Source organism: Cyprinus carpio, chromosome B23, assembly GCF_018340385.1.
Source record: "Cyprinus carpio isolate SPL01 chromosome B23, ASM1834038v1, whole genome shotgun sequence".
Lineage (NCBI taxonomy): Eukaryota > Metazoa > Chordata > Actinopteri > Cypriniformes > Cyprinidae > Cyprinus > Cyprinus carpio.
The window spans coordinates 17,303,994-17,507,896 of NC_056619.1; the positions used below are offsets into that span (position 1 = coordinate 17,303,994).

The 203,903-nt window shown below is 37.4% G+C and overlaps 9 protein-coding genes and 2 long non-coding RNA genes across 36 annotated transcripts; 7 read left to right on the plus strand and 4 right to left on the minus strand.

Annotated features, from left to right (window-relative positions):
• Positions 1 to 1,561: 1,561 nt before the first annotated feature.
• Positions 1,562 to 18,894, minus strand: neurod4 (neuronal differentiation 4). Of its 3 annotated transcripts, XM_042751300.1 has the most exons (3): positions 18,364 to 18,894; positions 8,563 to 8,634; positions 1,562 to 3,418 (listed from the first exon to the last, which is right to left on the minus strand). In XM_042751300.1, the coding sequence occupies exons 2-3, from the start codon at positions 8,563 to 8,565 to the stop codon at positions 2,363 to 2,365; spliced, it is 1,059 nt and encodes a 352-aa protein (XP_042607234.1). In that variant the 5' UTR covers positions 8,566 to 8,634; positions 18,364 to 18,894; the 3' UTR covers positions 1,562 to 2,362. The 3 variants fall into 3 exon arrangements, with proteins under 3 accessions (XP_042607234.1, XP_042607235.1, XP_018921741.1); XM_042751301.1 differs by lacking the exon at positions 8,563 to 8,634; XM_019066196.2 differs by lacking the exons at positions 8,563 to 8,634; positions 18,364 to 18,894 and adding an exon at positions 4,680 to 4,907.
• zgc:153867 (uncharacterized protein LOC337226 homolog) lies at positions 15,484 to 22,955 on the plus strand. Of its 6 annotated transcripts, none has more exons than XM_042751305.1 (7): positions 15,484 to 15,863; positions 18,407 to 18,434; positions 19,778 to 19,921; positions 20,715 to 20,888; positions 21,053 to 21,130; positions 21,365 to 21,405; positions 22,422 to 22,955. In XM_042751305.1, exons 1-6 carry the CDS (start codon positions 15,687 to 15,689, stop codon positions 21,391 to 21,393), a joined length of 630 nt encoding a protein of 209 aa, XP_042607239.1. In that variant the 5' UTR covers positions 15,484 to 15,686; the 3' UTR covers positions 21,394 to 21,405; positions 22,422 to 22,955. The 6 variants fall into 6 exon arrangements, with proteins under 6 accessions (XP_042607239.1, XP_042607238.1, XP_042607237.1 ...); XM_042751304.1 differs by lacking the exon at positions 18,407 to 18,434 and adding an exon at positions 18,173 to 18,200 and having other exon boundaries at positions 15,485 to 15,863; XM_042751306.1 differs by lacking the exons at positions 15,484 to 15,863; positions 21,365 to 21,405 and adding exons at positions 17,521 to 17,665; positions 18,173 to 18,200.
• Positions 22,956 to 25,840: 2,885 nt separating this feature from the next.
• On the minus strand, positions 25,841 to 38,752 carry c1ql4a (complement component 1, q subcomponent-like 4). The gene is made up of 3 exons (XM_042751037.1): positions 38,387 to 38,752; positions 36,445 to 37,967; positions 25,841 to 26,730 (listed from the first exon to the last, which is right to left on the minus strand). The coding sequence occupies exons 2-3, from the start codon at positions 36,997 to 36,999 to the stop codon at positions 26,551 to 26,553; spliced, it is 735 nt and encodes a 244-aa protein (XP_042606971.1). The 5' UTR covers positions 37,000 to 37,967; positions 38,387 to 38,752; the 3' UTR covers positions 25,841 to 26,550.
• A 29,109-nt stretch (positions 38,753 to 67,861) lies between these two features.
• On the minus strand, positions 67,862 to 69,730 carry tmem107l (transmembrane protein 107 like). Of its 4 annotated transcripts, none has more exons than XM_042750571.1 (6): positions 69,473 to 69,730; positions 69,303 to 69,393; positions 69,157 to 69,236; positions 68,596 to 68,696; positions 68,274 to 68,370; positions 67,862 to 68,150 (listed from the first exon to the last, which is right to left on the minus strand). In XM_042750571.1, exons 2-6 carry the CDS (start codon positions 69,387 to 69,389, stop codon positions 68,081 to 68,083), a joined length of 435 nt encoding a protein of 144 aa, XP_042606505.1. In that variant the 5' UTR covers positions 69,390 to 69,393; positions 69,473 to 69,730; the 3' UTR covers positions 67,862 to 68,080. The 4 variants fall into 4 exon arrangements, with proteins under 4 accessions (XP_042606505.1, XP_042606504.1, XP_018921744.1 ...); XM_042750570.1 differs by having other exon boundaries at positions 69,488 to 69,728; XM_019066199.2 differs by having other exon boundaries at positions 69,157 to 69,224; positions 69,473 to 69,727.
• Positions 69,731 to 70,493: 763 nt separating this feature from the next.
• Positions 70,494 to 111,963, plus strand: LOC109048435 (E3 ubiquitin-protein ligase HUWE1-like). Of its 13 annotated transcripts, none has more exons than XM_042751117.1 (82): positions 70,494 to 70,604; positions 73,455 to 73,504; positions 74,853 to 74,922; positions 75,017 to 75,115; positions 75,195 to 75,401; positions 75,508 to 75,660; positions 76,046 to 76,108; positions 77,526 to 77,603; positions 77,729 to 77,776; positions 77,900 to 78,068; positions 78,211 to 78,311; positions 78,489 to 78,639; positions 78,731 to 78,858; positions 78,950 to 79,090; positions 79,196 to 79,301; positions 79,790 to 79,897; positions 79,998 to 80,099; positions 80,197 to 80,277; positions 80,501 to 80,607; positions 80,826 to 81,030; positions 81,112 to 81,203; positions 81,335 to 81,537; positions 81,651 to 81,708; positions 81,905 to 82,081; positions 82,200 to 82,445; positions 83,091 to 83,224; positions 83,623 to 83,723; positions 84,155 to 84,343; positions 84,443 to 84,659; positions 85,141 to 85,263; positions 85,407 to 85,644; positions 85,738 to 86,079; positions 86,477 to 86,599; positions 86,738 to 86,833; positions 86,989 to 87,258; positions 88,391 to 88,543; positions 88,688 to 88,815; positions 89,048 to 89,129; positions 89,244 to 89,420; positions 89,569 to 89,722; positions 89,958 to 90,355; positions 90,446 to 90,641; positions 90,744 to 90,911; positions 91,032 to 91,180; positions 92,829 to 92,895; positions 93,046 to 93,269; positions 93,493 to 93,704; positions 93,821 to 94,003; positions 94,213 to 94,385; positions 94,481 to 94,620; positions 94,715 to 94,790; positions 94,874 to 94,972; positions 95,223 to 95,350; positions 95,449 to 95,608; positions 95,775 to 96,003; positions 96,222 to 96,400; positions 96,475 to 96,564; positions 96,674 to 96,834; positions 97,657 to 97,690; positions 98,415 to 98,762; positions 99,046 to 99,256; positions 99,826 to 99,950; positions 100,037 to 100,260; positions 100,351 to 100,745; positions 100,948 to 101,617; positions 102,784 to 103,462; positions 103,757 to 103,851; positions 103,966 to 104,122; positions 104,304 to 104,436; positions 105,360 to 105,565; positions 105,719 to 105,801; positions 106,931 to 107,033; positions 107,300 to 107,449; positions 107,528 to 107,773; positions 107,897 to 108,014; positions 108,460 to 108,600; positions 108,728 to 109,015; positions 109,101 to 109,206; positions 109,300 to 109,417; positions 109,508 to 109,689; positions 110,535 to 110,725; positions 110,912 to 111,963. In XM_042751117.1, exons 3-82 carry the CDS (start codon positions 74,878 to 74,880, stop codon positions 111,012 to 111,014), a joined length of 13,533 nt encoding a protein of 4,510 aa, XP_042607051.1. In that variant the 5' UTR covers positions 70,494 to 70,604; positions 73,455 to 73,504; positions 74,853 to 74,877; the 3' UTR covers positions 111,015 to 111,963. The 13 variants fall into 13 exon arrangements, with proteins under 13 accessions (XP_042607051.1, XP_042607049.1, XP_042607047.1 ...); XM_042751115.1 differs by having other exon boundaries at positions 98,415 to 98,720; positions 105,719 to 105,981; XM_042751113.1 differs by having other exon boundaries at positions 95,796 to 96,003; positions 105,719 to 105,981.
• A 152-nt stretch (positions 111,964 to 112,115) lies between these two features.
• LOC109048159 (neural cell adhesion molecule L1-like) lies at positions 112,116 to 167,554 on the plus strand. 3 transcript variants are annotated; one of them, XM_042751118.1, is made up of 30 exons: positions 112,116 to 112,266; positions 117,345 to 117,702; positions 147,792 to 148,046; positions 149,578 to 149,592; positions 150,767 to 150,869; positions 152,125 to 152,318; positions 154,002 to 154,124; positions 154,221 to 154,391; positions 155,866 to 155,980; positions 156,062 to 156,246; positions 156,534 to 156,665; positions 157,407 to 157,550; positions 157,786 to 157,897; positions 158,186 to 158,346; positions 158,670 to 158,829; positions 158,931 to 159,055; positions 159,273 to 159,374; positions 160,021 to 160,218; positions 160,440 to 160,510; positions 161,369 to 161,594; positions 161,766 to 161,881; positions 161,958 to 162,174; positions 162,260 to 162,382; positions 163,009 to 163,179; positions 163,428 to 163,541; positions 163,718 to 163,867; positions 164,256 to 164,387; positions 164,478 to 164,550; positions 164,651 to 164,662; positions 164,798 to 167,554. In XM_042751118.1, exons 3-30 carry the CDS (start codon positions 147,923 to 147,925, stop codon positions 165,051 to 165,053), a joined length of 3,825 nt encoding a protein of 1,274 aa, XP_042607052.1. In that variant the 5' UTR covers positions 112,116 to 112,266; positions 117,345 to 117,702; positions 147,792 to 147,922; the 3' UTR covers positions 165,054 to 167,554. The 3 variants fall into 3 exon arrangements, with proteins under 3 accessions (XP_042607052.1, XP_042607053.1, XP_042607054.1); XM_042751119.1 differs by lacking the exon at positions 164,651 to 164,662; XM_042751120.1 differs by lacking the exon at positions 149,578 to 149,592.
• Positions 167,555 to 167,836: 282 nt separating this feature from the next.
• On the minus strand, positions 167,837 to 171,893 carry LOC109048156 (RIB43A-like with coiled-coils protein 1). The gene is made up of 8 exons (XM_019065844.2): positions 171,707 to 171,893; positions 171,310 to 171,511; positions 170,890 to 171,113; positions 170,583 to 170,703; positions 170,364 to 170,482; positions 169,768 to 170,007; positions 169,512 to 169,678; positions 167,837 to 167,990 (listed from the first exon to the last, which is right to left on the minus strand). The coding sequence occupies exons 2-8, from the start codon at positions 171,506 to 171,508 to the stop codon at positions 167,909 to 167,911; spliced, it is 1,152 nt and encodes a 383-aa protein (XP_018921389.2). The 5' UTR covers positions 171,509 to 171,511; positions 171,707 to 171,893; the 3' UTR covers positions 167,837 to 167,908.
• Positions 171,352 to 174,073, plus strand: LOC122141989. The gene is made up of 3 exons (XR_006158263.1): positions 171,352 to 171,489; positions 173,482 to 173,721; positions 173,816 to 174,073. It is a non-coding gene; the product is annotated as an uncharacterized LOC122141989 (long non-coding RNA).
• Positions 174,074 to 174,425: 352 nt separating this feature from the next.
• Positions 174,426 to 176,917, plus strand: LOC122141959. The gene is made up of 3 exons (XR_006158238.1): positions 174,426 to 174,653; positions 175,080 to 175,256; positions 175,661 to 176,917. It is a non-coding gene; the product is annotated as an uncharacterized LOC122141959 (long non-coding RNA).
• Positions 176,918 to 178,372: 1,455 nt separating this feature from the next.
• On the plus strand, positions 178,373 to 183,139 carry LOC109048436 (spermidine synthase-like). Its single transcript, XM_042750788.1, has 8 exons — positions 178,373 to 178,615; positions 179,370 to 179,490; positions 179,586 to 179,678; positions 180,766 to 180,919; positions 181,043 to 181,126; positions 181,219 to 181,364; positions 181,984 to 182,106; positions 182,192 to 183,139. The coding sequence occupies exons 1-8, from the start codon at positions 178,485 to 178,487 to the stop codon at positions 182,207 to 182,209; spliced, it is 870 nt and encodes a 289-aa protein (XP_042606722.1). The 5' UTR covers positions 178,373 to 178,484; the 3' UTR covers positions 182,210 to 183,139.
• Positions 183,140 to 184,531: 1,392 nt separating this feature from the next.
• On the plus strand, positions 184,532 to 187,659 carry LOC109048158 (somatostatin-1B). Of its 2 annotated transcripts, XM_042751050.1 has the most exons (3): positions 184,532 to 184,935; positions 185,824 to 186,669; positions 186,879 to 187,659. In XM_042751050.1, the coding sequence occupies exons 2-3, from the start codon at positions 186,331 to 186,333 to the stop codon at positions 187,110 to 187,112; spliced, it is 573 nt and encodes a 190-aa protein (XP_042606984.1). In that variant the 5' UTR covers positions 184,532 to 184,935; positions 185,824 to 186,330; the 3' UTR covers positions 187,113 to 187,659. The 2 variants fall into 2 exon arrangements, with proteins under 2 accessions (XP_042606984.1, XP_018921390.2); XM_019065845.2 differs by lacking the exon at positions 184,532 to 184,935 and having other exon boundaries at positions 185,612 to 186,669.
• Positions 187,660 to 203,903: the final 16,244 nt, after the last annotated feature.

The window sequence follows — 203,903 nt, forward strand, 5'->3', positions numbered from 1 at the left end:
AAATCTCAACACTAAAATGAGCTACAGGTTAAGAGTCACATTTAATTTTATTTCTCATAATTTGTTCTCAACCAAAGTGCCCTTGAAGGCACAGCTTGAAAACCCTCTATGCACTTGACTCCCTCTATTCTGTCCTTTCCTCATCTTCAGCTGCTCTCACCATCTTAACGTGTGGAACTATGTGTCATTCCATTGCCCAGCTGACCCACAAGAGGACAGGGAAAGGGGTCACTTAAGAATAAGGCCTTGTTCACCTCCTCTGTTTTGGTTTGCTCCCTCTACCACTTTCTCTTCCCCCCCCCCCCCCCCCCCCCCCCCCCCCCCCCCCCCCCCCCCCTCTCTCTCTCTCTCTCTCTCTCTCTCTCTCTTTCTCTCTCTCTCACTAGTTTGGCCCCAGCTGTCCATCAGCCCCCCGCAGTTCTCCCAGCTGTCTCGGCTCTCCGAACGAACAGCCTCACAACAATGCAGGTCAGAGGTCGAGAGAAAGAACACACTGCACTTACAATAGACCAGTGGCGCCCACTAAAACAATCGCTCCCTTTTTCTCCTTCACTTCTCTCGCCTCGCCAGGGCTGGAAAAGACAAACCTTTGGAGCGGTGGACGAGGCGGGGTCCACTTCAGGCAAAACACCCTCTGAGGCACCCATTCTCATCTTAGTGCCACTTCCAACAATAAACACACGTTCACACACTGGTTCTCTGGCTTGTCACCCCATCATCCCTCTGTTTGTCCATTTGGAGAGGCATCACATTGTCCGGTATGAGCACAGAGCTAAAGTCAACGATCGTCCTGTACTCCAGTGATATAAAGGTTTGTGGATATATGCAGACAATGTCTGCAAACATTTCAGTACAGCTATGCGACATGCTGCCGGAACCATTAAAAATACTTTTTTCACGCTTTTTTTCTCCCGCATCATTAACCCCCTTTTTGTGTGCTTGTTTTGTTTTGTTGATTTCCCCAACCATTTTGGCAATGAAAAGGCTGGGAAAATGCAAGTGAGACTGAAAGGGGATCCCATGACACAGTCACCTGTTCCACAGCTATGTGTTCCCATGGCTCCACATGCTCCACTGACTCCCATGCCCATCATAACACTAATATTAATCACTGAAATGGCTATTATACATACGATTCAACATCATCTTACAAATTCAGTGATTGCCATTTTTATAACATTTGTATATGTGTATGTATATGTGTGTACATGGAAGGTTGGATGGATGGATGGATGGATAGATAGACTTTTTTCTCTTTTTTTCTAAGTCTATGAATACATTTGGTCACACATTAGAGAAAATTCTGCATGACTATGAAATGAAGATTAAGCACAACAGTGCAACATTATAATTAAATAATTGATTGTAATAACAAAAATCAAATAAATGTTGCATTATTATTTTGAAATGCAATGTATTTTTTAAATATCTGGTTTTATTGTTAGAATTATTAATCTATCTGGTTAAGTGTTCATTATGTTTTTAGTATACATTATAGAATCTCTAAATGAAGAAGATCATGATAACAATGATAAAGAGCACAAGGAAGAAACAAATTGCGTCATATTATATAAGAATATTTATTTTATTAAGTGCGGAACAGGTAAATATTTACAAACGCTTGAGCAAAATTACAAATATTGTGGAGAATGACAAAAATACATTAAACTGAATGAATTCCAATAAATAAATTAGATACTTTATGAGTATTGGTAGCAGTGACTGGCAGTGTACCAATGAACCAATAAAAACAGTGCTGACAAATTGTTTCAAAACATACAATTGTCATCAAAATAAATATTAAATACAGTCATAAATAAATGCATTAGTTATGGTAAATGCAATGTACTAAATTGGTCCTTTTCCTTCATTCTTTCTTTTTATTTATTTATGTTTTGTGTGTTTTGTTTAGTGGAAAATAAGCATCTGGTTGAACAATGCTGAAAAAAAAACTGAGGCTTTTACTCTCTGTATGCATCTAAAAATCTTGTTTATGCGTCAATTTTGATGCACTTTTATGGCATATGTGCACCAAAGTCGTCATCTTATTTGAGGTGAAGAACATCAAGTGTATACAGAATACAAATCCCAGAACAATTAAAAATAACATTTAAAGAAGTAACAAACTCATTACAGAAACAAGAATAAATTAACAAAAAAAAAAAAATATGCATCTCTTTCTCAGTACTTCAGTTGCCACAGGTAGGTTACGTTTCAGATACTCTCTCTCAGTGACCACTATGGTCTCTTAAGGGATCAGACAGGGTACATGCAAAGTGTCTCCTTAAATGTGCTGCCCCACTGGAGGCAAACTGAGGAGCAGGAGGCAGAATTGCTGAGTGTCTCTGGTGGTCATTTCTGTTCATTCACTGTAAATGCTGCTCATCTGTGATGTCACAATATGTGAAGGGGTAAATTGCTCAAAAGCCATGTCTAAAGGAAGCTCAAAACGGGAGCCTGGGAACAGCGGGTGACCCTGAGGAGCTGGAAGACCCGCCAAGGAGGAAGGTGGGTAAGGGTGTGAGGAGATGTAATGAGCGGCGTGGGTCGGGTGAGGTGTAAAGTTCCTCTCAGCCTCATGCGGCGACGGCTCCTGCTTGAGGGCGAAGTTGCTGCTGATGCTGAGTGGTGGAGTAAGAGGGCCGTCATAAGGTGGCGTGCTGCTGCTACATTCGTTTGGTGAGGAGTTCTCGTAGTTAGCCCCCTTGAAGCCCTTTAGATGAAGCAAGTGTGAGGCCTCCAATGAGCCATAGGGTGGACTGGGAAGTCCCGGTGAAGGATAGCTAATGGGGTGACCCTGTGGACCACCTACTCCTGGAATCCCACACTTTTCATCCAGCTTGTTGATCAGCATGGACGAGGGTCCAAGTTGGAGGCAGCCTGCCACAAGGTTGCTGGTAGGTTGCGAAAGCCCCTTGCATAGCATCTCCACAAAACCAAGGCTCTCGGTTGACTGGCCACTCTCCAGAACCTCCGACAGAGCCCAAATGTAGTTGCGGGCCAGCCGCAGGGTCTCGATTTTGGAGAGCTTCTGGGTCTTGGAGTAACAAGGCATGACGCTCCGCAAGTTGTCCAATGCGTCGTTCAGCCCATGCATGCGTGAGCGTTCCCTGGCGTTGGCCTTGACGCGTCGGGCACGGAAACGTTCTTGTCTGGCTTTGGTCATTTTCTTCTTTTTAGGACCTCTTCGCTTGGGTGCCTTTTCTCCATCGAGACCCACTTCTTCCTCTTCCTCCTCCTCCTCCTCCTCCATATCCTCACTGCCAAGCTCTACAGGTCTCCTGTGTGACACATAGTGACCTATCTCAGGTGTCCGGTCACCATCCTGTGAGCTGAGGTCTTCCTCCATCCATCCGAGAGAACTGACAAGCTCAGTCACATCCCCTGGTTTTCCATAAGGTTTGGTCATCATTGTGATCTAAGGGCACAGGAGACAGATTTGTGAGTACATTCAAATCAAAATAAAACCGTATTTACACCTCTATGTGTTTAGATGTTCAGAGTAGGACTCCTCACATGAGTTAAAACCCTCATAATGGAGAGTCTTGACAGAAAGCACGATTATTGTGATGATTATTATATAGCTTAAAGCTCTATAATTCCATTTCTTCTCTCAGTTTTAATGCTCCATCTAATGGCAAAGACTTTTTGTATAAACCCTTTGATTTCCGCAGTCATTTTGGAGACGCTGTCCAATCTGGGACACGACTGGATTTAGTCCACAGATAAAGCGCTCGGATTTAATTTGTGGGGAGTCTGTAAACCGGAATCAACAAACACAGGACCAAGCCACGCTAATACTACTAGAACAGTTTTGAATTTGATTTGATTGATAGACATCAGCTTTGTCTCCAAATACAAGTTTTTGTCACAGAGATTTAATGGCCTCGTGATATTCTTCCGTCGATGAATAGCCATGTTTTCCTTCAAAACTCTAGAAACGCGAGATGTTTAGATTGTATTTAAAATTACATTCTGTTTTGCCATTTATAAACATTCCTGGTATTTATGCACTGGAGCGTCATTCCTTTATAGAACGCAAACGTTTGTAATAATGAATGGACCGGGCAGCACACATTTCGACTGGATTAGATAATCTGCATTCTAAAAATAAATAAATAGGCCTAAATACATTTTCATTTTAATTGTTTCATGAAAATGAAATAAAAAATTGTTCCAAATTGAAAGAGGTTCGTTAATTGCACTTTGTCTACAGGGTTGCATTTAATTACTTATGAATTTGCGATCTGATCAAATATGACATGCATAATTGTGACAAAATGCATGGAAACAAACTGGACATACAGTATAGTGGTGAAAACATTTTACAGGCTATTATGGATTACCCTGCGTTTTAGAGCCAATGCTATTCTATTTTAACTATCTTTTATATAGGCCCTACATTTCATCTTAATTCGAATATGCGTTAATATTTATTATTTTTAACAATGAGAATACAATTAGGCTAATAAAGGCTAATAAACAACTTTGTATTATTACGCAGAATTGTTAAAATAAGAATCTTGGAATAAAGCTTGAAATAAACATCTGAGGATACATGGGCTTCCTACAGCTTTAAGAAAAGTAACTTTGATTTTTCGCACACCACAAGAGCTGAAAAGTAATATACACATATTTATACAAATAGCCTAATAAAAAAGTATTAAAAATAACCGTACCTGTTAATGCGGCACTTGGCCACACTTCGATAAAACTTGAAAAAGGTGGTCAGAAAGCCTGAACACACTGTCAAAATGTTTAAAAGAAATGCTGTAAAAAATAGAAAAACAAAGTTCCAGACTCCCCGCTGATGGTTTGTGTATGTCAAGTGCGTCTGAGCCAGTGCAGGTCCGTTAGCTCTCCATTGGTGCGTCAGAGCACGTCGTATGCCTCACTGAAGCGCACTGACTCCCGGCTTTGACTTTCTAGCGATGCTCACAAGCTCCGCCCACAAGCCCCCAACCCCTCCAGCTGATCCGAACGCGCGTGGCGCGCTCGTGGCCAAAAGTTTGACTACTTAAGTGTGTGCATTTATCCCCCGGGCTTTGTGTCCGAGGGTGTTCGCATTTGTGCGGAGGGAAGGATGCAACTTCCCTTGTACATTAACCTTAAAATCTTGCAACGTGAGAGGCATTGCAATCTATTTGTCATTGATCAGAGAGAGGAAGATTGCAAATACCTATTTGGGTCAATGACGTGTCGCTTATACATAGGCTATGTATTTTAATCCATTACGTTATTCAAAATGGATTTAAAATGTAATTCATTGTACAATGTAGAACATGTTTTTTATTTATTTATTTGTATGCTATTATTTTTTATATTAAATGGCTTTAAATGCTTTAAATTATAAAGGCTTTAAATATGTTGAGACAAAATTTTGAACTTATTGGCATAATATTTTAGTAGACTATTATTAGTAGAGTATTAAAAAGTTTTTTTTTTGTTTTTTTTTGTGGTGTTGTGTTATAAATACATGAAGTAAGTAGGTCTTTTAAACAATTTTAGATCCTCATGACTGTCACCTTCATTAATAATAAAAAACACATGAACTACTTTTTTTTATTGTTGAACTGATGGTCAGTAGCACATTAATTTCGTTTACTGGATTATGTAATGCACCAGTTGATTTGTAGTGTATTCCAAATTGAAAATAGCCTATCATTGAGACGCTATACAAATAACTCTCTGCTTTTCTTTCGTGACCTAACGTAATTTTCTGCCCCAATAAAGCCCGCTCAGTGCTGGATTAATACCCCTGAGCCCTATTTGGTTTATGGCGAGGTCAAACGTTGGTCTTAACTCTAATTACAGTAGTCTAGTGTACAAAGACGCGCGCGCGTCCCAGTAAATGATTGTGACAGCTTGGTGCAGTGTGAGCAGGTGTGTGTGTTGTTCACCCGTTTCATTCATTCGCTCCGTCCGCTCATTAGCGCCCTTCGGCCCACCAAAACATAACGCTCAATAACTGCTGGATTAATCAAGCCAAAACGGTTTTGTTTCGCTAAGATAACTCACTCAGCCATGCATGCTGCGCCCGAGGGTGGTTTGCCCTACGAAATACTATTTTCTGAAAAGATTTATTATACTAGCCTACTTCATATGCAACAGATAGCCTACTTACCTTACGCTCTGCATCCTTTAATTCACGAACTAATTATGTAAAGAACACATGATAATATCACAAAAAAAATTATTTCAGAACTTTCTCAAGGTGGGTGCCGTTTCAGTGTTTCGCGAATGAAAACGATGCTGTGAAGAATGACAGTTTGCAAGTTTCATTGATTGCTACATTTTAAACTTTTCGTGGATCCAGGAACAAAATTTAAAATAGGCTACTTTTTGTAAAAATTTAAATGGTGAAAATTTTAATATTGCATCCACCATGAATAATGTCCATTTATTCACATCAATTCAAATGGCTGCCTCACGCATATGTTTTTGTCTATAAACATATTTATACTAATATAATATTAAAATAATAAGGAATTGCAAAAGTAGTTATTGTTTTCAAACAGGTTTCCCTTTATTTGTAGCCAATTTTGAATGTGTATGTATATATATATATATATATATATATATGAAGAGTTCAGATGCATAGCCTATAAGCGCCATCTGAAATTTTCTTCTAAAAAGAGCAATAACCTATTCATTGCCGTTAAAGTGAAATTATTGATAGGAGTCTGATAAAAATGCTAATTTCAGAAGAAAATTTCAGATGTCACTTTGAGACTTTTGCATCTGAATTTATATATACAAACAAGAAAATAACATTCTGTGCATTATTTAGCATTTATGAAGGTTTCCCTGGTAAAGTTTGACTTTATTGGGGCAAAATGGGGCTACTTATTATGTGTTCATACCGCAGTAGGGGCTCTATTGTAGTAGTGTGCTATTGACTGTGTGGCTTCAGGTCACACGTGTCCTCACACTGAACCCATTGTATGCACCAAGTGTGCACATCTGTGGCCTAGAGAGTATGCTCACACTCTCTCTGCAAAAACTTTTGGTAACACAAAGTTAACTTCTAAAGTTCATTCTAAATCTAATGCTAATGGATCAAATAATTACTACTTTTAAATACTTTGAAATGATAAAATGATAAAACACATATTACTAAGATTTTTTTGACAAGTCAATCAAACCTGATGCTTAATTTATCTATTATTTTGTGTTTTTAATTGCTAGCCACTATTTACATTATAATTGGTATAGAAGTTCACTTAGATAGTTGAAGGTTTAAGTCAAGCCGGACACTGATTGATAAATGAACAGATGGGCTTAAGTGATGCGTCTGCTGCACCAGCGCTCACGCGCCAGTCGCCTGCCTACCATAATCTCTCGTGCGACAACACAATCAACACAATAGGACAATATCCATACCGCTAGTTCACTCGGGTGATGCTTCTTTCCTTTCACACAAAGGGAGGAAGGCTTCCACTTGCCGGCATAGATGTGATGTTAAGATTGAAAATCTATGCACTGATGAAGATAGAAAGCCCTTGCTATGGTAACACTCAACAATCAATGTCCAGTTAATCATGATTAACTTGAAAGAAAACAGTCATAAACGTCATTAAGTATTCTCTTTTTAACACTCATTTTCAAGTCGCTGAGAATCTTTTACTGAGAAATTGGCCTTCAGATTTTCGGTTTGTGTGGAGGTCATGATAAGGGTAACTTCTACATGCATTTACATGCGTAAAGGGTTACTCCACCCCAAAATGAAAATTTGTCATTAATTACTCACCCTTATGTCGTTCCAAACCCGTAAGACCTCCATTCATCTTTGGAACACAATTAGGATATTTCTGATGCATTTTGACAGCTCTCTGACCGCACCACACAGATATGTTTTCTAAGTTTATTTACGCTTTGATTTGAACGAAAACAGCGTATCTGTGTGGTGCGGCTGATACAACAGTATAGGAGGAGGTGAATTGTTGAATAAAGTCATTATTTTTGTTTTCTTTGTACACAAAAAGTATTCTCGTAGCTTTGTAAAATTACGGTTGAACCCCTGATGTCACATGGTTTATTTTACCGATCTCCTTGCTACGTTTCTGAACGTTGATCGTGTTACTTACATTGCTGTCTATGGGAGAGTGAGAGAGCTCTCAGAATGCATCAAAAATAACTTAATTTTTGATCTGAAGATGAACAGAGGTCTTACGGGTTTGGAACTACACGAGGGTGAGTAATTACTGACAAAATTTTCATTTTGGGGTGGAGTAACCCTTTAAGTGTGTTCAGAGTGGTGCTGTCCCATATGAACCAGGGATCACATGTGTGTCAACAGTATGCACACCTAGTAACTGTGTCATGCTTCCCCAAAGATCCCAGGGTAACCCTGCTTCACCACAACTTTACCTCCCAGGAGTGTTTCACAATGCTGTGTCACACCTGCAACCTGTATTGGGAATTACCGTGTTGATCCCAAACTCTCCTCCCTTGTGCCCTACTGAAGGACGGACAGCTAACTTAGGGACCAAGGCCTGCTGCATTTTCTAGTCCAGCTCAACCAGAAGTGAACACTACAATCACAAGAGACCATTTACTCACCATCTGACCTTAATGCTTATAGTTTCATGAGGGCTTTCTCAAGTGTTCATGCAGTGGGTCTTCATGGAAAATCTGTGAATGTAGAGCCACGAGATCAGTGGTACTCAACAGACAACCTCCTGTTGAGACAGTTTAGAGTTCAAATTATATCTAGAGGAACAGCACACAGAACTCCCATGACCCGTTTCATTGTTTGGAGTGACAGCTCCACTCCCCCAATCCCATCTGCAGTCCCGAGGAATTGTGTTTCTGCAATTATACAGAAAGTACTGATTGGACTTGAATATATTTTTTAGTGAATGAGAAATTAAAATAATACATTTAGGAGCCAAGTGATAATATTTGTTCACAAATTACAGAATTTCTCAGTAAAGATTGTTGTTCATAAGAAGTTCAGTTCATTGTATAGTTTCAGACTCTTGGTGTTTAACAACAATTGCAGCTTTTTTTTAGAATACACCACCATACAAAATATTTTTTTTTAAGAAATTAATATTTTTATTAAGTCACGGTAAACACAGTAAACACATTTAGAATGATACAAACATTTCTATTTCAAAGAAATGCTGTTCTTTTGAACTTTCTATTCAGAGAAAAAATCCTAAAAATGAATCCACAACAGTAATTCAACATTGATAGTAAGAAGAAACCTTTTGATCAGCATAATCAGCATAATTAGAATGATTTCTGAAGGATAATTTGAAAGTGAAGACTGAAGTAATAGCTATTGAAAATCCAGCTTTTGCCATCACAGGAATAAATAACCTTTTAAAATATATTAAAATAGAAAAATGTTATCTTACCAGTTATTTTTATTTCATTCTATTACTGTTTATTTATTTTTATCAAAGAAACTCTAAATTGGTGAGCATGAATTGGTGAGCATTGGTGACTTCTATAATAGGGTATTTATCTAGTTTTTGCTAATTAGTTCCAATTTGATGCCATCATTGTAGTGATCATAATTTGTGCCATAGAAATATCACACTGTTTTGAAATAATATTTTTGCTTGTTTAAAAAAAAAAAAATCAATAAAAAAATTATAATCTCATCAAAACAAACAAACAAAAAAACTTTTCTTATATATAGCAACTCCCTGTCAGTCACCTTAGGGTAAATGGATATATGCAAAACAATAACCAATAATAATAAAAAAAAGGTATATTTATAATATTAGATCTTTTTAGAATATGTTTTTATTAAATAATTAAGGCAAAAATCTTGTGGATGTGTATTTTTATTTATACATTAAGTAAATACACTGATGTAAAGCTTGCAGATTACAATATTACAGTAACAACTGCTGATTTGTTTTACATAAGTCATAATAGAACATAGTTAGAGTAATTAGTAATTAGTAATTAATCTCTTTAACTGACTTAATAATAAAAATAAAAAAAAAACCTGTTACAACTTGCGTACGCTGCAGTGTTTGTTGTTGAGTGCAGTACCCACTGCACACAAAATTATACTATATAAGGTTTTTTGAAAGGATTTCTGTTGAACATTTTTTGTAACATTAGCAATTGTATTAATCTGGAGCTGTGCTATGAAGTTTTTGCTGAATGCATTACTTAAAAAAAAAAACATCAAATCTTTAACAGAAACCTAACAAGCCAAAACAGACTAATCAAGCGCATCCACCCCCTGTCAACACATCAGTGACAGTTAGTAGGATGCATCTCCTTAAGAACACCAGCGATGACTTAGCACTTGTTTACTCTAGCTGGCTTGTTGTGATGCTGTTGTAGTTCCCTTGGTTGAGAGTCCTTCTCTGTGCCAAAAAAACCCACACACCCCACAACTATTGCCACAAGTGAGTTATCCTTTTCTGCAGTCCCAAGGGACCTGTTTGGAGTGGGAAGGGGGATTCGTCCGCCTCTCTGACAGATGGGTCCTTGTTTCTGTCTTTCTCTCCCTCACTCCCTCTCTCCTGAGCTCAGACACAGACACACTCGCTTAGACTGAGATTGAACGAATACAATAGGAATTAAAGCCATGCACACATGCTCCCTCCATGTCTCCTGAAAGCTGAGCCCCTTGTAATAATTATAAAAGCAGGGGTGTGTTTGGGTGATGGGGGCTGGGCTGTTTGGGAAAACTTTGATAAAAACTTGGACTTAATGACTTTTTCTAGCTAAGATTGTTAAAGTTGTAAATAAATTATTCAACCAAACAAACATTTGAAATATGAAAATAAATGTTCAATGTCACTGAAGAACCAGTTTGTGCCATAGAAGCACTTTTTTAGAGAACAGTTATTAAAAGAACATTCTTTGTCTTTTGATACTACACCATCATCTTCACCCAAAAATGAAAATTAGCCTGTGTTTTACTCACCCTCCAGGCATAGGTGTACATGACTTTCTTCTTTCAGACCACTCCAATCGGAGTTATGTTACAAAATGTCCTGTCTCTCCTAAGCTCTATCATTGCAGTGGGTGGGTGTTTCTGTTTAACAGTCCAAAACACGTTAAATAAAGCGCATGCATCCATAATAAAACATGCCAACACGGCTCAGGAGCATGAATAAAGGCCTCCTGTAGCGAAGCCATGCGTTTTTGCAAGAATATCCATATTTCAAACGTAATAAACACTTTTCTCCCACTTCTGCTGACTGTCATATGCGGAACCGTTCCGTTGGATGACGTCTAATTTTCATTTTTGGGTGAACTATCCCTTTAAAGCTGCTTTTTAGCTGAACTCATGAATTTTACAACACTGACACTGTGATTTAACTGAATTAAATCAACATTGAACTGACTTGAGCTAAATAATGACACTATTCTTCTGTGGAGCTGTGTTTTTAGCATAATTGGTGAATTTTGCCAAATCGACCCTGTTATTGAACTGAACTGAATCAACTTTGAACTGACTGGAGTTGAACAACAACACTATTGTCTTCTGTAGAGCTGCTTTTCACTGAACTGAACTCATTTCATAATTGAAAGGTTTAATGGATGTTCTTCATCTTGTTTCCAACATGAAACATTCTGAAAACAGAATTCTATTCCCTTAAGAGAATAATAGAGAGTAAGAGTGCGTCTGTGTTTTAAAAGATATGTGTTGTAAAGGTAATCCCAGAGCTCCGGCCTTATCTGCTGCTTACTGGAGCTGAATACAGGAGTTCTCTGAGATGGATCCTGAGGGACAGGAGAACAGCCTAACTCGTGCTCTCGGACACTGGGGAGAAGTGGCGCCGAGTTTTAAAGCTATGGACTTTTAACCTCAGTAATACTCCCTTCATCAGCGCATTATTACTAAAACCATTTCTTTTCTCCATTAAACACGTTGAAATCATGGCCAATGAGGAGCGAGAGGGGGGAATCGGGGAATAAAAGCCAGTCTGCCAGATTGTGTAAATCAATCCCATATTATATCAAGTGCCCACTGCATAATTGGAAGCGTAAAATTGCCCATTGGCACAATATGCCACCTGCAACCCCTCTCTAGGCTGCTCTGCTATTGATATGATGGCTGGAGAGTGTCCACGCAACACCTATTGCAATTTTTCTAGCGATTGCTTGGAAGTCGCACAAATTCCATTCTGTTGGGGAATTTTGAGGGTCATACTGGCTATTAGAGCCAACGGAGGATAATTGAACCATTCGAATGAGCCGAATACAATCACTTATAGTTCCAATTAAGGTGGTCAGAGAATTCCTCTTAAACCACATTTTATAAAATGAAGTGCTCATCCAATCGCAGTCCATCCTTTTCCTGAACCCCAACCCTGTTGGGGTGAGCTGTGAGAGACGAGGGAAAGGGGAGGGGGGTTCCATCTGCTTTGCTGGCTGTCCTTTGGGACGTGGGCATACCCCAAGGGGCTGTAGCTGGGAAGGATAGAGCGAGGGGAGGATGGGAGGGAGTGAGAGAAGTTGAATAGATTGCACCCATGCACTAATCAAAGGCCATATTCAGTATGCCCAAACACAATAGCCAGATTTTGCCCATTCCTTCTTCTAGCTTCTCCAACAAACACAATCATTAGATTCATAAGTGTCATAAAACCAACTGCAACTGGCGTTTCGGAACTAATGACATGAGTGCGCAGATTTGCAGGGTTTCATTTCAACAAATTAAAAGATTTCTGAGTGTTTGACAGGGGGCCACAGATTGTGTGTGATCAGGTGCATGTAGCCCACAAGTGGAATAGTCTGATTCCCAAAGTGGTTTACCGCAATTTGACAAACACAAGGATTTATAAGTGGTCTGATTTAATTTTTATAAAATGAAATACCTTTCTCTAAAATATTAACACAAATAAAATAAAAATAATTCTGAATATCCCCAAATGCAGCGATTTTCCCACAGCTTCAAGAGAAAATGCAATATGCATTGGTGCAATGCCAATGAGCCGATATTTAAATCAGCTCAATGTATTGCTTTTTTAAGTATTTTTCCACTTATACAGACATTTTGATGCAGAAAAACTGATGCCAGCTGGAAAACACTATGGCTTCTGATTAAATGAGACGAGAAGTGATTGTTTGTTTGCTGCACGAAAGACAGAGAGACAAAATAAAAGGAATCAAGTTGCATCAGGTTTCATGGTTTCTCGTCAGCTCGGACTTGTTGAAAGATGCCTGGATCTGAAAGCTGCGGGTCCATGTGGGTACCCCTGCGTTAAGCATCCCATTGATTGAACTGCTCCTCCAGGGCAAAAGCAACTTCAGTGCTTTAGTTAACACCCCTCCAGCCAACTGCAGGGCTTTCCGATTGGCTGTCTGCCTCTAAGCTGCCTATATTCCAGGCTTATTGTTTCGCAAGCCCTACACAGTCAATATTAAGCTTGGCTAATGTGATATAGAGGCAGCTGGAGGAGCCACAGATATTACCATGACACTACAGAGTAAGGGGTGTAATGCCATTAAAAATAAATCAGGTGGTTTGATGATTTGGCATGGTCCGGGGATTCTGTGAGACATTAGGTGGGGCAGTTGCTATAATTCTATTACACATTCTGGGGGAACCTCTGAGGAACAATTGATTCCCTTTGCCTAGTTCAGCATAATTCAATTTCTTTTCATCAAAGGCCTGAAAAGAAGAAGGCAAAACAGAAAGTTTACTTTTCCAATTGGAAAAATCAGCCACCAGAATGATCAATTCTGCACTTGTGTAAAAAAAAAAAAAAAAAAAAAAAAAAGCAGATGTTCTGGAGACCTTTCACCTAAAGTTGGTAAAATGACTTTGATGTCATACTACAGAAACTTTTGTGTAAGTCAAACATAGAATAAACACTACAAAAATAACTAAGCAAAAGATTTAGGACATTTTGGCATACTGGATTGGTTGTTGCTCAGATTACAGTACAAACAGAGATTAAGAGAAACGTGAGGCCCAAAAATGAATCTCTTTAGTCGGTTGTAAGACTTGATGTTCACTCGGCAGAGTCGCTTTTGTTGAGGCCTTCTTCGCTGAGAAAACACGTGAGGTCACCACTTCTTACAAAAATACTTTACAGACATTTTGCTGCGAATTAAACAGGTCTGGCGAGCATTTGTAATATCCAAAATGTGCATTAATTAATTAATTCAGTGTGCCGTTGGTCGCGCGGTGGGGGTCCTGTGTCACCATTGTTGTGATGCTAGAGACACATAAACGGTGATTTCAAGGCCCATTGAGCGCGCGATGGATTGTACGTAAAATCTATTAAAGGGCGGGTAACATTGATTATTCGTAAAAACGTAAAATCTATTAAAGGGCGTGTACTAAATCTATCTGAACGTATTTGACGTCTTAGAAGAGATGTGCTGTCAATAAAACAGATATTTTAAGTTTAATTTAAAAAGTTTGTTTACATGTTATAGGCTATGCTGTATTATTAGTGGGTTTTAAATATGACATTATGACAAATATGATTTAATGATACTGGAACAGGTTATTTAGTGCAAGTTTACTCACTTAATTAGAACATAAATTAGTAATCATAATATTCCATTTGAATAATTCAATACTGATAGAGGTTGAACCAAAATAATCTTATTTAGCCTATGAATTATTATTCATAATTGAGTTATTTTTATTTACTCACTTGTGGAATATGTAGGGGGAAGGGAAGTTTTATAATAGTAGTCTCATTTATTTCGTTTTGGTGATCTGGTTAAGGTTTTATTTTAGGCAACACTGACCTCTAGTGGTTATGGGCAAGCAATACTTTCTAATTGTGCTATCACGCCCTAAACATGTGCTGATTGGTTAATAGTAATACTATGCATAGACAACTAATTCCTGTTTAGTGATTTAATTGTGAACTCATGACCCAGACACCCAAAAATAGTAATTCATCCCAAAAGGTTTCAACACAATTCTCTGGAAAGTTTCTGTATTATGAATAGCTCTAAGAATTGGCTTCAAATGAATTTCTGGTAGACAAACTTGTTCATTAGAAGTGGACGTCATTATACTTTTGCCCAGCTACATTTAACCTTATAATGTACTTCATAAATACTCATTATAAAATACATACACAATACCTCTAAATATTAAGCATGGACTTTATTGATGAGTTTAGACTCATAGGCTAAATCATCCAGTTAATACCTGTAAAACCAAGACACCTAAATATTGTGGGGGGGGGGGATGATACAATTTATAATAATAATAATAACAATAACAGAATCATCACAAGGAAACATTGAGGAAGTTTGCAATTACCAAGAGACTGAGTGTGAGAGAAATATTTCACAGAGATAAAAGGAATAGAATAAAAATGTAAATACCTATAAATAACCATATACTGTAGCAGATCTAGCTCTTCCACAAACACACACACACACAGGTCTTGACGTGGTTCTTTTATACTGATACTGCTGTCTGTCAGTGACACAAACACCCTAACACCCACATATGAACACGATTCTGACCTACATATAAATACAAGCAGAGAGAGACAGCACTCCTACGCACACTCTCTTCCACTCTCACTGCACGCACATCCACTGCATGAATTCATCCTAGATTATTCCTGCAACCTGCTTGCTTCTCCTATTCATTCCTCTTCCTCTTTCTATTATCAGAGGACACACATGCAATTCATCTGACAGAGCTTTTTTTTTTTTTTTTTTTTTTTTTTTTGGCAAAGCAGTGGACAGGGAGGAAGGACACATTCCAAGGTCTAAAGATGGCACCAAAACGAGAACCGTCAATTAAAAAGTCTCCATCAGGGGGAACGTTACCAAGGCACGGACCACCATTTCCTTGCCCTTCCACAACACCTTCACCCCCAAAATCAGCTCCTGAGTTGAAACCGCGGATGCTGCGCCCCTCTGATTCCCCCTTTGACCCAAGCACATTAGAGGTAAGTGACTGTCCTGCGACAAAGCGTTTAGAATTGCTTAGTCTTCATTACTATGGCAACAACTCTTCTATGCATCAGTAAAATAGCAACGGGAAATGCAGCAGAAATAGAATGTTGATCAAAATAGACCAAAAACCTTCATATGAATAACTTGATGTGGACTTATCAAGAATAGAAATTCATATTTTCTGTATGGCAACATACTGACACACAGCAACACAAGTATCAGATCCGAATTTAAGCTAGTTATGAATAAAACATTAGCATAATCTGTTTTTGTGCAGCTTCTGATTACCTCAGCATTGCGCACGGAAAACTGTGTCAACCCAGACCTCAAATCTTAAGAGAATACTAGAGCTATATCAGGATTGAGAAATGGGGCACTGATGTAGCTGGTCCACACAAGCTGCATTACTGTCACCTTCAGTTTTACTTAAATGTACTAAATAATTTATATTCTTCTTTGTTATACACCTTATTCTTAAATCTAGGTTGAAACCAACAGAGCAACCCATTCATAATTGATCATATATTGACGATAAGCATAAAACAATGGGAATTTAACATGTATAGCCTACTATATATCCTGTTTAATTAATTGTCATTATACATTTTATTTGTTATTTCTACAATTTACAGAGCCTATATGAACATACAGCCTACACCTCCATGTGCTTAGGAATGCAGCATTGAAGAGCAGTTGAATTTTGACAAACAAATGCTTAATCGCATGGCTTTACAAATTTAAAAATCATCAGCACTGAATTCACGCGCTTTGCCAATTATGTGCAGTCAATCATTATATATATATATATATATCATTATGTGATAATCATATAGTGATCTGCGCTGGGAGTGTCTCTGTGCACTTATGTCACTCTTTGTGTGTAATGAGAATACTCCACTCGTCGTGAAGGGAAGTCCGAGTCATTCTTGCGAATCGGTTCTTTCGAACAGTTCGTTTTAAGGAATCGATTTTTAAAAAGTGATTCTTTACGTCATGACGTATCCCGCGGTTCCACATTCCATTTAATATTATAAATAGGCCTACTTAAATGTGCTGTATGTAAGATTTTGACTCTACTAAAGCATAAAAATATCATAATATGTTTGCAGATATTTAAGAAACATGTTAAGTTAACATACTTCTTTATCTGAAAAACAGTGCTACAGTCAGTTATTCTCCTTTGAAAATGTGCGTTCTGGGCCGGAATGTCCATCTTTGTTTTGGTTTGTGAAAGCCGCCCACTGCCAATTTACCCATTTGTATTTCGGAACACCGGGTTGCCAGGTGGCGGAAAAAAACAGCGTATTTAATTTAATTCATCGTCGTGTGCGCTCGTTCCTGTTTGTGTCGTCAATCTGGCAACCTACGTGTCCGTCAAGTCTGAGGAGGAGGGGCCAGGTGAAAAAAAACCCTCTCCAATATTTTGAATTTGCACTGCAATACCTAGTACAACCACTCGGTGTCAATTCTACATACACTTTAATTATTCATATAATTGTTTTCTAAATGCTGTAATTTCATGTATCCCAGTTCAGTTTGTTGCAGCCATTAATCAAACTAATGTCACTTAGGCTATACTACTGATTTGAAAATAGGCCTATCTTAAAATTCTGTAAGTTCGTTCACTCCTATTAGTAAACCGGTTCAGCTAATTCTCTGAAAAGATTCGACTCAGAGAAATGATTCGTTCGCGAATCAGATATATCGCTACCCTTCATAACTCAGCAGCGCCAGAGCGAGTCATCTCACACTCCCGCCGCAACACACAACCGGAAAACAAGCTACTGCAGATATGGTAGGCATATTGCTGAAATATTTCAGTAGATAAACTCAGTTATACTTTTTTTTAAGTACCGTTAAACGTTACTAAGTGTGTGGTGTGGTAACTATATACACGCTTAGTGCTAAGAATCTGTCGTTAGCCTGTTTCATGCTAGCTAACCGAGTTTTACGCCTTTTAGCACGCAAGAAAGTGACTAAACCTTTGTAAATTGTTCATGAAATTCTTTTACAGAAACCCAAGAGTAAGATAGCTAACTTACATTCATTCCAAGATTGTGTTTTGGCCTACCTGTCACCCGGTAGCACGGCTGTGAGTTAGCAGACAGTATTAACGTTAGCTGGTCAGTTTTAGCCAAGGATAGAAAACTTATCTAACTTTTTCGTGCGGCCTAAAATACTTACCCAGACGGATTTTATTTTATGTACCATAGATGTGTTGTTATTAGAATCCCCATCTGATTCCCAGCTTTGCTATTGTGCATCATTTCATATTCATTAAATGTCGCTCTGTCTCAAACAGTCTGACTTCAGCGAGGACCAGATTCTTGGTGAGTTTGTGTCTAGTCCATATGCATGTTACTCTTTCTATTACTATGTATATGTTACATTTCCCTGCATTTCTTGCTAGAAAGCCTGATTTCATCATCCCGTGCGTGTTATTCTGCTCATCTGTTCCTCTGCCCCTGCATTCCTCCTGCTTACTTTCCTTACCTTTGTATTGTTTTCCTTTGCCACTGTTGTATGTCACCTCCAGATTGAGTTTAACTTGGAGCAAATACACGGTGAGTGCATTGAAAACTTTTCTGTTCTGATGTGATTTAGTTTGCATGGGGTTAAGGACAACAAACTGCTGTTTGTGGGTCCGATAGCACCTCACCTGCCTCCCTCATTTGAAGTGCATTCAGTAATTAACGTAAATGAACTGCAAGAATCACAACTGGGTTTGTTTGAAAAGTAGAAATGCATTTTTGTAGCGTAGGCCTGTTAGCTAATCAGTTTCTTCTGTAGCATGGACAGTCATATCTGTAGAGGGTGTGTCTTGAGTCAGGAAGTGTTGTAACTGCTAACAAAAGAGTGCGAAGTCTTGCCGTGTTAAACAGCTAAATATCAGCTCTGAAACTAGAATATTGGAGTTATAATCTGTTACTACCAGTCACATTCTTTGGTAAATGGCCATTTAGGTTCATCTTTGCTCTTGTTTGTTTAAGCAAAGGAGGTTGATATAATGCCTCTCTCTCTCTCTCTCTCACTCTCTCACTCTCTCACTCTCTCATTTTCCTCTCATACCATATATGGTTAAAGGCTCAATTTAAGTCATGCAAGGGAACAGCCACATTCCATCGAGCAGGAAAAGCATTACAGAGATGGGAGTTTTTTTGGAAGGGCCTGTCCTAACGGATAACATTCAGTTCTTTCTGTGAACTCCAGCTTGGAGTCAAAAGGATCATTTATTTATAACCACATGTGGTTTAACAGTTTAAACACTCAATAATGGAAAATTAGGTTTAGGCTTTAGGGTTATGTTTTAAGATGATCTAAAAAAAAAAAAAAAAAAACTTTTGTGTGTATATAGATAGAGAGAGCGAGAGCTATATATGTGTGTACACACACACTACAATAGTGTAGTTTGGTGCCAGTAAGTTTGCCTGAAGTTCTGCTTAAATAGCTATTTGGTGTTTTTGAATATTTCACTAGCATTTTAACTTGATCAAAAGGTCTCTGAGTACTGAGGTGTATAATGACTTAAGGTGGATGGATAAGATTTCTGTGGTCATTTAGCTTGCCTCATCTAACCTGAATAGAGACCGCAGAAAATAGCCTAGAGTGGCATTAATATTGATGGCTGGTGCAGTATTTCTCTTTGTGCTGATCCACTGGGCTCTTTAAATTAAGCCAGACTCTTTAAAGGAATGGCCTGTCATTACATCTTTACAATGAAAGGCATAATCTATCTTGTCCTATTTTTCTTGTTGACTAAAATCAACCATCCTTATTTGTCATGATTGTTCATTTCAGTTTCTCTCTTTTTTTTTTTCATCATGTATGTATTTTGTCCTCCTCTTTTTTCCTGTGTTCTGTTTGTTTCCCAGGATTGTTTCAATACTTGTTGTAATGATCTGTGCAGAATTTAAAGAAGCCTTCCTCCTGTTTGACCGGACGGGAGATGGGAAGATCACCTACAGTCAGTGTGGGGATGTGATGCGCGCGCTGGGCCAAAATCCCGTCAATGCAGAGGTGCTCAAAGTCCTGGGCAACCCAAAGGCAGAAGGTAGGACAAGACACTATTGATAATGGCTGACCTGTATAATAATTGCCTTAATATCATATCTTGTCTCTATCTGTATTTACAGAATAAGATATTTCAGGGCTCAACAGTACACATTTTTAGCTGCTCAGCTGGTCAGATTTGTACTTGCCCAGCCAATATTTGTACTGACTTCACAACAAAAATATAAAGTTTATATTTAGCAGGATAAATTAATGTATTAAAGTGCTTAGACTTTAAAAAAAATATAAAGTTTATATTACCAAAGAAGCTTTATACCGTTTAAATTAAATTTCTTTGTTGGTTTGTTTTTAACACTGTTAAAACTATATTCTTACTATTTTATCAGCTGCACCAACAGGATTTGTAACAAAACTGTTCAAATGCATCATAACATAATAGGAATAGTTCACCCAAAAATGAAAATTTGCTATATTTACGGTACTCTTAGCCCATTGAAGATTCATTGGAAGAGATTAGGAAAATTTAGCAACACATCACTTGCTCACCAATGAATCCTCTGCAGTGAATGGGTGCCGTCAGAATTAGAGTCCAAAAAGCTGATTAAAACATCACAATTATCTGCATGACTCCAGTCCATCAGTTAAGGTTTTGTAAACCGAAATGCTGAACTATCAAAAAAGGTACTTTATTTAAATGCATAAAAACATATAGTGACAACAGCACTGTGCTGTTATCTCAACTGACTTAACTACGATAATTAGAGTAGTTCTCTCTTCCTGTATAATATGGACATATACTATCTTGTCTAATTAAAGACTTCTTTGTTCCTCAGAAATGAACCATAAATTGCTGGACTTCGAACAGTTCCTGCCCATGCTCCAGGCCATTGCTAAGAACAAAGACCAGGGCACGTTTGAGGACTTTGTGGAGGGGCTTAGAGTATTTGACAAGGAAGGCAACGGCACAGTCATGGGTGCTGAGCTCCGCCATGTTCTCACCACACTGGGTAAGCCGGCCCGGTCTCCTGAGGAGATATTTATAGCCCACTCCTCCACATCTAGGCCAACGATTGTAGAAACGGTTGAAGTGAACATTTCAAATATGGTGTACATGTATGTAGTGCTCTGTTTGCAAAACATTTTTGCATGGGTATATTTATTAATTTTATAGGAGAGAAGATGACCGAAGAAGAGGTAGAAACGCTTCTAGCTGGACACGAAGATGCTAACGGTTGCATCAATTATGAAGGTAAACAATTATTATGCAGATAGGTTTATCATGAAGGCACTTGCTGATTTATGAGCCTAGTTTTTGTCTAGAACATTGTTAATAACAGTACATTTTAATACAAAATTCAACTTTGTGCTGGGGATTGAATGGATGTATTATGTTTATGCACAACAATGTTGTAAGCATTTTTAAGTTCTTTTAGCGAGAATCGGATCTTGAAAGCATGCCGTAACTGTAACTGATCTTCCACAGCCTTCGTTCGTCACATCATGTCTGGCTGAGAGATGTCTCGGGTATAAGTCTACATCCTGCCCTCAACATTTATAACACGTGATGCAACAATCCATCCAGGCCTTTTCTTTAATGCTCTGAGACGCACATGATTGCATAGTCTACACCTATCAACGAAATATAGTCATTCAGAGGGCAGCTGTGCCTCATGTAGTGTCTAGAGCTAGAGAGCCTGGTTGGATGTAGTTTGAAGGTTTTGAAACATTGGTTGGACTCTTCCCTTTCTCTGCAGCAGCCTTTCCTCTGGCCCCTGGCTGCAGCATGCTCTCTGCATGTGGCCGTCCCTGTGACGGCTCTCAGAGGCAAAGGGCGACTGCACTGCTTCAGACTTGAGCGCATGTCAAGGGATGTAGCATAACAGGGTGTATCGCTTTTAAAAAGCAGTCTAAGATTTGTCTTCCGATATCGGCACACTCCCTCCCTGTGCTCACCAAGCAGTGCGGTTGCTTTCATTATTAACTAACCAATCAAATTGCAGTGGTTTGGCTGTTTTTGCTGATCTTTCTCTCCCTTTTCCTGATGGAGGCTGATCCATAGCTCAACTCTACGATCTCTCATTACTGTAGCTGTGCTATAAAACCGTTTCCACTCATGCCCTGTAGAGGAAAACCAGAAGGAGCTTCTTTAACATTTTCTTGAATCCTAGACCTGGTTAAGTCTTTGAGCTGTGGTTTAGTAGGAGCTAGCCATGATCTTGCTCTCACCCTGTTTCTCAACACTTATGAACGAGTACAAATGGGGAACGGCTTCCAACTACAGCAAATGTCGCAGGCTAAATGCAGTTTTTGAAGGGTAGTGTGAAGAGCATTTGTCTGTTATTGTAAAATAATTTCTTGTATATACATATTTTTAAATATGTTTCATTTATATTTGTATTATTTATAATCATCCTCATTTTAAAACAATTTTTTTATTTAGTTATAATGTATTTTTTGATGCTGTGTGCTGTAGTTGGGGTCGATCCCCTTTTTGACACAAACTGTAAATTAACATTGTTTTATTTTTTATTTTTCTACAGAACTCGTCCGCATGGTCATGAGCGGTTGAAGATAAAGACCACAACTCATTTGTTTGTCTTTTCTATGTAATATTTTCTTTATGTATTTTTTTCTTCCTATTCATTCCGTCACCTTCATTTGCTTAATGGCTCCAGTCCTTGGCTTGTGTTTGCACTCATTTGGGTATTATTATTATTAGAAGTGCCTTTATCTTCTTTAAGTTCCCATTTGACTCCCCAAGTGGTCCACCTCCTGTCCTGTGGTATTCAAATCATTTAGCGATATGAAAAAGATCTCTTGTGTGCTGCCTGGTCTGCAATAAAACCTCTCAATACAGCACATTAGCAGTGTGTATGCAATATCCAGTGTATCCTCAGGCATCTCTGCTGGACTGTGCTGTAGTAGAAATGTCGTGTCTGGCCAGACTTTTATTTTTGGCCTTTTCAGAATAAGTTACCTTTTTCAAATTGAGAAATTATGGATCGGAAATGCAATAACATTTTAATTAATTTGGAATGTCCTCTCTGTCCAATAAAGTACATTTTAAACAGAAACTATTTGTTTGTCTTTATTTCAGATTATTTAGTCTTGTTTAGAAAGTATAAAAAAAAAATGGTTGTAGTTGTAAATTTAAAGAACATGAGCTTTGAGTCCAGTTGAACTTGCCTCTCTCCTGTTTGCAGATAGATGGCAGTGTTTTTACACTTGTTGAAAGCTGAACTCCCCACTCCAGTTGCTTTAATTGATTGTGGTTAATTATAAAAACCAAGCTGTCTGAAGTGAAATTAGAGCAAATTGCTCAACTTCTTTTGCAGTTAGACTAATGCAATTCAAATGGTCCCTATTAGGTTTCAGGTCAGTGATTTAAATTAAAGGTAAATGTTGTTGGCACTAAGATGTTTAGTGTCTTTGGGACTAATGGTCTCAAGTGCTTAAAAGGGCAAAAATTGTAGCAGGTTTTACAAACCTGTTTTTCATGCTGCTTTGAGAATGTATAGCTTTTTTAATTTCAATGGAAATTTGAAATATAACAAAGAAATAATGAAATAATTTTACATTAATACAATAAACATCTATATGTGCATACCTATACATGCACATCTAATACCATTAATACATTATTATATAGAATGTATCTGTTTCCATAAAAATATTAAGCAGGACAACTGTTTTCAATATTGATAACAATAAAAATGTTTCTTGATCACCAAATTATCATATTAGAATGAATTGAGATATATTAATGCTGTCTTCTATTGACCCTATATTTATTTGTAAAATGATGTTTGTACAGGCTTTGCAACAGCCTGTCTGTGTTACTGCCATATATATCTCTGTATCTGATCACATATCTCTACTGAAAAAAAGTAATTTTTTTTTATAGGTAAGAGAACATCACATAAGATGTAATCTGAGGGTTTGTTTGGGTGTGCTGAAATACCCCATGATGCATTGTGTGCCGAGAGGAGCCCATCAACAGCTCACTGACCTTTTCTCTCTCTTCGCTCGGCAGCAGTCAGAACTATTCCCCCCTCATTAGGCGGCACCGAGCGAGAGCCAGAGAGCCAAGTATCATACACCGGCGGTGAATAGGTCCTCCACTAATTACTGAATTCATTTTGTGCGGATGTGTGTGGACGTGCATGCAGGTCTGTTTCTGCGCGCACTTGTGCGAATGTGTTGGAGGCAAGTGAAGTGTATTGATTATTTTAATCTGCCTATTTGTGAGTCTGTGATCCTCGTGGCTCTGCATTCGACAGGGGGATCACTAATGGGCCTCAGTGCAGGCCGCCTCAGACCTCTCCCCGTCCAATTAACTTTCAACTGGAATCTGGCAGGAGAGCTCGAGGAGGCTGGCCACGGACACGCTGAGATCCCCCACATATTCCCACAGGCTGCAGATTCACCAAAGCCTTAAGCCCAGAATGTCATTACCTCTCGCTTTTAATTAAACGATTCTCTCTTCGTTTTAGCCCTGACATGCACAGGTAGAATCCTAGTATTGGTCATGTTGTTGTTCTTGTTTTGCTTGTTTTTCATTTCTTTTCTCTCTCTCTCTCCAAGACACTGAATTTACATTAGAAATACTGTCTGTTTATTATTAAACCATTTATGAATAGGGAATGTTTTTGATGTTATCACTTTATTGGCACATGGCTTGACTTGTATCAATAACTACTTCATGCTGTTTTTCTCACAAAGATTTTTCAATACAGCTCATGAATCTGTACTACAATCTCCAATTTAGTTAAATTAAAATTTAAAGTTTACATTTAGTTTGCATTTAAAATGTTGAAGGACAGATTATTGTCAGATTTATCATTCAGTCATTTCAAACATTTAGCCTTTTTATTATTTAAGATTTGTCCTAAAATAGCAACCTTACTGGGCTTGATGTCACAGGAAAATATATAGAGCTTGATTTTTAATGTATAACTTCTATGAAAACATAATATTGATCACTGCTTTCCTTCTCTTAAATGCAATTTTGCTCTTTTGATAGCAAAAATTATTAATAAATAAATAAATAATAATAATAATAATAATTTCTTAGACGTTTAAATTTACTCACCTACTTTCTCTTAAAGTGAAAATAAATAAATCTACAATCTCTGTATAAATAATTATATAATATAATGCTTATAGGACATTAAATATGTACTTTCTTGTCAAAGTGGAAAATGTTTGCTCTGATTTCAAACCACCTTACATGCAAAGTTTTGTATAGTCAGCTGTACAAATGTTACATAAAAATGAGGCAGAGATATTTGAATATTATTTATTACTGAATTATGAATAGGCAATGTTTTTGAAGTTTTGACATGTTATTTGTATATTTGTGTCAGTGTATTTCCACATGGCATGACTTAGATCAACTACTCTTTCGTGCTGTATTTCTTAGAAAAAAAAAGTACCAATACAGGTTATGAATCTGTACTAAAAGAAAAAAAAAGTTAGGGGAAAACAAAATTTCAGATTTATCATTCAAACTTTAAGCCTTTTTTATATTATGAGTTTTAAAATTTTTACATTTTATGACATTTATACATTTGTAACTTTCATATTCTAAAATATAATACATACAGACTTATTGATCACTATGAAAGTGTATTGTCCATCATGTTGATTTTCCTAGATGTGATGTTGAAATGTTACATTTTAAATATAATCTCTTTTAATGGCAAAAAAAAAAAAAAAAATTACGTTTTTTTTTTTTTTTTGTTTTTTTTTTTTGTTTTGCTTTTTTGTTTGTCTTTTAAACTGAAAATAAATTTTTGTATAAATAATTCTGTAACATAATGCTGGTGTGACATAAAATGTACTTCCTTGTCAAGAGTGTAATGTTTTCCCATTGATTTCAAAGGTTTACACTGTAATATCTTTTTTAATAATTTTGTTTTTTATTTCTATTTATTTATTGTGTTTGTTTTGTTGTGTATTTTTAAGAGTCTCATCAGCCTAAATCAATATATTAATGTTCCGGTCCAGCCCAGATTATTTAGACGGATTGGAAATCGATCTGTTTGGTTGTAGTGAGCCATTGTGTGTGCAATTACACTCCTTCCAATTCCACAAAGACAACAAAAGCAGTCACTTTAAGTCAAATGCATTGAACAAGAGGACTTTGATTAATCACTAGCCCTGCGACATGTGCGCATGCATATATACGTTCCCGTATCGCGCTACAGCTGCGTCTAATGAGTGAAAAGTATATTTACACACTGATTTTCTTTCAAGTCCAGCCATGTTTAAATGCAGCTCAGTTCACTATAAAGCATGTTGACTAGCAAGTCTGGATCTCTGGTTTTGATTGACACACAAAATGGAGACAAATACACTAACAAGTACACATGAAAATATGAGTGTGCCACCATCCAGGATAGATATAGACATATATTTATATGCATTTTAATTTAAGTTTGGGAGTAGTGTACAATGTGTAAGATAGTTATAATTTACACAAATACGAAAAGAAATCCTCTTGTTTTATGAAAGGAATTGGTTGCCATTCTGTTTGTGAAGCCCTTCTGCTCCGTATAAACCACGTCCATTTCTTTCAAGCCTGTTCAGTGTGTGTACGTTACTGTATGAGTGTGTGTTCGAGTGTGTGTGTGTTCATACACAGTATATCTGAGTGTGTAGAGCAGGTCAGTCAGCATAGATGAGGAAGCCAGAGAATGTGCTGTATTTGTTGGTGTTTCCTCCGTGGACTTTCCCTCCGTCCAGCTGCACACAGACCTCATCTCCCACGTCTAAATGCAGGATCACACTGTTGGAGGCGTAGTCATAATTCTGATCAGCGTCCTGAGCGATAGCGCTGGCCCTCACCTGTCACACACGGGAGAAATGAAGCCACGGTTAGAGGAAGGACACACAGCAGATCGCCACAATTCACAGACAATTCATTCATACTTGAATGATACTGAAATGTACATGATGCATTCATAAGTATTATTCATAATCATTTAGTAATAATCATTAGACCAAACAGCAAAACTTAACTAAAGCACAATAACATGAAGTGTGACATTGCAATAACAACTCTAATAATTGTTTTCACTTAAACATATGAATACATGTTCAAGAAGCAAGATCCCAACATTGCAATGAAAACTGATTATAGATATCATGGTAAAACTGGCCATTTTGTTCATTTGATATGATATGCAACAACTTTAGGCAGTGGAATTTATTATAAATAAGCATTGACTACATTCAGTGACTTTTTCATTATGATATATGAAAGAAGAAATTAATAGGTATAATTTTTTAAATGTGTTAAAAAATAATAGAAATGAAAAAATGAATAGATACATTTAATATTATAACAAATAAATATTTTTGATATTTTTTCATATTAATAATAATAAAACGAATAATTAATAATTAAATTAAAAAATAATTAATAGACAAAAATAATGAATTATAATGTATTTCATTATGATTTTATGATTCTTTTCATTTGAAGGCAAGGAAAAACCTTTTTTTATCCAGCTTCCAAAAACCACTTACACCATTTCATCTGGTTAAACTAGAACAATAGAACTATAGAAAAAGAATCATGTTATGAACTAATGAATAATAAGTATTTTTTTGTATTATTAAAATAGTAATAAATATTATAACAATTACAATTTTAAAGTAAATTAATAGACACAAATAATAATTTGTAACTGATTTCACAATCTTTTCGTAATCCTTTTAATAAAAAAAGAGTTTGATATTTTTTTCCCAGATGCTTCCTTTTTAAAATAAGTGCATAAACCACTATAACACCATTTCCAACTTATATAACATACATACAAAATAATAAATGTATTAATTACCATTTTTAAAATGAAATGAATATGCAAAAATAATGAATTGTAATTGATTTCATAGTTTTTTCAGTTCTTTGAAGTAAACAATTTTATTGTAACTTTTATTGTAATACGTTTTATAAACATTAATTATTCGATTAAATAATTAATATGAAGTATGTATTAATGTTACATATTATTTATACGAATGAATATTAATAATAATGCTACATTAAACAACGTATAATGATTTAAAAGGAACACACTTCTGGTAAACGCTGTTGAAGTACTCAATCCTAAAAAAGTTTGAAAATACTGCACTAGCCATATCTCAACATACAGGTGCTCTCTTGACATGAAAGAGGCCTTGTTTTATCATCTCTACAGCAATGGAATGGAGTCATTATTAAATGATACTCTGACAAGGGTTGACCGGGTTAAATGGATGAGTCTGCAGATAACCTGCAGACCTCCACCTCAATTGAGAAAGCAGACACATTCTCTCCTATTTATCTACTGTATCGTGTAGCTAGACCTATATGTGTGATGCTTAAACTGTACTATACCCCTTCCTTTATTGACCTGCTGAATTTAATCGCAAGCGCACATCTCACAAAAACCGCAATGAGACTGTTTACTGGAGAGACGGACTCATTTAAATTCTGCTTGAGGGATCAGCTGTATTGACTCCCAGCAGTGGATCTGAAACTTGTTTGTTAACATTTTAAATTAGAGATTAGTCATGTGGTCAGACAGACGTACATTCCTGCATAGAGATGCAATTAAAAATGTCCAAGACATGTGATAAAACAGACACAGATATACCGCATTATAGTTCTATATCCTTGCAATGTGATTTAGACATCATATCTTATTATTTGATCTATGCTCAAGAATTCTACATGGAAAAAAAAAACAGGTAATGTTTTAGCAGACAGGTGTCAGATGACAGACAGTGATTGTCAGGCAGTTTCCTCGGCCGTGTTATAGCCACTCAATCTCTGTCAGGTTTCCTAAACATATGGAGCGAGTCTATTGTAGGAAAAAAATGCAATGGTATGCATGGTGTCAGTAAACATCCTCATACAACATGCCATCACTCACTCAAATGCCTTTTGTTTTAATGGGTGTGTTATTCTCTTGAGAAACACCCACAACCACAGCCCACATAAAACACACTGACCCCAGACAGAGATAAACTCCTTCCCATATCCATAATCTAATAACCCCACTCCATTACCATCACAATACTGTCAACATCCGCACAATGTCCTGAGCGGAGACTACCGCCATTTAGATGCTTTATTGAATACCAATCGGTATAATGATGTTAGTGAGGTTTACAACGCAGCACTGCAGGACAGATATATCAGTTTGAAATTGATTTTGCATAGCAGTGATAGATATTTGTCATCTGCAATTTGAAAAAATATGCTTGCACATTTTCACAAGCTGTGTAGAGACATGCAGCTTAAAAATTAATGAGCAGTGATCAACCAATATTGCATTTACATCAGTTATTTTGTGTTTAATAATTGATATATAGAACTGATTTTTAAGCTATTTATTTTGTCTTACAACAATAAAATGCATAACATTCACTGTGAATATCATTAATAATAATAGTAAAAATACTCATTATGAAGGTTTTAATAATAATAATAATTATAATAATTATCAATTAAATATATTAATGAACTCATATAATAATAATAATAATAATAATACAATTTTGTTTATATTTCAATGTAAATATGTAAATATATTTTCATTTTTAATAATAATTTATATTATTATTTTAAATATAAAAAATTAAATCTATTTTAAAAAATCATCATAAATACTATACTATTACTAATAATAATAATGCAGTTTTTGCTATTTAAATGGTTACATATATTACTCTTTTAAATAAAAATTTAAATAAATTAAATAAATAAATACAAAATAAGTTACCCAACCTCTGAGTACTGTTGTTGGGCCCTACTTTTAAACAACTCAACAAATGGTGCCATTCATCTGTGCATAATATATATCTGTAATTTTATTAAACAGTTATTAAATGAAGATATTGTGTGAATATCATTGTAAAAATTGATCATGGAAAACTCTAATAGAGCTAAACTTTTAAATGTGTTAAAAATCATATTATTTCACCTGAAGATATTCGTTGTGTTGATGTGTGATGTGAACAGTGTTTTTGCCTTATCTCTGTGCAGCCTGCATCAAACAGTTGTGTTGGGTTGCCAGTCCCTTGAGAAACCCCTTTTCCAACTATTATCTCACATAAAAAAGACTACAGAAACAACTGCACAATCTCTCACATCCAGATCTAACAGCCACACTCTGTGATACAGGAATCCACACAGAGGGCCGGTCAATAATCTAAATATTGAGTGGGTGAACACCAATCATTGGTATGTGTGACTGAATACCAATCAGTGCAACAATGATGTTTTCTTTATAGTACAAATCAAAGTATGTCATACCTGAATTATTTTTAAGGCAGTACCACAATGGCTTAAGAAAACTGAAATATCATCAAGATCAAAAAAGACTGTAAATTTGAGCGGGTCAATATGCCATGCACATCATTTCACGTCTGACAGTGACGGCCTGGCCTCCTCTCCCTATCGACGCACAGTGTATGTCATTCTCCTCATTATTTTGGCTAAGTGGGCAAAGGGGCAGTCTCTCCCTCCGGCATACCCCCGTGTTCGATACGACAACGCGAGCGGTCACTTTAATTAGCAGACATCTGGCGAAGACCATTTAAGACCTTTCTTCGCTTCCATTGATTCTCGTCTTGTATTTTTGGGATCAGTTGCACCGAATCTGAGCGCCCGAGGTTTAGACATCTCCCGCAATGCACGCTTGTTAGATGCTTCCCGGCATTTATCAAATATAAGTGATATGAAAGCTTGTCTTGGAGGGAGAGGGAGAGAGGCATTTTAGGATTACCGTTGACTGCACTGGAGATGGATATTGACATGGGAGCCGACTACTTGTGAAACGCCACGCTGACTTGAGCAGGGACCCTCGGGTCTGCTGGGGGCTTGTTCTGCCAGGCCTTTTCATTACGGGGAGGGGAAGGATGGAGGGGGGCTGTGTTTTAGACATAACCAGAGCCAAGGAGAAAGACAAGGGTTGAAGGAGAAAGTGGGAGGGGGAGGTTCGGGTAACAGACTGATCAAGCAAGGCTATTTTGTGAGATGCAAGGGTATATGAAGTCTTGTTTTTATCAGTGGTGCCGTGCTCCAGTGGTAATAAAACTGACAGGATTCATTCTCAGTGATATACAGACCTCTTAGAGTGGAGACAATGGAAAACTAGCTCTTAAACTTACCTAAGGGACCGAGCACACGCGAGGGGAGGGAAAAGACTAAAGCAAAAAAAAAAAAAAAAAAGGAACATTTATTGAATAGCTCCGTTTTGCCTCAAAGGGAGAATAACATTTGTTTCGCTTCTTAAGAGAGTTATGCTTAATTGGCATACTGTATGAGCGTGGCATTGCATACTAATTGTCCAAGTGTGCACTATAACACCGGTTACAGGCTCTGTGAATATCGCTGTTTGGATATAATCAACTGGTTAAAGGGTTAGTTCACCTTAAATGTAAATTCTGATATCATTAACTCACCCCCATGTTATTTAAAACCAGTATAACATGAAAGAAGATGCAATTGGTAAATTGGTCCCCACTGACTGTCATAAAAACACCCATCATACATGTGTGAATATACACAATGTCAGAATAGTCATTTTTAGGTGAACCATCCCTTTAACAACTGACCCCATGTAAAAATTAATAAGGGTGTCACCTATGCATTCAATTTTTTAATCAGTTTATACCATTTCCCTGCTATTTGGCGATTAGAGGCCGTGCAATTAGGGATCACCACAATTAGAGACGACCAAAGACACTCATTATATTTCTACTGGACTATGGACATGTCACTGCACCGGGAGACATTTATTAGAGCAGGTACTGGTCATTAACAGACAGGCGATGGCATTTTTAACACTAGCGTGTGAAAGAGCTCGACCTTTTGGAGGTCTATTAAAAGAGCGTGTGACAGGTGAAAAAGGAGAAAAAGAAATGGAGGAACGATTAAGCAACAGAGCGGACGGAGTGTAGATTAGTCTACTTTGAACAGAGGTTTAGACTTGGGGTTTGTGAACCTACATGAGGGACCATAAATTAAAAGATTAACAGCACATGGTACATTAATGATGAGGAAGAAGCATTTAGATGCTAAATCAGAGATGACATACGACCCTGGTGTCATATTTTAACTCACATTAGCATTAAGGCAAACAAACCATTATTCAACAAGCACAATAAAACGCCACCAGTAACGTTAGAAGCATGAAAACCTTTTAACAAATCTCTCCATGTTTATATATCTTTATCCAGCTATTCCATCAGACGGTGGAGGTTATATGACTAATACAGCAAAAAAATTAGAAGGTATTATTAAAAGGTGTGATTTTTGACCCTTACGACACTGGGACTTTTGAGGATGGGATATGACGAGTTAAAATCTTTTCTTGTATGAGATTTCCCAGATGCTTTAATACAGTAGCTAAATGTACAATGATGAAATTTCATTATGAATCTCCTTCAGTGGGCAATACACCAAATTAATTTCAAGAAAAATGAAGATGACCTCATTAAGTGTTGAATATGGAACTTTTTCTATTGTAATTTCATGATCCTTTCCATCTGTTACTTAACAAATGAATTATTGTAACCAAAAATTGCATATTCATCTACTATGATATATTTACAAATAAACAAAAATGTACTAGTCCTAAACTAAAAGTCAGTGAAATATGGGTCACTCTTTAATTAGTGGCATGTTTTAAAAACCTTGAAAAATGTACCTTCAAACTACATTTTATAATCTATGTTAAAAACCACATATCCTGGAATAAACAATCAATAAACTATTTAAGTGGGTTTAACATGGTGGTGTGGAAAAACAAAACATAGCCTATAAGTAAGCAGAAAATTAATTTTATATTTATACAAAAAAAAAAAAAAAAAAAAACAGAAATGGATTGTTTCTGAATTAAAATTTCCATCATTCGAAAGCCTCAATTTTTCTCTAGAATAATATTACAAATAATATTTGTTAATATTTGATATATATATTAAAATGTATGTTTATATATATTTCTTTGTTATATGTACAGTACACTATAAACATTGTAAATTAAAATTTTAATTTCACTGTATAGTTAGAAATTCTATTTGACTTTTTATGTAAAACTTCCACCTTTTAACACGTTTAAAAAAATTAAACATAACGGGGAAGTTAAAAAGTCTGTGTGACAAACTCAAAATAGTGAAGTCAAATTTTGACCTTTAAAAAATCATATGGCAAAAAAGTAATTGAAGAGGCATAGTGAAAACTGAATATACATTATTCTTTTATTTTTTTTCCTCTAAAAAAACAAAAAAAACAAAAAAACCTACCTGTAATTAAATCTTCGTCCTATAAGAAAATATTTAAATTATATCAACATTTCTTTAGTGTTCAGTCCTGCTGACCTGTGACTTTTCCATGTTTATCCTCCTACATCATTTCCATTTCAGGAGGTACCAAAGGGCGCTTACTCACAGTGACACTCCTGGGACACTTTAGCCTCACACGTCTGAGGTCTAACAATGAGCAGACTATCGCAACCGCACCAGTCGGTATCAAGAGACCAGCTTTCACTAGCTGTCAAAACCACCGCACAGACAATGATCAGCCAGATGGTCACACGGGCCCGCAACCAGGTACAGCAACACGCATGCCACACTCTAGAGGATACCTGAGATCCTTTTTTCTCTTAATTAGCACCCTAACATTCACAGACAGTCATAATTAGCAAACAAATACTAAAGTCAGGATCTGGTCTTTTTATCTTTAAGACACCTTGTTAACCTGTCAAACCATGACATGTTTGGTGCTTCTCGATCTGTCTGTGACTCTGTATTCACTTTTGTCCATGTGTATGAGCCTCCCAGAAGTCTCGTCTCTCTGCCCACTGTCTGCAGCTTTCTATTAAGCCATCTATCTTCCTTTTCTCCCCTGATCTTTCTGTCAACCAGCCTGGGTGATTCTGCCATACTCTTAACTGTCATGGCTACCCTTGCGTCCTTCTCTCATTCTGAGACCACAATTCACTTGTGCACTTGAGCTTGTGGGCCGCCCACTGGGGTGCCATATTGAACATGGCCTCCACAATGAAGATGCGAGATGACTGTGTCAAAACGTGTTTTCAAGATGAAGGATAAAAACTATGATATATTTCACTGCTTGTTTTTTCTATTTTGGTGTTGTTCCTTTACAGTTTCTCCTGTAAAATTACATATTTGTAAGTGTTTCTTCAATGATAGTCACTTTTGTTAATGTGGGTGTAAATTGAATTCCCTTTAAAACACTCTAAACATTCAAAAATATAAACATTAAAATGATTTAAAATGACTATTTCAAGCTTAGTTTAGGTCATAGGTCTAAAAACTTAATATTTTAAGAATGGATTTTCATATTTTAATGTTGAAAACATCTGGATCTGGGCCAAGGGTAAAGCAATAAAATCTATACATTAAGGCATTTTAGTCTTAGTTTTTTCTAATAATAAAGATTATGATTTTTTTTTTGTTCTGAAAAAAAAAAAAGTTTATTTCAATGACTTACAAAAGTGCTTTCTTATTACTTACTCCTAAGATTCATTTCTGAATGAATTAATGTTTTTGAATCAATAAATCACTTATAATCACTTGTAACCATATATTTTTCATGCCATTTTTTTTCATGTAGGAGGTTTGAAATTACAATCTTTTAATGAGTTATCATGAAGCTCTGCTTCATAAGCTATAACAAAAACTAAATGAGAAAATATGTTTTAATAATAATAATAAAAAAAAATACTTAAAAGACTTACCTAAAACACCCTTATCTATTTTTGTAGAATAGTCTACATCCAGTCTTGAGTAAAACTGCACAGTTCTCCACTCCAAAACCTCTGAATTTCTGTGTACTCTGTGTTTTGCAAACTGGCCTATAATATTCAATAGACATGACTGTTCGAAAATAATTTTTGTCAGCATTCAAAAATAACCTTTTACAAATTAACATAAACCTCCTAATCCCAACGGACCATTGTCTGCTTTCAGATGACACTTCTGAGAATTCCAGTCTCTCAGCATCTGTCAAAAAAATCTAGCATCCTTTTCACTTTTTCATGCTCTGTACTTTCCACAGGTAGCTGCACAAATCTACATCTAATGAACTCATTAGGCTACAAAAAATGTGGCTTGTGTCACAAATGGACTGCTGATTATATTTTAGGTGCATGGGGAAGTATCAATCCATTTGCAGTTTATTTGGTGTAGTTAGCAGGTAACCCGCACATTCCTCTATTACATTTCAGGCCCTACAGAGTAGTAAAGCAGTGCCACCTGATGTGCTCGAAATGGACGTAATTGAGTGGACCGAAAAGATAATTAATGAGCAATCAATGAACATGCCATAGAAGGGGGCACGTACAGCATGCAGGGGATTCAATCTAAGAGTTATGAATGATTTAACAGGGGAAGCAGACATGCATGACAATACAAAACTGTACCAGTTGGACCAATTTAATCTACTATGACTCTAATCACTTTTACAGGTGGTCCACTGTATTAAGCCAGCAGGTTTTTTTTTACAACATAACACCAGGTTTTCATTGCACGGTGAAATACAAATAAACATTTTATAGTGTGCTTGCGTAAAACTGGTCATAAAAGAATATGTTGCAATTGCCTGTCAAATAAAAAGGTCCAAGTATGTTTTGATCTACAAAGGTCATACAGTCACTTAAAAACACTACAGATAAACCTTTTCTCATCTCGCTCATTTCCTGCCTTCAGTATTTAATAAATGGCGAGGGAATGAATGGCTGAATGTGGAAACTGTTAATTTTTTTGTACATTCGTTATTTAACTGGCAGTAGACCACACCATGACAGTTCTGTCTGCTGAGTCGTATAACACATTTTTAGGTGATGTGTGAGATGTAAATATGATGTTATTAAATTGTCAAAACATATGGCATTGCAGCTGAGATAGTTTGGACACACAGATAAGATATTAATGTCACAATTTTCCTTTTAGTCTTCTCCTGGTCAGCCTTGCAAAACATCTGTGTCCAATTTGCTTCCATCATATGTAGTGCGATGATAATCAATTATATAATTTAATAGAAATTTTAATAAGAAAAAAAGCTCATAATGCAACTATTCTGACTCCTCTAAATGAAGTTGACCTTAGTGGTGAACTGAGGCAGGGAAAAACTACTTCCTACATTTGACTGCACACAAAGTCTATAATAAACAAAAAATGCAATAAAAAATGCAATTCTTTCATCATTTACTCACCCTTATGTTATTATAAACCTGTATGCATGTTTTTCTTCTGTAGAACACAAAGATGATATTTAAAAAAAAAAAAAAAAAACTTTCTTATTTTATTATAAATTTTTTTGTTTTAAACCTGTATGTTTTGGACCCCATTGACTTCAATTGTATGGACAGATCAGGTGAAATGTTCTTAAAAAATATATTTTGTAAAAAAAAAAAAAAAAAGTTTGCTGCTCTTTGGTATAACATGAGGGTGAGTAAATTATTACAGCATTTTTTAATTTTTGTGTGAACTATACTTGAGCCAAAGATTTAATTTCAACCACAAACAATGATAAATTCTTACCTGTCCGTTTTTCTTGAGGTCTGCCCACATACTGGTCCCATCTCCTCCTCTCATCAGGACATGGTATGTGAAGAAGTAGATACCAGGTAAAGGGCATGTGAATTTTCCAGTGCTGGGTTCATAGTAGTTGCCAACATTTGTCACCACATCATCAAACTTGAGCACATCAGTGCCTTCATGTTGCTTGCGCAGGCCTGCGTAAAACGCAATCTTAGGACTGTAAAATGATGGCACGTAACCGCCAGGCCCAGGACCCGGGGGCCCTTGTGGACCTGGCTTTCCAGGCTCTCCAGGTGGTCCTCGTGGTCCAGGTGGTCCTGGGATTCCCGGAGGTCCCCGATACCCAGACTTCCCTTTCCGGTTTGGAAAATCAGGAGGTGCGGGTGAAACAGCCGTTAGCTCCTGGCCGTGCGATGTGGTGTAAGGGTCACAAACCATCCGACAACTTCCTAGCATTTCATAATGACTTCCCGCATTGCCAGCTCCTCCTCCTTTAGTGCTGTGGACCAGTAAAGGGATGGTGACCAGGAGAATCAGAACTATGGCCACACCCATGGCCGCTCCTATGACACGCTTGCGGCGGCTGAGCCGGGAGGCAGCAAGTGTTAGAAAGTCCTCTTCTCCTTTAGGTGCAATGGTGCCCGCCAGCGTGAAAGTTAGAGGAAAAACTTGCTCAAGTGTGAAGCCAAATGTGTGTTTGGGTACAAAAGAACAGCCAAAGAGCCACAGAAATCTACTGAGGAATGAGGCCAATGGAGAGAAGGATAGAAGATGAATTTAGGGATGAGACAAGGAGACTAAGAAGAGCGTGAAGCATACAGAAAGGAGAGGGTGCGATGGGACTAGTGGTAGGACAGAGTGGAGAGAGACAGGAAGATCTGGAATAATGAATAGGGACAGTGGTGGCTGCAACACAAAGGTGTGGCACAGAAAAGAATAAAAGATGATTACAGAAACACAAGGTGGCTCTTGGTCACCTAATATATGGAAATACTTGCAATACAATGCAATACAGTATTTTTAAAGTGTTGGAATTTCTTTGCTAATAACAATACAAATATTTTCATTCATCCCCTTGTTTGTTAACATTAAATATACAGTGAATTTTCTAAAACAGAAGATGCTTTGAGGTTTTCTTTTGCATAAGTGAACAACAATTAACTGTTTTTGTTTTTTCCACTTCAAAGGTATTGTCCACCTAACAAAAGATGTGCAACTGAGCAATCGCAAAATTCAGTTCATGAAAGGCTAGATGAAATCACAAAGCTATCTGCCTGCAAAACAAAATTCAAATGAAGTCCAACCAAACACCTGACAGATGTGGCAAAAAAATCTGTCATCCAGTCTTCCACGTTTCAAAATATACTGATCCTGCACAATGAAATTTGTCCAACGCCCTGGATCGAAACCTGATGAGCCACAATCTATTGATCCTACAGAATATTATTATTAATTTTTCAGGGACATATGGAAGACCCCTGTAGTCGCTCTGGCAGGACTGGGAAAATTCCACAGAAATAGAACTGGAGGAGAAAAAACATGAAAAGACAATAAGGAAAATTTGTGACGGCTATATTTTGTTTTATATATATATATATATAAACACACTCAAATTTGTTTCCATATTACCAGTTTTATCATAAATTAAACATGCTGAAAGTTTTCTTTCGTTATTTCTTGCAAAATCCAAAATGTATCCAAAACATCTGTAATTTTATATTATTTGTATTTATTTATTATTTATTTTATCATAATGACCACTGAATTCCATAGAAGCCAACTGGAGTTTTTTAATATACACAAATAAAAAAATAATTAAATGAATACCATAAAAAATATTTTTTTTATATATAGCCTACATTCAGTGAAGATCTGTGAAAGTATGACACAAGTGCGCAACTTCAAGTAGGCTACACTAAAAAGGCATTAAACCGACACTTACCTTCACTTCGGTGTTTATGGAAGATCTTTAGGATTAAAAATAATCCTCTGTTGTCTGTCCTTACATTCGCTAAGTTCCGGAACAAATTAAAGGTGAATGTAATTCATATGCATCTTCAGCAGACGAAGACTCCTCTCTTTACTCCAGCAACAGACTGAATCGCAGAATAACGATTTAAATGCTTTTCAAATAAGGTGAGTTAAATGAACTGAGTTGCGACTATCACTTCTGACCTTATTTATTCCTCGGACCGCTACTGACTGCACGCGTGAGTGAAACTTACGCTTTTGTCGGTCGTTTTGTAGAGAGAAATAATAAAACCGCAACAGCGCTGGACTTCTGACTCCGACACCTGTGAGATTTTTCACACTCAAAAAAAAAAAACACACACTCACACTGTCCCCTCATTCCTCCATCCGGTCGACTCCTCCCTCTCTCCATCCATCCCATCTCATCCTCGCTCCTCTCACTGGCTCCGTCTCAAACACCACTGAGCCGCCTACCTAGAACGCGCGTGCGATGCCCAAAGACGCTGTCTGACTCGGCAGCACACTTTGTTTTGAGACACATCCTCTGTGTTTTTCCAACTTAATCATCATTTAATGGGGGAAAGTGGTGTAAATGTTAATCGTTTATCATGTCAACAGCTTGTTGACTAATGCTTTTAAAAACAAGCCATTCCGTTATTAAAAAAACTCTTGTGGACGACAGAAAAAACAGGTTGAAGCATCTCTATCTGTTTGGGTTAAAGATGGAGCACTGTGATTTTTCAAGGCCATTGTGTGTTTTGCTCAGTTTTTCTAGCTTTCGGAGCTCATTAGTGAAGGAGACTATAATTGTACTCTCCCTCACTATCTATCTATCTATCTATCTATCTATCTATCTATCTATCTATCTATCTATCTTTGTATCTATCTTTGTATTTCCCCAATGTCAATACAACATTAAAACTGACTCATCACCGATAAAAAATAGGCTAAATTAACACTTTTTTATACAGAGTTTGCATAGCATCACCTTGCAGTCAGTTTGAAGGCTAATGCCACCAGTGTTTAAATATTGGGTCTGCTAGCAGATCCATTGGGAATTCAGTGTAACTCATCCAGTCTGCCTTCCTGTCAGGCTTAATCACACATCTGCATTTTAAAAGTTTAATGGTGGAGGTAGTAGTGGGGGGGAATACATATTGACAGCTTTTTTTTTCTCCGTCGGCCACCCCTCTCTGCACCTGTTTCTCTGATATGAGCAGTGCCAGAAGAGAGAAGAATGAAAGAAGTGGACAGAGAAAAGAACAGTCTGGAGAGAAAGCTGCGGAAGATGCTCCTCAACTAAGAAGTATATGTGTGTTACAGTGTTGAGTTAAACACTATGTCACACTATGTGTGTCAGTCAGTCTCTTCCATTAGAAATACACACACACACAGTGCGAGTTTAACCGCAATGGGTGTATAATCATTGCCAGGAGATATAGGCAATATAGTGAGAATTGGATTTTTAGTGGCTGTTAAAATATTACTGAGATGATTAATATTAAAAAATGCACATGTCTCTGAGCTGTCTTTTATTCGCTCTTCTTTTCAGGTCTTGTTTCACCATTCTATCTCCCTTTTCTCTTTCTCCTGTCATGTAGGGGAGAGCGGGGTAAGTTGTGTCAATACTGTTTTTGGAGGAGAAGCTTTTAAGCTGCTTAGTTGAGCCAGTGGCACAGCCTATCCCAAAAGCATTTAGCACAGTTTACCCCACAGCTTCCATTTTGGTCAAAATTCTTCATTAAAATCCACTGCCATCTTTAGGCAATGGTTTTTTTTTTTTTGTTTTTTTTTTTTGTCATGCACTAAGCTAGTCTTGAGAATTGTTGCATCTGACTCATTTTTAGCCTTTAGGTGATGTACCTTTTTCTGCCACTGATGATGACTCAAGAAACTGTTGATGGTTGTTTCATATCATGCGTCTGTAGATCTCTGTTTGGCTTTCATCGACTTGATGTACAACTGTCGGGAAGCAGCATCTGGACAGTTTTCTTGGAACAAAACGTAGTTCTATTCTTACCACACAGTGCTGTGGAAATATTGTGTGTGTCAGATCTACCAGGCTGGTACAGCACTATAGATTGGGTATGAAAATGAGACGAGGACAGCGTGATCCAGTGGATGTTCACCTCCAAGGTCTCTCTTTATATTCAGTCTGCAAGAGAATCATGCCACAAGTTAACCATATAGTGCATTATGCAATATAAGTCATTGTGAAATATAAGTTGTGACATTATATACATTTAAAATATGTTGTGACATCACATAACATTTGATAGGCGTAAAGTCAGAATTGCTTTAAAAAATATATCTGGTGGAAATGGAAGGTGGAGCACATTGCATTGTGGGATACATATGCTGTGATGTACAATGTACAGTTTGGAAAATTTAGTAGATATTCCATGCACATAAAATTTGCTTTGTGTGCACAGTATGCATATTATATACTACAGACCTAGTAAGTGCATTCTGTTAATATGCTTTTTAAAAGAAATCACTTCATTTTCTGTTTTTAAACACTGAATTGATGGAAAATAACAAGAAAACCACAAGTGTTCTACACATGAACACATACACACTCACTAATCATTAGCAGACACAAGATCCCACAAGAGTCACTGTGAAACGTATTGAAACATGGATTCTGCACATAGATCCACACGTTTCACTGACACTGAGTAGGTGTGGAGAATGATTTATACGCCTTTATTTAAGTTAAATTTTGGATAACGAGATTACCACTGGGCAGTAAAAAAGAAATTAGGACATGAATTAACACTCAGTTAAACAGAAAATATTGACAAAGTCTTCCAAATGGTCAAAGGAGAGGTGACCTGACCTTTGCCCCAGAGGAAAAGAATGGATCTTGATCTAAAATCTAACAGCTTATAGATCAGTGCCTTTGAGGGTTAGGTGTTGGAAAAAGATTCATAAAACATCACAAGGTACTGAAACAGATGCCTTTTGGACTTTCACATTGTTTCAGGTACAACTAAATTGATTCACTTTGGCAAATAAATGTCAGGTAAATATCTGTAAGTGAGAGAGAGAGAGAAAATGGGTTAAAGGTCAGTGACGGTGTCAGTATATATGTCCATATATGTACTGCAAAAAAGAAAGAAAGAAAAGTATTATTGTCTTATTTTGCAGTAAAAGCACAAAATAATTATCAAAATTATTAACATAAAATTTCTAAAGAATTATATGATCAAATATTCAAGATATATTAACTAAAAAAGGAATTCTGAATATCTTTTGAAGCTGGGCTTTTAATAAAAACTTAAAATCTCAATATCAATCTTAATGTCTCAATATTAATAAAAAAAATTCAAACAAGATTCAAGATATATTCTCTAAATAATTCTGAATATCTAATGCAATTTTGTTTTTTTTTAATTCAAATGATCTAAATAAAAACAATCATGACTAAAGATGATATGATAATTAGATAAAATGCAATTTTGCTTCTAATGTAAATTTTTTGGTGTGTATTTTTATTCCATAGAGAAGGGGAAACGTTGTGTGTGTGTGTGTGTGTGTGTGTGTTTCTGTTGTGTTGTTCCATTAGACTCTGATCATGGTGCCTGATGCAGAGTGACAGTGTGTAGATTGAGTTGCACAGCCACTCTAATTCTCTCCATTAATAAGCATCGTTCCACACTGCCGTCCCGGACCACATTTATTAATCACAATTTGTCATCTGCCTTGCGCTCCACCCCTTCTGTGTCTTTCTTACCCCCTTATCTCTCTCTCTCTCTCGCTCTCTCCTTCCATTTTGTACCTTCCTCTCTCCGTCCACTTATCCCTTGCTTTCCCTCTCTCAAACAGAGAGACATGGTCAAGCATGCTGAAAGTCTGCAGTGGCACGACTTGCTCTCTCATTAAGTCCACATTCATCTTAGAGGACTCAGAGACTAATCCAAAGCGTTTCGCTCAAATGTTACCGCTGCTTGTTATTTATTTGCAAAAGTCATCATTCGAATCTCCAGTCTAAAGTGATGAGATTTATCTAAAGGCCATGATTCATATAAAAAAAAAAAACTTTCTTGTAGCTTTAAAAGGCTATTTCTTTATCTTAAACAGATATATAAAGCATAAGTGCCATCCCTCAACTACAGTATACAGCAGCTGAAAAACAATTAACAGCATCTTACTTACATTTCACCCTGTACAAACTGCCTATCGGTTTTATTGGCTCAGAGGATTAACTAATTGGACTTGGTCTCATTACCCTGACACTCTAAATTCGAAGACTTGTCTCAAAGGTAATCAATCCATATATACATGGGCAAATATCTGTCAGGCTGCATAAACCCAAGCCTGAAGAAGGAGTAAAATATCAGCTCTATCTACAAAACAAAAGCCTGACAGAAAACCGTTACAAATTATTGGAGGATTTAGGGGGTCCGACCTCTCAAATCAAAGCTTTAACCCCCGCAAAAGATGCCAAAATAAACTGTTGAGCGGATGTTATGAAGTATTAGACCAGTCTGATGCTTTTTTACATAAGGAACATTTCAATATGATTTCAAATGATAATAAAAGATTACATTTTCACCTCCTGCCAAATTGACCTTTGCAAATAGCAATTGTGATTAAGGAGGTAACCATAGCAACAATAGAGCACTTGAACACTTTCTGTTGTCAGTATTACATTGGTAAAATATTTATAATTCATTACTTACCTTATTAAAGACAGATCAGCCTATAACCAAAATCAATCAGAGATGTGCATTTCCATAACTGAGGCCGATGTGATACACATCTCTATGCATACCCAACGATACAACGATCATATATACATTAAAGATATATATGAAGCAGCCAGCAATGCGGTGCAATACGATTCATCCTATGCTGTGCAATTTTGATTCCATTCAGCACAATGCAATATGATGCAATTGGGAAAAATATGATGCTATGCAATTCAATATGGTACAGATAGTTCGCTTTTATTTCTTTGACTTAGACAGACAGCAAACCATAAATTAACTTTAGTGCTTTCTGATTTCTAAGGCCTCAGTCTCCGAAGTGTGATGAGAGAACGCGCTTGAGAAACAGTTTAGAGAGAAGAAATCAATCGACATATAAAATATTGGTCAAATTATTGGTCATTTTCTAAATAATAAAAAAATAGCACATCTACTTATAATTATATGTAAATAAACCATTTTTTACAGATGCAAAAATATTAGAACAATACATCACAAAAAAATAGCACATCTACTTATAATTATAACTTTTTATAAATCGATGCATTGCATCATTAACTTTTATGCCGATGCACCGACACGAATCTGTAAATCTTACCATGCCTACAAGCAATATGTTTTTCTAAGACCATAAATACAGTAAAAAAAAACTAAAAAAATATATGTAATATTGTGAAATATTATTAAAAGATATTATTTTTATATAGTTTAAAATGTAATTTATTCCTGTGATGGCAAAGCCAAATTTTCAACAGTCGTTACTTTAGACTTCAGTGTCACATGATCCTAGAAACCATTCTAACATGCTAATTTCTTATTAATAATAATGTTGAAAACAGTCGTGCTGCCATTTTTGTGCACAACTGATATTTTTTTAGGATTCTTTGATGACTAGAAAGTTTAACAGAACATAATTTAAGTTGTAACATTATAAATGTCTCTACTGTAACTTTTAATCAATTTAATGTATCTTTGCTGAATAAAAGTATTAATTTCTTTTAAAAAATCATACAGACTCCAAATCTTTGTAGTGTATTCTGTAATGTTGTATTGTTTTAATATTGTTTTGTTGGGCCAAAATTTGAATGTTGTTGTATCTCGGTTACAGTTCTCATATAACATGCAGGTAGTTTTGTTGTATCTCGGTTACAGTTCTCATATAACATCGTAGAGGCCTTGCGCTGTTTTTCTTAAGCAGCACCAGTGTTCGGAGGGGAAACCAAGCCGATTTTCATGTGCAAATGTCAGTCAGTCAGCTCCCAGCAATCACAGCCTCGACTCCTCCCGAGGCCCCGCGCAAGACGATGACTGAATAATTTAGCAGCTCGGTGTCACTGCGCTCAGGGGTCACAACCTTCTAAAGTGATGACAGAGAGCGCTCCCCAATCCCTCCCATTCACTTCCATTACCACTTATTTACCGCCCTGGAATCCAGCCAGACAAAGCCCAAAGCCTCATGGGGGATGGAAATCAGTCGCACAGTCCAAACAGTGTCATAACACATAAAAAAATAAATACACAACAACATTTTCACAAAGAATCCCTCCGGAGGTCTGCACACGTCTGTCCGTGTTTCACACACACACACAGAGATTCGCAATAGACCCAGGCTCACCTCTTCACAGAACAAAGGAGAGTTTTTGACAATGAGATGAACTTTGCCTTAATTGCAGTTAAAAATGATAAATAGAGCAGATAAAACAGATTTGATATAATCATGGTGGGGAGGTTCGAGAGAGAAGAGAGGGAGAGGAGGGACCAAGGGAAGGATTGATTTCTTCAGTGCTGCAGACGCATTCTACCTTTCTATCAGTCACATTGAGACATTGTGTCATTCTGCGTGAGGACTCATCTTTCTTCTCAGCTCCAGATGTGACAGGAACATGACAAGGGTGCGTAGTCTGTTGGTGAGACAACCACACACACACACACACACACACACACACACACACACACACAAGTTCTTCTGAGGAAATGCTGAGACCTGAGAAACCTTCTACAATAATATTGTATTTCTTACTAGAAGGAGAAAATATGTTGTGCAGATTTATAAAAACAATTACATCAGATGCAGATTAATAATAGAAATTATACATACATCAGTATTTGCTACCAAATAATGATAATTCAAATCACATTAAATCACAGCAGTGCTATTTTAGTATCATTTATGTTATTGTAGTATTTATTAATATTTTTGAAATAGCTTTTTTATATTTTCAATTTTTATTTTAATTAGAACTTTTGTAAAATCTTAGTAAATTTATGTTCGTTTTTTATTTATATTAGTTTTTAATATTTGTATTTAGCATTCATTTATTTTGATTTCAGTTTTAGTAATTTTGTCCTTTTGTTTTATTTCAATTATTATTATTATTATTATTTTTAAGTTTAAGTTTCTCATCTAATAATCAGCCTATATTTTATTTCATTTTGGCTTAATTTCAGTTAACAAAAAGTAGTTTTGTTAACAATAACAACACTGCATCATTGTGGCAGAAGAAAGCACTGAATAAACATTACAAAAGTGGCTTTAGAGCGTTTTCTTTATTTAAATATCAATTGACTTTATCAATATGTGGTAAATATAAGGGCTGTTTACACAGCTATTTTGCATAGTGTGTTGCACCTTTTCAACACACAATTTTCAATACTAAAAATTAAAATGAGAAATTATACATTCAAATTACAAATGTAATCCATAAATGTCAGTTCCATCCATCTAAATATTTAGATTACTACTAATTATTTCCTAACAACCAGAGACACAAATGGAGTTATCTATTTACCTCTTCGTTTTCAAGCATTATTCACATTACATTCATATTTTCCTCCGTAGTTAATTTGTATATTCAAACAAATGTTACAAAACACAGGAGTGTGGTTTGTTAGCAGTGCCCTGGGATGTTCCCATGGAGATATCAATATCATGCACCCTCATTAGAACACTTCCCTCCAAATGCATAGCATCATGTTTCACGCTGTAAAATCCTTTCCTCGTTTTCACACAAATAGCCTCAATTCTTCAGCTTCTCTGTCACCCTGCACTCTTTATACCTGGTTGTAAAGTGTGAATTTCTCTTGAAAATATTGCAATGCAAAACACTAAAATAAGCACACAAATTGCATAAAAGGCCTTGTGAATATATAACATCACAGTAAACACATTGTGAAGTGCAGAGATTTTTACTGTCACAATCACTTCCCTTCATGATTTGTTGCCCATCTGCAGGAGTCTATTTAATGAAGATATAATTGAAGATTTGTTTGCTCATCTACAATGTTTCTCTAAAACATACGTTAGAATGACATTTAGGAGCTGACTTTATACAAAGCTTTACTGTATAGATTTATTAACATTACTTTTATGTTTAAACAAGCATGGTCTGCCAAAAGATAAAAAGACATAAAAAGAAAGGAACAAAATGGACTAAGCCCTGAGTTTATGAATGAACCGCGTTTTGACTTCTCTACACTGATATCTGAGCTAGATAAAGAGAACAAGGCATAGGAAGGTGAAGGAGACATGAGTGATCTTTTTAAATTACAGAGAGCGATTATTTGGTGACTTATGGTTGCTTGCTGTCAGGGATTTCAGGATAAATTGAGGCAAACAAGAATTACACTTTCTCCCTTACCCTTCATCCATCTACCCCCCTTCTCTCTCTCTCTGCTCTTGCAAAGTTATGTGATTCACTAGCTTGTGATTCACTTTTTATTCATGACCACTTTCAAATCACAGTGCCATAAATATCTGTGTGTATTTGTCTGTTGATTTGTTTGAATTTGCTTGTCTGTAGTGACCTCTTATTTTTTAGAAATATTTGTGAGGAAATTCAACTCAAAAATGTTCAATAATATAATAATTTTCATTGCAAAATGATAAGCACAGAAGCATTTGTTGAATGATTTAATGGATTAGTTCATCTTTCTTTTTAACTCATTGTAGACAGGCTGGATTGCTCCAGTCTAATTAACATTCTTTGTTGCATAATATTTCTAATTCAGTAATCTAGCATCAGGATGGTGCTTGGTTTTGTGTAAATGGTGTCTGAATTATTCATCCTGTGCCGTCAGTATGAGAATGGTTGAGAGATGGGATGGCTAGGCCTCAGGCCATGAATAATTGATCATATCTGATTAAAGTTTGCCATTGATTAGTCCTTACCTCCGAGTTGATAAAAAGACACACCTGTGTTTGCTTTGCTCTGTTATGCCTTTCCATCGCCTCTGGATATAAAATTAAGCATCTTTTTATTTTAAGCAAAAATGAGTTGATAAAAAGACACACCTGTGTTTGCTTTGCTCTGTTATGCCTTTCACAGCTAATGTTAAAGGAAGAATTCACACCCATAATTGAAAATTATTTACTCAGTTTTTGTCTTCTGTGAAATTAGATTTTCCATCTCCAAGTGGGTCTTTTCCATACAACAAAAATGACAAAACATGTGTGCTGTATTCCATTCCGATTCATGAACGAGTCTTTCAGTCCAATTTCTGAACTAGATCAATTAGTTCATTAAAAAGAACCATCACAAAAGAACGATTCAGTCGCTGATGCAAATCACTAGCTGTTTACAGGCAAGCAAATAATCTGTTTGTAAGTGGATTGATGGTTTAATCGGAGTGAAAAGCCTTCGCGTAAACACCTCAATCGATCAAACTGAACTTGATCTGAAAGAAATTGGTTATCTAAACCTATTTTCTCAATTGCATTCAAAAATACCATGCACACATGCCCAGTTTCTCATTCCGATTGATGACAATTAGTGTAAATCAGTCCAACTTGTGAACTGGATCATTAAAAAGAACCAGTTTGATTCACTCCCTGATTCAGTGATCTGGTTTCAATCATTCTTTTGTTAAAAACTCACTGAGTGGGAAGAGTCTTCTCTTTTTGTGTTCCATGTATAAAAACGGAAGTAAATTATGACATTTTTTGGTAAACTATCTCTTAAAGGGCTCTGTACAGCATCTTACAGGCCCCATCTTTTTAAAGGGCTTTGTAGAGAATTTTATTGGATTATATCACAATTAGGTTTCCAACTAAGGGCCACATGATTTCTATCATTGTTACCCCACCGGTTAACTCCAGCTGGTTCTCCTACTGTCACTAACCTGTCAGCACACCCTAAAATAGTGTCCTGGATGCAAATAGGAGCCTAATGCTAAGTGACACACTGATGGATATCCACGTTAATTCAGAAGAACGGAATGACTGTCACTTACACCAGAACATTTAGCCACCTCCTGTTCCATCCAGTGTTTCCCTGTCTCTCATCGGACTCTGCTGTGAGATCGCCTCTATCCGCTTGTAACCTTCAAAGCCCAACTAAGGATGGCACTTTGATCTGTCTTCCAGAGCTTAGGAATGAAATGCATGACAGAGAGGCGGTCGAGGAGCGAGAGAACGAGGGAGGGAGTGAGAGTGACAGGTAATGACAGTGGCTACATGCGCTGACCTTTAGAGCGATCACAGAAGCATGACGGCGAGGCTCAAGGTGACAGAGAGAAGAGGGAATTTGGGGGTGGCCGGGTGTTTGGGGATAAGGTGTGGGACCGTATGCCTGGAATCAGTGCGTTGTTGGTTGTTAAAGTGAATAAAAAGTGTGTTTTGCACCAGTGTTGAACAGAAAAAACATTTGCTCTGTTGCAACATCCTGTGAGACAGCATTTTTACACTGTTCCAAATGTACGCTGACTAAGACAGCCTTTCCCCGACTCTTTTGTATTAGGCTATATAGCACCACAGTACAATCAGTTATTAACCGATTTGTCACGTTTGAATCTGTCTAACAAATTCTTCACTGAAAGAAAATTTGCCAGAGTGTTTACTGAATTAATAGATACTGCAATATAAAGATCCTTCAAACTGATTTAAACTAAAAAAGAAATGACTTAAAAGAGGTAGTGCTTCTGATAGACTAAAAAGAACTGATTTATTAGAGTAATTTATTGCTGAATCGGACTACAGTAATTGCTGAATGTTTGTTTGCTGAATTTCCGACATACAATGCATTTTTTGGATTGCAAAATTACATTTGCAACTGATGTATTTTGCAGTTGCACTCCTTAATTGAACTAAGTAGCAGAAATCTCTGTCCGTGGTCCATGGTTTCACTACAAATAAAACCAAAAAACCATGTTACTATTAGTTAGAGTATGGTAACCACAAATTAACTTTGGCTTTGCTACACTAACCATAGTTTAAACATGGTTTTTGTAGTAAAACTGTGGTTATACAAATGGTAATCAATATGCCAAAAAAATCATGATTCCTACACTTTTACTATAATAAAACCATGTTTCATTTATTCTTACCACTGGTTGAAATCACAGAATATTTTATTTTGGACAAAATCTGATGTAGAATTGCACAGCTGGGTCCCTACGAAATGTGTTCACTGCCCTGCTCACTAGGAAAGAAATATCCTTCAAGCAGTTGATTCAGAACATGCTGCAATGTCATCAAACAAAGACAAAAATCACTTTAGTCGTGCATAGATATGTTTAGAGGTATGAGGTATGATTATATAATATACTTCTTCTGTATATATAATACAAATTACCATACTTTATATGCATGTGTAATACATTTGTTATAGCTTTTCATATTTGAAAGCCCTAAACTGTGTGATAAATGTCTGTTGTGATGTTTAATATGAAAATGAATGTACTTTTGATACATGATTGTTCTTATGTATCGTGTAATCACAATGCATTGTTGCATTGTAACTGTCACATGCCACACATTTCATTCCCATTAACAACAGCATACAAACCACAGCTGGACCTAACTGAACTAAAAAAAAAAGGCAAATACTGGAGTGATGTCCAATGACTGGTGGGTACATTTCTGTCTCCACTTCCTGTGAAGTGATGTATCGATGTACCCTTATTCTCTATACCATTTGCAGTGCCCTTCAAACTGATCATGCACCCTCCCTTCGGATTGCATTCTCACTTAAGTTGGCTGAAGTCCACTTCATAGGGCACTTACAGTTGATTGGATCTCACCTCATGTGTCCTTCATGAGGAAAACAATCCCATAATGCAATGCAACAAACCAACAGGGAAAAACATCCAGGGGTCCGTTTCCTAAAAGCAACTATGGTTGCAAGTTCCGTTGTTACCAACAGAATTCTATGGAACTAACGACTATAGTTAGCTAACGATGGTTTTGGGAAACGCGCCCCATGTTAGCAGAGAAACATGTTGCATGTCTAATCAACAAATACCAAGTATGTAGAAATAGGTCATTAGTATTGTGTGTAGTCCAATATTAATTGTTTTGCATTTTTAGAGCTTATATAGTGTGCCAACTTTTGTGTTTTTTTTTTTTTTTATAGTATTTTTATGCATATGTAAAGAAGGCAAGTTAGTAAGAGCTATGGTTTCATGGTTTTCTTATGTATGCTAACATAAACCTTTACCTATCAGAATTAGTCAACTCTCCCATGCTCTTCACATGAGGAACATTATTTGTGTGCCGTATGGGATGGCTGCCTGTGTAAACATCTATTTAAATCACTTCATCTTCAGGTTAGGATGCTGCCTTAAAAGGCGACTGCCCATAGAGGCAATGAACAGTAATGCAGCTTATTGAAGTTTGGAAGACTTGGCTAAAGACTAAAATACACTGCGCAACCTTTAAAATCTGAAAGCACTTGTCGACTGAAAATGGTAACGCTTTCAGAAGAAAGATACAAAGCTGTCACTGGGGCTTTACCATTTGGTACAAAAGCTCAACAGTACATCTAATTACCCCTAAATGATACATATTAGTATTTTAGAATAACATAATAATGATTTAGAAGTATACTTGAGAATCTGACTGAGGATCACACACTAACAGAATTTCAAGTCATTCCAAACACAACAAAATCAAATATGTTTCAAATGCAGAAACATATGCCTCATTGCTAGAAGACGTGACATATAAAAACACTATTTGTTCTAAAATCAGCTCAAATATATATGCTTTCTTTTATCTTTAAACTGGTTGAATTCATATATAGTCCGAGAGGCAGTGCTCATCATACACTACACAACAGTGCAGCCTAGAGTCTGCAGACTGGCTGGGTCCAATCAGTGGAAAAAATCTGCAAAAGTACTGTATTGTATTCCAACCTTCCTCAAAAGACCTCAAAATGAATATTGGTTTTGAAGAAAATAAACAAACAGCAAAGCACATGATCAGTGGTTGCAAGAGGACGATCACAGAGCGTAATAGTCAGTCCGGGACAAGACTCACAGGTAAAATTGAGAGAATATGATGATACAGAAGAAAAAAGGAGCGAGAAGGAGGAGAGAAGATAGGGCTTGTCCAGCTGAAGTCCCCAGTGAGGTTTTAAGTCGCTTGGCCTCCTGTCACTTCTGACAGCCTCGAGCAAACACTCCCCTCCCTTCCCCTCTCCCCTCCAAAAATCCCACCACCCCGCTGCTCTCCCGCTTGGCCCAGGCCTCAACAGCAGCCCAGTTGTCTGACTGAGCCTATAGAGGTTTCAGAGGAGGACGGCTGGAATACTAAGGGAGCGAGCATAGATTTTCTGCTGAAATGAGGGGGGTTGGGGATGAGGGGGAGATTGAGCTCGGCTACCCACATCAAACTCTCCTCTTCTTTTTACTCTCCTTCTTCCTCTGCCTGCACTCTAGAGGGACCCTCTGTTTGTCAGCCAACCAGTCGAGCGTCTCCCCCTAACCCCCCTTCTCTCTCTCTTTCTATCTCTCCCTCCGCTTAAATCTGCCTTCACTCTTGTTACGGTTAACGGTGGAAACAGCCTGTTGATAAAAGCGGTAACGGAAAGGGAGTGAGAGGCTGCTTTGTGAGACGTGATGGAAGCTAAATGCTCCTTAACGGAGTGAGCGGTGCAAAATAGAAAGAGAAACGGGCACAACTAATTGCACCAAAGAGATGTTCCTAATAAGACAGACAAAGGGTGTGTAGAATGCCAATGAGAAGGCCGACAGAGAGCGTGTGAGTAAAGGGAGGAGGAGATAACCTGTGATTTGATGAAAGATCAATCCACAGTATTAGAATTCTGCTGGAAAGAAAAAAAAAACTTGTTATAAGAGGTACAATATTTGATTTTGGGGGTTAAAACAAGAGAGAACTTTCTCTGAAAATATGAAGTCAACATAAAACAGGATTCACAGCTCATTTTCTTCAATAATGGGATGTATTTCTGAGTGAGTTTTATATTTTGGTGAAAATGAGTGACTGTTATTAAGACCATTAGTATTATGAATAAAAGCAAATGTATAATGAAAGTAAACAGGGTCCATTTTGATTTGATTTTGACTTTAAGATATTAATTTCCTTTTCAAACATAAATCTTTATATATCTCATGATGCTACATGTTGGAATTGTCCGCTGTCAGATGTTCATTCTGTTGTCTTTATTCCTGACTCTTCTTAATTCAGGATCTTCCTGTGGTTTCCTGCACCTATAGCATCTCTCTAGCATCATCCCCTCCTTTTCATGCTCTAAAGTGGGCATAAATGTGAATACCAATGCATGAGTACACACACATGCGTAGTGAATTATGGATCCGCACGGCTCTAAGACTCTGAGGTAATGCTTCAATGCCACTCCTCGTTTATCTCTAATCAATGTAATACATGCTCAGAATCAACTGAAATCAAACCCTCAGTTTGGTTTTGAGCATTCGGAAGTTTAAAGATTTACCACCTGCTGTTTTAAAGGTAAATATTTATTCAACTTTGTATTCTGAAATGTTTATTCTGATTCTTTTGAAATCCTGAGTGGTCATCAAGTTGAAAACAAAGCTGAAATCAGACAGATAAATGAATTGTGTTCAAAATAAAGTGTTAGGGCTGTCAAAGTTAACATGTTCTAAATTATTATTTCAGTATGTTTTTAAAAAGTTTTTGATTCAAAAATATTTTTTTATTAATGTTTTTAATGGAAATAAAATATTTTGGTAAAATTTTTAACACTTTTTTAACTTTTTTTACATAGCATACTTTCCATTATATTCTGTCTTGTCTATCATATGTGAAAAACATTCAGGTAAGATTTTTTTTATTATTGTACTTCATACAAGGTACTTTTACATATGATAATTAAAAATGACACTGACTTGAGAGGGTTCGTTGTAAGGAAATTGTCATGTTTAGGGGTCTTTGAAAAGTTTGAAAACTCCTGGCTTAAGCTGTTGCTATTCCTAAAGGCTCCACATGTAAATCTCTTCACAAACAGACTTTATCGAGTTAGGAAATTTGACAGTTTGTGAAGATGTTTGCTACATCATTATGGAGGCAACAAGGGATCAGTCATTCTTAAGGAAAAACCTCAGCAGCACGATCAAGGGCCGATATCAGACATGAATTTCAAAATGGGCCATTGGAATTCTGTCATGGTTTGATAATCCACAGAACTGGCTTACTTGACCCTGGTCCTCGAGGGCAGGAGTGCCTTAAGATTTTTCCTCCGGCAAATCTGCGCACCACCGAGATCAATCAATAATAATTTGGATACAACTCATCTAGCTGAATCTCTTTTACACGGAGTATCGACCTTCTGGAGCTGTGACACGGCAACATGGGGGTTTGACGCAAGAGACGGCAACGAACAGACACGGAAGTTCCAGAGCTGCGCTCCTCCACATACACTTTGATTTTCCTCTCACACACTTTGCATTTGAAAGATTTATATATTCAAATCCGCTCCTGTGGTCCCTCTCTCCCCATCAGCCTCAGTGTTTCTCTGACAGGTTCTGCTGAAATCCCAGGCACACGCTGCCAACCTCCACCTTGCTTCCACTTGCGTTCCCCAGCCCAGAACCCCTTACGTCGATCTCTCTGTCTCTCTCTCCTTCTCCTCTGTGTCTTTAGAAGCTTCGGGCTGTGTCCAGCCGCCCACCGCTTGCTCCACGTGTGTGTGTGGGGGGGATCAGAGGGGAGAGTGGGCCTCGATCGATTTCTGAAACTGTTATATGACAAGTCAGGTCTCAGCTCTGCCTGTTTACAGCGCATTCACAGCAAGCCTTCCCACTTTGAGCAATATCAGACAAATTGTTTGTTGTGAGCACACGTACATGCTAGTATGTTTGCTTTTGCTCCAAGGCATCTGAGTGTGTTTTCTCATTTAAAATCCGTTCTCTAAGGTTTAGGAATATTACAATAAGCTTTGGATCAGTTATTTTACCTCTAATTGTGGCCGGTAAATGCCTTCTGTGTGGTACCCGTGAGAATACCCTTGAGTTTGAATCATGGTTATTTGCCCATTCGTAATGTGGGGGGAGTTCATGTGCGCAAGCGTGCCGACAGATTGGATTGGGTGTCTGAGTGCTTTCTGAGGGCTATTTTAGCAAACGCAGTGCATCTGGAGGAAGGCGTCCACCAACTGTAGCAGGTGGATCGGTGACTGTGGGGTGGTGGGGGTCCGACACAATTCACCCTCGAGCCCGCCACGCTTGCAACCTGCTTCCATACAAATCCCCTTAACCCCCCAACACAAACACACACCCCATTGTTTGAAGTGCCACGGCACTGAGACGTCACCCGGGCCGTTTGGTGAAGATTAGAACTGACAATGTAGCTTCCCTCTCTGCCTTGATCAATCAGCTAGTCACCAGATCAGATCTAATTCGAACTGAACGGTGTTGGCTGGAGTGAGTTGTTTGCACCCTTTGTCATAGCAAAGGGACTTTGTTGTAAAAAAGAATGTATTTTGCTTATACTAATTGAGGACATTTAATGTTTTAAAGGGATCCCAGCAATTTTGCATTTAAAAGATGTCTATTGTCCGTTCAAACACAGCCCTGATGTCTAGGCTAAAACAACAGGCGAACAAAGTTTGACATTTCTAAATGACCGGTAAAGGAATTCTTTTTTTTAAATTTCTGATTTGCGTTGTAACTTATTGAGTATTGACACCACAGTGTTTGATTAATGTGGCACATTTTGAAGGCTGTACCTGTCCAGCATCCTTCTGGCACTGTCTTTGAGGTTTCTTCCTTCAATTCTGCACACCTTTGACACCTGAATAACATATGGCAATGTCAGGTGGGTACTATTATATGTGCCAGTGTACAAGTGTTTACCAACCTTAAAAACTGACCAACTGACCACTGACCTGCAAGTTTTCCCATCACTAACCCTTTAAACTCGTTATTCCAGCAGCTTAAGTTTTTCCCTATTAGTGCCCCCCGGAATCTGTCTCTGCCTCCCAAATTGTCTGGCTCAACTTACTTCATAACAACACAGTGATAGCTGCTGTAACTAAAAAGTAGCCCAGTACACACATTAACCTCAAATGTACATGGAATAATAAATTCACCCCTACCGTTTTTATTACAGTATGTTTTCTGTTTTTACTGTTTAGGTTTTAATGCTGCATTGCACATCTGAGCTATTTGCACTATTTTAATACTGCTGCAAACTTTTATAATTGATCATTTCATATTGACATTTTAAATAATTTGTATTTTTAAGCTTTAGTATTAATTTGGAAGTTTCAAACTAAATCTCACTGTACTTGTACAATGACAAAGATATTATGTTCAATTGGCTCATGCTCTTTCTGTATGCAACAAGCCATTGTTCAGAAATACATTTCATATAATAGTTCAAATAAATGATTGCCTTAAGATAAGAGCTTTAGTGAGGAAATGTTGCTTCTTTTTTTACCATTGCTGCCTGGATCTCCTCATTTTCCAACCGCTTTTTCAGATGTTGAAACTCCTCCTCAGTTTGTCCTATTCTTCTAAGTGTGTTTAAGTTGTAGACAAACTTTAAGTTGGCTTGAAAAAGCTGGTCTGAAAGTTTTCAGTTTGAAGTAGTTTGAAAGTTAAAATAGTTTTAAAGATTAAAGTTTGAATGTTTTCAAGGCAATACACTCCATCAAAAAAAATGCTGTTTCTAGCATTACTAGCTTGTTGCTAACATGTTTCTAGCATGAATAGCATGTTGCTAGCATGTTGCTAGCACAATTAACATGTTGCTAGGATGATTAGCATGTTACTAACATGTTTCTAACAAGATTAGCATGATTCTATCATGATTAACATGTTACTAGCATGGCGTTAACATTTTGTTAGCATGATTAACAAGTTACTAGCATGTTTCTAACATGATTAACATGTTACTAGCATGTTGTTAGCATGATTAGTATGTTACTAGCATGGTGATAACATTTTGTTAGCATGATTGGCAAGTTACTAGCATGTTTCTAGAATGATTAGCATGTTACTAGCACTGGTGTCAAAAGTATTCACATTCATTACTCAAGTAGAAGTATAGATACTAGGGTTTAAAAAGACTTTTGTAGAAGTTGAAGTATCAACTCAAGCTTTTTACTCAAGTAAAAGTGTAAAAGTACTGGTTTCAAAACTACTTAAAGTATAAAAGTAAAAGTAATGTAAGGAAAAAAAATGCCATTAAGAACAAAAGCTTAGGTCGTGCCACAGGGGCCTATTGTGCACTACCCCACCTCCTCAAAAAACATTTTCCTAAAGGCCATAGGCCATAATGACTATAATGTTATATTAAAATGTTCATGTTGAAAAATTTGGGATGCACTAGGCTACCTGTTTCAGCCGCATATATGCCCATTGAAAATGAATGCACTTTAGTACAATGCAAATACATTAAAGAACTAGAGATATGATGACTAGTTGCCTATAAGTAATAGCCTACTTATCACAACATTGTCAATCACGTTGTCAATCGCAAATGCTAATTTATTCAAACGTCTCGCTACCGAACTACCTACAGTAGCTTAATTTGCGGAGGGAGAAGAGAAAGCACCCATTTGGTAAATGAGCCAGTAATAATAACTTTTAAGTAGGGTCCGGTGCCAATCTGATACTTTTTAAATGGTACCAGTGCCTAAACGGTGCCTGAACCGATACTTAAAAAAAAAAGAGCCACAAAAAAACTATGCATAACATTAAAGAACATTACAAATATTTAAAATAAATCCATAGCTTTCACACTCTTATTGGATGCTCTCATTTTCCAAGTTGTGCTTCCCTTACTCTAAGGCTAATAAATGTATTTCATGATCTGGGTCATTATTTAATACAAAACCCCACATAATGTTTCTACTGTATCTCTGTCAATCACTCTGATATTTAGTTAAAACGAGTGCTGTCTGTCACAGTCTTTAATCAGTTCTGTGAATGACTGTATGGTCATTCTTTATACAGTAGCAACAATGTCATTTGTAAAGTACAGTACTGTGCAAAAGTCTTAGGCACATTAGTATTTTCACCCCAAAAAAGGGTTTTAAGCCAGTAATTTATATCTTTTGCTGTAGTGTGTCAGAAGGAAATATCAGTTTGCCATTAATTTTAATAATAATCTAGTGCGATTTTGAATGTACAAGCAGTCTGACAACGGCAAAATGAATGTTTGGAAATGTAAACTGATATTTTCTACTGACACACTACAACAAAATATATAAATAACTGTCCGAACACCATTCTTTTGGGTGAAAATAGACTTTTGCACAGTAGTGTATGTATTAAGTACGTATGATTAAATTAAGTATATTTAAATAAGTACAACTGAAGTATGCGTTCGTTCATATGTGTTAAGGGCTAGATTGTCTCTGGAGGAAACAGCTGTGGTGTGATGAGCGGTGACGAGCGAAAACTTTACAGAAACCGACTGCTCCCTCGTGACCTTTTGTAAACTGTATTTATGACAAAGAACTGCACCGATACAGATATTCTAACAATCTATCGATAAACACACACCTTGTGTCCTCTGTTTCTGTTTAAATGCGCTCGCGCTGTTCCGCTCGCGGTCTGCGGATTGAAGAGCGCGCTGAAAGACGGAGAGTAGACAGGTCTGCCGCCTTTTTCATATGAAATTTAAGGGGACTGATTCTGAGGCGATCGCCTTGCAGGAGTGTGATGTGATTTGTGTCATGTGCAGGTGCGATGGATCGCGTACAAACCAATAGGGTGTCGGAATGGTATATGTTCATACTTCTCATCCAACCACAATCAAATTCACTCCATCCGGATGGCGCGATCGATTTATCTGGATAGTTTTCCTTTTTTTTTTTTTTTTTTAATGATGACAAGCCGAAATGAAATAGCAGTAACGAATCTATTTTTAAAATGTAAGGAGTAGAAAGTACAGATAATTGCGTGAAAATGTAAGGAGTAGAAGTAAAAAGTCGGCTAAAAAATAATTACTCAAGTAAAGTATAGATACCCAAAATTTCTACTTAAGTAAGGTAACCTTGACACCTCTGGTTACTAGCATGTTGTTAGAATGGTGTTAACATTTTGTTAGTATGATTAACAAGTCACTAGCATGTTACTAGCATGTTGTTAACATGATTAGCATGTTACTAGCATGGTGTTGTCATTTTGTTAGCATGATTAACAAGTTACTAGCATGTTGTCTAGCATGTTGTTAGCATTAATTATCAAGTTACTAACATGTTGCTAGCATGATTCTAGCATGATTATCAATTTACTAGCATGTTTCTAACATGACTAGCATGTTGTTAACATGATTAGCATGTTACTAGCATGGTGTTAACATTTTGTAACAATGTTTAACAAGTTGCTAGCATGTTTTTAGCATGATTAGCAAGTTATAGCATGATTCTGGCATGATTAACAAGTTACTAGCATTTTAATATGATTAACAAGTTAATAGCATGTTTGCTAGCATGATTCTAGCATGATTAGCATGTTACTAGCATAATGCTAGTATGTTTCTAACATGTTAAACAAGTTTGCTACCATTTTGTTAACATGTTTAGCATGGGGTTAACGTTTTGTTAGCATTATTAGCACGTTTACTAGCATGTTGCTAGCATGATTAGCAAGTTACTAGCATTTTGTTAGCATGTTTCTAGTTTGTTTTGATTGTAAATTTAATAGTGTTTACATGATTAGCAAGTTACTAGCATGTTGTAAGCATGATTAGCAAGTTACTAGCATATTTCTAACACGATTAGCATGTTACTAGCATGGTGTTAACCTTTTTAGCATGATTAGCAAGTTACTAGCACGTTTCTAGCATGATTGGCATGTTACTAGCATGTTGTTAGCATTGTTTGTATGATGATTTGAATGTTGTTGGTTTGTTGTTAGATTTTTGTTAGAATGATTATAAGATTAGTATGGTGTTGTTAGAATGTTTTGAATGTTTCTTTAAAACCAGCTTGGGAGACCAGCCAAAGCAGTCAATCAGCTTAGGCTGTTTTTAGCTGGGGAGTTTTTTCAGTAGGGAGTTGTTAAGCTTTGCTATAGCAATAGACAGCTTAAATACACCATAAGTCTTATTGTATAAAAGTTTTTACCCCCTCAATGAAAGTCTATAGGATTTTAGGGGGTTTTGATAGTCTGGTTTATGAAAACCGTAAGCAGGATCAGTTAGAAAAGATATAACAACCAGAGTCAGACCAGTCTGAAGGTCTGACCCAGGTTTGGTAGTTGTAGCGTTGAAAGTCTAGAAGGAGATACATTAAAATTTTGTCTCAGAAGAAGAAGAAGTTATTTTTCTGTAGGTATGTGTATGTTTTTGTTGTTGTGTGGTTGACAGTATAGGGTGATATTGTATGATGTTGGGGTTCAATTTTAATTTATTTTAGGTTTTACACATAAGAAGGAAAGACATGCAGGTTGAGTAAATAATCACAAAATGTTCAGTTTTGGACATGCTATCTCTTTAAATTTGCATGCTTTGTTTCATAGTCCCTCTTTTCCATTATTCACAGTGCCTCGGTAAACATGTAATTAAAAAAGCAGTGACAGATTAAAGGGAAGCTTCGCAAGAAGACCTTTTGGCATATATTCCTCAACTCATAGTTAATTTTTGTCTGAAAATTAGCTGGACCAAAGGACATGAAGATCAGCTTTTTATTTCTACTCTGAAATGTTCTCAGCCCCTCAGGCGGTGTATTCAGCTCACCACACACATCGCTGTTCTTGCGGCTCCTCCCTGGGGCACACATGTGAAGTGCATTTGATTGTCAGGTGATTATATTTATCAAAGATGCAAGATTCCATCGTTGTAAACTTGCTTCTGATAGTCGTAGAGCACTAATGTGACCAGCCAGCTTTGCTTGGGAAGTATTTATTTCATTTTCTGGGCTCTCATTTTCTCCATAAGGATTTAAAAATACTTCAATAAATAGTTCTAAGCTTTAAACCAAATCTTGAATGAATTTGACATTAGTCACAGAATTAGTTTTATTTGAAACAAAACTGTGAATAAAAAAAGACTATGCAGTGAAATTGCTTTATGAGGAATGAGCTATAGGCTACCTTTCCAATGAGGCATTGTGAGGCATTTTTCAGTAGGCCTACTCTTTTTGCTATTACATAATGTCTTTATGAGTGAATCGCTGAATTATTTACTGAAACAATTCGTTCGAAAATTTCATGCAGAAATGGAAGAAGTGACTCTCTTATGAGCGAGTCATTGAATAATTCACTTAAATTATTTGTTCAAATACTCTGATTCATTCAAGAACTAAAGTGTTGCTTGGAGATGTGGATCTTTTTTCATTAGTGGAAAATAAAGTTACTAACAATATGGTCATTTTAATTGCAATTTTAAATGTATAGTTACCTTTTAATGTTTTTATATTAGTGCTGTCAAAAGATTAATCATGATTAATCACATCCAAAATAAGTTTTCGTTCACATAATATATGTCTGTACTGTGTATATATAGTGTTGTTTAATCATTTGACAGCACTATTTTATATGTACAATTTTTTACGTTTAACATGACTTATGAACATTTATCTTTAGAGCTCATTGTAGTTCAAACCTTAAAGGTTTATATTGTTGTAAAAAAAAAAAAAAAAAAAAAACATTTCTCTATTGACAAAAATGGATTTATTACTTGAGGAGCTGTTGTTCTGCTCTGTTCTCAGACTGGAGAAGCCTGGCTTTATTCAGACACAGTTCTGCAGCTAAAACATCACTGGAGCTTATGGAATGGCTTCTGTCCTTTGCTTTAAGATCCTCCAGCACAAGATCAGAATAGTTAATGTGTTTGGGTGGGGTGAAAAAAACAAGCTCTCTCTGCCTCTTAGTGTCCATCATGTGTCATGGCTGCTCCTGGGTTTTGTGTTCTGTCTGGCTGAATCTCCTGCTCCAGCGGTTGCTGTTGCCTCTCTGTCCCTCAGAGGCAGAATGCTCCATAGCCTTGTCTCTCAGTCCGGTTGAGTTCAGCGCTACTTTTCTCCCGACACCTAACACACCTCTGCTTTGTTGTCTCTCCTCACTCTCACGGAGGGCTCAGGTGTGCTTGAATGGCATCTGTCCAGATCAGAGTCCTAAGGCATTGGGACAAGAGACAGACACCTGACCTGAGAAGTCCTTATCCTTTGTTTACTGTTATGAATATAGTTTGGGGTTTGTTTTGGCTAAAATAGCCTTCTGTTTGTAAAGACATTAATCCTAGTATTTAAAACTCTAAATTTATTGAAGTTTAAAGGCCTGTTCTGAAAATTAACCATGGTTTTATTATAGTACAAGTTATAACTTGTACCATAGTTTTTTTTTTTTTTTTTTCCTTGTTTACCACTGATATAGCCACAGTTTTACTACAAATATCATGGTTAAACTATGGGAAGTGTAGCAAAACCATGGTTAATTTGTGGTTCCCATGGTTTAACTGTAGTAAATGTTTATTTTTATTTATTTATTTGTAGTCAAACCATGGTTAATTTTCGTAAGGGCAAGTAAGTTTTTAAAAAGATTTTAGTAAGTTTTCAAACTGAAATGTTGATTGTTTAATTAGGGCTAGTAGTCAGAATTTTATATTTTTGTATTTTGTATTATGTTTGGTGTTATAATTTATCTTTTCCATGTTTTCTTTTTCATTAAATTAGAAAATAGTTTTTTTTATTATTATTTTAGACTTTTTTTAAGGGTTAGTGTAAAATAAATACACTTAACAAACAATTTTTAATCAGAAATTGCTATCAAATTTCACAAATAATAACAAAGAAATGTCAAGTAACACATTCAGGTAAATGTGAATTTTAGTTTACTTTACTTTACTTTTACTTTATTTACTTTACAGTGTTGCAGATTGTCATATATAATGTGAAAAAATACCCTGTCAAAGATTGTGAAAATGTTTAGTGGAATGTTTTACAACATTACACAAATCCTTTTTCAAACACAAGGTATCCTTGCTTATTGATTTAGTTGTGCACTTGCTCTCATGAAACATTTCTCATTCACCCTTACAGCCTTAAATTCACAGTTTAATCCAGTACACTCTGGGCTCTATAATAAAACATGCAGTTAGCTTCCAGGCTCGCCCCCAAATGTTATGCCACTGCTGACATTAAAATGGACACATTTGATATCTCTGGCTTGTTTGATTACCATGGGAACCAGCAAATTCAGACTGACCCCTAAACAACCAGAGGCTGATGAAGACAAATGTGCAAACCCAGGTTGGCAGAATTGCTTTCTCGGTGAATGTGATCGGCCACGCTCGAGAAGGCGGAACCAGTAGTTGTGATTTATCGTTTCATGTTGTCCCTAGACCACCACTGTCTGCTGCCTCTCCATGCCTTAATTACCCCAACCGTGTTTATTAGAATAGTCACACTACCTATAATACATCATCGGCGCTGAGGGGAGCGGGACAGGAGATAGCACTGCTCTATGTGGTCTTTATTTGCAAGCAGGGCAGCTATTTTGAGTTTTGGAAGCATAACTAAAATAGCTTCATGAAATAACAGATATTAAAGTTAACGTGGATGTTATGTAACTTAGAGGGTAGCACTAGTAAGGCCATGGTTCAATTCAGGGAACAGATAAATTTTTACAGATATAAATGCACAAACGTCAATTAAATGCATAGGAGTCATTCTACAATTTAGGGTACATTTCATCTCCAACGATAATAATTTTGGTATTTTGGTACCATTTTTTTTTTTTTTTCATAAATAACATTTTATATCCATAAGGTAAAACATATTATTCCATGGTCTGTCTGAATACTGGATTCTGATTGGCTGGCAGGTATGCAGTAAAACCGTTTAATGCACAGGTAGTTCCAAGTCAGTTTAATCACCGTTCCATATTAATGCGCTGCTTTAATTGATGCACAAAAACCCCCACACATCACTTGCACACGCACACAGATAGAGAGAGAGAGAGAGAAAGAGAGAGAGAGAGAGAGAGAGAACAAATGAGAGAGTCGGAGATTGAAGATTGACCATGGAATAAGTGGGATAATCAGCCGTTGATTATCCCTTACTTATATTTTCACACGATCTATCTATCTATCTATATGTGTGTGTGTGTATATACTTGTTTATCCTACATTGTGGGGACCAAATGTCCCCACAAGGATAGTAAAACCTGAAATTTTTGACATTGTTGGGACCGGCCTGTTGTTTAGTGTTAGAGTTGTGTTAAGGGATAGAAACTATTGTTTGGTCAGTATAAAAGAAATAGAAGTCTATGGAAAGTCCCCACAATTCACAGAAACAAACATGTGTGTGTGTGTGTGTGTGTGTGTGTGTGTGTGTGTGTGTGTGTGTGTGTGTGTGTGTGTGTGTGTGTGTGTGTGTGTGTGTGTGTATAATCGATATAAACCAAACAGCTTAAAATAATAAACCACAAAGTTAACAAAATGATGCACTCCACTGTGCTGAGCGAGAGTGCTTCTCTTCTGACTTCACGTGCTATCAGAAACTTCCTATTTCCCACTTATGAAGTCGTGATTACGAGCTCGTAGCATTCTTTTCTGTTAAAAATATCAGTGAACAGTAGTTTGTGAACGTTGATGCTTAGCCTAAATTACTTTATCAGGAGCATCCAAAACCTTCGGAGGCAGCATTCCAAGGCAGGAAGACATCAAGGCACGTTCAAATCCAAATTCTGCTTTACTTCCTGTCTCCGGAGGTACCTTCTTCTGATCGAATTTTGAAGGTAGCATAGATGTATCCTTCGCTGCCTTTGATATCCCACAATACTGTGTGTTCCATTCCGTGATGGTTGAGCTAAAAAAAGATGGCATCTGAAAGTTGCGTTTGGAGGTCAGTTTGTATGTAAATGTATATTTCTGACTAACATTTTTCACTTTTGATGTTAGTTCTAGCAAGAAATCAGTATTATAGTAATTAAATATTCATTTAGTTATCACAAAAACTTGTTATATTTTGTTGTAGATCATTAAACCGTTACACTATCTTAGAAGTCTGTCCGAAATCAGTTTCATGAGGTGCCTTCGTGTAAAAACGCTGCAAAGTCATTGCCTCATACGGCAGCGAGGCAGCAAGTCAGCTCCCTACGTTTTCGGGTGCAGCACATGTGAGTGCTCCTGCAGTCTTAGACCCACCCCAAATGCTCTCATTGGTTGAGATGCGTGATGACACTCATCCCAAGCCAGTACTGATCAACATCCCACCCCTCCTGTGACCCATGGTTTGTCTGTATGTGAATTCAGAGCCAGTGAGCAACGGACTTTCAAAATAATAATAATGATTGGAAAAATGAAAAAAAAAAACAGCGTCAATGCTCAATAAAATAAGTGTAATTAATGCCTTAAGGAGAGAGAGAGAGAGAGAGAGAGAGAGAGAGAAGGAGGGAGGGAGGGAGAGATTGAGAGAGATCTTCACATGTAAATTATATGGGTGTCATTGTATTTTGCAAAATAAGAATATATTCCTTCATCAGCATGCCTAAGGCAATAATTAACAATGTGTCTAGTCAATGTTTCTAGTGAACTTTTTTGTTGATTTTTAATAACTAGAATGCATCTTCTGATATCCTTTGTGAAATGCACCTTCAATTATAGAATGAGCTATAAGAGGGTTTTTTTTTTTTTTTAAGAAAAAAGGAGGTGAGAGAGTGTCTAGTAAAACTAGCAAAGGTTAATTATCATTATGGTAGACTATTTAGAGAAAGCACATTCAGAGTTTTTAACGTGTTGTAACATTAGCCATAACATGTCACTGACTGGACAATCCACAGGTCAGTGCTTATGACTAACCACAGATCAACTCAAACTGAAACAAACGATCCACTTAATGTCACTAATGATGGAGGAGAACATTATTTATGCATATATGCAAATATCACAATCTGAACAACAGTTTTTTTTAAATACTGTCTGTCAACAGATGTCTCACCTAAAGCTAGTTAACATTTAGAAAGAGGTTCAAATAGACAGATCTATCGTTACCTAATACATGCTAATTGGTATCGCTATGAAGCCTACATTAACATACGTACTGGCGCCTTCTACTGTTCATGCATTAGTAGTGACGTAAAAACAGAACTTTGGTCTGGTAACTTGAATAAGCATCTTCAATTTACAGCTCACAGGGCATTTGTGATTGGTAAAACCGTTTACATCCTGCTATTTTTAATAGCTACAGAATAACATAACGGCAATTACATAAATTTTATACCCTGTTGATAGCATTTAGTATAATTTAGCATTACAAGTTGCTGCATAATAGCATTAACTGTAAAATCCACCACATAACTGCACAATTATCAATCATCACTGTGTTTCTTTGAAGCTGTCATAGGCATCTACTCTAGTTTATTTTCTTTAGATCACTAGTACTTGTGCAAAACTGGACAGTGACATCAATGCACTATAAAGTATCATGGTGTGCACAGTATAAATAGCCACTGAAGGAGATGGCAAAAGGTCCCGGCACAGTCACCGGAAGTGGCGTTTTTTTGTCAAGATGCACCATCCATTTAGTTTTAATTATCTAGCCAGAGGTCACTGATGTTGTTGGTGTCTAGTTGACACTAATTGGCCTAAGTTGAAGAGAGCTTTCACTATGCGACAGACAGCAGAGGGGTCAGGCAATGAGGTGGGTCGTGGTAAACAGAGACAAGGATGAAAATAAGGATGGGGAGCAAAGCGTGCTGATAATATGTGTGCAGACAGTTGCATGTGCTGCAGAGGAAATTGGGCTGTGTACACACAGAGAGTGGAGCTCATTAAAGACAGGCCGATGCAGTGTCTTGGCTGAAGTTGCCTTATTGATTGCTATGGTTTATTTAAGTTAGGACGAGTGGTTGGATTATTTAGAGGATATGAGGGAAGTTTCTTGGAAATGGAGGTATTGATTTTGTCCAAGCAAATCAGGGTACATGAATAGGTGCCACCACAACAGAAAGGGAGAGATGGGGTTTCTCTTAAAGGCATAGAGAGATGGCTTTCAGCACGTTTAATTGAAAGTCCTTTCATTTAAAATAAATGCCAACGAAACCAGTTTCAAATGTCTTTATTATTACCTTAATTTGAATAATTACTTTATTCAGTCTTAATTTAATGGGGTGCCTTCATTTAATTTTTTTATTTTTTAAGTGTCATTTAATACTACTATTGTAAAAAATTAAAAAGTATTATCTTAATTATTAATTTGTATTATTTATTTTTTTAAATACATTTATAAGATTTTATATATATATATATATATATATATATATATTTATTTTTTTTATATATATATATATATATATTATATATATATATATACGTTTGATTGATAGATGTATTTTTTTTGTTAGTATTAAACTCGTGAATGTGTTATTCTAAGCACTTAAAAATAAAGGTTCTTTGTTGACATCTATGGTTCCATGAGGAACCTTTAATATCCATGGGAACTGTCCATTGCACCAAAGCTTTGTAATAGTAAAAAGCTCTTCAGATACTAAAAAAATGGTTCTACTTCTTTGGGGAGACAAAAATGGTTCTTTTATGGCATTGCTGCAAAACCCCCATTTTGGAACATTTTAGGAGTGTAGTGACTGTCACTGTTCATTTGTGTGTTTTCATCCATCTTAATGAAAGAGTGTGTGCAGTCCAGCTGAAGTCAGCTATGTTCAGCTCAGCATGTGCCTCGCGGGCTCACAGACTCATCACTCCTCTGAAGGACTAACTTCTCTTGGCAGTTCTACAGCATATCAACAAACACCTTGATGTTTGCTGAGAACATAAATATAAATGTACTCCTGTAAGCCGATGGAATAGGCTACATCAGGGAGGTATTTGGATTCACATGAAATACTCCGTGGTGAACTTCTCTCTTCTTACTGCTCCTTTTTTCTATTGTGGGTTTAACTTTTAAAAAGGGTTATTTTAAGCTAAAATAAGGAGTGCAGCAAATATAGGCTACAGACTAGCAATTATGCTTGAAATAAAAATGATAACTTGTTAAAGTTACAGCGCATCTTGTGACTTAAGCAGATGGTTGGCTAATTCTCACTCTCATTCTCCTGGAATTACCCACCTTCCACTTCCAGCTGAAATGTCAACAGATCATGATTACAGCGTCACATTCGGTGTTCACTCCAAATGTTTCTCTCACCCTGGAAAAATGAAATATCCTACTGTCCATAATTCACTCCAAAATTGTCATAATTTACATCATGTTGTTCTAAACCTATGTGATTTTTCTTTCTTTTGTGGAGCACAAAACAAAATATTTCAAAAATATCTGTTGTTGTTATGGTCCTTAAAAGGAAAGTCAACGGGGTCCAATGTTATTTTGTCCTCTGGACAAAAACGGTTGAAACATTCTTTAAAATATATATTTTTTCCCTTACAGCAGAAAGTAGGTTTAGGATGACAAAATCCTGTTTTCAGTATGAATTTGGGGAATGCAGATAGTATAAATTGAGTAAAAAAGTACAAGTAAAATTCATATTGCCTGTGCTTTTAATTAACAGTTTTCATGTGTAAAATGTTGTGTAATCTAGTGGAAAATGTGAAGAATGAACAGGCCCAGTTTGTTGGTCAGTTGTATCAAAATACAACATGCTTTTATTCATCACAATGTCTACAAAATGAGATATTTTCAAGAAAGAAATTTAAAGCAGTTATTTGTAAACCTAATTTTAAGAAAATGCTAATTTATTGTGCCAGTGAAAATTATTCTGGTTTCAGGATATTCTGGTACGTCATCATGGAAGGACAATATCCGCCTGAACCAAGAGGGTAGAGATCCTCATAGAGGCTTCCTCTTAAATCCAAACACTACAACAAAAAGGATCATCTCATATAGTGCTGGAATCACACTGAAATGTAGAGAGAAAACATGATTGCAAAAAGTTTTTAAAAGACAAATTTAAAGAGAATTCATTAATAAGACCATTTATATTCAGAGTTATGCATTGACTGTTACGTATTTACTGACTGACCTACAGAAGCCAAAGATCCACCAGTAGATGCTGCAGGTCCATTGCTCAAACAAGAAGAAGAGTAAAGCCACAGAGCCACTGGCGTGACATCCAGTAGCTACAAAGTGATGGTTAAATGAAAATCTGTTCCATTAATTTGATTATGACATATCAGTAACAACCAGAAATGACTAACTGCTATCATTGTAAATACCAATGTAATGGTCAAACACTGCATTTAGAACTGCATTCATTTTTGGACTGCTCTAGGATAGTAAAGGTAAAGATATCCCTCTTCTGAAGTGGACAACCAAGTAAGTTGAGCCTGTGGTGGTAAGGATACATAGAAGAGCTTGATTGTTGTTGAACATAGAGATTCCACAGAGGAACCCAACCAGCTCGACAGCAAATAGGCCCAGGGTCACGGATAATGCCACTACAAGGCTGCCCTCCAAAAAATGGTTAGAAAAAGATTCATGAGTATATACATATATATAAGACATCCCATTTTGGTGTCGGCATCAAATTAAATTTACGAAAGTGATTTTATATACATAGAAAGCATATTAAATGCAAGTAAAGTGTCTACTTTAATGTTCAAATAATTTTGTTAAATAAATAAATGGATGAAATAATGTTCCATCATCATTAACAGATATATTAAGGGGGAAAAAAAACATATTTTGACCTGTACTTAATATAACGTATATAAAAGAAAAAAAATATTATATTTTAAATTATTAAAAACTTTTTGCTGACAAATAGGTAAAACCTAGTGGTTTGAAGGATAGTGGCAATATTTTTTTTTTTATTTTTTTTTTATTTTTAGTATCATGAGGGAATAATTGATTGTAGTTGTTGTGCTTCTGAGGCAATTGATAATACACAAGTTATGTTAATTTACCGTGTGTCCTCTAAGCTGTATTCTTGATTAGTGTAATCCAGTGGAAGGCAGGCTCTGACACTGTTCTCCTGTGGGAGACGCTTCAACACTTAATCACAATGATATCCTGCGATACAACAGTGATTAGACACAGGAGAAGTTCTTACCCGGGACCAGAATATGATGATGACTATTACAAGGTGCGCGATGAGAGTCAAGAAACGGGCAGGCACCAGACTGCTTACCACCGACATTGAACTAAACAGAAAATAACATCATGTGAGACTTAAACAAACTACATTCGCGGTTTACACAAAACGTATAACGTAACACTAACCGCGGATGCACGTACCAGCTCTCTAAAAGGTGTTAAACCCTGCTAATATAGTTCAGTTGGCGTGCAGAAAGTAAGTTTGTTTCTAACAGGTGACAAAGCAGAACCTAAATTTAACGCTTTTAGACAACAGTAACACTTATCTACAAAACCAGTGGACCGTCTTTCGCTATAACGTCGAGCTTCAGGTTGCTACGACAACACTCTTCTTCTATTTGTGGAATCGGTTATGTACTAAAAACTGACCATTAAACAGCTTAATGCTGCCACCTACTGGCAGGAGTCGCTATGTGACATTCTTATGCAGAGGGGACGCACAATATCTTCGTTTTTTTTAAATAAACAATTATATTTAGATAATTCGTTCGTTTTTACTTTAGAGAAAACTATGAAATATTACATGCACTTTTTCACTGCAGCATGGAATTCTGGCAAATTAAACACAATTTAAATTCGTCCCATAAACAACAGTAAACTGGTCGTATTGGCAAATTCTTGAAATTAATCATCATTAATTATTTCAATATACAGACAGCCCTTGTGTGTGGTGGTAGGCCAAGTAAAAATCTGAAAACAAGCTCATGTTTTTGCTATAGCCTAATTTTAGCAGAAATACAATAGGGGCATTCATTATTTTGAAGGGAATGAATCAAATATTAACTTTTACAATGGCGTTAGAGTTAATGCTAACTTTTAAGAATTATATCTCTAAAGCATATACGAGACAGTTTAAGAATTATAATGATAAACGCGTTTGCTGATTGGGATTTAGGGTGTGAATTTGTGACATAAACGTACATTTTAAAATGTAATCACTTGTATTATTTTATCCTGTTTGCAGCTGTTTTTATTAAATTTGACAGCGCTTTTTGAGTGTCTGACGAAACACAAAGAAGCGAGCCACGTATGACCGAAAATGGATTATCATACAGAAATATTTCTTATTATACTGATGAATACTGATCATATTTTATATGGTTCAGCTCGTCTGTCTGGGAGCAGATCACTGAAGGGGCTGGTCTGCGTGACCACAGCAGGTTACTATTGGAGCAGAGGAAGCCAACTGAAATATCGCGAGATTTACATCCCCACTCGCTGCTGTAAAATGGAGAAGTTATGTTGAGGCGCAACCGAGGTATGAGCTTAAATTAGTCTTTGTCTGTTTGGTGGAGGTGTCTGTGGCTGACTTTACACGACCGTTAACACTATCGGACGGGTTTGCTCGCAAATTGTACGCGTATACTGTGGTTAAAATAAGTGTTTTGGATGGAAAGATCAGACACTTTGCTAATATAAACCGCCATTTTTAACTTGCAGTCAGACTGTCGAGCATTGTGGTGTGTTGTATGCACGCGCGATGTGCGAGCGCATAGACTGAAATCTACTTATGAAATCTATTTTTTTTAGGCAGAATCTCTAAAATGAAATGTAATAAATCTGCATGAGTGGAGATGATGGGGAATTGGCGGTTACACTCGTATGGTTCTGTAAAGGGATCACGACGAAAAGAGCATGCGAATGTGGTTGCATGTGGCTATGTGATAAATGAGTTTTTGTGTTGGATTTATGCATTTTCAGTCCTCACGGCCTTAAAATTAGGCTTTAGACATTGTGTACTCTGGATATGGATGCTCATACCCATAAATATGCTGAGTCGTCAAGTCCAGCAATACCTAAATTCCTCTTATTCCTTTGAGGGTTTACAAATTTACATCCTTAGTAAACTGTTATGTTGTCCAGTTATAATATACAATTTTCTATCAGAGAAGTATCCATTGTTTATATTCCCCAATGCACCCCCAGAAATCTGTCTCATATGATCTATTATAGAGATTACTGCTGATGGATAATGTGGGTCAGTGTAACCAAATTGACCCAAACTGATGTTGTAAAGTGCCCCCCTTCCAAAAAACAACACATACATACATTACATTGATGTATGTACAGTATGTATTTGTGAACTTTCCACCCTCTTTGTCTTGTTTTATGGTGTAAACTTTTGCTGATGACAGGAATGAAGAAATGAAACCTGTTAATTCCAAACTACAGTATAAAGTATAACATAGTATCGTTTTCAATGAATGAGAAAAATTATTAAAATCTAATTTCAGTCATTCCATAAGTGTTATCAATTCATTTTCAAGCTAGTTATTAAGTGAAATAATATTAGAATGAATAGAATAAATAAAACTTATATTTGGAAAATATATATTTCATACCACATCTTCATATGGTTCATTATTACTTCTTAATTTTGTACATTAAGGAAAAATATCCAGACTGATTGAATGCAAAATGCATTGACTTTAAATTAAAGTTAAGCTCACAAATTCCATCATATCTCAAACTTAAACCTTCAATATTTAATACTTTTAAGCATTATTTCAGATAAATGTGAAAAAAAAAATAGAATTTAGCGTCATGTGTGACACGCTACGTTCGCCCCAAATGCAGCTACGCACAAGTGCAGCAGTAAAAAGCGAGAAACTGAGCCGTCCACTGGAAGTCAGTGTTATGGTAGGCCCGAGTGGGGAATGATTCAGGGGTGGTTTGGTTAGGTGTTATGTTTTTCTTTTCTAAGCTAGCAGAGCAGAACATGAAATGGAATCTCATCAGTCGCCACCGCGCGCCTCACCGGCCACAGTTCATCGAGACGAAGCGTTAGCTGAAAATGTGCGATAATACGCTACGGTACGGTTATGTCGGCGTGTAAGCCTTGTGACAGACGCCGTTTTTGTGAGCTACAGTTCTGAGGGGAGTGAGCGGGTTTGCCGGAGCAGGCCGGCCTGTAAGCCGGGCTCTAGATTAGTCCAGAGCATGTGAGCAGCTTGGAGGAGAAATATGGACCTGTGTAGCTTCGCTCCTGACGAGTTCCGCCGCACTCGAGCCGCATATTGAGGATTTGGCGAGTGTTTGTTGGTTTTGCGGGTTTGTGTTGACACATTGAGGGAAATTATTTGCTTGGTAGCTCGCGAGCTCACAATCAACGATGTTGCGCGAGCGGCTAACGGTCATATTTTCCCACAGTCCGCTCACGGTTACAGCTTATTAAAAAAAAAAAAAAAAGCTGGCGAACATTGTTTTATTTGCGCCATTTAATAGGAATGACGTGACTATGATTATCCGCAAAACTTAGCTTGCTGACTGCGATAGCTTGTTAGCAAGGAAAAACTAGCTAGCATGTTAGCTGTCTTCTCCCTCGAATTGTACTCCTTTTTCTGTTTTCTTTTTGTTAGAATTAGTTAATGGAACGACATTCCGAGTTATTGGTTTATTTCCAGAGTGGTTGTGTTACTTTCACTTAAATTTGTTTGTTTACGGCGTTATAGTTTCGTTTATGGTGGACGCTCCGGTTAGCTAATGTCATTGTAATTTTCGGTATTCGGTAACTAGCTGCTGTGTTGTTCTCTCGACTACAGCACACTTTGGTTCTCTGTCAATAACTAAATCAGTGTCTTTCTTTAGTAATAAAGTTTGTTTAAATGGCATAGATAGATAAAGTTTGTCAAATGTGTGGGCTCATTTTTCCATGTCAGGTTCCTTGATCACAGGCCACTGGTTCTCTTTGACCGGGTTCAAGGTCCTAAATGAGTTTTGTTTCTCAGAAGGAGCGATTCGGTTAACGCTACATTAACAGCCTCTTGTTTCAAAAAGAGCAGATTTACTGGTAAAATTCAGTAAGGACGTGTTGGTGAGATGGTAGGGATTGTCTGTGCCTCTATGCCCCATATCTGAACCAGTGTGGGTTGCTTTTCCCTTGGCTTGCTCTCAGACTTCTGTTTTCTTTCCACTGACCTTGATTTTTATTCTACAGCTAATTAGTATGGGATTGCTTGTGACCATTTAGAAGAAATAGGCTAGTTTATATATACATAGTTTTGCATTAATGCCTTCTGAGAGTTTTTGCCTTTGGCAGCAAGATCACAAACATTCTTATGTTTATTGTCGGCTATTGTTTCACTTTCATCTGTCTTTTTTCCTTTAGATTTTGCACATGAAAAATGCTGTTAAGTTGGAATTGCCAAATCATATACCGTAAGTATCTGCTTAAACATGGAGCTGATGAATGTTTACATTGGCATGAACATGTTGGCATTTCGGCCTACATTTGGATCTTTGATTATTCATATGTAATTGTACACCTCATAAGTGCTTTTCACACTACGCTTAACCCTTGGTTATCTGCATTCTAAACCTCACTTAACACCAGGTGAAGGAATGTTTCACACTTATTATTTAGAAGCAGAGTTAGGGGCACTTTTGTGGTGTTAACCACACTTTGCGGTACCACACTTGTGCCGTGTTAACCATTGTGGTGTTAGAATGTTACGTTTACATGCTTAGCAACAAACATCTTGTGCCTCACATGCTTTAGACCATCACAGAAACATGTGTTGTCTAAACAGTAGTATGTTGGTGGGGGAAATGTGTCAGTGTGTCAAATGGTGCTTTTCCACTGCATGGTACGGCTCGGTATGGTTCACTTTTGGGGGGGGGGTTTCCACTGGGTACAGTACCTGGTACCTGGTTACAAAAAAGGTAAACGTGTAAACTCTGCTGATCACGGATTGGCCGGAGAGAATCGAAACGCTAGATTTAAATCAGCACAGCCAGCGAAGGATTGAACACAACTGTTTTGAATGAGCGCTCCTTTTTTTAACAACCAAAAAGTTTTGTTGTCTGTTGCGGAAGTATAGATGTTCTTTTCGTTGATAGCAGAGGAGCAGATCCAGCGAGAGCTTGATGGGGCGATGCGGAATGAAAAAGGTTTTTTTTTTACGAGTCATGGCAGTAGAGGCAGCACAACCATAATGACGTGTATAATCCCGCCCACTGTAAAGCGATACTAAACTACAGTGGAAATGCAAACCATGTTGAGCCGTGCCGTACTGTACGCAGTCGTACCACGCAGTGGAAAAGCGGCAAAAGAGACCATTTCAATCTTACCTTTATAGTCTGAAAAGTCCATTCAGGAAAATCTTGATAGTACAGTCTGTAATACATAATTTGAGGATTTACAATGCTAGAGGCTTTATGTAAACCGGTTGTGTGCTGCTTTCATTGAATCAGTGACACTAACAATAAGTACATAAATGCAGGGTTTAGAAATGTAATGTGTGAAACATCATGTTATGAAAACCCAGGATGAAATTCAGGTGAAGTATGAGAACGAGAAGTGTGAAACCTAAAATTTTGTTTACCAAGGTTTAGAATGAGCCAGAATTAACTTTTTAAGTGTGAAAAGTCATTTAGACTTTTTTTTTTCCAAATGTGATACTCTGGCAATGCTAAGCTTAAATTTCACATGGTGGCATGTAGATGAGTATTATTCACTGTTCATTTGACTGAGCTTCTCTCTCATCATTTGTTGTGTTCTCTGTAGGAATCGAGTATAGAAATTAGTGACCATGAAGGTTGACCGAAGCAAATTGAAGAAAACCCCCACTGAAGCGGTCAGTAAGCAGGATTTCTGTGCATTTGGAGTATTTGTGGTTGTGTGCACTTGCGTTTCCTCATAGTTGACATGTTCTTGCACTCCTCCTCCAGCCTGCCGACTGCAGGACTCTCATAGAAAAGCTGAAAGGATGCAGCGATGAACAGCTGTTGGTGGAACTGCAGCAAATCAAGACCTGGAACATTGGCAAGGTATATGCCAGCGCCTCTAGCATCATGGTGTTTAATATGCATGTTCAGATCTCTAATGACGACCTGTTTCTCTTCTCAGTGTGAGTTGTATCATTGGGTAGACCTGCTGGACCGTTTCGATGGCATCCTCTGTGATGCAGGGCAGACAGTGGAAAACATGTCATGGTTGTTGGTGTGCGACCGGCCAGAGAATGGGCAGCTAAAAGCCTTATTGCTGGCGGTGCTCAACTTCACTGCACTGTTAATCGAATACAGTTTTTCAAGACACCTGTACAGCTCTATAGAGGTACCACAACTCCAGACTGATACAACAAAACCTACTTCTGTTAATCTTAAATGGTTTATTGCGAGTTGATTTTGAGCATTCGCTTTTTTCTCTTTTGTGTCTGTAGCACTTGACCACCCTTTTAGCATCATGTGACATGCAGGTGGTTCTGTCTGTGCTGAATCTCCTGTATGTGTTCAGCAAACGTTCCAATTACATCACCAGACTGGGCTCAGATAAGAGGAGCCCATTGCTCGCCCGTCTTCAACATCTCGCTGAGGTATGAAAGCTTTACTTTTAGTCACGTGAGCGTATTTCTTTTCTCAGTTTTGATTTCTGAAGTCTAGAAGATTGAAATGCCAAGTCTGAAAGCAGCTACATATCAAAGCTCTTTGAAATGCATGTGGCTAATACTGCAGCAGCAGTATGCAGTGTTTTACCTTTTTTACCTTTGTCAATTTTTAAAAGTTTAATCTGTGATTTGAATTTTTTATTTTTTGTTTTGTTGTTTTGTTTAATTTAGTTGTTTTGTTTAGTTTCTGTTCAAAGCAGCATGATGACCTGGTTTTGTACAGACAGGTGCTTTCATGGTGACATTTCAAGGCTGATGCTTTTTATCTTTCATCCTACACCTTTTCCTGACTCTTTTATTCCCGCTGTCCTAGAGCTGGGGTGGGAAAGAGAATGGCTTTGGTCTTGCGGAGTGTTGCCGAGATCTGCCGATGTCGGTATGCTATTTTGTCCTATTAAATATACTATGCCATTGTGAACATAGGGGAAAAAACATGCTATATTTTAGAGTTGAGTGTGAGCACCATTGTCAAGATGTTCATGGTTAAGTAGTAGGGATGACCCAGTGACTCAGGGCTAAGCCCTATTGGACCAGTGTAGCGTTGTTATTAAATCCCACATCCACAATCATTTTAATGTGATTTTAATAGGGATGCACGATATTATCGGACTTATATTGGAAATGGCCAATAATGGCTTTAAATGTAAATATCAGAATCGGCCCGATATGAAAAATTATTCCGATAAGAGGAATACGTTAACTCACATGGGCTCAGGGCATGCTAGTGCTTAGATCACGTCAGCAGTGTGGCTCATTCTTGACGCAAAGTTTTGTCTGAATGATGATTGTATTCACTGTTTTGGATTGCTGCATTTAATCTGTGAAAGCACGTAGAGAGCGTTAGGTGTTTGATATAGAGTATACAGTAATAGCACCTGAGGCGGCAGCAGTGACAGCCTCCCCCAGGTCCTAATGTCCATTCGGTAAGGAGTTTTAATCTGTAGGGGGGCGCTGTTGGCCTACTTCTAATTAGATTAAAAGTAAAATGGTCTACATAACATTTAGACTGTTTCTGATTAAATAAAGCAGTAATTCATGTCATAAAATGAGTATGTTTTGATTTAAAGATCAGAAGCCATAGCTTACATTTAAAAAAAAAAAAAAATACAAACATGACACTTGTAAATTAAGTTATTTTAACAAATAAGTTCTTGTTAAAACTAACCAAAATTAAAAATATTTTCTTATAATTTCTGCACAGGAGAGACTTGGTGGTGTTTCCAAACAAAAGGAAATATATTGGTATCTGTAAAAATGATTTGAAAAATATTGGCATATCGGATATCGGCAAAAATCGAATATCGTGCATCCCTAGATTTTAATGAAAACTTATGTGACTTTCTGATTCATAATAGCTAAATTTTAGGAATTATGATTTTCTTTGATTTAAATGATTCTACGGTAAAGTAACCAAAAGGAGTGTTGGTTGGCTATTATAGAAAGTTGGATATTATACAAAATTCAGTTCTGAAATAGTAAATAGTAAGTAAAAGGCATATAGTAAGTAATATCACTATCTATAGTATCATTTTAAAGTACATGTAATCACTTATTGCTGCTTTTTGTAAAAAAAAAAAAATAATCACTTATTATATATATATATATATATATATATATATATATATATATGTAATTTTATGGCTTTAAAATGTAACTAAAATGGCTATTTATCATATTTTTGGTGGAGCAAGTGAAAAAGTTGACAGGAACAGTACTGACCAGGCCGTCCTTGTTTAGTCCTGCAATTTACAAGTTTTAGTTTTTTTCCTAATGTCTGTATTTGTGTTATGCAGAAATATCCACCAAGTGCCACCACATTGCACTTTGAGTTCTATGCAGAACCCAGCTCTGAGGTCAAAGTGGAGAAAAAGGTATGCATGGAGTCATGCTTCCCTTTATTTTGCCATTCTCGTTCAACATTGTTATTTTTTTGTTAAGCCAACAATTCATTTCTTTGTGTTTAACCTTTGTTGTACCTTTTTTGCCCTCTCAACAGTCGAGCAGTAATACGCTACACTACATTCATATCGAACAACTTGATAAGGTGAGTTCCCCTAGTTGTTTTCATTTGCCGTCCTTGTGGAACAGTTAATGGAAGCACATAGACCTTTAATAGCTATTGATTACACTTGTATGTGATTTTTGCTTTTCCCCGGTGTGCCCTCAGATTTCCGAGAGCCCCTCAGAGATCATGGAGTCTCTGACAGCTATGTACAACATCCCTAAAGACAAACAAATATTGCTTTTCACACACATTCGCCTGGCTCACGGCTTCTCTAACCACAAAAGGAGACTGCAGGCTGTGCAAGCCAGACTGCATGCAATCTCCATACTTGGTGAGTTGACCCCTCTGGTACTGACCAAAATAAGTACAGGTATTTATTTTCATAAAAACAGCACTAGGTTCTCGCTTTTTGTCTAGTGAGGTTGATGTTATGTATGGTGTATTTTTTATTTATTTATTTATTTTTTTTGCAGTGTACTCAAACGCCCTCCAGGAGTCAGCCAATAGCATACTCTACAATGGGCTTATAGAGGAGCTAGTGGATGTACTTCAGATCACAGACAAACAGTTGGTGGTGGGTAGCAATTATTAATCTTTATTTTTAATGCTATATGGCATATATGTACATGTTGCGTTATTTAGAGTGATTGCCAAGTATTGGCAGTATTGACTACTTACAGATGTTTTCAAAAAACAGAAAAGATGCTTTTAGATTTATTTCATTTATGAATCCTCAATTTTATCGTTACAGGACATTAAGGCCGCCTCTTTGCGCACGTTGACATCCATAGTTCACTTGGAGCGCACTCCCAAACTCTCCAACATTATCGACTGCACAGGAACGGCCTCCTATCATGGATTTCTGCCTGTGCTTGTCCGCAACTGTATCCAGGCTATGATTGGTGAGAAGATTTAGCTCTAATTTCTTTACTTGAACCGTTTTCTTAGGTGTCAGGTTTGGTGACATTCTGTCATTTCTTATTTTTGCTTCAGATCCACTGATGGAGCCGTACCCCCACCAATTTGCCACAGCCCTCTTCTCCTTCCTCTACCACCTGGCTAGTTATGATGCTGGTGGAGAGGCCCTAGTATCTTGTGGTATGATGGAGGCATTGCTAAAGGTTGGTACTTTGGTGCTTCCTCATTTTTGGAGCATTTAATGAGAAGGTGATATGTGAGGATGTATTGTGAACTGTGCAACTTCCACATCAGGTGATCAAGTTCCTTGGGGATGAGCAGGACCAGATTACCTTTGTGACGCGGGCAGTAAGAGTTGTGGATCTCATCACCAATCTGGACATGGCTGCTTTTCAGTCCCATGGCGGCCTCTCAATCTTTATCTGCAGACTTGAGGTACTGAATGCCCTCCCCAGCACAACTCGTTCAGCCCCTTGTTTTTCTGCATAGACTATTCAGCCTTTTGTTGACGGAATGTGACCCCATTGTTTCTCTGTGCAGCATGAGGTTGACCTCTCCAGGAAAGAGTGCCCTTTTGTAATCAAACCAAAGATCCAGAGGCCCAGCACAGCTACTGAGACAGAGGACATGGACACCGATATGGACAGTTAGTACCATCTCTGTTCTGTTTACTGCATGTGGAACTATATTTAGTTTATCCTTATTCAAAACTGTATATAGTATCCACACACTGTCTCATCTTCACACTAGGCCAGGCTTTTGTAATGATAATTTGTGGATTTGTTTTTGTGGTTCACGTCCCTGTTAGCTCAGGGTCCCCATAATGATCCTAACCTTATGTTGCTGGTTGTAAGAAAGCATATTTTATATCCCCCATTTTAAGCTCATTCATAATTAAGAAATCCGGCACTATTCATAAAATCGAGTTATCATTGTTATTCTGGTAACACAATAAACTGTATCTGGCATTTCATTCAACAGATTCCTATGTCAAATGTACGACACATTCCTAAGTAAATACTAAGAGCACATATCCCAAGTCTTCTGAAGCTATATGATAGAAAGTAATGGTTTGCAATCGCATGAGTACTAACTACATTTTTAAGTTGGTAAAAAATGCTTTTGTCAATGTAGTGTCAGAGGTTGCCATGGAGAGCAGTCCTGGCCCATCCACTTCTTCTGGTTCCAGAGCAGAGACGGATTTGCGAGCACAGAGTAGTGCAGCCAGTACTCCCAGAGCAGGTACAATAAGTATACTTGCATGTGCAGTGGGTCTCCTTTATATTAGTACAGAAGAAACTGTGGACAGATTGGTAATACATATTTTCTTCTTTCCTAACAGGAGTTCAGTGCATTCCTCAGAGGGCCGCTCTGTTGAAATCTATGTTGAACTTTTTGAAAAAAGCCATTCAGGACCCTGCATTCTCTGACGGCATTCGTCATGGTATAAAACTGCATTTAATGATGCTTTAATTTTAAGAGGTTAATCATGTTTTCATTTGCTGAAAGTGATATATATTGCCTTTGCACTCTCTTTATAGTAATGGATGGGTCCCTCCCTACCTCTCTGAAACACATCATCAGTAATGCAGAGTATTATGGACCCTCACTGTTTCTCCTGGGTAAGCACATGGAGAGCAATACTTCTGGTGCTGCTGATATATTAGCCGAACTCTTTATGCACAACATTTTGTAGATCTGTCTTCAAGGTCACAAAGTAGAAAATTGCAGCATAGTATGGTTAAAAGGCCCTTTTGTGGATTTTATTGGTTTGAATCTTGACTAGTTTATTTGTCTGCCCTCTTTATTTCTTTCTAATTCTATTTCTCTTGTTCTCTGTTTCAGCGACGGAGGTGGTGACAGTTTTTGTGTTCCAGGAGCCCTCTCTACTGTCATCTCTGCAGGACAATGGTCTCACCGATGTTATGCTACATGCACTGCTCATCAAAGATGTGAGTCTGCCTTAACAACTATTTTGTCTCTGTACCATCTCTCTTTCCCTTTCACTTTTATTTTTGTGCACACACATTCTATCCATTTTAATAATCCTTTTGTCTATCCTTTCACCACCCCCTTTATATCCCTTTTCCCCACTAAATCCTTCTGTAATGTTTTTCCATCGCTGGATTCTTCCCTCTTGGATAGTCCAGCAACTTATGATGCATTTTAGTCCCATTTTAAGCCTTTGTTTCTACAGGTCCCTGCTACCAGAGAGGTACTGGGTTCCCTGCCTAACGTATTCAGCGCCCTGTGCCTGAATGCCCGTGGACTGCACTCATTTGTTCAATGCCAACCCTTTGAGCGGTTGTTCAAGGTGCTGCTCTCACCAGACTACCTGCCAGCCATGCGCCGTCGTCGCAGCTCTGACCCACTAGGTGAATGGCCCCTATAGGTGTACCTGTGTTTGGAGATAATAGGATTGTGTTTCTAACAGACGGTTTAATTTTATGAAACAGGTGACACCGCTTCTAACTTGGGCAGTGCAGTTGATGAGCTAATGCGGCACCAGCCCACACTTAAAACAGACGCTACAACAGCCATCATCAAGGTGAAGCGGATAGTGCTGAAAAATTTACACATTGTCTTTAAGAAATGCCCTTTATTGCAGTGTTTTATGCATATTTAAACTCCCTTTCATTCTGAATCCTATAATTTGACTATTAACTTGACCTTTAACAGTTGCTAGAGGAGATCTGCAACTTAGGCCGATCACCAGAATACATCTGCCAGAAACCTTCCATACAGAAAGCAGATGGGACTGTCACGGTGCCTCCAGCTCGCTCGAACCATGCTGCAGAGGATGCATCCAGTGAGGATGAAGAGGAGGAAGAGGCTCTACATACCTTTAGCCAACAGCAGGGGGAGCCAGAAAGCAACAGGCAGTTAGTGCATCAAAATAGCTTTTAATGTTGCTTGCTTTCTCCATGTGCCAGAAATCTATATTGTTTTAGATATAATTAATAGACCATTTTTAACAAATTAATGGTTTTTACAGAGTGGTGGGAACAGAGGAGCGAATCCCCATTCCCCTTATGGATTACATTCTGAATGTGGTACGTGCAGAGCTAGACACTTTGCATCTTGTCTTATACTTTTCCCCTCTCATTATTATTCTTTAGACTGTCTATTCTGACTCAGTATTATTGCATTTGCACAGTTCATTGGCTGTTTGTCAAAATGCATTGTCTAAAGTTAGATGAGAGTTTGCTCTCCATGGACTGGAACTAAAATATGTGCCTTTCCTTTTAGATGAAATTTGTGGAGTCCATTCTTAGTAACAACACAACAGATGACCACTGTCAGGAATTTGTCAATCAGAAAGGACTCCTGCCACTGGTGTCAATCCTTGGGCTGCCCAACCTGCCCATTGACTTCCCCACCTCTGCTGCCTGCCAAGCTGTGGCAGGAGTCTGTAAATCTATACTGGTAAGATTGACACCTACCTGTAGGAAATGTAGTTTTTCCCTAATAATGCTTTAGATGCTGTGATATTTAGTGTTTTAATTTTATTCTTTTATCCCCTGACTTTCTTACTGTGCTTTAGACTTTGTCCCATGAGCCGAAAGTTCTCCAGGAGGGTCTGTGTCAGTTGGACAGCATACTGTCTGCTCTGGAGCCTCTTCATCGACCCATCGAGGTTCCTGGTGGCTCTGTGCTGCTCAGAGAGCTGGCCAATGCGGGCCATGTTACGGACGCCACACTGTCGGCACGCGCCACCCCACTGCTGCATGCCCTGACGGCAGCACATGCATACATCCTCATGTTTGTTCATACCTGCAGAGTTGGACAGGTATGCATATAGGCAGTTATACAGTTTCCAGTATTAGGACTGCAACTAATGATATTTTGCTAATTGATTAATCTGCTGATTATTCCTTTGATTAATCAGATGAAAAAAATTATTTAAATCTTATTTACAAAATTATTCCTCATCCTGCCCAATGTTGTCCTCCAATGTGCAATTTGAAGGAAATGAAAGCATCTATGCTTTATATGTGCAATTAAAAATTATGCAGAAAAAGGGGGTTTCAGTTTAAACTGATGGCATACCATTTGAAAGAAGTTAAAATCAAGTAAATGTTAAGTTGACTAAATGTTAACTGGTTGAAGTTAGGAGGAACACGCATTCACTTTTCAATCATTTAGATAAACATTACACTTATACTATGTTACTATAACTGATAAAATAAATATATTTTTAAAGTTATTTTTTCAATTATTGTGCTACATCTGATGCATGTGTGTGCTGGTGATCATAATAATCAGATGTTGATTATTTTCACTATCGATTATTATCAGTTTTTGCATCTAGTTGCTGCTGATCTAATATTTAACAATTAGATACTAAGCAAAAAGAGTCTGGAAGTGTGAGAAGCCGTTTAGAGTGTGAGAACTGATGTGGTGTTAACAGTACCTCTTGTTCCTATTCTTTCAGAGTGAGATCCGTGCTATCTCAGTAAATCAGTGGGGATCTCAACTGGGTCTGAGCGTTCTGAACAAACTGAGTCAGCTCTACTGCTCTCTAGTGTGGGAGAGCACTGTGCTGCTGTCCCTCTGTACACCAAACAGGTTAGTACTGCTCTCACCACACATGGACCTTTACTAATCCACTCCATAGGCACTTTTAAATCCACCATCTGTTTTCTAAATGTATGTTATAGATCTTATTGTGAATGTAAATGTTTCTTTTTTTGACTTTCTGATCTTCCAGTGAAACAAAACACTTTTCTCTGATGCATACTAGATTTCTCCAGTTATTTAATCCACTTAAACCTTGCTCCTCTGCAAATGACTGCAGTGCAATGCTTGCATTTGTTTTTGAGTGACTTTTGTCACAATATGGGGGGGGGGTGGATTCTGTTGCTGCTTGCTACTGTATAGCATAGAATTAGGCTAGGTGATTGTCTGCCAACTAAAACAGATTGTTTTTATTTATTTATTTGTAATTTGACATTTGTCTTTTGCAGTTTGCCTCCTGGCTGTGAGTTTGGTCAGGCCGACATGCAGAAACTTGTGCCTAAAGAGGATAAACCCTCCAGCAGCACAGCAGCTGCAGGAAGGAGAACTGGTAAAAATACTGCAATAACTGCATAGTGGCAATTTCACAGTAAAATTCTTTATAAAGCTCACTACCTGTGTTCCTGTGGCTCAGTGGTAGAGCATTGCGTTAGCAGCGCAAAAGGTTGTGGGTTCGATTCCTAGGGAACACATGTTAAGTAAAAAATAAATAAAATAAATGTTATCCTGAATGCACTGTAAGTCGCTTTGGATAAAAGCATCTGCTAAATGCATAAATGTAAATGTACCTTTCTCTGCCTCCTTATTTGATATGATTTTATCTGTACAATGTTTGGGGGGTTATTTTAGCCATCAGTTTCTCTATTTTATTTCCTCTTTCCTGTCTTTTTGCACCTCGGTTCCTTTTATTTGCATTTCATGTCCTTTTTTTGCTGGTTTGCATTTGCTTTTTCTTTTCTAAAGCCCTTGTCTCTCCACCAGCTGAGACTGAGACCCTGTCTGTGGGGGTGGATCCCTCTGCTCAGGGTTTGCTGGAAGGAATGGGCCTGGATGGAGACACTCTCGCTCCCATGGAGACAGATGAGCCCACAGCCACTGACCCAAAGACCAAGTCCAAACTCACCCCTGCTATGGCAACACGCATTAAACAAATTAAGCCTCTGCTCTCAGGTCAGAGCCAATCGAGCTGTGTCTACCATTTTAATCTGTTATTTAATAAGTAAAATGAGAAACTCTGAATAACATTGCATCTATCTCTTTATCCCCCAGCCTCCTCTCGTTTGGGCAGGGCTCTGGCAGAGCTCTTTGGATTGCTGGTGAAGCTGTGTGTTGGCTCACCTGTCCGTCAGCGGCGCTCTCATCATACCACCAGCACAGGCACCGCCCCAACACCGGCGGCTCGGGCCACTGCGTCTTCTCTTACTAAACTCCTCACCAAGGGCTTGAGCTGGCAGCCGCCTCCCTATACACCCACACCACGTTTCAGGTAGATATAAGAAGCTACTATCACTACCTCAATCACACATGAGCACACAGGTCTTTAGCATTTATACACTCTCACCCTTCTCAGCTGTACGCTGGTCTGACACAGGATTTTTAATACTTACTCCGAGTATTACAGCCTCGAATGGCTCTATAGTCTTCCAAACTATCACCGTCTTTGCGGTGGTCTTTCAAGTCTTCTTCACTATAATTGGTTATACTGATCTGGTCATTGCTTTGTCATGTGACTGTTAGTTTTACTATTTTAAGCACTTTTTGGGTAAGTATAGATTATTTAATCATAGAGATGCGGTTTTATGATCTGGGCATCCTAAGTCTTGATATTTTTTTGATTGTTTATTTTTCTGTTTTGAGCATATCCTTTTTAATATTTTTGAGTGTATTCAGACTTCCCTGAAGCCTGAGACTTGTATTTCCTGGAAGTGTATGAGGCTAATATTTATGTGCTTCTCTTTCATAATCAGACTGACTTTCTTTATCTGCTCTGTGGGCTTCACTTCACCCATGCTGTTTGATGAGAGGAAGTATCCATACCATCTGATGCTGCAGAAGTTCTTCTGTTCTGGTGGCCATGATGCTCTGTTTGAGTGAGTAGAAAAGAGTTGAAAAAAAAAAAAAAACTTATAACTTAACTGAAAAAAAAAGCCTATTTTTTTCAGTATTTATGCTGTTTTGACATTCTGTAGTATTTTACTTAATACAAGAAGTAAAAATGCTTTGTGTTCATCAGGACATTTAACTGGGCCCTGTCCATGGGAGGTAAAGTGCCCGTGTCGGAGGGCTTGGAACACTCTGAGCTGCCTGATGGGACTGGAGAATTCCTAGACGCTTGGTTGATGCTAGTAGAGAAGATGGTGAACCCCAGCACAGTTCTGGACTCCCCACACTCTCTGCCCGTTAAAGTGCCTGGAGCAACACTCAACACGCCACAGTTCAGCGCATTGCGCTTTCTCATTGTCACCCAGAAGGTATGACATTTAATATTAGTATAAATTATATAAAAACCCTTGCATTATTATAGCGAAGTAGCACAGTTCTAAATTTTCCATCTCTTTTTGTAGGCTGCATTCAGCTGTATCCGTAACCTGTGGAACCGTAAGCCCTTGAAGGTCTATGGTGGACGCATGGCTGAGTCTATGTTGGCCATTCTGTGCCACATCCTACGAGGAGAACCTATCATCCAGGAGCGGCTCTCCAAAGAGAGGGAGGGCACTGTTCGGCCTGATGAGGAGAGCAGTTCCACAACTGGTGGGGGAGCTAGCGGGCCTTCAGGAACAGGAGGTGTAGTTGGAGAAGGAGTGTCTGGAGGTGCCAATGGCAGCACTGCTGGAGGTTCTACAGAGGAGGCAAGCAACTCTGCAGCACGCAGAGAGCCACAGGTCAACCAGGCTCAGCTGACTCAGGTACTGCCACTTCCTGTTGTTGGAAATCCTATGAATTCAAAACTTTTAATAATCAGAAAGGATGTCTAATGAATTACATAAGTAAAATATTAACAGTTTAACAGTAAATTGAATATAACAATAGTAATGCTCTATTAATTTTTTTTTTCCAGAAATTCTTTGCTGTCTGTTTTCATTTTTGTAGATTCTGTGTTATGATTTAATTAAAATGTATTATCAGAAATGGTAATCAAATGAATGCTTAGAACTTTAACAATTTAATGAATCTTTATAAATGTGATCAAATGAATCACCGATCATTCGCACATAAATGAGGTTGTGTAGTAATCAAGATCTATAATACCTGAAGAAAGCTATTAGCCATTTCTAACCAGCCAAACCTTGACCTCCTTCACAGCTAATGGACATGGGCTTCTCCAGAGAGCATGCGATGGAGGCTCTGCTAAACACCAGCACTATGGAACAGGCCACTGAGTACCTGCTCACGCACCCTCCACCACTGCTCAGCGCAGCTGTCAGAGTAAGACTAACACCCAGACAAAACTCTCTCTTTCTCTCATACACACGCACGCACATACACACACACACAAGCATACACAGACAGGATGCACACACAGGCTATAAGTTAGTGTAGTCACTGTGAGCTTTGTTTCTGTAGGAGTTCACCATGTCTGAAGAAGACCAGATGATGCGGGCCATTGCCATGTCTCTAGGTCAAGAAGTTAGCATGGAGCAGCGCTCAGACTCACCTGAGGTGGGCACCCACATGTTCATTATTACATCAGTTAAATAGGAATTACGGAGTAGCACAGCATAGGCCACTTCACCTGTCTACTTCACATCTTCACCAAGCTTTCCCTGCCTTTGAACAGATTCACAAGTCACATCCATGTTACTTTTTGTTTGTAGGAAGCAGCTCGTCGGCGTGAGGAGGAGGAGAGGAGAGCAAGGGAGCGGGTAGAAGAGGAAGAGGCACGCTGTCTGGAGCGTTTCCTGGAAGCTGAGCCTCTAGACACCACAGAGCTACATGCCTTCACAGACTCGATGCTGCCTGGCTGCTTCCACCTGCTCGACGAGCTGCCGGACACGGTCTACCGCCTCTGTGATCTGCTCATGACTGCTATTAAAAGGAACGGCCCTGAGTACAGGGACCTCATCCTCAGACAGGTGGTCAATCAGGTCAGTATACCCGTATGTGCACACGGCATACTAATTGGAATAGGTATTTTTGGCAATTACTGAAATTTACTCATACACATCTTGTCAAATAGCTGGTCACACATGGCTGAATGTATTTCTTATGGTCTTGGAATAAAAATTTTGTTCCTAAAGGCTTATCTTTTAAATGCTTAATTTTGTAGACAAGTATAAATTTGTTCCTTTGTGGAGATTTTTTTTTACAAAACAATTTTTTTTGTTGCTGTTAGTCGAGTAAACTATACTATTAAAAATATGCCTGTGAGTTATGAGCCATGTTTCTGAATATACATTAATGGCCATTATTGACTGCTTGCCCAGTGAGACCAGCAGTTAGAGTTCTGCCTGCCCTGCTAGCATTTCCCCGGCCATAACAAAAATGATTAAAAGTTTAAAATGTTAATAATTAAATTTACACATTAATTTAATTGATGCATTTTATGGTTTTATTATTAGTATTATTGAATTTTTACATTTCTTTTGTACGTTGCCATCTGAAAGTTTGGGGGTTTTATGTTTTGAAGAAAATTTGTTCACCAAGGCTGCATTTATTATTAGAATTTTATTATTATTTTAATATGATTAGAATTTTAAGTAATGGTTTTCCATTTAATTATATTATTATAATTTATTTCTTTGACGGTAAAACAGAATTTTCACATGATCTTTCAGAAATCATTTTAATATGCTAATTTGGTGCTCTGGATACTATCAATTTTGAAACATTAAATGTCTTTACCATCACATGTTACTGCATCTTTGCTGAATACAAGTATTTTATTTGGGGGAAAAAGTACTGACCTCAAATGTTTGAATGGTAAAATATATTTTTTAACACAAATTAGCTTTTTTGTTATTAAATGTTTAATTTTCTACAAAGAAAATTTTAAATAATTGGTTTGCAACACAAAAATGCATGATTAACAGGTATAAGCTGTAGTGCTAGTTACATTACTGTCAGCAGGCCCAAAACTCTCTCACACTGGGCCCGGGACAGTGGGCCATCCTTATTGTTGAGCCCTGCACCTATGGTGCTTAACTATAATTTCTGGGTAGGTTTTGAGTTAAAACCATGACCCTATTCTCATCTGTATGTTTGTGTTTATTTCCAAAGGTGTGGGAGGCTGCCAACGTGTTGATAAAGGCTGCAGTGCCGCTAACAACCAGCGACACCAAGACAGTGTCTGAGTGGACAAGACAGATGGCAACCCTCCCCCAGGCCTCCAACCTGGCCACCCGCATCCTGCTGCTCACGCTGCTCTTTGAGGTACATGGTCTTGCACAGTCGGCTGCACACATCATTATGGTTTATTTATACACTATCCTCTAAAAGAACTTATGGATCTGCATGCACAAGTAAATACACCCACTGTGCCGCTCTGATGGAAGTGTGTCGTGCTATGTGCCACAGGAGCTGAAACTCTCATGTGCTCGGGTGGTGGAGAGCAGTGGTGTCTTGACTGTGCTGATCAAGCTGTTGGAGGTGGTGCAGCCCTGTCTGCAAGCTGCCAAAGAGCAGAAGGACATCCAAACACCCAAGTGAGTCCCTGTCCTTCCCCTGTCTGCATGAGTGATCAGTTTGCACTCAGACATCAGCATTCCTAGAAAGCTCTGCTGACTCAAGCATGTTAAAAACAGAGATGCAGAATTTGTTTTATAGAGGAATAATGTTATGTTTGGGCACTTTTGCAGCAATTATAGCGTTCTTTATGTAATAAGATGTATAAACAATGTTTCCCATATATATTTAAAAAAAAATGTTTATTTGTAGATGGATCACCCCTGTTCTCCTGCTTATTGACTTCTATGAGAAAATGGCTGTTTCATCCAAACGAAGAGCACAGATGAATAAGGTTGGTGCCAGATGAAGTATGGCAGTCCGTTATAATCCTAAACTGTCAATATGACTTCAGTAAACAAGTTCTGTATCTAACGGAAGTGTTATGTTAACTTTATTCTAACATTAGTACCTGCAGCCCAGTGGGAATAACTGGCGTTGGTTTGATGACCGTTCAGGCCGCTGGTGTAGCTACAGTGCGAGTAACAACAGCACCATCGACTCAGCCTGGAGGGCAGGAGAGAGCAGCGTCCGCTTCACTGCGGGCCGTAGAAGATACACTGTCCAGTTTAACACCATGGTGCAGGTAACCGCTACGACCTGGGCAAAACACTTGTTTTGTGGATCAGATAGAAATAGAAATTTGATTAATTTATGCCAGTGGGCATATAGTACGAGTAGTAGATCTTGGTTAGATTCTTTGTATTTTTTTTTTTTTTTTTTTTTTTTTCCAGGTGAATGAGGAGACAGGGAACAGACGGCCGGTTATGTTGACTGTACAGCGGGTGCCACGGATGCCCAAGACCTCAAAATCCGGGAGTGCTACTGATACAGAGAGAGAAGAGAGTGAACAGCGAGCAAAGACTGAAGAGACACAGACTGACACAGGTGGATAAACAGCAAGCCTATGAAGTTTAAACATTTTTTTTTTTTCATTGAGTGACGGGAAAAAAAGTTACTGAGTGGACCTTGTTTCTGTTTTTCAGTTTTGGCTTTGGCCAAGAATGAAATTGAATGCTATTTATAATTAAACAAATAATTATTTAAATTCATTAGCATTTTGGATGTTTTTTTTTTTAATTGTTTATTAAGTTTATTACATTTTTCTTTATGACTTTTTCAGATTCCAGCTCTGTGGCTGTGGAGATGGCGCCCCCTAAAGAAGAGTCAGAGCAGAAGGAATCAAGCACAGCAGCTCCCTCCACCCTTCTGGACCCCTCTGGTTCCAGCGGTATTGTTGTACAGGGGATGACGGAGGACATGATCACCGTTTTGATCCGTGCCTGTGTCAGCATGATCAGTGTCCCCGTGGATCCAGACACTTTACATGCCACTTTGCGTCTCTGTCTGCGTCTCACGCGTACACACCATTACGCCATGATGTTTGCAGAGCTCAAGAGCACTCGTATGATCCTAAACCTCACGCAGAGCTCAGGGTTCAATGGCTTTACCCCACTGGTCACTCTGCTCTTCCGTCACATCATAGAAGACCCAGCCACCCTGCGACACACTATGGAGAAGGTTCATATTCACCCGAAAGCTACATTTCTATTATCTTGGGTGTATTATCTAGAACAGTTTGTCCTTACTTGATCACTCTTCTTTTCTCAGGTGGTACGATCTGCCGTAACCAGTGGTGCAGGAAGCACTACTTCAGGTGTGGTGTCAGGTAGTCTGGGCTCCAGGGAGATCAACTACATTCTACGTGTCCTCGGCCCAGCGGCCTGTCGCAACCCAGAGTGCTTTATGGAAACTGCCAAGAGCTGTATCCGAATTGCTCTCCCAGCTCCAAGAGGTGCTGGCACTGGTATGGTGGAAAACCTCCGAGAAATCCACCCCAAAAAATAAATCAGCATAAAGTGTTGTTCTAAAGCCTAATAACCAATCACAATCTCTCTCTGTTAATCAGCCTCAGATGATGAGTTTGAGAACTTCAGAATTAAGGGTCCGAATGCTGTTCAGCTAGTGAAGACGACACCCCTGAAGCTGTCCCCACTGCCCTCCATCCCAGAGACTATTAAAGAGGTCATCTATGACATGCTAAATGCCCTAGCAGCATATCACGCTCCAGAAGAGGGTAAGACAGAAAAATGAGAGCATGCGTTTTTATTTAGTTTATGGTCCAGATCTATCAAGCTGTCATCTCTCATCAACATCTCTCATTGCTTGGAGGCCATTTGGGTTTGTTTATGTGTAGCAGAGAGAGGAGAGGAGCGGGCAGCTGCAGTACCGGGAAGTCAAGACCTGTGTCAGATCCTGCAGGATGTCGGTGATGATGTCTACCAGCAGTACAGACTTACCAGACAAGGCAGTGATTTTGATTCGCAGTCTGCCTTCCACATCAATGTAAGAGTTTTATATATGTTGTGTAATATCTGTCAGATTTTTGTGCATTGTGTCAATTATCAAAAAATGCTATATTTAGCATCACTGTTGATGATAAGATCAATAAACAATATCCAGACCTAGAAAATTCAGTTAATTGTTTTTCTCTACGTCTGGATAAGTATAGCAAAATATTTGTTTCCAGGCTACCCCCCCTCCCCATTTTTGTTTTCTAAAATATAAAATTGTGAATTTCTAAAAATAAATGTATCATACAAGTGTTTTCCATGGCATTCGGAGCAGGCAGCCGAAAGTTTAGTGATTATTTAATGTGACTTCATGATTTCAGGCACATTTTAGTTACACAAAACTGTTTGTCTCTACAATAAGAAAGTCTCATATGTACTATACTAAATGAATGAGCATGTGCCTCTGCATACCTATCAGCAGTATTCTGGCATTTTTGACAACATATTCAGAATGTAACATTACCAGTTGGATTTTTTTAAAGGTCCCCTGAAGTACTAATACAGGAAGAGAGGGAGGGACATATCTAGTAGACCCGCCCCTTTTAAATTTTTAAATTGGGTTTTGTTTTTTTGTTTTTATGTGATAGGGCATTGTGCTTTGTGATGGGTAATTTGGCATTTGAAGTCTAATGTTTTATTGCCTAGATTCAATATGAAACTCTTAGTAAAACAAAATAGTGGTCATAATCATGCAGTGGCTGTGTAGTTGTAAAAGGTTTTAATATATGCTGACTTGTGCATATGATTCACTCCGTGCAATCGTGTCTTTGGACCGGAGCCAAAGTCCGGATCCAGACTGCATCCGCTGCCACGGTTCGCATGAAATAACGTGAAACCAGACCACATCTGCACCAATCGAAAACTTATTTACACTGTCTGAATCGTTCCTTTCACTTACATTGTGCACTACGAGCCATTCACTGTACAGGAAATACTACACTGTGAACAAGTGACCGATTTCAGCCTGTGCTTAAGCGTCTATTTATAGTGCAGGGTGCGGGCGCTTCGGATTCTAGAGAGCATTTGATTGGTCAGAAGATTTGATGAGAAGATGAAGTATGATGTGATGTTTAAAAAAATCATGGAGCCGAGTGACGGACTGCAAGCTTTGCTTATATCTTCTAAATGCGAATTTTGTCACTGTTTTTGAGCACACTGCCTTATAGATAACCTTAAGACTAAAATATTGATACTAACACCCAAAAAACATTAATTTTGATTTCATGGGGACTTTAAAGCCATTTGTCAGATGAAAATTGAATGTTGGAAATTTGCTATATTAATGACATCAAAATGTGTGGTTTGTTGCTTAGAAATATATTTTTACTTTTCGGAATAATCAGACATGTTCTTTCTGGTGGACTAGTGGAAGAAATTGTACACTGAAACATGATGGACTTGCTTGACTAAGGGTGGCAAAAAAGCTTCCTCAACACTTTAGTCACTAAATAGCACCAGGCCTGCTCCAATGCCATGGCATGAGGGTTTTTTTGTATGGAAAAACGCTACTCAGTCATGTACAAATCAAGTTCAACTAGCTACTTTGTGAAAACACAAGTAGCCCCAAGTGTATGTGTACAATAATGAGCTCAGAAATGTGGGATTTGCATTAATAGTGGGTGTTAATTATACTCTGTCAGACCCAGGTGTTTGCTGCAGATGGTGCTGTTGCAGAATCCTCCCAATCTGGAACTCCACAGGGAGAAGGTGTGCACTGCTATACATGCATACATGCACACAAACACACCCAGAGCTTAAAATCTTTTCTTTATACAATTACCATGTTTTTTCACTTTCGCTGGTTTCTTGACATGCCCTTGTAATTTTTTTCTGTCATTGGTCTTTCTCTTTCTCTAGCCTCTACGCCTGAGGAAATGCGTGAAGAGAAAAAAGAACAGGAGGGAGAGAAGGGAGCTTCCTCAGAGGAGAGCCGAGCTGCCAAAGCTAAGGCCAGCAAACCCCTGATGCCTACTTCTACCATCCTGAGGCTGCTTGCAGAGCTGGTGCGCTCCTATGTTGGCATCGCCACTCTCATCACCTCTTACAACTACATAGCTGGCCAGTCAGAGCTCATTAAGGAGGTGAGTCACATCAGTAGATGTACAACCAGTGTTTCATGTCAAAGGTTTAATTTTTCATGTAATTGTTTTTAGAGAACTGAGCCTGTTTATGCAATATTGAGTTACATTCAAGACATTGCCTGGACATTATTTCAATGTATTTGAAAAGTTTTTTTTTTTTTTTTTTTTTTCATCCTAGCAAACATAATTTATGTGTAATAATTGTGACCATATATATGTACAGGATTGCAGTGTGCTGGCATTTGTTTTGGACCACTTGCTCCCACACACCCAGAACTCAGAGGACAAGGACACCCCTGCCCTTGCACGACTTTTCCTGGCCAGCCTTGCTGCAGCTGGCACAGGCACTGATGCCCAGGCGGCCCTGGTCAACGAGGTCAAGGCTGCTTTGAGTCGAGCATTGGCCATGGCAGAAGGCACAGAGAAACACGCCCGGTGAGTCGAGCTGCCTAGTCACTATACTAAAATTGACTTTTAAACAATTAAGTCACTGAATGTACTTAATTGGATATGTACAACTTGACTAAACTTAGACTTTTCTCTCTTTGCAGCTTGCAAGCAGTGATGTGTATCATCAGCACCATTATGGAGTCGTGTCCCTCCACCTCAAGCTTCTACAGCACAGCCACAGCCAAGACCCAGCACAACGGCATGAACAATATCATCCGACTCTTCCTAAAGAAAGGCCTTGTTAATGACCTTGCCCGTGTGCCTCATAGCCTTGATCTATCCAGGTATCGCAATAATAACGAATAACGAACGTTTGATATATAAGTAGTTTGTAAATTTTAAGGCAAGTTTTTTTGTTTAATGATGTTTAGATTTTTTTTTTTCTTTGTCCTAACCTTGGTGATTTTGCTTAATTGATTTCTAGGCAAAAGTATTTTTTTTTTTTTTTTTTTTTTTTTTTTTTAATCTCATTGCTGTTCTTGGTTTCTTGCAGTCCTAATATGGCAAACACAGTAAATGCTGCTCTGAAGCCTTTGGAGACGTTGTCGCGAATTGTGAATCAGCCTAGCAGTCTGTTTGGGGGTAAAGGGGCATCCAGCAAGAACAAGACCGAGCATGACACTGTTGGCACAGTTAGGGACAGCAACAGCAACACCCAAGATCAAGGTAATGCCCATATCATTGATCACTTTAACTCTCAGAAGAGTATGGATACAGTGCCCTTGCTGAGTGTTGTGTGTTTTGTCTACTATTGTGTACAGGGGAGGTAGGCGAGGCAGAACCAGCAGAGAATCGTGACCGTGGTCAAGCCACAGATGCCGACCTGATGGATGGAGAAACCGAGGGTGACACTGTGGTCATTGCTGGACAGCCTGAGGTGCTAAGCACTCAGGCCATGCAGGTTAGAAGCACAGCATTTTGTGAAACTGTCCTGTTGATGAATATGGAAAACCTCCTCGAGCTGAACAAAGTTTGTTATTCATGTATTCTTGTAGGTGGAGAATGAGTTGGTGGATTTGATTGATGAACTTTTAGAAAGAGATGCAGGAACTGTTAATAGCACCATCATTGGTAAGTGATTTATTTGGTTTCTGGCCAAATATGGAAGTGATACAGAGTTGGATTTGTGTTTTTGATTCGGTTTTGTTAATTAGTGGGTCGCTCTGGAGAGGACGAGTCTCAAGAGGACGTGCTGATGGATGAAGCTCCTTCCAATATGAGTCAGGCCTCCACTCTCCAAGCCAACAGAGAGGGTAGGATGTGGATTTCTTACATATCCACTCATGGAACTTATGATGACAGTGACCTATAAATGCTATAGCCTGCTCATTGAGCCTTATAGAAAAGGGGCCCACCCTCTAAATTTTATTGACTCCGTCTCAAACATAAGTTATGTTTCACATTTATATTATGTTATGTTTCACACTGGGAATTTTTCTTTATACTCCTCAAATCTGTCTTGGGGAAGATCTTGTAGTCATTTTGTTCTCTTTACTGATTTAGACTCTATGAACATCCTTGAACCAGAAGATGAGGAGCACACACAGGAGGAAGACTCCAGCGGCAGCAACGAGGATGAGGATAGTCAAGATGAGGAGGAAGAGGAGGAGGAAGAAGAGGAGGAGGATCAGGTAAGAGTTATTTAAAAAGCAAAGTAAGAAACCACTCTAGAGAAGAGTGATTTATTTTTTTTTTTTTACATTTTTCTCATTTTGTTATGTGTTCTCAGGATGATGAAGAGGGAGATGAGGATGATGATGATGAAGGTTCAGAAATGGAACTGGATGAAGATTTTCCTGATATCAATGCTGCTCCACACATTCGGTTTGAGAGATTTGACCGAGACGATGACCTCATCATTGAGTTTGATAACATGTTCTCCACATCTGGTAAGAAATTAGTAGTTTAATAAACATCTTTCAGCTACTATACATTTATTCCCTTTTTAGTCAGAGTAGTTTGAGTTAAACAGCCATAAGAATATTTTTTTCTTTCTTTTTTTTTTTTTTTACCAAATGTGTCACGTCTATTCTATCTGTCTTTTGTGCACTTTAGCTGACATACCTCCCTCACCAGGAAATATCCCCAGCTCCCACCCTCTGATGGTGCGTCACGCTGACCATGGCTCACTGACTCTGGGGGGATCAGGCACCAGCAGCAGATTGGCTCAGGGCATGGGACGCAGCCAACGCTCTCTCCGCCAGCTCACGGCCAACACAGGTCACACGGTCCATGTACATTACCCTGGTAACCGGCAGCCCAACCCTCCTCTCATCTTGCAGAGGTGAGTCCTTTAATAAACTTTTTTTGCCTTTGTTTTATTAAGATATGAATTTATATGCTTTACAGTGGTGCAGAAATGTGCACATTTTAAAAATTACAACTTTTATTGGTTTCCTGTAGTCCCAACACGGAAAACATTATAAATGAGACTCGTTTGCAATTCTGTTTGTTGTCACTGCAGCTTCAAATTCCTTTTTTGTTTGTGTGTGTGTGTCTCAGATTATTGGGCCCCAGTGCTGCAGCTGATATCTTGCAGCTGTCAAGCTCTCTGCCTCTGCAGTCTCGTGGTCGTGCACGTTTACTGGTGGGCAACGAGGACGTGCACATTATTGCCCGTTCGGACGATGAGCTACTGGATGACTTCTTCCATGAGCAGAGTAGTACTGGAGGACAAGCTGGTGAGACTCCCACAGATAAGCTGCTTTAATATTAACGGTTACAGATGCACCTGCTAAACCCTTGTGTTCTACAGGAACCCTTTCAAGCATCCCGACCGCCTTAACCAGATGGACGGATGAGTGTAAAGTCCTGGATGCCGAGAGCATGCATGACTGTGTGGCAGGTGAGACTCATCTCAGAATGAATATATTACCATCTGTTGTTTATGCACTGCAGGAAGAACTGCTAAACGACTTTATCTCTAATGTCAAGTCTTGTGCTTGGTCTCTCAGTGGTGAAGGTCCCCATACTGCAGCACCTGGAGAGCTTGCGTGATGAGGAGCTGGAGGAGCGCAGGGAGAAGAGAAGGAGACAGTTGGCAGAGGAAGAGGAGACAGCCAAACAGAATGAGAGTTCTGCAGCTGGAGAGGAGAACCGGGAACAGAGCCTACAGGTAAAAGAGAATGGAAGTTAGAAAATACGTTTGAAGATTTAAATTGTAGTGTAGTCTACAGGCTGTATTGCACACAGGTGCTTCTATTATAGACACTTAGTTGATTTATAATGGTAGCAATTGAGTTTTGATGTTTTAGTCATGTTTACAATTGCCAAGCAGTGTTGCTTGCCACATTATATAGACTTCAGCTGATGTGCAGTCACACTTTTGAAAGTCGCTCATCCATTCATACACTACCGTACACAAATGTTTTTGAAGAAAAATCCCTTACGCTCACCAAGGCTGCCTTTATTTGATCAAAAATACAGTTAAACGGTCATTTTAAAATATTTTTATAATAATTTTTTCTATTTGAATATACTTTAAAAATGTGTTCCTTTGACTCCCACAGGACTTTTCAGAATTTTCAGCAGCCGTTACTCCAGTCTTTAATGTTACATGATCCTGCAGAAATCATTTTAGAATGCTCAAAGATTTTGTTATTTTCAGTGTTGAATAAAGTTGAGATGCATTTTTTTAAGGATTCCTTCAAAAACATTTATTTAAAATAAATATTTAGTAACAATATGCTTAGTTCTCTTTTTTTAATGTAAAGCAGCTGTTACTATGCTAATGCTATTCTTTCTTTCATTAATGAATTCTTTTGATTTGCTGTATAATTTGAAAAAATACTTACATTACCATGATTTATAAGATTGAATTCAATCAGTACTGATTTATGGCAGTACCATGGGTATCAGCCAGGACACAGTTCACATCCCTAATTCAATGTAAATTTCACAGTACGGGTGGATAAATTGTTGCTGTGATTTCCCACAGGGCTCTGTCAATGGAGCTGGAGAGAATGCTGCAGGTAAGAACATTGCATGTTTGTACAGTGTTTTAGTGCAAGTTTGTTAATTGCCATTTCATTGAGCACAAAAAATGCAAATCAAACAGTGTTTTGTTTCTAAAATGTAATCTCATATTTCATTGTGAAGAACCAGGGTACTTGATAAACTCTTTTGCGGGCTGTGGGATGAGGTAGTAGTTTGTATAGTTTTAGGATCACACCAGATCTGGGAGATAACTATACAGTCTACTGTCTTTCCCACGGTAACCGTTTCAACAGCTGGACGATCTTCCTGCCCATCTTCAACACTGTGGTAACGCTGCTGGGCAACAATCAATTGCTCAGTCAATCGTTTCTAGGCAACTGCTCAATTATTTATAGGTAGATGTATTTACATCTACATGAATTGTTTTCACCACATTTCTGTCAGTATGAACACATCTACATTTATTTTTTTTGCTTTTGGCTGTCAATTGTTTGAATGTTGTTATTGTCTTTAGTTGGATAAGTTTACAGTGGCTGTGTTGTGGTGAGGTAGTAAGTTGTGTTGTTGTTGGGGATCAGTATAGTGTGGCCCTCGAAGGAGATAACTATACAATTTACTGCCTTCCTCAATGCAGACCCTCAGTCACATGTCCTGCCTTTTCATTACCTTCCACAACTGAGCTACAGTGTCATTTATCATGTTTATCTTAAATTATCATGTCCACAGTACTCATTTCTTCTCATTCTGTTATCTGGTCAGAAGGAGAACAGGCCCAGAGTGGAGTGTCGTCCTGCCTTGACCCTCCTCGCACCTCTGAGGGTTTCCTAACAGCGCCCCCATCAGGAGATGTCACCCCAACCACCCCTGCCCAAGCCCTCGTGTCTCTGGAAACAGCCATCAGTCAGCAGGTGCATCAGCCAATCACAGAGCTGCTGCTGGCTGACTCCAATCCTGACTCTCACGGCACCTTGGCAGGGGCGGGGCTTCCCCAGCTCTCAGCACCTGATAGGCCGAATTGTGAGGCAGAAGCATCTCAGATGGAGATGTCACCTGCACCCACTATTGGTGAGAGAGGAGGAGGAGGAGCATTGGATGCAGTCAGGGAAGGTAGATTAACTTTGAATCCTGTAAAATTAGATTTTACACACTGTGGTTCAGTGGAGTGACATTAACTTTCACATCACAGTGAATTCTTCTCCTTATTCTACTTAAAAATGCCACAGCTAAAAGATCTGTGAAGAGGCTTAGCCTTTATCAGAATTGTTGTATAATCCCACTGCATTCTACATGCAACTACTGCATGTACTTTCCCCCGCCTTTTGCATTGCATATGTTGAATCGTCTACTGATTGCGAACATGAGTTTTTTTGTTTTTTTTTTTCTGTCTCAGCTTCTTTCAGTCCAGATATCGCTGAAAGTTCAGAGCCTGTGCCAGTGGGTGTGTCTCAGCTTGAGGGTTCACCCATGGATACAAGCAGTCCCGCCTCAGGAACACAGGAAGAGCCAGCTGTCAGCTCCGCTCCACCCAATCACATGTCTCAGGAACTGTCAGGAAGTGGTGACAGTGGCCTCACAGACAGGCAAACAGATGCAGAAACAGGGTGAGTATTTGGACCACAGTACTTCATAGATAAATAGATCAGTAGGGATTGGCTATTATAGCATTTGTGTTTTTTTGTAACAAGTGTCTTTATTATCTTCATTACTACTATAATGTATTAGAAATGAATAAAATAATAATAATAATAGTATTGACATTTTTTTACAATTAATATTAATTATTGTAGTAAAATATTACTGTTAATCTATAAAATAGTGGCTGGTATACTGCTGATATATTATTTATAAATAAGTTTGCACAAAATTGGTCAATTTACAAAAAATATTGTAGAACAATACACATCTGTTTGCAAGGTAGTAGGATTTAGAGTTAACAAAATGCCTGAAGGTCTGTTTAGTCATTTATTGGCAAATGATGATGGTCTCAAATGGTTAAATATTGCTTAAATTATCTACCAGTCACTTGTTAGAAGGTTTCTTCCATTTGCATTTAAAAGTAAATTTGCTCTTTAATTTTAGTAAGCAAGGGACCACACATCTATCAATAAGAATTATATACTTGGTTTTGTATGACTATTGAATTCTTACAATATTATGATCTTTATTTCAGCTCAACTTCTGTTTCATCTCCTGGTGAAACCATGCCTCGGAGTGACAGTGCAGATAGCCAATCACAGGCAATCCAGGAGGAGCCCCTCCCATCCACCAGCAATGAAGTGGATGATCCTCTGGCAGGTTGGTGTTTCAGCTTATATTGATGATGTATATAGCCATGGGCCATTCCTCAACTTTGTATCAAATTTTTTGTCACTTCCTTGCAGGCATCAGTCTGCCAGAAGGTGTGGACCCATCTTTCTTGGCAGCGCTGCCTGAAGACATCCGTCGGGAGGTGCTGCAGAACCAGCTGGGAATCAGACCTCCTTCTCGGCCTCCTGTTGCCTCCACGTTGGCAACGACAGCTAGCACTGTGCTGGCAGGAGGGCCTGGGGTTACTGAGGTCAGCCCAGAATTTCTAGCTGCTCTCCCACCTGCAATTCAGGAAGAGGTATGAGTAACAATTGCGGAGTGATTTAAATAACTTGTCTGTACAGGAAAAAGTCTTCCAAACTTGATGAATATTTTCTTATGCTATCAGGTCTTGGCCCAGCAACGGGCAGAGCAGCAACGTCGAGAGCTATCCCAGCAACCTCCACAGGGCGATCAACCTCTGGACCCGGTCACGTTCATCCAGACCCTGCCCTCTGAGTTGCGGCGATCCGTTCTGGAGGACATGGAGGATAGTGTGCTGGCGGTCATGCCCCCAGATATTGCAGCAGAAGCTGCAGCACTGCGGAGGGAACAGGAGGCCAGGCAGAGACAACTGATGCATGAGAGGTTGTTCGGTCACAGTTCTTCCTCAGCCCTGTCTGCCATCCTACGCTCACCTGCCTTCACAAGCCGCCTCGGTGGCAACCGTGGGGTACAATACACTCGACTGGCTGTGCAAAGAGGAGGGACATTTCAAATGGGAGGGAGTGCCAATCACAGCCGGTGAGTGTGATGATAAAAAGGCATTTTACACTTTAATGCCCTACAGGGACTTTTTTTTATTCACACACATGCTTCTAAATGCAATTTACAGTTTGCACACCTATTTTAGTTCCAAATGTTAGTGAAACAGTTGCACTGTATTTGTTAATGAAAAAGTACATTTAATATCTCTAATTCATCTTTTGTTTGTTATTGAATGTAGGCCCTCTAGCTCTAACGTTGATTCTCTTCTGCGTCTGCGGGGGCGTCTCTTGTTGGACCATGAGGCCTTGTCCTGCCTTCTAGTGCTGCTTTTTGTGGACGAGCCCAAGCTCAATACCAGCCGCCTCCATCGAGTGCTGCGTAACTTGTGCTACCACTCTCAGACACGTGGCTGGGTCATCCGCAGCCTCTTGTCTATCCTTCAGCGTAGCAGCGAGAGTGAGCTCTGCCTGGAGACTGCACGCCTGGAGGAGTCCCGTGGCAAGCGCTCACTAGGCCAGGGCTCATCCAGTGGAGGAAAGGCTTCCTCTTCATCCACGCAGGCTGCTGTATCCTCTTCGTTATCATCCTCCTCATCATCTTCCTCTCTGGAGCTGTTGAACAGAGTGGAGTCGCGTAGTTCCAGTCAGCTCTCTTGGCTGTCTGTTTCAATGGATGCAGCTTTAGGATGCAGGACCAACATCTTTCAGATCCAGCGGGTGTCGGGCAGAAAACACACAGAGAAGCATTCAACAGGAGGGGGCATGAGCTCGGGAGGGCTCGGAGGTGGAGTTTCAGGAACGGGAGTAGCATGTGCAGGGGGTGGAGGTGGATCAACTGTTCACATACACCCACAGGCTGCTCCAGTTGTATGTCGACATGTACTGGATACCCTCATCCAACTGGCCAAGGTACTAGACCATCTATAGCCAAAGGGCACTCATCACTTGTTAGTGCATTAGGCATGTGTAATATGAAATTTCTACAAATTCAATTTATGTAAAGGGATAGTTCACCCAAAAATAAAAATTGTCATTAATTACTCACCCTCATGTCGTTTCAACCCGTAATCTTCTGAACACAAATAAAGATATTTTTAAATCCGAGAGCTCTCTAACCCAGCAAGGTACCTACCACGATCAAGGTCCAGAAACGTAGCACAGACATCGGTAAAATAGTTTTCTTTGGGCACAAAAATTATTCGAGTAGCTTTGTAAAATTACGGTTGAACCCCAGATTACGGGATGTGGAACGTCATGAGGGCAGTGGTGTATAAAGTAACTGAAAGCCATACTTAAGTAAAAGTACAGATAGCTTACCAGAAAATTACTTGAAGTATTAAGTCTTGAAGTATGTGATATTTAATGTACTTAAGTACGAATATTTTTTTTTTAATATTAAACATATTAAAGTATTGAAAGTGAAAGTAAAAGTACAAGTAAAGCAAAATGTAAAAGCAGCAAATAAATATATATGTAAAATGTTCATGCACTACTTATAGCCTACTTAATAATATCAGATAGCACATCATTACAACAATACTTACCATTTTATCGCAGACGATGCTGTATCGCACACCCCAGACTCGGCTTGTGTAAAATGTATCATCCGCGGTTGTTTGCACATGAGCAAAGGTGTTTTTAGGAGTCTTAACTGGCAAACGCCATACCACTGATTTGTCAAACCTGCTTTCCTGCAGTCCGTGTTCTGACTTCTGACTATTTTGTAGTAAGTGGCAGCTCAAGTAAAACTCAAGTAAAGTACAGATACTCCCAAAAAATACTTAACTACTGTAACGAAGTATTATTACTTCGTTACATTACACCACTGCATAAGGGTGAGTAATTAATGACAGAATTTCCATTTTTGGGTGCACTATACCTTTAAGTAACAAATAAGTTGTCCTCTCAAAAACAAGTTTGATCTTTTTTTTTTTTTTTTTCATGACAGAACGAAGTTCAAACTTTAAATGCAATAAAGTAATATGCAAAATGTGCTAATTATACTGATGAAAGTGCAAAGCAATAAAGTACATTTGTTTTTAAGTTTTTGTTTCTCTCGCTCTTATTTCTATTAGGTATTTCCCAGTCACTTCACTCAGCAGCGCTGTAAAGATCCCCTGTTGTCATCCTCATCAGAGTTGGACACTCGTCTTTGTGCCAGCTCAACACCGACTCCCAGTGGAAGCTACCGGTCTGGTGGCACCAGCCAGAGCAACTCCTCAGCTACCCTGAGTAATCCCACTTCTATCCACAATTCCCTGAGCACCTGCACACTTACACCACAGTCCCTGGGCATTTCCACTGATTTCTGGGATCTCCTGGTCAAGCTGGACAATATGAATGTGAGCCGTAAAGGCAAGGCCTCCATGAAGACTGTGCCTCTAGGGGCTGCTGGTGAGACAGAGGGGTCTCTGTTGAGCCTTGAGGCGTCTCCATTGGGCCAGCTGATGAACATGCTCTCCCACCCAGTGATCCGCCGTAGTTCCCTTCTTACTGAGAAACTGCTCCGTCTGCTCTCTTTGATCTCCATCGCTCTACCTGACAACAAGGCCACAGAGGTCCCAGCCAGCCACCCAGTGCCTCAGGCCCCAACTGCCACACCCTCTGCACCTGCCACTCAAACCACAGCGGGGTCAGGGACCATCTCAGCAGTGCCAGGTACAGGCACCACGCAGGGATCAGTGGGCCCGACGCCCTCTCAACCAGCCACCACGGTATCTGTTGCTACAAGCAGCACCACCACCTCCAGCATTGGTGAGTCTCTCTTAGAGCAATTAAAAACCGTTTAAAACATGGATTAATTCAAGCTGATTGGTGTTGCTATAACAGTCTCCACTGAGATAAAATTCTAATTATAAAATGGATAGTTCTGGTTCTTGTATAAGGTTGGTTGAGCCAGATTTGAAGCCGTTTTAAAATCTATGAATTAGGGCTGCTTGATTTAAAAACATCAACTGTGGGTGATCTGTATAATGCTGGTGATTTACCAGACAATTGTGTTTGTGATTTTTGGCAGTAAAATATTAAAATGTTATCTCATTATTTTAGCAGGAAAACAGAAGCCTGTAGTGAGCAGCACAGACATGGAGACCAAACTGGCCTCTGCTGGACTAACAGAGAAACAGCTGCAGCTCTCTGTGGAGGTATGTAATGATGGTGCACGCACATATGTCGCCTCATGTATGGTTCTCCTAACCCTGGGCTCTTTTGACCCAGCTCAGCAGGCGGGTTAGTTACCTCCTGTGGTTTGTGTCCAGGTGCTGACATCCCACTCGTGTTCGGAGGAAGGTCTGGAGGACGCGGCCAACATCCTGCTGCAGCTGTCTAGAGGGGACGCACCAACCCGAGACAGTGTATTGAGACTTCTACTCAGCGGGGCACGTCAGCTCGGATACACTCTCTGCAAACAAATCGGTCAGTACTGCATTACTAGCCTGTTTTTGGTATTATGTTCACTCATTATGGCAGGATTAAGTGCTGCATAGTGAATATGTATTATATGTATATGGGAAGACATATGCTAATGTGTTATAACATAACCTATTTTGACATTGTGAAATGTAATCTCTCTCTTTTGCTTCTGGTCTGTATTTAGGCACTTTACTGGCAGAGTTGAGGGAGTATAACCTGGAGCAGCAGCGAAGAGCACGTGCTGATGCTCAATCTCCAGAAGCTTCTCATGAGGACCCATCCATCACCACACGCCTAAAGGGCAAGATGACCAGCAGGTGAGGTCAAACTTTCAACCTATGCTACCGTTTGGGGTAGATTTTATTTTATTTATTTATTTTTTGGAAAGTATATTAAGACTATTATTATCAATTATTTTAAACTTATAAAATATAATACTTTATTTGATTAAAAACCAGTAATACTGGGAATTAATTTTCTTTTTTATAATTTTGTAAAAAAACACTTCAGAATATCATTAAACATTATAAAGAGTATACTTTCCCACCCCTACATTTATCAAGCAGAAAATAACATTAAAAAAAGTTATAAAGTAATATATGCAAATACAAAAATGAAATAGACATAAAGATAATGAAATGACATTCACTGATGTATTTAAAAAAAAAAGTTTTATAGTACATTGGATTTCAAATTACATTCATCATTACATAACATTCCACTTTATCTGTCTATTTACAAATTGCCTAAAAGGGACCACACCTTTTTAAAAACCTCTGCTTTACCTTTTATTGCATATGTTAATTTTTCAAGAGCAAGGTTGTCAGACATTTCTTTAATCCACTGTGAAAGAACAGGACTTTGGATGTTTTTGCATACTAAAGCAATAGCACGTTTAGCTTGTATTAAACTGAAATCTATGAGTGTATTTTATACATTTTCCTTGATGAATAGAAAGTTTGAAACAGAAATCCTTTGTAACATTATAAATGTCTTTACTGTCACTTTTTTTTTTGCTAAACAAGTTTTAATTTCTTTCACAAAAGAAAAAAAATAACGTAACCTTAAACTGTTGAACAATAGCCTCTAGATATTCCTATTTTATGTGGTTAATGTTGATAAAAGCTTTTGCTAAATTAGTGAAAATTGACATTTGCTGCAGAATTCTTCAGAACTTTATCTCCCATCTCGATAAAAGGGTTCTTTACAGTAACAGTACTTGTTTTTAAATGAGTTGCAGATTTGATGGGTCAGAGAGTGTGGTGATTGTGGCTGCTCAGAAGCGCACGTTAGGTGGTCGTGAGCTGCAGCTGCCCTGCATGAGCTCGCTCACGTCCAAGACCTCCACGCAGAAGTTTTTCCTGCGCGTGCTGCAGGTCATCATCCAGCTTAGAGAAGACACACGGCGGGCTAACAAGAAAGCTAAGCAGACAGGAGGAAGACTGAGTAAGTCACTCTCTTTTAACACAGAGGCATCCTCTAATCCTCTAAGAACATTTCCACACTTCATTTTGAACCTTTCAATTGAGCCTCTTCTCCCATTGAGTGATATAGACAGCTTCACAGGTCTCTCTAGATTTATTCTCCATTTGTCTCCAGGTTCGACCAGTCTAGGTTCGGCCAGCAGTATCCAGGCTGCAGTCCGTCAGCTAGAGGCTGAAGCGGACGCCATCATTCAGATGGTGAGAGAGGGGCAGAGGGCACGCCGTCTACAGCAGGCCCCCCCACCCTCTTCATCTGCATCCTCTTCCGCTGCTGCTGCTGCTGCATCCGCTGCTGTGGCTGTGGCTGTGGCTGGATCGTCTACCCCCAGTACCTCTGCAACCAACAACCCCCCCGCTGGCACAGCCAGCGCAGCCACGGTTAGCATGGGCCGCACTGACAGCAGGCAGACTGCTACTGACTGTACTCACCCTCACACACACTCATGTTCATAATATCCTGAGTATTTCTTAATGATGCTATCTGGCTTATCTCTTATTATTGACTTATTTATCCTAGTAAAGTTACAATCCATTTTTTTTTTAGGGACATATTGCACCATATTCCACATAGGGCAGGAAGAAAGTGTATTTAATTGTTTAAGGCCATTTCACGATTTTAATCTTCAAACAGTAACCAGCAACAACCACCCCTTCCTCTTCTCATCGAAGACATGAGTTGCAGTACTAAACGGTCTCTCTCTGTTGGTGCTTGTAATAATTTTTTTGTTATCGTGGATGGTTTGATATGGCACACCCCTAGTTCAAATTAAAACTATGCATCCTCTGAAAGATCACCTCAGCTCTATTTATCAAACACCTTGACACTATTTTAAAACGTACTAAGTTTACACTGAACTCACAATAGCTTTCCGGTGACAAACCAAGTAATTCTGTCATAAGACCTACCAGTGACTCCTTTCTAAAACCCAAATCTCTGTTCCACTTCTCTACTGCTCTGCCTTCCACTGCATTGTGCTGCATTTAATGCACAAAGTCTGTATGGTGCAGTGTTTGAGATATTTGAATGTTGCTTGCATCCAGCTTTGTGATTCTCTCTCATCTCTGGCTTTGTCTCTTTGTGTGTGTGGTTTGATTTTTGGCTGGCTGTCAATGCTTTTTCGCTTAAGCTCCATCCCAACCCCCTTTTTCTCGACAATGTCTGAATGTTTTGATGCATGATACTGAGTCTCAAGCACTGCTTCTGGTTTCAGTCTGTGATTACCCCCATTTCATCTTTTTTCCTACATTATACACTCTGTTTGTCTCTTCTTCTCTGTCGGGGGAATTGTATTGAATCTCACCCTGTTCCTTGGTTCCCCTGGTTCAGTCGGAGGTGCACTCGGTTGCCGAGCCCCCAGCAGCTCAAAGAGATGATTCGCCCATGGATGTGGACCAGCCCTCACCCCTAGAGCAGGACCAGGCAGCATTAGGTGAGGACCTATGAAACAATAGATGTGGCGTGATGGCTTAGGAACATCAGTGGCTGGAATTATAGCATAGAAATCAGTGAACTTCTTTATCATATGTGACTGCTTTAATTTATAGTAGCACTGCAAGGTTTCTACCAGTTGTATGATCTTAAAGTAATATGTGAAAATGTGCTTACCTGATGTTGCATCAGTGTAACTCGAGAAAAATCATGGTCTGAAATGACTGGTTTATATAGAATGCATGTTAAAATATGGTTTGTGTGTAGGTGAAGAGAGCAGCAGTCAGCAGGAACAAGAGGAGCGTTTGCCTGACCTGCCACTGTTGAGTGAGCAGCTGTTGCTGGATGAGCTATGGGATATGCTAGGGGAGTGTCTGAAAGAGCTCGAGGAGTCTCATGACCAACATGCAGTTTTAGGTATATTTATTTATTTTTGATTGATTTCAGAAATAAAGGAATAATTTTGTGCTAACAATTCTCTTTGTACTGCTGTAGTGCTGCAACCTGCAGTGGAGGCCTTTTTCCTGGTGCACGCCACTGAGCGGGAAAGCAAACCTCCGGTTCGAGACACTCGAGAGAGCCAGCTGTCACACATCAAGGACGAGCCACCCCCCCTGTCCCCCGCACCACTTACCCCCGCCACCCCCTCCTCTCTGGACCCCTTTTTTTCCAGGGAGCCCTCCTCTATGCACATCTCCTCCAACCTGCCTCCAGACACACAGAAGTTTCTGCGTTTCGCAGGTGAGTCAGTCAAACACAAGCTGTCCTGTGGTCCCTTATGGAGGTTCACACAGTGTAGAGGAACACATGATGAATACAGATGAAGGCTGTCCTCAATATGAACCCCCTCTCTGTCTTAAACAGAGACCCACCGCACAGTGCTGAATCAGATCCTGCGACAGTCCACCACTCATCTGGCAGATGGGCCATTTGCCGTTTTGGTTGACTACATCCGCATCTTGGACTTTGATGTCAAGCGCAAGTAAGATGCTGCCTTTCATCCACCAAATTCAAAAGGAAAATTTAGTATTTAAAACATTATAATAATGTTATACAGTCTTTACTGAGCGCTTACTCAGAACCACACAGGAGAGTTTGAAATCAAGCGTAAGTGCTCAGTGTAGAGTGTGAAGTGATGATCATTCTAGCCAATCACAGTCATATCTGTTGAGTGTGTGAACACATTAGCCAATCAGTAGTGTTTTAAGAATCTGCTCAAATGTTTGCAGGAAATGGACGTTTTTAAAATTTCAGTACCGACTGGTACCATAGTCAGTACTTTTGACAACACTGTTGTATGACAAAACATTATATGAAGAAACATTTATTATTTTGTTTTATTGGGTTCTCCTCCTTATTTGGGTTTCTACTTTCTCTCTCTTTTTTTTTCTGGGTTGAGTCTTTTATCTAATAAGTGTGTCTCTTAGGTATTTCCGTCAGGAGTTGGAGCGTTTGGATGAGGGCCTGAGGAAAGAGGATATGGCTGTCCATGTGAGGAGAGACCATGTCTTTGAAGATTCTTACAGAGAGCTGCACCGCAAGAGCCCAGAGGACATGAAGAACAGACTGTAAATCTCTCATGCTTTCTCACTCTGCCCCTCTCTCGCATGCAAACGTGCCTAGTATTTTACAGATAGCTGCAAGCAGCAAGAGCAGGACAGTTTAGTTTCATTCTTATGGTTTCTTTCTCTACAGGTATATAGTCTTTGAAGGAGAGGAGGGCCAGGATGCAGGTGGCCTGTTAAGGGAGTGGTACATGATCATCTCCAGAGAAATGTTCAACCCTATGTACGCCCTGTTCCGCACTTCTCCTGGCGACCGGGTCACCTACACCATCAACCCATCCTCCCACTGCAACCCCAACCATCTCAGCTACTTCAAGTTTGTGGGTCGTGTGGTGGCTAAAGCAGTCTATGACAACAGGCTATTAGAGTGTTACTTCACACGCAGCTTCTACAAGCATATCCTGGGCAAGAGCGTCAGGTACCAGCAAGAATCTGCCAAGTTTAGGTCTTATTTTTCTCAACGATCTTTATAAAACAAGCTGAATTTTTTTTGTGGTTCTTAGGTATACAGACATGGAAAGTGAAGACTATCCCTTCTTCCAGGGTCTGGTCTACTTGTTGGAGAACGATGTGTCCACTCTGGGCTACGAGCTGACATTCAGCACAGAGGCATGCATTTTGATACCAAGCATACCACCTTATTTCTGTCATTTTTAGTTATGAAGAAACCGGCATGATAATCACCTCCTCAAATGTTCACAGGTCCAAGAGTTTGGCGTGTGTGAAGTGAGAGATCTGAAGGCCAATGGTGCAAACATCATTGTCACAGAGGAGAATAAGAAAGAATATGTGCATCTGGTCTGCCAGATGAAGATGACAGGTGAGCATACACTCCAATAAACATCACTGCTAGTGAGGAACGGGGAGGTTCAGGAGTGTATCAGGGAGTTGAAACATCTGTGTTTCTCAGGTGCAATCCGTAAGCAGCTGGCTGCCTTCTTAGAGGGTTTCTATGAGATCATCCCCAAGAGACTGATCTCCATTTTCACTGAGCAAGAGCTGGAGCTGCTCATCTCCGGCCTGCCCACCATCGACATTGATGACCTCAAGTCAAATACAGAATACCACAAATATCAGTCCAGTTCTATTCAGGTTTGTACACGAGGTCAAAAGGACAACATGAACTGAATCTATTATTTATTATTGTTTTATGACTGATGTCTTCATCGCTGCACATCATTCTGAAGTTTTCCTTGATCTTTGATCAAAATGTAATTTACTGCGGTTACACAGCCAAGGAAAGGATCATAACCCAGAGTGCTGCAGGGATGATGTATTTTTGCAGGCCAGCTGGGAATTTAGTGTCACCCTGGTTCTCTCAATAGAATTTTTCCATTTGGCTTTTGGATTATCTCTGTGACCAGCAAATGTTTAGGATTCTTACACATTTTACTCCTCATCAACAATCTTCACAAATGAACACAGCTTTCAGAATTTGTAAGCCTAAATTTTGCCAGAAGTAAAAAGCTAAAGTTAGGCTATTAACTTCTATGTCAGCCCCACTAAGCTTCCGCCAACTCTTTAAATCTTTATGTAAAATATTAGGCGAGTTTTCCTGTTTGGTGTGATGTTTAATGTCCCCAATGAACTGGTAAATGTAGTCCCATTTTGTAACTTGTTAGCAACCACCTTTTCAACGACAAGTAAAAGTGGGATAATGTATTTTATGTTGTAGAATAAAACATTATATCTTGAGCTTGTTAACCACAGACCAAAAACTTTGAGGAACCAGAAGTGCAGAAATCCTAACACATTTTCTGGGTTTTAGGACTTTATCCTGCAGCACTCTGTAATTTTGTAACCAGCAAGTTATTTTCCTGCTATGTTTTGTACTTGTTTTTTTTGTTGTTGTCTTAATACTACCTCATTGAAGCATTTACTTCTCCTGATGTCTTCTGTACCTGATTTCAATTTTCTCTCTTCCTTACTCTCCACAGATCCAGTGGTTCTGGCGTGCATTACGATCCTTTGACCAGGCAGACCGGGCTAAATTCCTGCAGTTTGTTACAGGCACATCTAAAGTGCCACTGCAGGGCTTTGCTGCACTGGAGGGAATGAATGGCATCCAGAAGTTCCAGATCCACAGAGATGACCGCTCCACTGACCGCCTGCCCTCTGCGCACACTTGGTAAATGAGCCCTGATGCCTTAAAACACACAATACAAATGTTTCCACACGATGCATTAAGAAATTCCATAATGCATGTAATAAAGCAGCTCTAAAATCTACATGCTACATTGCATGGCATGGCAATTGTGGTCTTATGCACAACCCAAAAATTCTTTGACACCTCTTATTCTCTCTCTCCTTCCAGCTTTAACCAGTTGGACCTCCCAGCGTATGAGAGCTACGAGAAGTTAAGACACATGCTGCTGCTGGCCATTCAGGAATGTTCTGAAGGCTTTGGACTGGCCTAAAGACTCTCCTAAACCCGCACACAGACACACACACAAAGATATGTAGACTTACATGTTGTTAACTTATGACACACATGCATATACACACTATCATACATAACGGCCAAGACCTACTTCTAATCCACATAGAACAACAGATGGACGGCTAAACGAGTGACAAAGATGTATTGACATTGCCTACACACAGAGCCTCTCATTGACACACTGAACTGTATTTGGTATGTGTGTGTGTCTCACTTCCCTATTAAAATTACAGAGCCTGAGAGAGGATCACAAAGGATATCTGCGGACTAATATAAAAGACATTTTCTCCATTTAGTTTGGTTTCTCTGTACAAAAGGTTTGGGAGTTTATTACGTTTAATCTTTTTTGTTCTTCTCTGGCTGTTAAAAAGGAGAGGACTGTTTTGTGTGTAAAGAGGATGGTTGTAACCCTCTGGCGGGGGTAAAAAAAAGTTGATTGTCCTCTGTTGCTAATGTGTGACCTCACTAGCTTTGCAAATGGGAACTTTGATTTGGGGGAGGGGAAGTCATGGACAAGGGCGGGAGGGCGAGAACATGGAGTGAGGTTTTGGTGAAATTGCAGACGTGCAGGGATTTTCAGAACGGGGACATTTTTAGGCAAATTTTGTGGTATTTTTGGAGAGGAACACAGATTTGAGAAGTGAAGGACTGAGATGTTGAACCGCAGGTGCTCAGACACATGCGGTTATTATAACTGCTGATGCAGCATCTCAGCAGCTAATCAGAACGTAAATTGCTACATAAATAAATGCATAAAATGAGCCTACTGTGTCCTCTAGAGTTGTTTCAATGTATGCCTTACACATTTGCTCTAACAGGAGCAAATATCATTTATATGTTAAGAAATATACTGATGGAGGTCCATGGGAACTAACTTGACACATGCTGTGGGGTCCAAGTATTAAAAGCTCTATTCTTCATCCTGAGTTATGTATGAGGAATTCTGTCCAGTTATTGATGTCACATTTATTGCTTTGGGATTTTGTTTATCAGCATTTTAGGACAGGCTTTTTAGCCTTTGTTCTTGCCCTCTTCCACACTTTTTGCATTGGAGCTGGTGTGAAGTGCCATGCTTGGCTCAAACCATCTGGAGCTTCCAGTTATGTCCCTGCTGGGCTTCCGTGCTGTTAGGATACAGTTCATCACGCCTGCTTTCTCCTCCTCACCCCAGACTGCAGGAGTCCACTCAGCTAGACTGACAGCTCTCAAAATAAAGTGCAAGATCAAAGGTGAGAGGGTGTTTTGGAGCTGTTATTTTTTTGATTTTTTTTTATTTTTTGTTATTAAAAATGTGAAGTTTTTTGTAAATCTCTCATTGTGCTATATTGTCAACATATCTTAGATTAAATGTTTTGTCAGCTTGTTTTCTTTCAACACGTTTTTTGTTTCTTTTTGGAACCAACTGTTTGTAGGCCTCATTGATCTGAGCTCAGCACCTCCCATTTTGAATAAAAAAAAATTGTATAATTTTGTTAATGTTCCCTCAAAAATGGACGTGCATGAGCTCAGATTAATCAAAAAGAAATGCAAAACAGCCTAACTGAAAGCAAACAAGTTGACCAAATATTGAATCCAATATTTAATAATATAGCATATATATATATATATATATATTATGCCGACTTTGCTCTCACAGGGAGTAACAACTTTCCCCCAAAAATATGATGCTATATATATATATATATATATATATATATATATATATATATATATACTATATATAGCATCATATTTTTGGGGGAAAGTTGTTACTCCCTGTGAGAGCAAAGTCGGCAAGTGTCCAGTGTGATGACATTTAACTAGCATTTTCAGGCAGAAGAAAATCCTCTCCAGGTCAAAATGACCAGAATACAACATATGAAGGTTAAGCCAACAGAATGTGCCTATAGCTCACTGTAATGCAGACTATGAAAGTTTATTTTTCTCCCCAAATCTAGGTCTAATTTCCAGCACTAACAGTGAAGGAAGTTATGCATCTGCAAATAACTGACTTTTCCATCATTCGTGTTTTCATTCAATTGTTTTAATTCTCATTAAAGGTGTATGCAACGTGACTTGCTATAAAAAGAGAATTTTCAAGGTCAGACTAAAACTGATGCTGTACACAGTTTACCTCAACATTGAATGTCCAGAAAAACTTCTCATAATATTACTAATCAGTTATGATTTTGCATTTCAGGCTGGCCAGCAGAGGGAGTGCAGTGATCTGTTACTTATTAAATTTACACAAAAATACTTCTCTAAAAAATCATTTCTAATAATTCCAAACATTTTCTTTCAGGTAAAAATTAATCAGTTATGGTGACTTGTATGCATGATTTTTGATTAAACTTTTTTTTTTCTTTTTTTTTTTTTTTTTTTTTTTGGAAGGGCCTTTGTTTTGCCTGATCAATAAACAAATCAATAGTTATTAATAATGCAAGCAGTGTGGAGAAAGCATTTGTGCAGGTATCCAAAACAAAGTTGCTCTTATGGTTTTCTCAACGTTTTTCAGTTGTCAGTTGAGTTTATCATCTTAAATCTACAGATTCATATTTGGGAGAATTTCTAGTGCCAGGCATAAGGCCAGTTCATTAATGAAGTGTGTTTTTTGAGGGAAAGCCAAGGCACTTTTAGTGTAGTGCAGTGTGCATAAATCAGCTTACTTATTGACTATCCTGGAGAAATGATAAGGAAGGAAATAAATGGGCTGCTTCATTTTTCAGGCCGACTGAAAGGCAATTAACTTCATGCTCCTAAATGAGAATGTTTATTTTAACCTTGAGTAGTGCTAGTGATAATTTCCTGAACAGACATCCTGTTTAGTAATGCTGTTATATTAAGCTGTGAAAAGCTTCACTGTATGATCCAGCAAATCGTATTGTTTGCAGAGGATGTTACAATTCGTTTTAGGCCATTATGCACATGTAGTAACATTATAAGCGACTGTGTTTATGGAAAAACAATTAAGAGCTACTGAGATTTAAATAAACGTACTGAGATTTTTCAGAGTATAATTTTAGATCTTTCAATTCTATGACAATCTGTGAAAAGTCGATGCGATTGAATTAAGTTGCATTTTTAGTGGCAACATCTTTCACATTTTCACCGGTTGTTCAGTGAATCCCACTGCAGAACCCGAAATGATGCATTTTAAATGTTTTCTCACCTTTGTTTTTCTGCTTCACTTGCTTCTCATCAGTCTGGAAATGGATTGGGAGTCTCTGCTCAAACCACTGCGGCTGGCATGACCTCATAGTCAAATTAACTTATGAACAGACTCTGCATTCTAGCAGTGGCCATAATAAATCATCAAGTGCTGACTTCCTCCTTCCTGTCTTCATCTCTGGTCTCTGTTTCCCTTTATCTTCATCTCGCTCACTCATTTTCAGCACAATAACCAGAGACCCCGAGAGAGAGATTTACGTCATAGCTTGTCCCACTTTAGATCTTGAGGAGAGAAGCTGGATGAAACAATTGTGCGGTTTTGTCTGTATTTGTGACCAAAAGACTGGATTAATAATGAAGAGTTCTGTGTATTACACCGTGGCCTCTCTTGCAGATCTAAAACATCATGCAGATGGGATCGGTAACAGTTAACCTGACATTTCTAGCCGGGGAGGTTGCATTTAAATGCACATTACAACATGGGACCACTCTTGGGGTCGCTGGTTTAGCTTGGTTGTTTTGCAGCTGCTAATAGATTAATTGAATTCATTAAGTGGATGTGAGGTCATTCTGATGGTCTGACCTAGTGTTAATCACTGAGTAATTGAAGGGTAATGATGGAGGCAGAGCTCAGTGGCTTCTCTCCAACTCATGAATTATTGACAGACCAAAAAGTCCAGATTGCTTAAACGTAATATTACAATTAGTGCCAAGTTTACAGTTTACTGCACTGTTAAATTTCTTTAATAAAAAAATAAACCAAGATTATTAGAGTAGATTTTACTAAATTGCACATTTAATTTGATGCATTACTTGCCGTTTCATAATTACCTTTGAAATTGACTTGCAATTTCTGAATGTTTCAAAGTAAAATGCAGTAATGTGCAATTTTGATGCAGTTTTGCAATCGTGCAGCAAAAATGTAATTATTCAGTAATTGCATATATACAAATATTATATTTACATATACATGAATTACACGTACAAATATGCAACTATGAAAATATGTAATTACATATAATTATGTAATTATAAATATAGTGTAATTATTAAAAAAAATCTTTAATTATGCAGATCGTGCGTGTATTTAAACTGTATATATACACACGTTGGAATATATACACAAACTTGGAATTGGTAGAGTTTGTAATTTTCTGTAGGAATTCTCTTATGCTCAGTTGGACTGTATTTATACCTATCAAAAAGTTGAAAACGTGAAAAATAACTAAATAGTAGGCAAGGGCATTGAAATAATCAAATATAGCATTCCATGTTTTCATTTCCAGGTCTTTTTTTTTTTTTTTCTTCCACCACCATCTCTAGAGTGCCACTATTTTAGAAAAGGCTCAGCTGTTTGATACAGAAGTTCCCATAAAATTGTCCTTTGATCATAACGCTGTAATTTGGTTTTTGGTTGTTGACAGTCTGTAGCCTTTGCAAATCACACTTATTCAAAGCAGCCGTTTTGCATGAGCTTTTGTTATTGCATTTGATGCCATTAATGCAAACTGGCAACTCCCTGCGCAAGGTTTTCAAGATGAACCTTCAAGCTTCATTTGTCCTGCCTGATTCAGGATGTGCTCATGGTCCTGTCACAAATTGAGGTCCTTTAACAGAAGGCTGGGCATTAGTTTTTAGTTAAAGGTTCAGCGACTGGTGTTTTTCAGGGTGTGTGTGTCGTGAGAAACCTGCAGGAATGACTCTTCAGTGTGGCACTGAACACAAAGCCAGATAATGTCACATAACAAAGAGATTCATTCTAACTCGCTCACAAGCACTGACCTTTACTGTATACCTATATACATATATAGACTCGTCTGTAGTGTGCTTGCACGCAGACTGAGCAGGGTGATTGAGATGGAGAGATGAAAGCATCTGATTGCTTGAGTCCCCTTTCCTCATGAATCAAATTGTGCGTGATTCATTTGTCATTCAACCGTGCGCTAGTTTGAGTAAAAGGCTCCTTTAGTCACAATAAATCAGCCTCAATAGTGGCTGAACAGATTTTACTTTCATTCACAAATAAAATGGTTAAAATAGTTTAGAGGGGCATAAATAAAAGGTTTCCTCTTGCACAGTTTGTCACACATTTCCACTCTGTTTGTGTATAATCTCCATATACACTGTAAAAATGGTTTAAATATTTTTTAAATTGAATTCTAATCAATATTTAACTTTTTGAAATATTAAATGTTTTTTCACTTGAAGTGAAATTATATATCATGATAATTTTTTTTAATAGTTTTAAACTTGACTTTTGTAAAGTCTATGATTCAAACATGAAAAAAAATCAAAAAAGAAAAATGCGCATTTTATACATGCTACTGTGCATATTAGAATAAGTATCATGTGGCACTGAAAACTGGAGCAATAAAATATATTAAATATAGATAATAGATGTATAGATGTATACAAGGTGTGAAAAATATATGTATGATATATGAAAGGTGTCTTATCTTTAAAATACAGTATCATTTTACAGTAAAGTATTTTCCCCTTTTCTTTTCCCTTTTATTCAACAGACAAGTTTTTTTTGTCTTTTTATGTCATATTCTGTGTCCTATATATAATTAATAATAATTTCAGATATTTTAATAAAAATTTGGATTACTGGAAGAAAATAAGATAAATAATAATGAAATTATTCTGAAAATAGGTTGTTCTTTTTTTTTTTTTTTTGCCTAAGGTTTTATATATCAATGTAAATATGCATCTTCTCACAGACAAATATATTGTTATAAGAATGCTTAGATTTCTTTTCTATTTGTAATTTTTTTTTTGGCAATAATAGTGATTAAGAAATTGATTTTTATTTTATTTTGTTTTATTTTTTATTTTTTGCACTATATATATGCGTATTATACAAAATAATAAAAATAAATAGTATAACTCCACACTCCTGGATCTTCTCTTTCTATATTTCATCCTCCACTTTCAAGGAGAGAGTGTAAGGCGGAATAAATGGAAAGCTTTCCCTGTGCAACCATACAAATGCTGCATAACAATGCACTAATTAGCATAACATATAGTTCTCATTCTTATTACTCGCACCCACCAAACCAACCGCAAGAAGCCTTTAATGGTGCTATAGAACAGCTCTCTGCATTTTACAAAGTCATCCCCCCTCTGCCTGACTGAATCTCTCCTCCTGTTCTGACAGATCCTGCCAATCACCGACAAAATCATGGACACATTTCATCTGGCACCAGGGGAATGCAGAGTGGAAATCAGGATGAAGACAATAAAGGAATGGTCAGAGAATGAAGGGAAGGGAGGAGTAGAGGAGAGTGAAGAAAAAGGGTGATGTCACTGGCTCTTGATGACAGCCAATCAGAGACGGGGAGAGGCAGCGAGGGAGCCAGGAGAGGGTGTGTTTTTCTCGCACTGCAGCATCAGCAGTGAAGAGAGGCCACAATCAATCTGACACAGAGCAGGAGACACAAGAACCTTCAGGGACAGATAAAACAGCAGAGTTGCCAGAGGAGGACGGAAACCCGAAGCCTTTCTGAACTGCAGAGGTAAGTGGAGAAGGCTGTCAGTGACAGTGTCAATAGCATTTAGTGTCTGATGGATGTCAAACAGAATTGGCTTGTTTTTGCTGATTTTTCTTGTGGTTGGATGATCACACCTTCGAGACTTAAGGTGCAATGATGTAGTAGTGTGGCTGGTGTGTGGTCTTGCAAACTGGAGCTGTTCCATTCAAAATAATCGCATTGCATTTATCACTTACGCATTTTTTAGTTCATTCCTATAGTGTTGCATTTAGACCAAGTATGAAAAAAGTTCAGTGTGTTAAATAAGATGCTAAATGTGTTTTGATTATTATTATTATTTATTTATTTATTTTTTTTTTAAAGATTTCTTTTTTCTTTTTTGTGATGTCACATTGTCTCACTCCTTGAGTTGCACTGTCTTGTAAACAGAAACAGTTTCTTTGGTGGATTTGCCCACATCCTGTGTGAAATCAGCAACAGGCTCTTTTGTTTTCATCTTAAATGCAGGACTGTGCTGTTGCTTTGAATATTAGTGCTGGTTTGGTTGCATTTTGCAGCCTCATGTTGACCTAGACCTAATGCAAACATTTGTTGTATTTAATAAGATTTACTTGATAGAACCAATAGCTGGCTGTTGTTTCATTTGGAACAGTTGCTCTAGTGTTTTTTAATGCATTAATGTTTGAAAGTGCACATTTTGTTAGCACTGTGATCTTGTTAATAATTTATGTTTTAGCTATATGGTTGGTCCTCCCTCCCCCTCGTTTTGCTGGGCTGTGTAATTGTGTTAATCACCCATGAGAGTATTGTGGTGTTGAGAGTACTAGTGGTCCGCAGTGCTGCCCCTCACAGTGGTGTGTTGGTGTGTGCGGTACTAAAAACAAATAATGCTGCTTTGATGGGGAAGGCGGCAATAGCAAATATATGAGTGTGAGAGAATTGGGTGGGGCCTGCATTTATTTTCAGTCTCTTAAATGCAGACACACTCACCTGGCGGCGCGCCAGCATGTTTGATTAAGGGTGGGTCTCACTCACAGCACTCAGGTTGCAAATTATTAGCACTGTTAGCAAAGTTTAGGGCATGTTGCACTATATAAATCTATATTAAATATATTAAATTCAACTAAAACCAAAATGCAGTGATTATATTAATTTATATATTATAGGGTTTTTATGGTTTCCATATGCATTGTTAAATAAATGTTTATACATGTTTTATTTTATTACACAAAAGTATTGTGGTTGTACTTTTGGTACAGTGATTATATATTATAGGCATATTATAATATTCATATTCATGGTATTTTCATGGTATTCCAAGTACTTTAACGAATAACATTATTTTACCATAAAATTAAACATTAAATTTTAATTTTACAATATAAGTACTGTGGTTGCACCATGTCACCGTGATTATTATAATCATTAGCCATGTGATTTACATGATACCCCAGTATCATGAGTGGTCACCCTCGGTAGATATCGCGATCGCGTTCATGTTCCCCCACTGTACAGATCACATTCCCCTCGATAAATCGCATTTCGGGGGAGTCCCTCTCGATACGAATCGCAATCGTGTTCCCATCAGTAGAAATCACGTTTTTTCAAATTGTTAATGTTTCATAAAAGTATTGTTGAAGTACATTGGAACTTTAAAGAATGCCATAAAATCATAATACATGTTACCATGGCACGATTCAGAGCCATGGTATTTATGTGGTATTTTTAGCTACTTAAAATAATACAATCTTAATATTATGATTTTGCTGTATAATTACAGATTTTCATTTATCCTTTCGAAAGTATGGTTCAAGTACCATGGTACAGTATTTAATTTATATTCATAAATCATAATATTTACATGTCACCCCAAAGTACTAAAAATGTATCTAAAAAAAAAGGCACAAAGATTATCATATCACATAAATTGTATTTTCATGGTAGTTTAACGAATACCAAAATATTATGAAACATGTTTTTACCATGGTACAATGATCATCATATTCAAAGCAATGGTATTTATGTGGTATTCCAAAATATTCTAAAGAATACAATAAAAATTCCATGATTTTATTGTACAACCCTTTTCATTTACTTTTACAAAAACGTACTGTGCCAATACTATTTTAGAGTGATTGTTATATATTACATTACAAATACAAATAAATTACATAATATTATATTATATATTACAATTAGTATAGAATTTTTTGTACATTTTGTATAGAGCTATTTCAAGGTAATACAAAAGATAACATGCTTATACCATGAGTTTGTGTTGCTTATTGTGGGTTAGCCTCAGTTTATCTCCCTGCTAAGGAATTTTGACTAGTTGTCCGTCGCTGACTGACAATGACTTGTGTGTTTCTAGGATAAATCACTCAGAATTGATTATTGACACGGTGTCTGTAGACGGCTCACAGGTGCTTGGGCCATGAGAGTGCAGAGTGATATCCATTCTGTGCTCCACATCCATCATACTGTAGGTTCTCTTGCTTTTACTGTACCATACAAAGAGCATGTGTGCAAGGAAGAATATGATCTGCCTCTGCAAAATCTTCTCCTCAGAGGCAGAGGCTTTAATTGAGCTGTGTGCACAGATGGATGGACGGGCTGGAGAGATTTAGGAGGGATGAAAGAAAGGAAAGAGGGTGGGGTCACGTTTGACAGGCGAAGCCGTTGTGCAGGCCGATAATATATGTGCACTTATGTTGTCTGAGGAGATCAACAGGGAGAGAGAGAGAGAGAGAGAATGGGTGCAAGGTCAACAAGGAAGGGACAGGAACGGGGAGGGGTCTATTAAAAGCAGGAGTGAGAAAAAGAGCCATCACTCTTTTTTGATGGCATCCTTTTTTGACATCTGAAACACTATCATAGGTGACATCCATATCTTTTGCTTTACATTTTGGCAGCCAAAACTTTGGAATAGTTATGATGTTTTTTTTTTTAAAGACTGCATTTATTTGATTAAAAAAAACAGTAAAAACAATAACAATAAAACTGTGAATTTTACAATTTAAAATATCTAATATGCTGATTTGGTGCTCAATTATTAATGGTCCTTATTATCAGAATACATTTTTTTTTGCTGCTTAATATTTAAATAGAAATGGTGATGCATTTTGTTCAGGATCTTTTGATGAATAGTATATTAAACAGCATTTATTTGAAAATTTGAATTTTGTTGTGACATTATAAATGTCCTTACTGTCACTTTTGATCAATTTAATGCATCTTTGCTGAAAGTATTAATTTCTCTTTTTTTAATCATAATTACCCTAAACTTTTGAATGACAGTTCACCAGTTTCTATAATAATATTAAGCCACAACAACAACAATAAACAGTTTTCTAACATTGATAATTATAAGAAACGTATCCTGAGCAGCAGATCATCATATCAGAATGATTTCTGAAGGATCACTGAAGACTGAAGATGGCTGGTGAAAATTCAGCTTTGACATCACACAGGAATAAATTCCATTTTAAAATAAATTGAAACAGAAAACCGTTCTTTTAAATTGTTATAATATTTTACAACATTACTGCCTTTACTCTGTCTTTGATATAAAAAAAATAAAAAAATCAATGCAGCCTTAAGTTTAATAAATTTTGAGTTAATTTTTTTTGATTATTTTTTTTACATAATTTTTTATATATATGTATTTATATAGATGTATCTATAGCAGCATGTAAGAACAACACTATAAACGCAGCTCTCAGATGCAGAGCATCTGTTGTGGTTGTGCCGGTTACAGAGGAGCTCTTGGGAGAAACAGCACAGCCCGCAAGTCTCCACAGCCACCTGTTATCGCCTCAGGGCCTTTGTGTTGCTGGCACATCTTGCTCCCGCACACACGCCGGGTAAAAAATCCCCCCCATAACACCTGTTTTAAGTACCCTTGCAGTAGTGAAACCTTTACAACCTACTGCTGCCACTCTGCTGAGGAGGTCGACTTCCAAAGAGAGACAGACACATTAGTTAAAACCGTTTGTAGTGGCTGGCGAGGCTGCGGTTAGAGCAGACAGGAGGGGGATGTCAGCGGCAGGACAGAGACGGTCAGACGAGCCTGGAGGACGACAAGGAGGGGAGCAGGATGCATTAGGATGATTTGAATAGTGCACAATAATGAAACTTCCCTGTCAGGACAAAATAAGTATTAATAGGTGGTGTCTGTAAGTTTCTACATGAGTTAATAAGATGTAAGAAGGGTGGATGGTGAAAATGCACAGCAGCTAAAAATTTATTTGGACACTTAAGGCCCATGTGTGACCCTGGACCACAAAACCAGCACAGGTATTTTGTAGCAATAGCCAAAAATACATTAAATGGGTCAAAATTATCGATTTTTCTTTTATACCAAAAATCAATAGGATATTAAGTTAAGATCATGTTCCAGGAAGAGATCTTGTAAATTTCATACTGTAAATATATAAAACTTGATTTTTGATTAGAAATATATATATGCAATTTTCTTTAAACTTTAAATGCAATTTTCTCAATATTTAGATTTTTTGCACCCTCAGATTCCAGATTTTCTCAGCCAAATATTGTCCTATCCTAAAAAAAACATACGTCAATAGAACGCTTATTTATTCAGCAAATTATGTATAAATTATTTACAATTTCAAAAAATTCACCCTTATGACTGGTTTTGTGGTCCAAGGTTACATACAGTATATAAAAATATATGAATGCCATTGCTTTAGCTAATTTATATATGTACAATTAAGCTGGCAACATAAATATTATATATAGTGAGAGAGACAGGAAAATGAACAATTATACAAATTATGTTTGTGAATTGTTCAAAATGGTTTTGAAATATTTATATATTTGCAAATTTAACAGTTGTAGAAATGATTTTTTATTATACAGTTCTCCTTCTTCTGGTTTTCAAACTTTGATTTACTTTGATAATGTATTATCTCATTAAATTAAAGGCAACACTTTATTTTAAGGTGTCCTTGTTACACAAGTTAACTTACTATTATAAGAATAATAAAAGATGCATAACTACATGCAAGTAACCCTAAACCAAACCCTAATCCTAACCATACAGTAAATACATGTAGTTAATTAAAATTACTCAGTAATTAAAGGTATATAATTACACTGTAACAAGGACCTTAAAATAAAGTGTAACCAAATGATATTCATAAATTAAGTGTGACTTAAGCAAACAATTTCTTTGGAGCCCATTATATACGTGGACTGCAGTAGAAAACCTTCAAATGGTTGGAATCAAGAGAGAAGATGAGAGAGTAACTGCGGAGAGACTGAATTTCATTTGTAACACTGTATAGAAATGTCAGTTTTCCTGTAAAAGCATTAGATAAGAACGAACGCAATGTCAAGCTTTGAACAATCCTCTTTATTGATATTTTCAGTACTCACAAGTGATTTTTTTCTTCTTCTTCAAGGCTGTATCCTTATTCATGCATTGCCAGGCAAAATACTTCTCTAGACTGCAATCAGAGTAATGGGTTCTTGAGAATGAATTGCGTTTTTTTTTTTTTTTTTTTACCCCACATGGAAAGCTTCACAAAATGAAGCCAATCATGCAATTGAGGCTATAATGCAGCTGTCTCAAACAGTCGGTCTTAAATATGCTGATGAAATTAACTCATGCTGACAGAGGTCACTTTAAATCACTCAATTCTTTAGATTTAATCACCAAAAAGCAGGCGTAAGTTTGACGATAAATCAAAATGAACCCACATCATCAACTTAAAGTTCAAACCCATCTTTGGGAAAGGTTTTCATCTTCTCGTAAGCCTGCTTGATTTTGACAGCAGAAGTTGCTCAAAACACTTTTTATTTGAAATGCGTGGGATGCGACTGACAACATAAAGCAACAACAAAGTCAAAAATTGTAAAGAGATAATGCAGCTGTGCTAAAACAAGTGCAGTCTCCTCCCACAGTCGGGGGAAATAAAGCCGTCTCTTTGTCTGACAAACATTTGCCTCATTCTTCTTAATATCTCTTTTTGATGAAAGACGCATTATTGACCAAATGAATGAACTCAGTGTGAATCTCTGCTTTCTGAGGGGTCTCTCTGTTGTCTTGTAGAGTATGTGAGATGTGTACTCTATTGACATGGAGTTCCTTCATGAGTTTCCCTTAATAGAAATTTGACTCTTTTTCTAACTTATTTGAATTTTGATTAAACATTGCATCAACTTTCACATGATGCCAACAGCTGCAGTGAATCATTTTCCACATCATTTATGCATCATTTATTGAAAATCTGCTGTTTGGAAGATTTGTTATAAGATGACCTGGACTGGAATGGGTGACCATATTGTGACCGTGGGCTGACAGTCTGCTAGATTAATGACTGTGGAGCTCTTCAAAACAGCCATTGTAGACGTGTGGCTCCTTTCTTATCATAATTAAACTTAGAAAATGAGAAATTTGACATCTTTAATGTCTATACACAGTAACTGGAAATAGGTTGAGGAAAACACAAGTGTTTTTGGTTTAGAGTTCTCTTGAAAACACATAAGTGAGGATTTGGTCTGAGTTTTGGTCTGGGTCTACATCCGAGACGGTTTATGATCCTAGACCAAGGCCACAGCCTATTAACACAATTTTTTTACATCAGAAAATACATCTCCATAGCCGGTCTTGTCTATATTGAAGGATATTTTTCTTAATCATGTATGCAAAATTATATTTTTTCCTATAATTATGTTTAATACTAGTAGTATTTGAATGATTTTGAACATATTTGATAATATTTTATCTACAGCATGATATATTAGGTCTGAATCTAGGACTTAGGACTCCCTGGAAGAAGAGATTTTACATATCAATGGGACAAATCTAGTAAAATAAAGGATAAATAAAAATAATATAAAAAATCTAGATAGATATAGACAAAAATTATCTGTAACTGATAACATACATGCCACTTTTGTCCACTAGTCCATTCAAATCCAGCTCGGTGTTTCTAAAGATCACTTAAGATTTTTTTTATTTTTACTTTAATGTTGTGATATCTTAAATTTCTATATAAATATCTAAAATTTACAGCCTGGCTATTGTATTCACAGATCTGGGTCTAGTCTGGAACTGGGTCTCAGTGGGTCCTTTTTCTTTCTGCATCTGGGTCTAGTTTGAATCTAGTTTGGGTCTTAACAGCTTTAGTCATGGTCTGGGACTTAATAAGTCTAGTTTTGGCTCAGCTAGTTTTAGCTCAGCTTTCCAGTGGATTTCAGTCCTCCAGTGGTATAACTGTGAGAGTGTTTGTAGGTTTGTGTGGCAGGCCTGGGGCTCTGAGTGTTTGTTCTAGCGGAGTCAAAAGCGTTATGTCAAGCATGATATATTCATTACTGCAGCATCAGTGCTTTGGTGAGTGTGATCCCCATGCACTCCGCTAATTTAATCTCACCTACTGTGTCGTCTTATTTCACACCGCACCCGCCAACCACCCAGAAGCACATTAAGACCTGGGGATGGTGGGGCAAGTCAGGACCAAGGAAAGATACAACACATCCCTCTCAGAGAGTCGGCGTTCAGATGCATCTGGGGTTCGTGTGTGCAGTTGTGATTTAGTTATGATTTATGATGTTGTTTTTAGATTGTAGTTGTTATGTTTTGTTGAAGTGTGTGGTTGTGTATCCTGCCCACAGACTAACAAAACACTGTAATATTGACACTGCCACGCACAATGTGATTTACCTAAGTTGCATGTGTTCCCAAATCAACATTCTTGGTTATGGAACTATATCCCTATCAAACAATAATAACTCTATCCTATATAGGTCGATAAAGTCACATGGCTTAAGCATATTTTTCAAGCCATGCGTCATTTTTGAAAAGCTTTTCAGATGCCGTCACGGAAGGGCGATTTTACAAGGTTGCTTGCTACACAAAGGTGCAGTCATTTGCAAAACAGGTCCATTGTCTATTGTCAATAAGTGTAGTGATCTGTGGAGCACAGCACACACTGAAGTCACTTTCTAACCAAACAGCTTTCTGACAGTCGAAATCTGCATGGGGAAATCTTGTGAAATTCCAAATCACATGAATTCCTATTGAAATTACTGGATTTCAGTGATAAATGTGAACCTACCTTAAAGGTGAACAGTGAAATGTACTTTATTTTGGATGCAGGCACAGAAATAGTATGAACTCTGGCCATGATGAGACCTGAGCACCACACAGTGCTGGCACTTTAGTTTGGTGCTTTGCTACATATCAAAAGGTCTTAAAAATATTGGTTAAGCCCCTTACTCAAAAATCTGATTGGTTGATAGAAAGTGTTCTCCAGTATTGGCCAGAATGTATATCCAGGAACAAGTCTTGCTTGGATAAATCTCATTAAGCACACTCCAGTGAGGGAAAAGTATGACATTTTTACACAGAATTGCTCTCGAATATCTTATTTCCCTTATATCCTGCTCTTAGAAATGGATAAAATATGGTTTTATTACTAGAAAAATTATCACAGCTAAGTTTAGCTTTTACTCTGTCTTCAAGCAGTGTGTGCGTCCATGTGTCGTTTTCTCAGGTATTTCAGCTTTCACTTTCTCCTCCTTGCATGTCGTGTGAGGCACGGTGCGTTTTCACAGATGGGAGATAACTGGGGCTGAATGTAAAACCAGCAGCGTCTGTGTCTATGATGTTTATGTATTCCTGCAGTGCACCACTGAAAAATCGACTGCGCTGTATCTTGACGCACACTTTAGGGAAAAAGGAGCAGATAAACAACAACAAACTTGAGAGATGTTATTCCGCATAAACACATTTGGAGTGAGCAACGCAAGATGAAAGGGCATGCAAAAGTGGAGAGGAAAGGAAGAGGAGAGAGAGAGAGTTAACTGAAGTGCTAACGGTGGCAAATTGGGGGTACGCTGAAAAATGAGAGAGCTGAGGGGACAAAGAAAAAAGAGATGGAGAAATCTTTTGGAGGGAAAGATACAGGGTCATAAACAATGCTAACAAGCTTAATGAGGTAATTATGCAGTTGGACAATGGGATGACCTGAGGGGAGAGAGGCTGGGTGGGGCTCCGGGACGAGTGCAGGATGAAAATATGCATCAAGAATGAGAGAGCGTCGTGAGGGGACAGGAAATGATCTTTGAAGAGAGCCAGGGGAACGGAGCTGGAATGAGGTTCATAGGGAATGAGAGAATAGGTTGAGAGATGGTGGGGGGGTGGGGGGTGAATGTTTAAATTTTGCAAGCAGTGTTTGGTGTAATGCATTATGAAGTAATGAATTACTGTAATTGAATTACATTTCCCTTGAAAAATGGGATTTCTCTTAATTTTTCTGTAATTTATTTGCAGTTACTTCTGCTGTAATTGCATTAAAGTACACCTATTATGCCTCCTTTTTAAGGTGTCCCCAGAATGTGTCTATGACGTTTCAGCTCAAAATACCCCACAGATAGTTTATTATAACATTTTGAAAATGCATATTTTGAGTGGAAGCATGTCTCTTTAAATGCAAATAAGATGCTGCTGCCCTCACCCTTTTCTAGAATAGGGCTCTGCCTTTACATTTCGTTCCTCGGATACTCTGCTAAAAAAAAAACATCTGTTTGGTTTTGATTATCATGTTTATCGTGCTGAAATCATGCTTTTTAAAGCCATATCAGTTTAAAATTCTGATATACAGTATTGTTCAAAATAATAGCAGTACAATGTGACTAACCGAATAATCAAGGTTTTTCGTATATTTTTTTTATTGCTACGTGGCAAACAAGTTACCAGTAGGTTCAGTAGATTCTCAGAAAAAAAAATGAGACCCAGCATTCATGATATGCACGCTCTTAAGGCTGTGCAATTGGGCAATTAGTTGAATTAGTTGAAAGGGGTTGTGTTCAAAAAAATAGCAGTGTGGCATTCAATCACTGAGGTCATCAATTTTGTGAAGAAACAGGTGTGAATCAGGTGGCCCCTATTTAAGGATGAAGCCAACACTTGTTGAACATGCATTTGAAAGCTGAGGAAAATGGGTCGTTCAAGACATTGTTCAGAAAGAACAGCGTACTTTGATTAAAAAGTTGATTTAGAGAGGGGGACGGAAAACCTATAAAGAGGTGGCAAAACATGATAGGCTGTTCAGCTAAAATGATCTCCAATGCCTTAAAATGGAGAGCAAAACCAGAGAGACGTGGAAGAAAACGGAAGACAACCATCAAAATGGATAGAAGAATAACCAGAATGGCAAAAGGCTCAGCAATGATCACCTCCAGGATGATCAAAGACAGTCTGGAGTTACCTGTAAGTACTGTGACAGTTAGAAGGACGTCTGTGTGAAGCTAATCTATTTTCAAGAATCCCCGCAAGTCCCTCTGTTATAAAAAAAAGGCATGTGCAGAAGAGGTTACAATTTGCCAAAAAGAACACATCAACTGGCCTAAAGAGAAATGGAGGAACATTTTGTGGACTGATGAGAGTAAAATTGTTCTTTTTGGGTCCAAGGGCCACAGGCAGTTTGTGAGACGACCCCCAAACTCTGAATTCAAGCCACAGTACACAGTGAAGACAGTGAAGCATGGAGGTGCAAGCATCATGATATGGGCATGTTTCTCCTACTATGGTGTTGGGCCTATTTATCGCATACCATGGATCATGGATCAGTTGCATATGTTAAAATACTTGAAGAGGTCATGTTGCCCTATGCTGAAGAGGACATGCCCTTGAAATGGTTGTTTCAACAAGACAATGACCCAAAACACACTAGTAAACGGGCAAAGTCTTGGTTCCAAACCAACAAAATTAATGTTATGGAGTGGCCAGCCCAATCTCCAGACCTTAATCCAATTGAGAACTTGTGGGGTTGATATCAAAAAATGCTGTTTCTGAAGCAAAAACCAAGAAATGTGAATGAATTGTGGAATGTTGTTAAAGAATCATGGAGTGGAATAACAGCTGAGAGGTGCCACAAGGTTGGTTGACTCCATGCCACACAGATGTCAAGCAGTTTTAAAAAACTGTGGTCATACAAACTAAATATTAGTTTAGTGATTCACAGGATTGCTAAATCCCAGAAAAAAAAAATGTTTGTACAAAAATAGTTTTGGAGTTTGTACAGTCAAAGGTAGACACTGCTATTTTTTTGAACACACCCCTTTCAACTAATTGCCCCATTGCACAGCCTTAAGAGCGTGCATATCATGAATGCTGGGTCTTGTTTGTTTTCTGAGAATATTAATGAACCTACTGGTAACTTGTTTGCCACGTAGCAATTAAAAAAAATATACTAAAAACCTTGATTATTCTGGTTAGTCACATTGTACTGCTATATATTTTGAACAATACTATATGGTTTTCTGGGCAAACACATCTGAAGCACGCAGACGGAAAGTGGCTGTCAAACGGCATGTGAGCACTAAACCAAGTTCTCTTTTGCACCTTATTGTGCAAAACCAGAGTGGGTTATGTATGTGCAGGTAAACAGCTGGGAAAGAAATCAAATGTTTGTATTAGATTTATTAAAGGGTTCATAAGATGCTTTTGTTTGAACTGAAATGTGTGTTGGCTTGTGTTAAACAGCTGGGAAAGAAATCAAATGTTTGTATTAGATTTATTAAAGGTTTTTTTTTTTTTTGGAACTGCTCAAATCTTTACCCCTTTCTCAAATCGAACCGATCTCAGTTGCCTGTCTGTGTGATATCACAAAAACAGGCCCCTCCCACGATAGTTTGATTGACAGAAGCTGATTTTGCCATTTTTGTCCGACAAACAAACCAGACAGGAGAGAAGGTTAAAATTAGTGTGCTTGAACTTGAAAATTGTGTATTTACGTCTTTTTGCAAACAAGAAATGTGTGTGAAATGCGGTGCTGAAGTGAAATAACTGGGCAGTTTGATAGCCGAATTTATAATAGGCCCCCTAATAAAATTAATAATAATAATTATTATTATTATTTAATACATTAATAGGAGAATGAGCCTAATATCGTCTTGACTATCGACAGAGACATCTGCTATCGTCGATACACAATACTATCATCTATCGGCACAACCCTACACCTCTCCTCAATTTCAGGTGTCATTCATATCTGTAGCACAAACAGTATGGCACACGTTATGCAGCAATTTGAATACTTTAGGGGTAATGGTTTGTTCAAATCTCTAACCATAAATATGAGCAATAATAATAGTGATTCTTCTCTTACCAAAAGTGTGAAAAGAGTAGAACTCTGTCAGACTGTGTATGTATATATATATATATATATATATATAAAAGAGAGCAGAGTGAGAGCAAGATGATGCCTGGAGCCATTAAAATGTCACAGTTGACAGTGATAAACTGTGACAAAGTGCATACAGACACACTCACACATATGAAATCAAAAGCCTGCGCTACACACACACAGACACACACACTCACTTGCAGGAGGCCACAAGCACAACCAGAAGATAATAACGCCCTGCTTATCTCCGCAGCCTCTGACACTAATTAGCAAAAGACCTTTTACTGGTACAAAAAAAATATATATATACATATTTATATCATGCAGGTTGATTTCCCTTCTCTTAAGGCTGAGTATGGAGAGTGCTGCATCTGTTTCTCTCTTCTCATTCAGTCGTCCTTTCCAGTATTTCGTCTTACACTCTGTCGGTTTTTCTTCTCCTGCAGTGAAGCCACTGTCAGGCCACCTGTCTGGTTTATTTTTATAAGGATCAGACATGCGTTTCGTCGACTCTCTTGTGTAAAAGAAGCGACAATGAAGTGTAAAGTTCTGTGACATGTAAGCTGCCATTGCTATGTCTGTGGCTCACACGCTCTGTTAAGTGCTGTGGAACGCTTCCCACTATCGTCTCTGCCGCTCGAGCCAGAGAAGATTTCTCTGATCGCCTGTAATATACACCATGAGGGTAGTAACTCGATCTGCTCTAATGTGGCTGATGATGTCTCTGATAATGACATGGATTTGGAAGGTTGGGAAACTCATTTTGAGGAATTGAGGCTGACACTGGGTCCGATATGCTGACCAGTCCTGTGTCTTCCACCTTGGACAGAATGAATTAGGGAGACCATCATGGAATCCTAATTGCATTTGGGAGAAGATGGTGCTGGTGTTCTCTTGCTCTGTCTTTGCTCCATCTGTTTTGTTACCTGTGTGTGTGTGTGTGTGTGTGTGTGTGTGTGTGTGTGTGTGTGTGAGAGAGAGAGAGAGAGAGAGAGAGATACCCTAGTGTCATGTCTTGTGACTTTGGTGTAACATATATCAGTGACAGTGATTTTTAACTGGTGGGTCATGACCCAAAACTGGTCTCTTCTGATAGGGTTTCAGACATTATATTATATTATATTATATTATATTATATTATATTATATTATATTATATTATATTATATTATATTATATTATATTATATTATATTATATTATATTACGTTACATTATATTACGTTACGTTACATTATACTATAGTATAGTATAGCATATGTCAATATATATGTGATTATATGTTAAATAAATAAAAAAAAACCCTACTGTATACTATTATACTATATACTATTATATTATATTATATCGATAGCAGAAAATGTTTATTTTTAATGCACCATATACATTTAAGGCTAAATTATTGCAGTATAATTTAAATTGAATTCTGTTAAAGGTTTTTGTTAAAAGTTAATATTTTATTTTAAAATGCATAATTTCTTATATGAATATATATGTGATTGTTTAATAATAACTTTTTTTAATCCCCATAGTGTGTACTATTATACTATTATATTATAATATGTTATAGATAGCAGAATACATTTATTATTTTTAATAAATTAATTAAATCATAATTATAGGACTAAATAATATATATAATTGAAATTATTGAATTCTGTGTTAATACATTTTTATATATTATATTATATTATGTTATATTATATTGATCAAATTCACAGACAGTCCTAGTAATTAACTACACATATACTGCATAACTATGATAGCAAAATAAACGTATTCATTTAATTAAATCACATTTATTGGCTTGTCAGCTTTAAAAAGAAAAAAATGCAATATCTTTTGTTCCAGACCCTGAAACACAACCACTAGAAGATCACTAGTGTATTCATCTGGCGTCAGCTCTGTGTAGTCAAACACTTTCTATGGCTTTTCATCGGTTCTGTAACTGCCGGGAAAGGGCAGTGTGGATCCCCGTGTGCTCTCTTTCTCTCTTTCTCTCCATTTCCCCTTGTGTGCTCTGCTGAGACTCAGCCAGGAATCAGGGCCAACTACCGCTGTCATCTCTTATCAGCCTGGAGAGAGGGAGAGAAAGAGAGACGAGTGAGAGAGCCCCGGTTACAGCTGAGTCCCCTTCTAGAGTACATAGCCAGACACGGTAAAAAAAAGAAGGAGAAAAGGACACACTGGCCCCAGATTACAGATGCGATTGGGGTGGTGGGAACAAACGAGATTAGATGAATGTGGCATATACTCGCTCCGTGTGTTTGTGTGTAGTTGCCCACTGGGGCAGCGTTGTGATGTATTGCTTTATATAGAATTAGGGACAAATGCTGATGTGCTGTGCTGTGTCACATTACAACAAGACAGGCCAGAGAGTAATATCATGACCGAATTGCTTGCGTTTGATCCCAAACATAGTGAAGTGCCATACCACACCCCGACTTTAACAACTCCGAGGCAGAGCTGGTTGCAGGAGATAACGTGTTGCCTTTGATGGGCCCAAATCAGTATGTGCTGAAAGGCTACGACCGCTGAGTCTGAAATCGAGTTCCACAGTACTTTCTGTTGAGCGTAATTAGATTTGCCACCAGGGAAAAATCTCGTCACAGGGACACATATTTGCCCGGAAGAGGCAGTAAAAAGCCACACACCACCGCCCACACCCCTCACTATGACTTGTGGGTACCTGTGGAGAAAATTTACATGTGATTGATTTCAACTAGCATGTAGAGGAATAGGTAATTAATATCTATTAACTTGAAAGACAGAACTACTTAAGATGCAGTTTCAAGAAAAATGGTTGAAGCAATATGTTTGTTGTTGTCTTTATGAAGTTATGGTCTCTTGAGCTTTATTAATGGGACAGCGGGTACGGTCTGTTCCTGATGGAGGATGTGTGTTTGCCTGAGAGTGCAGTTTGCTCACAGACTGATGTGAAGAAGAGCAGGCATCTGAGAGTAGAGGAGAATGGGAAATTGGAGGAAGAGAGATTAACTGGAGATATTGATGGAGACAGCTAGTTAACGAGAACAAATCTTCCCACCCTTCATTGGATTATAACAGATATGTGTGGGTGGCTGACATTTGAGAAAGTCCGGAAAAAACATTTCCAGGGAACAAGACACTCACGTCATATTGCACAAACTGTTGGCAACACTTAAAAGTGTTGTATTTAAACTCACTTTTTGTATATTTTCACAAAAACCTTGCTTTTTTATATTTACTCTGAAATTTACTTTTTCTTTCACTAAGGATGGTAGTAATTCAGTCCCTTTGCTATCCTGTTCCCTCTGCAATAACATATAACATCATACAACATCTATCTCTTGCTGAAAGAAATAAGATCAGAAAGATTCATCTTGAGGTTGAAGGTGAGGTTCTGTCTGAAGTTAATGTTGTTCTGTTTGTTGACATAGACACTCTGATAAAGCTTGAACTTCTTGAAGGCCTAACTCTGTGTTTGAAGGTTTTGGATAACAGACAAAGTGGATGTCTTCTGATGGGATCTGGTGAAGAGACAGGATCTAGGAAAAGTGTTAGTCTTTGACAGAGTTAGCATCCTCATATCAAATGACTATATAGCTTTTAATGCTTTTAATGACCAAAAAAAAAATGTAAAAGTTTTCCATTTTGCTGTTGCACTTTGACTTGAGCTCCGAATTAAGTTAATAGCACATATCATATGTCATTCTCTTACAAAATCTTTCAGAACTGCTAACCTCTGTATTATGCATGGCTTGCAGAGTTTATAGTACTGATTTCCCCCCTCCTGAGTGAGAAGAGGAAAAGACATCTTGGAGCATTATGACATATTTTGATGTTCATCTTTATTCTGGTCTCGATAGATATAAATGAGCACTGATTAAAATTCCAGAACACACAGCAAATGCTTATGAATAATGAGGACAAATGAGAATGAATATGGTGCCCTTTGCTGTCTCATTGCTTTCTTCTAAGCATTAGAGGCAAAAATCCCAGATTTTTTTCTATTACGAGAACTTTAAGATATGTCATATAAGCTATTATCTAACATCAAATTAGCTAAATATAGCTAGTTTTAAACATAAAATGTCTATCTACACTTGAAGAGTTATTTAATTCCTTGTAGTAAACAACTATTTTTAATTATTTATTCATTTTAATTACCAAACATGTAATATTTAGCTGTGTCCTACATTTTCCTCGGTTAAAAAATATTCTTTAAAATTGTGACACCTAAGAAGTAACACTTTCTACAGCACTTTTCATTTTACATTAAAAAAATAATTTTGTTCATTAGGTTTTTGTTTATTTAATGTTTAAGAATTACAAGCTTCATACAAAATAGTATGTATATAGTAGAATAGACCAATGTGGTGCTTGCAAACAAATGAGATGGCGTTTTTGTGGGAGAAAATGACAGCTTTCAATTAGCAGTCTATGGAAGAAATGGAATAAAAGTAAATTTGAGTTGATATTTCAAAATTCTGACTTTATTCTCACAATTCCAATAATATATCTCACAATTCTGATATTCTGTCTTTTCTTCTCGGCTCAGAATCAGCAGTTTTTATCCTACACTTCTGGCTTTTTTCCTCAGAATTGACAAACTTGAGTTAAATCAAGTTATAAAGTCCAAACTAGGAGATATAAACTTGCATTTGCAAGAAAAAAAAGTCTGCAAGTGATGTAACGGTGACATCTACTCCAAATTGGTCTATATAAAACAGTTCATGTAATATTAAGATTTCGATATCCTGAGGTTGACACTCAGCTTTTTCTCTATGTTAATTAATGTTGAGCAATAGAAATACTTTTGGATCCATTTTGCACCCTGAAAATGGCACATATTAAGACAGCTACTTCTTAACAGTGTTTGACAGCCTGGTCTGTAGCGTCACATCAGCCATCCGTGTGCTGGGGAAAACATAAGGGACATGCAGAAGTTGTGCCAAGAAGAAAGTAGCGACAGATGAGGAGAGATAGATCGAGAGAGAGAGAGAGATGGGGGGGGTGGAGGAATGGGGGAAGGGAGGTGTATGGCTGCGTGCCGCTAGAGTCAGGGGGTTGTCATGGTGATTGGTGCGAAAGAGAAGCAGGCAGGCTAGTATTGACACCTTGCTAGCGTCATAGTATTGGACAGCAATGAAATCCGTTGTCCATTCGAGCATGACTGAATAAATCACTGTGTTTTTCCACCAGTCCACCCGGTCTCAGGTTTAGCTTCCTCTGACGCCACGCAGACTCATGCCCAGTATGGAGTACAGCAGACAGTATGCATATCACAGTATACTCCCACAGCCAACATGACCCCATTTTCTCGCTATTCAGACAAAGACATTTGAATGACAGTCAAATGGCTTCAAACCGATTTCACTTGTTCATGCTGCATGAGCCTCTAATGGCTTATGTGCATGTGATAACTGCTGGAAGACAGAGATTTGATCTAAACGGTGAAGATGTGATAAATATACAGAACGGCACTAGCTCAGGGAAGATGAGAATCTCAATTTGATTTTTTTTTTACATAACACACTTCCACTCGACCTACAGAGCCCGCATCCACAGCCTGCAGGCAACGTCTCGCTTATTTCTTCTCACGGTTCCCACGAGGTGCTCTTTTCGATTATATCAGGAGCACTTAGAGGCAAGTGCGGCTTTTGCAACTTTTAACAATGTTAATGGGACTGGTGGTAAAGAAAGTTTTCTCTGGTCTGGTTAATCAAGGCTTCCTGATCTGAAAGGCGCAGCCAAGAGAACATCTGATAATATAGACCACATCCTTCTGATAAAATGATTTATCTCTTAACTATATTGTTTCACTTTAGTCGTACATGTCCATGGCACTTCAGAGACGAGGCATGGTTGCTGAGCTTGACTGAATGCAAATCCTGTGGAATACTAAAACAGGGCTGACCTTGACCTGTCAATACTTCTCATTTCCATATGAGATGAGTGCACCAGCACAGATTAGGTGGAGCCTAGAATTCACCTATCAATTTTCCCATTCACTGCAAAGAGATCAGGCTTTTTAGGTAATGAGACAACAAGTCATGAGGCGTCATAAATAATCCAAAGCAGAAATGGCTGATAGCTTCAAAGATTGCTGAATAGACTAATGGACTTAACTACTTTGCTAAGTGTTTTCCTGTTTACAAGTTGAGGGTAGGTACTTTGTAACTGCTTTTACGTTTATTTGTTTGGCAGACACTTTGAAGGTGGTGTATTTTTTACAGTGTTTCAGGGTTACTCCACCCCAAAATGAAAATTTTGTTTTTAATCACTTACCCCCATGTCGTTCCAAACCCGTAAAAGCTTTTTTTTATCTTTGGAACACAATTTAAGATATTTTGGATGAAAACCGGGAGGCTTGTGACTATATATATATATATATATATATATATATATATATATATATATATATAACATATATATATATATATATATAATATATATATATATATATATATATATATATATATATATATAGATATATAGATATATATATATACATGCGCGCACACACACACACACAGTATTTTCATATGAATTTTGTATTATTACTATGCATGTTTTCTGGGAATCAAACCTTGATCTTGGTGTTGCTAGGACCCTGTTGAGCTTTGATGGGGGTTTGTAATGGGTGTGATCTGTCGGTGTAAAGTATGTTTTGTGGTGTAATGTCAGAGCTGAAGGTGTGGACGGGCTGTTCATCAGTCTGGGTGTGATGAGGGTGAGGGGCGTGTACCTGCTCCCCTCGGGAGCGGCTGACATGCCCCGTGTCACACAACCCCTCGACAGCTGCGCTCCCCCCAGTGCTCTCCACTTATCTCTGGGCCCAAGGGACCTGTAACACCTCCATGCACAATCATGCACACTTACTGACAGCCTGTACCCCGTCTCCATCACACAGGGGCCCTCAGATGGGAGCCAGCTACAGCATGCGGCATGCTAATGATACGCTTCCATGTAATTGTGTAGTCCAGGCCTTATTAAGGCCTAATTGAGCTGCCGTGCTTTGAGATGTGCTGGGTTTAATTATCCTCTGTGTTGTGTTGCTGTGACATGCTGTTTTGGCTTGGTCAAATGTTATTGTTGTATACATAATTATGCTTTTCTGGGCTTAACAAGGTAGTAGACTTTACTATTTGTTTATGAAGCTTTCATCGTTAAAATGGTCTTTACTGTGGGTTTATTTTACTGTTCTATTGTTTTCTTTTATTTGTGACTATTCAAGTAGTTTTGGGTAAGTTTTTCTTGATATTAGGTAAAAAATTATATGAATATATAAAATATGTTTATTTTAGGCAATGTAACTGGTTGCTATTTAAACATTTTTTTTACTTTTTTGCATTTCAAATGAGTAATTTTTTTTGTATAACCTCAACAACCATTTTTAACAGATAAATAAATCAAATATTTCACTAAAATAAAAAGTGATTGCAGGTCAAATATATACATATTTTTAAACATATGTGTGTGTGTGGTGTATATATATATATATATATATATATGTGTGTATATGTGTTTGTGAGTGCTATAAAAATATATATTTATATTTAACTAAATTTTAATTTTATTTATTTAATAGTTTTGTATATAAATATATATAAAATGTACATTATATAATTTAAAAATATTATATATATATATATAGTAATATAATATATACTTTTTAATTGTTTATTTGTTATACTTTTATATATATATATTATATTTAAAAATTATACTTTAAAAATAAAACGTTTTATTTACGTTTTTAATTTGTTGTACAATTTGTGTGCATGTATGTCTAAATTTTAAAAAAAAATCTTTAATTTTTACTATTTAAAAAAAAATGATATATATTTTAAAAAGGCCCCAGTCTGAGCACTGTTAATATCCTTTATATAAAGTTGTCTGTTATTGGCTCTTCGAATAGGTCAAATGCCCCATTGAAGGTCTGTCAGTGTAGATCAGGATGTGTCTGTCCTATCTGTCTGTGGTCGAGAGCTTGAGACAGCTCCTCTAAATGCCCTCACCTGTCTCAGCAGGTCAATCTCCACCCCTTTGACAGCCCCTGAGAACAGAAATTCGACATCGAGACCCAAGTCAGGTGGAAAGCTTTGGGTTGTATTTCGAAAGAGAAGAATCAAAAGTGAAGGTCATTTAGACAATCGAGAGACTTGCTAGATACTCCGGGGCAAGAAAGTAGCCGTGCCTGACAAAAGCGGACTGAGGGGGGAGGGGGAAAAAAGGTCAGTGGTAATGGGTTTTCCGCTTAATTTCATAATGCTATGATTGCTACATTTACCAGAGCTAATATTGACTCACTATAGCCTTTTATGAGTTTAGGCCCCCCCACATACATCTGTCCCATGCTAGCATGTCACAAGCTCTTTAAGCAGCATTTGTCATATTAATTACCTCTTTAGTGTAGAATATCTTCATGTCTGCAGAGATTATCCGTCGTTGTTGACTTGGCTTGTCAGAATAGGGTGAAATTTGTAATTGGGTGACCAGCCAAGTGTGCATGTCATGCGTCATCCCAAAGCACCAGAGGTGTTTCTTTAATGAACGCTGGTGTTCCACAAGCTTAGTATGTCATTGCGGCTGACACTAACAAAGTGAATGTGGCCCATTTAGAGTTGAGATGGCGAGACTAAGAATCTGCGCGAGTAAAAGCAATCCAAACCAATGAAGCACCTTCCTTTTTAGACGCTGACATTAATTTACTTTTTTCGCAAATAAGATGCTTGATTTTTAATCCATGGCTTCATCCAAGGCTGTACAATTAACCTAGATCTACACACAAAATTTAAATGGATTGACTGGATGAATAATATATCATTTTTATAATATATATGTACAGTGTGTTTACAATTATTATGCAAGTTGATATTCTGATCGACTATATTTTTTCCAAGCACATTTTACCAATTCCAAGCAACATCAGTCTTAATAATTTTTGACTTTTCAGTCCGAGTTAAACCTTTTTTTTTTTCTTTTTTTTGACTCATTTTATTGGTAAAAGCAAACCTGCTTAATAATTATGCACACCTGAATATTAGGCGTTTTTCACTTCCATCCTGGAAAATGATAAATAATTTATAAATGATTAAAGACTAAATTAATAGTAGTTATTAAGATTGATGTGGTTTGGAATTGGTAAAATGTGCTTGGGAAAAAAATTATCAGAATATCAACTTAAATCAACTAGGTCATTAAATTACCTAGTGCATCCAATTTCTATTTTATGTGTATTTTATTTTATATATTTATTTAATTTAGTAAATATATATAAATATACATTTGACCAGCCTGCAGTCAGTTTCATTTTAGTGATATATTTGATCGATTTATCAGTAAAAAATGGTGGTTGAGGTTACATTGAGTCAATGACAAAAGTGCTTTATAAATGTAATTAATAATAATAATAATAAATTGCTAGCTTGACCTTTGTATACACATTCATTAACGAACCCATTGACTCTACAGCTATGCCATATGTTGCTGTCGGCTAGATAAAACTGAAGCTCTCTAGTTGGTTAATTTCCCCTAGTTAATTTTCTCTAAATGCTGTCATCATTTTCTAGACACCATGTTCCCACATTTCTCTTGCTCTCTTTGTATAACCATCAGATTAATTTTTAATATCATTATTCAATCAGAATGTTTTTTATTTTGGGGTGTCTGTGTCTCCCTCATCTCTCCTCTCTCTCCCTTCCCCCTCGAGCTGTGTTAGAAATGTCTATACCCCCTTTCCCACCTTTTTTTTGTTTTTGATGTAATCTTCTTTATTTGAATTATTCACCATGTCTTTTATTCCTTCTGTTTTTATTGTGTCTGAAGGGAAAAAACATCAATAAATGAATAAACCTGATGGGCTATGCTTCATGTGTGATGGCTACTGCTTCATGGAACATGGAAAAAGACAACGGGAGTGAATATTTTTCCTGGATGCTTGTCATCTTGTTGACATTGAGTGTGGTTAGAGCATAATATCTTGCAAACTGAAAAACATCAGATAGATTTGTGTGTATGCTACATCCCTCCATTATATTTTCCCCGTGTGTGTGTGTATGAATAACTGAATTTGTATGTCCATGTATGGAGGAGATGCTGTGGAGACCCCGTTGCCATGGTAACGGGGATGGAGTGAGTGGGCGGTAGCCCCTCTAACAACCTTTATTTTCCGCAGCTTTCAATGTCTCTGATAGTAACCCTTAACCCAGAGAAACTGTGAGAAGAGCGAGGGTTTGTAAAAAAGCAAGAAGCAGAATAATTATGAAAAAAAGTCTTAAGACTCTGTGTTCCGCAAACATTGCATCAGTAGCGATCTAAGATACAGGTCAGTTGTCAGGTGGTTAGGGTGGCTCTATGCTCTCCTGTGCGCTCCGGTGCTGTCGGCGCACATCAGAGGCCTTTATGAAGATGCGAGGCCACATCCATGCGAGGAGGACCCCTGGGTTAACCGCATAAGATGTCAAGTCAATAAAGCAGAGAAATATTGCTTCAAGTCAGCGGTGCGGTGATCTGGGTGCACTTTAGAACTTTCCACTGCAAAGCAAAGAGGAGTGTGTGCTTATGTCGCTGTGCGAAGAAAAGCTCAACTTTAAGTGTAACATCAGGGGATGAAGAGTCAAAGAGACCCATACATGCTCTTATAAAAAAGACAAAGAAATGTTGTCCTATCCTTTATAGCTTGTACTGTAGATTCTCTGTTGCTGTTTGCAGACCCATGATTTACAGAGTTTTGTTTTTGCAGTAGTCCCAATTTATGCTTCTCTACACTTCATGTAGACAGTGAGTCAGTATTGAAACTCACAATTTCAATGTGGACAATAAATCTAAAAGAAAAAGAAAAAAGCACTTCCAGCTCAGTAAGACAGATGTTGATTCAGTAACATTCAGGAGAATTCGACAGAGTAATTCATACCTTAGGAGTATTCATTAAAAGAACTTCATAAAATGAGTCATTCATACTGGAATCAGATTACACTTGTTGTGTTGAATATTTTTGATTCACTAAAAAGAATCTGACTTGACTGTCGATTGGCTTTCAATGTTGTTTTTTTTCTCGTTTCAAATTATTAAGGGTCGATCAACAAGGGTTGGTCACTATAAAGATATGTTTAATGTTTTGATTTTTTTTATGTTTTTGTTTGATTTATGATTTTGTGTTATTAAAAATAAATAATTATATAAAGTTTTAATACAAAATTCTACAAAAGAAAATAGTTCATAATAATAACAATAATTCCAATTCTATTAGAAAAGTCCGCATCACAACTATAATGACACATAGTAACCATATTGTTGGAATCACTTTCAAAACCATTTTTTTTCCAGTTGATGAAAGATAAAAACACTGACAACTAATCAGAATCCATCTGATTTTAAAGCATCTCAGCATTTAAAGTGGCAGTGTGTGTTTATAATAAACAAGGCTGCATTTCTCAAAAGCATTGACGATGAACCATTGACAATCGTTCTAAGATCAGCTTAGGCTTACAATGCTTTTGGGAAATCCAGCCCTAAACTTTATGGTCTGTTTATGTGGATATTTTTATTATAATTATCACTTTTTGTGTGAACGGCCTTTTAGAACGATTATTAAAACTTGCTTGTGAACGCCCTACTGTCTTAAAAATAGATGTTATTGTTGATTATTTACTCTTGAAAATTTTTGTGTTTATGGTTGCATTAGGAGAATTTTTTTTTTTAAGAACATTTCTGTTTCACAAAAGATTTTTTGTGGCAAAAGAAGTTCCTTCAGATTATAAAAAGTTAAGAAAGAAATGGTTCTTTTACTCCGTCACATTTAGTTCAGGCTGCAAACAATTTACTCGGGTAAATATGATTTATTTTGCTCTGTCGATAAAGATTCAGCTGCAATGGCATAGATTCACTCTGGTCTTGTAAACACTGGTGCACATGCACGCTCTCAACAGAATATTGACTTTTTATTAGCGAGCTATAATTGCTGCTTTCGCTACTATCGTCTGAGCGTAATGAGATCAATGTAATCTGTAATCTAGCATTCCATGCACACTATTGTGTGGAGCTTGTCACTTTGGATAAGGTGTATTAGTATTAAGGTGTACTAGTATTATTTTCCCCTCTACCTCGCTTTATGAACTTAACCCTTGAGTTACCTTCAACAGGTTCATGCAAATTAGTTGCTGGTCTTCATGAAGACAGTTGAATGCACAGAAAGGGCCAGTCTAGTCGCAGACCAATTATATGGTGAACAAACTGATATGAATCTAGGTGAATTCAGGGCAAACTGTACCGGCAGGGAAGGCCAAGCTATAAATAATTTACCCTGCAGGGGGTCTCTGCAAATTACAGGCCCCCCTCTATGTCTCCTTGTCTTCTGCCACTCCTCTTTTTTCCCATTACCTTCAGTCACCTATCTCCTCCCCCTCTTTTTTCCCTGTCCCTCTTTCTTTGCCTTCAGATCTGTGTTTCTGTTGCTGTCCGTCGCTCGGCTTTCCAGACAGACAGACCCTCGGGGAGGTCTTGAGGGTGGAGGCCAAGCATGTATTCATTTATTTGCCTCCTCCGTCTCTCTCTCCTCCAGTCTTTGACACGCATCTTCACAGTTGGAGATGGTAAATATTTAAAGAGGAGGCACGACAGAGCCCAGCCCTTATAAACACATACTGTACAGATGACTTTCACTGGATAAACACTCTTAGTGCTGCTGCGGTTCTGCAAAAAAAAAAAAACAACGGCACAACGCAGGGTATTGTTTAAAGAAATTGTGTGGATTAATGTGGATTAATATTTGCAGTTTATTGTTTCTGATTTTAAATGAGTGTGCTAGAATACATATTCTCACTAGTTGCTTGGGGGTGCAGGAGAAATAATTATGCAAGCACATGATGATGTAAGAACAGATAAGAGATATTAGATCTTGAAACAGTGAAGTCTACATGGTCTCCTGCTGGCTTTTCTTGCAGCCTGAAATAGATAACTGAGATACTTCTTTGTAATTCACATGACCACGATTTTAGCGGTTGTTTATGTTGAAGATACAGTGGCCCAATATATACCCTACCGTTCAACTGTTTGTGATCTGTAATTTTTTTTATGTTAATTTTAAAAGAAGTCTCTTTCGACATTATCATTACAGTATATTGATATTTTGACATTCAAAAAATTTTCAGTGTGCATGACTTGTATGTATGACTTCATCCTAGAGACTTTGGCTTGATAGAAATACAGACAATTTATTCATAATAGAACAATCATATCCATCTGTATAACAGTAGAATTAAAGGCCCATTTAAAGTATGATCCGATAACCTCAGGATCAAATATGACAGGAATAAGGATACCAGACGAAGAAGTTGTTTAGCTTGCAGCTCTCAGCTCCTAAAATACAGTATTCAGCAAGTTGGTCCCCTGAAGATTATATAACCTCCTCATATAGCCTTCTAAAAATATAACTTTCTCACTACCAATGGCCTTAAATAAAAACCACCCTTGTCTCGTTCCAAAGTTCTTGAATTTAGAAGCTTATTTTTTTTTTTTTTTAGAAATAAAAGCTATGATCAACAACTTTCTGTGATGATATGATTCACGTTTCCACTGAAATTCAAGCAGTATATGCTATGAGTGAAGTGACATGCTCCATTTCGCAAAGATAATTGGTTGTTTTTCAGTTGCTTCAGGGTTGATATTACAGAGTTTGTTTATTTGGAATGATGCATCAATTCTCTGCGGCGCTGAAAGCATGCTATGTTTATTATTGTTTTTTTGTTTGTTTGTTTTTTTTGCATGCACATCTGTTCTACAGAGTAAATAATTGCACTTATTTCTGTTCCACTACAAGGCATCAGCGACGTTTAGTCTATGACCTTCGGTAATGAGGCAGATGACAGGATTAGATACTATCACCAACAGCTGCACAGCGGCGCTGAGAGACCCTGACCATTGTCAATCTTCCTCACATCAGCAATAGAGGCCGTGTAAGCCGTGATAGACAAGGTTCTTATCAGCATGTTGGGGTTCAAGTAGTGCCTAGAGCTCATTTCATGGATATGTGACACTCCCCTTCGATTCCACACCCTCCTTTCTTCCTCTATTCCCTGCGAGCCAGTCATGCTTGACTTGACTTGGTCAACTAGTAAGCAGCTGCTGCTTGATCATACGTTACTGGGCACGGTTTGATTGGCGGCTGGCTCCCTCTGGAGCGGCTGTGTGACAGGGCTAATCGGACTACGCTCAGCACCTCTCAGTGCCAATGAAATCTTCAGGACCGACTCGATTCATCCTCAGTTGATGGCATTTGTTAAAGGCCAACGGAGGCTAACCTGGCATCTAATTGGCTGTTGACAATTTCCCTCCCCCTCTGATCAGTTCATACTAATATTAATGAGTCTGGAGGACGAAAAGAGAGGAAAGGTGACTGATTGATTGGGCAGCTGTGTGATTTAATGGAGGAAGGGATTACTGTCTCTTGCTGTCATCTTCTATCACCGCTTCTGCTCCTCCTCCTTTTCTTCTCTCCTCTAATTCTTGCCTTCGCGATGAGATGTGCAGGCACAGCGCCGATTCGAGGTGACTGTGCTTAATGAGCCACGTAATCCAGGATTGAGGTGCTACACCAACATTATGTGTAGGATCTTCCATATGTGACCTGTAAGTAACATTATGTGGGCTCGAATGATGACTCAAATGTTCCAGTAGCTATAAAAATTTCCATTAAATATCACTTCTCCTCCTACAGTGTTTTTTTTTCTTGGTTGAAAGACCTGGGATTTTATATTTGGGATGCTGATGTGTTGGTGTCAGGCTTCTTCACAAAACCGGTCATAAGTCACACGGGTATATTTTTAGCAATAGCCAACAATACATTGTATGCGGCAAAATCATTTTTCTTTTATGCCAAAAATCATTAGGATAATAAGTAAAGATGTTCCATTAAGATATTTTGTAAATTTCCCACAGTAAATATATCAAAACTTTATTTTTTATTAGTAATATACATTGCTATGAACTTCATTTTGACAACTTTAAAGGTGATTTTCTCAATATTTAGATTTTTTGCACCTTCAGATTCCAGATTTTCAATATGTGACTATGGACCACAAAACCAGTCATAAGGGTCAATTTTTCAAAATAGAGATTTATACATCATCTGAAAGCTGAATAAATAAATGTTCCATTGATATATGGTTTGTTATGATAGGACAGAATTTGGCCGAGATACAACTATTTGAAAATCTGGAATCGGAGGGTGCAAAAAAATCAAAAGACTTAGAAAATTGCCTTTAAAGTTTTTAGAAATGCATATTACTAATAAAATTAAGTTTTAATATATTTACAGTAGGAAATTTACAAAATATCTTCATGGAACATGATCTTTACTAAATATCCTAATAATTTTTGTCATAAAAGAAAAATCAATAATTTTGAATGTATTATTAGCTATTGCTACAAATATACCCCAGCGACTTAAGACTGGTTTTGTGGTACAGGGTCATATATTTGGATATTTAATCGTGCATGCCTATTTCTACTATTTTTGCATTTAGATGAACTTTGCCATCATCTGGTCATCATCTAAAAACACTAGTAAATGTAATTTTTATCAAATATCAAAATCGATATCCATTTTTCATACTGTATATTATAATGTTATCATGCCTCAGTTCACTTGTAGCATTAAAAATGACTGATTTTAGTTTTTAGTGTTTTATTTTTAATGTATTAAGACAAAATTGTATGGAATTTTTAGTTGACCCATTTATCAAATATTAGTCAGAAAAAAAAAAAGTTTAAGGTGACTATACATTAATTATTAAATATTTAAAGTTTAGCTATGTATAGTTAATTTTTGAGGGTGGAATCTAGTGATCCATATAATTTCCCACTCAAATTTCACAACAGGTTCAAGCTGGTCATGAGAACTTTCCATGTTGACCTTACCGTTATTGTTGAAATACAAGTCATGTTTTTATCATCTGAAACAACATCTCTCAACAATAAAATTTTGACCTGGTGTGACTTTTTTTTCAGGTTAATACAGTAGCTTTAGTTTGAAAGTGACTTCTGAGTTTCATACATCACTACACTATTGATAATGGGTCAGTCTCAACAATAAAATTTTGACCTGGTGTGACTTTTTCATACATCACTACACTATTGATAATGGGTCTGGAGGCATCAGAGGTGCCAGGGAAGAGGGTGGAGACCTGTTCTCAGGGGCCTCAGGGGACTGTGATCCAACCCTATGGTGCTTGTCCACCGGCTACACCAAACCACCACAGGCCTACATGAAACAGCATGGAAATTCATGCTAGTTTGAGTCAGTCTTTTCAGCAGGGTTATCTCTGTGTGTGAAAGGGTGTGGGAGAGTGAAGGATTATGCTTTACTCCTCCTTCAACCTTTCCTTCCGCTCCAAGGTCACTCCGCTCCAGGGTTTGGCACCAGGAGGGTACAGCGGTGCCCAGCTAAAGATATGCATAGCTGTCAGACACGCTGCACCCAAGCCAACAAAAATATCCACCTCTCGCTCCTTATTTAATTTCATCACCATTCTCTGTCTGAAGTTTTTATCACATGTCCTCGGGGAGCTCCTTTTTGTACAGTAGTGTGATCAAGGCTTGTTAATGAAAAAAGACGGTTGTTTGATCCAGTGATAGTGCTGATAAATGGAGCCACACACTGTCATTTGGCAGGCCGAAAATACAGATGGAGAACTCCTCCTGCAGAGTATCTCAAAAGCCTGTGGCGTAAACGATAGATGCTCTAATAGATGCTTATCTTCTCTTTTAAAGATGCTTTAGACATCAAAGACCCAGACATTTTTTTATATTCATCTTCCACCGGCCTTCATTCATCATTATGTATTAATGACCCTGACCATTAAGGTCTGCTGAGGAAATGCATTGAGCAAATTGCTTTATGAGATGATTGTGGATCTGTGATTGCGATAAGAACAATTTGCCATGTGCTTGCACTTATGGTAGTCTTTATCTATAAAATTATGTCTGGTATTTATATCAATTGAATGTATTATATCTTGTTCTGTCCAGTCTTTTAGGAATAATGTCAAGGCACTTTAAATAGTGAAGGGCCTTGATATAAAGATTTAGTTGATGCATAATATTTTAATGTTATGACTGACTAACTTTTAAGCATACACATTTTATAAAGTATATAGAAAAACTTTTTAATAGAGTAAAAAGGTAAACTCTGATATTAATATCAGATACAATAATATTTATTATTATTGTATTAGTAGTAGTAGTGGTACAAACAAAAAAATAAATAATTTAAATATCATCATTATAGTATTAATGCTACTACTACTATTGCTACTAATAATAGTAAAATTATATATAATACATAGAATCGTATTAATGTAAGAACCCATATTAAATACTGATATTAATAGCATTATTAGTATTCTAAATATAATATTAGTATACATAATGCTATCTTAACCAACAACAAGTACCATGGTACAACCATGGTGGCTGGACTTTTTTTGAAGTACTGCAGATTACAGTGTACTGTAAATGACATTAATTTTATAATTATTGTGCACCATGGTATTGCTGTCTGATACCATCACTCTACCACGGTACCACCACATTATATTTTGTAATAATTAGTCATTAGATTTATATTTATGCATTTAGCAAATGCTTTTATCCAAAGCAACTTACATTGCATTAAGTTCAGTACATTTTAATCAATTAATGCATTCCCAGAGAATCGAATCTGTGGCCTTGGTCTTGCTAATGCCATGCTCTATGTTTTGCTCTTCTTTATGCTCACAATATATGCACCTCTGGTTTTTACTGTGCCCCCAACTCCACCCCTCTCTGTTCCTCTACCTCTCACTCTGTCCTTTGTCTCTTGTCTTTCTGGCTCCCTCTGTCCTGGGCCATGTGGAGGTCTGAATGTTTTTTCTCCACACACGTGGGTCTCCCCCTCCTGCCCCTCCCTCCCTTACTCTCTCTCTCATCTCTTGCAGTGAGAGTGCATCAGGAGGGTGTGGACCTGAGAGAAACATACAGGAAGAAGAAACAGTGAAGATTGCTCTTCTCTGACTGGAATAATCACAGATTTTCCTGCCCGTTGTATTTGTGCCTGTCAGCAGGTGCAATGCCTGCCACGTCACAACAGCAGGTGGGCAGCAGGGGGCGATGCGCTGCTCTCCTGCTCCCTCTCCTCCTGCTGTCCGTGGCTCCCAGGCCTGGGAATGCCACCATCAACATCCCATCCAAATGTGAGTACAGGATTTTTCATTGCATTCAATATGCATGTGCATGGTGAGTGTTTTTTTTTTTTTTTTTTTTTTTTTTTGCATTCATTTTTGCAGTATCATAATGTTTGCTATGGTATATAGTTATGGTTAAAGAGTTAAAAAGTGCAGAATGAGCTGTTTTAACAGAGTTGAATTGCTAAATTGATTATACTATTGATTCGAGTGCCTAGTACAGGACTGATTAGAAAGGACATTCAAGCATGCAGTGATTGAAACGCACCTGAGCAGGAGCTGTAAAAACAGCAGCTGCTACAAGCTTCCTAAAGCTATAAACAGCACTGGGTCTGTTGCTATTATTGTACATCTGCAATTTAAGATTGCAGCTATGTATCAGAGCATCTCTCTTTTCCTGCCCCTCAAAACACACACACACACACACACAAAGAAGAGGAGAAAAACTAGATGATGAAAACTGCAAAACAGAAATGCATCAGAATGAGATGTCAGTGAAGAGTTACACCTATATTAAAGGTCACGCTTTCTCTTGACTTTCAATTAGTGACCTTTAAACGGGAAATGTGGACATGGATGTGACCAATGAGATCGATAACACACCCACATTAAAATGTTCAGCCAGAAAACACAGCCTGACCGGGTCTGTCCCATATGCTGTCTGCTAATTCATCATTTAACACATTCAGCATGATTGTTTTCTTATTAAGTTATTGGGACTGCAGGACCCAAGCAGTCTTGCAAAAGGATGGTTGAATTCAAGGAAGGAAAAGCTAGATGGGGAGTTTATTTTAGCTCTGCTTTGCCAGCATCTTGTTATCCCTGGTGTTCCTCTTGTTGGCCAGCTGATCTATAGTCCAGGTGTCTGAGCTGGCATCATGTGTTTTCTTTGTTTCACCTCCAAACAGTGTAATCATACCATCACAAACATTTGTTTCATTAAGAAAAGGCTTAATACAATCTATGTGTGTGAAGGTCAGGTTTTGCCTTCACTGTTGGAGCTGTCCTCATGAGGATAGTAAAAACCTGAGCCAACTCATAAGGAAAACAGCCTAATAAACATTTAATAATGTCTTAAAGAATATCTAAAAATGCTAAATGGACTCTGTCAGGGGTAGGGTATAGAAAATATAAATATTTAAAAAAAAATCAAACAGAACACAGCTGAAGTCAATGGAAAGTTCACACCATGGCTGAAGAACAAATGTGTGTCTGTACTTGTAAGAGCCAAATTTCTGGAAAAGTCCTTGCACATCTAGTTAAACTTCTAATTCTCTTTAATGGTTCAGAAATGGGACAATTAGTTTCTAAATTAAAATCTAAAAATGCCAAAGGTGTCTGTAGAGGTTTGAGTTAGATGAAGGGTGTTGTAATTAGCTTAATTTAGTAATAATAGATGCATAGGTGCAGTTTATGCATATGTGTGATCATGCTTCTAAGTGTTCATGTGTGAAAAATACGCATGCATGTGCATGTTGTTGGTGTGCATTATTGCAATCTAAAAAGATTTCTTTTTCCCCCCTGCTGACTCAATGGACAGACAAAATAAGAGATTGTGAGTATTTCTGGCATGTATAATGTTTTTGCATGTACTAACTCTACTCCACTAAAATATCCTGGACTCATTCCAATAACGGAAGACAGCCTGCAGCAACAGCCAAAACTGATCAGCTGAGAAATTTGTTTGTTATATTCAGAAGTGTGGGAATGATTGTGCAGAATTCGAGGGTGCATTAAGGCATGGATCTTTTAAAATGAATAATTATCTTCATTTTAAAAGATCATTACCAAAAGATAATTACCATCCGGACGGACGGACAGAAAGATAGATAAATAGACATGATTTATATAGATAGATAGATAGATAGATAGATAGATAGATAGATAGATAGATAGATAGATAGATAGATAGATAGATAGATAGATAGATAGATAGATAGATAGATAGATAGGATGGATGGATGGATGGATGACAGATAGATGGCTGGACAGATAGACAGACAGACAGATAGATAGAATAAAAAAACTGCACAGTGAGGATCACTCTACCATTCCCAGACATCAGTGTTGTTATTTGTCTAGTATAAGCACTTGTTTATAGCCTCGGTGACTCTGTCCGTAGATTACATCACTAATGCTTTATGCTTTCGTTGTCTGCCTCTCTTATTCATTCTTCTAGTCTCAGTTTCTTCCTGCTCTCGATGCTTTCACAGGGCACTCATCCATAAAACAGCCGACACTTAGAGAACATCTGAGGCTCACCTAATCTCCATGTATTACATCTGCTTGCTTTACACTGCACTCATCATTTCCCTCTTTTCACTTGGGAGTTTCTAATGACATGCATGATATTCCATTTCCCGTATATATGCCGATTGGATCTAACTGAGTGTGTGCTTTGGTGAGAAGCAGGGGCACTTGCTTCTGAACAGAACTGAGGCTTAGTGGGAAACTTCACTGAAGTCAGTGGCGCAGCGGATCATTAAGCTGTTTTGAATATTGGTGTCATGTGATTACAGCAGGTCAGCGGAACGACTGCTTAACTACTGTGACTAATATGCCTTCCCTTTCCACATCTGAAGTGACTAACAAATGAGCTGAAGTTATTATAGCTCTGTGAAAATAGAAGTCTATTTCTTTTTTTAGGGTGTTGCTTTGCTAACTTCACAGCTTGCAGAAATGTAACTGGTTAATTGAATGTTTGCTGTGTGATTGTGTACTCTCCACAGTGAAAAGCCCCCCAGTGATTACCGCTCAGCCGGAGTCTGTAACCACCTTTTCAGCAGATGACATCACACTCACCTGTGAGGCAACTGGGAATCCCCCGCCCACGTTAGTATCCATAGCAACACTGTTACATAATTTGGTAACAGTTTCCTTGAGGCCTATACAGTATATAATGCTTTATATATTGCTGTGAATTTTGCATTTTATTCTTTTATAAATAATTGTAACCACTGTTGCAATACACTATTATACTAACCATTTCCTAGTTACACATTTAAACTTATCATGCATTATGTTAGTATATTATGTCTTTTAAAGAAACCATAAAATAAATAAAAAAAAAGTGTCTGTTAGCTGTCTGATAATGTCTGTTAGCTTTGAGGCCTATATGCTATTTAAGACTAGTAATGACACTTCAAAATAAAATGAAGAAATCAATATTTTGAGTATTAAATCAAAAATAAAACGGTAAATATATTAAAATAATTCAAGCATAAATAGACATTTCTAATTCTCTTTAAACATGATTTAAATAGATTTAAATGTCTGTTGATTTGTAAATGTATGTTTTTTCTATTTTATCCAAAAGAAAAAAGAACAGACCTACCTGAACATTTTCAAAATTACAATCAAGCTATTCCATTGGCTATATATATTTGAATATTAAAATATGTTGTAAATGTGGTTAGATTTATTAAAAAGAAAGAAAGAAAGAAAGAAAGAAAGAAAGAAAGAAAGAAAGAAAGACATTTTTAAGGTGTATTATAAGGTATTATGGATTGTATTTTAGTACATTATATATACTACCATTCAAAATTTCGGGGTCGATAAGAGAGTTTTTAATGTTTTTGAAAAAAGTCTCTAATGCACACCATAGCTGCATTTCTTTGATCAGAATACAGTAAAAACTGTAATATGGTGAAATATTTTTACAATTTAAAATAAATGTTTTTTGTTTAATTTTTTTATTGTAGTATATTTTAAAATGTATTTTATTCCTGTGATGGCAAAGCTGAATTTTTAGCATCATTACTTCAGTCTTCAGTGTCACATGATCCTTCAGAAATCATTCTAATATTATTTAATTTATTTGAAACAGAAAACTTTTGTAGCAATATTCATGTATTTAGTGTCACTTTTGACCAATTGAATGCATCCTTCCTGAACAGTAGTAGCTAATAATTCCTTTAAAAAAAATAAAATATAAAAAAAAAATAATTTACTTACACCAAACTGATGAACAGTTTTTAGATATATTTTATTATTAATAATAAAAAAATTATTTATTGCTATAGCAATTTAATTTAAGGATGATATTTTAAAATGACTGTTATTTATTTCTCATCTGCTTCATTGCTAGGTTCCGCTGGGTGAAAGATGGTGTGGAGTTTGACCCCTCTAAAGACCCTGAACTCTCCGTGTCCAGAGATTCTGGGACCTTCTCGTTGACAGCCAAAGATGGACCCATTCACCAATATCAGGGCAGATACAACTGCTACGCATCTAACGTTCTCGGCACGGCGGTGTCTAACGAGGCTCGCATTGTCACAGAGAGTAAGTCGCTCTCATCACTGCAATATTATAAAGCGACACACTTATGATTGCCTGTTTGATATCCTGTCGTTACCACATGCAGTGAGTTTTCTGTAGAGAAAATCTGCCATGCAGCAGATAACAGCCTAAAATCAAGCCCTCTGCCCCCTGTTGTGTCATATGCACAAAATGAACTTTTAGAGGAAAATTACAGCTCATTGTGTGTGCCAGTCACACTAGCAGTTCGAAGAATTCCAGAACGAATAAAAATCCCCAATTGCTTTCCAATTAGCTATCAAACAACACTTTGTATGGAAAAACAACAACAAAACAATTGTTTTGACTAGCTATCTAGCAATCTACCTGTCTCTTTTACGCTATCCCGACCTCTCTGCCAGTTTCCCTGACAACGGTTACCTCAGAAACCAGTGTGAGTCTTGTAAGTGTGTCAGCGGGGACGACCACTCGTGGGATTAATATGTGCAGGAAGTGAGCATACTCAGCATGAGCGGGGCTAACAATAGCCCACATATTATGAACTCCACTCACAGCTGGGGTTGGCCACATTAATATGTGCATCATCACACACCTATTTCATATCATGACAAGCCAAGGCATCTTCTGAATAATGTTGGACTAGTTATGTAGTTTTTAATTGCATTCTGGTGTTCATTTGTTTTGTCAGCTGTGCTGTGGATAATTACTTGCTAGCTAATTAACACACTCCGGTTTCTCACAAGATAAAATGTATCTAAAAAATTGTGTTGTAAACTGTGATTTTAAAACTTCTTCATACACAACTGAGATTGAAAGTTTAAGGTCAGCTAAAAGTTTATGTTCAGTTTTTTTTAAAATAAATCATTTTAGTCAGGTTACATTGAATTGATCAAAAGTGAAAATTTTAATGTTACAAAAGATTTCTTTTTTTTTAAATCAGTGCTGCAGTGTTGTTTTACTTTTTACTTTTATTTTATTTTCATTTTAATTTGTTTTTTAGTAATTTTATTGTGTTTTTGTAATTGTATTTGTTTTCTTTATTTGTGTGTGTGTGTGTGTGTGTGTGTATATATATATATACATATATAAATATTAGTATTTTTATTTATATATATATATATATATATACACACACTATACAATATTTTTTTTTTTTAGTTATTTTAGTACATAATATTAAATGAAAATGAGAATGCCTTGGCATCTAGCTAAAATAAAATAAACTTAAGTTTTTTATATTATTATTAAGTTCAAGTTTTATTAAATTTTTAATTTCAGTTAAAGTTAATTTTATTTCATGTAATGCAAGTTTTTATGATTTGAGTTTTAATGAACTACAGTAACCCTGTGATGCTGATCTTTTGAATTTTTAAGCCATAAAATAATCCTGAAAAACTAAATTTTATAAGGATTTCCACAAAAAAAATTTTAAGCAGCACAAATGTTTTCAATATTGATAATAATATGAAATGTTTCATGAACACCAAAGCAGCATATTCAAATGATTTCCAAAGTATCATGAGACACCGGGGTAATGGAAGATGAAAATTCAGCTTTGCCATCATAGTAATAAAATACATTTTTAAATATATTACGATTAGTTATTTTAACTACTGCATTTTTCATCGAATACATGCAGCCTTGCTGAGCATTAAAAAAACTTTTGAATTGTAGTGCAATTTTGATCAATTCTCTGTTCTCTTGCAGACACTCCCACTCTACAGAAGGAGAAGAAGGTGTCGAAGAAGGTGGAGGAAGGAGAGAGTGTGGTGCTTCCCTGTAATCCTCCTAACAGCACTGTGGCTCCAGTCATCCACTGGATGGACAAGAGTTAGTCTGTTTTTATCCTGATTTATCAATGTTAAACATGAACCATATCTCAGCAATATCTATATATATGCATCTATGTCTGTCTTTTTCTCTTAGAGCTGCGGCACATTCAGCAAAATGAGCGTGTGATTCAGGGTCGCGATGGAAACTTGTACTTCTCTCATGTGACTGAGGCAGACAGTCGAGACGACTACACCTGCAACACTCAGTTCCCCAGCGCACGCATCATCGTCCTCAAAGAGCCCATCAAACTCACTGTTGTCCCCTGTAAGCATCAAGACAGAGGATGCTGACTGTCCTTGACCAACCTTTGCTTGTCCTTAAAAACTTTTAGCCTGAACAGAGGGGAATGAGCAAGACATTGAGTTATATTTAAAATAACGCAGTGTCTTAAGATGCAGTCAATGGTGCAAAACACTGACAAACAGTGAGACTCAGTGAAACCAAAGATGTTTGTCTGGTGTATATATAATGTATATACACATAGACTAACAGAACAGATGGAGTGAAAGGAAAGTTCCTGTGTAGGCATGGGCAAAATATGGGATATTCACAATGAATTTAAAATTATTTTGCTGGTGATATAGATCATTTATGCATTTTGAATTTGCCATATCTTCATATCATAAAGAGCGTAATTTATTTCCAAATCCATCTGTTTTTGCAGTCATAAAAAATAGTTACTTTTGTTTCATTCAGTGGTTAATTTGCATATCTATCTATCTATCTATCTATCTATCTATCTATCTATCTATCTATCTATCGTTCTATCGTTCTATCTATCGTTCTGTCTGTCCATCTGGCCATTCATCATGATCCATCCGTCCATTGTTTCTTTTGTTCTGTCTGTCCATTCATTCATTGTTTCTTTTATCCTGTCTGTCCATCCATCCATTCATCATGATCCATCCATCTTTTTTTGTTCCATCCATCCATCCATCCATCCATCCATCCATCCATCCATCCACCCAGCCATAGTTTCTTTTGTTCTGTCTGTCCATTCTTTAATTGTTTCATCCTTTCTGTGTATCCATCCATGATAGATCCATCCATCCATATTTTCTTTGTTCTGTCTGTCCATCCATCCATTCATCATGATCCATCTATCCTTGTTTTGTTTTTTTGTCTGTCCATCCATCCATTGTTTCTTTTGTTCTTTCTGTCCATTCATTTATTGTTTCGTTTATCCTGTCTGTCTATCCATCAATGATGGATCCATCTACCAGTCTTTTCTTTTGTTCTGTTTGTCCATCCATCCATCCATCCATTGTTTCTTTTGTCTGTCTGTCCATCCATCCATTGTTTCTTTTGTTGTTTGTCAGTCCACCCATCCATCCATCCATCCATCGTTTCTTTTGTTCTTTTTGTCCATCCATCCATCCTTCCATTGTTTCTTTTGTCTGTCTGTCTATCCATCGATGATGGATCCATCTATCAGTTTTTCTTTTGTTCTGTTTGTCCATCCATCCATCCATCCATCCATTGTTTCTATTGTCTCTCTGTGTATCCATCCATCTATCCATCATTTCTTTTGTTCTATCCCTCTGTCTGTCCATCCATTTATCATTCTTTTGTTTTTCATTCTGTCTAATGTCATCAAAAGGCTGAAAAATGTTGAGATATTAATCTGTTTTGCCCAGTCTTAGTCCAGTGTGAACACCCATTCACTGCAGCTGTAATTGTTTACCATGCCCTCTCTCCTCGTTTCTCTCAATTATTCCATCTTTGTCTGTATCTGTAGCTAACTCAGTGGTGCGTAACAGAAGACCACAAATGATGCGACCCACTGGTCCCAGCAGCTCCTACCTGGTGCTCAGCGGCCAAAACCTGGACCTGGAGTGTATTGCTCAGGGCCTGTAAGTCAAACCTGCTCTGACTGTGTGTCTTTTACTTCCTAAAAAAATGCAGTGTTTACATCCTTTTCTCTTACTCACTAGCCCCTCTCCCAAGATCCAGTGGATCAGGAAAGATGGAGTCCTGTCTGAGTCCCGCACATCCAAAGATAGTTATGATCGAGTTCTGCGCTTTAAAAATATCTCAGTGTCTGACAGCGGCGAGTACCAGTGTACCGCCACAAATCTGCAAGGCATAATCACTCACACCTACAGCGTCACTGTAGAAGGTACTGTATGCTTCACACTGCCAGATCACATCCTCTCCAGATTTAGATTTAGATGTGAGGTGTGAACTTGCAAGCATCTATGGGAGGATGACTTAAAAAAACAAAACAAAAAAGAAAAACATCAAATTAAACTGAACAATCTCAGGCAAATTTTACAACCTGAACTTATTACTGTATTATTGCTTAGTTAAAGCTTATTGGCTACTTCTCTTCCCTTTCAGAAGGTTGTATATAACTGTTGGCTAAAACTTTTTGTAATTAGTTGTTTGTGTTTTGTTGTGGTCTAGCTGCCCCATTTTGGACTAAAGAACCAAAGAGCCAGCTATATTCCCCGGGAGAGACTGTCAAACTGGAATGTAAGGCTGATGGCATTCCCAGCCCTGAGGTCACCTGGAGCATCAATGGCAATCTTCTTACTGGTAATTGATTCAGTCAAGACACCTTCCATTAAGTAATGCAGGGTTTCCCTAACTTATTGGTTTTTTTTTAAGTATAGATTTATTAAATTTTTTTTTTCATGGTTTTCATGTGTGGGTTTTGTGAGGTAATTGAATGGGGTTTTACCATGTGAATGTGTACCTCAATTATTGAAATATTAACTTAAAATCACAGGAGATACTTCAAAATAAATATTTTGGGTCAAAGGGGTTGAGCTCAGAAAAATGATTTGGAATCACCGGTTTAAAGGTATAGTTCAGCCAATTAGTCAACCTCATGTTGTTCTAAACTTGTTGAACACGAAAGAAGATATTTTGAAGAAAATGGGTAACCAAACATTTGCTGGTAGCCATTGACGTCCATAGTAGGGAAAACATACTATGGAACTCAATGTCTACTGGCAAATGCTTGGTTACCAACATTCTTCTTTGTCATTCAACAGAATAAACAATTCACACATGGAACAACATGTTTTTTTTTTTTTGTTTTTTTAAACTATATAAACTCTCATGTTGTTCTATGTATTACTTTTTTCTTCTGTTGAACGATTTAGTTTTTCTGTTGAATTGTAGGAATAACATGAGAGTGAGTAAATGATGACAAAATTCACATTTTTGGTTGACCTATCCCTTTAATGTATATTTTGTTTGCATATGTAGAAAAATCTTTGAGACAATGGTATATGACCATTTATTGACATACTGAGGTGTCTTTTTGCGTAGATATTGACCCAGACCCCAGACGCAGCGTGAAACATGGCGTCCTCACTCTGAAGAACGTGGAACTCAGTGACACTGCAGTGTATCAGTGCAAAGCAGTCAATAAGCACAGCTCTATACTCATCAATGCCTATGTCTATGTTATAGGTAAGGGGATTTTCCAAAACAGCTCTTAAAAAGCTTTTTTTGTTGTTGTGCTGGCTAAGACAACATACAGTACAGAATATTGTAAATGTATGGGTAAACTACCCTAGCAACTGCATAGCAACATGTTAACAACAACTCAAAACACCTTAGCAACTGTCATAGCTATTTGCTTTTGAGAACTGTAGAAACGAAATACATTTTCTAGTTTCTAATATTTTATATTTGGTTTTTCTAGAACTCCCTCCCCAGATTCTGACAGAAGATGGTGTGATGTACTCTGTGGCAGAGGGACAGATGATTGAGCTGGCTTGTGAGACCTTTGGCTCTCCTCGGCCTAATGTCACATGGTGAGACAGACTCGATCCTGTGGGGTGTCCCTTCCTCACATGCCAGGACTGCTCCAGCCAGCTGTCCTGATTATTGTTGGGGGGAAGCTGCTTTGTGGGGAGTCCATTAGGGGAAATGGGCAAAATCACACACAATAGTCAACATATATATATATATATATATTAGGGGAAATGGGCAAATAATATATATATATATATATAACATATATATATATATATATATATTGGTGTTCTTGAAATTTTGCATCCATTTAAAAAGGCTAAAATGAATATTTTGTGTGTTAACAGGGAGGGTGAGACATGGGGCGCTCTTGTGGCCAACCCAAGGATGAGCCAGTTACTCGATGGATCTCTGCAGATCAGTAACGCCTCCCTCAATGACAGTGGCCAGTACACCTGCACTGTCAGCAACAGCAGAATCACCATCACCGCTGAGCTGGACGTACTCAGTGAGTCCCACATGCTTGAATATTCATGACTTCATACATTCTTGATTTCATTTCATGCTGTAAGGATCATTGCTTTTGTTGATTAATATTATAAAAAATATTATTAAATATTAATACTATGTGTATAGAGTTTTTTTATTATAAAAAGAAGAACTGGTTAAAAATATAAAATTAATTTAGAATATATATTCTGAAAGTCTCCTATTATCTTACATAATTTAGTTTCTAGTGGATGTTTTTTAAATAATAAAAATTGTGTGAAACAACATAAAAAAATAACTTTCACTTAAAATTAAGCTATTTTATTTTTTATTTTTTTACAGATAAGACAGTCATTGTGAAACCTCCACTGGCTCTGCGAATCCAGCGGGGGAAGCCCGCTACCCTCACCTGTGAGTACCAGGTGGACTCCAGGCAGGACGCCCCTCAAGTCCAGTGGAGGAAAAACCTACAGAAGCTCACAGAGTCCTCTGATTCAGACAAGTATGCTTTTATACCTTTATTTCCCTCAGAATGCTTCAAAAAGGCTTAGTTTAAGCTGTAGAACATGATCTCATGAACATTATTAATCATAAATGTCTTAGGTACATGATAGACGAATCTACCCTCATAATACCTGATGTCAAGGAAGAGGATGAAGGGACTTACACCTGTGAAGTCATTACCACTCTGGATATAGCTGAAGCGAGTGGCTCCATCACTGTCGTTGGTAAGTAACTTTATAATATGGCAATTTCTAAACCCTTTTCTGTGTCTGCATCTATATTACTGTATGTGTATTGAATGTTGTATGATAATGTGACCTACAAAAGGACAAAAGGACATGTTTTGCTGTAGGGCAGATTAAAGAAATAGTGAAAACCATAGATGCCTTGTTTTTATTAGCATCTTACCCCCTGAGCTGTTTGTCACCCCTCATTCACCAGACCGACCAGACCCTCCGACCCAAATACAGATGACCGAACCTAAAGACCGCAGTGTCACTCTCAGCTGGACACCAGGAGATGATCATAACAGCCCTGTGCTAGGTACCGTATGTTTTTCCTGTTTAGGCAATAGTTTAAGTGTACGCAGTCAGTATTTGATGCATGTCAATCTTTTGTACTACTTATTGATCTTTTCCCCTATATATGTCAAATGTTGTATGAATTTATAGTTGAACAAATTGTGATATTACAAGCCACTCCCCCTCCCTGTACACTCTCTCTCAAAAAAAAAAGAAACATTTTGGACACTAAAATATCTACTATAAAATAGATTTACTATAAAATGTACTATAAAGTACCAGTAATTTACCATTTCAGTAATTTAAAAACACGTTCATGATTCTCTGATGTTGGTAACTAGTCACGTATGACAAATAAAATATTTTTTGTGTTGTTTAAAAATATATATTTTTTTGTATTTCATCTTGACTAACAATTTATAAAAACAAATAATTTTAGTTTTTAATGCTTAACTTCAATTTTTTTATTTTATTATTTTTTTGATCATCATTATTAGCTTTTGTTTGCTTTCTCTAAAATAAATGCCTTTTTTCATATTTCATATGTAATGCAGTTGCATTCATACATTTTTAAGTGTGTTTGAACCACTTTTGGGGGGCCAGTCTTTGATAAAATCAGTGACATTTCCTCCTGTTTTGTGTGTATATGTATGTGTTTATATATCTAGAATATTTGATTGAGTTTGAGGAGACTGAATATGAAAGAAAAGAATGGGAGGAGCTAAGCCGCGTGTCAGGCAACAGTCAGCGAACCACCCTTTCCCTGAAGCCCTTCCTTTCCTACCGTTTCCGAGTCATCGCCATCAATGACATCGGCAAGAGTGACCCGAGCATGTACACGGACGTCATTTCCACACCAGCTGCTCGTAAGTAACACAGAAGAGTGTGCATGTGGGTGTTTACATAGCCTTAAAACAGAAAAGACTTGTACCGCCACATTGTGATGCATTTGTTTTGTCCCTTGAATCATTGCATGACACTTTGGATTTGTGTTTGTGTCTTCTCTCGGCATGTGGCTGATATGAAGTGACAGTTTTATTGCCATGTTAGAACATCTTGGCACTAAATTATGATTTGTCCTCTACAGCTCCAGACAGTAACCCTGAAGGAGTGCGCAGTGATTCCATCGATCCAGGCACCCTTTTAATCACATGGAAGGTGCGTTGCGCAATTCAGCTTTTAAAGAGACCAAAAATTATTCTGTCATCATGTATTCATCCTCATGTCGTTCCAAACCTGTATGATTTTTTTCCCCCATGGAACCCAAAATAGACTTTTAAGCTCCAAAATAGTCAAAAAAGTTTCAAAAGGAGCCCATATGACTTCTATCATATTTCAAGCAGTGTCGGAATGTATCTAACTAAAAAATAAGTGATGCTTCTAACTATATTTTTGGTAACATTAGTGGTGGTGAAGAATGTCTGATTCATTTTAGTGAATCAGTTCATCTTCAACTGTCCTCTCTCTCATATGCAGTGTTTCAATTCCATTTCAGTCCTCTCTCTGTCTCTCATACATTGTTAGTGTTGGAAAGTCTGTTTTTTTAAGTCAATTAATTCATCCTAAAAAGTCCTTTCTTTCTCTCTTATGTAGTGTTAGTACGTAGTGTTAAAGTCTGACTTATTCTAGTGAATCAGTTCTTAATTGGACCTCTCTCTCTCTCTCTCTCTTTCTCTCTCTCTCTTTCATATGTAGTATTAGAACATTCATATTCATTCTCTTGAATTGGATCATTTTAAATGGTCCTCTCTCTCATATATAGTGATAGAAAGTCAGATTTGTTCTAATGAATCGGTTTATCCTAAACTGTCATCTTTCTTTCATATGTAGCATTAGAAAAGTCATCTCACTAATATTTAGTGATGGAATGTCTGATTCATTTTTCAAACAGTTCAGTTTGAAAACTAGGGCCAAACATGACCCTCTACTATGAAAGGCACTATTGTCAATGTTTTCAAATTCTAATTGTTCACAGAAAATATAGTGTGACTCAAAACTGAATCTGTGTTCTTGCAGGAAATGGACAGACGTAGTTTCAACGGCCCAGGTTTTGAATATAAAGTGATGTGGAGGAAAGTTTTGGGCAGTGGACCGTCCTGGCACATCAAATCCATCAAGTCTCCACCCTTAATCATTACAGATGTGGGCAACTTCTCTGCCTTTGAGATTAAAGTGCAGGCTGTTAATGAGATGGGAGAAGGCCCGGAGCCCAAATCCACCATTGGATACTCTGGAGAGGACTGTGAGTTTGTAATGTTCCATATTTTTGCTGCTCTTATGAGCCCTTTTCCTGACATCTTCCTGTAAGGTTATGCATCTCAATTCACCCCAATTAAACAATGAGTTTAGTTAAACGTTAATCCTGATGCAGACATTTTAAAGGGTACCAGAATGTGCTTTTTCTTCCTGTTAGACCCGCTTGAGGCCCCTTTGAATGTTGGAGTGGATCTGATCAGCAGCACTGCCATTAAAGTGGTGTGGGCACCCATAAAAAGAGAAACTGTGAGAGGTCGTCTGCAGGGTTACAAGGTAATGTACTGTGCTGTACGAAGATAAACTGAAAAATGTGATCTCTTTGACAGTTTATATATTATCCATCCTATAGATTTCTCTAATGTACTACGGCCCAGAAAGCAGACGGGAGCATGTTAGGGAGGGGAAACCAAGCAACATCTCGTTTGTGATGACGGACAGTAATGAGGAGATGAAGGTTCTGGGAGATCTGCTGCCCTACTCCCATTACGCACTGTCTGTGAGTGTCATCAACAATAAAGGAGAAGGTCCCCAGTCTGACCCCCTCACTTTCCACACTCCAGAAGGAGGTAGGAACGAAAGACTGAGATACAAATAGTAAAAACAGATGAACGAATGTGAGGGATTCAAATCCTGTCATCCATTTTTTCCCAGTACCTGGTCCTCCATCATCTTTACTGCTGGATAGCCCATCGGAGACGGAAATGATACTGCATTGGACTCCGCCCTCCCAGCCGAATGGTATCCTGAAAGGATACATATTACGGTATCAACAAGGTGCGTTGACTGACAGCCTGATTCATTTTCATCAGGCGTATTAGAAGCAGTGAACATTAAAGGGATAGTTCACACAAACTTGAAAAGTCTGTCATTAATTACTCACCCTCATGTCATTCCAAACCTGTAAGACCTTCGTTCATCATCAGAACACAACTTATATCTTTGATGAAATCAGAGAGCTTTCTGACCCTGCATAGGCAGCAACATAACCACCACGTCCAAGGCCCAGAAAGGTAGTAAGGACATCGTTAAAATAGTCCATGTGACATCAGTGGTTCAACCACAATTTTATGAAGCTACGAGAATACCTTTTGTGCGCAAAGAAAAAAATAGCTAACTTTTTCAACAATTTCTTCTTTTCCGTGTCAGTCGTGGTACTCTCGTGAATGTGCAATGAAAACTTACATGGAAGAGAAAAAATTATTGAATAAAGTCGTTTTTTTCTTTGCAAAGGGTGAACGAAGGATGTACTGGTGTGGATTTTTTTTTGGGTGAACTATCCCTTTAAGCATCGGAAAACCATTCAAAACACTATAGCAGCTGCATAGTGCTTGGTGGTTAACATTTTAAAACAACTATTTTTAAAACCACTAAACTATAGTTAAAATAAAATTTCTCTGCAGTTGATAAGGAAGACAATCCCATGCAAGTGGAAAAGAATATTGACCACGGCGTGTCTCACGTCAGCTTAAAGCTGGATCCTCACAGCCGTTACCGCTTCTACCTGCGAGGCTACACTTCTCTGGGAGAAGGACTGCCAATCATCAGGGAGGGAGCTACAACACTGGATGGAGGTCTAACATTTTACTGATCTCTAAATTATATCTTGACATATGTAGGGGGTTGGGGGTTACATGATATATGAAATGTTTTCATAAGTGTTTCAAACACTATGCCCTAATCAGACGTGATGCGCGACAAGTAATTTGTGTGTCCACACTGAAAATACGAGGAAATGTGACAATCACAGCCAGTTTGAATTATATTTGGACAAATGAGTTGGTCTAAGTCTCACTTGGTTTTTGTGTGTCTGTGTGAACAGTTCCGCCCTCCAACATTAGTTTATCGACTGGAGAGACATCAGTCAACCTGACCTGGGTTTCGAAAGAAAGACAGAGGAACGTGGGATTCTTTATTCATTACCTGAAAAAGGATGGTACGTGCCGTATGGACAGGACATGATTGAACACAAGCTTGCTTACTGAATAACAAAATAGGAAGGAGCAGCTTTATCACCTCTTATGTTAGTTAGTGCCTCTAGTCTTTCAGTGACTGAGAGAGAACAAAATGAGTGTCTTTTGATTTGTATTGTATTGTCTTTTTTCTGTCCAGGCAAAGGCACATGGAAGCACTCTGAAAGAGTAAACAGCTCTCAGTCCTTTTACACACTGCGGGGGCTCCAGTCTGGATCCGAGTACCGCCTGAAGATTGACTTCAAAAACAAAACTTTATGGGAGGATGAGATCCAGACAGCAGGAGCAAGTAATCACAAAACAGCTCTCTTAATGCTTTTTATAATAAATTGCACCAGTGTCCTATTTACATGCAGTCCACAGAAGAAATTTCTGGAAGAAGTCTCTTAGACTCGCCAATGCTGAATTTAATTGATCAAAAACACTGTAAAACAGTAATATAGAGAAACATTATTACATTTTTTTTCTTCTATTTATAAATAGAAGAAAAAGAGATTCTTTAATGAATAGTAATTTTAAAAGAACAACATTTGAATAGAATATAAATGTCTTTACTGTCACTTTTGATCAATTAACTTTTTGAGGAGAGTAAATAATGACAGCATCTCCAAATTTTTCCCTTCAATATCATACAAAGTGTTGTGAAATTCATACATCATTTCCTCCCTCTACTTCAGAATTCATGGAGGTGCGTAAAGGGTTTGTGACTGAGAGCTGGTTCATTGGACTCATCAGCGCCCTTGTGTTGTTGCTGCTGGTACTGCTTATTCTGTGTTTCATAAAACGAAGCAAAGGTGGAAAATACTCAGGTAAAAGAAGCACAAACATCATTCTAATCTGTTGTCACGTTACAGTACAAACAAATGTGCAAATATCCCTGAATTTTATTCTTCTTACAGTCAAAGAAAAAGAAGAAGGCCAGATAGATTCTGAAGCTCGGCCAATGAATAATGAGGGTTTTGGAGAATACAGGTGTGGTGAAGTTTGTCAGACAGATTATTGCATAAATTTCCTTTCCCTATTTCTTATGCTCTTCCTTTCTCTCTGAAATGCTCTTCCTAATGACTTGCAGATCACTGGAGAGGTATGCTTTGCAGTTGCCTTGTGTTCCTTTGCATGCATGGATTTCTCAATACTTTCTCTTGCATGCATGGAGTGGCATTTTTGACATCTCATTTGGTGTACTTTTGTAGATTTATTTGTATTTTTCTTTCCGTAGTGACAACGAGGAGAAGCGGACGGCCAGTCAGCCATCTCTGTGCGAGGATAGTAAGCTATGTAACGACGACGCTCTAGACGACTATGCCAACAGCAACAGCGTGCAGACCGAGGTCATCATGGACGAGTCGCTGGCCAGTCAGAGCAGCGGAGTCCGAGATGTTCCTGACCCCGGGACTCAGGAAAGTTCCCCTCTAAATCCTGCCACAGCCATCTCCCACCACGGCCTGCCCAACTCCGCAGCTCTCCTTGACTAGCCGGGGCAACACCGAGACCAAACGTGGATTCACATATTGGCTCAAGACTGACCAAATAATCCAAAACCCACAATAATGAGACCTACACACACAACAGATGCCAAGAAAACCATCCAGATGCACTGCTGGACATAATTGGACCAACACATTCGACTGACATATAACAAATAGACTGCCATGCTCGTTGTTTACAGATATTACCGCTCATTTTATGATATAAAATAGGCTATAGCCGTTTACAGTTGTACAAATGTGACAAGAAGAGACTAATCCAGTGACAAATAAAGTAGACGTCGAGCTTCTATGGCGAACGCCAATTCAAATCCGAGTCGGATTCACCTGTTAGTCAATAAAAAGCATTGCGGAAGGAGGGTGTGAGGGAGAAGTGAGAAGCTGAGGGCCTTAAAATCATGACTAAGTGCGTTGTGCAAGCATATATACAGTGTGAGCTGGTTATACTGGTTGCAAAATTTAATCAACTTATTGTGTTTTGTGCGTCTCTGCCATTTGTTGCTTTTTTTAATCTTCAAAGACTTCCCTGAACCATTTTTATAATTATTTTTTATTATTCTTTTTTACACAAGAATCAGTTTGTGTCGTGTTTTAAAGGTGCTGTAAGCGATATTAGCCATTGTGGAACATCTCAGTTTTAGACAGTTTTAGGCACGCACCATAAAAAGATTAGCGCGGTTAGCATTTTCATCTAATTTCTAAATGCATCTTATTGACATTGCGAAATATGTTTCATTTTTAACTCAAAATTATCAATGTCATAACTATTTCTTCCAGTAAATTTCTTAGAATCTACTACAATGTCACATTCAGATCTGCCACCATCTAATCAACAACAGATTCCATTCCATAAAATTAGCTTACAGTACCTTTAAGTCATCTGTATGTTGATATATCGTAATATTGTATTGTATACATATCAATAGAAGATACATATCGACAATGACATCCCCTCAGTTATGATTACAGATTTCCATAGTGTAAAAACATGAGATGCAATGGTTCTACGACGCTAGATCATTTATAGCAAGCTGTACATACAAGCATCTATCAATTTAGCCAAATACAGTATTATAATCTCTTTCATCTCCATTGGATCCTGTGCCTGCCTTCGACAACATACTCACCACCATTTCTCATGTTTATTCCTCCCTCTGTATGTGTCTGTGTTCTTAATTCTTGTTTTATATCAGTTCTCTCTTGCAGTCCTGTTGGTGTAAAGCCATAAGAATACACACGTAAGGTGCGTAGATTTGAGGTCGTATTGAGTTAGATAGGGCTGTGAGAGAGTACGTCACACACACAGTTTAGGTTTGTTACTTAAATGCAATCATGTATTTGCTTGTCTTATTACATAGAATGTATGCTTTATTTGGGTGGGAATTGTTCCATACCAGTATACCAAATAGCATTTGTTCCCTTTTTCGCTTTTTGGTTCATTTGATTTGACTTTTGATAAACAAATATAGCAGAATATAGCACTGCGAGAATCTATGGCACATCTGGTATTTCTCAAGAGAGGGGCACAGGGGAAAAAAACTAAAAAAATCTCTTAATTTCCAGATGAATGTAAATACAGCCCAAAAGATTGTTTGTTATGACGTTGAAAACTGTCTTGTTGATTATGTTTTAGGTTTTTAAATTTGAGTTTTGTAACTTTTTTTTACTTTAGAGTAACTTGTTAGTCGTGATTTGAGTGTGGTAGACAAGTAGTGCATAGTTTTAAATTAAGAAAAAAGTCCTTTGATAAATAAATGTTGCAGGTTATGAAAAAAAAAGAGACAGAAAAAAGCTAATTGAAACACGATTGCGCTTATAGTTTCCCGAGTGCTAAAGAATGGCAGTATTGTGCGTATCTGATTAGAATCTATTGCTGCAGAGGCAGCGTGAAGGGAAGGATGCAGTCATCTTATTTGCGCCACTGCACACACACGCACACACACAAACACTTCCAGGGAGCAATAGAAACAAGCTGACTCAGATCTTTTGAGACCACTGTCTTGCGGCGGGCTTTTTGCAGTGATTCCCAGCCCACTGGGATTGTCCGATCTGTGTTAGCCTCCCTCACAAAAGCTGTACGGACACACTCAGGACAAAAGTCTCTTAGAGATCTATTTTCTTACATGAGGGGGAAGTGATGCAAATTCTATTCAACTCAATATTCAACTGAACTGCTGCTAGACGACTTGTGTATTTTGTCAGTGTCTTGACTGTGTACTGAGCTTGGAGGTGAATCGACTCTCGGATATCCACTATACTGCCCTCTGCTACTGCAACTAAAACTGGGAGGGAGGGCACCGTTTAAAGCTTGACTAGCGGACGAACGTTGCTGTTTCTGTTGTTGTCAAATGTACGCATTCAAGCTCATAATGCATCTTAAACTGTAGGCTTAATGCATAAATAAGCTTGACATAATAGTCTCTTATTCCTCTTGTATGTTCTGTTTGTTACTGCATATGATGTGAAAAATAAATGAAGGACGAGATGAATGAGGTTGTGGGACTGTATTGGTCACATTCCCCTGTGGTGTTGTGGACTGAAGGGGAAGTGAGGGTGGGGTACGATAAATAGATATAAACTGGATTTTGTTATTGTATCTGCATCATCCATAAGCCAGTGTAAGCAAATACTTCTTAAAATCAATGGGATCATCTACAGTACATCTGTAACATTCTGTATAAAATTCATCACTACATAACATTATATAATGGCAACTGTCAGCAATGATACCTATAAAAGTCCAATTGATGAATGTCAAACGTACACAGTGCTTTGAAATCCAGTAGCACTTTATTTGTCGTGCAGGAGAATGATCAGATGAGAGGATGGAATGGGATGGTGCTTTATCGAGAGCTTGTGTTGAACTGGGTGAAGTAGTGAACTGTGGGACGGTTTGTATACAGCTGCTTGTCCAGGTAGTGTTGGCTGAAAAACAGAAAACACTGTGTTTCTAGATATCCAAGAATTTATTTGCTAATAGCTACTAGCCACATTATTATTATTACTAGTAGCTATTAGCATACACAGAATTTTAGAAATGTATTTCACTTCTGTAATGTAACATACACTAATATTCAAAAGGTAGGGGTCGGCAAGATTTTCTTATTCTCATCAGGGCTGCATTTATTTGATCAAAAATGCAATAAAAACAACAACAGTGTTAAATATTAAAAATAACTGTTTCCTGTTTAATATTATATTTAAACATAATTATATTTAAATTGAATTAATTCCTGTGATGGCAAAGCCTGTGATGAAATTTCAGCCACCATTACTCCAGTCTTCAGTGTTGCATAAATTTTCAGAAATCATTTTAATATGCTGATTTGCTGCAGAAACATTTCTTATTATTATCACTATTAAAAAAAGTTGTGCTATTTAATGTCTGTGGAATAGGTTTGTGGTTTATACTGCCAATTTTGATTAATTTAATGCTGCATCCTTGCTGAATAAAAGTAGTTATTTCTTCCAAAAAATATAAATGAAATAAATACTGACTGCAAACTTTTAAACGATAGTGTATATCCAGGTCAAATAGAATATATTAAAGGGATACTCCACCCAGACGAGCAATCTGGCTTATATGAAGCGACGGCAACACTTTTTGTAAGTCTCCTCTGTGTCTCTCTACATCACTGTATACTGCGTATGCTCTTCTCTATCATCCGCGCCACAAGGATGCGCTGTTTTCTTTCAAATCAAAGCTAAATACACGTAGAAACAGCGCATCTATGTGGCGCAGATGACACAGAAGAGCACACACAGCATACAGTGATATGGAGAGACACAGAGGAGACTGTTGACAAAGGAATTGTTGAATAAAGTCGTTATTTTTATTTTCTTCGCTTACAAAAAGTGTTGCTGTCACTTCATATAACCCAGATTACACGTCTGATGGCAGGAGGAGTATTCTGACGACGACTTTCATACCTTTTATGGACCTTGACACTGTTATTTACTTGGCAGTCTATGGGACAGTCACAGGCCTCCCTGTTTTCATCCAAAATATCTTAAATTGTGTTCCGAAGACGAACGAAGCTTTTACGGGTTTGGAACGACATGGGGGTAAGTGATTAATAACAAAATTTTGATTTTGGGATAGAGTATCCCTTTAAACAAAGAACGACATGGGGGTAAGTGATTAATAACAAAATTTTGATTTTGGGATATTATTACCATTATAATATTAGCTATTGGTTAGCTTGCATTACCAACCACAGTAGCTTGGTAAGTGATTAATAACAAAATTTTGATTTTGGGATAGAGTATCCCTTTAAAGGTAAGTGAAGATTATTTAAAATGTAAAGAAAAAATGAATTTTAATTGTAAAGTGAATTTTTTTGGTGATTTTTTTTTATTTATTATTTTTTTTTTTTAGTTGTTTTGTTTATTTTTTAGTTGTCTGCTGTGTTTTTAACAACAGTGAAATATGAGTGTGTCACTTACTGAGCTTGATGCTCTCGTGCCAGCTGTTGATTGTATTTATCGAGCTGAATTCTCCTCTCTCTATTCAGCTCCTTGTCTCTATTCTTCTCTCTCTCCTGCTGTCTGGCCTGCTCTGTCAGATGGTAATCCCAGGCCACATCTCTCTGTCTCTCCATCTCTCTCAGTCTCTGGTGAAATTGGAAAGGGATAAAAGAGTATTACTTTTATGATGACTATAAATGCTTGCCCAAATGGCATGCCATTGCAGGATCTTAACCTCTTTCTCCAAACACTGTTCTTCTCTCTTTCTTTGGATTTCACTGATCTGCTGTGGGGTCATGCCCTTCCAGCGATCGGTCAGGACTCGTGGACCCTCTGCTGAGGATTCGGTTTTTCTCTTGGCAGCCTCTGGTCGCTCTGTCAGGAGGTCAGAGGTCACCATGTACCGCACCTCTGCCAGCTCCTCTCCCTCTCTCCTCAGTCTCTCTTGTTGTTCCCTCTCCATCCTCTCTTCAGCCTGCAAAGGGAGGTCAGATGTTACCTTGAACTTTAATCTCAAAGATCTATGGTCATGTCATTTCAAACCCGTGTTGGTGCATATTAACCTCATATTGAATAAAAATAGCTCTTTGGGGTGACAATTGCAGGTTGCCACTTTATACAGTGAATGGTTTTGTAGTATAGAAAATAGCAGTGTGAATATTCTTCAATAAATCTCCTTTCCATGTTCCATGAAAGTTGTTTTGAACATCTTGAGGGTGAGAAAATGACCTTGTGTTCATTATTGGGTGAGCAATATTTATTTAATATTTAATAACCTACTAAAAATAAACACAAATGATTGCCTTCATTAGTTAAGTGGTGAGATAATACCTGAGCTTGATTGTACTGACTGAGTGCAATGTGGGCTGCTCTTTTACACTTCTCCTCCAGGGCCTTCAGCTGCACTGCCCTGAGGTCTTTATCCACCAACTCCCTGCCAGTTAGCAGCTCTGCACACACAAACACAGATGAAATACACAGTGAAATACATTATCGTTCCTTCTATTTTAACATTACAGAGCTACATGGAATATAATGTCATCTGTTTACCTCTGTTTTTTTGTTCTCTTCTTTTCCTTTTTTTTTCTTCTCCTTTTTTTCTGTCTGTCTTTTTTTTGTTGTTTATTTCCATCTGAGCTTTCTTCTTTTCATTTTCATTCATTCCTTCTCCCTGACCAAGTGCGAATAAACATATTCATTGAATATGAACAGTGGAATCCTGCAATGTGACAAGCTATATTTCTGACAAGCTATATAAATATTACTAATGACTTAAAGGGATAGTCCATGTCATTTTTTTAGAGACTTTAACTGTTGCTGTGTCCCAACAAACACTTACTGTACATGCTATGCTTACCAAAAATACTTGCATACTGGCGGGTCCCAATGCAGAGCCCGAGACAGAAATGCTGGCGTCTGGCGCCGCCTGTCGGCCGTAATTGACATCTGCATCACGACTGTCTTCAGCTCGTTGATGTATCGCTCTATATTGTACCAAGTCCTGAGCCAACTCTCTTCGCAGCTCCTCTTCCCCTTTTTTCTGTTGCATTGCCATTTCATCCAGGGACAAGCGCAACAGATCTGAACAACAAAGGACATCATTTCTGCATATCATAGACCAATGTTTTTGTTGATCCATTATTGAAAAAATTGAAGCAAGAGAAACACCCAAAATACATGCGATATATAGCTTACAAAATAATTGTTTGATACATACACTTTCAGCGCTGTAGCTTGTTTTGCAGCACAGAAGTAGTGCAGAGGTGGTGTGTCTTACCATGAGCCATGTCTCGCTGTTTGTCCATCTCCAGTCGTTCTTGTTTCTCCTCCCGCTGTTTGTGAAGCGCGCGCAGGTCAACGCCGATCACTCGGCTTCTGCTGTTGAAGATTCGGTTCTTGCGCTCAGCCTCCGCGGCCCGACGCCGCTCCACCGCCCGCAGCGCAGACTCATCCACGGGTAAATCAACCTTGTACATGTTCTGTCAAAGCACAGTTTCATATCAGCAAACTTCCAGGATATCAGCTAACGTTACGTTACCTCTCCCTCGCCGCCACTGAGAATCATATCGATTTATTTATTTAATTTTTTTTTTTTTTTTTGCGCAGCTATTAATAATAAAAATGCCTAGAATTTTTAATTACGCACAGAAGAAGATAAAACATCAAAACCTTACTGGTGAATATCAGGTGGGTTTCGACGAACGGCAGTGTGTCAGCTCTCCTCTTGTGTTTGAAGCGTTGTTTGGCGTTGCCATGGTAACCAGTTTGCTCTGTGACGCGGCGTCAGCAGTACGTTATCGGATATGTTTGATACATATATTATTCATGCAAAATTATGTGAGAATTGGTCTCTATAAACTAAAACGTTACTATGAAAATTAGAAATGCTTGCTGAAATAATATAAGTTTTTTATATTTTATTTCATGTAACATTTTTGTATTTCAAGTAATGAAAATGTTTCTTTCACGGTTTTAGTTTTCATTTTTGTCAACTATAATAACCTGCCATTAGACTCTACTGAAAACTTGTAATATTATTGTTATAAGCTAACTATAACTCATGGTCACAGTTTACTAAAAACTACTAATCTAACCTAGGGTGACCTTGTTGGTAGCGGGATTGTTTTGCACACAATAGGCCTATTAAACATTCCTGAAACTTTGCTATCACAACTCTAAGTCTCTGATATGAATGACGTAAAAAAATAAACTAATCAATTACACTTGCACAACTACATTTGAACAAAGCACATACTTTGTAGTCAATATGAGCCTAAAATGCCAAATATCCATTTCCAGAAGCATATTTTTACAAACAAAATTTGAAAGGTTGTAGGTATGTGCACACAGTTATGAAAATGTTAAATACAGGTAGAAAATAACATTGGTTGTTTTATTTATAATATGTTATCATATTTATTGTTTTATTTTAATGTGTTTTTGTAAAGCCATAATTTTGTTATAATACCAGCCTGTTTTGAGATGTTTGCTATTTGCAGGGGTGTAAAAATACTGTACTTAGGTATTATATTGGGGATATTTGTACTTTATTCATGTCAAATGTAAACTGATTGCTTGTACTTTTACTTGATTAAATTTCTGAAGAAAAAACTGTACTTTTTACTCCTTACAGTTTTATTTCAACTTAAGAAGTGCTTATTAATTTTGCATTAATCTTTGCATTTTTATTTTATCTCATGCACATTAAATATTGTAAACCGAAATCAAAAGTGCTTATGATGTGCAAGAACCAATGAGGTTTGTTTTCATGCATCAAGCACACACATTTCAGCATCAGTTATAACTTTAACCAGGTCAATTTCTGGCATTTGTTAGCTGTAGTATACTGGCTGAATGCACAAAATGGCTGAGTGCAAATATCAGTGACGAGAATTTAAATACAATTCATGTTTTGGTAAGGATGACAGCTTTTTTTTCAATTAAATGTTACAAATTTCCAAAACGTGTTTAAATGAGCCTTGTGTTAAATTAATTGTAAATCATGTTTAGTGATATTGTTTGTTAAATTAATTTTAGTTATTTTTTTGTGATGGTGTTTTTTTTTTACGAGGAAGTATATTTGTAATAGTTACTATTTAAAAGTCCCAGTGATATTTTGACCACTGAACTAGGAAATGTCCCGAGTTTTCATTTCAGAAATCTGGTCACCTTAATCTAACCTCGCCTAAAGGAATAAACTACCACAAAGACCTCCGTCTTATCTCTTCACTCCAGAACTTTAAAACTGCTTTCAGAACTCACCTATTCACAATGTTTCCTAATTAATTGCTTGCCTTAATTTAATGTTCTATGCTTTTGTAACTTATCTTGTATATTATACAAGTTGTTTATATGTTGTATACTATGTTATTTACCTTATGTAAAGTGTCCTTGGGTGTTTGAAAGGCGCTATATAAATAAAACGTATTATTATTACTGTTATTATTAGAGAGAAAGATGCTGAGCTGAATGAGAAATGGCCACAGTGTATCAAGGCCAAGGAGAATACTGGCGAGGCAGGAGTTTGAGGAATGGGTGGAAGAGTCAAGGCTGAGATTTGACACTGGAGGAGAACCAGGTCAGTCGAACCTGAATAAAAAAATGCAAGCATGTCCATAAATTTCAGTGTTTCATTGTACACTATTCTTATATCAGGTGAAGCAGTATCACAGGCTAAAGGAGGAGACCAGTAAGCAGTCAGCTACTTAGACTGAAAAATTATTGTAAACTCTTTTCGTTTGTCCTTTTGTAAAACACTGACTTATATCCCTTTTTGATTACAGGCCAAAATAAAACAGAAGATTCTTGAGATTGAGGAAAACCAAAAGTGCATTGAAAAGCTGGAGGACTATATTGCAACCAGCAGGTGTTTCAAAGAACATTATAAAACTGATAGTTTCAGGTCTAAAAAGAGATTTTCTTTGTTGATATATGCCTATATGTATGTGTACAATATGTGGGAAACAACATATGCAATAATTAATATTAGATACATATGATTGTTTTGAAAGGAAAACCTTTTTTTTCAGCAGGGATGCACTCAATTGTCTGAAAATATTAAGCAGTTTTCAGCATTAATAAGAAATGTTTCTTGAGCAGCAAATCAGCATATTAGAATGATTTCTGAAGGATCATGTGACACTGAAGACTGGAGTAATGGTTGCTGAAAAATCAGCTTTGCCATCACAGGAATTGATTACATTTTAAATATTTAATCAAATCGAAGTGGAAAAGTTATTTTAAATTGTAATATTTCATAATTAGTGCTGTCAAACGATTAATCACGATTAATCACATGCAAAATAAATGTTTTGTTTACATAATATGTGTGTGTATACTGTGTATATTTATTATGCATATACAAATACAAACGCATGCTTGTATATATTTAAGAAAAATATTTTATGTTTATATATTAAAAATGGAGTTAAACCAAGTACAAAAATGAACACATTTACTCGTACTAGGTGCATCATTTGACCAAGATGTGTTTTCACTGCTGAGATGATTCTGGTCACAGGTGATGGAGCAACTTGGAGACGCTCGCATTGACAGGCAGGAGAACAGCCGTCAGCAGCAGAAATTATGGAGAGCATTAAACGGCTTTACCCCGGCTCAGTGGTGAGTTGCTGTGTGTAGACACATTTTCAATTTAAGCTTGCAACGGATGCTGGTAAGATGTCCACAAAAAGCTTTTGTGGTGAGTAGTCTGTAATGTTTTTGCTATCATATGTTTAATAATTATCGTATATATTACGCTAAGCATTTATCTGCTAAGTACTTAATGGGTGCTTGGCTTTATTATCTTATATTGAAGTTTGAATTTGTTGTCATACTTTACAGTATATAACTTTTTTCTGTGGATGTTTCGATTAATTTTCGGATGCATGGTGTAAATGGGCCTTGCGGTGAAGTTTTGAAGACGTTTATTATTCATAAAAATAAATAGTTTGCTTTTATTTCCTCTGTTATATGCATTTTAATTAGTGTTATTTTAATCCCATTTGTCATCACTGAGATAATTGTGTGTGGCTTCATCTCTTGTAGAGACATATAAGGATTCAGAGAGGTGGCACATTACCCGAGCTGCAGCAGTGCAACAAGTGTTACAGCAATTCCCAGCAGTTTTCTCCTTGACCAGCATGTTTAAGCCAGCCAAACTGGTCAAATTAAATGACCAAAGTCATCTTCAAATCCAATTCAACAAGGCAGTTGTCTGTGGAGGTATGAATATCTTGTTTGTTTAATATATGTACTCGCAATATATTATTGCATAATAGTTTACCTGTGTACTTATTTATTTATTTTAGGCTATACATTTTCCCAAACAATTATTGGTGTGATTATTTAGTTGTTAAATAAGGAACTTTTCTCTTTTTTTGTGCCATTATAGCTTGTGTGATGTGCTCAAGGCACTTTCCACAAACATGGTATACTTGTGTTTTTTCCAAAAAAATATACCCCATAGAGAATAAAAAATAAGCCATCTCAAAAAAAAAACTTTGTTTTGGTTTCTTGAGGTTGATAATCAACATTTTTCAAACATCATCTTTCCCCCCATAGAACTCTATTTCCTCCACGTAAGAAAAAAGTCATCATTTGAAAAAATCGGTCTTGTTCCTTTACAGACCGTAGCCTTGGATGGAACTCTTCCAAAAGTCAGATGTGATCTCTGGGGGAGCTAGTGACCTGAAAGCAAAGGCTCGGCAGTGGGACGAGAAAGCTGTGGTCAAACTAAAGGAAAAGAAAGAGAAACTAACATTGGAGGAATTGAAGATGTCATACGTTTAAATAATTTAGGTTTTTCAATGTTCTCACTTTTTATGATTTGGTTATGATTACAGGTTGCTTTGGTTTTACTCAATTTTTACTACACTTTAACCTTTTTAAGATTTTATTAATTTTCATGACTTTTTCCAGGTTTTGAAATCACATTTCCTTATACATGCATGTTTTCCTAGACCGTTGGAATCTTTTAGGGAGTGTATTGAAGATTTAGCGGAGATGGATCCATTTGTCTTTATTAAAATCAACAGCAATAATACAAACAGCAATATCAGTGGCCAAGCCAAAACAGAGTAGTAGTTGAAAAACAGGCAGCAAACAATCACAAATAAGGTCCAGGCAAATGAGGCAGAAACAACAGGCAGGCAGCAAAACATCAAAAAAGGTAAACAATCCAGGGTCATACACAGGCAAGGCAACAGAAACAATCAAATGCTCAGAAATGGGGATTATGGGAGATGGAGTCAGGGGGGATAAAGTCAATACTCAGGTCAGGGAGCCCTCTGGTGATGAGTGGGAAGAACCAAAGAGGCTAGACTCATGACAAAGTGCAAATTAATATAAGAAATATGATGTCCGCTTATTTTTATTTCTTTTTATTACTTTTAATTAATTTTAAACCATCTTGCGGCCCACTTGGAAGTAAGCTGATGCCCCTTAGGTTGAGAACCACTAACCTAAATATTAACCAATAGCCACAATATCTACTTTTTTTTTTCTTATGTATTCTTGAAATTCAGCTGGACACATTTCTATTAACAAATACATATGTTGATGTGCTTTGCAGAGTTTGAAGCTGCTCGGAAGAGAGCAAAGAAAGCCAAACAGGCGTTTGAGCGTATCAAGAAGGAGCGGTTTGACTGTTTCAATGCCTGTTTGAGTCTGTTTCCACCAACATTGATGAGATCTACAAAGCACTGTCACGAAACAGCAGTTCAAAAGTTAATAAAAACACTCTGAACTCCGAAATCACTCTCTCTTTTCAAGAGAAAATCCTTTTATTCCAGATGCAACAAAGATCTGCAAAAAAACTTTAAAAGTAAATTTGTATGTTTGTTCTCTAATTTAAAAAAATGCATCTCTGTTCCCTTATAGCTACAGGCCTGCACCTTTCTTTGTCCTGGATGAGATTGATGCTGAATTGGATAACACCAAAATAGGCATGGTGCGTGTGAGCTTGTAGGAAGGCCTCTTCCAAATGTACATGTGTGCTTACAACTGAACTGAATGGCATTGATATGAAATATGTATTTGACTTTAACTTTGCAGGTGGCCAAATACATGAAGGACCAGTCAGTATATATAAATTGAATCTTTTCATTTATTCACAGCAAGGAGATCAGTAAGGTGCTGACCTTTGACCTTTCCCAGTATGCCCAGATGCCAATCCTAATGATTAGGTTGTGTTGATCTGAATTTAATGGTAGACAGCTAAAAGAATGATCAGTAGTATCTTTTAAAAACATGATTATAATCATTGATGTTTACATAGATTTCTTTTTTTAATTTAAATTAATAATGCTACTAATATGTCTACTGTTGTATTTCAAATAGTGTGCATGATTGTGTAAGTATTAATATTCTGTGTTCTGTGAATATTAAATACAATTGAACAGATTTTCACATTTAGTCAGCTGGACAGTCTTGATCTGTGATTTTACGTATGGCTAATGTTTTGTCTGCACTTTATCAAAAGCTGCCTATTGTCAAGTGTGCCTTGTGGATGATTCGTTCGTTCAGTACAATGTGGAATAATCACTATAATTTTTTTTTTGGTTTTCATTTTCTGTCTTCATGAGAAAATGTGTTATGTAAATTGTATTCAAATGGAAAATAAGAGCTTGTGTGATGTGCTCAAGGCACTTTCCACAGACATGGTATACTTTTGTGAGAATAAAACATAAGCCATCTCAAAATAAAACTTAGTTTGGTTTCCTGAGGATGATAATCAACATTTTCCAAACATCATCTTCCCCCCCATAGAACTCTATTTCCTCCACGTAAGAAAAAAAAATCATGATTTAAAAAAAAGACAAAATTTGACTTGTGTCGTGTAGATTATGTAAATTTAAACTTATCTCGTATTTATGACTTAGTATGTCAATATAAACTTCAAAATCAGTGTCATAATTTTGACATTTAATCTCATAATGTTAATTTTTATGTCAAAATTATGATTACCTTAGTATGTTTTTTCATTAAGCGGAAAAATAAATTTGTTGAAAAAGAAAAGTAAAATAGCTGGAAGCTTCTATTTGTAACAGTTTCAGTTTTTTTGTACCCTATTAATGGAAAATGCCACAACATTTTAAATGTTAAACGGAACAAAAAAAATGAACTAGTGGTAATATATAAACAAACCAGAGCACACCTGGCGTTCCCACTCGCCCACACCCATTAAGCTAACATTAGACCTCTATTTTCACGTGGGCTCATCATCAGCGGCACAAAACCATGCATGCTTGCACAGCCACGCCCCGTCCTCGCTCCTGTTGATGACGCCAGCCAGCTCCCATTGGTCGCCTCTTGTTTCTTGGGTTCGGTTGCGGTGCAGAGAACGCCCAACGTGTCAGTCGGCGCTGAAGAAGATCTCCAGTAACGCCTTGCAGTGGACCGGTTTGATCAGACTACTATAACACACCGCCGCTTACCTTTTAATCCCCGGCAATGGATAACATTAAAGACGGGTGGTTCACCGAAACATGCACATTGTGGCCTGGTCAAGCGATGAGTCTTCAAGTAGAGGAGGTGTTGTATAATAAAAAATCGAAGTTCCAGGATGTAATGGTTTTTAAAAGGTGAGTCGTGGTGCAAAGTGGCTCAAATTAGCACGTTCGCTAACTTGCCGTTTTTTCTGGCTGCGCGTAAGTGAAGCTATCTGTCACAACTGATGGAGAGTACTGTGATTTTCTCACTTTTCTCTGAGGTGTCCACTCAGAAAGCATGTTTGCTTATGGGTGTCTTGATGTGTGGGTGGCTGCGGCTAGAATGCTAACTGCATCGCCTGCTGTAGGTCCTGCGTGGCACTGAACTGTGAGATCGCATTGATTTTGTATTAGCCGTTTGTATTATACTTAAAACATTACACTGCACCGATTCAGACTTGTCTAAACATTAAAAAATAGAAATAATTTCTCTAATATTTGCACCCATAATTGTGTGGTGTATTAGAAAGCGAAAACAACATTTATTTGACAACGTGTCCAAGGCTTTATCAGCCATTTAAACACTCGCTCGTGCTTTTTTGGTGATCAGCACACTGGCTCAAGACAGTAGATTGCAACTGGAGCTATTCATACAGTGGGAAATGTATTATCTATGCCCTGGAAATCAATAAAATGAAGTATTTGCACGTATAGGGTGTTGCCCAATAGGATATGTGACGAGAGGTCAGAGCTGTCAGCTGCCATCTCAAATCACATGTGCATGGTTGCAATGCTTAGTCCACCCTTAAGAATGCTTTAAATGGATCTTTGCTTTTCCCCCCCATGTTTGTTGTACATTTTATTGCTTAATGTATGAAAATGATCATTATTGCTTCTCTTCTTGCAGTAAAACTTATGGAAATGTGCTGGTTTTGGATGGAGTCATCCAATGCACAGAACGAGATGAATTTTCTTATCAAGAAATGATTGCCAATCTACCTCTCTGCTGCCACCCTTGCCCAAAGAAGGTATGTGGTTTCATTTTTGTCCATCATATAAATATGATTTGGAAGAACTGAAGCTGTTTGGGTGTTTAGTTGTTGTTCCCCATTCCTTTCGTCAGGTTCTCATCATTGGTGGAGGAGACGGTGGTGTCCTGAGGGAGGTTGTCAAGCATCCGCTGGTGGAGTCTGTTGTTCAGTGTGAAATTGATGAGGTTTGTATCCAGTTAAACCTGAATGTATCCTTCTATTCAAAAGGTTTTGGTTGGTAAGGTTAGTTATAGTTAATAAGTTAATACTTTTATTCAACAAGGATTAAATTGATCAAAAATGGCAGTAAAAACATTTATAATGTTAAAAAAGATTTGTATTTCAAATAAGATGTTGATGAACTTTCTATTCATCAAAGAATTCTAAAATGTGTCACGGTTTCCACAAACATTTTAAGAAGCACAACTGTTTTCAACATTGATAATAAGAAAAGTTTCTCGAGCACTAAATCAGCATGTTAAAAATGATTTATGATAGATCATGTGACACTGAAGACTGGAGTAATGGCTGCTGAAAATGCAGCTTTTTTAAATTTAAGTATAATTTATATAAAATTTAGAATATAATGGTTTTAAAATATTTTCAATATAATATCAAACAGAACAGTTATTTTAATTAGTAATAATATTTCAAAATATTGTTTTTACTGTATTTTTGATCAGATAAATGCAGCCTCGGTGAGCATTGTTCTTTTTTCACAAACATTAAAAAAATCTTACTGACCCCAAACGTAATGTGATTTATGAAAGGATCATGTAACACTGAAGACTGGAGTGATCACAGTAATAAATTACATTTTAAAATATTAAAATAGAAAACGTTTAATTCAAATAATATTTTACAATATTTCTGTTTTTTTATTTAATCAAATAAGCCTTTGTGAGTATAAGAGACTTCTAAACATTAATAAATCTTGCTTCAAAGGATGTAGAGAATAGTTTACCATCTACCTCTGTTTTTAAGACCTTCTTAAGACTCATATTTCTCTGATGGTTCTGTGCTGCAGTGTCTTTTTCTCCTTTTTGTTTCAGTTTTTCATTCATGCATTTAAACATTCATGCTTTTTTTTTTAAACATTTGTGTCAGTCAAGCCTTGTCAAGTTAACACTTGATGTACGAAACATGTATGAAGGTATCAGAAAGTCACTCTGGAAATTAATTTTGTAGCATATCTAAAGGTTTTGCCATTTTCTTCAAACTATTTCATGCTTTAACATGCTGATTAATTTCATGGATTATGTTTTCCCACAGGATGTAATAAATGTTTCCAAGAAGTACCTCCCTGGAATGGCAAAAGGCTTCTTCAGCCCCAAACTTACTCTGCATGTTGGTGATGGCTTTGAATTTATGAAAAAGAATCAGGATGCCTTTGATGTCATCATCACAGACTCCTCAGACCCTGTCGGTATGCAGCCCATTGTGTGGCGTTGAAGTTTCTTCTTTGCATTGGTAAATAATGATGTAGCCACTGACTCCCAGACAAAACATGGTGTTCATTTCAGACTGATCTCATTTCACCCTGTCACAGGTCCGGCTGAAAGCTTGTTCAAAGAGTCTTACTACCAGCTCATGAAAACGGCACTTTGTGAGGGAGGAATTCTCTGTTGTCAAGGTTGACATAACTGCAAATCTACGAAAAAGCTCCAAAATGAAGAATATTAATGATGTGCATTTGACAAGTCATTTTTGCTTGTAATTTCATAGGAGAGTGTCAGTGGTTGCATTTGGAGCTAATCAAAGAAATGCAGACCTTCTGTAAGACCCTCTTTCCTGTAGTAGACTATGCATACTGCACCATTCCAACATATCCAAGTGGACAAATCGGCTTCATGCTTTGCAGTAAAAATCCGGTATGCTTTTTCTTATTAGCATTTAATAACGCTGCTTTTGTTTGAATAGATTTACAATTCCTTTTTTTGCTTTTATACATGTTGTTGTTGTTGTTGTTGTTGTTTATACACTACAGTTCAAAAGTTTTAAACAAGATTGTTTTTGAAAAATGAATACTTTTATTCAGCAAGGATGCCAAATTGATCACAGTAAAGACATTTATAATATTACAAAAGATTACTATTTCAACTGTCTATTCTAAAAATAATCCTGAAAAAAGGTATCACAGTTTCTTCATAAAATATTAAGCAGAACAAAAGGGTTGATGATGATGTTTCTTGAGCAAAAGGATTTCTGTAGGGTCATGTGACACTAAAGACTGGAGTTATGGCTGCTTCAAATACAGTTTTGCCTTCACAGGAATAAATGACCTTTTACAGTATATGAAATAGAAACAGTTATTTTACATTGTAATAATATTTCTCAATATTACTGTATTTTTTTTATCAAACAAATGCAGCCTTGATGAGACATCTTTCAAAAATCTTACCAACTCCAAACTTTTGAACGAAAGTATATATATAAAATATTAATGATAATTTTATCATCAGTAAATACATTTTTTTTTGTTTATTGCAGAAAACAAATTTCCGTGAGCCAGTACGAGAACTACCAAGAGATGAGATCGAGAGCATGAACCTCAAATATTACAATCCTGAAATCCACCGTGCGGCATTCATCCTCCCAGAATTTGCCCGAAAGGTGAGACGCAGCCTATTGTTTTCTATTTGTGCTCTTTACTTTGCATTTCTAAGGAAAATTAACCGTTTACCCACTGTTTACACAGGTACTAAGTGAAGCGTAAATAGCTTCGTGGGTGCCATCTTGTCAACACGCTGCCTTCTGTGAAAGCAGAACAAAACCCTCACCACAGCTACAGTAGCTCCCACACCGCATCCCTCTCCATCAATGGACTGCTAATGGACAAGTGCAAATACCTTCTGTGGGGAAATTCTGTCTGTCTGTCCAGTGTCAGCATGTTCTGTGACCGATTCCACAGTCTTTCTCTTACTCGTATTGAGTATAAAAAAAAAGTGTGCAACGTTCCACTACAACTGTCTTATTTGCCGTTAATAAATAAGCATGCAGCTATTTTAAATGAACTGCATATCCTCTCTGTAAACCCTTTCGAAGACTTGAGGTCAGTAACTATAATAGATTTTCTTATCATGCTGTATTAAGGTTTCATATTATGGATCACTTAATCAACAGTACACTACTGTCAAACCTAAACCTATTTAGAATTGCTATAATTTCTAAAACTACTACTCTGAAGTCAGTACAGAAGATGCTTAACGTAACTAGCAAAACTGGAAGCTATTTTCTGTAGTTAAGATTATCTAACATTTAAATGGTTTGTGTTTTCCTTCATCGCTTGTTAAGGTGGCATATGGGCTCTCTGTGAGTGACTTGTGTGCTCTGGCTCTCCTGAACAAGTCTGATGAGGCCTACATGATGTGATTTTTTTTTTTTTTTTTTTTTTTTTTTTTTTTTTTTTTTTTTTTTTTTTGTAGTAGAGCAAATAGTGTTTGGTATGCAGCCTTTTTGAGTGATATGCTATAGTGTATTGCAAACGTATGCTTATGGTCAATGGACTCTGTATGATGGAACGATTTTGCGGTGTCTTTTAACATTAGAATTACTGGAAGTCTCAAACATTGAGACATTGTCTTAATATTGAATATAATCATGGAGGTATACTTTACGACGGAATAACAGTGTGTGTGTGTATTTGATGGCTTGATGATGTTTTTTTGATGGTTGCTTAGTAGGAAATATTTTTTTGTGTTGATTTTGTTTGTATGTATGGAGGGTTTTTTTTTTGTTTTTTTATTTTTTGTTTTTGATGTAAATCTCTTTTTGCCAGTTTAATAAATTGTTTTGAAATAAAAAATTATGTAACCACGATTTGTTAATTTTCTTTAATATCTGACTACGTATAATGAAATTTTTGATGGTAAAGTGCCGTTCTATGCACTAGATGGCGCCATTGTTACTAAATTCAACCTGCAAACATCCTGGTATTATTTGACTGCAATGATGTATGGGGTACTGTATGTTTGCGAAGAGTATTAGGAGTCCCTTTGCAGGTAAGTATTTGCTATCAACAGTGCTCTTTATATGTTTATTGTATTGTAAATGTAGCAAAATTGTCTCTTTCGATGTTGCTTAAGTTATAGATCAACAGTTTATAAACCAAAATAGTTGCTCCGATTGTTTTGAGCCTTCACCTTTTATATTCGCCTATATGTCGACTATAAATATTTTAGATAAGTGGACATACTTTATATTACAGTGTTTATTAATTATTACACAGGCACAGGATAACACCACAAAACTGTTTTTCTGTTGTCACTATGTTTTGGCAGACTATTTTATTATTTATTGGACTAGCCTGAGTATTAGCGTCTCCCATATATTAATAATGTACATAAAGCATGTCAGTATAATTGAGAATACTATTAGTTTTATTTAGTTTTGAATTAGTTTTATATATGTGTGTATATATATAGAGAGAGAGAGAGATTTATTTTAGTTAAATTTATAGTGACTTGTGTTTTTGTCATTTTTATTAGATTTTTTTATTGTCTACATTGATTTTAGTCATGTTATATATATATAATATATATATTAATAATAATATATATATATATAGTAATTTTAAAATGATTTTAATTTTTACATATTTATAATTTAATTAATTATTAGTTTTTCATTAAACTCACAAAACCCCTGCAGTTCCTGCACAAACCCAAGTTTGGAAAACCTTGACATAATACAATTTTTAATGCATTTCATGCTATTAATAATGAATGGAATCCATTTACTTTCTCTGTGTACTTTTGTATCTATGGTACATGATTATCTTAAATCAATGTGATAAACAAGTTAGGTCAAAACTAATCTAAAACTAATCCAAAAGTAGTCTAATTATATTACCTAAAATGTGTAATATAATGGATTAGGTTACTAACTACAATTTTTTTTAATGGAATTTGGAATCAGTTACAGATTACAGTTTGTAAGTAATCTAACCAGCTCTGCATACATATATGTGTGTTTCAGTTAACGTTTATTTTATTTCAAGTAGCAAAATCTCTTTAACTATAATAATCCTGATATGAAGTCATCAAAACTCCCGCTGAGACAACAGGAGAATGTGGATTGGCATTTTACTCTGACGCCACATATGTTTGAAGTCGGCTGGGAAGTGAACGTTAGATGTGTTTGGCACTGGTCAATTGGCATGAATTCTTCAAACGCACTTTATCATGATTCGGCTGGGGGCAGCTCATCTCAGCGCTGTGTTAATCTCTACAGAGCCCGGGGCCCTGAAGTCTGTCCGTATCTGTCTGCTGTGAAAAATGTGCTAAAGCTTGAGTATTAGGGCTCCTAGCTACGTGAACTCAGGCAGGGTGTGCGTATGCATATCCAAAGAGGTGTGTGGGTGCCAGAGAAGCTGACCGGAATGAGAACACGACAGGAGCCCTTGACCAAGACATGTTTTATTTTCACTGCCCAACTGGTCTGGTAGGTTACCATTTCTCATTCTGGCTTAATTAAACACGCACATAGACTACTTATGCACACTGCACAGCACTTTTAATATAGTGCTATCTGCACAAAAGAGTATTTAAAACACTAAAGGCACACTTTTGAAATTAAAACTGAAATTTTAGTTTTATGGAATATTGCGATTTTAATTATAAATGATTAATCTGTGCACAACTTATTTTGTAGTTTTTAATTCATGTGCCTTTAAATTAAAAATATTAAAATCCCCTCCCATTGCAACAACATCTTTTCTCTGATGACGTGTGCACTGGTGAGAGGATGGGACAATAATCCCTTTAGCAACCTGTCAGTCACATGTGTGACCCTGGACCACAAAACTAGTCATAAGGGTCAATTATTTGAAAGTGAGACATATACATCATCTGAAAGCTGAATAAATAAGCTTTCCATTGATGTATGGTTTGTTAGAATATTTGGCTGAGATACAACTATTTGAAAATCTGGAATCTGAGGGTGCAAAAAAAATTAAATATAATAAAATAAAAAATCTAACCGATACTTGTCATTTGCACTTACATATTGTTGCTCTTTTGTTAGGTTTGATTGCTTCTATTGTCTTCATTTGTAAGTCGCTTTGGATAAAAGCGTCTGCTAAATGACTAAATATAAATGTAATGCGTTTACAGACTAATGAAAAGAAATCTATACCTCAAGAGACCATTTTCCATGAAAACAAACTCATCTTTATATTTCATTAGCTTTTTTCTATTAGATTTGCTGCTGTAGTATTGCCTCAATCATAATCTCGTTTGCCTTTTGTGCTATTGTTTGTCTCACTTGATATTCTTCCATGGTAAAATCTGCAGTTACATTTTCATAATAGACTTAATTCTTGTTATTCAGCCTCTTTTCATCTATGGATCCATGGCATCGTCTTTCTCCATAAAGACAGTTTTCTCAGCTGTTCCAGGTGCCAGACGGTTCGATGGCAATCTGAAGGAGAAGGAAGAGGAGTTGTGCTCAATTACACGTTGGAATGAGAGCAGATTGCCACTGTACACAACAAAACTGGTTAGTTTGATTTCCTTGTGTTGATAGCACAATGCAGCCCTGAGTGAGAATGGTGCATAATTACAGTGTACGTCTGACCGCCGTACTTCCTAAAACATGATTTGCTGCCTGTATGTCATTTGGCTCTACAGAAATGTAAATCATAATTAGCAAAAACAATGAGCGGCCCACAGAACTTTTCAGAATCACGTTATCGGTAGCTTCGTCATCATTTGTGTTTTTTCTCCTCGCATCCGTTTTAACTGAAATCACGACCATTTTTAGAGCTATGACGTGAGCGTCGTGGCGCAGTCCTCCCCACCGGCACAAAGTCTGGTTTGTTGGGGGGTTAACTACTCAATGCTTTTGTTAGTTCCTAAGCCACCCACTCCCCCACCCTCTCCCCTCCATCCTCCAACTGCTGCGTCAGTAGGGGACTGGAACGAGAGGTATATAAGGACCCTGCCACCTGAAGCTCTCAAAAACCAAGATCTCTTTAGCTTTACTCTGCACCAGGAGCTACAAGGACTTCGAAGTTCCTGCTTCACTTCTCTTACTGACCTTTCTGCGCACTTTAACTTCAACTGTTTTGTCAGTATGCAGCTTTTGTCCAGCTTAGTGTCTCTTTTGCTGGTGCTGTATAGTGTCAGAGCAGCAGCTGTGCTTCCAGTGGAGGAGAGGAACCTGGCACAAAGTAGGGTGAGTGACTGTAAATGTGCTTCCAGTTGTAGCTTTTATGGATTTACCAAGCAGGTGTCTGTATTTTAAACACATGTTGATGTTTAGCGTCCGAAAGAGACCATTCTGGGATCATTTTAGTATAGCAGCCATATTATTATCATTATAATGAATAGCTGAAGCCTTTAAAATCTTGCATTCTAATTCAAGTCCAGTTGCTTTCTCTTCAGGAGCTGAGCAAAGAGCGCAAGGAGCTGATCCTGAAGCTGATTTCTGGGCTGCTGGATGGAGCAGACAACAGCGTGCTGGCTGGGGAGATAGCGCCTGTCTCCTTGGATGTGGAGGAGCCCCTGGAGTCCCGTCTGGAAGAACGGGCCGTCTACAACCGGTTATCACAGCTGCCGCAGCGTGACCGCAAAGCCCCCTGCAAAAACTTCTTCTGGAAGACCTTCACATCGTGTTAACGGCGCCAGTCCTGCAACGATGCCGCGATCCTACCTGATACCTGACATGAACTGTGTAGACCTCCGCTGTACATATCATCTCCAGTGTCTGAAGAAAGGTCTCTGTGGACTTACTCTGACACAGTCTGTTTGTTAAAGACATTGATGATGATATTTATTTATTTATTTATTGATCGATTAAGCTCTTTATGGACCTTTGTTGTTTTTCAGCATTAAAAAAATAAGAATAAAGCATGGTTAAGAGAGTTGCTTTTTTGATAAAAGATGTCTCATTTACTGTGGTCAAACATCAAATTAATGTTAAACGGACTGATGAATAAAAATATAATTGATCACAGAGCTAGATGCGTTATGGATGATGTAATAGTGCTACATATAAACGTTTTCCCTGAAGAACAAATCACGTATAGGCTGTTTGTTACAAGCTCATCTGAATGGCATTTTCACAAGCTGTTGTTGTTTGACTCTTAATACACCAGATTAATTGATTGACAGTTTGTGTGGTGGTAATTTTTCTTGTCAATGAATTATAAGTAATTGCAGTTGATGAGAGGGTGTGCTTGAGGTCATTATTCTAAACTAAACACTTGTCTAATAATTATTTGCCGGTAAATTCAAGGCATTACTAACATATTTATTTGGTTTGCCCTTTTGTTTAACAAATTGAGGCACGTGGAAAGGGAAAAAAGGGAAAAATAATGTTGAGACCATATTTTGAACACTCCAGTTCTTCAAGTACATCACGTATTTGTCCTGTCTTGATGGCACTTGTGTTTGTCGACACTGCCAAAGACAAGCTAGCTTTAACAGAAAACATGTAAAAGCAAATTAGAATAAATATTTAGATGTAAACACATGCAGCAGACCATCAGTCTACTTTAATTATTTGTCCTTAAAATGTAGGCATACATAGTTATGCAAACTGTGTCTTGCATAAGTACTGAGTTACTTGCGTCAGTGCGTCATTGCTTTTGAATGTGAAACTAGTTGACGTCACGAATATATATATAACAACGAATACATGACATAACAGTGAAAATGGGAAAACGTGTTGGAGCTATGGTCTATTTATTGGCACATGTACTGAACCTGATTTCCTATCACTTCTCTATTTTCATTTCAATGAAATTGTCCAAAATTAAAAAAGGGTCATTATTTTATGTTCTTTAAATCATTAGCAACTAAGACAAATTTTAGATAATGAACTGTACTATCTACATAGATGGATGGATGGATGGATAGATGGATAGATGTTTTGATGGATTGATGGATGGATGGATGGATGGATGGATAGATGGATAGATAGATAGATAGATAGATAGATAGATAGATAGATAGATAGATAGATAGATAGATAGATAGATAGATAGATAATTCATCATAAGAATGCAATTTATAATTTAGTATTTGTCAAAGACGAACACACACACACATTCAAATCTCAATGAACTTTTAAATCAAAATGTAGAGGGAGAAAAAAAGTTAATTTATTGTTAGGTAACGATACAACTATGTCTCTTTTTAGCTTCAAAAGTTAAAAGTATGAATGTAAGGGAGATAAATACAAAGTTGTGTGCCAGAAAAAAAATGTCACTACAGGCCAACCTGAGCAATTTACTTGTTCATGTAATGACTGTCTGAAATGCATTTGATGTGTGTGTGTAAATGCCTGTTATTGTCTATGTGACACATTACCAGCCGATTTACACACAGCTGAAGATATCACTTTCTAAATTGAAAGAGAAAATGATGTCTGCAGTAGATATTTGAGCCTCTAGTGCTGGGGTCACCCTGACCTCAATATTCTTCAATTCTACAATGAGTTCAAATGTCAAATCCAGATGATACTGACGGTATCTTCAGTGCTTTATAGTGTCATCTGTCTGCTCTTTTCTCAGAATACTGAGGACAGATACTTAACAATTTCTAAATAGACATCAGTAGTACTTCTGAAACTTTCATCTGTGTGTATAATAAAAACGATTGAATATTTTACATATATATAACATTTAATGAAGTAAAATAAAAAACTTGTTTCACATTTAATATAAAGTATTTAAAATATATTAATAATTCTTAATATATTGTTATGCACTCTAACAGGTCATCAGTTGTTTGGATTTGATAAAGAAATGTAGTAAAATAACTGAATCACTTGTGGTTAACACCGATATCATTAATGTTATTCAAGCGTGGCGGCTGATAATGCAATATCTTATTAAACTCAGTCTCTGGAATGGCATTCATATATCTGTTCAGTTTGCTAGAAAAGTCAGATGGGGCCAAATTTAATTAGGTAACGGAACAATAAACATGCTGGTCTTGCCCAGCACAGAATGGGGACCACCTAATCAGTGGAATAAAGACACAACAATCATCAATACACATGAGGAATTCAATCTTACCGTTATCATGCAATATAATTTTGGTTATTCCACAAGATGACAAAAGACTGACAGCACGTTTTCTATTACAGTTTACAGTCTTTTTTTGGCCAGTTGATGGATGGACTGACTCTATATAGATGACTTTAGGATGTGTTTTATTTGCATGAAGATTTGTGGGAAGTGAAAGAAAAACTGTCCATTATACAAGTGCCCTGAGCTACAAATAGAGCATTGTGAGGGCACATCAAAGTTGCTGCTGGTAAGCAAAGCATTTTGATTGCTTTGCCTTTGATCTGAAGGCATGCTTCCACCTGAATGTGAATTTGAAATTTGTATGTAGTGTGTTGTGTATGTATCTTTGGGAAATAGAAATACACAACTGATTGCTAGTAAGTATGAAAATAAACAACTGGAATTAATCAATTAAAAACAGAAAAACAAGAAGGACAGACTCATCAACAACAATAGGCCTATTTAAAATCAAATTAAGTCTAGTATTTTTGAAAGCACTTTTTTGTAGGTTATTTTCTATTTATCAACAATAATTATTTGAGATGCTGGCCTCAAAAAGAGTCAAACATGAGTCAATTATGAATCATTAGTTTTTTTTCCTTTTTTTTCTCCCTCTATTATGATGCAACAGTGGATGGGGGTGAGGGGGTGGGGGGTCAGGAATGGTCCTCATCGAGCCGGGATGGATTCGAACTCGGGACGCCTGTCTTTATAGTAAACTCAACAAATCTCCAAAGTAATCCAGTTTAAACATTGAAATTTATAGACTGTTTTACGTTTACATTATCATTTTCAATAAAATATCAAAAACCAATTTAACTTAGGAGCAAAATTGAACAAGATATTAGATTTAGAGAGTATATATATTATTTATTATTATTATATTTATCATTTTTGCATGTTTTTAAAGCATAAATATAAAAAAAAGTTTTAAGTATGCAAGAGAAAGAACTAAAGAAAGTACTTAATTTAGAATATAATTTCAAAAAGTCTTATATCCTACATATTTTGCTTGTCAAGTAAAGTATCTTGTATAAGAGTTTTTTTTTTTTTTAGATAACAAAAAAAGCAAAAGCTATTTTTTCAGTGCTTAACCCAAATTTATTCAAAGAAACTGTACATTCAAGACACATACCTTAAAGGGATATTTCTACCTGATTTAACCCATAAAATGAGTTTTGTTGGTATAAACAGGTTGGTTGAGTGATGTTAAATAATATTTTTGATTGAATAAATCAGTTAATTTAGATGTTACATTTTTTTCAGTGATATGTGATCCTTTGGGGGCTAAACCCACAACCTTAACATTGCCATCACCTTGCATCACCAGCTGAGCTACAGGCACATTATTGCTACATTACACACGTTATTGCTAAATAATAATTGAGCAGTCTGTAATGCCACCTTCATATGCATTCTTCATTTAGACATTATTATATCTTACAGTTAAAAGGTGTCTATGAAAGGAGCAAATGTAAAACGCTTAATATGCTGCAGGTAATGTGAGAGTAGAAAAATTCACACCTCAATTTTGAAACCTTCTGAAAAACTTTTGAAAAAAGGCTGTGACACAAGCTGCTCATTTATTATGATGCTAATGTTCTGTTCAATTGCAATAACACTGTCTGCGTGGAAGGAAACAATGTGAATTGTAAACTGATAGCAACAGGCATTCAAATGACACACAAGTACATTTTTAAATGATTGGCAGTTTGCCTTGTTTATCCAGCAAATCTAATGTGATTTGAGACAAATGGACTAAGGCCTCAATCAAAATGTCTTGTTTCTTTTCTCTTGATAGTCTTTCTTTTATCCGCAGGCAAGTGGTGAGTAATGTTTCAGTGCTACATAAATGCCATTATGTTCCATGTTAGATCTTTGTCACATGGTCAGAGGGCATCGGAGAGCACTCTCACTTCATTAGTTCTGCGTTGCCTGTGTCTTTGCTTTTACCTGTTGCCACCAGCAATGTTTTCTATCAGCATCAATAATTCTTGATTTTGTTCTGTGGTGACATTTGAAGGTAGGATACTGAACAGACACAAACATACCATGGGTGACTAACTAAGACATTTGAGAACAAAGGAAGAACATGGCCAACTGTGGAAGAAGAAATATTGCCACTGGTGATCAAAAATCTATATTTGGAGTTTCTCAATTGTTCAAGTCATTGTTCTTTGAAATATTTGCCCTTCATTGTGCTGTAACTGACTCTGCAATAGCCCTCAGGTGTAGGTCACATTTGCTCATGTTGAACAGTGTGTCATTATTTTAGTACGCTCTCTTCACCTTTCTGACGAGCGTAAAACAATGAGTGGGAAGTTGATGGCATGTTCGAGTTTCATTAAAAAGTAATTTAAGCATGAAAGGCAACTTTAAAATTGTGTTGGTTGTATATTTTATGTGCAGTAAAATAATCAGACAATAAATTGTTATGCAATAAGGTACTTTATTACATGAATGGATTTAGACTACAGGCTACTACTGATATCTTGTGAAGTGAAAAGCTGTCTGTTTTGGCCAAAATATGACTCAATAATCCATAATTACACTTCCAGTAAAAAAAGGTCCATCCCTTGTTGTCCTCTCTCATCTAAATCTACCAACATATTTGTTTAGAATTTTTTGTACTGTTTTTGCTTGTAAACAGTGCTTGATTTAAGCATATTCCTCTACTGATCCATGTGAGACAACTTTTTCACTGAAAGCAATATTAAAAATTAGTAGACTCATATTTTAGCCAGAAACAACTATTTGAAGTTAAAAACATATTAATGATGGATTTGCTTAATTCAAACACACAGATTTTCACTTCACAAGACATTAATTGATCGATTGGTTTCATGTTAATAACTTGTGGATTATTGTGATGTTTTCATCAGCTGTTTGGACTCTCATTCTGACGGCACCCATTCACTGCAGAGGATCCATTGGTGAGCAAGTGATGTAATGCTGAATTTCTCCAGATCTGTTCTGATTAAGAAAGAAACACATTTACATCTTGGATGGCCTGAAGGCAAGTAAATTTTCAGTAAACTTTCATTTTTGGATCTTTTAATGATAATGATAATGAGTCCGACATTTTCATATGCATTTTTTCTTTTTTTTTTTCTTTTTCATTATCCTTTTCTATCAAAATGCTTGTAATGGATGCGAAAATGCAGAAAATCGAACCTGATTAGATTTTTTAAATGACTTGAACTTGGAGAGCATGGATTCCTATTAACATGAATTGATTTCAAATACGAAATTTCACCAAGCAATGGTGATCGCACCTTTCAGCGAATTTTTGCAGATGAAATCACTCCAATAGTAATCCACAAAAATGAAAATTTACGTGAAGGCAAAAGTGAAAATGACGTCACATACAGCCAAGTATGGTGACCCATACTCAGAATTCGTGCTCTGCATTTAACCCATCCAAAGTACACACACACAGCAGTGGGCAGCCATTTATGCTGCAGCGCCCGGGGAGCAGTTGGGGGTTCGGTGCCTTGCTCAAGGGTGGTACCACCTCAGTCGTGGTATTGCCAGCCTGAGACTCAAACCCACAACCTTTGGGCTAGGATCCAAACTCGCTAACCATTGGGCCACGACTTCCCCCAGAACATAATTACATGCAAAACATGTTTAAGTTGGTCAAACAAATATGCTGCATTTACCAACAGAAACCTGCTTGTTAAAAGTGACTTCTCTGTGAGCTGTGCTTCATACATTGCTACGCTGTTGACAATAAATAATTGACCTATTTAGCCCGCAAAGTTTAGCAGAAATTTCATTTTAGTCACAGTAACTGAAACTGGCTATACTGTCATGTCTCTTGTGACCTCAGATTGTAAAAAAAAAAAAAAATCATATACTTTTTAACCACAAATGCTTGTCTGAAGTCCATCATATGGAGAAAATTCATGAAAGATTTCCTGAAAGAAACTTAATTTCTTTGCGACTGAAGAAAGAAAGACATGAACATTTTGGATGATGAATGCAATCTATGAGTTCAGTAGGTTTGACTTCTGTGATATCAGAAGCATGCCTTGCATTTTTATACACAGCCTGTATTATTCTATCAGACTGAAAGGTCTAAAGGGAGAGAGAATTAAACTGTAATTGCTTTCTCATAAACACAAATGATAAAACAAGCCACAGAATCAAACCCTTGTCAATATCTCAAAAGGCAGGTCAAGTTGGAGGGGGACAGAATAGGTTGCATAAGACTAGAAATTAAGTTTTAGATTTCTTGCTTAACAGCCACTAATGACGCCTGATGTGTTTGTGTGCTGTGACTGCATTGCTAGTCAGCACGGCTAAAAGCATATCATTATCCCTCTCAGCGCACCCTACACCGCAGCGAGAGCTGAGAAAATTAGATGTCACAGACATGAAGAAGGGATGCAGGATGCCCGTAACCATAGAGACCCTGCCCATCACAGAGGGGACCAGTTCAGGGGGAGGGACAGAGTCCTCGTAAGGGGCTTATAAGGGGACAGAGGACACGATCTTGCCTTTTCCAAAGCCATTTAAACTGAGTGTTGATGAGAATAAAAGAAAAAAAAAGATTCTATGTCTGGTTCAGCATAAGCTGCCCATAGTTTGTTTTCTTAGAGTATTGGGAAGACTTCACATCTGATATTAACGTGTTTCACATCCAAATATCTGGTTATTATTTAATCTGGATCCTACAGCAGACCTAACTGCACTTATGGTAAAAAAATATATAGTTTTTTCATATGAACACATCTTTGTTTCCAACCATTTAATTTCTCTTTATTATTTCTGGCATTTGTATTAAATTTTACATCTGCAGAGGTGCAAATTTTTAGTTATTCAAATTTTATTGCCACTTTTATTTTGCAAAACAACAAATAAAATGTAAAAAATAGATATGTATAATGAAATCATTTTTAAATTAAACATAATGAAATAAAATGTTCAACAATAAATTTTCAAAACATATATATATGTATATATTGTATGTGTTTGGGTGTGTGTGTTCTATATATATATATATATATATATATATATATATATATATTACCGATATATAAAATACAGAAAAAAAACGACAGAAATGGACAAAATATCTATGTTCATAATACTAAATGTAAAGGGGACCTTGAGTTTAAGATTACATAGCAACATTTAAAATTAATGTTATTGGTATAATAAATTGTGTGCAATACAAGGAACTTCATTGTATTATAAACCACAATACTTAAAAAGCAGTTTTTAAATGACTTTTCTTGTGAAATTATTAGCCAAGTAAACTGAATAATAGAGCTCAATAATTAGCCCATCATCTGTGTACTTACTGTTCAGTGGTGCTGGGCACCCTACATCAGTGTGCTATTGTCTTTGAGAGGACCTCTGATGTCCAAAATTTGGATGATTATTTTGATGATAATTTGAAAACAACAGCCTGTTTGATGAGCATCAAATCTGTTGACATGTTATTACAAACCATGCTGTTTGCTGCTCCAGAATTAGCATAATTACTCTTTGACTAAGTATGTTTATCAGGGGAATGGATCCAGATTCACGCTGGCCTCAGCATTAAGGGAAATGAAAGTAAAGCAGCGTTTGCTAAAAGCTCTCCTTTGACATTGCGCTTGTATAAGTCAGTATCACAGATAGTCTGCTAACAAGCAGAGTGGTTGTTGTAGCAGCAGCTCATTAGCTGTGCAATGACTCTGTCATATCCTGACTCCGTCTCTCGTCCTCTGTGCTGTAATTACCGAGAATGGACTGTGGAAAGAGGGAAGGCCACTAAACACAATATTGACCGTCTTGTTTAAGCGCAGAATTGACCTGTGAGACGTGTGCTTTAAATATCTCAATCACAGATGGGCCACTTGTGGAGCAGAGCAAGAAATGGTCCACCCTTAGGGAGCTGTAATAGATTCGTTGCTGCAGCTGAATGAGAATTTCATGTCATTTGCTGTAATGAAGTCATCACACTCCAGACACAGATGCTCCAAACTACTGAATCCTCATGATACATCATAGTTTGTTTCTCTTCCCAGTGGATTGTAATGTCTGACAAGGCTATTGCATGTCTAAACACCAGCTGAGCATCTGAATCGCTAAATGGGCAACAGACATGACATAAAATTTACATTATTTACACATTATCCAACTAAAAGATGTAAATTCACAGTGAAAAAATCTTTTTCATTTACAAAAATAATGATGAAACCTTTTTTTTTTTACCTTTTAAAAACCTTTTTTTTAATTATTAACATTATTCAAAATTTGAAACTAAACTGAATTACAGATATACAGATATTTATACAGTTTAAACTAAAACAAACTAAAACTAAAATGTCTGAAATGAAATAAAATTAAATATAAAAAACATTTCTCATTTTAATTTAGTTTAACTTGATGCACTAAAATAACTGAAACTAAAATAAATTGATAAAAACTACATAGAAAATCTAAATATTTAAAACTGATTCAAAATATTAATAGACTAATAATGTCACAATGATACAGGATCTGTATTATCTGATTGGTCTGAAATTAATTAAAATAGTTTTTTGCAATGACATTTAGTGGAGGGTAAATTTGAAATTCATGACAACTCTATAATAAATCAGTCATATTTAGCTGATTAGCTGAAACAAATACTAACTAACTAGCTAGCTAGCTAACAAAATAAACTTAGTACTTGCATGAAAAATGTAAAAAAAAAAAGTTGATAGCATGATAAATGTCATCTGCCACTGGTCAAATGGACAGATTGTTCTGCCCCAAACTCATACTACTGGTTAAGCCAATGTTGTTATGATGGTCTGGTCTGTGTGCTGAAATGCACAAAGCAATTGTGATATCTCATCATCGTTTAAACATTTGGAGAGGAAATCACCCTACAGATGGCTTATAGTCTGTTCATAATATGGGATAAGGGAAAGTATTTTAACTCCAACAACAAACACACTTCAGCTTTAAGGTTAATGACAGTGATGAGTTAAAATAAATGAGGGAATATCTTGGTTTGGGAAGGTGAAAGAAACAACACCATAAGTAAAGTGTCAGCAGTGTGGATGCTATGTGGATAATAATTCAGAGTTATGAATCTTATTTGCATAAGAACCATTATTTTGAGAGAAAGTATTATATTGTGATAAGGTTTATATATATAATCAGGAAGGTTTGGTCTTTCATACACAATTTTAAGCCTGTCTCGTAGTCCCTTATTAGATTTTTGCATGTTTGAGAAACTAAATCAGGGGTGTAAACCAGAAATGCCATGGATAAACACAGGCAGACCCTCTTAAAACTTGACTGTAAGTAGCATGTGTCAAAGCCTTAATGTAGTAGTTAGGCCTATAGACTGTGAATATTACTGATTGGCTGTTTCTTAGCTAAAACTTAAAGTCCTAAAAGCCAAATCCAAACATTACCATATCAAATACATCACCAGACACTTGTAAACAGCTAAAGACTGTGATTTAGTTTGCATGTTCACTGACATGCCCCCACAGTCTGCCACTAAGTACACTCTCCCTTGCGTTTTGAACCTCATGTATTGACAGCTAATCAAGTGATGAGTTGCTACAACATATCTATATCTCATGATTATGAGTGGTGTTGAGGTTGTGATAACACGGAGCCCCGCACATGACATGCAAGAAAAAATAAATAAATTGTGCGCACAATTTACTAATTCGTTCCCTCGATGTACTAAAACATGCACACAATTACTATTTTGTTCCCTCAATTTGCTAAATTGTGTGCACAATTTATTAATTTGTTCTCTCGATTTATAAATCGTGTGAACAATTTAGGAAATCGAGGGAACAAATTAGTAAATTGAGGGAACGAAATAGTAATTGTGTGCTTGTGTGCACATTTTAGTACATATAACAACATATCGACAGTACATATATCGACAATTTACTAATCCGTTCTCACGATTTATAAATCATGTGCAAAATGTAGCAAATCGAGGGAACGAATTTAGCCTACTATTTTTTTCCTGCATGTCATGTGCGGGGCTCTGTATAATAAGGGGTGGAAATAAAAAAGAAAGATTAAGATTAAGAATGTTTTGATGTGAGGCCGAATGAAAAACATCACGAGTCTCCAGCTGCAGCTGTATGGCCTTTTAAACAGTACAGCTAATGATAGGGAAATTACTTGTGATAAATCGAAGCTGAATCCCTCCGCACTGAGTTTCGCCCCAATGTCAGATTGCCATTACTCTTTCAATTTAGCCGCTGATGCATCTTTCACAGATTTAAGTCCCCATATGGCCATTTCCGTTCTCTTGTGGACCTGTGGACGTTTGCCAAATCAGTGGCTCTGACATGCAGCTCTGCGCCAATGACGGAGAGTCAGGTAGCAATGGCGAGAAATGGTGCCCAGGTGCAACAATCACACCTTTAGGAAAGAATTCAACTTGACATTAGTTTAACCACAGACTATTGAATAATATCTACTTTGATTACAAACAAAAGGACACCCAGTTATCATCAGACACGGAAAATACATCTAAAATGCATTAAGCATGCTCACCACCGTGCAAAGTTGCTTCAAACTTCAAATAAATCCAATTGTCTGAATTCTCAAAGACTTTGCCTAGTCAGGGAGTATCACAGAGACAGGAACAGATGAGAGGAGGACAATTACATGTATTTCCTGCTGCATTTATTTTCCTCAACAGACAAATGGTTAGATAATTTCAGATTTCAATGGAACAAGTAAAACAATTCTTTTATAAAGTGTATTTACAAAAAAAAAAAAAAAAGTTCAGATATTTGACTACATTGGTTGACTGTATGTGTTTTGATTCATTAAAAAGAATTATCAATTTATTTGATTGGGAATCAGACCGGGAAAGAACCGTTTAATAAGATGCATTCACTTGGTAATCTGACTTCAGTGTTTGGCTATATATATTTAGTTTCACTAAAAATAACATTGAGTACGGGCAGGACTACTTTGGAAAGTTACGGTGAGTTTATTTTTTATCTTTGGCAGTATGGTTCCTTATGGGGGTTCCCACTCCATAATTATTTGCACATATGAGAGCTTTAGCATTAACCCCCCGGAACCATCAGCTTGAGTGATATACAGATGATTAAGAAACAAGTAATGTCTTAAGTGAAACAGTGGTAACATGTAGACGTGGCAGTGAATCCCGGGATGACTATACTGTAGCTTTTTTATGAAGAATGAATGTCTCTTGGCAGTGAGTTCCATGACAGCTAGGACTTCAAAGCCTTGGTAATCTGAAACAATAAGAAGACTACAGCCAGAAGGTTCAAAATAATATGCTTGATACTTACATATGGGAGGGAGGGTTGCGGGCAGTTTGAGCATACTTCCCGAGCTGTAATGCCACGTATATATATCCCCAGTCTAATAGAAGAATGGTAGTGGTTGGAGCGATTTCTCTTTCTGTGTGCCTATAGGATTTAATGGTTTTAACAAGCCACTAATAGAAGGTGACCAATTACCAGTAGAAACCCACAGGGTCCATTACAGTTTCCATTAAAACCAATACAATTCCCATCATAACCAGTAAAACCATTATAAATTTTGTGATGGTGTCTAGCTATTATTTTTACAGCAGGGACTATGCGATATTCCATGTGTTGTACCGAGTGAACTGACTGAATAAGAAACAATGCAAAAAGATTAATTTGTTCAGGGATCGAATTACAGTTTGCTTTGTATGTGTTTTGATGAGCCCGGTCTCATGAAAATGCATATAAATAGTATGTCAAAATTGACTTTGGCATGTATGCTACACACGTGTTTGGCATGCATATAATATGCAGTTTTCGCGTGCATATGATACGGAATTTGTTGGCGTGCATATGATATGCATCTACCCCACAACCCTAATCCTACCCATCGCGTAGCATATACACGCCAAAGTCCATTTTTGCATATCAATATCACAAGTTTTCATTTTTATTTGGCGTACTATTTATACACACTTTCATGGTTTTGATTAACTAAAAAGTAGTGTTGTCAAAAGTACCGTCCACTTCCTGCTAGCATTTGAGCGCTGTTGAGCAGATTCTTAAACCCCAGTGATTGGCCATTGTGTTAATGCACTCAATTGATATGACTGTGATTGACTACAATGATCATCGCTTCATTTTCTTCAACGTGCACTCACACAGAAGCCCACGGATCCATTTGAAAGCTGCATCTATCAATGGATTAGTGCATTAACACAACGACCAATTACCTGTTTAAGAATCTTCTCAACAGGGCACTCAAATTTTAGTGGGAAATGGACCGTAAAAATTTCAGTACCAACTGTTACCAAAGTCTGTACTTTTGACAACACTACTAAACAGAAACAACACAAAAGATTAATTCGTTTCGGAGTCTGATTTCACATCTTGGATGAATATTTTATAGCGGGAGAATTCCTTTTCGAGAGCTGTTAAAAGAATTGAAGCCATAAATATTATTCATAATCTATTTTTTTTTTAGCCATAAATATTATTCATAATCTATTTGTTCTAGATCTTCACATGTGATGTTACAGTGTTAAGACACTCACAGACTTGACAGCTACTTTCTGTTCTGAAAACATCCCAAGTTTCAATCTACCCTAGCACACAAACTTTTGATGAGCAACCAGAAAATAATTGCCATGTCAGAAATGGCACATTTTGAGACCCCTGGACAATGCACTGATTACCCCTTCTTTCTACTTTCTGACACCTGACCCCAAAGGTTCTGGACACACCAATGAATTCTCTGAGAAAATAAGAAATCCTGCTCTATTACAGAAAAACCGTGAGGCTACAAAGACTGTTTCTTTTTGTTTGTTTGTCAGTTTGTGACAGTTAAACCATGGGGAAAATGAAATGCTGTGAAACGGATTGTCTTGATTGTAGTAATTTCTTTTTCAAGCTGAGAAAACAGAAAGGTGGGTGATACCATTGATTACCTTGTCATATGTGTTGGTAGTTTCTTTGGTTTTACAAAAACCATTCAGAGGAGTAAATAACAAAGCCAGCAATGATAATAATTTTTGACGTTGTTCCTTGTTCGTATTTTTAGGTCACCTAAGTGGCGTGCATGAATGGGGGGAAAAAAGAAGATTACAGTTTTAACATAAACATCTGATTTACTCTGATTTACCACATGATTCAGCCTGTTCTTGAAACAAACATCCAACAGCATGTTTATGGTTTCTTATGATGTATTGTACACACTGTAGTCCTACACGATGTTTAGCTGCAAGGGTTGCATTAGTGTGTGACGTTTCAGCTGGTTTTTCTCTCGCAGTCTAAAGTCTCAGTCACAATTCTGTTCCTTCATTGGTATTGATCTTGGATATATATTTTGTGTTCACAGAGCTCCTGTTCCACATCAAAGTGACAATGCTGACTGGTGTCTTATCAGGATGCACTTCGTTACATATGGTACATCAAGCATTACTGGGCTATTCAAAAGGAAGGTTCTAAAGCTCTGTATGTAAATATTTTTTTGGTTATTTTTGTTGGATTCTGTGGCAAATTGTTATTTATTGGTTTGATTTGTTTGTTTGTTTGAATGATGGTTGTTAGTTGGTTTTTTTTTAATAGATAGATAAAAAAGTGTGTGTTATTTATATAAAACAAGGCTAATGGGATGGAATATGTCTACTGCGTCCTGATAGAATGATGAACTGTTTTAATTATAGTTCACCTAATGCTTCAAGCTGTCCTTAGGGTTGTAGTGCATACTCTGCAACAGAAGATGCAAGTACTTGAAGAGTGACTCATCTTTTCAAAATGAACTTCATCTATACTTATAAAAGGAAGTAAAGAGCTCTAAAAGCTGTTCGAATTAGACATGAGCTTAGCACTTGCTGATGCACTGACAAGTATCTGGTCTATGACGTAGAGTCACTTACAGGTAAATGAATGTGTAGTGATTGTTTAATTCACTGGATTTGGTTGTTGTCAATAACATCAACTGGTGCTGTCTAAACATTTATCTCATTATTATATAAAATGTTTAATTATTAGCAAATGTACAGATAGTAAAAACAGGCTTTGCATTGTTAGAAATTGGCAGATTCAATTTACAGCACTTGAAGATATTTATTTTGTTTGAAATGCACAGCACAGAGTTTGGAAAACCATGTTTTTGTGTGTCTAAAGGTAGCCTGGTCTGAATTACATGTGGATTTACAAAGTGTTATCAAGTTAGATGTAACGTTTTCCAAGGGGTCAAGATTTAGCTGGTTAGTATACACCAGTTTGACTGCTAGTAGATGCTGTTAACTATACCATCTGGAACCAAAAATGCATTGACAGCCATTTGAATGAAACTATGCATTGCGCGCAACATAAAAAATGCAAATTATTTATTAGAAGTTTTGTTAGTACAGCTGATCAGGGCCATCGCTACTGGAGTGAAAGGTGGTGACGATTATATGGGCTCACGGCTGAGGGGGGATTTCAACCAACTGGCCGAGGACGCTTGGTTGAAAAGATGCTCGGGACAGTTGACAGGCCACTGCTGCACATCATCACATAAGCTTATCAATTGCATGTGTTTTTAAGCTTTGCCAATTTAAACATTCAAAAGAGTTTAAAGTATTCAAACACAAGATGCAAAAGAACTCAACTGAATACTTTGTACGTGCTGTGTTCAGTGGGCTCACAGAGACACAGGCAGCGTGCAAACACCGAACCGAGCTCTCCTTCGCTTCCACCTGAGCCTGAACGAATACACCTCACCAGTTTAAGCATACAAACACAAAAAGACACATAAAACTTAATTTAGCACCCGCATGCTGTGTTCTGTGCGCACAGTGCGCACACAGAGAGCCGTGTGTTACAGCCCTCGATCAACGAATTGAGTTTTGCTTCTTCTTGATCTTGAACTGACAAATACATACATACAATATTATGTCGAAATACCTTTCTTGGCAAGTATCCTTAAAAAAAAAAAAAACAAACAAAAAAGAAACTGAAAAAAACATTTGGTTGTGTCTTAAGTGAATGTATACAAATTGAGAATATGAGAAATTGGATGTGTGTCATTATATTGGATGTACCTAAAACAGCTATTTTACTAGCTGGTGTCGATGTCCTTAATGTTAATCCAAGAAATTAAATGAGAGAAAAATCACCTACTGCTCTTTACTTAATTACTTTGTAGTTTTAATAAGAATTAATATATTTAATTTATACAGTGAAGTATATACACAATTTCCACACCAGCTATGGCCCTGCAACTGATTAAATCTTACATTGATCTGCCTGAAAAAAAAATTCTGTGGGTTCTTAAAAAGTATTAAAATGCCTTAAATTCAGCTTTCAAGGTTATTTATTTATTTATTTATTTATTTTTTTATTTTACCTTAGGGTATTTGCTCTAATGTGCATTTTCAGCTGTTAGACATTTTATTAAGACATGTGCTTTTCCAAATCATACCCATTCAACTGAATTTGCCACAGGTTAGCTTCACAGTGTGGTAACATTTACAAGCAAAATGAATGCTCCTGAGCTAAATTTCAACTGTCCCAAATAAGGGTATGAATACTTATGCAGTGGAATCATTTAAGTTCTTTATATTTAATACATTTGCAAAAATGTTAAAAACCTGTTATTTGCTTTGTCATTATGGTGTATGGAGTGTAGATTGATGTGGAAAAAAAATAATTTAAAACAGTTTACATAAGGCTGCAACATAACAAAACATGAAAAAAATCAAGGGGTTTGAATACTTTCACAAGGCACTGCATATATATATATATATATATATATATATATATATATACAGGTCCTTCTCAAAAAATTAGCATATTGTGAAAAAGTTCATTATTTTCCATAATGTAATGATAAAAATTAAACTTTCATATATTTTAGATTCATTGCACACCAACTGAAATATTTCAGGTCTTTTATAGTTTTAATACTGATGATTTTGGCATACAGCTCATGAAAACCCTAAATTTCTATCTCAAAAAATTAGCATATCATGAAAAGGTTCTCTAAACGAGCTATTAACCTAATCATCTGAATCAACTAATTAACTTCTAAACACCTGCAAAAGTTTCCTGAGGCTTTTAAAAACTCCCAGCCTGGTTCATTACTCAAAACCGCAATCATGGGTAAGACTGCCGACCTGACTGCTGTCCAGAAGGCCATCATTGACACCCTCAAGTGAGAGGGTAAGACACAGAAAGAAATTTCTGAATGAATAGGCTGTTCCCAGAGTGCTGTATCAAGGCACCTCAGTGGGAAGTCTGTGGGAAGGAAAAAGTGTGGCAAAAAACGCTGCACAACGAGAAGAGGTGACCGGACCCTGAGGAAGATTGTGGAGAAGGACCGATTCCAGACCTTGGGGGACCTGCGGAAGCAGTGGACTGAGTCTGGAGTAGAAACATCCAGAGCCACCGTGCACAGGTGTGTGCTGGAAATG

Excerpts from the sequence above, each read along its gene's own strand:
- c1ql4a (XM_042751037.1), bottom strand. The coding sequence starts at position 36,999 with ATGGGTGTGGCCATAGTTCTGATTCTCCTGGTCACCATCCCTTTACTG. Across the intron at positions 26,731-36,444 it reads ACCTCAAGAAAAACGGACAG|GTGAGGGCCAGCGCTATCGC; the intron begins GTAAGAATTTAT and ends CGTGTGTGACAG.
- LOC109048436 (XM_042750788.1), top strand. The coding sequence starts at position 178,485 with ATGGATAACATTAAAGACGGGTGGTTCACCGAAACATGCACATTGTGG. Across the intron at positions 179,679-180,765 it reads TTCAGTGTGAAATTGATGAG|GATGTAATAAATGTTTCCAA; the intron begins GTTTGTATCCAG and ends GTTTTCCCACAG. Across the intron at positions 180,920-181,042 it reads AGACTCCTCAGACCCTGTCG|GTCCGGCTGAAAGCTTGTTC; the intron begins GTATGCAGCCCA and ends ACCCTGTCACAG.
- LOC109048158 (XM_042751050.1), top strand. The coding sequence starts at position 186,331 with ATGCTTTTGTTAGTTCCTAAGCCACCCACTCCCCCACCCTCTCCCCTC. Across the intron at positions 186,670-186,878 it reads GGAACCTGGCACAAAGTAGG|GAGCTGAGCAAAGAGCGCAA; the intron begins GTGAGTGACTGT and ends CTTTCTCTTCAG.
- zgc:153867 (XM_042751305.1), top strand. The coding sequence starts at position 15,687 with ATGGCACCAAAACGAGAACCGTCAATTAAAAAGTCTCCATCAGGGGGA. Across the intron at positions 19,922-20,714 it reads GGGCAACCCAAAGGCAGAAG|AAATGAACCATAAATTGCTG; the intron begins GTAGGACAAGAC and ends TTTGTTCCTCAG. Across the intron at positions 21,131-21,364 it reads CGGTTGCATCAATTATGAAG|CCTTCGTTCGTCACATCATG; the intron begins GTAAACAATTAT and ends GATCTTCCACAG.
- LOC109048156 (XM_019065844.2), bottom strand. The coding sequence starts at position 171,508 with ATGTACAAGGTTGATTTACCCGTGGATGAGTCTGCGCTGCGGGCGGTG. Across the intron at positions 170,483-170,582 it reads AAGAGAACAAAAAAACAGAG|AGCTGCTAACTGGCAGGGAG; the intron begins GTAAACAGATGA and ends TTGTGTGTGCAG. Across the intron at positions 170,008-170,363 it reads GTCAGTACAATCAAGCTCAG|GCTGAAGAGAGGATGGAGAG; the intron begins GTATTATCTCAC and ends CTCCCTTTGCAG.
- LOC109048435 (XM_042751104.1), top strand. The coding sequence starts at position 74,878 with ATGAAGGTTGACCGAAGCAAATTGAAGAAAACCCCCACTGAAGCG. Across the intron at positions 93,705-93,820 it reads GGCACAGAGAAACACGCCCG|CTTGCAAGCAGTGATGTGTA; the intron begins GTGAGTCGAGCT and ends CTCTCTTTGCAG. Across the intron at positions 103,852-103,965 it reads AGCTGCAGCTCTCTGTGGAG|GTGCTGACATCCCACTCGTG; the intron begins GTATGTAATGAT and ends GTTTGTGTCCAG.
- tmem107l (XM_042750571.1), bottom strand. The coding sequence starts at position 69,389 with ATGTCGGTGGTAAGCAGTCTGGTGCCTGCCCGTTTCTTGACTCTCATC. Across the intron at positions 68,697-69,156 it reads TACAGCTTAGAGGACACACG|CCTTGTAGTGGCATTATCCG; the intron begins GTAAATTAACAT and ends TTTGGAGGGCAG. Across the intron at positions 68,151-68,273 it reads TGGATCTTTGGCTTCTGTAG|TGTGATTCCAGCACTATATG; the intron begins GTCAGTCAGTAA and ends TCTACATTTCAG.
- LOC109048159 (XM_042751118.1), top strand. The coding sequence starts at position 147,923 with ATGCCTGCCACGTCACAACAGCAGGTGGGCAGCAGGGGGCGATGCGCT. Across the intron at positions 160,219-160,439 it reads CATTTCCACACCAGCTGCTC|CTCCAGACAGTAACCCTGAA; the intron begins GTAAGTAACACA and ends TGTCCTCTACAG. Across the intron at positions 163,868-164,255 it reads GATCCAGACAGCAGGAGCAA|AATTCATGGAGGTGCGTAAA; the intron begins GTAATCACAAAA and ends CCTCTACTTCAG.